This window comes from Pezoporus wallicus, unplaced genomic scaffold, assembly GCF_028554395.1.
Source record: "Pezoporus wallicus isolate ANWC-B61680 ecotype Strahan unplaced genomic scaffold, APGP_CSIRO_Pwel_v1 contig_7066, whole genome shotgun sequence".
NCBI lineage: Eukaryota > Metazoa > Chordata > Aves > Psittaciformes > Psittacidae > Pezoporus > Pezoporus wallicus.
This window is the reverse complement of record NW_026640426.1, coordinates 24,040-264,310: the sequence shown is the minus strand read 5'-3', so window position 1 is coordinate 264,310 and position 240,271 is coordinate 24,040. Positions and strand designations below refer to the sequence as shown.

The window sequence follows — 240,271 nt, the reverse complement described above, 5'->3', positions numbered from 1 at the left end:
TTTTTCTTTGGGTTTTCTAACCCACAGAGCTGACCCTAAATCTCTACCCAGTTCCCCAATGAATTGTTACCTGCTCATTGTGTATACATGTGGTGAAGCCCAGAAATTAATCCAACCATATACAATGTGCTTGTTTCCCTTTCAGACTGCAGGGTAGTTCCAGTTTTCCCAGCCCCTGGAAGGAGCTTTGCTTCTTCACTTCTTACTCAGTCTCCCAATCTCCTTTCCAGTGTCAGCTCCTTGCTGAGTTTAGTGGTGGAGCAGGAATCGCAATTACTGCTGCCCATACTCCACTGTTTTATCCCACAAGGGAGATGGGAGGTGGATTTTGCCAGGGGTCTGGTCCAGAACCTATTTTTTTCTTCCTAATTTACACCCAGCACAGGGCAGTGTTCTCAGCAGGGGAAAGAGAGAAGCACAGAGAGAGACCTGCTAGTAAAGAGCTCAAGATAATGCCATACTGCCTATTTTTGCACAACAGCCACATACCAGAGGGCTGCCACATCTACATGGGAGAGGTGAAGTTTTACCCCCAGTGAACCTGGAAACCAAAGTCCTAACGCAGTGAGGGGCTTGCCAAGTTGTGACCTGAATTGTACTCCTCTTGAACAGGTTTCCATGGGCCAGAGCCAAGGCTCACTGGCAGCAAAGGGAAAAGAAAATTTCACAGCTAATCGCCCCCCAGGTTGGCTGCAGAGAGGAGCTGAGGACTTTGGTCCACAGTGCTCTCCTGCGCATTTCACAAGAGCTTATTTCTCAGTGAGGTACCTATTTTAGATAGGCTGATGTGTCAATGACTTACAGCACAGCTCACTGCGAGGCCTCAGAGTTTCTGGGAACTGAAAATTAAAGGATTTTAAAAGCTTGTTTCCCATGATTTCTTACATGTCCTTCCCTGAACATTTTCTGTGCATGAGAGAACAGCTTATTCCAGTGTAACATCATGCAAAGACAGAAAAAATGTCAAACCAGAAGTAAAATATTATCTAGCGAGGTAGCAATCTGTCTGCTAAAACACACTGGGTTACTCAGTAGCCCTTCCTTGTTACACCTGGTGACCCCAGGGCAGTTTTTAATGGTTCATCAACAGCGCGCTTATGCCAAGTGCAGGGAAAGGTGACATTTCCGCTTCTCCAACCATCCATTCCCAGCTGCTGTCCTTGCAGACCCCTTCCAGCAGCAGGACCGGCTGTGGCACCTGCTGTGTCAGTGACACTTGGGGACAAGAGCACAGCTCCCCTGTGGAGGGGCTGCCCAGGAGGCTTCAGCCTCCTGGTTCCTGCAGGGATTGGGGAACCTGCCGAGCTGTGCCAGCCCACACCGCAGCAGCCACTGCTGCCTTCGGATCACTGTTTAGACACCACTGTTTAACATGGCTTTTCTGGGAGCTACTTCCAGGCAAAGTGAAGAAATTCATTATGTTTCCAACATGAAAGTGTCACCATGCGTTCCCTCCCATCACACGGCCAGGGTGTCATGTTGGGGGGAGGATTCTTGTATGTATTTAATAGAAAAGATTGCTTTATTGCACTGGTGCAATATCAGCAAGAAAATAGAGACTGGATGTCACATCACACTGTCTGACTGGAGTGTCAGTATTTCCCATGAAATGTCACAAGACCAAGCAAAATGTCTACCTTCTTTAGCTGAGCTGAACAGCTCAAAGGGGGTCTTCCTCAAGAAACCTTCTGAGATAGTAAAACAACCAACCAACACAGCCCAGAACCTTCTCTTTGCAACAGAAAATTAACCCTTTTTAGTATTCTAACTTTCATTCACACTGCTTCTATCAAAATGCTAGTTTGCTTTATGTAGCACAAAGATGACTCCAAATTCAAGCATTTTGATAACCTTCTGATAATGGTTTTGGATACTGAGGTATACCAGGAGAAGTCCCATTTTCCACTTGACTGGATTTGCTCTGTAAATAAAGGCTGCTCACAAGGTGGACATTTGAAAGAAGAATAATTTGGGGCTTTCACCTTGTCTCATAAAGGTGTCGCTGGGGACAGCCAGCTCATAACACAGCTACTTCAGGGACATTTGCCTTGACAGGGTTTAGCAGGGTAACACGAGCCTCAGGCAAACACAGTGGCCACTGCTGTAGCCTCCAGTCTTTATTCCTGGTGTCTGGCTAGGACTTGGACTTGTGTGACCTGATCTGACCCGACCAGCCTAGCTCCCACGTGATGGCGGTGAGGGCAGAGCCTTCTGGAAAAGAAGCCCCATGCAAGTGTTGAAGTGTTCACACACAAGCAAGTACAGAGAAGGTGCAATCTGGCATGAGGGAAAAGCTGTCTGAGAAATGAAACCTGTGTTACTGCATTTGCTGTTGCCCTCTGACGTGCCCCAAACAGTACAGACCGATTCCCTGCTAAAGAAAGAGATCCTCAAGGCAGCCTTCCTTGACAGGAGTCCTACTAAAGGTGTGGAGTCCTTGAGGTCTCACTGTTCTTCATGCTTTGCTAAAGGACCTTCCTCCTTCACCCCCTCTTCTCCAGGTTTCAGAGATATACCAGCTCTCTGATACCAGCCTCATTAGAAACACTTCCCAGAATCAAGCCCCCTAGTGCCACAGGTCAACAGAGACAGCCCAAAAATCCTAGCCCAAAGAAATCCTGAATTATCAGGAATATCTTCAAGACAACTCAAATATGAGTCATTCCTGTCACTCTTTGATGCAATGTCCAAGGACTGAGAGATCACTGCTAGTCCAGCTTGCAAAGAAAAGCTGTCACATCTATGCAGGGTGTCCCTGCCCATGGCAGGGGGTTTGGAACTTGATGATCTTAAGGTCCTTTCCAACCCAAACCATTCTGTGATTCTATGATGAACACAAGTGCCTGGTCCCAACCCAGGTGGTCTTCTCAAAGCTTGCCCTGGGAAATAACACACAAAACACATGCTTTGAGCCTCCACAAGGGATAGTACTCCACTAAAAAGACCTCACAAATCCTTTCCTCCTGTACCAAACTGTTTAAGAGTGATTTGTTCAAAATGGCTGAATTTCACAGGGGATTTTGAGAAAGCAGAGTGTGGAAGGTGCTATCAGATGAAAGCAATACAAACATATGATACAAAGCAATCTGTGACACAAAGCAATCTGTGAGAAATTATGAAACTAAGTCATAGAGAAGTGAGGAAGGCCTTAATTATGCACAGTGCATGATGGATAAAGCATTCCATTTGCTTCACAGGAGGAGGCAGCTGTCTGACCACCCAGGCAGAGAGAACTGCTCCACAGCTACAGGAGCAGCAGGTTTAAAGGACTGATAAAAGTATGTGGAGCAAAAGGAAACGTGAAGAGGGAGACTTTAGGTTTGTAATCGTGTCGAATAACGTCTTCTAGGTGAGACAAAAAACAGGGGCATCCCTTTACCTCTCTCTTTCCACAGCTCACTCCCAGGACATTTCCAACTTCACCCATCCTGCAAAGCAAGAGAGAAGCCTGTCCTCTTGGGACTCTGCAACCACCTGATAGGTCGTCAAACCAGATTTGCTGCCATGATTTGCTGCCATAATGTGCTGCATTTTCTATTGCCCCTGTGCTATGTGGTACCACACTCGTGCGTATCCATTAGCTCCCTTCCAGTTTATTTATTATACATAAATATTTATAATACATAAATCCTTGACTGAAAAGGCTGCTCAAACAGCGTTACCCTGCTACGTCACGGGGCTGTTCTCACATTGCGGAACAGGAAGGAGTGACACCAGCAGTGCTGAGCTGGCAAAGCCCGGCGCTTGGCTTGCGTGATGGTGGGTGGGAAGGGGGTGGAACCGCCTGGCTCCAGCTGTAGCGTGGATTTTCAAACCAAAGCTCTTCACTGTCCTTTACCTCAGGTACTAATGAAAATTCAATTAATTCCAAGGACTCAAACATTTGCAGTGGGAATTTCACAGCAAAACAAACAAAACTGGTAAGGAACCCGTTCTGTGCATTGGCAGCTGCATCACTTTTAGCCAGGTATAAGTGATCAGTGATTTCACTTCTGGAAAGCTGATAGAAGGTTGTAATGTTTCTACATGCATTTCCAAGGGAAGGGAAAATGATACATTTCCAAGAGGGCTGAAGATGATTGCAGTAATTTAAGAAATGACACAGATTTTCTGGCTTTGGGCAAGTCACTCAATCTCTCTATACTTAATCTCCTCAGCACAGTGGTGTGTGTCCACTGTCATGAAGTCACTGCAAGGATTCAGGCACTTCTTAGAAAGCCATAAGTCTCTGTTTGGTAACAAATCATGTGAAAAGTTAGAAGTAGCAAGATTAGCACCCACCCTACATGAACACCCATGTGAATTTATCTATCTATATGTATATATATATTAAAAATAGCATTGCTGTCATGGTTCTTTTAAAATGTTATATAAATCTTCCCTCTAAATCCTGATCTTTACAGTAAGAAAGAGGAAATGTGACAGTTCATGCACCACTGTAGTCAACTCTGGGAAAGGATTTTATGCCAGGCAACATTGCTAGCACTTTGGAATGATTCCTGGCTGTGATGGAGCAAGGGGATTTCAGGACTTACCAATTGCACTTTGAGCCTCTTTTCTGACCTCTTGCGCATTTTCTGAACTTTGATGAACAGAATACATAGTCAATGACCTTGGACGGCCAGGAGCAGAGGGAGGCACTTACCTTCCTGGCCTCCTCCTCCCCACCAAGCAATAATATACTCTTTATTATGATATTAATGTACAACTCCCAACCTTTTCAGTAGGGGTAGTTCAGCCATTAGGCAGTAAAACATAGTTGTTGAGGTAAGAACAGTGACAAGCCCCAAAACTACTGATACTGCTGTTCAATATCAGTGCTCTCTCCAGAGGCTATGCGTCTGTATCTTTTTCTCAATATTCTCAAACTATGTCTCATTTAGATGTCTGCTATACACTGGTGAAAAATGTCTGAGATGCTACATCATTATGACTAGCTGACAGTCTTTCTTCCCTTTGGAAGTAGCTGATTTGATTTGATTTATTTTAGTAACCTCAGAGCTACTTGGAAATTTGGGAAAAAACTCACCTCTAGAATTATAAAGCATTATTAGTTAGGACTTTGATATCAGCTGCTAAAATCACATGGGAAAGATTGCTATAAGTATACTTAACTGGCAAACCTGGCACCAATGAGTTTGGAAGAGAGAACTTTTTCTAAATACCAGCATTATTATAAGCTTATGTTAAGAGGGGATATACACAAAAGAATTCAAGACTTTTTATCTTGCAGGAGTGGAAAACAAGTGAAATTACACTGAGTTAATTAATGCATTCAAGCAAAACAAAAGCATCTCCCTTAGAAATTCTGCTACAAAGCAAGTTTAATGCCAGAGGAGATGCCCATATTGTTGGGGGGCAAAGAATTGCTGATACCTATGCTAGCGTGATCATTACTAATTCAGGGATCTCTGCTGTAAATCTCTGTCAGCAGTGTGCACTGTCCTAGTGGAAATAAAGACCCATTCCATCAGCAGGTGTTCAATCCTGTGCTTCCAATGTTAACCTGACTTTTTTCATTGGCTCGCGATGGAGAAAAATTGAGGTTCCTCTCCTCTTTTCAGGAACACCCTCAGCATTAACAAAGAATACCCAGATACCAGTACTAACAGTACCAGTCTCCAAGTAAAATATGAAGCTCACAGCCTCACTTACCACTCTTGTCTTTTCCCTGGCCGTATGAGCACCCATCTCGCAGAGCAGTTGAGATGTTTCTGCACAGGCACATTAGTCATTCTGCTAAACCTGTTCGTTCAGTTTCTAAGAAGTGGGTGCTTTTCTGTGTGACTAATGCAACAACATGTTCCATATGACAGCTGGGAGCCTACATGTGACCCAGCAGGAAGCTGCCTTGAAGACAGGACAGGATATTAAAAATGTGTTTGTACATAAACCTTAGTGGCATTGCTTCACAACATATTCCTGTTTTTATTTCTGCTGTCTCTCCTCATTCATTACCAACTGGTGCATCATACTCTGTGTCTGCGCTGTTGAATTACTTAGCACTTAGATTCAGCTGGAGACCTGTTCCCCCAGTCATTGACTTTGCATGTGGATATAAACTGTGCCAGAGGATTTGAAGTACATGGTATTGAAGATATATTTGTATAGCTGTTGGCAGTGAAAAACAATTTGCTTCACAGATACGTTCCTGTAAGAACAAGGTGGCTTAAAAACAAAGACAGGAGGCAGGCAGAGGAGGCTGTCCTCCCACCTCTGCCTCCTCTTTTCCTAGGTCAAGTCAGTTTTACCAGTTTTCTTACGGATAAAATGGGCATAAGTGTACATTTTTACTTGGAAGCAGCCTGAGGCTTAGGCTGTATTGTCTGTAAATTTGGACTGGAAAAATACCATAAAAATACCAGCTACTGAGTTGTTATCTTCCTTTTCTGAATTATTTCCCGATGATAGTTTTTGCTCACTGTCACCAGTCACAAGTTCATTTGGTGAGTGACTGAGTAATGTGAAGAGGGAGAGATGCATAAAGTTGCTGAGCTGATAGATAGTTACAAATTCAAGTAACTGGACTCAGTGCTCACCCACTTATCTCAGCATGCCTCTTTGTGGTCTCTGGCATCTTAAAACTGGTCTGCTAAGTAGCTTAGCATTTGGGTGCTGCTGGAGACCTGCTCTCCGTATCGCTGACTGCATGCACATGCAGTTTTCTAGTCTTCTCCAAGGAAGGCCAGCAGCAAAGAAAATAATTCCACCTGCAGTGAACATAAGAGGAAATAGTCCTCATAATACTTCAGGTACTTTGGACTTGGTTCCTTTCCCCAAACATACATAAAAACCAATTATCATGTCTAAGCCATCATAGTACTAGAACAGGCCAGAGAATAAAGATGGGAGCTATGATAAGAGAAGCCAAGATCAGCACAGGGTTGTGTTTGTGCAGGTCTGCTCTCTCCAGCCTATTTGCTGGCTGCTTAAAAAAAAACACAACAGAAAATGCAAAGACTCAGCAGTTTAGTTAACAGAACTCGAATTATATATGATCTTTGAAATTAAAGATAATGCCAAGGAAAGGACTTTGGACTAAATGCTTGTAGGCAGCTTTTTATGAATTTTTGGTCTGTCTATTTCTCAGGGAAGTACCCAGGGCATCTGTTATAGATTTGTATTTCAAATAAAGCACAAGACAACATACTATGAACAGGGATGAATTATTCCTCAGAGTGATGATACATCAAAGAATGGTTTGGGTTGGAAGGAACCTTAAAGATCGTGCCAAGGACAACGGCTTCTACTAGACCAGGTTGCCTGTTGTTGACTGTTAAGTGCAGGTTATTCTCCTTCCTCTTGCCTTCTCCAGCAGACCAGTATATTTAAAATCTCAACCCAAACTAAATTGCTCCTCCATACACATGATATCACATGGAGCAGAGGCTGAGACAAACAACAGAAGATGCATGTCAGAATTTGGCCACTTCACTTAAAATGGCAAGGGTCAGGATTTTCAGAAGATATGTGTGCTCAGTAATAAAAATGTTTTCACTTTATCAGGATAAAGCATGGAAAGTTGGAGCCACGCCAAACTTTTCAGGGCACTTTAAAATTTATAGCCATACTAAGACACTCCCTTCCTGCAGCACCTCTTGCAGGCTCAGCACCTGAGATAAGCAGCTTAGGCAGCTGTTCACCTGCCATGGCTCTCCTCGGAACAGAAGGGGTCTCACTTCCGGGGATCCTGACCAGGACACCTGGGGGGATAACAAAACCCCTGCCCATCAGCAGATCTGTAAGCAAGGCACCTCTGTTTCAGCAGCACTTGTCTTTTATACAGAAGAATCAGTTACATATCATGCTTTGAAACACCAGTCTTAACAAGGGATTTGATGAAGCTTGGATGTTTCAACATTTGAAAGGCAATAACTTTGAAGTCAGTGGGATAATAATAACAGAGAAAACCCACCCAAGGTCATAAAGTTAACAGATAATAAGGCATCTAATCCTCTTTGAGTAACGCCTTTGCTGCTCTGTCTTCAAGCATAGCTGCATCCTGAGGATCTGGGGGCATCCTAATGACTTGTCTCAACATAACATTGAGTGGGGCAGTGAGTACAAGTGGGGTAATGAATACAACTGTGTTTAGGAAAACAAAGAAAATGGACTTGAATCCACACAAAGGTATCCAGTGAATTCACCTGGAGGAGATCCTTTTCCTGACACTGGTTGTTTCCACCCAGCCCAGCTCAGCTTCTTTCTCATGCACTTATTATTATGTCCCAGTATCTTTCTCATTCACCATTTTGATTTATTTTTTACTGCTGTAGATAAATCAGCCATTTGGTAAAGCACTAGCTGATCTTCAAGCCCAGTTATGCTGGCCTGCAGTCTCTGGAAAATGCAAGGTTTTCATTGCAAGCAGTTTGGTAGTGTAAATGCAATGTTCAAACAGCTGCATGTATGCAGCCTAGATTCACATCATAAACAGGGCATAGAGAGAACTGCTGCCCCAAAGAGCCTTTGAAGAGTGATTCAGGATGCTAGGAAGATCAAAATCCAGTCCCCACTCAAAATAAAAAGAGAAATCAATGCATTTTTCTTGATAACATAGTGAGTACTGAAGTTGTGATGATGCAGCAGAAGATAAAGAAAGGGCTGAGGGCAGAAGGCTATATGAAAGGAAATTCTGCCATGTAATCCCAGAGCTGGCCAGGCCCCACTGAAGCTGTGGGGAAGAACTGGGAGAACCTCAAGACGTCCGTGACCCTCCACGTTCTACTGGGACATGTCTAGTGGGACACATCTAGTGGGACACGACCAGTTGTTGATGACAAATTCACAAGCAAACAGAAAGATTTTGAAACATCTGACTCAACAATGTGCATTTTATTGTATGCCATTGCCACCAGAAATTCTATGAGTTTGTCACAGCTCCCCATTCCTGTTCCTTTCCTTCTTCACTCTGCTTTTGCACTTTGTGTTTCATTTACCTGCAGTGTTAACTCTGCCCTGCTGCTTCTTTACTTTTGCCCTTATTCTGTTCCCCTTCCTACACTCCCAACTCCCTTTCCCAGGTTTCTGTTAGGGCTCACCTTTTCCCAGACCTGGGTGCCATCAAGAACAACAGACAGCCAACAGACTCACTTCTTGCCACAAGAATGAAGGGAAACCTCTGTTATCTCACCCCTCCAGCATCATCTGCAAAACCTCTTCCACCTTAACTTTCAGACCTGAAGGACAACAGGACAAAGAGAAGGGGGTCTTTGAAGGATAACATTAAATTATAGCTTTAACCTTTTCTCTCAGACATGTGGCAGTGCAGCTGCCATACATGCTGGTAGACTCTATATGTGTCCCAAGCTGCCATTAGCTCTTTCTTCTCTGCTTTCTCTATTTCATAAGCCCCCATTTCATTATCCAGCAGGGAAGCTAAGTGCTCCCAAAGAAGAAGAAAGCAGGAAAAGCACAGCTCCTCACTCCAGCTTTCTAGGGGATGCATCTCAGCCAGTTGCCTTAGCAGAATAAAAAGAAGGGTGGTCACAGGTGAGCTGGATCTATGGAGCCTGAAGGGCACAAGAGCTCCCAGCAGATGAGTCATGCTTTCAGCTGGAGGCATCACACATCAACAAACTGGATGCAAGATTAGACATAGCTTTTGAACTATCTAGAAAAACAGCCTGAGAGTAGAGTAGAACCATTAAATATGGATTTCCTTGAGTGTCAGGTTAGCTCTGCTCTCCAAAAGTATGTCTCTACTGCACACATAGGGCCCTGGATCAACAGCAAAATGTCTGGCCTAAGTAATACCACTAAAATATAAGAGCTATATGACCTCCTTCCCTTTATTGCGAAGCTCCTATGGAAGCCACGCACAAATATAAGTACATGTATTGATTCACTGCCTCCACCCCCCTCTTAATAAACTCCTATACATTCATACAACACTGCCTCACAAGTGTAACTTGAACCAAAACCAAAACCCCAAGCAAGAAAAAGTGATCAAAAGGGAACTCCCCAGTGGGGCTAAAGCCATGCTCATTTCTTAGTGAATCGACCCCTGATATCTCAAACTTTATACCCAGGAGCCCTTGATGTTCTCTGCACTAGTATACAAAGCACATACACACACACCTCCCCCTTTGAAGTACGTGCCTCCTCCAGTGGGGTTCAATAGCATTGAATAATTGAGCAAAACATTCCGTAGCATTGAATAAAGTTTAGTAGGAACAGCTCAAGCATGCAGGAACAAGGCAGGCCTTTGGAGATTGCAGCAACCTGGGAGGGGCTGCACAAACATCAACAGTAAGATTAGAATTCAGATGATCTTGACAAACTGGAAAAACAATCTGGAAAAACCCATTTAGCATGGACTGCTAGAATGTAGGAAGGAATGGCAAGTACAAGACAGGGAACACTGTGGCACAAGCTGATCTACTGGAAAGGGTCTGGGGTGCTTCGTGCATCACAGGCTGCCCATAACGAACAAAATGTTATGTTATGTCATGATTCTTACAAATATCTGATCTCATATTCAGATGTATGACCAAGAGTTTTTGTCTGCAAATACCCAAGATAATCTCCCAGTACTCACTCAGCAAGGCTTTAAGGATTAGTTCAAGGAACTCCAGATCAGCTGAAGAGGGGGTTAGAAGAATCAGAGGTCAAAAGATAATAATCAATATAATTCAGAGAAGAAAGTACTAATATTGAAACTGTCTTCAGATAACCGAATAAATGCCTGCAAAGAGAGAGGAAATGTTTTCCCTGTCCATTGTGGGCAAATATTAAAGTTACAAAACACTTCTGGGGGAGAAGGTAATTTCTCTGAGGCAGATTGCTTGGGAGATCAGAGGATTTAATAACAGATTAAAACCACTTTGGCCAGGAACACTTTGGCCAAACTGATCCTTCCGAGGTTTGTCTGCAAGGCAGATGTACATAACATCTGGACTTTCACCTGCAAAGCTGTGTACATGATTGTAGTTCCTCTCATGGATGCCAGAGCAGACAAGATTCCCAGAAATTCACTTCCACCTCTACTTAGAGAAAATATTTAAAGGAAAAGGACTGTCTGGGGCTTCTTGTCTTATTTCAAGTACTGGCTGCCAGTGTATGGGCTCAGCAATGTCTAAGGTATGTGTCAGGAGGTAGAACAGTGTGTGGTACAACAGGAGCGGGCAGCTCCCAAAGCCCTCTGTGCTGTGGCAAAGGGCAAGACCAGCCTACCTGCCTGCTCTCTAACACCAACTGCTTGTCCCCAGGTAGGACAGGTATGTGAATCAGAGAATCAAAAGCATCCTGGAGACACCTGGGGGCTTCTTTTGATTTGACAGAGTTTAGAGATGAGAAGGGCCCCAAATGAGTGTCGGGTTGGAAGAAGGTATGGGAAAGGTCAGGAATTCATTGTGTGCTTTGCATTTTCATCTTATCTGCTTATTAATTGTAATGATGGTCCAAGAGCAGCTAAATCTGGGGGAGGTTCTCAGGTTTTGTTCTGTAGTAGTAGTTTCTGACCTCCTGGGAAAGATCCTTTTCTTTGCTGATTTGCTGTGTGTTTTCTGTTTGCACAGAAAGGAAAAGCTGACTTAACTTTTAATATGCTATTCCACTGCAAGATTTTATCAGTTTTGTATTGAGCTGCTATATCAAGGAAAGGGCTGCCATGACAATTGCGAAAAAAAAAAAAAAAGAAGAAAGAAATCCAGCTGCTTTTCCATTCTGCTTCTAGAAGTTACTCTCTCTAAGCAAAGCTTGAATAGGCACATTGTTGTTCCAGGCCACTGGTATGCCCCTTTCTCAGACATTGCCTGCAGAGACAAGGAGTGGCTTAAACAGGGCTCCCTTTTGAAACTGTCAACAGCTTGAATTTCCCATTTAAAGTCTCTGGCATCAGCAGGGCACCTTGAAGCCAGGTAATGTTAGTAGGAAAGCAGTTAATACAAACCAAGAAAAGCCTGAGAGGAAGGTATGGGAGAAGCCTCTTCGACAGCAACGTGTAATACTGAGATCCAGGTCTCTGCTAAATCCCATGGGCAGCAGGCTACTGATTTCTGGCCATGATCATCAGAGGTAGAGGCTCATCCCTGTGCTTCCAGCTGTGCCATGGGGGCAGGAGTTGGCCTAGAGCCCACATCTGCTGGTGCAGCCTTTCCTTCACTCTCTGGTTTAACACTGGTGGGGGAGTCTGTTAAAGAATCACAGAATGGGTTGGGTTGGAAGGGACCATAAAGCTTATCCAGTTCCAACCCCTCAGCCATGGGCAGGCACACCTTCCACTAGACCAGGTTGCTCCAAGCCCCATTCAACCTGGCCTTGAACACTGCCAGGGATGGGGCAGACACATCTTCTCTGGGCAACCTGTGCCAGCACCTCAGCGCCCTCATCTTAAAGAATTTCTTCTTTGTTTATAATCTGTATCTTCAGGTTTAGGGCTAAATGGTTACTCCTTCTTCTACCATTTCAGACTCTGGTAAAAAGTCTCTCACCATCTTTATAAGCCCCCTTTAAGTATGGAAATGCCACAACTAGGTCTCCCTGTAGCCTTCTCTTTCCCAGGCTGAACAGCCTCAGCTCTCTCAGCCACTCTTCATAGAAGACGTTTCATCGCTATTAAAAAGAGACACCCCCTCCAAAATCCTCCGGCATAAGCTCTGCAGGCTTTCCAACCACCAGCGCCCAGGGATGCCTCATCCAGAATGCAAGACGCCGCGGACAGCGTCCCTAACTACCCCAAACATCTCGGGGTGTTGATGCTCAGCGGGAGGGATGCTCTGACTTCTGATCGCCCTCCCCAGACCGCCACATCCCAGCCTCCAATGTTTATTTCTGCCTTTACATCAGGTTAACTGCTCGGATATAGCTGCAAAACAGACCAGACCAGTCCCGTGCGGCTCCAGCCCCCATCTCCTTTAGTCCCGTCCCGCCTTTTGCCCGGAGCCGCCCGGCGCAGCCGCCAGTGGCTGCGATCCGCGAGGGGGAGTTGTCCCCGTGCCCGCCCCTCCGCAGGCACGGTCCGGCCCCCCTGCTGGGGGGGGGCGGAGGCGGGCGGTAGAAAGGGCGGTCGGAGGGGCGGGCAGCGGCAGTGCGCGGAGCGGTATCGCGCAAGGGCCGGGCCCTGCTGGGGACTGAGGGTGCCAGCATGGCTCTGGATTTCCTCGCTGGATGCGTCGGAGGTGAGGGGCAGGAAAAGGGGGCAACGGGAAAAAGGAAAATAAAGAAAAAAGGGATGGGAGGAAAGGAAAAAGGGGGGAGAATAAAAAAAAAATAAATTGTAAATAGCGGGGAAAAGGGGGTGAGAAAAAGGCGGGGGGCGGAGGGAGGGCAAGGCTGGGCGCAGCGCTTTTATTTTGGGAGCGGAGACCTGAGCAGGGCACAGGGGATGCAGCGGCCGCCCCGGCGCAGGTAGTGCCGATCCCGGGAAAGGGCAGGGGGAGCGGAAGGTCTCGGGGGGTTCCCGCAGGAGCGGGGCCGCGGCCGCCTTGCCTGTGGCAGAAGCCGGCCTGCGCGAAGGGGCTGGATGCGTTGGCTGGCTGGGAGAGAGCTCTCGGGTGAGCACACGAGCAGCAGCAGGCCCGTAGCGGGGAGGTTGAACACGAAGAGGAGAGAATGCTTATGCTCGCCTTGCTCGTCCCTGTGCATCTGCTTACGGCCCTCCTATTTTTAGCAGTTGTTAAATTGCATTCAGGAGATTTATTCTCGCGTCTTTTCAGATATTCACGTTTGATGTTCTCCTTGCCACCCTGGCAAAGAGAATGTTTTTTTTTTCTTGCAGCTTCTGACTTCATCCTAGTGATCCTTGCTTCGTCAGGGATCCCACAGGATTGGTTGTGCCACCAGTCTTTTCATGCTGAACACAGCACATGGCTATTTTTGTGATTTGGACTATCTTGCCATTGTGCTGGCTTTGAACAACCTGGACTACACCATCCTAGAGTGGGCACTGTATTTCTGCCACATCCCCTCAGGAGAGGGAGGGATGTTATCTGCCAACGCAAGAAGGTGCACTGAACCACTCTTTGTAGTTCTTGCTGTTGTCAGCAAACATAAATGGATCGATGGTTCAGAGAAATACAGAGCCAGAGGATTCCTTGCCTCAACCAGTACTTGCCAAATGCATATATCCAGATTAGTATAACTAACAGGCCTGTATATAACTTCTAAAAAATCCTTTGATGCTATAATAAAGCAGAGGGCTTTGGTAACGCATGGTCCTTCTGCAGGTGCTACCATTGCATCTGGAAGGGCTGTGGGCAGAGTGCAGGGATTTTTTTTCTGCCTTTAGGGAAACTTCCAGGTTTTCTATGCCATCACAGGGTGGCTGGCATCTATGAGAAATGTTTTGCTTCAGAGGAAACCTGTGATTTCTGCCCACTGGACTCACCTTGGGCTGAGGCTCAGAATCACTGCTGACCATCCTGTACAGTGTGGCATGCTCTGTAGTCACACACCTCAACCCCCACCTGGGGCCCAGGAGCTTGACTGGAGCATAAAGGCACCAAGTGTTGGCTTAAAGGACTGAACTGTAGGTGTCTCATCTTCTGACTTGATAGGATGCTCTTTCCCTGGCCTACCAATAAGGCTCTGCCTCAGTCTGTGGAGGTACTGCTTGGGCTACTGCAGCCCCAAGGATTCAGGAAGAAAACTGATGAAAGAAGAAAACTGTGAGTCATAACCATGGCATTTGTTTTATTTCAGGTGCTGCAGGAGTACTGGTAGGACACCCATTTGACACTGTTAAGGTGGGTTGATTATAAAATACCTTTGTCTCTAGGTAGAATAAGTTTTTCAAGGAGTGGAGGAGGAAAAAACCAAAAATCCCCAGACACTGTAGGAGTATAAATCCGCACTGGAAAGCCTGAAGCAACCCTCCCCAACCGCTGTTGTAGATCTGCAGCTATTCAGAACTGAAAAAAAACTATGTATGATTCAATCCAGGAACATGACAAATATTGGCCTAAATTTAAAGTTTGTTAGTGTAGTAAAAATGTTGTATTAGAAAGTACAATCTTCAATTTAACTTAGTTTTGTCCTAAGCTTGCTTCTCTGCAACTGTTCATCACTAACTGCTAAAACTGCCTCCCCTCTGCTTTTGTAACTCAAACCTGCTTTGTTACTAGGTTGAAACCTTGTGTTTTGTTTTCCCCTCAAGCATTAATTTGTTACACTAGCCAAAGGGTGTAAGTGCATAAAGATCCACAGCATGAAGTTTGTCAGGGGCTTTTTCCTCCTTTTAATATATTTTTGTAACTCTGCAAGTTAAGATTGATTTTCTGATGGTCTGGGAGCTGTATGTATCATACGTACTAAGGGTAGCTCCTTCAAAGATAAGATTTGAAACCTAAAATCCTTGAATCCAAAGTCTCTCACTGGAAGAATCGAAGAAGGCATGTCAGTATATTCCCTGCTGAATTAATACAGCTGATCACTTGACTGCAGCAGGCAGCATGCCACCCACTAGACCTATATTTGGAATAACTCTACCTTCCTGAATTTAGATATGCAAAGGGCTGGATAGTATTACTGAGGTCATCACCATATTCTGTGTTCTAGCTAATTGAACTAATTAGCTAATGGCTAATTCAACACAGACCTTCCTACCTGGATATTAGTCTTTGCTAGTCAAGTGCAAGCTGCTCATATAGCAAAACCTGTATGTTTATCGGAATATGGCACACTTGTTAAATAATTGGGTTGGATCCTAGTATATGTTTTCAGGAGCAGTATTATGCAGACTTGCACATTTTCTCATGGTGGTACAGGGCCAGCTGTCTCTCTTCGCGTACCCCATCCTGCCAAATTTTACATGCTTAACTGAAGGTGATGGGTCATTTCATTGAAGCCAGCAAAACTGCTAAAATTCTGTGCTCAAACTGAAGTTAACCACGTGTGGGGTCTTCCTGGTTTGTAAAGTGGAATAGCTTTAGTGCATGAAACCAAACACTGCAGTGTCTGCAAAACTGCAGCTCCCACGTTAGTTCCAGCAGATCTATTAATGCAAATAGATGTGTTGGCTTTAGAGAAAACATCTTGCTTTGAAATAGAGCAAATAGCTTGTTTCTGGATGACTTTAAATGTTTTATGAAATATAGCATGGCACACTATATTTTCATACCCATTAGAAGGCATTATAAACAATTATCTCTTTTTGTTAAATACTAATGTTTGTGTTATTAGCTGGCATAGCCACCACTCTGTGTGGGAAAACTAACACTATAACTAGTCTATTAAAAAAAAAGACATTGCATAACTAGTTGTGTATGTATGTGTGTTAAGAATTAACCTCTTTTATAGTTCTGTAGCGTATAAAGGGCTAAGTGGTAGTCACCTTAGACCGTTAAGTTCTTAATGTAACTGAACAATGGGAAAGCTGTTTAGATAAGCCAGAATTTTACTTCTGTCTTGGCTTTAAAGCTTTTTTTTGGCTGTTGGTCATGTTTCACATAGCGGGGAGGGGGATGGTGGGACACACAGGGAGAGATTAAGCCTGTGAAGTTGCCCTGCTAGACCCACAGTTGAGCTGCTCTCAGAACTGGCAAACTCCTTGACCCTGGTTTGTTGTATAAATGTATAAAATTGCTGTTTTGCTTTTAACTGCCTTTACTTTCTGAGCTAGGGGCTGTCTTCATTAACAGCAAAAGTGTTACTTTGTTGTAGATGACAGATAAGCCTCATCACGGGAGAGTTACCTAGTAAGTATAGCCCAGGTGAACACTTCTGTTTCTCTCAGTCTTAATTTATTCCAAAATGTATTAGTTCAAATAAAGACCTAAAAGAATTATGAAGTTTTTCCCCTTTTTAGTTTTATACTGATGTGTCCCTCTTCTACAGCTAGGGCATGGAGGGAGTGGGGTTTAAAGATACAAATTTTTTTAAAAGTCTTATTCTGAACCTTCTTTCTGGTATGCATTTCTGGCTGTACACATTTCTACCTACAGTGGCTCTAAAACAATCTCAGGTACACTGTCATTGAGGTCTTAAACACTGCATATCCTTGGAGGTCATTTTCAGTGCTCAAACACTTCCAAATGACTTAATTTGCATATTATTAAATGTTTGGACTGTTGTGGGGGTGTGGTGAGTTATTTTGCTTAATCTTGAGTACCTCTATGGAAGTCTTTAGTGGCATGAAATTACAGTGTGTTACTATTGGACCTAAAAGTTTAGTACTAGTGGTTTCAAATAAGGAGAAAGCCAGAATATTATGCAAGGAATAGAACAGAGGGTTAAACTTTGCACATGATTCATCCTTCCAATAGTTTTACACACTAAAGAGCTTGTTGAATATGGCATTTTAATACTAATGAAATTGCCTGGGCTGGTAGTTTGCTGATGTGGGTACCCCTATGCAATCATCACTGTGCTCAAGTGAAAGAGCTGGGTTTCATTCTTGGACCTAGAGTGTTAGTATTTTCTAAATATTTTATCCTATAACAAGGCTTCATTGGTCAATATTTCACAAATTATTTAGACAAAAACAGTGTGAGCTTTATGCCACTAGGAAATTCAACCTATATACAGAATATGATTGATTCTAAACTACTGAAGACATGTATAGGAGCACTAAAGCAAGAAAGTTCCTAAGCTGCAATTCTCCCAAAGCCCATACACATGGAGGTCCCCTGACTTTATACAGATAGGGTTTGAAATCATAGCAGTAAACTGCAAATGGAATAAAACCTTTGTTTTGCCCAATTCTGACAGCTTATTGAGATTTATGACCTTGCCTATGGATAAGGTTTAACAATCTGCCTACCCCCAAATGTCACTTTGGATAACAAAGGATTTGTTTTCTTTGAATTCTACCCTAAGCCTACTTTTGATACTGAAATGTTTTAAAGCCCTCTTCCATCTTGGAAGATGAAGTGATCTTGGCCTCTCAGCATGGCTAGCAAACACTAATGTGCATATTAAAAAGACATTGAAAACTAAACTTTGTTTTGTAAATCAAAAGTCACATGTTGTAAGAATATAAACCCCCTGAAATATATTTATTTTCTTTTTTGTCTCAAAAAGAAAGCTACCCCAATTATAGAATTTTGACAAACCATGTCTCCAAATCCTTTTCAACATCATTGTGCAGGGCTGTCATCTTTGGGGTGGTGTTTATTACTACTCTAGGGAAACAGTGACAGAAAGATCATAAAGTCAGAAATTTTTCACACAGATCTGATATTTTCTTCTGTTCAGACTAAGAGACTTGAAGGTTTTTTTGCCCTAGAGCTGCAGCAGCATTAAATGGCTGATAAGCATCTTTTCTGAGGAATACTGCAGCTCTCCATGCTAAAGATCAATGACAGATTCCTAACTTTGCCAATCAATTTATTGAGTTTACTGCAGTGTAGGGCTTTGCATGAACTGGGCAGCTTTGAGACTTTAAGTGTGTCAAGGACAAATTAGCAGCAAAAAACAGGAGTGGACTTTTCCATTACAAGTTAAAAAACATCTAGAAAAGGGACTTTCCCCTCATATTGCCAGTTACAGTGACATCTATCTGTCCAGCAGATCATAACATTTCCATTTTAGAAAAGTTAATTGATTACTAACAATAAAGCTTTGAAATGGCCACACCCTCACCAATGGTTTGTGTTCAGCAGGTTAAAAAAAACAGACTAAGGTTTAAAAGGACAAGTTGATTTTTACTGTTATGCAAAGACACATCTTAAAGAGTCACTTTCCAGCTACCCTCTGAAAAATACCAGATGTTAGTGAAGGGTCCCCAGGTTCAGCAGCAGAAATACTATGGGGGTGGTATTGAAAGTTCCCAGCCTTTTAAAAATTATCCTTATTTCATGCTTAGAATTTTTTAAAAATATTTACATCAGGTTTGTACAGTTATTCTGTAGTGTGAACAGAAGTATTTTTGGCAGCTAAAGAAAGTAATTATTCTAGTCAGTACTGGAAACTCCTGTCCAAAACTCTAGAGAATGGTGTACCCTCTTGTACTTCCACATAGTGTTTTTCTATTATTCACAAGTAGTTAATACTACTTTCATGTTTTCACCCCCAAAATTAAATCAAAACACACAATACTTCTAAGTTATTTTGCCACATGTGGTGTTCCAGTGTCCAACCTGTGCTCTTGCATATACACTGCTATAGCAAATCTCCATACATACACAAGACACTAATTTACCAATTAGGCTGTTCTTGACATACAAATCGGTACCTTGTACAACTTTTTATAGGTTCGTCTGCAAGTTCAAAATGTAGAGAAACCTCTCTACCGTGGGACCTTCCATTGCTTTCAATCCATCATAAAACAAGAATCTGTAAGTACAAAATTAATGCTTTTCATATTTTGTATCTTCATGTATTTTCAATCGGAAGGGTGGGAAAGCTGCTAAAACCCCTACAAATATTGAAGAACGAGAGACAGGCATACTCTGAACCTCACTTGAGCATAGGGCAGAGAGTGTAGTCAGAAGTTTGCCAGAAACTTCATGAAGATCACTAAACTGAAAGGTGCTATTTTGAAGGTAACATTTTAATTAAGTTACTTGAATAGCTAGTTTTCTGAGAATCCAAGCAATCTGAGCAATGAGTGAAGAAACTGGTGAAGGGAGTTTTTTGCTGCTGAAGCTTAAATACCATAACTAAAAGGGTGGCTTTGGGCTTTTAGCTACTTAAAGTGTAAAATTTGCCAGAAAAACTTTTCTGTGGAAGGACTGAGATTGTTTTCCGGATGTGTTCAGCATTGTATTTGTACTGCTAAAAGTGGTTAGATTTTTGTGGTTTAGGCAGCAATTAAATTATTACAAAGCAAGATGGTACTCGTCTCATGGCCACTACTAGAAAATTAGGACAGGAGGGAGAGCCAGAAAAGCCACATTCTGCACAGTTTCAGGAGGTTTATGAATATAACTGTTGAAAAGGGGTTTTCCTTCCTTCTTCCATTAGGCTTTTGGACTCTATAAAGGTATTGGGTCACCAATGATGGGACTCACCTTCATTAACGCGCTTGTGTTCGGTGTACAAGGAAACACACTTCGTGCTCTTGGAAAAGACACTCCTCTAAACCAGTTCCTTGCAGGGTCAGCAGCAGGGGCTATCCAGTGCGTCATCTGCTGTCCCATGGAGTTGGCAAAGACAAGAATGCAGCTTCAAGGAACAGGTGAATATAAACTAAAAACAAAGAACTACAAAAATTCTCTGGATTGTTTGATCAAAATCTATCAAAAGGAAGGGCTAAGGGGTATCAACAGGGGCATGGTCTCTACATTCATAAGAGAGACTCCAAGCTTTGGCTTTTACTTCCTGACCTATGACTTAATGACCAGGTATTTAGGCTGTGAAGCTGAAGACAGTTATGTTATTCCAAAACTGCTGTTTTCTGGAGGGATATCAGGAATAGTATCCTGGCTCTCAACCTATCCCATGGATGTGATCAAATCCCGGCTTCAGGCTGATGGAGTTGGAGGCGTTACACAATACAATGGCATTTTAGACTGTGTCAGAAAGAGTTACCATGAAGAAGGCTGGAGGGTGTTCACAAGAGGTCTTACTTCCACACTTCTCCGTGCTTTTCCTGTCAACGCAGCTACCTTTGCTACTGTCACTGTGTTCCTAATGTATATGAGGTCAGAAGACAATCTTCGTGAATGTGAACCAGGTCCAGTAATCCAGCAGCCTTCCAGTTTGTGAACCTTATCTGTTTGTTCTCCTGATCCAAAGCCTGGCTACTTGGGATTTTTGAGTTTTAACACGACCCGCACAAGTGGTGTGAACGTATACTATCTGTATAAAGAATTCCTAAATGTGTCAAGTTAGGATTTAATCTCATTACTTGTATAAAGTACATACTGCCTTACTAAGGACTTCATATCTAGTCGTATGCAAGTAAGATGGGAACCTGCTGCCTTATTAAGGACTTCATATCTAGTAGTATGCAAGTAAGATGGGAACCTGCCTTTAGAAAGTCCTGTACAGTCACTGTTGCAGCTCCAGATTTGGATCTGAAGAATGTTGTAGTACCAGAAGTCAGGTTTTCTTCCACTCATGTTCTGAATGAGTTGAATGCAGAAATGTTTTCAGAAAATAAATGCTGGTTTTTGTATGTAACAGGAAGAAGTATAGTTCTCTAAGGTGAAGTGTGGGGAGAAATGAAATGTTGGAGGCATTTTGCAGGTAACCCTGAACTGTTTAAGACATGAACTAGCATTCAGCTAGCCATGTTTTACTTTTCTTCTGCCTTTATATGTCAGTATTTTAGTAGCAACTTTGTTCATACTGGTTTGCTAAAAAAAAAAAAAAAAAAAAAAAAAAAGGCAAAAAAGAAAGTTATTTGTTCCTAAGGCACTCCCTTACCTTTCAGCTTTGAATAAGTATCTTAAGCACAAAGTTATCATCTGCAATCATATGCACTTGTTCCTTTAATTCTCAAGGCTTGTAAGGGTTTAGGGAAACTCAAATCTAGCAACACTGATGTTGTTTGCCTTCACCTCTATTTCTTGTTTGGCAGTGCACGGATTCCATCGACACAGATTCAGCCCAAGTAGACTTTGTTCTCCAAAGTTAATGCAACTTTGCCCCTTTCTCCCAATATACCCCATAGCAGCCAGCGATGTACAGAAATCAAAGTCCTACCCGTGGTATTGCACAAATGTTTGTGGATGCAATGTTAGCTTAGCAGCCTGATGTACAGCAGAAATATGTACATGTTTAGAACTGGCAGCTTTATACCTTCCCCGAAAATAGGGGTGTAACCACCGAAAATGGTTGATGTTCAATACACTTGTATTCTGAATTTAAACAACACCGATTTTTATGTGTTTAGTTACAGTGCTACTGGATAGAAGCCTGAATAGAGTTTGGAGAATTTTCTTGTTAATCTGCTGTAATTTCTTTTTCTTTAGCAGTCTGCTCAAGAGGGACTGTATTAGTTCAAAGATCCATAAACACTTATTTAAGATTTAAACTACACATATTTAGCACAAATAGTCAGGAGGAAGGAGCGCATGTGTGTGAGGAATGTTCTGAAACATAAACTAGTTCAGTAAGTATAACTTGTTACCCTTTTGGTTGGGACAAGTGCAATATGTGTTTAATTTATGTGAATTTTCTAAAGAAACCTTATTTCATAGCTTTTTGCACTGTAACAAAATATGCTGGAGAAACCTGTAAAACTGGTATGTCTTTTTATACCTTGGAGGTATGTTGGATGTTTTAGTGCCTACTTGCACTGAGATTCAAATTGAATGTTAAATCTGTCTACTAAGCTGCATATGCACAACAATTCACAACAAAGACCATTTACACCTTTGTACTGTAATTACTGTATATAAAATTGAGGGAATTACTGTATATAAAATTGAGGGAATAAATTTTTTTAAAATTTTGACTTTGGTTCTTTTAAAGTTTCTTCTGTTTTGCTCAGATGCTTCACTGTGTTAAATCTAGCTTGAAAAGAGTGGGGTTTCTGGCTTATACCTGAAGAAGCTTGTTCCTCATCCACCTTCCATACACCACCAGGAAGTGCAGTGCCTTGTTCTGGCTTAGTGTTCACTGAAGCCAAGGAGGGAATGCCTTGTTCTGGCTTAGTGTTCACTGAAGCCAAGGAGGGAAGTTGCCTGAACTTGCTTCTTCAAGCTGGTGTTTTCAGTGAGTACCTCACTCGAAGATATTATAGCTACTAAGAGAAAAATCCTGCTTTTAGAGCCAAAGAGCTAGCAGCATGCCTCACCCTTTCATATTATGCATTTATTTGGTTTAAGCAGTGCTGATCAGCATCAGGGCTGCACAACTGCAGAAGTCAAGAGTCCCTGCAAAGCAGATCAGAGTCAAGTACGAGGTGTGCCAACAGCACCATTCATACCTAAATCAGAAGAATGCTTGGCTCCAAGATGTACACGTTTAGCAAAAAGCTGTGTCACTTGTAGCTTTTTGTTTCTAGACAGCACAACAAGCTCACAAAGAGCATCAATATTCCAAATAAAAAGCCACACAGACAAGGTGCTAGATAAGGGAAAGGCCACCACTTCTCCAACTAACCCTGACCAGGAGCAGTTCCAGTCAAGTACCTAATGTTCTCTGAGAAGGAGCAACAATGTTTTGAACTATGGCACCAAAACAAGTACTCAGAATAAGCAAACACTGTGTCCCTAAAAGACAGTAACAGAAAGGGCCATACAATGTTCTACTTGCAGTATTTACTAAAATTCTCTCCAGAAATTCATCCATCTGGAACTTAAAAGAAATAATCAGTAGCAGAGACTAGAGGTTACTCAACAAGCCAAAGAGGAGGGAGAAAGCCAGCTTTCAACCTAGTCTGATGTTAGCTGCTCAAAAGCTGTGCAGCTTCTAATTATTAAACCAAGCTAGGCAATAGTTTCAGCCTTTTTAAACATGATTCAGTTTCTTCCCACTAAATTGGATAATATGTCATCCAATTTAACCAAGTCAGACAAACTGTATTCTGCCTTGACAGATCCTCCTTCCTACAAGTATTATCAAGCATCATAATATGCAATAGGAGATACTCTATTAATACCCTAGCAAGTGAAGGGAATAAGATAAAATTAACCAAAACTAAAACTCGCCTACTATCAACTCTCCATACCCTACTTTCTTATGACCCACCCTGCTAGTGGATGGGAGATACCAGCGTCACAAGTTGCAGCCACAAATACAGACAATTAGGACAAGAGGAATAAAGAGTAGACAGTTAACCCCCCACCCTCAAGTTTTAAAGAAGCTATTTTATCATGGCTGCAACTATAACACAACAGTATTTTTTTGCTTTTCTTCCTTGCCTTTCTCTGCATACCGCTTTTTTTTACAGTTCAGATGAAAAAGTAGCAAGACATTCAGGGGATGAAAACCTGTACACTGCAGGTGCAGGACAGGTAGCATGCTGGGAAACTTACCACAGCACAAGTATAGAGTTGACCTTTCGGAGAAGAGATCTGTTTGTTCTCGGAAATTGAGTATATTTACTATTAGACTGGAAAACAGGCATTAACAGCTGTTGTTAGCCAGGCTTTTGATCTGTGGGTAGTTAAAGAACAACCTGAAGGCCAGAAAAGTGTGCCAAACACCATTAGATTAGCAGAAAGTGCATGCAAACCCTCTTCTGCCAGAAAAACAGCTAGAGAAAACAGAAGCTTTAACAAGGCAATGTGATGCATCAAACACCACAGTCATAGCGATAGATGAAGGATCTAAGGGACTGTATGACTCTAGGAGACACAGAAAGAGAGTAGGGAACCAGAAAACTTTCTGGGCCAAACTTAGCTGAGATAGCCTTTGAAATCCTAAGGAAGCAAACTGCTTGTCAATGTCCAGGAATTTATGGAATTTCATGGTCAGTAAGGGAGTGAACCAGAGGAAAATAAGCTGTTTTCAAACTCCCAGTGCAACTGCTTTGCAATTTTTGTACTAGTGTTATGCTAACTACAAAAATGGTTATCACTAACAACAAAAAAAATGAATAGTGACGTAATAGTCACAATAACACGTTATACAGTAAAAGTTTGTCTTAGAGTTTATTATCACTATTATTTGACCTAGAATGTGCTGTTAAGCTTTAGTTTCAGCAATAAATTAAAAGCAAGCAAGCAGAGGTCTGCAGTGAAAAATAATACCATATATATTGATATAAATGGAAAAAAGGCAAGTCCTAATGCTCACAAAATACCCTTCAAGTCAATAAAACTTTTAAATAACACAGTTAAAATTCTTGGCATCATCTGACAGGCTGAGAGAGTTGGGGTTTTTCAGGCTGGGGAAGAGAAAGCTTGGGACAGACCTTACTGCAGCCTTCAGTACCTACAGGGGACCTACAGAAAAGCTGGAAAGCAACTCTTTACAAGGGCATGTAGTGACAGGACAAGGGGGAATGGCTGTAAACTGAAAAAGGGTAGATTTAGATTAGACATTAGGAAGAACTTTTTTACTGTGAGGGTGGTGAGACACTGGAACGGGTTGCCCAGAGAAACTGTGGCTGCCCCACCCCTCGCAGTGTTCAAGGCAAGGATGGATGGGGTTTTGAGCAACCTGGTCTAGTGGAAGATGTCCCTGCCCATGGCAGGGGTGTTGGAACTAGATGATCTTTAAGGTCCCTTCCAAACCAAACAAATCATTCTATGACTATATGATCAATCATTATTGTATTTTGACTGATTTTTCTTACTGAAACACAGTTTTTTTTACTAACAGTAAAATAGAGTTGCTCCATTTCAACCATATCTAGGTGTCAATCAATAAAATACTAAAATCATAATGAAGGTTGACCTCATAGTCTGCACTGCTTGCTAAATATATTCAAATAGGAAGAACTGCTGCTGGAGTAATCTGACTTGGCTAGACTAAAGCTGGTATTAAATAAGATTAGTACACTTTTTCTAGGACCCAATCTGCACTGTTCATTGCAAGGGGGTTGGACTAGATGGCCTCTGAAGGTCCCTTCCAAAATATTCTATGATCTATGATTCTAATCTAGTTGCCTTAAGCAGAGATTTATACTAGATCAGGTATACTCAAGTGTTGCAATCAACCAGGCCACACAACTTGTGCAGTGATGTATTTTCACTTAATACCATCTTTCACTTAAGAGTCTATAAAGGTAGTTTTCAAACAGGCTAGTAATAAAGTCCAAGTATTTAAACTGTAATTGAAGGAGGTAAAAGTAAAAACAACTCTCACCCTCTATTTCCTCCAGGCAGATACCTGCTTTCCTGCCAGTACTGTACACTTTCATTTCACACACTGGAAAAAAAATGAGATGAAATCCCCTATCCCTAACCTATGCAAGAGGAAAGAATAAAAAAATAAACAAGAAACCACACAAAAGGAAAATACTATGGCCTATCTGCAGGTTATTCCTTGCAATCCACTTCCAAACCATAAACATTGGCAAGCACTTTCAGGCTATGGGAGAATCTTCTGTTTTGCTAAGAAAAATAGAAACCTGTTAAAAAATAAGTCAAAACATAAGCTGCATGATGACCCATGTGCGAGGCAGGCAAAAACACTGCAAGCCAAAATTGCAACTGGCACCATTAGTGAGGTTCTTGGCAAGTATCTTGCAGCTCTAAAGGACACCTGACTTCATGAGCCCTTAAATGAAAACACTAACTAATAAGACAGTTTTATACAGATTTGTCCTGCAACTGACTGCTGGGATGAGCTTTAGCTAAAGTATATTACGCCACATCTGGTCACCAAGTTTTTTTGTGCATGCATCTTTCACCGTTTAACAAGCAGCCCATCTTATGCCTAGTATTTATCTGCTCTATGATGTATCTCAAAAATATACCTGTTACTCATGAAAAACATTCTTCTGAAATACACCTTTACTGTGGGCCTCATCTGGAGAGAGAAGCAGTTTGAGATCTTTGATTCCCTGAAGAGCAACAACGTAGGGCACTCGGAGGATCTGTCCTGCAGTCCCTGCAATTACCTTGCAATCATTAGGAAGGAACACAGTGAAAGGAAGTCAAATGGCAAGGTCCTAACTGCCTCAGGTGAGCTGAGACTCTTCAGGAAGCCACTGCACAGGTGTTTTACATATCTATCAGCTAACTAAAATAGCCATTTACAGCTAAAAGCACATTCATTAACACTACAGAACATTAGATCTTCCAAGTCTGTTAAGGTCTGCTGAACACCATAGGACACCCTACACACACTTGACCTTACAGGGGCAGCCTGACACTTCGCTATTCTGTCTGCGGGTCATGCTGTACAAACTGGTAATTCACTGCCATCTCCTGGCAAACTACTATTCAAGAGCATCCGTACAGAGCAAAACAAAGCATTGACATAGATGCTACCTAGCATCAGCCCAGTTAGAAACTTTCAAGAACACTTAACACAAAAGTGGTTTTAAGAGAAGCATACAGAAGTCCTGCAACAAGCTCAACAACTCTCCATCCCTTTCTTCCCCTAATCGACCATTTCAACAGAACTTAAGGCATCCGCCTGAAGAGAGCTTCCGGTTTATGCTGGAACCTGGTGAGAGCACCGTTCACAAGAGGGATGTTATGTCCACACTGTAACGTACAACAGAAGGAATGGTATCCAAACAGCATCCAGTCTTAAAGCTTTTTTGTCAGGAAAAATCAACAGAAGATTTAAGCCCCAAAACTGGAATTGCCTAAAAAGCAGTTGCTACAAGTGATCTTACTTACTTACCTACAGCAAACAGTGCTCTTCTGACAACTTTAGGGGAAAACAGCACCTGAAAAGTTCATATGAACCCTTACATTGATTCTTATGTGCTTTCTCCAAAAGGAAATTCAATAATCTCCAGATTGCTTCCAGAGGAGTAAGAAAAAAAATCTACACAAAAAATATAGGATGACTGTAAGTACGTATAAACATGCCCAAGCTTGTTTATTTTAGGCAGAGAGAATAAAAATGAGTGAAGGATCAGAGATTAAATTACCTTACAAAATGAGACTGGTAGCCACTCAGGTGGTACCTGCATTGCTGTAAATGCCATCTTCACACTGTTAGACTTCTGCAGCTTGACACTAGATCAATTCATATGATCAAAATGAATACTGAGTCTCATGATAATACAAACACATACATTTATCCTCTAATTTGTTTATACCTTTGTGGATCACTGTGTAGATGTTTCTGCTTGTGCTCCACAGCAGGGTCTCACGCCCTCTTCCTCACATCACACTCCCATTCTTCTGCACTGGGACTCTTCCCAAGGACAGTGCTACTTTTTAACCATTTCATTTACACAGTTATGAAGCAGCATACTTTCTGCCTGAATAAGAGTCCAACTTCTATTCCTCCCTGAAAAACTTACACCCTATTTACATTGTTTTAAAATCCACCCCAAGTTCTGAAGCTTTTGAAAGACCTTTGATTTCCCCCCAGTTTTAAGCAATATGGGAACTCTTGTGCATCTACTAAGAAGTCAAAGCTTAATCCTGAAACAAGCATTGTTTATTTCCCTCATCTCAAGCCACTGTAACAGACTTAAGCACTGTACAGATGAAGAATTTATTATTCCAAAATGCTGTCATAAAACAACTGATCAACCAAGGCCAGTAACAGCTACTGCTTGACTTCCAATAGTGATTTGTGTGGCCCTAATAACCTGATTTTTCTTCATTTCTTCTAGGCATTAGAGAATCACATTTTGAAGAACTCCGTTCAGCACATACTATCGAGTTTGTGCATCTTAACCGAGTAAAAAGACTGGTCCATTTCTTCAAGGCACACACTGATACACTATCCTGTGATCACTTTAGGGCAGATGATGACCACGTGGTAACACCTTTTATTACCACCGCCATTCCTCTTCATCTAGTACTTTGAAGGGATCAGCTTTCTCCGATATTTTAAAGCCTCAATATTTTTGCCATTTCTGTTGCTTGTTTTGGATTTTACTGTGGAGTTAGCAGAGGGAAGGATCTTTGATTGCATTTAAAACTGTGTTACTGCTGATAAGCTATGTTGTTATAATGTGTTTAGGACCTGGCTTTGTTGATTGACAATTTGTGGCCACTGGGGTGGGGGGCATGTCAAATTGCACCACCTCAACTCAATAGCGAACCTCTTCATAAAGATAGTAACTTAAGTGCAAGTTCAGCTGAGGTCCTGGCATTCCATTTCACTGATAATTTATTCACTTAGGTGTTTCAAATCTGTAACTGGGCTCCTCCTACAACCTTTTCAAGAAAAACAATTTCCAGAAGTAACAGGTATTTAAGTTCAGTTTGTCTTCTATTTAAAGCAGGACTTATTGCTACTGGCAGACCACAAACGTCACAGCCACTTAGTCTAGGCACTTCTACCTTTTAAAAACTGATCTGAGGCCAAGAGACACACAGGTACAAAATTTGTCTCCTTCCATTTCAGGAGCAAGAGAACGAGGTGAGGCAATATGAAATGTTAAGATCAAATGAGCAGAATAGGCATGACTAGTAAATACTTAAATGTTTTTGCCAGCTTTAAACCCACTGTCTGTACCTCCCCCACCCCTTACTCTCCTCCCTTTACCTGAATTTGCGTTGAAGTAGGTGATCACATAAAGCAGAAACTTGCTGACAGCAGGCCGGCAATGGTGGTTGCAAAGTCAACTCTGTTGCTAATCTCCATGCCTGCAATTTCTTCATTGCAAATCCGTAAGGAAGACGGGAATCAGCTAAGCATGAACTTTGATCAACAAGATGTGCCAATTACACTCTAAAAGCTTAAATAACTTACAGAAGATGCTCAATGCAAGTATTTATTCACACCCAAGAAGAAATTAAGCTAGTTACAGAGCAAAATCTTTCGTGTTACTAAGTGTTGCTACTTACACTCAGGAGTGTATTGAATGCTACTCATTTGAAGCCTAGATGAGAATTTTTAGATTTCTCTTTGTAATTAGATACAATATAACTACGGGCAACAGAAGTTTTGGTTCCAAGTTAATCCTCAAATAAATATTTAACAAATAATTTAGTCTCAAATGTATGCCCAGGGATGAAGCACTGACATGATCAAGGAACCTCTTTACCTTGCAATTCAATGAAACAGATACCATTATGACATAGGAAAGCAAACCTGAGCAAGCCTCACACCATCATATATACTGTTTAAGAAAAAAAAGTCATTTAGAACTAGACTGGACTAATTTTATTTCCTTCCAAGAAGGATGGACACTAATTTAACTGTATACAGAATTTAACTATAAAAGTCTCAGTATATTGTCCTATTTCAAGAACTGCTTTTATATAAAAATTACTGCCAAAGTTCCAAAGCATACTTTATAATTAAATCAATTAAATACCCATCTTTCCTTACCCCTAATAACCTCAGACTGGAGCTGCCCTGTTCAGATTAACCTATGTCCAGATGAAAATTCCCTTGGTCATAACTATTGTTTCATTATTACCTATGGCTTTTCCACTACCACCAAACTGGACTCAATTAGCAATGAAAATTTTTAGTGACCTTGTTAGGAATAGAATTCAAAGACTGACAACAATTTTTCCTATGTTAAGATATGCCGCATGCATCTAAAAAATAATACTTACGCATTTCTGTGCATATTATGTTTATTAATCTGCCACATTTTACTATAATATCTGCAAATTTCTTACTTTGAACACTCAAACAAATGAGCAGTAACCACTTTTAGTTAGACCATCAAAACTCCATCAAGTTCTCCTAGAACTCCAAGATGCTGTTTTGAAATAAAAGATGTCCAACAAGATTCCAAGAATTTTCATCATTATACTCAGTCAAATAAGTCTGCCAGAAGACAAACGTGATTTTCTTTTTTTGGTGATATGACCACTCAAAACCCTACCATTCCCTGACTTTGCATTCCTATTGCATGTAAACCTGCAAGATCCCTTACCTTGACTAAACAAAGGTACCCACTAGTTATTTACTGTACTGTTTCACCTAGATGTTGTCCAGGCACACTGAAAACTCATTGCTACATGGCCAAGCCTCCAAATCCACTGCTCCAGTTAACAGAAGTCTAGGTCACTCAAAAATTAGGATTACAGTCAGAAATTCTGTCTGGGTATACCACCTGACATAGAATTATGTAATTTAATCACAAATTATTGCAATTGAATGCAGAATAAAGGAAACCTGAGTTTATTAAGCTTCCAATTTCTGCGAGATCAAGAGGAACTAGGGCTGCTCTAGACAAAAAAAAAAGAAAATAGACTGTGCTTGCAGATCATTTTCTGCCATGTTCTTTCTTTAGGACCACTGTTTTATTGTTGCCCTTACCATTACATGGGATGTACATATTATCAGGTGTTAATAAAAGGTCAGTGCCTGTACAATACATTCTACAACTGAGCACCACTTTCTGTAACTGAACAGGCAAAGAAATTACACTGAACATCAGCATCTGGCAGTATTTCTCAAAAAAAGTGACTAAAATGGGTTTAAATTGATTAACACTATTAAATCACATCTAATATTTGATACTACATTATTTCATTACAGCTATACGATACAATTATACAAAATGTGTTAACATCAAAGAATACAACCAAAATTAAGATAGCAAACAAAACCTATATAACTTTTTCTTTACAGGAAAATACTTTTGAAGTATGCATGTAACTGCCCATTCTTTTAAAGAAAATCTACCGCAAGCAATGTTATCAACCTCCAGAAAATCACACATAGCATTACCACGCATATCCCCAAAAAGTGTACAATATGCACACTTGGAAAATACAAAATTAAAAAAATTGTAAGCAACAGGTGAGCTTCATATTTATAAGAATGTGAAAAGAAGTCCAATTTTAGCACTGTTGTATAAAGAATTGTCTTTTTTTGATGCAAGTTCATGAACTGACCCATCCGGTTGGGGCCACAATTTACAAAACACCGTGTTCTTTTGAAACAGGATTACAGAGCAAGGTAGAGCATCTTAGCAACGTCACCTTAAAGTTTTTTTGTGTGTTTTTTGCTTTTTATTTACTACTTATCAAAACACGTCCTTTAGGTTTGTAGGGTTCTTTTTTAAAATTCTTTCCTAGAAACAATATACAAAGGGGAGGCATATTTATTTCCAATTCATACTCCTGTAAGTAAGATGCTTTGAGTTCAAAAACTTTCTCCTCCAACTTTCACTGGTTGTTTTTGGCCTTAGCATGTGTTAAGATGTGAGATTTCAGGTTAGTTGATTGCGCAAACTTCTTATTGCAGCCGTCAAATGGGCAAACATAGGGCCTGTCGCCAGTATGAATTCGCACATGTGTGCGTAAATTGAAGTCCAGTGAAAAACGCTTTCCACATCCTTCAAATGTACACTGTTGAAAGGAAGACACACTCCATTAGCTAACAAAATATTACTTATTTCTACCAACAATATTATTCTTTAAATCACTAGACTGCCCACGCATGAAGCTAGATGCTAAATGTTATCATCAGTGAAGCTGTGAACATCACTTGTGAAATGTATTAAAAAAAATACATATGTATATCTCAGGTTGCTTTACCACGGTAGTATGTCTATTTTTCAAAGAAAGAAATAACTTTCAGATTGCAAGCAAATGCTTTCACTAAAAAAAAACACCTTTTCTGCATCTGAAACTGTATTTTGCTATGGCATACTAAAACCAGAAAAAATGTTTTATATATAAATTTCCTCTTTTCAGTGATAATCTGCAAAGATTTGCTCTCTTTACCAGCTTTACTTTTAGAATATAGAAACATAGTATCCCTAAAGTCATACAGAAGCTAAGTTAACAATTACAGTCTACACCTGTTCACCAAATAAACTGTGGTCCATAAGTCTGAGCGTTAACAATACCTGAAAGGGTTTCTCTCCAGTATGAACTAGCTGATGTCGCTTTAGTTTTGAACTCTCCACAAAGGCCTTGCCACATTCCGCACATACATGTACTCGAGGGCCATGAGTGTGCAGATGCTTCCTCATGGCAGAGTTGTCCCTGAACATCTTTGTGCAGCCCTTGAAAAGAACAGTGACACTCAATTAGTAGAACCTTCTTTATCAGCACTAGCTTATCTATCTGCTATAGCATACACATTTAAATTCCTTTTTCACCCTGAGTGCTGCCTTAGAAGTTGGCTCTCAGAAAAAAAAACCCTTACATTTATTAAAAAAACAATAAAAAATACCAAAGATAACTAATCATTTGAATCATCTGAAAAGCTTACCAAAACAAACACACACAATCCCAAACAAAGACCTCCAAAACCATTTCCCCAGTATTATGAGCCATGTGCAGTCAAGTGAGTAACAGGACAGTCTCATGGAAAAGATGCAGCTCTGACAGATGCAAATGAATAAACCAAACAAAAGCTCTTACAGTTTAAGGGAAGGAAAAAAAAAAAACAACCCCAAAACAAGACAGAATGATAGTTCATGGATACCTATGGTATATTCTTCAACGTGCTATTCTGAGTACTACAATTCAATGTGCATTATATTCTCTAATATACTACAGATTATTCTGTAGTACCAATTTGCATGTGCACCACTCCACCTCCCAACATTCTGTCCACTTCCTTTTCTGTCCTTCTCACTGCTGAAAAGAAATGGGGCACAAGGGTTTCAAGCAGGTAACAGCTTACAGAAACTACCTTATCCAAACTGGCAGCAGCAGACTGATCACTACCACCTTGAGATACAAAGAGATTGTCACTGCTTCTACAGTGTAAACCTATAAAGTGATACGGGGCAACTGAATAAGGTAGAACACCTAAGTTATTGCCAGCTTAACCTAAAAGCAAAAGATACATTAACTCAGGTACAGCATCGGAAGTCTTAATCTGGGGTCCATGCTGCATCAACATTTTGATTCCAGAGTACACTTTAGCCAGCAGCAACCTGGGGTTCTCTTTACCTAATCTTTGGATACCTTCTTATTCCCCCCACCTCTTACTTTTTAGTGACAATATACAGACATCTATCACATGGTTTATAAATGTCTTCCTCAAGGTTCAAAATCCCCCATAAAATTCTATAAACAACTAAATTTTATCTGTAGTCCACGTGATGCTGTTTAAACTTCCATAAAATAGTCTACCGGCATCACTGTCATAGGCATAAAATTCAACAGAACCTAAAAGGAACATTAAATCACTAGTTAAGCTCTGCAAGCTTCCTCTTTGGATTTTCTTTTTTTTTTTTTTTTCCTAATAACCACATTTAGGTATACAATATTTCTTAAAAAAAAAAAAAGGGAAATGACACTTTCATTAAGAGTTTGCTCTTCAGGCATTAGAATTTCTTTGGCTAATTTTAAGAAGCATTGTGCCACCATTCATTTCATGTAACAGAACTGCTGGCAAAGCAGCACCAAAATAAATACACCATCAAGTTTCCTGCATTTATTTCAAAGCCCCTCCTTGCCTCCAAGAGGAGCAGTTACATCTTCTACAGTATTTTTCTTTTTTTAAATTGAAGTAATAAATGCACAAAGCCTAGAAACACTAGAAAAGAGAAAATGGAAGGACAGAATATTCTTTTTTTTTTGTTAATCCCTGTTCAGATAAGTTGACGCTATGAAAAAGGAAATCAAAGAAATTAAGGCAGCATTCCTTAGTATTGTAAGGAGTAACTGTTCCTATACCTCCACATAATATACTACATAAATACATGGTATTTGTAGAACATAAAGAAGTTGAAATAAATGTAAGCACAAAGAGGAATCCACCAAATTCCTTGGACTACGGCTGTGAGAAACCAGTCTTCTATTCATGCTCTCTAATGTGTACTATTAGTTATCTGCCCTGACTATCTGGTTAGGCTCATCGCTTATCTGGACCAGAAGTCAGCAAAATTGTATTTGCCTTTTTTCATTACAGACTAAGTCAGCTAACAGAAGCTCTACAAAAGCTGGATAATGCAGTAAAGCAAGATGCTACCAGTCTAGGTGACTGGGAACATTTACTCAAGATAGAGGCTTCCCCACTACCAGTGGGTCAGAATCATTATCTCCAGGATGCCTCTCTCCCTCTTTCAAGATGATGCACCTTCCACCTCTGGAATATAATTCAAAGTCTTCCAATAATGCTGACTTTGGCATCTGCATCATAAATTGCTGATTCCTGATCTAGACTCCAAATCTGTCATAGTTTCCAAGCAGAGGATATATAGATCTTAGGAACGTACTTTGAACAGCTTTCAGAATATTCTTTCAAGTATGTATTCTTGGGTGGCAGGAAATCACAACAGTAAAACCAGCATGTTAGGGACTGTGCATCATGGTTACCAGAAGATTAGGGATGCACTAACCTTAAGACAAGGAATGGGAATAATATATTATTCAGTGAAAGGTTTTTAAAGCAGCCTCTAAAGAATTATAACTAAAATACAGTTAACAGAGTGTAGTCTATTAACAGTAATATATTTCAGTTATTCATTCAAGAGAAAACACCAATACAAAATTCTAAAAATTACTACCTAGTCAGTAGCTGAGCCTGCACTTACTTTGTGAGGACATGCTATCGTTCGTGGAGCATCATCTTCTTTAATTTTTCTTGGTTTCATTCTTAAAGATTAAAAACAAAAAAACAAAAACAACACCACATTAGTAGAAAAATTAGTAGACAGCTCTTTTCACATAATGGCCTAGATAATGCACACATTTATTTGATAGCATTACATGCATCAGTTACTCAGCTTAGTATTTTCAAAACCTTCATAATAAAATTAACAGTGTAATTTGGCATTCAGAAATTTCAGCTTTTCCAGAAGGACCTCAGAAATACAGAAGAAGACATTTAATACTACCTTCTTAGTCCTTTGAATATGTAGAAACAGAGTTGAGTTTTTTTCTGACTTAGACTAATTGTAAATAGGGTTGTTTTTTTCTGAAAACTCTATAGATTTCTTGTGCTAGTACCCACATAGCCTATTTATCTTCACTTTCTCTCACCAGGATATGAAGAACAGAGTAGCCTCAGTCATTTTTTCAGTATTTCACCACACAAGACTTCAGAAGAAAACAGTACAGAAGCAGGGAAGGCAGGCAAGTTGTGGATTCTACACAGACAATGTAGACATCCATCATAACCACAGAAAATGCAGTTATTTTTACTTTAAGTTACTGTACACATGGATTCCACTGCTGGCAACTGACAATCATCTATTTATTCTTGGTTGCTGATAGGGATCTTCACCACTACTTTATGGGTGTCATTAGTCTTCACCAACTACATAAGCAGACCAGCCAACTACTGCTTGAATGTATCATATGTTTGTTTCAAATATAATACTCAGAAAACAACGTTAGAACAGTCGTGCCATAGGCATCTGTCTCAATGTCCATACAGCTGACTTCTCTGACACTATTCCAGGGAAGTGCACTGCACTTTTACCTATTTTTATTTCTCAGAAGTGCTGTTTTCAAAAAAAAAAAACTGAAAAAGAAGTGGATTATATCCACCTTATAATAGAGGCAAGTAGGTGTAAATAAATGCACCTCATACAGCTGGAGATTCACTTCAGTAAGTAATGAGATTTTGTGCATTCCAACACCTTGCTGTAGAAGCTAGTCTGTTTATCTGAGTTCCTGAATCACTTCTCCTGGTACAACATAGTTATGTATGACAAGGTAACTACATATGGCTATTTGTAAGTTAAACAAAAAGTTTTCTGGTGTAGTCTCTACTTGAAATGAAACAGAAATAAGTGGCTTTTGTTCTTTTCTCTAAGTGGATGCTTAGGAAACTCCTGTTGGCTCAGCACCTCCAGATTACATTGAATATATACAGTGCTAACTAAAGAATACTGCAGCCTCCTGCAGGGTTAAAAATACAAATGTTACAAAAATAAAGAAACTGGAATCACATCCAACAATTCCTTTATCCTCAGATACTAACAGCTCCAAAAGACAGATACGAAATATTTGTGTTGAAAAAGCTCCTCTTGTGCCATTGCCACCAGCATAACTAAACATTTTGCCAATTTAAGGGCAGAAAAATCCTGAACTCTGGAAGCTGTATCTGTTCCTGTAAACCAGCCTCTTTATTAAATCTCCTTCATAACTTTTCAACTCAGATGGACTTATTGATTAGATCTACTTTATATAATCATAGAATCCAGTTGCAACAGAGCATGATTGTCCTGTGTTTAGTTTACCCGACCTCTCTAAGTATCAAATACCTAAATCGAAAAAAGTGACTGGGATTAACTGATTGGCTACATTCTCCAGTGAGATTCTAGACTGATAGTACTACAGGTACTGATGCTATAGAAAAACACACACAAAGGCTTTCTTTCAGTCCCCCTACAGAAAGCTTCCAAGTACTACCCTTTTGCACGGGATTCTCCTTATTATGTCTTTATGCTTTTTACAAAAGGAAAAGGCACAGACATGAGTGCCTGTTATACCAAAATGGGCACATAGAAGAATGTCTTGACAAGATGGGACCTGAAAGAACTTAGTGCCTTGTCAGAGAACAAACACCCTTAGGGAGCAAAACTGGTGCCAAAACCACCTCCTTTACTTCTAACCCTATCAACTTGTTAAGTGTTGGCTGAGTCATTCCCTCAGCCCCCAAAAAGCAAAGATAAAAATTCCTAGGCCTAAAATCTGTGTTGTGACATCATCATAATGAATAAAACCACTATTGTTCTGAAGTCCTAAATGACCACCTGTAAAGGGAGAGAACAGACAGAAAAGGAATCACTAACAAAAGATGTGGTCAACAGCTTTAGTGGGCAGTGCCTGCATTTTTTACACTTGGCATAAGATCCCAATGATCATATTAAGTGTTACTGATAACTCTTGTGTGTCTTGCCCCTGTTATTAAGTCAGTCTTTGAGAAAGTGTTATCTGTAACAGGCTGTCAAAGTAGACTGAGAGGTAAAATACCCTGGCCAGTGTAGTCAGGAAGCTTCCAGTTCAGTGTAGTCAGGAAGCTTGAGGAATCAATCACAGCTGAACTGGAGGGCCAGACATGGGACAGATTGGAGTTTCAACATACACTTTTCAGTTCAGTGCCTGAGCAGGCACATAGAATTGTAAGTGTACATTCTGGAATAAGCTGACTTTTTAATTTTCAAGCTTTGTTTCTCAAATGAGGAGTATCAGCCCAGAAGTATACCTGGATAAAAACATTTAACCCTACTGACTACAAAATGACAACAAAGTTTAGTTAATAAAGGGGCAGATTTAAAATCTTTTCATTTCTCCCTCAAGTATGGGAAGTGGGAAACTTAAGCTTAAAAGGCAAAACAAGACTATGTATTCCATAGGCAACCAAGCTACTCAGTAAAACAGAAGCAGGCATTTCAACAGGAAGAGGTGGCAAACAATATCCTGGTTACATCTCAGTGCCACATGCAGGAAGAAGCTGCTGGACCCTTGGAGCAAAGGCACAAGGGCATGTACACCACAGGCACAGCTACAACAGATCATTTTGCCAAAAACATCATCCTGCTCACAAGGCTGTGGAATCCATATGGACAATCACCCAAAGCAGGATTTAAAGACTTACATATTCAAATGTATTAGAATAAAAGATTTTGGTCTTACTTTAAAATTAACTTTCTGCAAAAGGAGACCAGACTAGAACCTGGGCAGTTGATCTTAATTACACTGTTGCAGGTAGCTCTTGCTGGTGGTTAGACTTTTGGCTCCCACCCAGTAGAGCATCTCTACCAGCTCCGTCCAAGTTTTCTTAGCCTGAAACATTAATCAAAAACAGAACTCTAACACATACCACTATTTAAAACGACTACAGACACACACATTAATACCTGGGTGGAACTTCTGAAATGGCTGCCTTTGCAGAAAGTCAATTTACATGGCAAGACCAGAATTTTCATTTCTGCAATTAGTTTATATGGGCCATGCCTAGTAGCAGCAACTGCAAAATAGCTAACCTTTCGGATCAAGGCACTGGGACACTGCAATTAAAGGCCAGGTTGGTTAACTTGTATTGGGGAGATGGAGAGAGGGAATGGGGGGCAGCAGAGGGAGTAGGAAGGTGTGCAACCCAACAGCTTCACAGAATGAATTCCAAAAAAAGCACACCCTCTTATCCATGCATAACGATTTGAGTAAAAAAAAAAAAATATAATCACAGATATTACAACACTCAGCTCCTTAAAACAGAGAAAGCAACTCTGTCACTGTGCAATATCAGAAAGTAACAGTTACCTACCTCTTTTCATCTTCCCAGCTGAACTGAAAGAACTGTACCTTGACATAACCAATCCCTACCTCAAACTTCTGTCAATCTCCACAACCTATTGTTTTACAGATAGATCCAATTTTAAAAGTTACAACAATGTTAAGGCTAGGAAGAGAGGAAATCCCCAAGTCAAAAAAACAGTAGCAGTATAGAATTTCCTCCTTGTTCTACCATCTTCCTTTTTTATCTCTGGTAAAATTCTGTGTTCTCACATCCTTTCTTCTCCCTTTATACATAAATCTAACCTAAAGAGCATTACTCTCTCTCAGGCAACTCCTTTGACACATCCTAGGGGTCCCTGATGACAAACAGTGATATTCACCTGGGCCGATGACCATTCATAAGAATAGTTAAGAGGAGGAAATCATTCCCTATCAGCAGCATCACTGCTGCTTCTGATCTGTTCCCCCGCTCTGCCATTCCCCTTGTACCGCCCTGCTGAGGCGGAAATAAAATGATCATGGCCCTGTGCTGCTGCAAGAATTTATTTGTGCTGAAGAACTCCTGAAACTGGCTAGACTGGCATTTGCATAAATAGACAAAGGGGGAAGTGCTGCAAGGTGTTCTAGGAATCTACCTACAACCAAAGTACACACATCTAGTGTCTTACTATGCTACAGACAGGTAGAAAATGTCATAAAAAGTTCTCTTTCAGTCTAAGATTCTGGCAAAAATAATTACTGGCTTTGTTGTGAAGAATATCACATGTACACATAGCAAGAGATTTGCCCTCCCCTGAAAGAACACTTTGGCTAAAGCATCAATTTACTGCCCTTTAAGCATCTCTGTAATAAGAACAAAACCAATACAAAAGTGCACAACTTGTAAAGAGGCCCAAGCTGTAAATCTAGGAGACCAGAATGTTTTGCCACTTTTAAGAATGGCATCTTATTTCAAACACTCCTTTTGTTTTCTGTTTTGTTAAGCAGAGAGAAAGAAAAGGCAGTTCTCACAATGGCTCTCAGTCTGAAAAGGTACTAAGACGAGCAGAAGATAAAGCCAAGGACAGTGAAGTTTTTACCACTAGGATCCATTACTGTGCCAATTTTCCAGCTCTAGCATATTCCCCTCTTTTTTATTTATTTATTTTATTTTACTGATGCCTGTATTTTGCCATCTTTAGCCAGTTCAAGTCATGCATCTGTCTGGAGGGTGAGAGGGAGGAAGCGGACAGTCAGAAATAGCCTTTTTAGTGGCTCTGTTAAGAAGGAATTTGCCATATGCACCAACTAGATATATGTGTGCTACTCTCCCCAAGCTCTTATTACCAAGCAGTTACGACTTCCTTACAGCTGACTACGGAATTACTTGTAATCAGTTAAGACTTGGATAAACCATTTTACTTCACTTGAAGGGATTTCCAGTGTTCAAGTCTAAGGTATCAAATGGGAATGTGGTAATTTATTAGGTTTTATTTCTTTCTGAGCAGATCATTCACAACTAATGTTTCACATTCTGATATGACTACCTAAGAGAAATACACTTTTTTATTGCATTTTAAAGCATATGAAAGAAAATGCATGAGTCCTGCAACAGAACAAAATAATTTGTAAAGGGCAATAAATTGCCCAATGAGGTATAATTTATGGTCATTCAATGTGTTACTGAACACATCTTAATGTTCTGACAAAGCTTGTTTATTCAGTATTTTCAATAGTTTTAAAATGTATAAAGCCTTTTCCAGGAAAGGGTATAAGAGTTCCAGTTAAAGGACCTGGATTCCTCCTACATGACTCAATGACAAATGCACTAAAAGAAAGCAGTGAAAGCAAACGGTATCACAAGAGATAGTATAACTGCTCACTCTGCTAGTGCCACCCAGTTGCTGAGCAGCAGGAGTCCACTGCAGATGCTGAATTACTATAGTTTTTAAATCTTAATGATTTTATATTTTACATATATATATATATTTGTTTGCTTATTTTTAGGGCTGCAGAGCTACAGGACTTCAAGTATCAAGTCCACCCTGCCTTATTTTTCACTAACCAAAACCTTGCTTGAAATCTATTACCACTAGAATTCAAGCTTTACCCATTTAAATTTAACCTCAGAACTTTGTTCCTAATAATTGATGCCAATGTATCTTAATCAAAATAAGCTGTCTAGTTATAAACAGTGAATCTAGTTTTGTTTTGAGTAGCTAATTTCTACAAATACATAGTGAAATTCTTCCAAGAACCTTCATGGAAACAGGAAAGCAGACCAAAACAACTTGCTCTCAACTGCACAAAATACACTGAGTATACAGTTTTACCAGCCAGTTCATGCTTCCTTATACACAGGCTGTGCACAATTCTTTTTTCAAGTCACGAAAATACAAATCTATTATTCAAAAACACTACAGCACATGAAGCTACTTAAGTTTAAAAGTAAGTTTCAACTCACATGCTGCTCAAAGTTTTCTGAATACAGCTACTGAGAATTTCAAAACTGTGAACTGTAAAACAACCAGCAATGCTTGAAACTTTCAGAGAACTTTACACTAAATAAACATATTCTTTAAGCATAAAATATTCTAGGACCTCCAAACCCAATTTCTGTACACATAAACCAATTTTTTTTTTAGTTTGCCATGCAAACTTTTCAGTGATGCTGCACAGAGCAACCTAGATCAACAAGACAACTGATCAGTATAAAAAAAAAGGTTTATAGGCAACAGTGCTTGAACTAATGTTATTAGCTAAAAGGAGTCCCTTTAACATGCTTCACTGCAAGAGGACCAAAATCTTAACAAGCGATAATCAAATTCTAATATGCCCATATTCTTCAGCCTTAGCTATACACAATCATTTAAGATTAACATAATCTAACAGTTTTCTTTTTCTTCTCTCTTTTACTCTGGCCTCAGAAAATTTGATTCTGAGCAAGGAATAAATAAGTAAGTAAATAAACAAACAAAAGAACAAAACCTAACCCAAAAACCAAAACCCAACTTTCTTAGAAGATTCTTGAAGTTTCTACATTATCTACAATTAAGATATCAGAACAATTCTTCACAGGTTTGAGCAATTTGGGGATATTGCTAAATGTGATATCCCCCCAGTTGCTTACTCTACCACCATATATTTGTCTTAGGACTGAAGGGGTTTACATTTTATCTGCTGTACAGAAATATATTAATAGAAAATTGACTGTACACATAGAACTCAATCTTTACATCATCTGCTAAAAATTCTAGCTCTAGAACTTCCTAGAACATTCTACCATGAATAAAAAGTGGTAATTTTAAATTACTGCCAGCTGCCACTATTTTCTCAACAAAAAACTAACTAAAACCCAGAGATGCAGTACATTTTACAACATCAAGAAATATGCAGCCAGATCTAACAGAAGCAATCTGATCATTTTGAGAAGCCCATATTCTGGCAACCTTTTCAAGTACTCAGAGCAATCTGGAAAAAAATATTCAGTATTTGCATGGAGAATACCCTATGAGAAAATATTTAAACTTCCTAACAAAAGACAGCTATTCAGTACTTAAACATTTAATAGAAGCGGAGGTTTCAGCATGTTTTAAAATAACAATACCATTCTAAACACAATGAGCAGAATCAGAATGCTGGGTACTGTTAGTGGTAGAGTATATATAATACTTTTATATAGAGAGTATATATAGAGTATACTTTCAATGATACTTATAGAGTATCACTAAAAAACTTATTGAGCTTTCAGCAGGTCTCAGAAGAAAACACAATCATTTTTATCACAACAGTAAAACAAGTAACAGTATCAACAGCAAGAACCACCAAGCACTTTAGACAGAACCCCATTTTCAGCTGTTTGTAATGTGTTTTGACACATTTCCAGATCAGATAACCTGAAGCAGGGAGAAAGTCCTGCAAAACTATCTTACTATGAGTCTTCAAAATGCATAGTTCAATGACTTTACTGAAAACAATTGTGAGACAAGGCTGTGTTGGTAATCCTCCAGCAGAAAGACACCTAAGAGTAACAGAGAAAGCTTGTATAAAGCAACAAGATTAAAAAGGTGAAACAACAGTAGATGCACACAGGAGACACCAAGATCCACCTAACCAAGTAGCTAGACCAGAACTTGCTTCAATAGGTCCTGCCATTTAGTAACTACCTGAAAAACCCAGTGGTAAAGAAAACAAAAAACCACTAAAACAAACAAAAAAACCACCACACATACTTCTTGCTCTATTAGCTAACCCAGGAAATAAAAGTAACAACATCCAACCATCCATCTGCTCTGTCAGAATTGTGCACCAGAGCCCTGAAAAACAGCCAGCTGGTAAATGAGTCTAGCTTCGTACATACTACTGGCTCTCAACATGGGGAAAAAACTGGTAACAGCAGCTGCAGAAAGCTAACAGTGGTGCTCAAATATTTAGAGACACCAGACTAACACTGCCCATGCACTGAGTGGAGGAGAATGCCTTTGGTAATTACAAGCATATGCACACAAAGTAGGAAACCAAATAAAGGCTGCAAAGACAACTCTAATATCACAGTTCCCAGGTGCCAGATCAGGCTTCCCTGGTGACCTCGCGGCTGCCCTCCGATGGACCCCAGTTGCCCTGAGCACTCAGTACCACAGCCAAAGGCTCTGAAGAGGGAGGGGGGAAGAGACACATGACTCAGTACTTCCTGTAGAACAGAGCTTCAACCACTCCACCTCTATTTGAAAAGGAAAGTAACCTTGTAACTCGGGTCAAGGTAGTGATATGTAAACGAGTGATAGTGTACTCTAGATTTCTTGTGCTGACCACCTGAACACAGCATTTCACATATCAGATCCTTTGATGCTGAAGAATTTAAGGATACTCACATGACAGCTACATTCTCTCATGTCAAAGATGCAGTCTATCAATGTATTTAGATCCCGTCTTACCCAAGAGAAACTAGAGACCAGAAGTCATTGAACAAGTGAATATAAAGCCCAGTTGCTTTAACACAATATCAGCTACTCTGCTCTGAATTCAGTTACTTGTTTTAAAAAATGATTAAATGGAACACTAAGCCATACTAAAACTACCATTTATTTTGGCTAACAGTTTCATCATTAAACCAGGAAAAAGAAGACCATTTTAAGGATACTTTCTTCCTACTTACCTAGCAAATTCAGCCAGTTGTTTGGGGTCGGAGAGGTCAATGCCAGGTATTCCACCAGGAGGAAGTTTCTTCCCTGTCATGTACTCTGAGTAATCTGGAGGAGAATTCTCTCCAATGATCTGCTCTTCCACCACTGTTTCATGGTCAATATCTTTTTTATCATCTGAAACACACAAAATACCAAATTCAATACATACTAAAGATCAAAACAGCATATAAGCTATTAGGCTATATCTCAACAGAAATTTCCCACTGCTGCACACTTAAAAGAATACACTGCACTTGCAGGCTTCCATGCCAATTGCAAAGAGCAAAAACACATCCATATAATTACAGAATGAAGAACACAGGAAGAACACGGTGAGAAAAAAAAGAGAAGCAAAAGTTGCATATCCAGCTAAACACAAATAAGTATAACAATCCTATGAATGTTGGCTGTGTTTAAAAGATAAGGCACTTTTCCTGAAACATATCCTAAATATTTAATTCCCTTAACCTCTTAAAGACTAGCATTCACCATACCCACTTTGGATCTCAACAGCAGTCAGTAACTAAGCAAGCTTATCAGAAGAGTGGCAGATACTTACCCTGTGATGTCAGGATTACCGATTTTTACTTCGGAGCCTTCAGACTCCACTGACCTCCAACAGAAGTATCACAGAGGGACAAGAAATTTAAAAATAACTGCCAATGGATTTCAGCACCTGCCCATAAAACTGAAGTTTTCCAACTCCTGCAGACAGGTCTGAAAGTAACCAAAAATCTAAACGGTACATCTCTCTCCCAAAGGGACTTCTTTCTTCTGTGGCAGAGGCCAGTCTAAGATCTTTTCCACTTTATTATATAAACCGTAGACAGATTATTCAGAGCTTTGATCTGCAAACCATTTAAGTGCTATTATATCTGCTCTAGAGCTCCTCCTATGGATTTGTGCTGAAGGACTGTAGTAAGATCACGTGGAAGACCTGCTGTTACCGGCTACTCACATCCAGACCTTAGAATATACCAAGATACAATGTTTTCCTCTTTCATCTTGCCATTTTGTATCAGAAACCAGAGATGCACAAAGACGACAGAGAATGGAAAGAATGGAAATATCCACCTATGCTCCTCACTGCAGTACTCATACCAGAAGGAAGACAGACATGGGATCTACCCTGGTTTACACCCTCAAATACACCTAGGACAATAAACATACGTATATACACATGGTTTTAACTACTCAGCTAAAAAATTAGTAAACTTGCCACTACACTACTTCTTACAACCTGTGTATGGGAAGCAGATTCTGCAAATCACTTTATACACAAGAGGCTTTAAAAAAATTACAGGAAGTTTTTTTTATGAGTAGTGTTTAAGGACTTGAAATACAAGGTAGTAGGACAGAATAATACTCCCCCAATTAAAAAATAAATAAATAAATACCAAAACTTAAGGCAGAAAACAAATGAAGCAACATTTTTCTTTCCTTTTTCTTCCACAGGAAGTAACATTATTCATTACTCAGCAACTTACTGTAGGAAGGAAAAGTCAAGACATATGCAAATAAAAGCTATATACTAAGGACAAATTTCTATTCAATTTGGAATGCCTGCCTTTTATGTTTGCCACCGAGCTATTTCTAGAAATGCTACTGCCAGTTTGGGGTTTAATCTGATCTACCAGATCAAATAGCAGTTCAAGTATATGTTCCATGGTGAAAGAAGAAAACAGACTGCAACACTGACACAAGACAGAAATGTTCCTAATAAAATACTGTCTGCAGCATTAAACTGAAAACAAACTACAAAACTGACTATTTGGACATTTTTTAAATTTTAATCTAGCTTTCTACTCACCACACTACCTGACACTCTTTACCAGAGCTTTAAAGAAAGCAACTGAATTTACCTTAAGCAAAGATTATATGGTAAATTTAAGAGCATCTGCAGGAGTTACAAATTCAAGTCAATAAATCTCCAATTTGGCAACAATGTTTTGTTCCAAACAGAAGCCTTAGAAAAGATACTTGGCAGTGCCTCTGCGGGCAGAAAAGACATTATGAAACTCAGAAGAGCACAAAACTTCTGGAAAGCTAAAAGTGACACCTTTGCCATGCACCAGACTAGAATGAGATCATCTGCCTTCAATGCAGCCATTTCAACAGGTCCACAGAACTTCCAGTTTGACTGTTTGATGACATTTGTAACAGAAACAAGTTTTCATTTCCTCCCTCAGATCAGATACACTGAGTCAACAGGGAAATTTTGTATACATTCCTTAAGATCTTTCCTTCCATGGTGTAAAGACTCACTATTCCACAATGTTTTCTTCCTATGTGAGGGCAAAACTGAAACAAAGGCAGCCTTTAGTGCCTTTACTTGCAAAAAGCCCACCCACAGAAATCAATTTCACAGCTATTCAATTCCATGGGCTACTGAACTAAAACATGAAAAATTATGAATACATTAATACAGTAGAAAATAAGAAAGTATCACTTCATATATTGATAATTATGTAAGAACAAGAAACAAGCAAATTTTCCTATATCAAAAACCTTTATCTCTATGGCAGCACATAACAGCAGTTTTAAAAATTAATTTAAACCAAAACAACATACCAGTAACCTTAAAGTGTTATGCCAGGGTAACATCCTTCAAGATAGAAGGGCCTGACTCACACCAAAAGTCAAATACTTTTTCTAAAGTTGCAGCAGACTTCAGTAGCTGGTTAGTATCCAGACCATCCTACGACACTATGAACTCATTGTAAAAACAAAAAAAACCCGAACCCACACACACACTTCTTTGGAAAACTTTTGGAAGAATTCTATCAATGTCCTCTATGCACAAATTTATCGCAAGTTCATCTGTGATCCCCTACCAACCTGCAATAGGCAGCTCAAAGTTTGGAGAGTAAAGTCCAAGCAACTTTCACTCAGGCTGACAAGTTAACCAATATTCTCATCGCAAACAGAGCAAGCTGATTGCTTGATGTTTTCTGCCTTCAAACAAGCCCTGATGCTCAATACAACCAAATTACTTTCCTTTTTTCCTCTCGTGAAACAGAGGATCAAACATACTGCAAAGCAAAACACAGAGACACAACCCTGAAATTCTAGTGACACCTCTGGGAAGTACAAAACAAGGCACAGCTCCTCTCTGCAGTTTATGACCATGCCAAATTAATCTGGATGCCACCCATGCAAGCTAAATACAGACAGAGCCATGGAGGCAGTCAGTAAACGGGTATTAACTGTTACATACTATCTGACCTGCTTTGTCTTGCTCCTTAAAAATAATTGAGAGTATAGCAGACTCAAATATAAGGCATGCTGCTTAAATGTGTATTTAGCATTCTGAGAGTTCTAATGCAGCCTACTGTGAGGGACCTGGGAGTACATTTTTAGTCCAGTCTTTTGAAAGATACGGAAGATTTGAATGCATGTCAGTCAGTTAATCACTTTGCCTTCACAAAAAACATGCAGTACCAGTCACTGCAATAACTATGTCCAATATTCACCTATCTTACAAAGCTGTGAAATACTAATTTCTTAGAGACACCACAGATAACCCCCAACACCTTTTCATGCCCAACCACATTAGGTATTTAGTCTAAATTGGGTTGGTCTATGTACCTTTTTACGACATGTTCAAACAAATCTTCATGATCAACGTCCTTCCATCCCCACCTCTCTCATGCCCTGTATACACAACTTGAACTGGAATCACTTCAGCACTTCAAAGCAAGTATGCAAGATAAGCAAACATGTATGTTTGGTTGGGTTTGGTTTTTTTTCCCCTAAGATCAGTGAAAGTTTAGCATTTTAGCCAGCCATATCTTTTGACTAAGAACAGATTCCTAGTGGTGAAATAACCAGAAGTTTTAAGAGTATCAAGCCCAAGTACCAACTGAAGTAGGAAGAAGCCAGACTACTGGATAAAAATAACTTGTAGATGGTAACTGCAGATTCCATGCAACAGATCAATGACAAAAGATGGCAGACACTGTCTCCAAAGACTTTATTACCTTTTGCTCTTATTACCATGCTTTCTGAATCTCTTGCAATCCTTCTGCTGCACAGAAAACCCATCCACTTCAGAACCATTATTTCACACATTTCTAGAATAGTAGCTAGCTCCAGATGACATCTCTGGAACTCCCCAACTTTGTAAGATGACCCCTTTAACTCTCAAGAAGCCCTGTCAGTTATTCTTGATTTCAGGCATGGTACTTCACTTTCAGATCTCCAATTCTCCAAGCCACCCTCCTCCTCCTCTATTACAGAGCAGGGAGAACACACTGTTATTCAATCAATCTTTCTCTATGGAAAATAAGGAGGGCAAAAAGGAATTCAGAAGGCGTACTTGGTAGCAAAGCAATGAAACCTAATCCTACAGCTTTCTCTGCAAGGTACCAAGTTAAGAGACATTCTGCTTACGCACTAAAGGATGAAAGACATTTCAGCTTAAATTTTCATTTCACGATCACATGGTTAAGCACATTTGTTTTTAGGAACAGTTGAAATGCAATTACATGATAAAAGATGTATTCAGCAACAGCGCAATAACAAGGCACTGTGGTAACAGCTTCGTTTCTGCTACCACACTGCAGTCTCCTCAGGCAAATTAGTTCATTGGTCACGTTTGGAAACAAAAGACCATAATTAGCTTGTTAAATAAGACAGTTATTTAGCAGAAACTTCTGAATGTCAAAATTCCATTTTGCATAATATGTCAATTTTTATCCTAATCAGCTGTTAGGCTACTTTCTCTCTGATGTGCCTTGCACATACAGATGGAGAACAGGTTCTTCTTTCCCCATGTCACCCATCTCTTATTTCACATCACCGAGACATGAACTGACAAAAACACTGCATACATCAATAGTCATCATCTGACTTCAACACTTGTGAGACACTGTGCTGAAGTACTATGACCTTCTGAATCATCAACATAAAAGTGACATGGACCTCTCACGGAAGGATCCAACAGCAACTTAGAGGACTCTAGTCTGAAGGCGAGAGGCAACTTAACAGATATTTTAAGTAATGAACCACATCTATATGGTTCATGACCCACATCCATAGACCACTTTCAAATCTGAAAATATATGTAAAACAGCTGCAGGAAAATATCTACCACACTCTAAGGTTCACTGGCAAAAACGTCAGCGCAGACTCAATGCTTATGGATACCAAAAGCCTGTATTACTGTCTTAGTCAGAAATAATTATCATCTTAGCATTTTAAAGGAACCAGACAATCACTTTCTGCCTGCATTATGAAAAAATTTCATACAAGAAGTTGACTGCCTATCTGCCATCACAAAGACTTTTGGCTATCCTTGATACAGGCCCACAACAGAACTGACTTGTCTATTATTTATACTATGTAAAACGACTAGTCAGACAGTAGATGATTATCTTTCACACCCCTGCAACCTGATAAAAGAAAAAAAAAAAAAAAAAATCGAAGGCTTTAATTTAAGACATTAAAAAGTTTTTTAGATGCTCTGAAGAGCCTTCTAGAAACCCAACATGAACTGCCTGAGTTTTCAAATATGGGTCCGCAGCAATGGCTTCCTGAATTATCAAAAATCATTTCAAACCATACACTTTGTCTTTGCCATCTAGGAAAAACTTTGTCTTTCCCATCTAGGAATAGGATACTTGAGCAGTTTAACATCTGTGGGCAATGTTTAGTTTGGTTGTGCTATTTCAGCCCTGACCTTGCAGATTATTTATGCTAACAATAATAGTTTAAGCTAACACCTATTTTAGGTTTGAAAGCTTGACAGAGTCAAGAGCCATTACCTAGAAGTAGATGTACACTAATACATTTCCCCCCCTGCAAAAATAAGCCCCAACTGCTTGAAATTCCAGTATTTGGTAGAGGCAGCATTTCAGCACCACCCTTCCAAGCCATCCCGCATCCAAGAATCAGTTTTGCAAGCACAATCTAACAAAGTTGCTAAGGAACCTTCCCCTCTCTCATCACTATTGTGTACCCAACCTGGTGACAGTCACTGAAGACAATGATTAAGTTGAATCTAGCAAAGACACAAATATATTCCACTTAATAAAAACAATTTTCCTGGTACAAATTGGTCTCTGTACCTGGAGAGCCCCATTAACTGTATACAATTTTCTAAATCTATTACAGGATACCCAAATGAAAGTAATGAGACAGTACAGTCGAAACACACTACAGGAGCATGATTAAAGTATCCATCATATACACCTCTTGAACCCTTTCAGAAAATAGAATGCCTTTGTTCAGTTCCTATTTTCACATGTGAAAACAGACAAATAATTCCATTCTGAAGATCTAGAAAGCTAATCTGAACTAGAACAAAGCATTCCTGTTTCAAGCTAAACACGTTAAAGTAATCGCAGGTCACAAGTTTGATATCACCATAGATACCAAGGTGATAAGAGAAGTTACGGCAAGTCTAAACCACTGCTAACAACACTACTGCAACTTCTAAGTATCCAAGTAACAAGACAAGGACTGAGTAGTCCCCTTTAATCACACTGCTGTATATTTCACAAATTATTTCTACACATTTCAAGAGGTGCTACCAAACATGTTATACTCATTTAGGGAAAGAGATTTATGACTGGCTAAATTTGGTACCACTCGTGTACAAGCTAATATAGCTGCACTAGAAAACAGTAACAAGAAATTAATTCATATTGTCTTCCCACACGGTAGTGAGCCAAGTGTCCTTGTTCCAAATTCAAATACCCATGCACAGCAATATAGGGCTCATTGTTTTATCTTGATGCAAGGCCATCTTTTGAAAAACTTTTTGCTAAGCATTTAAACCAGTCAATTACATCAGTGTACAAGCAAGTCTTCAAGCAAGTCTTTAATTATGTCAAAATATAGAGGCAAAACCACTATCTTTGTTCAAAATGAAGTATGTCCAGTTCTGCAGGGGAACTTTAATGCAACTACCCTTCCGCAAGTCAGTGGCTTGTTCTAGGTCATCGTGTCCTCTCCTCCCCCCCCCCCCCCCAGTTTTGCTTCTTTTGGAATTTTTCTGGCAACCATTCCGCCTCTTAAATTTCAGAGAACAGACAACAAAGCCTCAGCATTTGACCACTTCAGACCACTTCTAGCCCATTCAATAAGTTGCATGAGGAAGCACACATACATGCAGAAAGGGGAGGTCAAACTTCAGTACTTTTCTTTCACCGATGTATTTTGTGGGTTTGCACACCCCCACCCCTTTTTTTTTTCCTGGGAGGGTACTTTTGGGGCATTAGAAGTCAAGTCAGAATAGGTATTCTGTATCATGGATATTGACATGAACGTAGCAATGCAATTCAACCCCCAGTAAATTACAAGTGGGTATTGCTCCCCACTGAGCTTGCACAGTTAGGCTCATAAAGAACAAAACCACTGAAATCAATAGGGCTGCCCTGCTGTAAAAGTTGTGTATGTGGGGAGAGAATCAAGTGTATTGATTACACACATGCTTCACTTCACTCAAGTAATAATTAGCACGCAGGAGCTCTAAGGAAGCATCCTATCAGGCACTCTGAATTTCAGAGTGCAAATGTATGCTAGAATTTGTCAATTCATCTCAGCGAGGTCCTGTATCCTGCCAGCTCATGAGTCATACATCCACTTGCATGCTGCTATCTTAGGCAGCTTCCACAAACCAGAAGACTGTATTAGTTTCTGTATCTTTTCGCCTTTCTTGGATGGTCAATTCTAAGAAAAAAACCCAAGTGGATTTATTCAGGTTTCATACAAAAATACACAGGAGTATACAGAACACCATTCTACTCTCAAATAGTATTTTGGAAACTCTTAAATAAAAGTTCTTTTCTGTTCACCAAGAATCGATAGGACTCATTGGGATGTCAACTGACTATACACCAGAACTGTTATACACACTGTCATACTTGCTAAGTAATTGCTTATATTTAAAGAGAGTAAAATAAGAATCACCATACTATCCATCTTTTCAGACAAGTCAATTCAGCCATCCAATAGTCTTCGACACTGCCCTTTGTAAGAACTACTGGTAATTCACAAACACCACAGAGAGCAAACATTTTAGACTACACTAGAATCTTACAGAGTATCCCTATCTTACTAGACTCGATCAGTTTCAAAGGAGAACAAAATTTACAATATGCAAGACAGATTACCAATCGACTATTCAGAGACTACACACCCATTTATATGTTGCATAAACTGATACTATTTGACCGCTTTTTTGTGCGTTTACACAACTCAGCACAGAACTCTGACTACAGAGCCTAGCTGCCAGCAGTACATTTTCTGAAATCCAGAAAACCGCCACCAAAACAAAACCACCAAATCCCCAATCTAAACAAAAACCCCAATGTAACACTTCTACTGACTAGAAGGGTTCCCCCCCCAAACCATTAAAGGAAAGGATCAGAAAATTGTGGCAGGGCAGGCATACGCTAGTTTTATTCCAAGCCCCGCAAATGCTAAATACCTTCACAGAATTTTATTCACTCCAAGACACACTCCCACGAAAAACCCAACTCCTCAAAACCATACGCAACCTCAAAAAACGCAGACACCCTGAGCCTACCTAAAAAGCCTATTTAAAGTGCTAGACCTAGCCGAGGGAAAGCTGAACAGCCTCCGAGAACCAGCCAGAAATTGGTCCATTCCTCCCGGCAGCTCCCTGGCCTGAGCTCTGCCTCCAGAGAGCGGAGCCCCCCCTCCCCGGGCTGTCAGACCCCGGCTCATGACAAGGAGCTCTCTGGAGGGCCGGTGGTTTGTGGCCGCCCCCCTCCGCGGCCTGCGAGCGGCGCGGGCAGCCCCCGCGGGAGCGAAGAGGCGCTTCCCCCTCGCCAGCACCGCTGGCCTCAAGCGGGGAGGCCCCACCCACACCCCGCCTGGCTACCGCAGCGGCCCGCCGGGACGGGCGGCCCAAGGCCCACCCCACCGTGCGGACGGTAAAACGGTATTTCGGGGAGATGGCCATCCCTGGGCCGGGGAGCGCCGGCGGGGCGGGCGGCGCTGCAGCGGGCGGCTGGCTTTTCCCCCGCACATAACGGTCATGGCCCGGAGCACAAGCCGTACCCGGGGCCCCCGACCGCGTTCGGCATTAAAACGTAGCCCAATGGGGCCGCGGGAGGGCAGCGCCAGCGCCGAGCGGAGGGAGGGAGAGGTGCGGTGAGCGGGAGGGGAGGCGGGCCGGCAGCGGCGGGTCGGGAGACGGGAGAGAATGAGGACAGAGGGCGCCGAGAGGCGCCGGGGGCGGCGGCCGGGGAAGGAAATGGCGAAGGGCAGGCGTGGAGCGAACGGCCGGTCGCCGCGGGGAGCGGCGGCGGCAGGGCGGGGACGGGGGGAGAAGCGAGGAGGCTGGATTCGCCCCGCACCCTGCGCCCGCCCGCACACCCCGCCTCCCCCTGCTGCAGAAACTACGCCATTGCGGCCTAGTGCTGGAGTCAGCGCCGCGCTGCCTCCCTCCCTCTCGCAACCCTCTCAGCCGCCATCTTGGCGGCCGCCGCCATCTTTCCTTCCCCCCGCCGGAGCCGGGCAGGAGTAGCGGCGGCAGCAGCGCAGACCCCGCCATCTTTTCGGGGAGCCGCCATACTTGCCCTGGCGATGAACATGGCGGCGCCCATCACACACATCAAAACATGGCCTCCCTTCAAAACAAAACTGTCCGAGGCGAACCGGGCAGCCGTCGGCGGGGCCCGGGACCCGGGGAGGGTGGGGTCCGGCGCGCACTTACCCGAGGCCCACATGGTGACCGAGAACTCCCCCTCCAGGGTCTTGATCTGCACCTGCTTCTGCTCCCATTTCCTGCCGCCGCCGCCCTCGGCCCCGCCGCCGCCTCCCCCGCTCAGGTAACTCTTCTTGCTGCTTTTCTTGCCGCTGCCGCCCTTCTTAACTCGGCCTCCTCCGCCGGCCGAGGAGGAGCCGCCGCCTCCGCTCTTGCTGCCGGCAGCGGCCACGGTGACCAAGGTCTGCTCGATGTACTCGTCCTCCCCGGCGGGGGCCGGCACGGGGATGAGGATCTGATCCTCGAAGCCGTCGTCGGCCCGCAGTCCGTCCGAGTCATCTCCCCCAACCACCTCCTCGCGGGTCTGCACCAGGATCACCTCCTGGTGGTGGTGGTGCAGATGAAGCTGTCCCCCGCCGCCACCGGCCGCACCGCCGCCCGCCCCGCTAGGGTCCCCGTCCGAGACTAGCGGCTGCAGCGCGATCATGGGCTGGTGGTGGTGGTAGTGATGGGGTGGGTGGTGCGGGCCACACTCCTCGCAGCACTCGTCCTCGTCCTCCTCTTCCTCGTCCTCCTCGCCGCCCACCACGGTGGTCTCGATGGTCTCCACCGGGATGGTTTCCACCTCGATCTCGTGCAGCTCCACGATCTCGGCCGGCATCTCCGAGCCATCCGTGGCGATGTACAGGGTGTCTCCCGAGGCCATGGCGGGGCGAGGAGGGGGAGAGAGCTCCGCGGGCAGCGAGGGGACTCCGGTCCGCTCCCCTTAGCGGATGGTGGGGCTCGGGCTCCTCTCTCTTCTTCTTGTGCGGGGTGACCGTTGCGTCTTCCCCTCCGACAGGGGCGCGCTTTGCTCCCCGAGGTGGCGCACCTCCACAGCGGCCGTTAACGGATGGGGAGCGGCCCCGGCATCGGGGCCGAGCGGCGCGCGAGCCGTCTCCTGATGCGGAGGCTGGGGCTCCGCGCTTAAAACACAGGCCGGGAGCAGCGGCCGCGTCCTGAGCGTTTCCCAGCCGGGCTGAAGTCTGAACCCTCCGCCCGGGGCCCGGCCCTTGCCTGATCTGCGGCCGACGGCTGCCGGTGGGGTCTCGCTGCTCGGCGGGCGGGCGCTGGCCCCGGCGGAGAGCTGGGCTCGGCATGCGCAGTGGCCGGAGAAGCCTTGGGGTGGTGGTGGCGGGATCGACGTCTTTGAATTCTGCGGTTGAACCGCTACGGGCAATTGGCAGCGTTTCTCTCTCTTCTCTTGGTGGTGGTGTGGGGGCAGCGTTGGGGACCGCGCAGCGCTTCCCTGCAGACTTCATTCCACTCGAACTTGCCCACAGGCGAGTTGGTCGCTTTCGGAGCGCCGTCTCTCGGTTCCAACTCGCCGGCAGCGGCAGCGCAGTCTGAAGTCACAGCCCGTGGAGATCAGTAACCAAGTTCGTGTACTCGGTTACCCAGGAGGTCTGGCCCCTTACAAGGCTAATAACCAAATGAGTGCAAAATACACTCAATTTTTATCTTTATTTCCCACTACATCACTGCTTTGCTTGCTCATATCCCAAATTGCCAGGATACAGAAACCGATAAAAGATTCCTGCTAAGAAATACTTTCTTCTGCCTCAGCATGAAGTGTTTTCAAGGTTATTCTAGTCCAAGTCTCAAGACAGCAGTACTGAGCCTTGGGCTAATGATGAGATTAGGAAATTAAGTATTCAAAATAGCAACAAAATTACTTAACTTGTGTAGATCTGGGAATTCCTTCCCTCCAATCGTGCTCAGCGCTCCCATTTTAACAAACAGCAACATGGGGTTTATCATTGCAAAATTCCCATAAACTGAAAGGTTATTTTTAGATCCTGTAAAGAGATTTCCAGACTGTTGCATATAGATTCTGCTTCTCTCTCTGTACTTGGAAGGGCAAATGTAAGAGTGTGGGGAAAATAGTGCTTGTAAGTTTTAAAAAACTATTTGAAAATTAGGATGAAGTCTCTGTTGTCCCACAGTAAAAGTTAAACATAATAAAAAATGGTGAGTCATTACAGAGCTCATTTTTATTTATTTTTAACAGGAAAAGTGCACAACTCACATATACTTTTTATTCTAAGCTTGTTTAGACAAAATAGTAGTCTCACTTACATGTTCAATGTGCACTCTGTACTGCTCTTGAATTCACACCAGAGCTGTCATTTACTAGAGTGAGATCAGGCCCTGGGTTGATTATTTTGGGTGAAGGTGTTAGTGTAAATGAGCTTTTTCAAATATAGGAACAAAGTCACAAATCTCTCTTGTTTATCAATATAATTTTTTTTTTGTCTGGGTCAGTGATAGTAGTTTAACAATTTTATACAATCCTGTTTCATTTTTGTGGTTTTATTGCAAACAAATGTATAACTTCGGACAAAAAAGGCACTTTGAAGTTTGTAAGCATCAGAACCAACTTATTTTGAATGTTGCTAGTGTTTTCTACTTTCCCCATACTTTGGCCTAAACCCAGTGTTTTAATATTTTGTTGCAGCATTCACATTACATTATTTTTCAGAGAAACGTTACATGAGGCAAATACTCTTCATCAGATCTTGTGTTTTTTCCATTATACAGTTCTCTTCATCCCGAGCAAGATAATTTGCTTAACTTGTATATGATTATTTTTCATTAACTGCAAGAATTAGACATAATTTTTCCAAATGCTTGGTGAGAAAACAAATACAGCAACAAGCAAAAATAAAGATGTGCAAGCTGTCCAATGAAAAAGTGTTTAAAAGAAAATGCTGTCCTCTATCCAAATAGCAGCATTTACTCCCTTGATAACCCCTTATCTTCCTGCCCTCCATACCTCATTTTCCTCCCCATCTTCAGAACTCCAGCTTGTTTCTTAGCCATATTTAAAAAGTTGGAGGGGAGGCAGGGGAATTTTATTTAAAAAAAATTAAAACCTTCAATTAGAAACAAAAGTTATTTTTAAGCTTCCATAACAAATAAGTTTATAAGAATATATATTCTTTATAAGCTCTAGATGCCTCAGATTTATCTGTTTGGTTGTTGTTTTTTTTTTTCCTGGTTCCTTCCTTAAAAGTAAGGACTACTACAATTGCTGTAGTATCCCCATCAGTATGCAGAAACCAGCCTGGAAAAGAGGAGGCTGCGTGGAGACCTCATAGCAGCCTTCCAGTATCTGAAGGGGCTTACAAGGATGCTGGGGAGGCACTCTTCATTATGGACTGTAGTGACAGGACAAGGGACAATGGGTTCAAACTTAAACAGGGGAAGTTTAGATTGGATATAAGGAAGAAGTTCTTTACTGTGAGGGTGGTGAGGCACTGAAATGGGTTGCACAGGGAAGTTGTGAATGTTTCATCCCTGGTGGTGTTCAAGGCCAGGCTGAACAGAGCCTTGGGTGACATGGTTTAGTGTGAGGTGTCCCTGCCCATGGCAAGGGGGGTTGGAACTAGATGATCTTAAGGTCCTTTCCAACCTTAACTGTTCTATGATTCTCATTTCATACTGCAGAACTAATTGTTCTAGCCTATTACACCTGTATCAAGCCAAAACTAGGTAATTGTTCTTTTAAATAAGAATTACTTCTTATATACATAAGTCTGTTGTATTTTAAGAAAAGGAAGCTCACAGAAAATAAGTTAGTCTTACACAAATTATGAAAGAATGAACACAAAAATCACTTATTTTCTAATTTTTTGTTTTGTTTTGTTTTAGTCCTGTTCCTTTCCCCTTCAGCTTACATGGAAGTGAGAAAGAAAAAGAAATTTGAAGTGTGAAACTTGAGAAACAAGTGACCTTTTCACAGTCATCATCTACAGCCTCCTCTTTTGCCTCCAATGGGGTCAACATACCCTTTTCCCAATTTGTTTCACTCAGCCATTCAAATCCACTGATTTGGAAATTTCTGATACCCCATTTTTTTCTTCTCATTCTCACATAATTTGCCTGATGTTTGAGCAGAAAGATTAGCCCTTCTATTGTAAATCTACACCAATAAACTGAACTGATAATACTTACTTATCTAGTTAAATATGTGTCATGAATAGCTTTAAAGGTGCTTTTGCTCTTTCATAAAGAAGACCAGATATAGAGTCACTTAATGGAGGAAAAGAAAATCAGTAGTTTATAATAAGTTGCTCTCTTCTTAACACCTGTTAAAAACCTAGGTAAGACAAATCAAGAAGTTCTGCCAATTTAGGACATTAGGTTTTCCTTCTGCATCTAGAATGGCTTATTAATCAATTAAAATGGGAGAGATCTTGAAGAAAAAATACAAAAATCTCAGAAAATCTAAAGTAGGATTTCCAGTGCCATTAAGGCAATTCACTAATAAAGATGTTAATTAGCTATGCCACCCTTTCCCAGAGTCCTTGTCCTAGCTCTTTGCAGCTCTGTAAGAAATGCAGTTTTAAATTTACCTTTGTAGTCCTCTATAATTTAGCCTCCTTATCTGCAGCTGATCTAATATAGCTACCACCATGCCTGGCATTTATGGCCCACTAGCTTCTACCACAGATGTCCCCGTCCTCTCTCCTCAGACTGCTAGTTAAACATGAGGGAAATCCCTGATCCCAATTTATGTATGGACTCCTACAGAACACGTTTAAAGGTTCATTATGAGCGTAAGGTCCTGCTTGCTGAACATGCCTAGGAACAAGCAATGAATTCTGTGTGCACCTCTTTTTCTCTTTCTTTCCCTGGTGCTTTTAATATTGTTTTCTTTGCTGTACCACATCCTACTTCAGATTCCCCTCCTAAAAATAAACGAAGCAGCTAACAAACCTACACCAACCAATTTGCTGAGATTTATTGCGTTTGTCGTCTGCTTGCATCTTTGAGCACAGCAAGGAAGGGCTTTCTCTCATCTGTAATCTTGCAGAGGGAGGGAGATAGAGCTTGCACTGCCACCATTCCAAACTAATTTCCAAGTTATGGTCACTTGTCAACCCAGTCTCATTGAACAGGTTTTGTTGTAAGGACAAGATCATGTAATTTGTCTTTCTTACTGTATGAAAGAATACATGAATCAGTGGGCCTAATCCTTGCCCCAGAAACATTTAACCCTTTAATTGTGCGTGGAAAATACAAATAATTAGTATTGAGTTGTAAAGCTGATGATCAAAAATGTAGGTTTTCTCCTCCATTCCTGATTTGATGGTTGAGGATATGAAAATACTCTTCAAAAAATCCTCAGCCTTCTTAAACTTATCAGCATAGGATGTGTGTGGTCATCTGAATAGGTTGTATCTTGTAAATCATGGACAACACAAGATGCAGAAGCTTCTGGGAAATAATACATCATCATACATGAAATCATGACAGCATAGGCAATATGTGTGCATTTGTATCCTAACTGCTCATTCTGCATGCTGGGAGCAAACCTACAGCTCTCATCCATATAATTTATGTTGTCTTACAGACTTCCTAGCCCTCTTCCTGCATGTGTGTTTGCTTGGGTTATGGATGCCAGACATGATGCTGGGAAGTGCAGAGCTCTGAGCTTCCATTAAAGTCACCAGGTATTGATAGATCCCAGTAGCACTGAGAAAGAAATACCCCTAGAGTTCATATTACATTTTAAAAGAAAAATAAATCTTGGATTGAAATGAATAAGGGTAAATAGTTGGAAATAAATAAGATCTATAAATTGCTGCAGTCTCAGTGAAAGCCCAAGGGCAAGTATGCTTTTCTTAACTTATCTAGATTTTCTAAGCAGTAATAGACACTGTGACTCAGTTTTCTCTGATAGTTTGTTAAAATCTGAGTATAAAAACTCATACTCCTTGGGTGTAGGCAAAGCTGATCAATATTTTTTTCTAGAGTGCTTATAATAGAAGGATTTATAACCCAAACTTATTGGTGGAAATATTGTAATTTTACTTCATGGTTTTATAGTCAAATCCTAGTCCATTCTGGAGGGACTGTATGTGTTACTACAATATAAATGAGGGCTAAAAATATTTCTCCTGAGCAAAAAACAGAGACTGTATGACACAATCTATACATTTAGCACAGTTTGTTATCAAAGTTGTTCTCCAGCTGTTCCCTGCAGCGGGAATTCCTCCCGTACTCCCATCCACACATGCATACACATAGGCACAACCAGCCATTTTCAAGTGGCTTTTTTTTCCCTCTAAGCTCTGACTTCAAGAGATTGAACAAAGGCCCTCTCATAACCCTGTGTCACTCCTATTGTCAGAGTGAGCTCAGCAGCACTGAAATGAATCAGGTTTTAAGTGTATTGGGTTGAAACCTGAGTGTCAGGAAGGGCGTTTGAAAGAGGAGATCTGCTCTGGTTAACTGTCTCCTAGAAAGAACTGCGGTACCTTTGGTGAGTGGCAGCATGGGGTTCTAGAGGAGAGATTCATCAATGCTTAGAGGGGGAGGAGAGAAACCCAGTGTTAATCTGATGTCTTTCTTCACAGGACTGACATCCTTTCATAAACCTGACACTCTGTATCAAAAGGGAAGCCCTTAGATTCTCATGTTTGGATAATCAATTACAAGTGTTGCTACTTTTTGTATATAGCATTTTTGCCGTGGGAGTCTAGTTAATACACTCCGTTCAGGTATTTGTACTAGGATGCTCATAAAACTGTTCCTGACATGCCAAGATTGCAGGGAGTGTAGGGTAAGCTACTCATGGGATAAGTACTTCTCGTGTGTAAAAGCAAATACGTATCATGGTAGAAAGCAATTGCAAACGCTTTGAACAATATAAACCACTCTGTGGAATAACTTACATTCCAGAAAGATTGTGATTCTTTGAAAAAGCTAAGAAGCATCAGAGTAAAATGTAACATCAGAAAAAAATATTTTTGTAGAAAAGGAAATTGTTTCCGTTTGAATTTTCTGAAGTGGTCCTGAACACATTTGGTATTTGGTCATTAATTGCAGAAGGCCTACATCTGCTAAACTTCAGTTGAATGGGGCTTTGATCAGTCTGGCCTAGTGGTAGGTGTCTCTCTTTTTGGCAGGGAGTTGGAACTATTTGATTTTTAAGGTCTCTTCCAACCTGAATCATCCTATGATTTTAAAATTCCTTAAGCACGTATTTCTAAAGGAGATGAGAACACCTGAGTGCAACCAACTCACATCTATTGCTCCCGTGAGGTTAGCCCTTCATCAGCTGTAGTCTCCCCTTTTGCTAGCTTCCGTTGCATCCACAGGACAACGAGACTTGCTGGAATAAAAAAAAACGCATAGCTGTAGCAGGCGAAGCACGCACAGCATTACTACTCATGGCCCGGAGGTGATTCCTAGGGGATTCACCTCCAGGATCCCGCACACGCAGAACCCCCGCGTGGTCCCCCCGGGTCGGGAAAGATGCTCTTGCGCGAACCGTGGGGTGAGGGCAGTGCAGGGCGCGGCAGGCTAGGGCGCGGCAGCGCAGCCCAGCCCAGCCCAGCCCAGCCCAGCCCAGCCCAGCCCAGCCCGGCCCAGCCCGCACCTTGCCTGCCAGTTGCTCGCTCCCCTTCGGAGCGGGGCTCCGCCGCCGCTGGGCGCGCCCGCGCCCGACGAGACGCTGCAGTGGCGGCGGGGGCCGGCAGGGGGCAGCCTGCGCTCGCTGTCGCCGTTGGGCGGGGCGTTGGCCTCTCCGCGTTAGCGCCGATCCCGGCCGCGGGAGGGTGTCTCTAGGCGCGGCACAAGGCGGCGGCCACGCTCCGGGCTCGGGCCTGGCGGAGGGCGACCGCTGTGCGCGCCGCAGTGCGGAGCTGGGTGACAGCAAGGGACGGCAGCGGTGAGCTGGTGGCGTAGGGAGCTGTTTCTGCCTTGGAACCTCGCCTCTCATTCTGGGAGCTCCCGGGCAGAGACGCCGTGCCCCAGCCTGCATCCTGCAGGATTCGTTGAGTGCGGGGCAAATGTGGCTTAGTGAGAGCCGGCATGAAAGGTCCGTGTCGCTACCGGGCGGGTTACATATAACAGAACTAAATGTATCTAACAACTTATACTGGCAACAGGAAACATCTTCCTCCCCCTAAGATTCCGTAAAGCCTTTGTTCTGGCGTCACGTTATTCCAGTGGAAAGAGAAAGGCAGAACTGGCCAGGGAAGGGCCAGCACAGGTAAGAGGGGCATCAGAAGATACAACTTGTTGGCAAATTATTTCCCCTGAGTGAACTCTGGTGGGAGTGTATGTTGATGACGTGGCTCGCTGACAAATTCCGCTGCCTATGAAAAATTGACTTTGTGCAGTAGAGTACATCACGCTGTAAATGTCGCTAGTTACATCAACACAGAGCATGACACCAATTTGAAATGACTGCAGGATGTTTTCTAAACATGTGAACATACAGCTATGTTTTCTTCACGTAATCAATTATGAAGGCAGGTGCAATTTATACAGGCAGAGAAGAAGCTAAGTAATGTAAGAACTGAAAATACAAGCTCGTCATCAGACATGGAGCTCTTTATTCTAGAGGGAGAAATAGTTACTTGGAGACAAAATTGCCAAACAACTTTGTTTTACTTCCAGAGCATTAACTTTAACAAAGTTTAATCTCTGGCAACCAGAAGAATAGGAGTTAAGGCCTGCACACCAGGGCAGAATTAAGATGCCTCAAACTCCAAGCCTGCTTTTTGGGCTGGCAATAGCCACTGGGAAATGTGCGGGTGTTCCTGCTGTATTTACTGCGTCACCTGTTCTTTTAATAAGTGGAAGGAGGAAGTTGCCAGGTTGCGTACAGAAATACATTCCTGCTGGAAGCCAGCTGGTGGAAAGCCACCTTTGGGTGGGGAAACATGAGTTTGCCTGGCCATGTGGAAGAGAGGACCAGGAGTCTTGTTTTAGAGCTGCAGATTGTAGGTCATGTCCTCAGTGCAGCAAAGGATTTTTGTCTTTTTTTTTTTTTTTACCATGGAAATTGCCAGCTGGGATGCTGAAGGTGAGCATGATGTGTACTTGAAACGAGGTAGATGAGATATTTGATGGTACACACCATAGTGTCAGCAGTTGTGCTCCTTTTGTTGAGCATGTTAGGAATTTCACTCAGGTAGGCTTCCCATACAGACAGAAATCCTGAACTAGTATAGGAAATTGCTGAAGAAAGGAAGGCTACAGCTGGGAGAGCATGTATGAAGCACATTTGAATTGCCATAAAGTGTAGTGAGTATATGAACCTGTGGAGTTCACTGTCAGCATTCATTAAAAGGGCAAATATTGCCAGGTGACATTAAAATACCCCTTCTTTTTCCTTTGTGAATGATTGTAAGCCTGTTTGCACTTTACTAGCATGCTATAAAACTAAGGATGCTAAATGGTCAGAGCTGAATGATAGTTCTTCCAACTCTAGAAAGTGGTCTACAGCCAGCATTTCTCATTTGTCTGGCATTCACAATTACTCTGAAATTAGTATGATTTGTTTGGCTTATTACAGAAAAATAAAGCACGAAATTCTATTCTCAAAAAGAGATGGCAACTCACTGGAGACAGAAAAGCTTTCTCTTCTTCTGATGTGGTTGGGCTGAGGCTATAGTAATAAGCTACATGAAGACAATGCCATTGCCTGCAAAGGAGATACTTAACTTTCCATGCGTAACTTACCATATGCAATAGCACTAGCCTATTGGATAAACTTCTGGGGATTAAGTCGTATTTGTGTTCTTTGTAACTGCATGGACTTCGCCACTAATTTGGTTTTTTAGTCACCTTGAGCACTCCTGAGCAGGAAGTGACAGAAAGGTGTCATCACATTCATGTTGTCATTGGCTTCTCCTCCGAAACTGTCAACAAGCCAAAACATTTGAGCCAATTAAAGGTTTAGGCTGAGATACCCTAATTCATTCCTTATAGAGACATGCAATAACCTTAACTTGGGTTAACAGTCCATTAACTGGGTTGGGCCCTGCAACTTTATGGGAGAACATCAACCTTATGCTGGAGCAGAGGTGAAGAAACCACTGTACTTACAGAGAGCTGACCTTTAAAAGAAAAGTGGTTAAACTCCTGCTCTGGGTAAAGCTGCTTACATTTACCCCATACTCCTTCCGCTGAACCTGCTTTGGACATTTAAGCATTCAAGGGTTCGTATTTAGACCATTTCAGGAAAAAAAAAAAAAATAGAAAAAGAAAGAAGGCTCCAAATATTTTCTAGCAGTCAAGAGGGAGGGTTTGGGGCTTGGGGTTGTTTTTTGGTTAGTGGTTTTAAACCCATATCATTTTATGTGACTGTGCTACCAAGACATCTTAAATATCTAAACTAGGCTAAAGTAAGAGGTGACAGTATTGCCAGTGTTTGCCATTTATTGCTGAAAAATACTCACATTTCACATTTGCAAGGCTGCATTTTTGCCCCTTTTCACTTCCAGGTGTGATAGACATTGGTAAGGGTAAGAGAGTAGGGAGGGGGCTAAAGAGATTCATAATGAAGCAAAATGAAACAAAGTTGTCTTCAGAGCATGGAGCTGACCCAAATGGGATGTTGTCGGTGGCAGGAATAATGATTAAGGATAGCAAACACTGCCGATGGACTGTGGGTCAGGTATGGGCTTGCAAAAGAGCATAGTGGGAACAAGAGCTACACTTTAATTTTGGGTTGGGTGTGTGGGGAAACATCACCATGTAACTCTTTGTGAATCAGAGAGGTTAAAGGGGTTAGAAAGCTTGCTTTGGTTTTTAAGGTTAGCCAGTCCTTTGCCTGGCTTTGTTACCAAGGGATTTCCTCCTTCTTCAGCCACGATGGTGCTGGGCCTGGGAAATGCGCCACAGACTCCCAGGAGGGAAGCGTGACCCAGCCAAAGGCTGGATGCTACTGGAACAGCTCACACAGGATTTGTCAGAGGGCCAAGGAAATGTGTGTCAGGCGTCGGTCATTTTTGCACTGTCCCAGGTCTTCCACCCCTGGGAAGAGCTGACATGACTGGTCTTCGCCCTAAGTTATGTTCTGCTTAGGGCTGTGGTGTTGGATTTATGGCATTTGGACTACACTTGTTTTCCAAAAGTCTTGTCTGGAAGTGCCCGGGGACCAGTCTGCACTGCTGGTGATGCCTGGCTGGCTGAGTCTCCCCCAGGAGGGGAAAGCTGCGGTGGCTATGTTGAGCTCCAGTGGGCACCACGGTGTTGGCAGCAGCATGATAGGTATCCTGCTGCTCTGCAAACCACCCCGCACTCCTCGCTCTGCTGCCTTCGGAGCCCGCACGGCACGGAGAATCTCGGTTGAGCGTCCTCTGCCCTCCCCCCCGAGCCAGTCCTGAGGCAGCCCCGATCCTCGCACACCCGAGCGCAGACGCGCCTCTGCCCCCGCGGCCGCCCCGTCGCGGCGCAGTGCCGGTGCTCGCCGGAGGCGAGAGGCAGCCGGCAGGGCGGAGGCAGACGGCGGGCGGAGCAGCTCCTCCGCTGGTCGCGGAGCTAAAAGAGCAGCGCGGAGCGGAGCGCAGCGGAAACCATGGGAAACCGTGTCACCCGCGAGGACTTCGAGTGGGTCTACACGGAACAGCCCCACACGCAGCGCAGGAAGGAGATATTGGGTACGTCGAGGGGCTCGGAAGCGGCCGCCGTCGCGGCTGGCGGCCGGGTTGGATTGCAGCCCTGGAAGGGGAGGCGCGGGCGGAGCTGGGGGTCCAGCGCGGGTTTTTCCAGGTCGGTGCTGAGGGCGGCTCGGGGCACTGGCTAGACTGTGGAGAGGGAGGGCTGCAGCTCGGTGGGCTCGGAGGGGTGCTTTCCCCGCGGGTGCTGCTCTTCCAAGCTCTCCCGACGCCGCCTCACCTTACGGAGGCAGCGGAGCGGAGCAGCGAGGGCACTGGCGGCTGGACGACGTCCTGCTGCACCCGGCTGGCTCCCGGCGGGGTGACACTGCGGGGCGACCCACCGCACCTGCGGCCGCTGCTGCGACCACCCTCCCCGCGCTTCCCCCTGGGCTGCCGGCCCAGCTCCCCGGTCTGCGCGGAGAGCGGCTGGAGCACCCCACAGGCAGGGTTCCCCGATGTCTTGGTAGTGCAATAAAACAAATGACGTGGGTGAATGTTTGCTAGAGAAAGTGCCCGCCGCTCATCAGAGGTGAGGTACTCTCCTATTTCCACCTTGTACACACAGGGATTAACTGTGCGCATGAATGCGTTGGGTTGGGAGGTTTTCACTATTGGGTTGAGGCTTTCCTGAAGATCATTTCTGAGAACTAATAATTCAGAATTGTTGCAGAGCATTGTTGCATATCTCCTGAAAATACATTTTTGACTTTTTATTAATAAAGATTTGTTTTTCTTCTGTTTTTATTTGGGTTGTTTACTTGGGTTTTGTCTTTCCTCTAATGAGTAGGATAAACTTTTAAAAGATCTTTTCTAAAGGAAGGCACCAGAGCCTGTGACTGAGGTGCTGCACAGGACCCATGATAATTAGGGGTATTTTTTTAACTCCCCACAATCTAGTAGATTAACCCAGGATTAATTCAAATTACAAAAACATTTCCATGGTGGATTCTCCTGGTCCAGATTTGAGTTACATCCAGGAAAATTATAATTATTTTACTATGCAATCATGATAGAGAGTCAAATGATGTAATTATATAAGATGATGCTTCTTGGCATTATGCTACTCACCTTTCCAGTCAAAGGAGCTATGTTTCAGTGAGCTATGGGTGGGGATGTGTATGGTGGGTCTCTCTCCTTGCTAATCTTTTGCTTTCCTATCTTGTTATAGAGTGGGGACTGCAAACCATGATGAAGTTGTATTGTAAAGAAGGGCTGTAGTGGTTGGACTCCTTTACCCTTACTGCAGCAAACTGTTTTTGAGATCTTTCAACTGCATACTTACAGAGGTTTTGCCCCCACTATCTTTGGGTTTAGAATGAGCAACCGGAATCAAGGTCCATCTCCTTCCTCACAGCCTCCATCCCAGCTGTGGGAGCAGAAGGAAAGGCATAAAGACATATAACATGGAAAGAGACATGGAAGATGTGAGCAGAAAAATCTGTATCTGCCTCTGACGAGGCAGAATGGATCATGAAATTAGTGTCACGAATACCAAATTGTTACTGAAAGTTATTGAAATGATCATGACATTGCATGTAATATTGGTATAATGATCATCACTGCATCATCCAAAGCCTGAGGGTCAGCAAACCTGTGGAATTTAGAGTATGAATTTGCCAAAGTGTTTAGTGTCTGTTGAGCTGGAGTGCACTGTAAGAATCCTACATGCATATGAACAAATATCTACAATTGTCCATGTGCTGTGTATGTTTCCGTATATCGCAATGCCTTGGGGACAGCATTCCACACTGGTAAAGGAAGTATTTCCCTCCCAATAGGTTAATGATTTAGTTGCTAGGCTTGTTTTCTGTTTAGGCTGCAGCTTTTTAAAATGTCGTTCTCTCTCAGGCATGGCTACTTGATTTAAATGCAAATGGAATTTATCCATTAGGAAAGAAATATGGGCAAACACATAAGGCAGTTTCTTTCTACATAAGTGGTCTTTCCTTGAGCAAAGTTGAATGTTGCTACAGAGCAACTGAGAGATAGTAATTGTCCATCACGAAGTTGTATGTCCTGGCTTGAGAGTTAGTAGCCCAGGTGTCTATAAGAGTTTTGTAGTTAGTGACAATATGTTTGAATGATAAATCTGTGAATCCAGTCCTCTTACTATGGCCAGGAACACTTTTACTAGTTCAGGTTGCTCAAAGTCCTGTCTAACCTGGCCTTGAACACTTCCAGGAATGGGACATCCACAGCTTCTCTGGAAAACCTGTTCCCTTTGGGCAGCAGAGCTATGAACTGTGTATGTCAACTGGGCTGACTGGCAGCTAGCTTGTGGCAGGATGTTTTGCACTAGATGAACCTATTAGGGATGTGATTCCTAATGGCAATAATTATATCATCAAACAGATCAACATTTTGTGCAAGGGAGAGGTGATACTTTCTTATCTCTTTGTAGTATCTTCTTCTTAGACTCTAGGTATTAAAATGTAGCTTATGCTTGGTACTGTTTGGGTGCCAGCTGCTTCTAAGTTACAGTGGAGATCTCTTGCCAAGCTGGCACTTCTCTCCTGATCAGGTTATTCATGTTCCTGAACATGTTATTCATGCTTTTCAGTTTATGAAATGGAATTGTTTTGTTGCTGTTCTCTCACCCTCTTGTTTGTGAAAAGCCTATTACTGTCTTGTGTCAGGGCTAAGATGTGTGCAGCATTGAAGTTAGCTGTGTTAGGGAAAAACCTGGTAAAAACTAACCTGATGGAAGAAAGATTTTTCATCAGGATCTGCTTAGCCTTGCTATATAGTTATACAAATGCTATTAGAGGTAGGTATATCAAAGGGTATAACATAGAGAGGATAACTACTTCTAGTGTAGAAATAAGTAGTAGTGGAAGTAGAATTTCTACTTTAGTGGTGGTAAGGATCTGTTGGATTCAAACACTTAGAGAACTATGGACTTGCAGCAGGAAGTGTTGGTGGTTTTTTGGTCTTGAGAGCAGATGAAAAAATCATTGCTCAGATGCTGGTAATACAATAAGCACACAATGAATGGTCATTTCACCTGCAAACAGTTTTCAAAATACAAGCAATGGAAAGAATTGCATCTCATTTATGCTGTGGATTTGATCTAGCTTTTTAAAATTACTGTAGGTTGGTCAGAAAATGCCTTGCCTCACAGGATCCTTAGGGAAGCGCTGTTTGCTGCTGAGGATGAGGGCTGAATCAGTGCTGTGCAAAGAGCATCCAAAGATGATCTAACATCCAAGAATAATTATTAATTATATAATTGGGGTTTTGACAAGTTATTTTAGAGTGGAAATGGTGCAAATGTTTTATATGAGCTTTATCCTGTAGAAGGGCTGAGATGTTAGTCTATGGGGGGAGGAGTTAGAACAACTGAAAAAAAACCAAATTTTATTTTAGCATTTAGCTGATTTGAATATAGTAGCTTCCAGCTCTGTTCGCTTATCTAGAAATTAGTCTGCTGTTTCTACCAGCTGACTCTTCTGTTGCATATTTAAACTTATTTATGAAAATTCTGATAAACTGAACATACCAAAATGGGCAAGATGTCTATCTCCTTAGCTTAAATCAAAGCTTTTAATTACAGACGCTTCTGGTAAAGAAACTGAGTTTGTTTCCCCTTTATGTTGCAGTATGTGGGCACAGTGCTGCCATTGATGTGCATGTTTTCTGATGAGCACATTCAGAATAGCTGCTCTTTCATCGCTTATGCCAATTTCCTGTGGGGATCACCTCTAAAATATATCACATGAGCAGAAAGTCACTGTTTTAGGCACTTGTAGTCTTCTGCTGAAAACGTATCAAATACAGTTGAGGGCTTCAGCTTACACCATGCTGCAGGTTTTTGTTTCAGAGGAAGCTGGAAGCCCTCTTTTAGCTTTCCCTACATCCCTTTGCTCTGAATCTGCTAATAAACAAGTGTAAACAAACAGGTCATAGCTGCTGTCATAGTGATGTGCTGACACCATCCATCTCTGTTGTCACCAGCCATGTGGCACTGTTGCAGTGCATTGCCTCTGGTGGCCACTTCTGTGTAACCCAGCTCCCTTGGACCAGCTAGCACAAAGTGATTTAGGAGCTTGTAGGTGGCAAATACAAAATTAGGATCCTCATCCTTTCACAGTGGATATATAAAACTTTAGTATGGTTAGTTGGGCCAAAAAGGTTTCTTAATAGTTTGCATAATAAAGCAGGCAGGAAATTATGCAAAGCCAGAATCTTTTGTCATGCACATTGTCCTTTGCGTGTGTCCTGGCTTACGTATGGTTTGATTTAATCATAGAATAGTTTGGGTTGAAAGGGACTTTTAAAGGTCATCTAGTCTAACCCTCCCTGCAGTAAGCAGGGACATTTTCAACTAAATCAGAGCTAAGAGCCCTGTCAAACCTGACCTTGGATATTTCCAGGGATGGGGCATCAACCACCTCTCTGGGCAACCTGTCCCAGTGTTTCATCACCCTCATAAAAAAAACTTTCCTCCTTATATCTAGTCTAAATCTACCCTCTTTTAGTTTTAAACCATTAACCCTTGTCATACTGATACAGGACCTACTAAAAATTTGGCCCCATCTTTCTTATAAGCTCCTTTTAAGTATACTGTAAGGCTGCAGTAAGGTCGCTCTGAAGCTTTCTTTTCCCCAGGCTGAACAACACCAACTCACCTCGTCTCCATAGGAGAGGTGCTCCAGCCCTCTGATAATTTTTATGACCCTTCTCTGGATCCACTCCAACAGGTTCATATCTTTCCTGTGCTGAGGACTCAGGTGTGCTGTGCTGTTTAGGAACATGTTTATGAGTTGAGCTGCTAAAACACAAAACACTGTCATGTCAGCAAACTGACTTCTTTTGTTTTGTTTATTTTGGTACAAATACCAGCTCCAGCATAGGGCATGACACAGTAAAGCTAATATCTTGTGCCCGTTGTCTCTTATTTGTTCTGGCAGGGACTTAGAGTTGACAGAACATGGTCCAGGGCAGCAGTATCACAAGAATCCCCACACCCCTTTCTTTATAACAGGCCTTCTAAAATTCTTATACTGAGTACTATCTCCACTTGGACTATACCTGTATACTGCACTTGTGGTCAAAATAAGGGAAGATGAGAAAATGAAACTTCTTCTCTTGTTACTACTAGCTTCTCATGGATGCAGGCAGGGCTGTGGCTCTTTTAAACCTCCATTACCCCTGTGTTTGTGGACAGCTCCTGTTCTTGCCCACATCCAAATCCAATGTATGTCAAAATGTGAGAACTAAACATGTGGTGTCACATCAATGAGAAATTGTGTCTGGTGCCATCGCTGAGGTCTAACTGGGTCTCTCCTGAGTCATTCTAGGAACACGTCAGTAGGAACAGAGGGTGAGTGAGGGTTCAGAATAAGATACTTCCTGTCTCCTGAGGAGGAGGAACACAAGGACCTAGCAGCTGATGGCTTCTCGAGGAAGAATTACTCCAGTCCTAGCTGAGGGTCAGCGTAGGGCTATGGTGAGCGCTCCTGGATCTCCAAAGAGGACCATCAAGGTAAAAAATACGTAGTCAGAGTAACCTGTCAGCAGTGTTTCAGAGGGAAGCATGGCTCTAGAAAAATGACTGATGCTTACACACAACAGTGGTGTGCTCTCTGTGAAATGCTAATTCAGTAAATGAGTTGTTTCAGAATCATGAGTGACTCTGAAAATATTCTTGCAGCATTCGTTGTCTCTTGACTGCTGTTCTTTCATCCACACTGTTGTACAAATGCGAAATGCTGTCTTTCATTGTCATGGTACAGACATGTTATGGTATAGAGACCATGGAGCTGGCTGGGCAGAATTATTAAGTACATCTACCCACTATACTAAAGTGCTTGCACTGCATTTGCAGTGTGCTGACCTCGGAGACAGAAAAGTCACGCTTCTGCACTGCTGTACATCTACACCAGTATCCCCATCCTCTCAATTACATAAAGGCTCAGTCTGGACAACTAGAGGCAGCACATGTGGATAAGCTATCCGCCACATGGAGCTAAGAGTCTTTCTCAATAAGCTGCAGGCTGGAAAACATGCTGTGGAGTCAACAGAGTAGTTGGAGCTGTTCTGGTTCCATTTCCCTCTACCTCCTATTCCTGTGCCCCTTCATGCCATAATTACACATAATGAAGAGCTCAATACAGATTACATTTTATGCCCATCATCATGCATTATCCCTGACCCAGTGCTTGTTGGGAAGCAATGGACTCTGGTCATATAGTTGATCATTTTTGTAATGGAAAAGTACTGAGGAAGACCAATATGGAAGCAATTCAGGAAAGAGCAGCATGATGAAAATCTCTGCTCATATGCAGTGTGAAAGTTTTGCAGTTTCAAGAGTAGGTGTCTGTTTACTTTTCTAAGTGCAATGTGTAGGAGATGAAGGTGGTCTTTAATGTGTAGCTACCACAGGTCTGATAGTCCTTTATGACTCCTGGTTCAGCACTGCACAGTAGCCCTGTGTCTTCTCTGTTACATTTGGGATGTGCAGATGGATGATGTCTGGTTTGAGCAGCATCTACAGACACTTGTCTCAGCAGTCTTACAGGGTTACCCAGGTTCTTCAGCTGCAAGTGCTCTATCTTGCCTTACTAGCATTGCTTCAGCTTACTGCAAGGAATGAACATGAGGGAAAAATGAGATGCATATTGATGTCACATTTTTGTGTCATCATGTTATATATAAACCGCAGTCATTAGGATCACTTAATCTGACATTAAATATGTCTTGCTGAAGAGTATGTGGCCTCAAGTTTTGAAAGGGTCAGCATTCAACATTTTGCATGTGAAGTGCTCCTGAACCAAAAGGTCTACCTACTAGCAGGCTACTCTACCAGTGGGGGTTTTAGCCTCCTGTGAGCCAAGCAGACCTAGCTCTCCTAGCTCCCTGAGGTTCCCCCATGCCACGGAAACAGGAAGGGTTTATCAGTATTAATGATAAACAGACACAGTCTTGTGGTTTAACCAGTATGCAAAAATTTACTGCTGGAGAGGAGTTAATAATGTGTTGAATTTAACATTAAACCCTGTCAAGTTACTTAATAGCTGTCACCTGTGATAAATGCAGCCTACCTGCACTGCCGCTTTCAGGCACTGTTGCTGCTGGTTGGCAGTCACTGCTCTGAAACCTCTTAAATCTAATCTGCAGTCCTTGTTAGCTGCAACAGAGAGAGATAGGTTGAAAACTTTAATTTTCCTCAAACTACAATGTAAAGCATCTCTTAGTCATTTCCTTATCCCATTCAAACAATATATATTTTTTTGTTTGGTCAAAGTGGCCTCAATTTGACCAGGCTGAGGAACAGATTTAGTTGGTTTACCTTTCTTCATCCCTTCTGGTGACTGCAGTAACTTATCTCCACCAACCACATGACTGAAAATTTGAGGTGGTTTAATTTATTAAAGGGTTTTCCTGGTGTCAGACAGATGCGCCCAAGCAGGACACTAAGCTTCACAAAATTCTATTTCTGTAACAGATTTTCTGGCCAGGTCATTATATCAAGTTATTCTCTAGAGTGGATAGACCAACAGTTAGTGTAAAATTTTGGTACTTGTGTAGGTACCAGACAGCAACTTCTAGTATGTTAGCATTCCTGGTGTGAAAACCATAGTTTCAAAAACTGCAAACCCAAGGACAAAACCAAAACAGCAAAATAAAAACTATGGGCTTTCCAGAGATTTTTATTGAAAACCTTTCCCACCACTTAGGGTAATAGCTCTCTTGCTTGAATACTCCTCATGGTGATTTTTGCCCCTTGTCCTCACAAGAGGAAAAATTAAGAATATCTCTTTTTTCATCATCTTCCACAGCATTTGTATCATCTTTATTGCATCTAACCTTTGTCAAGCTGGGCTGAAGTGGGCCAGAAGGCTCAAAATTTGTTGGAAGCATGAGCAGAGCATGACCACATCAACGTTTCCTTAAGTAGTGTTTCATGTCTCTGATGAAGCACCTGCAGACTTGTCAGGGTTCACTTCTATAAACAACCTTCTCTGAGTCTGCCACTGAGTACCTGCCACTGCCTGCAAGGTCACATGAAGTTATGTGTATCATCTCCAGTGTTTGTAGTATATACAGCTGCATAGATGAAAATCATAATAATCCAATTTTATTGCATTGATACCATACTGTTACAGTCAGATGATATTCTCTATCATAAAATCCATAAAAGTTTTCTAGTTGTAAAATTTGCCCTTCAAATTTACACGAACACTAACCTCAGGGTTCAGAGTGAGTGACTTGTCCTACAGTCTTATCTGTGTAAGCTGTAATTACTGAGAAATGCAGAGTATGAGTTAAAGGAGGGAGGCCAATAGGTGCCTAAAGGCCATAAAACAGTGGAAAAATTCAGGTGTACGTTAATAGTGGAAGTGAGAAGTATGGGTTTGTAAAGAAGAGACCCGAAACAATGGACAGCACCTGGAAGATAAACTGCACTTCTGAGTATTTTCTTTTTCTTAAAAGGCTAAACAAATAGCCAGTAGAACCACAGATCAGTAACGTGGTCTTGTCCTGGCGCAAGTCAAGCCAAGCCGTGTCTCTCTGATACTGTATTGTAGCTTTTGTGAAGCTGCATGGAGCTGTTGCACTCTATGTGACTTTCATGCCTGGTTTTGGTATGTGACTTGGGAACAAGCTAATGAATGAGAACAGAGAAAAATGTTCTGTCTTACAAATTCCTGATTATTTTGCTGACTTTCTTGTGTTGTTACCATGTGTAAGGAGTTGTACATGCTGTAAGCACTGGTGAACACTCAAATACTTAGGAATTTTATTTTTTTTTAATGCTACATTTGTCATCTAACCACAGAGCAAAACCTGACAAGCCTGTTGCTCAGCCTTATTTCTCTGCTGTACATCTGAAGCAACAGTGTGAAAAGGGCTACAAAGAGAGCAGTTGTATCCCTTTGTGGAATATAGCACCTGGGCTAGGCAAAATATAAAAGGAAATAAAAAACTTACAGAAGGTGTTTCTTAGAGCTTAAACCTGATGGGTTTGGCATATTAATACTCACCATTCTGAAGGCACATATTGACCATCAGAGTAGTTTTTTTATGTGACTCTATACGTTTATATTTAATAATATCAACCACAATTGGACATGATGCTGAAAGTGGGAATAGAGGCCATACATTAGTAAAATTTTCACTGTAGTGGCAATTCCACTTTGGAATAGCCATTTGATAAATCTAGGGCCTCAAACAGAGGGTGATGAAAATAGAGAGCCCAGTGGTGATTACGTATACCTGACTGTGATCTAATGAGATATTTCTCTTCATATTTCCCTTTAGCAAAGTATCCAGAAATCAAGACTCTCATGGGACCAGATCCACACTTAAAGTGGATTGTATCTGGAATGGTTTTCCTGCAGTTTCTAGCATGCTACCTGGTAAAAGACTTATCTTGGAAATGGATTTTTTTCTGGGCTTATGCTTTTGGGGGTTGCATCAACCACTCACTGACCCTAGCCATCCATGATATTTCGCACAACGTCGCCTTTGGGAATAAGCAGACCAAATGGAACCGATGGTTTGCAATCTTTGCCAACTTGCCTATTGGCATCCCTTATTCTGCTTCCTTCAAGAAATACCACATCGACCATCATCGGTATCTTGGTGGGGACAGCCTGGATGTGGACATTCCCACAGACTTTGAAGGATGGTTTTTCTGTACGCCGCTTCGGAAACTGCTTTGGCTTTTCTTCCAGCCTCTGTTCTACAGTCTGAGACCACTGTATGTGAACCCCAAAGCAATTACACAGATGGAAATTTTTAATGCTCTTGCCCAGTTTTCCATAGACCTTATAATTTATTACCTTTGGGGGCTCAAACCTATTATTTATTTAATAGCAGGTTCAATTCTTTGCATGGGTTTACATCCCATTTCTGGACACTTCATAGCTGAACACTACATGTTCTTAAAAGGGTATGAGACATACTCTTATTATGGACCTCTGAACTGGCTCACCTTTAATGTAGGCTACCACATGGAGCATCATGACTTCCCCAGCATTCCCGGATGCAGATTGCCAATGGTGAGTATGGCATGAGCACAAGTGAATTGGATTTTTGTAAAAGCTGCTAAACTGTCTCAAAGAAATCACTCCAAATCATAGCAATGGATCAGTTTTGAAAAGAAAAAAAAATTTTGTTTTTCATTTTTTTCTAATTCTTCCATTTCAAGCAGGAGATTGAGAGAAATGGCTACCAAACTGCTGTAATATTTAGTTTCATTTATGGAAACAAGAACATCTGAGCCTTACCGGTCTTGAGGAATACTTCTTGATAAAACCCTCCAACAACGCTCTAAATTTCTCAGTTTTCTTCCTTTAGCCACTAGCTTTTATCTCTTGGAAAGTTTAAAGGCCCAGCTAAAGGAAGGCAGGTGGCAATTACTACTTGAAATTTGTCTAACGATCAATCTGCTAATTATATTGCTTGATTAACATCAAACAAAAGTCTTTCTATATTTGAGATGACGTAAGTATTGGGGCATGTTCTAGCCTGACACAAATAGCACTAGAAAATAAAGCCCCGCTCTACATGACTTGTTTTAGCTCTGCTGCCCCCCCCCAGAAACTGAGGGTGATCTGTCATTCGGAAAGTGCTGCGTCTTTCCTCTTTTGAAAGTCAAGCCACTTTTTATTTATGTTTTATCAGTTGTGGGAATCAAATTTGCAAAGCCCAGGTGTCTAGGAATGGTTTTCAATCTGCCTCCAGGTACGTAGCTGCTCTTCTGGGTTTTAATATGAGGGTTCCTGAACACGTGCTCACAGTGTTAGAGGTACGTGACTTCAAAGTATTACTCCTACATACAAATCCTCTGGCGTAGTAGGAAGGAAACATCTTCTGTTGCTGGTCCGATGCAAAGTTGGGGGCTACATCCTTATGAGGTGGAGATAGAGCTGAGGAATCTGAAGTTCAGGAGCTGTGACCTCTTGCTCCTGTGTAACACGTGCAACTTTTATGATGGTATGTCCAGGCAAACCCTGATTTATGGTTCAATGTAACAGAAACACTGTCTGAGAGGAGATTTAAAGCAAGAGGAGATTTTCTTGTGGTGTATAAGAGTGTGGGGAGCCCCCATATAGCCTGTAGTTCTGTTTTACTGCTGGAAGTCTGTCCTGAAGAAGCTGGCCATTCTTGGCAGGGTTCAGAGCAGCTGGTAAAGCAGCCCACGTTCACATGTGAAGTTCTCCTGACAGGCACTCCCATTGCTGATACACCCGATAGCTCAGTGGGGAAGTGCCTGAGCTTAGCTTTAGTTTGAAATGTTCAAACTTGTTAGATAGGCTTAGATACTTAAATTACTGAAATGTAAATAGAAGAAAAAGTTAGCTCTGTATCTTATACAAGGGAGGTGAGTGACTAATTGAACTTTCTGGGACTGTTGCTCCAGACCTGATTGAGACCTGCAAAGCTCTTCCCCACCTACCGCACAAACAGTTCAGCCTAATTCCTTGAGGCAGTGTAGCAGCTGGAAGTGTCTGCCCTCCTGTCTGAAGAGGAAAGAGTTATTAGTTGAATTTGATGGGCTCATGTTCATGTTTTTCTCACTCTCGGGCAACTAGGACTTGCACTGCTGGTGGAGGAGATATCAGGCTTGTTAATCATTGTTGTCTGTCTGAACTATATGAAAAACTGAGTCTTTCACGAGTGATCAATCACAAGTTTGAATGTATTAGGAAGTGAAAATCCTTTGGCAAACAGTTACTGAAAAGAATCCTTTGTCCACTAAAACAAGTTGTTTTTTTTTTTTTTGCCTCGAAATGAGAAGAATTTAGGGACTGTAGTGATAAGACAAGGGGTAACAGGTTCAAACTTAAACAGGGGAAGTTTAGACTGGATATAAGGAAGAAATTCTTTACTGTAAGGGTGGTGAGGCACTGGAATGGGTTGCCCAGGGAAGCTGTGAATGCTCCATCCCTGGCAGTGTTCAAGGCCAGGTTGGACAGAGCCTTGGGTGACATGGTTTAGTGTGAGGTGTCCCTGCCCATGGCCAGAGGGGTTGGAACTGGATGACCTTAAGGCCCTTTCCAACCCTATCTATTCTGTGATTCTATAAAGAAAAAATCTCTGCCTCTGGTGGAAGGACATAAGGGAACAGATTCTCTCTGGAGAGCTTTAAGGTTTGAACTCCACTGCAGGTAGGGGTAGAATCCTCCCCTTGCTCTCCTCTGCTTAACCTCCCAGCAAATTCCTCACTCAACAGAAGTGCATTTTTTTCAGATCTAGTCTCTTACACACTTCAAATAGCTGAATTGTGAAATATGGCTGACCTTTAAATCTACATATTTTAATTTTTAATAATTGGCAAGTGAAAAGTGAAATAAAGATCTTTATTTAGTTCCTACAGGATTGAGAGCAGGGGAAAAAGAGGATCAGAGAATAACTGGATCTTGGAAACTAACTGGCTCTTCTGCTTGCTTATCAGAAAAGTAAATTCAGTTTTGTCCTTTGTTACAGGCGTGTCATTCAGAATGTTCTGAGTAATGTGTTTGCCACTGGAAAGACCTTTGAAAGAGGAAGAGTTAGGCTGTGCTATAAACTTACAGATATTAAGGATGAATGACATAAGGGTGCAGTAAGAACTTGTCCCACTAGTGTAAGAGAGATTATGCAAAAGACCATGAACTTTAACATTACAATGAAGGACCTGCTGTAAAAAAAAACAAACCCTAGGACGGGATCAGTCTTTTCATGAAGGCTTATAATTATAAAACATTGCATTGCTTATGAAATGGGTAAAAGAGCCATTCTTCATTATCTGGAGGATTGAATATATTTATCAGAGAGGGGACAGGTGGAGGAGAAACTCAGTACTTGTCCTACAAACTGCAATAAAAACTGCAGCATTACCAGGGGCAAACTAGTTACTCATTAAGCTTGTGGGAAAAGACATGGTATGCAACCAGATTTATTAGACAGACAAGACTGGAAAACATGGTAGATGTGCTGGTTTTGAATTGCAGATTGCCTTAACCCTGTGATGGCCAGGAAGGCTAGCTTGAGTGCTCCAGGGCTGGTCAAGGACTATAGAATAAGCTTCTGTAATGTGCTTTCTAGCATTCTAAAAAAACTTTTTCAGTCTTGTCGTAAGGATCTCTAGTTTATGTATAGGTCCAGGACAAAGGGTCTATAACAGCTGTGGTGATTACTAGGTCGCATTTAACTTTTGCACCTACCAGATACAATGGTGTTGGATTGGAGTCCTGTTCCTGGGCTCTACAAGCACAAAAGCAGAAGAAAACTTTCAGTCTAAAAGATGTGATTTCTTACCTACCACCTTGATCTGTTTTAAGAGAAGCCTAAAGATACCAGATGCCAAGTGCCTGATAAACTTCTTGCAGATTTTGAGATCTCTTGTTATCCTTGCATGGACCCTCTCCAAAGCAATATGGAGAGCTTGATGGGGAAGTCAGGATCAGAATTTAGGAATACTTTGTCACAGTGCAATCCTCTTTGAGACTATCTCTAATCTGGCTGCAAAACTCGCAATACGGAAACTGCAGTTTTTATACTGCACCCAGAATGCAACATGGAGGATGACTCTTTCAGCCTCAAACATACTTAATAAATTTAGTTAAATGTTGTATTTAAAAGGGAATCTGCATTTAAACATAATTACTGTCTTCCCACCCCCAGATTTTATGGTAGGTATGGAGGAGATGATAATTTTGTTTTACATATGGAGATGCTGAAAGAAATTATAATAGATGAGCTGGTTTTGTTGTGAAACTTCTGCACAGATTCATTGTAAAAGAGAAGCCATTTCAAAAATTCTTTCCTGCCATGTGATAGCAAAATGGGAACATGCATGTAACACACTTCCTTGTCTTTTCCAGAAGAAAACCCTTATTTTCCATTTTCCCGATTCCTCTGTCGCAAATATTTTACTGTAGTTTACCTTCTCCTCTCTGTTGTTTCAGTGCATCCCATACAACTGCCCTGCCCAGAGCACAGGGACCTTCCCAATGGTGGAAGTGCTGCCTGCTTTCCTGCACAAGGTGCTGCTGGGCACAAAGCCAAGCAAAGCAAAGAATCACTTCATGTAGGTGTGAATCACTGTCCCATGGCTGATCTAGGGTGACACACTCCAGTGCAAGTCTCTGATTATCTCTTGTGGTTTCCATACTGACCTTCTCAGCCAGAATGATCTGCCACCATACGCTGCAGGAAGATGCTAAACAGATACACTTCGTGAACAAGCAACTCTTCTGCCAGCTGATGCTGAAGCAGGCTGCCTGCTTCCAGAATATGATGTGTATGAGCTTCAAAATTCACTGCTGATTATTCTTATTAATCATCTTACTTATGAAATCACACCTGTATTCTAGGTGTCCATTTTAAATTCATAATGCAACTGCAGAATATGTGTATGGAATATATTTAAGTTCAATTTTCCAGACCTGTATGTTGTGTCCACCTGAGCTTTTCAGCACTATGCCTAGACTATATTGCTGCTCGTGTTTGCTGAAAACACAGAAGCTACTGGGTTGAACATAGATGGGCTGTTTACTGGCCACTTCTTGGAGCCCTTTATTTCCTGCTTCATCACTGGGGTAATTTTTAGTTAGCCTTTAGTGCCAGAGGGCACAGCTGTTCCCTGAAGCATTGTTCCTAGGAGCTGAATTGTTTTTTGTTAATCTCCAGCCATCTGCTTCCAAGGGGCAATACAGAAAGACTTTCTGAAGCCCTCATAGCCATCAGTCTAACATGATCAAGAGCTCTGCAGATAACTAGCTGAGAAAATGTGTCTGCTTCAGAGCATTGTTTCTGTGAGCAAGAAAAAGCTCTGGAGGGGAATGGTAGACTTGTTAAATGAACTTGGCTAGTATGGATGAGGGCTAAATTACTGTTGCAAGTCAAAATTCAGGCAGAACTTCTAAAATGGAGGTAGGAGGGAAGGTCTGTAAGCAGCAGTGTGCTGGGAATGACCATGTCAGAGCCGGAGTGAAGCTTTTGGGGCTGGGTATCTGAAACTCCCTCTGTGTTTGCAGCAGGCCTTAGTAGTGGCTTTCATTCAAGGGAGTCAAGGGAGCTTACAGACCTTCCCTTGAAAGTAGGATATAGGGAATTATTAGAAAGTTGGAGGTATTCAGTGAAAGGCAGAATACAACCAGACCTGAACTGAATCTTCTGCCTCCAACAGAGCATCACCATGCCATGAGCACAGGGAATGCTTAGGGGCTGAGGTAACAAGGTAAAAGATCTTAATGAAACTTGTATGTTACCAAACTATCTCACAGAGAAGTGTCTCCTAGGAAGCTGAATTAATGAGGTAACTATCAGTGAACCATACTGACTTATAATTTAACTTTTGCTGGGATTCTTACCTTTTTATAGTCAAAATGCTGTGTTAAGATTTCACTGTTACAGCTCAGATGCTGATGAGACTCTCCTCCTGGATGACAATTGTAACCCTTTTGCTCTTCACTGGAAACCTATGCTGTGCTCAGCATAGCTGGCTTTAAAATTCTGCAGAGTTTTTAAAGAGAGGAGTCATGCTGTCCAGCAAGACAAACTACTCTAGAATAGAGCTGTGTGTCTGGGAGGTGGAGCTGCAGTAAAACCATGCCCAAGCAGTTTATGTGCAAGTGTACAATAGTTAGCAGACTTTGCTGCTTCGTAAGTGTGTTCAGAAAGCAGAGCATCTAGCTAGAGCAGGAACTACTGACAACTTGGGAATCCTCATAGTTCCCTGAACCTGCCAGGTCTGAAACCTCTTTGTCTTCTGGTTCCAGCCTTACTCCTCATACAAGTGCCGCCCCCAATGGTGCACAACGATTCTCTGATGGCAACAGTCCTAAGGCTTGGGGATTTGTAAAAGGGATGAAATTTTATTAGACTTTTGACCTAATAATGAATCTTGCAGCATTTTTAACACCAGGCTGAGGGGGACAGACCACCCTTGCAATTTCCTCTGCCTGCTGGAGGAACCCATCTCTCAGATTTGAAACACACTAGCAGAATCAAGATAAAAAAGCCCTGAAGTGCAGGTCAGGCTGTGTCTGGTATTTTCTCAATTGGTATTTCTCTCCTACCCAGAACCCTCCGAAGACAAGCATTATGAGTGGTGAACAGGGCTTTAAATACAGGTTGGTTCTCAGTCATTTATAAAGTGGATTAGGCATTTTATTGTGGAGATCACTCCGCCACCAAAATGAGACAAAATAGCTCTGACTGAAAGCAGTGATCCATCATCTTTCAAATTCTGACATTGTGAGGCAAAGTTTACATCAGAAATCTGCTAAGAAGTATCTAAATGTGTTGGCTGAACTTCAGAAGCTCACAAGCAGTTAACAAGTAACTTCAGGTTAAGGCTGTGCTATCAGATCTAAATGCAAGGACTGAAACACACCTGACACTGCAGCTAAATAGATCTTTCTCTCTCTTCTTCTTCCAGGTGAAGAAGATTGCAGCAGAATATTATGATAACCTTCCACATCACCAGTCCTGGATTCGGGTTCTGTGGGACTTCGTTTTTGATGACACAATTGGTCCTTATTCAAGGGTTAAGAGACTGTGCAAGCTGGCAAAAGAAAGCTAACAGACTAGCTCTGCCAGCTGCATTGGTGTTTTGTTCATTTGAATACTTCTCTGCAAAGTAGGAGGATGTTTGTGTGTGCTGAATTAGCATTGGTGTGTGCTCCTTAGACGAAGTGGATAAGTATGGAAATGAAGCAATTGGATGCACTATTTTAGACTATTGATACTTTTTAATAAAGGATATTTGTGTATGTAACCTTGAGAAACTAGATTAGAGTAAGCTATGATTATGTGAACTTTTGGCCTAGGCTTAGAATTAACTTCCTGGGCCACATGTGCCTACATCTGAGTTTTGGCCTTATCTGAATGTAGAATGCTTGATGCGTGTATGCGTGAGCATGAGTGTGTGTAGTTTTGGACTGGTTTCCCTTCATGCCAGGTAAGATGTAGATGCTCTGTGTGCACAGGACTGTGGAAGCAGGGAGGACTGGCACACAGTAGTAAAAGATACTTTCTGGAGAACACAAGAGTGCCTTTAGTTCAATGCCATATCTAATCCAGTATCTTCCGATAATTGATGGTAGCTGAGATTTTGTATATTCAGTGGAGTATGTGTATGTTTTTTGTACATTTGTATCATTATTTCAGTAGCCGCTGTTTGACCTTTACTCCAGGACTTTGTCTAAACCTTTTCTGAATGCATTTCTATTCATCAGATATAACTCATTGTACCTAACTAGCAGAGCTGAACTGTGGTGTGGAGAAACCCTTCCTTTAGTCCTCTGCTGGCTGCCTGATCAGCAGCAGGATGTGCACATGGAGAAACCAGGCAGTCCTTTCTCACCCACCTGTTCAACAGTGTTCAGAACTTTGTGTTTCTCATCCGTTTCCTCACTGTAAGTCTGTTTGGATATGGAAGGATTCTCGTTTTAATTACTGCTTGCCAAGGTTGTTAACATTCCTGATCACCTCTCTTGGTCTTCTCTACATTATACCTGTTTCTGTGCATAAGAGTTAGGAGTATGTGTCAGTGAAGACATGGAGACATTACGGTGGTATTTGTTGCTAACTGCTTTTAGAATAATTGGAAGTTTTTTCCTCTGTCATTCAGGCACACCAACTTGACATTTGGGAAGCATGTGGTTCTTCAGCTCTTTAGAAGTTGCCTCTGATGGTGTTAAAGAGATACACATGGAGCTAGGGTTGTTTCTCTCCCTACATGTCTTACTTTGGGCTACTGACATTAGCCTTCACCTGCCATTTCCACCCAGTGGAACAGTTAAATTGTCCTGCCTGAACTCTCAAACTATAAACTTCTGCTATCATGAATAATTCTGTATCATCAAAAATCTTATTCACCGTACCTTTCTCCAAGCAGAACAGTATCTTGGGGGTCAGGAATTCAGATGCCATCTAATAACTTTTCTCCACCCTGGAAAGCTGATGACTTATTTCTATCCTTAGTAAACGGTTAAAAGAGAGTTCTATAAAGGCCTTCGTATACTCTAACCCTCTAACAATTTAACTTTTATGTTTTCTCCTGGAAATCCATGTCTGTAGCAAAGGAAAGGATTATAGTGCATTCTCATTGGTTCCTCAAAGTATGTTATTAGATCTGGGAAGCCCAATTTCCTTAATATGCATAATTTCATTCTTTCCTTCTACAGCACTGGATCCAGTAAGCCTGTCTGTTTGCTACCTGGCACATCAGGCAGCCGAGCTAGTCTGTTCCAGTTCGGGTTCCTCCTCCTCCATTTTCCCTTTCTCCATTTTTCTCATCTGTCCGATGAATCTGGTAAATACACAGGTTTGCTCAGTGGTGCAAGATCCTTTGTGATGCAGGGCCAGAATACCAGTTCATTCAGATACTGTTTTGGTCAGTGGTTTGTGCTTCTGGAAAAGAAGAGGAAGACTGGGGCCTATTCTGACACTTCAGACTTGACTGGTTCTTCAGTGAAGAACATACTTAAGATGTTATATCTTAATTATTAAAGCCTTTTTTTTTTTTTTTTTTCTCCCAGAGGAAGAGGTTTTGGTGTGGGAATCTCCATTAACTTCATTGTATCAGTGCTCATGTCAGGAAGCTTCAGGCTTTTATTAATTCACTTCAGAGCTGCTGGCACTTCACAATCACATACTCAACTTCATGTATGCTTCCTGAACTCTCTTGGCTGACTTAGCAAGTTAATATAAAAACCACAATAAAGATTATACTATCTATCTTCCTCAACCTGACTATTGTCCTCCTCCTCTATGGCAAGTGACCTTTCTATAGTTCTTTACTCAGCTGTTTCATGATGCAGTGACATATGCGGTCTACAGATTACTAGCCTAGCCTGACACAGAGGCTATGCTGTAAGCGTGAGTAACCAACCTGGCAACTGCTTCTTGTCCTGCCTCCCATCAATATTTTCATCATGGTATGGGCAGATGTGTGGTGTGAGCTGTTTCACCGTGTGGGTGTTGCTGAAGAAGGCTGTGATCTCATCCTTTGCATGGGCATTTGTCTTGGCCACGACCATTAATGTTGGCAGCAGGGTTTTTTTGATAACCACAGAGTATGTGGGTCTGGGTTAAAAGTACATTAGGGCTATGTATAGGTTTATTCTCTTCACTTAATAATAAATTCAGATCCACTTCACTGTGTGGCCACACTAATGCTCTAGCAAGAAGAGATAGGAGTAAAATTGCTGTATTGAAGTCAGGAGTGGAAGTTAATGCCTCCTTTGATTTCTGCTACGTAAAATGCCTATGGCCTGCCCTGTTGTAGCGGCTCAACAAGCCCAGCATGAAAGGACACCCTTCTCCACAGAGTAAACAGGCAACCTGACTTAGTGTCTGGGAGGTGAAATCCTCTGGCATTGCCACTACTGCAAATAAGCCACCCTGGGCACCCATCCCCATAAGCTGGGAACCAGCAAAGTGCTAGTGCTGGCAGGTCTGCTCTCCTGCTCCTATCAGCCAAGCTTCCCCTTCCACTTGGGTACACCTTGCTCCTACAGCTATTAAGTGGCCCTGTGCAAACTTCAGCTTATTATGTCTTAATTATATGAGGCCTGCAAAGGCAGAAGAAGAATGTAGTAAAAAAAACTCATTTACAGCAGGTGGCTGATGTTAACAGAGGGCACACCATATCCAGGGTGTACGCTCGGCCTGAATTACAACATGGTTATTACTGACCTCAGGCATAATGCCACATTCCAAGAGAGAAAGTGAGCCATGCCAGCCCCCAGCTTCCTCAAGCTTAAGTAAGATTATGGGAGAGTTTCACAGAATGGTTGTAATTATCTGAGAGGCAGCAGTTTTGAAAAATACTTGACATTGTCAGGTTTGCCATTAAATGGGTTTATAATTAAGAAACACATGAGCTACTGTATGAGATCATTATAATCTCTGCTGTTACTGATCCTTGCCTGTGCTCTTCATACTGGAAAGGCTCCTTCTTGTGCTTCGGGGGCTGTTGTCTGGGGTGCACATCAATGTCTGACAGCTTTAATTCCCATGTGGAATCTTACCTCACTGTTTAACCTGTCTCTCACCTCCTGCTGGCATTAAATGGCTAACAGCCATCAGGCTCAGGCTGGAGCTCACTGTTGCATGGACTTCTGTACTTAATCTGCAGTAGACCCACATTGTAAAGACTAGATTGTCTTCTAAAAGGCAGACTTAATTTGAGGAGTGCTAAAGAGCAATCCCAAGCCTTTCAAGCCAAAGCAGGTAACATTTTACAACTAACTGCAAAGCACACTTCACCCTGTCTCCTCTCCTGGGTCTGCTCAGGCTCTCCTGCTCTGTGGCACTGGCTGGGCAGAGCTGTCAACCCGCAGCTGAGCCTCAGTCACTTTCCTCTCATCATTAACTCAAGGGATGTAAAAGTGCAGCTCAAGTGATGAATGAAACAAAGAAAGGCAGGGCCAGGTGGACAATAAACAGTTTATTACCAATATGAACACAGATACTGTGATGCACTGACGTACCATTTTTTTATATTGTGATAACTCTGAGACAAAGAACTTGTTGGCTGACAACTAACATGTCTCTGTTTCTTCTTGTGATGCCTCAATATGTTTCTGTTGGCAAAGGATCTTCATTTACATTGCAGACTACTAGTAAAATTACTTTGAAGTCATCTATCAAAAGCAAATGGTTCACATGTGTTCTTATCTACTACTAAAAAGAAAGGTAATACATTTAAATAAGCAAATACAAAATACAAAAAAGGCTGACAAATCCAATGTGCAGTGTCAGATGAAATCTAAAAAATCCAGAAATTTAAAATTTAATATTCTTTAGATTAAGACTTTTAAAATGAAGTGAATCCAAGGCAGCAACAAGCTTCAAAGTGTGCTGAGTCTGCTAATAAAAAGGGTATAAGAACAAAGACAGTGCCGGTGTCCTCTCTCACCATCTTGCATGACCTTGGTACACTTAGAAATGATCCAATCTTCCTAGCATTCTTAGTACCGTCCAAATGCTTTGCAATCATTATGTTGTACTGATTCTACTCAACTCCTGCCGTATGGCTAGAAAACCAAACCAAAAGGTTAATGAGTAATGTCATACCCAGTGTGATGGAAAACGTTAAGTATAGAGGTTGCAGAAAGTACACGCTGGTAAAAGGATGAGTGGAGGGTAAAAGGATGAGTAAGGATAGGCAGCTGTTTGCTTGCAAACTGCAGTACTGGTGTAAGAAGTTGCATCTGCGGTTTATGTGAATGTCTTATATTGCACTGGAATGAACTAGGAAGGCTCTGAGGGCCAAGCTGCTGGGATGGTAGCAAGGGTCTCCTCAACTGCAAATTGCCCAAGGGTTTGTGAGCACACAGGTCTAGAGCAAGGGGACGGGGAATGGATTTTAGCTGTTTTACAGTCTCCTCTCTTTCCCCTTCTGTGTGAATCTAAGATGGGGAGCACAGGGTGTGGAAATGCATCTTCATATGCCCTAATGTGGGCTTCAGATATGGATTTTGCTGCGCATTTCAATAATGGCCCTGAAAAACAACAGCAATTTGTAAAACAGTACTGATACATTTAGTACAGTTGTACTTTTCAATAAGTTATAAAAATACATGGCTATTTGGAAAGCTGGAATTGAATGAAGGTCAGAAATAGCTCTACAAGAATAGGAAACCTACAGAAGATGCTCGGGATGGATTTTCAGTTTGGTACCTTTGTCCCCTCCTCATCCCAACCTGTGTGGCCGGCTAGTTACAAGTGATTTCACACTCCCTGATTGTGATAAACTGACATGCTATAGGAAGGTCATCTCTCATCCTCTCACCTGTGAGAAACATCAGCCAGTGAATTTCTCACAGGCTGGGAGTGAAAATGCTCATCAACAGCAAAAAAATAAAGGATGTAAACACAGTGTCACGATCAGAGCTCAAAGTAGATGCTTGTTCTTCAAATGTGTATATAAATCAGAGCTGCTCACAGAAGTCTGAAAACACCAGGGAACTCTCTGCAGTTCCTATCATCTTATCTATGGGAAATTAGTCATAAAGATGAGAAAAATAATAATTTTTCTCTTTCTTACCATCAATTATCTCCTCTTTCACTTTGTGTAACTCTCTTACAACTTCCTCCAATATTTCCTGATGAGACAAAACACAAGTCAGCTGCTCAGAATTTCCTTCTAACTGGTGGAAGAAAATGCAAGTTTAATATGGTTGTGCTTGTCCCCCACCTCCTCTGATGATCAGAGCCTAGCACTACTAACAGCTACGTCTGCACTCCCAGGCCAAGGATGCAGAAGATACTGGCATATTTATTTGCACATTTATGTACAGACATCTTGATGAAATAGCAGTGAGATTGTGCTCTCTTGCTGCTTACCATCTAGTCCTCCTCTAAGCACCTAGGTGTAGAGGAAATCAGAAGACTGAACAGCTGTTTTGCTTGTACAGCGCATGCATGGGGGAAAATGGGTAGCTCATCAATCCTCAGAGGTGTGAAAGACCTTTACACTCACCTGTTTCATTCGATCAAAATCTAAGGCATCCATAGCCACATCATTGCTGCTGCTCACTGGCTTCATCCTGGAGAAAGGGAAAAAGAACATTAAAAAAGCCCATCAGTTCCTTGCAGTGGACATTAAGCTACACCTGCCTGCTAGTGTGGATGAAACACACCCCAGAGCAGGAGCACCCGTGTTTTGAATGCTGAACCAGAGGCTCCCTATTGTGCTGCTCAAGAGTGTTCAGCAGCTGGCGAGCAGCACTGCTCCTGTTTGCAACCTGACCCTCAAAGATACTGCTTTCTCCTACTGCAGACATACTGGAGGGAGTGCAAAGAAGCTCAATTCATTGGTTTGTTTTTTTTTTGGTGTTGGGAGTCTCAATGATTTCAGACTAGAAAATGCTGAGATGTCTTCAGGGGATAAAGCCTGTTTAACGATATGTTTCATTACAGCATTTGAAATTTGCAAGCTGGATGTCTGGTTTTCTCTCAGTCTGTTTTCTGTACAGCAACCCTCTCTTAGCCATCTAGACTTCAACTGGTGCTAAAGTAATAGCAGAAAACAAGTTAGAAAAATATTACAGGAAAAGTAATAACCCAGTAATCCTTTCCTTGGAAGGCCTGACTGAGTCAAGTGGAGCTTGTTGGTAGCACTGTGTAGCACAGGTACTTTTTCTTGAGTCATAAACAAAACCAATCTGGCTAGTACACTTGAGTGCTGTTGATCTTCCAGGATGTTATTAAGTCAGTGGGCTGAACTCTGATGATGGCTGATAAAATAAATGAAGGATGAAGAAGCTGCTTGACTTTCTCTTTTAATCAGTAACTTCTAAAAAACTTCAAAAATTAACTATGCTATCTAAATAACAAGAAAAGCTTCAAATAACTTTGCCATCATCTTTGGGCCCAAACTGAGGGATGGTGGAGATTCTGTCAGTCCTGAAAGTATGCTTGGTCTAGCAACCCCTTCTCAGAAAATCTTAACAGGTCTCCTACCATCTCACAGCTAAGCTGGGAATTAAGACAGATACAAATGCCATCAAACTGAACAGGAATGGAAACAGGTCACTGCTGAGGGAAGGCTTTGAAAACCTGCTCTGCTTCCCCCACAGAAGTTGTTTGAGCAAGCAAAGACTGAGCACCACTCCAGATATCAGACTAAGAAAGGATTTTTTCCCACTGAACTAGTCCTCCTCCCAGGAAGGAACGGCACTATAGAAGATAGCTGGTGAAAACTTGATGGCTGTTTTAAATAGCCCACGTTTCATTCCCAATTGAAAAAATGAATGGTATTTCTATATTGAAACACTCGCCTATTTCCTAGAAAGAACATATCCCATTGGTTTTAGGAGAACTGGAGAGACTATATTTTGTTCTAGTAACACTGATGCATCCCTCTGAATGTTTGGGCCCGGCATGTTCCCGCGTCTTTAACACAGCAGCAAGTACATGCAGATAGTTGCCTTTGGCAACTTTCTACCTGCAGACTATCAGCACCGTCATATACATAATAGAGTAAACTAAAGGACATCTCTTGCAGTGAATTCTAAACATACATAAGCCTGTGTTCTGCCTCCTTATTCAGTTTATCCATCCATCTCAGTGTCCACTACTGCAGTAACACTGTGTCATTCAAGACCAGCACTGGAAGGAAGTCTCTTTAGCTGCCCAACAAACTTCATCTCAATCTTTGGGGTGTTAGGAATATGGGTGATAGAACTGCAGCTTGGCTGTTCACATTGATAGGACATTTGGAGTCCTACTCTAGGCTTCTTGGATTTGACACCTGCCAGCTTTTATACCCTATATTTCTGAACGCCTTTTCTGTGGCTAGAACTTTTTACAGCTTGATGTTATTAACTTATTGCACCAAGCTTTGCTGTTCTTTCTCATGCACCCACTGCAATTGCATGGATGGAGGAATAACTTCTCTTCTCCCAGCTGCAAGCTCCTCAGATAATTCTGCCTTGGCTTTGAATTTCTGCAGAGGCTGGACAATGAAGACCTCTTCTATTGGCAGGGTCATCCTGTACCTGCTGTAAAAAGATGCTCCAAAGCCTGCCTTTCACATGGCACAGTGCACTGCCAAGCTCGTGCCTCTGCTTCACAAGCATAGATGCTTTAAGTGCTTGCTTAAAGTGTGATTAATGTCTGTGATGCCTGTGCACACCCGAGCAGGGGGCTGTTTCCATGGAACAAGCCTTTGACATGACACATTCCACCTTCACACTTTGTGCAGCGACAGACAAAGCAGAATGTAAGAGAATGAGTAAAAGACGTCACAGAAGACAAACATTAGTGCTGAACGATGGGATTAGCCAAAGGACAAGCCAAGACGGTTACAAAGCTAGGCTGTTAGCCAGTACCTAGAAGACATGTGGGATTGTGTGGGGCTCTTAGCTTCACAGCTCTTCACCACTGATGGATTTCTATAGCAATGGAATGAAACGAGAAATGAGTTGTGCACATGCCACGGGACAGCGTGACCATCCCAACTGCTAGCCAGCCAGAGGGACACCCCATGCAGCTCACCTAGAAAGTAATGAAGATACAGGTTTTTCAACAGAATTGCTCCTTTCCCATGGCTTTTTCCCAGAGTCTGGAAAACAAAAATGAAAAGTTACTGTTAATTATTTTTTTCTCTAAAGATAAAAATATCCTGAAGTTTATTGTCTTACACAGCTGCTTTCATTCAGTAAGGATGAGCGACTTAGAAAGATCCAGGAAAGCAGGACTGATTGAATGAATGAATATTGAATGAATGTAAGAGGTTGCCTGTATTACAGAGAAAGCATTGGCAAAAATCTGCATAGTGATCCCTTTAATTAGGCACCAGATAGTTAAACAATACTAAAAAGACATGGAACTGGATCAGTAAGAGGAAATGCATAAATCATTTCTATTAAGAAATACAGGCTAATTGCTACAAGGCTTATTTTATTACATACAATCCTTATTTATATTTTAAGTTAAAAAGGCCTATTTTTTTTTGTTTGCATAGTTGGCAGAAAATATGGGTGTATCTAAAAATAGTGAGACCCCCATGATGCAAATCTCCACAGAGAATTTAATGTTGTCTAGATTTCTAACTTGCAGAACATTCCTAAAAGCTGCACTAATCAACCTGTTACTGAAAATGCTTACTATTGTTTTAATCCCCTCCTAAAATAAAGTGAACTGTTTCAGAGACTTCAGTAACACACAGCTTCATGCACAAGGGTTTGCTCCTCCGTGAGGTCCTAAAAAACTCCTTAAAAGAATTATGTCACTCTCAGGAAATTTCTAGATATCATTCTTCATTTACATGCATCTTTCTCCTGGCTTCTTCCCCTTCCCTTGCAAAGCATGCAAATAGTGGCTTTGTTCCAAAAGGAAGCTGGTATGGTTAAATACCCATTCCCTTCAGAAAGGTTTCTTTTAGCACATATGAAAGCCAAGACTGATGCAAGAATGAATCTGACTGGCTTGCATCTTATCTACTTGGAGACAGTCATTTCAACTCATCATAGGAAAAACATATTTTGGGGGCTCCTTAATTTCACCTAGCAAACCTCGGGATCAGGCTCACTGCAACAAGCTACCAAGACCCATTCCCCAACTGCATAAACCAGGAGACAGCTACACTACAAAAAAGAAAATAATACAGCTTTTTTACTCTTAGAAGATTTCACAGTGTTGAAGACACAGATCCTTAGCTACATGACTTGACCCCGCTAACTAAATTGGCTGTATTGGCATTGTCTTGGCTGTGAAGTGTATAAAATCACAATTTCTTGCTGATTATAGTTTTTAAAACAACAGGTATTTGAGAATTTTTCTCTTAGTTGTATTCAGAAGTAGGATGATGAACCCAGAGTCTGCAAGTGGTGGAAAAGACTAGATTAAGAAGACAACTACAACACTAGTAGTTTAATACCTGATGAATTTTGCTGCTGCTGGGTGGAACCTCGTGTACTGGGTGAAGGAGAGGTGCTAGCATCATCCTACAAAGAGAAAAACAGGACATTACTGAATTCTGGAGATGAAGCAGAGTCCTCTTCTGCTCTGTAGACTAGTTGCAGCACAGGTGGTACAAAATCGAGTTTCCTCCAAGCATGTCTAACAGGCACTGCTGCCAAGGTATGGGCTCAAGCTCATTTAAACTTCAAGCTTTCTCTCCCTTTAGCATGGCAAAATATATACTTTTTAATTTTTGATAAAATGGACATTTTTTCACAATTCCACTGAATCACCCTCATCCCTGTACACCAAACCAGGCTGCATTACCACTCTAAAGTTCTGGCTGCTGATGTTTAAATACAAGCCACCCACTTCCCAAATTTAGATACGGGAATGAGCTGTCTGAAGGAGCAGTAGGTTGGATCCCAGCCTTTTAGCCCAGGAGAACCACTGGTATTAATAAGAATAGTCCAGGTACTACCAAAGGTAACTAAGTAATCCAGTACCCCTCCTAAGTAGAAGATTAAACACTACATCACATATTTGGACTCTTTTTTCTGAGATTTGTAACAGATCATAAAACATTCACCTCTGTATTTGATATTATTTAGCAACCCTCACAACACACTCAGGAAAAGCATTAACTCTGCATTGTAAAATGGAATTGCACCCAGTCTGACAGAAGATCCCTCACCACAAAGTGTCCTCAAGATACATGTCAAACAGATGTTCTCTAAAACACATTTCTGAACAGTTTGGTGCTATCAAAAAGTTTGATTTAGGATGTAAACTAATGCAGAGTTTCAGGGGGAGAGAAGAAGGGGCAGAAAGACAGCAGAGGCTGAATAGTTAGAAGCTAAATGGTGCCTTTCATCTCTGAGTACATGGCTCAAAACCAGCTTTGGGGCAAAATTTAGAGCAATGGTTGCATAGCGGGGTCAGTAGGCAAATTCCATGCTTAAAGCATCCCTTGAAGAACAAGCGAAAATAGCTGCTTTTCTCCTTAAACAGTGCAAAGTGCTTATGCCTGCTCTTGCTACAAACCTTTCAGACTGGGGTGAGGCCTACATTTTCCAAATAAATTTCCTACTGAGCAGCTGTTACTTTGTCTTTGGAGGCAAGATCTCTACATAGGTGATATAAGGCACACACGATGCTTTACAAACTTGCAGCCATGACAGAGAGCCTTCATGAGGGTGCTGGTTAGCAGCAGGAATGCTGTATTGAGCAGCAGCCCAGAAAAGCACCACATGGGAAGGGACACAGTGTATATATCCTGGCCTCTCTTGAGACTAGAAAGGTCTCCCACGCTTTATCAGTTCAGTGGGTAAAAAATAAGTATTTTAATCTGCATGTTGAACTCAAAATTGGTGCATCAAGTTCAGCGTAAAGACTGAGTAAGATAAACCCACTTATTTGCTTTTGTGGACAACATATAAACAGAACAGTTAAAACAGAGGTGAATCAATGTTCTCTGAGGCTCTTCAAGCTCTATCATCTCATTTTAGTGCAGGTATCATGAACACATATTTTAATCTTTGAATGGTCTAATGGTTAATACACTGTTGCCCCTTCACCCCCCCAGAGACATTTTGCATGTGCGCCCTGGGGTCTGAAGTGAGCTGATTCTTGCTTTGCATGGAGGCTAGCAATCCAAAGTTACACCACATAGTTGGTGATCTACTTCAGCTTAGCTGAAACTGCAAATTTAAAATAAGAATCATAAACTTTATCTCAAATTTACTTATCAGAAGGTTCAATGCATCTTCTGATGAAGCAAGAACCTACCATACCTACAATACTTAGATCAGACCATGAGAAAGCACCTGTTAACCTAGTTTGGACAATAACCTCACTTATGAACAAGGCAGCAATTCTTGTTTATAGGCTGCTGTTCCCAGGAAAGGTGGAAGCAGTTACATTTAGCTTTTGACTGAATGTGCAAATCTATTCCTGTATCAGCACTGCTTGTCACTGCCTGCCACACACAGTGAATGAGCACAGGACTTTGGCTTACAAGGCAGCACATCAACATATTTGCAAGAGCAGAACAGTGAGGAGTCTTTCACTTACATTCTGGCTTTCCTCTTCCTTTCTGTCAGCTGGCTTGTCTGACTGCGACGCTGCTTTCCTCCTTTGCAAAGGAACATGAGATAGGACACACAGTCAACCCTCTAGAAACGTATCTTCCATGTGGGAAGGCTGATTCAGGCTCTGGTGGGAGTTTTTATTTACTTAGTTCATCCGAGGGAATGTGATAAAGGCTGATGTGTTTGGTTGTGTAGGATTAGGGTGGGGGGAGGAATCCAGACCTTGGTGATACAACTCAGGGAGAAGGGCAAAATTATGAGGTGTTGTTTAACAGAGGAACACAGGGTGCAGAGCACAAGGAAATGTGTTGCAGTGGAGGAAGGAGGCACAGCTGGATATGAAACTGGGTGAGAAAGGGATGGCTTCTCTCTAGGGCTGAGGAGATAGATGGTGGTTCCCGTGCTCTAACACAGGATGAACACCCCAAATCACCAAGGGTTTCTGAAGACCAAGCTAACCCTCCCCCAGGTGGCTCAGGTGAGTATTGCAGAGATGACACTTCTCAGCTAGCTCCAGGATCATTTTGCCACCTTTATCCCCCCATCCCTATACTCATTCAGAGAAAGGGCTGTGGCAGTGATCCCATGTGATTGGATGAGAGTCAGAAAAGCCCTTCAACTCACATCCATCCGCACTGGAAAAGATCAGGCACTGTTTCTGCTCAGTCAAGACCCCTTCTCCCCTTAGAGTGAGAAAGCTCTGGCTGGAGACTAAGAGCCAGAAAACAAGTGCACCAGCCTGGGTTTTCAAATGTCTTTGGTGAGTCTCAAATCCAGTTCAAAGGCAGCAGATCTCCTAAACCCCATGCCAATGTTGGTGATGCCTACAGAAGTTGAGTGAGCACCTGAGATTCTCACACTGTCCTGCTTCCTGAGGAGAGGCAAAACTTTCTGAGAAGCAGTGGCAAAGAGCTGCACTCCATTTACTGGATCAATTGGACGTGAGAGTAAACAAAGATGTTGGTTGTTTATCTTTGAAGAGCACATGGTAAGACTTCTTGGGTGTTAACCACACTGGCAGAGGAAAACCAAATTCTTGATTTTCAAGCCCTATTTAGTGTCTAAAAAGTACTCCAGTGTGCCAGGCACTGATTCTCTGGACATCCGATTTCCCATTTTAGACAACTAGGGGAACTGCGGCTCTCGTCTCCACATGAACTTCGGTTGCGATGATCCTTATCCACCTGTGAATGCTACCCTTAGCAGATGTTTTTTAAAACTCCAATATGATAGATTTTTCATTTAGTCTTGCTTCTGAAGTGGACAAAATTTAATCTCACAGAACAAAAAATCCCAATGGCACTTAGAAAGGCTTCTGACTTTCAAAGCACTGCTATAGATTTGTCAAAGGACTTTTTTTCATATCACTGGCAAAAGAAAAGCCTCACTGGATACAAAAATTGGAGGCTTTTATGTAAATTTGACAGAAAACTAGGAGTAAAACGCATTTGTAGGACACGGTGCTCTGTGGGAATTATTTCCAGATATTCAACTGAATTAATAATTTTATTGGATCAGTAATAATTTTTATATTCTTTTTCTAATATTGACTTGATTCTTCTGAGAAAAAAGCTTACAATGATTACGAACTTCAGTGAGGGAAATACTTCCCCAGGTGAGAGACCAGTGTTAGATTTACGTCCTGCAAGAAACTTAACTGGGCTAGAAATTATAGTAGTTTGTGAGAGAGTTCATTATTCTGCTTGCACTTCAGTCCTGAAGCAAAGGGCTGTTCTCACGGGGGCCACTAATACTACAGAGCACCTGACCTCTTAGAAGCGTTTTCCTTCATTACTTACCCAGCATTAGATGCATTCCTGGTTTCTGAGCATATGGTTTTCTGCTCAGCAAAGGGCTCCTGGTATCCCAGGCTTATCACTCAGTGATTTCTGTACTGAACATGCTCAGTTTAAAGAAACTGTCTTTTTAACTCCTACCTGCCAGCTCCGTAACAGCAACCTGAAACACAGTGCCAGGTTCTTCCCTTTTCTTTGTCATCACAAATAAAAAGGGCTTTGCAGCTGAAAGAAATCCTCTCAGTAACAGTTTAACAGCATGTGCCCAGATTTCACCCTTGACTGAAAATTCATTACAATTCCATGGTTTTGTGAAGCAAAACTTGGGAAGCAATTCTGTTGCTGTCAACGTCCTGGGAAAGGATGCTTATGGTAGTGCAGGTTCTTTTGCTAAGATACTGAGAGAATTTGACCCTGAATACCTGAAGACACCAGAACCCACTGCCAAAAGCTATACTGGAGTACATGTTAGACTAGAACCACAGAAATCTGCAGGATTTCTATAACCAAGCATATGAGATGTCGATTTAACTTGTTTGCTTGAACAGAAGGAGTTACCCCAGCATCTAGTCATGGAACCTTACTTTGCTTACAGGCATCATTCAGTTCAGCAAAGTCAGTCTTGACAGGTAGCAGCACAAAATAGATCAGAAGGTGAACCAGTAAATAACTATTAAAAGCTGTTAAGCTACTTTAGTTCAGAAAAGAAAGAAAGTGATCTGTACCTACTCTTCATTATTTTACTCATCCTTTTCTTTCACTATTCATATGTTGAAAAAGATAGAGCTAAAACTCAAACATCTAACACTAGGAGCTTAGGAGTCTGACATAACATTATTGATGGAATCAGGGGAAAGCAGAAAGAAAAAATAATTGGAATAATTGAGTGTCTTTTGACAGCTGGTAGCTTGATACATCATGACTCGCTTTAGATGAGAATAACTTGGCTAGCCTGTCTGAAATGCACTGAGAATCAATAACAAGTCACCTGCCAAGATGTTGCCTTTTATTGCACTTCTGTTAATGTTTTTAGGTTCAACATCCCGAATGTGTTGCATAAAGAATAATTTGTTTAAGTTCCTTTCATAGTTTACTCTATCTGAATACAGTAACTTTGAAATAGATACGGTAAAATGGCAAAAGTCAGGAGGATGTATTTGTCACCATCTTTAAAGGTTACCACACTGAAGGATTTCTTACAGCAGCAAAACTCTGCCAGGCATCATTGCTGCAACATCTACAGTTTCAGATATACACACAGTTTTACCCGGCAATGCTGGTGACTAGCATCTATGTAGATCTGGTCAAATTTCAAAGAAGCACCAAAGTGACCCACTGATAACCAAATCTTGTTCCACAATTTGCTTCAGAGCTCATGCTAGTGCTTACTTGAAGTCTGAATACAAACCTTTTTGCCAGCAATTTATTCATTTCTTCCATTAGTCCTCCTCCGCCTCCTCCACTACTTGTTCGATTGGCATCACTTTTAGAGACCCCACTGGGGCTGGACCCTCCTGAACCATCTTCTGGCTTAAGACAGAAATAAGCATTGGAATTAATGAAAAGTTTCATTTACAACCGCACCCTCAATGATCAGTTTTCCTAATTATTCGGAGAAGTGATCACCATCACAGCCCAAAATACAGACATAGGATGTGTTCTGCCTTGGAATAAAGACCTTACTAAGACTAGGAGCTGTCTGGGTGAGGCAAATATATGGGCAAATGATGAAAAACCCCAGAGTTTTCAGAGCACCCCCAGAGTGCTCTTTGTTCATCATTATGTTTATGCACGCTTATGCAACCTTTACCTAAGTGGACACCTATTGATGTGCTGCCTCAACAGTCTACACTGTTTTCAGTAATAATGATGCAGTTTTAACCACTTATAATGAAAACACTAACAGTGTAATGGTGGGCTTTGCAGAAGTACTGAAATCCTGGCAACATGAGAACTCACAGTGATTTGATAATTCACATTTTCTGAGGAGAAGGAATTCCACCAAACATCTGCTGCTCAGCTGTATTTGCACTACAAATTCACATTTCAACGTTCACCTAAGGGGGGGCAGCTGAAGCGCGTTTCACCACATTTCACACTGGATTTGCAGATCATTACACCAAGCTGCATCAGGCTTTCCCGCAGCAAAGAGACCCTGGGGGAGTCCCAGTGCCACCTCCTTACCCGTTGAACTCTCCTTAGTTTGGCACCAGCCAGAGCCGCTGCGAGCCCTGACATTGACCCATCTTCAGTGCCAACCCCTTGGCCAGCACCTGCCGGCAGCGGGGGAGGTGGGGGGGGCGCAGCTCCCATGGGTGGTGGAGGGACTGGGGGGGGTGGCGGAGGTGGGGGCCCCCCGGACGAAGTGGGGATCACAGCAGCGCCACTGGGATGACCAGGTGGTAGTGCTGGGCCTGAAATGCAGAGAATAAGAGTTACACTTGACATACTATATTCTCCAGCCTGTATGCAAGGTCATGTTTCTGCTCCCAGGGTCATGACCTGACTGCATGATGAGTGATCAATGCAAGGAAGCACCAAGCATACAGGAAGATGGGAAACGGTAGTTGCATCAGTGGTCAATCAGCTACAGGTGTGTCCTCCTGCAACACCCTGTCACTGATAAACTAGCCTTTTCCCTCCTCTTCTCCCTGGCTGGGCTAGTGTTTTATTGTGTGCTGAACTCAAAACACAGACAGCACTTCCCAGTTCATAAGTAGCATCTTCTGCTTGTCTCATAGCTTTCTACATGCAGATTACAAACAACATCAACCAACTCCATGGACTTTAGTTAACATCAGTTTTTCACAAGACTCGTGGCCTACAGCGACACATCCTCCTTTCTGTTAATGCAAGGTGTATGGCCTCAGCCAGTCTTCAAAACAATGGGGGAGACTCCAGCTCCAAGCACCCCGAGGTTCAGCAAAGCTCCTCAAGCAGCAGCCTGTTGGAGGGGCTGGTGGTGGGTAACTCCATTGCACTGTTTTGCCTGTCTCTAATGGGTCAATTGAACAAATACACCTGCCTAAGGGTATTTCGCCACGTTATACTCTCTCAGAACAGGCTGCTCCTGATATGTAATCAAAGCCCAGTTGTTCAGTACATGTTATTTTGGAAGACAGACAGGTTTTGACTGAGGAACATTTGGGAACTGTATTTAACGTCAACAGCCTGTTTTTCTTCTTATCTAGGTTTTCTTACAATACTGCCTTATTTCTGTGGTTATTTCTGCCATTATTTCATACTCCCAATTCCATTCTTGAACTGAACCATAGCTGCTATTAGAAATAATTTAAACATTTCAACCCCTCTTTGGCTCACAGACATAACAGCCAGTAATTCATTGTGGGCACATTTAATTGTAATTGCAAAACTACACCCACCTAATTAGAAGACAGCCTGAGGCAAAAATTGAACTGAGTCAAAATAATGGACTGATGTGAGCTTAAAATAACTTTATTGAACTAAGTAGATTTCAAGGGCTTGTATCAGCAGGACTGAGCCTCTAGTGGCTGCAATAATATTTTTAGCAGAAAGCGAAAGGAAATGTCTCAGTTTTCTTTCTTTTCTAAGCACAATCATTTAAGCATTATATGGGGTTATGAACAGGAATGGATCTGCATGAAAAAATGTATGAACTGAACTGCAAATAGGCATTACTTGTGACTGTTCTAACTCCACAGGCTTTAGATGAACACTAGAAATGAAGACCATATGCAAAATGTAGACCCAAGTTCTTGATCTGCCTGCAATGAAAAAGGTTTGCTGGAATAGTTACAGTAACAAGTCCTCCACTACAAATGCAGTTTATACCAGGAAGTTACGCAAGCACAGGGGATTCTATAACAAAACTATGCTACATCTTTTGCTAGTAACAGAAATACCACTGAAGAAAAAGAATAAAAATCACAGCCTTTACCAGTACTTAGACAACTAGTCAACCGCAGACCTGGCCTCCAGCTTCAATGAGCCCATCCACTACATCTGGACCAGCTGAAAATAGGTTTTGTACTACAAAGTGCAATTTGACTCTGCTGAATGATAAAAACCTCCTTCTGCGCTAATACAGTAAGAATATGCATTGCAAGATTCCAGCTACAGGGCTCTGGTCCTGTAATTCTTGTTTTCTGCCTTACTTTTAGCTCAGAGGGTCCCTGGACCAGTCGTGAGTCATTTTGGTACTTTTACACCTTTCAGAAATGACATGAAGCAGAAGTAGCCTTTGGTCTCTCAGCTCTTTTTCTAGTGGTCACAGGCAGTGCCAATAGGGCTTTTTAAACAGCTGAAAGCTAAGGCTTTGTACAGGTCACAGCTCATTCAAAAGCAGTACTTACTCAAGTGAGCAATGGCTGATGAAGTCATGTAAGGAGGGGTCCTCCCGAGCATAGTCACCTCAGACACAGCAGCGTAAGAGGGAGGCAATGGAAGACAGTGTGACATGGGCTGATACCACTGCTGAGGAGGACGTGATGATGGATGGGAGGATGGGGAAGGAGCCTGGCCAAAGGAGCTGGGCGGGCTGGTGATGGTGGGCAGTAGGGAAGAGGATGCAGGTCCTAGGTGTGGAAAGAAGGACCCATCCACACTTTTCACCTGGGTCACAGAGGGGCCTAAAGCAATTTGCTCTTCAGGATGGCCATTCAGAGGCACATTTGCCAAGGTCTCCTGGCTTGCTTTATCTGTGGGTCCTTTGACCCTCTCAGGCAGGGCAGGAATCAAAGGCAGGATGGTGGGACCTTGTGGTTGCGGGACATCACCCCTCTGCAGAGGTGGTGCATTTGTGGCAGAGGAAGCAGAAGACCAAGGAGAGCATGAAAGAGAAAGGCGCCTGAGAGGCTGGCGAGAGGCAAAGGGGAAGTGGGAAGGATGGGGAGGTGGTGGAGAGAGTGAGGTTTGCCTGATGCCTGGCATTATGGTCCTGAGGTTTGGGCAGGCTGGAGAGGGGGAACCGGGGACTGTTGGTGGCTCAGAAGCTGAGTGACTGTGCAGGAGCTGCGGTGTGTCTTTGGCTCTCCACAGGGGTCTGAAAGAGAATGGACGAGTGGGCTCGGGGACAGTGGGTGCCGAAGAGACAGCACTGGCATGAGGTAGTAGCACTGGTAGAGGCACAGCACCAGAGGCAGGAGCACCGCAGTCACTGCAGGTGGGAGGAGGAGACTGGGGCTGAGAGGGGGGAGAGCACACGCTTATCTGACGGGTGGAAACTAAAAGAACAGAAAAGACAAATGAAAAGAATAAGATGGATACACGGCAGGAATGAAACCAAGGCAAAGCGGAACGGATAAAAAGGAACCATGAAGTAAACGCAAACAGAAACTCAAACAAAGCAAAGAGGAGATGGTGCAGGCACTGGCATGGGGGTTTCCAATCCTCAGCAGAACTGAGCCTGTGTTGAACAGAACCCTGGCAGAACGGGATGGGCTGCGTGCTCCAGTGCCAGTGAAGCTCCTCCAAGCCCCATGTGAATCTGAATCAGGATCACGAGCACCACCCTTGCAACAGGGGAGCTTCAAAGGCATGCTGAATACTGCAGTGGCCACCTTGCAGCCAGGGAGGGAACAGCCAGAAGCCCCTGGGAACCACATCCTGCTCCTCACAGATGCTGAGGCAGGATTTTGGCTATGTTCCCTATGCAGACTAGTATGCAGTAACCTCTGCCGAAGCAGAGGCCAACGACTTCTGTTGCTGACTAAGATATGTGTGTATGCCTGAACTGGTTTCAAGCCAAAACCTAAAAAGTTGTAACAGCTGAGGGAAAACACTGCACTTATGTGGCCAGATTAACTGAAAAAAAATCCCCAAAACAAAAGCCCAAACACAAGATGGCCATCTTGGCTCGCTTGCTCTGCCTTCTTTCAGAGAGGTAAAGCCATACTTTGTTGTTATAAGCTATTCCTGTCATCTCTCAGCTTAATGCAACTTAATATGCCATAGAAGATTTTTGTAAGCTCATTAAATACATATATTTTTTCCTTCAAGCCTACAGAAGACTCCCCACTTCATGACCACAAAATCCCGACCAGTTTGCATCTAGAGCTGTATTTTCCTCTGCGCTGTAGTTTGCTTTGTGCTGCAGAGTAAGGGGAAGCACCTGACCTGGCACACCCAGCACATTAACCGCTGTGTGCTGACATTCCCTGGAAACGTGGAATCAACTCTTGTGGAATCAACTCTTTTGGTGGCTGTGCTACCTGCTCTCCTCATGGGGGTGGAAGAAGCATGGCCAGAGCCCCTTGGTATGCCCTAAAGTCCCCCTCAGCTGTACAAGTTCTTTGAAGTGCTTTTGCACTAGCTCCACTTGATGCCCCTGTACATGAGCCTCTGCGAAACCATGCCCAAATGCATGTAAGTCTCTAGCTGAAAATGCTTTAAAATCTAATCATAGCTATAACCACTTGTAGCAGTCTAGCTCTTGTACAGCACCACACAAAACCAAAATACACCTAGAGAAAACAAGCGAGAAGAGACTGTATATGCTTGGTTTGATACATGCCTGTGGTAGAGGTTCTTCTTTCCAGAGATTCCTGGCGCTGTTGCTGTTGCTCCATCACTTGTCTAAAACAGCAGTACAAAAACCCTCAGTCATTATGTATTCTTTATAATTTTGAGTAAAAGCTTTACACACTGAGAAGCACTCAAGCTGTATGTCTTCGGTGGTGTGAGCCAATCCATCACAGAAATGTTGACCCCTTGAGATGGAGGTGGGTTTGATTTCACTTGCCCTAGCTGCAGCGATGCCACTGCACGTGTTGGGGAAGTATAACCAGGACATTGCCCTGCACCTGCTGGACATGGCAGGGGTTGGATGATCCATTTAAAATAGCTCTTCAGTGGGCTCTGTGGGAGGAACAGTCAGTGCCCAAGGCCAGGAAAGCACAGCAGCCATGAGTGTTGCTAACCTGAAGTGCATGAGCATTGCTAGGAAAGATTAAGGGTGTCTCACATAAAATGACACAGTCCTGAGTCTTTCATGATCAAGAGCCCACAGGACTTGTGTAAGAATGAAAACATAAGGAAGGTGTTAAGTGCTGACTGTACGACACAAGGCACACATCCGAGCCCTATGTTGGTGTTGCCAGGCTGGCTGCCAGCCTGACACACCACGCCCCAGCACAGCCTCTCCTGGACCCCAGCCACCGTGTTTCTTCCACAAATGAAAAGCTGATCTCAACACTGCACTGCTTCTTTTTGGGCACCTTATTGCCCAGGAGTTGCTAGGTCCTGCGCTCCCCAGGCCTGGCGTCCCACACGGAAACGCGCCGCCAAGCCTTTTCCCTGTCTCTGCTTCCTAGAGATGTGCAGTTCCCAGGCTCTATCAGCAGAGGTCTTCTCTCGCACGCTGCAAGCAGAAAGAGCTGTACCTGACCTCTGCCACAAACCCACCCTGTCGTTTCTCTCGCTAAGATCGATAGCTAAACCCTAGAACATTTGCCAGGCTTTTTTGGATATGGGCTAAAGGTTTCAACAACAGTAAACCAACTCTGAAATTACCTTACTGAAGCACTGGGTAATAAGGCTTCTTGTAATTTTCTTCCATGGTTTCTAGGGAAAGTTTGCCTTGAATATATTTGGTCCAGCCTTAACTGCATAGATTTCTTCCTTCTGCAAAGGCTTTATTTCACGGTCTGTACAGTAAGGCAAGCTTAACTGTAAGCAACACTTCTATTTTCACTCCTTACATAACATTTTAGACAGATCTCCCTGTTAATTTTTTTTACTTGTCTCATTCTGAGTCTGCAATTAGAAAAAAAAAAATAATAATCTATCTTACTTACATGCCAAGAGCAGCTTTTTTAACAGGAAAAAAGGCCAGAAATATAAAAGGTATATTATGTAGAAAAAAAAGAATGTCTTAATTTGCAAAATAAATTTCCCAAATTTCAATTTAATTCAATAGATGGGAAATGAAAAACCACAATTTCACTGTGGAAGGATCAATCCTAAACTAGTTTTATGTTTAGGATATGCAGTCCATCAAATGCAGGCAATTTCTGGAAAGCTATTCTAGGCATCTGAGAAAATTATTCCAGGTGTAAAGGGGGCAGTTTTGATAACAGTCTTAGATGGCTGATTCTACTAGTTTCATTTACACTCTGACACTTTAAACCAAATAAATAGAAATCTTTACTTTAATACATACCCTGGCTCTTACTTGATAGTTATGGGCTGAACACATGCAACAGCATCAGCTGCACTGCTAAAATTTCAATTGTAAACACATGTACTAAGAATTTCCTAAGCATACTATCCCCTACCTTAGCTTGGCATTTATTAGCAAAAGTTGATGACGGAAAACAACTTGACACACAGATTTTCCACCTTAGACCTGGGGGAAATTGTAGATTTATCTGGAGGACAGACTTGGAAAACCCCAGCCTGACAGCCCAGGAAAGAAATATGAGTAAGACATCTTCAAGTTGTTACAGCTGCTGCAGAGCAGAAGTGCAAGGTGCTCCCCAAAATAAGGGTGAGGCATTGCCAGTCCTGTCTGCACTTGGGCAGAAGCAGTTTATACATGTCCCCCACAGTAAAGGAAAAAGGAGAAGTTCTAAAATTTAGTGCTAAAGAAGTGCTAAAAAGAGAAGTTCCTACACTCTTAGGAAGTCAGTTTAAATTCCAGTGGAACTAAATAAAGCCTGACATTGGCACAAGGCTGCTTAAGGAGTGTGCAAGGAGTAAAGTACGAGAAGGGGACAAATTATATTCTGACCTAAAAATATATTCTTCTAACATTTGTTTAAAGGTCTCTAAACCCCTGTTAAACAGACAGATGTGCAGGGTAGTTACTGTAACTTAATTTTCTTGCCTGCTTATAAGATGTTCAAAAAAAGCTAGGCCTAAAATTAGGTCTGTTCTCTTATAGAAGGCATCAGCATAATTAAAGCTGAAAATCCTCCAGTGCAGAAGCAGTGCATCTACTGGCATAGCTTATTCCAGCCCAGTGGAGCAAAAGAGGCTTTCCCAGAACCATGTGCCCTGTAGCAGTCAGACAATACCTATGTAAAAGGCTTTTACTGCCTCTAAATGAAAAATAATATTATTTTTTTGAGATATATATATATATTCTTATTAATGTAGTTAAGCTGCTCACACTTTAAATGTACGTGACACCTAGACACCTAAATTTGGGGTCTGAGTTACATATGGTCTGAAGAATCAGTGATTTCTATTGGTTAAATGAAGACCTGGATGAGGCCTTTCAGCCAGGTGGCAGGGAGAGGCAGCATCCCCCCACCTCTGGGTGAGCAGGAGCTCTCCTCTGGCCTTTGTGACAGCTTTGCTGTCCCATAGTAAATCTTACAAATCTCAAGTGAAATATTATTATCCGCTGACCCATTCAATAGTCATATGTAAATCCCTACGAAACCTTAGTCCTGGGATACTGCTGCACCAGGTATTTCTATTGCTGCCACAGAAATCTGACCTGAATCAGCAAAGCTGCCATGAGATGGGCCTCATAATTTCATTGTGGAGATTCCTGCCCACCTCCCCTTTGATGTCAAGAAGAACACTCTTAGCAGCTAGGTAAAAGGACATGTGTGATAATGGCACCAAGTCTAATGTAAGTGTAAAGGTGAAGGGCATGACTTTATACTTTCATTTACTATTTTTGTTTAGAAAAAAACACTCATGAAAGGAACAGCATATGTTATAGGAAACAGCTACACACAAAATGGGCCTAAGCTATTACTCAGCGTGCAGTCCATCAGATGCTCTTTGGGCAATATGACTGTCAACCACCAGCAGATGATCCAGAACAGGAAAAGGCTAGGCTTTCTTAATATGCCTGAGAAACACACACTCTACAAATCTCTTTTAAATGTGTTTTGTCTGTAACTGTGAACATTGCTTGCTTTTGAGCAAAGAGTTTGCCTAGAGCTTCAGTTCACCTCACCCTTTAAAAGCCAGTACAGAATCATCAGCAATAATTGCAGACACTTAGAATCAGATAAAAATAGATACAAGTAAAAAGAACAGCTTATTGCTGAGCAAGGCCTGCACGTTCATCCAATCTACAAAGTAGAACTCTACCGTAATTGATGAACTCACCTTCTCTGTGCTTCCATCTCATCTGGAGATGGCCCATTCTGGACCTGGCGCTGGGCAGCTGGACCTACAGAAAAAATGAGAGAATGCTATTAGGAAAGCAAATGTGGCTGACTTTTCCAAAAAATAGTGCCACTCAATGGCTTCTCCATCTTACTGTGAGAGAAAAACCTCAAGAATTATTGTCCTCTTCTTGATTTTTTTAAATTCATTTTTTCCTATTACACAAATCATAGCCTCCTATAAATCTTCAGTCCCACTGGGAGAATCCAATGCCTAAATGTGTGAGTAGATTTGTCCACTGTTCAGAAACCTGGCATCAAAGAAGCTGTAGACTATATACTAACCCCTTGGAGACAGTGAAGACCCATAGTGTTGCAAAAAATATCCTATGGAACGACAGTCCATCGCACTGGGGTGCGTCTCTAGGTTCTGTAGGGTTCAGATCTAGTTCAGATCCCTGGTTTATTCTGTGCTTGCACAGTGATTCAGCCACAATGCTGAGTTTATGAGCATACATGCTAGCTAGTGCTGCTTTGATGCTGAGCTAGTGATGGACACCCATCACCAGCTACCTGGTGACGCTACCTGATGGAAGGTGCAAGGAAATACAAAATTAAACATGCCTTGTACAAAGGTGGCTTTTCTTTTTTACAATGCTGTCAGTCTTCTGCTTCTGCAAGATCCATATCAAGGTGAGCTTTCACTGGTATTCACCAACAAAACCCAAGTATGCATGTTGCCCTTTAATTCACATCTCCTCTGTTGACTCTGATCATTTAATCTCTGTTCTTGGACATTTAATCAAGTGTACTGACACTACATGCTATTTTCAGAAATATTTATTCTGAAAATAACAATAATTCTTGGTAACATAAGCTACAGTGGTCCTGCATTTGGTGGAAGGAGGATTGTTCCACTGATTTGAAGAGGGGTTTCAAGTGGGACTAAAGAGAGGAGACTTCTAGTAAATGCAACAGCAATATTCCTGATAAACAGCACTGAGAAACAGGTCACTTATATGCTTGAAACTATTATGTCTATCTTATTCCTTTCATTTTCAAATGTAAAGTTTCATCCTTTTAAAACTTATCCAACAAGAATTAAACACAAACCCAAATATGTCACTCACAAATTGTTAAGGATATTTTTCTCCAGTTTCTTTACATGTTTCTGCCAGGCAGAATGTCATCTGGAAACTAATTTAGAAAGTATGACTGTGTGAAAACTGGCAAGATGGCAGAAATGCATCGCAGTCAGAAATTCCAGAGCTGACTGATCCTGATGAAATTGTGCATATTTTTGAAATGTATTTAAGGACTAACATTTGCAGAAAGGGAACACAGCATTTTCTGGAAGTAGGGCCCATGTATTCCTGTATTCCAGTTTTGGGTATCCCAAAAATGGAGCCAGTGACAACCACTGAGTCAAATGCTCTGACATTTAAAAATACCTTTGGATTGGGCATGAAGTGAAGACATTTCACTTCTTTTATGTCTCATGACTGACAACTTAATATCATTTACCACAGGCCTTCAGCAAACTGTTTAGACAGAAATGCCACATTTTGTAAAGATCACATGAAACAGTGAAGCGGGGGGGATTAGCTTTTTTGGAAGCAAGCCTCAGGAAAGAAAATTTGCAGGTGTTTGGGAAGCACAGAGCAGGAGGCTCGCATGTTTAAGGTGTAACCAGGATGTCATGTTACTGTGTAAATGCTTGTACTGTGCATCTTCACCACTGAAGTGAAAGAAGGCCAGAGCTACTCCTGAGCAGCAGTTAACAGTGTGAATGTAAACAACTTGTGACTTCAGTAGAAAGACCGGTAAGGAATTGATCCAGACTCTACACAGTTATTAGTATCACTGTTTTGGATCCTGGCTCTGGTGTGTGCAGGTAACATGCACGTTCACAAGCACATAACTGTGAGATACTTCAATAAACAGACTTCCAGGTGAAGGATGTTCAAGGTTTAAGTCAGTTACATTTTCCTCACTGGGCAACAAATTCCACCATGAAAAGCCTTACCATGCTCATCGCTGCGTATGATTTAATCACAAATGATTTCCTTTGTATAAAGACTCAGAGTATCATACAGAAGATGGCACCTTGATGGAAAGAGGGCTAAAATTAGGTGCCCGTGTGAAAGGCCAGAGGATGACACAGCAGAAACAACAATTATTCCCTGGCTATAAATCATGTCAAAGTGTATAGGACGCTCTAATGATGCCATCTTACTCCAGTACTTTGACATGAGTCTTCTCTTGGGGCCAAACGCCCAAAAAAATAAGGCAGTATGGCCAGTTTGACTAATACTAGACACACAGAAGGAATCAAACACCAGACTATCAATACCACACAAAAAAAATCCAACTTCTTTTTCCTGTGGGCACTGTCATGAATTGGATATATAAGATGAAAATCATACAAACCCAACCAAAAGAAAAGGAAAGAAGCTACTTAAGGCCTGACTCAGTAAATAGACATTTGAAAAATCTTTGTATAAGTGGTGACAAATTTGCAGGTATTTTTATTTGCACTTTAATTTAAAAAGCCAGACATCTTTTCAGATGCACAGGGTACATGAATGTATGACCCCCAAAGCACCTTAATTCTTTCACCAACATCTTGAGCATGTGTGAGAGACTGAACTAAAATCAGACTCCACTGTCCCTTGTCTCAAAGATTGGTACAAGAAGCTGAGTTCCACTATCTTGAACATGGGTGTGAGAAGCTGAGATGGGACTCCACTGTCCATTGTCTGACAGATGGATGTGAGCAGCTGAGATGGGACTCCATTATCTCAAGGACTTGTGTGAGAATTGTTGCCCATTATCTCCAGGATTGACGCAGACATGTGCAGTTGAAGAGCTGGAAGCAAGACCAGCGAAACTGGTCCACCAGGAATGGGCAGCACATGACATTAAGAACAGAAGTACTCCCACCAACACATAACAAAAGGGAAAAAGGTCATCTCCATGCGGGACAGGCTCCACTGATGGCGACTATGGACCCTGGGGGACTCCCACCAGTGAAGACAATGACTACAGACCCTTGGCAAAACGCTGGATCCTCGGTGGTAACTATCTTTCTGCACTCTGAATGCTTGCTTAATTTCTATCTTTTTTCTGATCTGTCCTATCACAATTTTTTTTTATAATAATTTCCTTTTTTATAATAATTGTCTTTTTATAACAAACAAACTGATTGATTGTGGTGCTTGACCTCATTTGGATCTTAATTTCACTCTGGGAATCATGAACGCAATAGGTCTGACACTGGGTTTTTTCTGACCCTGACATGTAACAAGATTTCTGAGTAATGACTAATTCCTCTTTTACAAGTTTGGATATCTTACTCAATCAACACACTGCAGTAAACCATCATTCATTTATTTAAATCTTTTCCAAACTCATTTTACTTCTATTTCACTAGTGACCAGTAGTGAGAAGTAAACTGCATTCACTGCATATACCCCATCCTATTTTAAATGTCCTCTTCTGCACATTAGTTTTGTTTAACAAAATTTTCTTCTCCAAGTGCTTTAGCAGTGAAGTACCTTAACAAAGTCGGGAGGCAGAAAAAGGCAAGCATGAACAGAAAAGGAGGACTGAAGCTGTAACAGGTAGCTTATCCTCTCTCCTGAGTAAAACAAGAAGCTGTGGGGTAAAAGTTGGTAAGATAATGCTACCTGAGGAAAAGCCTGGACCAGCTGCTGAGGTCAATCTCAGCCTGTGGGAACAGGGATACCTGTTTGCATTGACTGAAAGTGGTTGGAAAAGTTTGAGGCAAGTTGCATGTGGACACCAGGGTGTTAAGGGCAGTCACACTCCAGTGGGCTTACAGCTCTTCTTGCCACCACGGAGGAAACACACCAGTTCTGTTTGGCACTGGTTGTTTTATATGAGTTACTCATGACTATAAGCAGTAATTCCTTCTGGTATCCTGCTTGTGATCTTTTTCAAACAAAGCATTTTTATACAGTAATATGAAGTCTTCATTTGCAAACCCTAAAGTAAAAGGTTGGATGTTTTCTGTTTTGGCCTGCCCTGATTTTGCCTGAGAGTGGGCAATAGATCTAAAAGTCCAACCCAAGCTTTTGGGTCTGTTCATTGCCAGAAACATAAATTCTACTGTATTTTTCTCCCATTCTAATCCTGACTTCTCAGCAGACCCAGGCAAAACACCATCTGATGTGAATTCTGAAAACTTCAGTCTCTGTAATGGTGAAGCTTCTTGTTTCTCTCATCCTTGAACTTGCTCTTAGCCTGCTCAGCCAAAGCTCATACCCGTACTGAAAGGCAGGGTTTATTTTTATGCTTGGTTCCCTATGCGTATTCTCTGCAGTGCATATACAGCAGACACCTGTTTGACTGAGGGTTTTTTAAACACAAGTGGATTTCTAGGTTTAACTCCTCTCCACGTTTTTAGATATTTCCCAGACCTGAGCAGACATGAAGTGTAAGTACTCTTGGTGTTGGCATCCTTGCTTAGAGATGCTTCTCCATGTGCCCTGTGAGATGCTTCTGACCCTGACAGCTTTTGAGATCATTCTCAAAGAGAAAAGTGCTTCTCAGCACCATAACCAGTAGAGTCTATTTTGCTGCTGACCAGTTTGCAGCTTCACAGCTGTTGCAATCTACATTTTAGCAACTAATTAATGCAGGAGATATGCTGTGAATGTCTGTGTTTCCTCATTTCCTTGATTGGTAATAATTAACCACGTTTTTATGTAAGCATCTTGTGATTCAGCTCAAGGCAAACTTGGGAGCACACAGTTTCCATGTTTGCTCTTCCTCCTCCTGCTCCTCCACATCAGCACTGGCTCTGCCCGTCCCCAGCTTGTCCTTAAAGACAGTGATGGGGAACTCCTGGCACAAGGCACTGCTTCACAGTGGGAGTGATGGTTTCCATATGCCGGTGGCCAGTCCTGCACTACTGCAACCTACTACTGCTTAGAGATGTCTGGACTCACGGCTAGTCACAAAACAGGATCAAAGCTGTCACTGAGGGAGAACCCATGCTCCGGTTTCCACTCTGTTATAGTTGTGGCAGGAAGGCACAAGAAGACAGGAACAATGTCATCATTTTTCTCCTGCTGGGAGAGCCCCAAGCAGTATTTCTTTTTCTTCTTTTACTTATGCTACGACAGCGAACACCCCTGATTGTATGTACTCAAGAAAACGGCAAAGGTAGGCCCATTTCCATTAGGAACCAGGATTTTCTGCTTCTTCAATACAGAAGGTCCATTCTAACCCATTTACAAATGTTTTATTCATTATAGACACTGGATGCAGACCAAGGTAGGGTTTCTGCAACCCCTATAGCCTCCATGGTGCTTATGGATCAGTGTGATGAATGTGGTGGGCTAAGGAAAGGGTCCCGAGTCAGAGCCAAGTAAGAAATATATCTGAGTTTTAAATTCATGAGATGGAAAATTTTTGTTCTGCATATGAGCAGAACAGGATGATTTTGTGTGAATAAAAAAAAATACCCAGAGCAGACCACAGGAGGAAAAGAAGCAAGAGACAGACAGACAGACAGCTCTCCCTCATTGCTTGATGGTTTCAGCAGGTACTTGGATTGTGGAAGATTCAGGTTCAGGCACCAGGTCCAACCCATTGTCGTTTGTATCCCAGGGATGTGACAGAAGAAAAAAATGGTGCGTGAAAAGCATTTCTGACCAATTCTAATCCCAGTGTCCTCTTTCAGGTATGGCCTGGGCCATGGTTCCTCGTGTCAGGGCACTGGGGAGGATCCCTGGACAGGCTGCAGCCAGCTCCTGGGGCCAACCTGCAAACCCACGCCAGGACTCAGCTGGGTGGTGCATTTTGCTGTCTTCACCATAACCTCTCCCCTTCACTTCCACAAACTTGGGGGTGTTCCTTGGTCCCAGCAGTGCTGCTGCCTGATCTCCTCAACCATCCCACAGCACCCCGCAGCCTTGCGATGTGGGTGTGTGGTCAAGTGGGCTCTGGCTGGAGGGGAGAAGTTATGTGCCTCTCCTTCACCACTGCTTCCCTCCATCCACAGCCTGGCTGTAATTTTAGCTCTCTTGCTGTTGTTGGGCAATCACACTGCTTCTGCCAACACTGCCAGCACCTTAAATATCTGCCTCTGTGCTGAGGACCTCAACCTGCTCTTGTCCCCTTCAGTCTGCCCTGATGGGGACTGCACAAGCCAGAGACATCCTGGCACAGCCACATGCCACAGTCAGTGCCCACTGAAGGAGCCAGCACAGGAACCAGGTGCATCACGGCTGTGCTGGTGACACTGCACTCTGATTCATTAGTAGAGATAATTATCCTGGACAAAGCACCGACCTAATTAGCCTAGATAAGCATGCAGATACGCCTACTCTACTTCTGGGGCCCAAGCTAGTACAACCAGGCTATGTGGACCTAAATGTCTATGGTGAGTTAAACGGCTTGGAAGAGGAATCACCCTGCTCACTGTGCCCCATCACTGCAGCTGAGCAGAGCCACAGGCCCCTCACGTCTGCTGCCGCAGCATTTCCATGCTGGGGGGGTTTAGACTCTTACATGTCCTGCAGAGCGACTACAGGATCCTGCTGGATCATCCGATTCACGATTCACGGTAAGCAAAACCACCCTGGCAGAGAGAGAGGGAGCACACCCACTGAAGGGAGGGTCTGGGTGCAGTGCCACAAAGCCTGCTTTCAGTCAGTGTTTGCCTCAATCCTATTAAACATTAACTTGAACTAGAAAGAGCTTCAGAGAGAGTTATTCACAGGCTGGGTGCCTCCATAACATTTGTAACAGAGTACATTAAATACCTTCTATAACATCATTTACACATGGACCAAACCTTTCCTCTGAGAACTGCAAAGAACTTTATCAGTCTTAATTAAGCTTCACCAGAAGGCAGAAGTGGCTCAATTACACCATGTCTGCACAAGTAAAATTTGGTTGCATCAATTTACCTACAGGTGAAATTTGCTACTGACACAGTTAAACCTATGCAAAAGGTCACCTTAGGCACTCTTATTCTGATGCAGACTAAATTTGGTTTGACCTATGGCAAGAAGAGTGCGGTGAAATAAGCATTTCCAGCTCTGTGCCAGAAAACTTCTCCACCTCCCTCCCTTGTCCCTTGGTGACTGACAGTGCTGCAAGTTTGTGTCAGTGCAAAGTAAACCACATCCTCTTAAAACCAACCCCTGCAGTGTTTTTTATAACCTCATTTTACTTTATACTACACTAGACAAGGAGCTGTGCGCATCCAGGAACCAACTCTCAGCTGAACTGTAGAAACCCCCATCTTAGAAGCTCTTACAAGCACCATTCCCAAGGTTGCTTTATTTTGTTCTTTCACCTTTTACCTGTAAGATTACATTAATCTAACATGAAACAGGCCCTCCTTAAACTGCAATAAAGGTGTGAGCATAGGGGGGCTGTATGAATTTTGTTCACTCAAACTAAAAACTGATGTAACATTCACCACTGAAACTTTCTGATGTAGATAAGATTTAAGGACAGTGACAGCTGGAAAAACAAGCCTGGTATTTAACATGGGAGTGCCCTACCCTATCATTAGTTCAAGTACATAGGTACAGGTGTGTGCATTGTGCACAGTCCCTTTTTTATCTTTCTAACGAAAACCAACAAATGGAATTGCAGGGGTCCCTACGTGCACAGGCACACAGCTGTGCATGTGCACTGAGATGCAGAGAGGAGTTACTGAACAGAAAGGTCATGCAAAGATCCAGTGCTGCAAGATGATTAGAAATAGTCTTCAATTCACCAGAAGTGCTACTGAACACATGAACATGAAACCAGCATGCCTTTGACTGAACTGCTAAAGCTGTTAATTCAGTTATTTTGCATAAAATATGATGGCTATTGTTTGATCCTGGCTGTTTTATCCATCATGGCACTGGCACAACATTTGATGATTTTTCGTGCCGGTGTCCTGGTTGAGCTGGAGGAGAAAAACTTATTTCTTTTAATTCTGAATGCAATAAAAATGAGACGATGCTAAAGCAGCTTCTGCAGTAAACGACCGATTTCTGAGAGCAGGGATCATATTTAATATGTAAAGGACATGGCTCTGCTGCATTTATCTCAGCATCAGTGCCTCAGCTCAGGAGCACAGCTTGGTTTACTTCTCGCATGAAAGACAGCACAACCAGCTTTAAAAGAAATTAAAAAATACATATAGGTCACTGTGCAAAAAGGAAGCCTTCCACAATGAGGTGGATCCAGGGCTACCAGGGGTCAGAATGCAACCTGACGTGGGAGGCCTGCATCCCCACAGTTAGGGCATGCAACAGGGGTAAGGTGTCCATGTGTCTGGTCTGGACTCCCTGTGTTTTATCCAGTGACTGATTAACATAAAATATATGAATTGCAGGAGGGCTGGGAATTATTTTCCTCTCAGCAACTCAGCCCTAACAGGAAGAAAAAACCGCACAGTGATACAGAATAGCATGAACTTGTTGGGGTGGGAGGAGGTGGGAAATTAAATGTGCAGTTCCCTCTGGGCAGGGGAAGTGGCTGAACCTTGGTCCCCCACTTCCCAGCAAAGTGCTTCAAGCACAAGACCCTTCAGAGTGGCAGCAAAGCAGAAGGTGATGTCTACACTGCTAACTGGATAGGGCCCCAGTGCTGCAGAGCCCAGTGAACGTGCTGGGACAGGACCAGACCCTGTGCAGTGCCGGCTTTCCAAGAAACTGAGAGAATGGCCAGTAAGATGAGCACAGGAAACCTGTGTAGGGTAGGCGAAGGTGGAACTGGAGCATCCGGGGGGATTCTGTTTGCTGCACTGAGCTCTGAGCAAGAAAGAACTAATTCAGGAACTGCTCAGTTATGCACTAATGAAATAGAGGCAGATAAGGCAGCCACCTGCCATGCAGCACTGAGGGGGGACTATCAGCACCTCCCTCCTTTGCAGGGGCTGACACTGGGGCTCTGCTGCACTTAGAGCCTTGTTTCCACAGGCAGTTTCATGATAAGTAAGCATCCTCTTTAGCTGATGACCAATTGCTTTTGTTCTGGGAACTGCCTCTGGCTCTGAGAAAAACAGTATATGCATGGAATGCTATGGGAATAGTTCTTTTTTATTTAATATTTCTTAAGGGAAAAAAGCTATTGATGAATTTCTAAGGCTGTGATTCCAATGTAGCTGGCTTTATAAACACATACAGGAAAATGTCGACCAGTGCCATTAAGTGAAAAAAAATATTCCATACAATTCAGGACCATAAGACTAGCTAAAAAAAAAAAAAGTATTAAACAAACCCCACAGTTACTAGTATTAAATAAACAAGCCCACAAGCACCTCAGTTCTTTTCTGTTCCACACCTTTTTTCATTGTTTTTTAGAATGTGCATCAAGCCTACTTCCCTGCACACTCACGTTTGAAACTTTTCAATAAAAGTTAAGATTAACTCATAATCTTGTGCCTTTAGGCAGTAATGGAGCTTCAAGAAAAATGGCAAATATCATCAGACTCTTGTTAAAATTGAAGCACTGGCCATACTGAGAAGCTTTCACCTCCCCACCACTGCATGGGGATCTGGTTAATGCCAGAGCCAAGGCAGTAGACGCTCTGAAGAAGCCGAGGGTGTAAATTAATACGCAGCATCTAAAATATAGCTTATATTGCAAAGATATTTTCCTGAATTTGGTTTTAATGAGGACATGAATTGTTTCACTCCAGTTGACAGTTTGCCAGGTGCTGTCCCAACAGAGAAGTGACCACTGGCCATGCTGGCCTTGTGCTCTGCAGCAAGAGAATTACTGAGCTAAGAAAGCACTTTCCCATTGACACCTCAAGCCCAGTGCAACTGTTCCACAAAATATAAACTGAGTATCTTCCTTTAGTTAAGTCTGACCATGTGTGTATTTGCATGAATACATGCATATACCTGTTAATACCCACTTCACGCTTACATCAAATAAAAAACAGGAATTCAAGCCTTTTTGGAGACAAAGTGAATCCCTTAAAATCTCTGAAGCTACAGGGAAACAGGACACGTAAAGAAGTTCAATCAGCTATTTATATACTTAGCTGGTCAAACATCATCTCCAGTTTTGCTTAACAATAAGACTTTTGACATATTAAATCAGAAAAATATAGCTACATAGCATAGCCTGTAGCAGCACCTGAGATGCCTAGAGCACCACGGCTCAACTCCACAGAATCTTGCGAGTTTTTAAACGTCTCCTTCCTTTTCCACTCTCCGGTGAGACAGTAAACTCCTCAGGCGGTCTTCTCCACGTCATGGAGAACAACAGGGTCCCAAATGTGCACCAAAGCAACACGCACATGTACATAGAAAACACCACATTATAACCATTAACTAGATGCAAATTGGGTGTTTAAGATCCATTTTACAGAGATTTAAACCCACCAGTGCTGTAAGATAACTACGATGGGCACCTGTACCTGGACAGAGTGCTGGAAGGCAGAGTACTTTTCTACAAAACATAACTAAATGGAGATATATTTGAGGATTTATGAAAAAAAAAACAACCCACCAACAAACCCAAATAAAAACCCAAAACCAAACCCATGAAAAATCATCATTAGAAATGGGCAGTACTCCTTGACAATAAACTCACAAGTCTAATAAATTCAATGGATAAACAATAACCACAAAAAAAAATCAAATACAGCAGCTGATCCCATTCACACTTACACCAAAAGCCAAGCTCTCTGCTTAAGGGAAGTAGAAGTCCCTGTAATCAGGAAGGTCCATAGTAAACCTACCCATTTTCCTTCAACCTGATCCCTCAACCCTACACAACCCTGCAAATCCTCATTTCCTGAAAAGCTAACAGTGCTTGGATCTCTCAGGCAGGTCATTGTGGAGAAAAAGACACAGGTAAATATCCAGATATCTATAGCAGCTATAAAATGCTGCCCTTGTTCATAACAATTTTTTTTAAACCAGTATCTATTCTGTGAGTACAGATGCTATTCATTAGCAAATAAAGACAGAAGCAATCCAACACACTGATTCAAAAGTCATCATCCCACATTTTTTTCTGTAATGACTTTCCCTGATTTAACAGCCCTGACTAATGCTGGTGCCATCTGAACCTAACGGGTCATTTCATAGAATCATAGTGAGCATCCTACTGCCCGCCTGCTGGAATTAAAAGCAAGCAAAAGACAATCCATCAATGAGCTACAGCTGCAAGCGATTTCCCAGCACAACTGGATAGCACACATTACATGCAAAGCACCCTGGTGCAAGCATCCCTTCCCACTTCCCAGGACAGCTCCCACCAGAACATGGCATGCAAGGGATGGGGCATGCAAGGCAGCAGGGAGGTTCCGTAACCTACAAGACATGTGGCACAGAATGATGCAGTCACAGTGGCAGAGGCAGAAGCAGTGCCAAATCCATTCCCTGCTGACCATAGTATGGCAGCAGCTACCTCAGCACACTCCTCCCTGCACCTTCTTCATGCCCAGCACTTACCAACCACCCCGCTACAGACCAGGTTTCATCAGGTGTAATCTATCCACTGCTGCAGCAGCAAAGTGGGCCCAGCCACTTAAATATTTAATTGGATCCTCTGCCTCACCTATCACAACGCTTCAGGGTGTCTGAAGCCAAACTTCATTGTCTGGACTTTCACATAATACCGGGCAAGTCATAAAGAAATTACATTTTCTGCCTCCTGCTCCAATCAGACCACCATATGTTCGCCTACATGCAAGTAATTACAATAAATGCAAAGTGTGAGTACGCAGAAAGTTAGCTTGACTGCAAATGAACATGCAGGATAAGTTCAGTGGCGGTGTAGTTGCTGAAGTCAACAGGTTTACAATAGCGATGAATGTTGAGCACTAGTCTGAAAATTTAAGTGTGAACAAGCTGGATTTAGAAATGTATGTGTGGCTTAAAATCCTGTCTACTGGCTTCCAGTTATTTTAAGCATTCCTGATCTCCTGTGATCCCAACACTTCTGTCCCTTTCTGGTTTGCCTGCTAATCACTTTCCTCTTCTCTGTGTAAGTACAGCAGGTCTCAGAGGCAATCAGGTTGAAGTTAATGGACCGTTTGTATGAGGAGGCTGGCTAAACAGTATTTAGATTGTCACCTTTGCCTTATCGCCAGTCCTTTGACCCATTTATTTCCCTTCTCCTTGCCTTTGCATTATTCTATCTACAGTGGACTTTTCACAGCCCAAGCTTGTACTCCCCAGGCAATGTCATAGGTAGTTTAAGGGGATGTATCTCAGTAGCCCTCAGTGACACTACTCTGATTTAGACCGATTAATGTTTCGACTCACTGAACTCATAAGGTAGCTCTTTTATCTAACATGTTATTTCTAGAATATACTGAATAAAAACTATAAGGCTCTTCCTATGGGTAGGGCAGGTGAAACCCCAGGTGGAGACAGGTTCATAACTACCTTGCAACGTATCAGAACCATTCCTATCCTCAAACGATACATATTCAGCATAACTGAGTAGTTGTTCTCTCCCTGCACCTTGCCTCCTACAACATAGATATTCTAATAGCAAAGCTGCTTATCATATGTTTTCTAATGCTTGTTGCTATGAATTATTTATGTCCCATTGTAAGTCTACAATATTGATACCTCTTAGGTATGCTCCACTATCAGATGCAGCAAAACAAATATTAACTATTTAATATTTGAGGCAGCAAAACCTCTGTTAATAGCAAACTATCTTTTCCACTATGGCACACAGATGGTCTAAATTCTGCCTGCATATGCTCATTGTTTTCTGCTTGCTGGCTTATAAAGCTATTAGAGGCACATAAGCAAACAGGAATATTACATCCAAACCTGAGTGTAAATTCAGGCTCACATAGCCATAAATGCCAATGGTCTTACATAATTACTTTCTGAAGGTTTTAAAAAAATCCAGAAATACATTTAAATAAACAAAATCGACATATAAATGATAAAACTGTAGACTATGTTTTATCATTAGGACTCTACTTTTCTAGAGAAAAAAGTATGATCACACCATTGCATTCTCAGTTTTGAAGACACTCCAAATCCTTTATGTTCTGTGCTTTCCTCCCATATCTCACAATGAAGAGAAGCATCTAGCGGGTGTAAAATACCAGTTCTCATCTCTGAAGCACTGACTTACTCTGTGCAACCTCTAGAACCACCTGCTCTTTCAAAAGAAAATAGTACTACGTAATTCAGACAATTAGAAAAAATATACCAAAAAAATGAGTGAATCTGTAAACAAACTTCATTCTGTCATAAGAATTCATCTAACTCAGTTACTTAATTGGTCAAAACTGATACCCCGCGTTTTCTTTATTATTGTCTTACACACTAAGATTGTGGTGTCTAAGGAGTTAAATATGCTCATGACTAATAGAAAGCTGAAAAAATATCCTTCAAGGTCAAACAGCATCTCAGACTGATCTAATAGAGATTAACAAATTCCTAAAGATCCTTGTGCAGATTTACCACTGGCACAGTAAACACACTGCCAACAGTCTGCCATGCAACAGGAAAATGAGTAAATGAGTATGCTTACTTCTCCCTCTACTTAACCCTAAAATTAACATAATATTTTTAAATAGCCCATTTAAACAGAAAGTGGGGTAGCAGAGCCAGTGCCACAAGATGACTGAATGGCACGGCATGGCTTTAGATGATCTACAAGGAAAGCACATATGGACAGAAAACAGGTTCCCCCAGGGACTCCACCATCACTTCTGACTCTAAAATGAAGACTGGGATCCACAATCACATCAGCCATAAGGTGACCTCCCAGAAGTGGGAAACAGCAGTGTGGACCACAGGAAAAATAACTAAAGAACCTGAGAAAGCAGCTGTCCTGGAAGTATGACCACCTCTGCTTTCTACTTTGGACAAAGTTATGACTTGCTGGATGCTCTCAGTGTTGGTCTAAGTACGGGGAAAAAGTAATTCAGGTGTGGCTGAAAACACTGGGACCAAATGTTTTTGTAACACCTGTACTGGGATTCCTAAGGTGTGGCACATGTGCCACCAGCTGCATGGAAGTCACTTCTAAGTGATAATCTGCCATGCAGCATTTGGTACTGGGCATGAAACACCTAAAAACCTACTTTCTTACTATCATAATTTGACTCCTGCCTTCCCAAAGGTTTCAGCCAGCTTGCTTGTGGCAGGACAGATGATCCCCGAATGAGCAACACTTGCAAAGATTTTACGTAACAACTCAATTGACCATCTAGTACTCCAGTATAAAAACCAATCTTGACCCTATTTTGAGCACGAACCAATACCAGCTGACTAGAAGGCAAACACTTCCTCACCTAACTGCTCCTGTAATCCTTGCAAGAGGATATCAATTGTGCAAATTGCATTCTGACAAATATAAATCACTACTGAGTCTGTAACAAAGGCTGACAAATCTTGATGCCCAGCACTTACCTGGTGCAGCAGTCCTCTGAAAGGAGATGTGCTAGAAAAACGCTTCTTTTTTCCAAACAGAAGTTGGAAAAGTGTGATTCCACAATCTGCAGCAGTAAAAATAAAGAACAGCTCCTATCCTGCAAGTGGTAGCAGGCAGGCAGGTGGCTCTCCTACATGAAGCCTTTTACAGGAAGACTGTAATTATCTGTTTGAGCACCTACTGATTGTATCTGGAGACTGTGCACATAGAAGCCAATAGACAGCTGATAAAACTTGTGTCATTTACTTTCTGTACATTTTGCCCTTAATTGAAAAAGTTGCTTTCCTTTTTTAGTCCAAATATCTATTATCCATGCTTGGGGAGGCACTGAACAGCACATAGACAGCTAAGAACTCAGAGGCCGTGACAAAACTGAAGTAACACTAGGAAGTGAACTGAGTGCTTGGTTTAATGGTTTTAGTAGTGTCTTTATCCACTGACACTCTGAGGTTTGTACCCTAGAGAGCTCTAAAAAACACTCAAGAACACTGAACTTTTAAGTTCCTCAGCTGGGCAAATATACTAAAAACACCATCATCATGCCATTGCCCAGATCATTGTAGTCCTGAAGATCAAACCAGTTTATTTTATTGAGACTCAATGTCAAATATTTTGTTCTATCTGTAGAAGCCAATTACACTGAATCATGTTAAACCTGTCTTTCTCTGCTCTTCACATCCATTTCCATTGTCACTTCCAAAGGACTCCTGGGTGCCATGCCAAAAAGAACTCAAGTGTTCCCCATCACATCGTCTACAGACACCACATTCACACACCCCAGCAATATGGTTGCAGTAAGACTGTATGGAGCAGATTTAAGACTTTGGAGAAAGCACCTCACTCATCTTCACACTTCATCTCTCTGGAGCTGCTCCCTGCACAAAGACCTTGGCTGAGCCCATACTGACGGATCCTCTCCTGAATTTCACTATCTGCAATACTGGCACAAGGGAGTGAGACAGACCTAGGAATTCAGCATGTAACCTTCGTTTCTTATATGGACAGTCCAAATTCAGGTGCCTGAACTAAGACTCACCCACCAGAGTGAGAAGACCCACCTGGCACAGCATCTATTTCAAAACTAGAGCATAATATATATTTCCAGTTACAAGCAATTTTCAATAGGATGCAAGACTGGAAGTTTCTGCAAGAAACAGAGAGCAAGAAGCATTCCAGGCAGGTGCAAGTCTCACAGACTGTGCCCAGAAACCCCCCATAAACTCAAGTAAAGATTACAGCCACCAGAAATTTATCTGCATTGGAGCATCTTGTACTGATGGCATTCTCTAACAATATGCTCTGATTAAATCAGTGTTTGTGGTACTAAATGGAACTATTTAAAAAAGATATGCTTGCACTTTACATATATTTTCTTTGCAGGGTACTGCTAGGGGCAAAATAGCTGCAGAGGGAAGATGAAGGCTGGTAAGTCATTTCTGATGACAGTTGCCCCACTTGCAAGTTATTTAAGCTGCTGCCTGTCAGTAGCCCATAGCATGGTAACAATTAAATGGTAACTAGTAACATATCTGTATTACAACATATTGCTTTCTAAATTGTCTTCGGCAAAAAATTTTCATTAATTTAACTGATGGGGACTTTTGAAGTCTGTGCTACACTGCTATTAAGATCATTTGGTGTAAAGGAAATGCATGGTTTTGATACTTCTCAGAGGGCCTAACTTTAATTAATTTAAACTTGCAAATTGATTATGATTCACTTGTAAATGTTCAGAAAGTGCATTCTGTTCCCTGAGAATAAGAACAGCCATTTTGCAGGAGACTATGATGTATATTTCATATAATGCAGAAAGCCTGACGCCCCAAAAAAAGCCCCAAACTCCTGTAAAGAGCACAATTAAAAAATGTTTCAGCTTTGAAAACTTCTGGTTGTGTCACGAGCCTCCTAAAACCTCCTCAGCTATCAGTGCCAATCTGAAAGAGGGATGAATCCTCCCTGGCAGTGTGTGTCTCTGCTGATTAAAGGAGGAGCCTGGGTGAGACTCCACACCAGACTTTCAGTTGTGTAAATATAGCTGGGATGAGTCTAATCCTAAGAGACTAAGCCACAGACTCTACCAAAATACCCATAGATTCAGGGAGGGTTTAGCAAACAGAATGCCACTCTGTATTTTGGCTCACCATCTTGTGCACCACTCGTGACTCACTGCTGGGTGTGCCAGAGTAAGCCTTGTGGGGGGCACGGCGTGCAAACGCTCCTCTTAGTGACTCCTCCTTAGTGGCTTCCCTCCTCCCTGTTCATCCCCCTCAAATGAGGAGTGGTTTATTAATCATTGAGCTTGGGTGACCAACTTTCTGTCCTATTATCTGGCTTTCCTTATTGAAAGAAGGCTGATGAGGTTTATGGTTGTGAGACAACTCTGACACAGGGCACATATCTTCCCTGGCAGCACAGGGAAAAAGGACTTGCCAGAATGAGAATTAAAAATAGCTTGTTTGCCTTAAAGGGCGTATTCACTTTGAAACACAGGAAACAAGTCTTAGCTGCCACCTCTAATATGACAAGCATCTTTAGCAGCCTACTCTCTGTCAAAATACCTATTGCCCTGCTCTTTTGTCTTCTCCCTAAATTTTTACCATTTCCAATTGTAGGTGTTTTTTACTATGTTATGAGAAGCTTGGGGGAAGAGAGGGCAGAGACTGCCTTCTAATTAAAACCAACCTTGATCACACCAAAAAGGCTGTTCAAGGTTATTTCTTGAAATCTAACATAGCCCTGCCTTTCTTCCCACATTTCTTACAGCAGTGCTGTTTCAGATCCCCAGCATACCCCTGCAGCCCCTCTCTGTGCTGATCCCCTGCTTGGAGGGCACGTTGGCGACATCCTGCCCAGTGCTGAGATGACTGGACAGTCCGGTTTGGAAGCCGCGTATCAGCATCAGCGAGGCAGGTGCCTGAGCTCAGTGCTCTCAGAGGTAAGGCGTATCTTTTCAGATACGGTATTTTATCAGTGATGATAATGAGCCAGTTGGGAAAACTTAACTGGGGAAGTGGTAGATTCTCTATCACATGCAGTTATTAAATCGAGACCGTGGCTTTCTAAAGTATGCCTTTCTAGCACAAACAGAACATTAGCTTCCTGGTAAAGAATTTATGTTCAGAACACTGTAGGTCTGAACACAGAGGTTACAGTAGATGTCTTTATTGATCTCTTCTGACTCAAAAATCTAGGAATCTAGCGTCATCTGTTATCACTTCCTTTACACCAAAGATCTCCTCGACTCTTGTGGGAATCCATTAAAACTAAAAAGCCTGCCAAGCTGAGAAAATTACAACAGTATTTCCAGCTGCTTTCCCCAGAATTTTACAGTAATCCTTCCCCTGGCTCCAAGCAAGACTTGCCACTTTTCTTATGAGCACCTTGAGCAAGAAGCATGGTCAGGTTGTTCCTCTACTGCTCCTTATGGGCAATCCCCTCTTAGGTATTGCCAAGCCACTGAAGGAATTCAGAAGTTCCCCTTGCCTTTCCTGACATGGATGTAAGAATTTCTTTGCAAGTCTAGAAGCTGGCACCACAATTCATACTGAAGAAGCAGCTGACACGACCAAGTAGAGCCTACCAGGCCTGCAAGCAGCTTGCAGATTTAAGTGGTAGCCTAAATAAGAACCACTCTTGAATGTCATTCATAACAAAGCCAAAAAAAACTAGCAACATCCTGCACTTTTCTCACATGCAGAAGTGCCAAGCAGGAGGCAGCTCTTGTTATCTGACTGCCAAGGACAGGACCTGGTTGAATACTCCCTCCCCACCCCCAGCACAGACCCACCTGAGCAACTGAGAAACGTGAGCGATTCTGCATCGTGCTGATGAAATTCTTAATCTACATGTCACCCAAGCTGAACCACAAAACACGGCTGCCTGCCCTAGTTATCAAATGACCTGAAATTCAGCACGATCATCTGCTGTAACAGCTGGTTCACTGACACTGAGAGAAACTCCTGCCTGGCTGCTGAACCAGAGGCAGGGCCAGGAGACCAGGGACCTGGAATGCACACCCTCCAACACCGAGATGCTGCTCCCATCCCCCTGCATGGCACAGCCTCAAAATGTCTTGTGTTCTTCAAATTCTGCATGCTGACTTCTTCCTCTACATATTTATTTCTCATCTGCATCATTAAAAAGAGATTTCAGAGACCTGCCAAAGTGATTTCAGAGTGATTTCAGTGCCGAAGAGATTTCAGGGACACTCCAAAGTGGGGGAAAATAATGAAACATCCTTCCCTAGGAATTAAAGCGAAGGTGAGGTTGGATCTTATCAGTTTTCTTTCTTTCTGCCTAGGGTGCTACATAAAAAATACACAGCACTAACAATTTTACTTCTTCTAAGTGTAGCAACTTACAGAGGAACACAGCACAAAACATTAAAATGATTGTCAAGAGATAAGTATCCAAAACAGCAAAGTTATAGAGCTAAATAACTTTGACAGATGGTATGAATGCTTTTTTAAGAATGACTCATGCTCAAACACAGTGATACTTTCTGAAGTTGCTTTGATGCTCACACCAAGTTACATTTTTCTATTCAATTAACTAAAAAAATCTAATCACTTATTAGTCTATTTTTACAGTTTTATTACTGTGAAAGGTATTATTAGTGAAATGTATTACTCCTTAATAGTATAATGTGCAGAATTAGATGTCTTTTGCACTTCTTCCCCAAACAGGAATGAAGAGTGAAAGCTAAAAATAATAGCAGCCTTCTGGGGCCTACAAGGGTGCCAGAGAGGGACTCTTCATCAGGGACTGTAGTGATAAGACAAGGCATAATGGATTTAAACAGAGTAAGTTCAGGTTAGATATAAGGAAGAAGTTCTTTACTGAGAGGGTGGTGAGGCACTAGAATAGGTTGCCCAAAGAAGTTGTGAATTCTTCATCCGTGGCAGTGTTCAAGGCCAGGTTGGACAGAGCCTTGGGCTACATGGTTTAGTGTGAGGTGTCCCTGCCCATGGCAGGGGGGTTTATACTAGATGATCTTAAGGTCCTTTCCAACCCAAACCATTCTATGATTCTATGACAATACGTTATTGAAAACCAGCCCCTCACCTGGAACTCAGTGGTACTCCTTTGAATCCAATGAACATGATTTCCTGCTAAATTGAGCCTAGATGATGATGATTTCTGTGCTGATGTATCCTCTTGGGTAAACAGCATTTTCCTATTCCCTAGCTGAAATGAGAAATGAGGACTGCACATGTTCTGAATGTACTGTGTCTAAGTCCTTGAAAGTCCAGTAGTTTCACATTGCTAAAGTTGTGCTTAAGCAGCATCTGCCCTTTGATTTTCACACACATAGCTGGTTGTAGCTATTGCTACAGCCCATATGTGCATAAGCAAGACCAAAGTTTGGGCTGAACGTATGACTTATTTTCTGTGTTTACTTCAAGGTATGTTTCAGACTCTTTTCTTTAGCAGAGAGAACATACTTTGAGAATATAACTACGAATATTGATTATGGACATACAAAAAGAATCTGAAATCATATGGTACCAAGACTTTAGCTTAAGTATGCATGAACAAACAATGTAAGTAATATTAGATGTATGCTTGTATTTTTCTTGTTCTGCAGTCTTTCCTACACATCATCTTGAATTAAACAAATAGAAACTCCACACTAAGCAGCATCATACCTATTTGTAGTGCAAAACATTTCTCCATTGAATTTCAGTTTTTATATTTTCTCCTACAAATAGTGTTACCATTCTACACAGTAAACACAGATTATTAATATATATGGGTAATTTATATTAAGCCCATTATTTGGCTTAATATTCTTGTTTGAAAAAATATTATGAAAATAAACATTTTTATCCATATTAATAAATCTTTTACTTGGGGGCTACTGTCAATGATGTCTTGGTTTTATTTTTAGATACAGTTTACTAGGTGATGACAAATACATGCATGGAGTTACTCCCTGTCCTGGACTGATCCTAATCTAGGCAACTAAGTCTTGATCTTCTAATAAAGGATTCTCATTTGCAAGGCAGGGACACCCTCCAGCCATACTCCCATTAGGCAAGATCACCCATCAGCCAGATGGGGAGGAGTGCTGCCAAGCCCTGAGCCTTGCAGTGTCCTGAGCCTTGATTTGTGAGACAGACACAAACAAAAAATACACCAAGGATGCCTCAGTGAAACCCAACGCACAGAAGTCTTCCCACTTGGGGTGTTTGTGCTGCTGTTGCAACCATAGGGAAATCCCTGTCTCTGTCAATATCCTTGTTTTCATCTCATGGAAGAAGGCAGTGGTGAAGACATCTTATTTCACAGTCATGTGCTTGCCTGATTTGGGACAATATGCTTGAAGTGGTAGACAAAGACCCAGTTCTGCAAAGAGCTGAGTTGTGTAGAGCAGGAGCCATTACAAGGAGTCAAGAGAACATGAAATCAGCACCGTAGTATATAAATCGCTCCACAAGTACTCCTCGTCATTCATCTTAATCCTACCTAGAATTGTTTTGATACCTGGAGGATGTGTCACAAAAGCCTTTTCTTAAACCCCTCTGTCATTCATTAGTTGTGCTGGAGCAGAAGCCAGAACACTGGTATTGGACAATTCAAAGTGTCCTGAAGGTTTGTATTACTTTTTCACCTTCTTAGGGCATTTGTTAGACAATTCTTTCCATGTCTGAAGTCAGATCAGTTTAATTTGTCTTACAATTGTTTAAAAAAAAAAAGTGCTCTTTTATTTTTTTGGCTGGTAATAGTAATACAATTATTATAAAGCTCCCTGCAGCAGAATTTTAGTCTCTACATGACACACAATCTCAAAGTGTTGCTCTGTGAGCTACAGACAGGCTACTTGGGAAATGTCAGATGAGGTGTTTGGCTTTCAGCTCTATCGCAATGGACAGCTAATTAAATGCTTTGCTAATAATAGTATCCTATATTTGAGGAGATGAGATTAATTACTTGTTAAATTTCAGTGGAGTTCTGCAGACATGTCTGCATATTCCTGATAGCTAAACCAACTTTTGTTTAACAATACAGTTTGCTCTCATTCCTATTTCTCTAGTTCAGATGTATCTTTACTAAACATAAAATGTCACTGATGGAAAGAAATAAAGGAATCTGGTGTTTCTTAGCTAAAGCTCTATTACTACACAAAAAGAAACCATGAAGTCAATACAGTAACAGCAGACACTCATCACACAAAACCCCCAAGGGAAGTCAATGGAAATCCTTTTACTGACGTAAGGAGAAACAAGACAACACCTAAGATTGTTGTAATTATAACATTATGTTTTCAATTTGCATGTAATCTATGGTTGCCACAATACTGACAAGTTCATTACTTTCAACATATAATTATCAACACTTTGACAGTGAGCAGGTAAACTAGAAGGCTCTTTGGTTCCCAGGTTCTTTGGGAAACACTGGAGTTTCTACCCTACACACTCCACATTCTCAGGAAGCACAGCTGTGATTTGGAGATATGGTATATACCCTACATTAAAAGAAATACTTCTTGTTCATGGAGCAGTAATGTCATTTGTTTCATATCCTTAGGGTATGCCTACTCAACATGGCAGGGTCATGCCAAGGTGGCACGGCAACCCAGGCAAGCTACCTAGGTGCAGGGTAAGTGCTGTACCCCACTGGGTGTGCTTCTATTCCCACACTGATTTCTGCACTGTGCCAGGGAGATGCTGACTCCCCCCATGTTTGACAGGATGGAGCTTAATGTAGAAACATTCGTGTTTTGCTATTCTCACCCTGACAAGATATTTTAAATACTGGCCTGGAAGGAGGAAAGCTGAGATGAAAAGCAATATAACTCTTCTGTACCTAACTGGCCTTGAGTCAACTCTGCACCTGTAACACTGGGTCCAGCTCTGGACCCTAATACAAGAGAACCATTGACACAGTCATATGATCCAGTGGAGGGCGACGAAGATGCCTGGGGGATGCAAATGGCACATGCAAAGGGGCCAGGAGAGTTGTCTTGTGCAGCTCAGTAAAGGGAAGGTTGAGGAACAATCTCACTGCTGGTGCACATGCTGAGGTGTTTTATGATGGAAAAGGCACAGCCCTGGAACAAGGGCTTGGACATGTGGCCATTCTTGGCAATGCTCACTGGGAAAAGGCCTTGAGCAACCTGATCAAATTCTGAATTGATTTTGCTTTAAGCAGTTGCTCGGAGTAGATGATCTCCAGAGGTTCCTAAATAGCTGTCTGAAGACACTGAGGAAATTAAGGAAGCAAGTATCACTGGTCTCCGCAGCATATGGAGAGCAAATAAAGGTACTTCATCTGAACATGCTTTTTATTGCAAAATGAGTTATCTCCCAATGCCGTGGGGTCCACTGAGCAGCTTTTACATCTTAATTAAGGTAGGTACTTCAAAGATAATTCAGCATTTAGTACATAAGTATACTTAATATTCTCCTAAATGGTTTCCTGAATTTAAGCTCTGCTGTTACAGATGACCTCATATGAAACAAGGGACCAAAGGTAGGATGCTGATTTAGTATTAAAATTCCAAAAAGACACAATACTATTCTATATGCTACAGCAAAGTAGTCCAAGCCAAACAATTTATGTTCATTTAATAATAAATAATTTCATGAGAATGTGACAACTCAGGATCTTTGACCTGGAACACTGTTTGCAGAATTCAGAATTCCCAAATGAGGTGGTGAGCTAAATGAAGACAGCTTCTCCGGTGCTACTTTAAATCTTTCTGTGTCAAAGAAGAGTTGTTCTAGGTTATGATTGCTCTTGTAATTAAAAGGGGGTTCTAGTACAGATAAGGGCCTCTACTGCAAAACAGCACTCATCTTTGTAAAGGAGAGTTAAAAATTGAGAGCTAAAATTGATAGTGGTAAGTAAAGGGAAAGAGATACTGAAAAAAGAGAACAGCTAGTGGCTTAATGAAACTTGCCTTTGAGCTGCATAAAGAGACACATCTACAGCTTCTTGCAGCTTGTAGGAAAATGCCTTGAGCACATGCGATGCAGGGGTTACCATGGCAATTTACACACAGTCATACATCATACAAGATCTTGCAGCTCTTTTCCAGTTTAAACTCCCAACTGAAAATATAGGACTAGGCACAAACAAGCAATCTCTTGTCTGTATTGTGAGAGATTATTCATGTGTGTACTTCCACAGATGCCAACTCATGACCTGTGGTGAGTGACCATCCTCATATGTGCAGGGGTTTCCAGTCTGGAGCAGCTGGTTGCGCTATACCTCCATGCTGCCAACTAAAAACCAAGCGTGTGTGTGTGTGTGTGTGTGTGGAGTACTGCATAGGAAATCTCCTCTCTGTAAGAGATGTGACTGAATACACCATAGGGATGCTCTTTCTTTCTACCCCTTCCACCTTTTTGCATGGCATTCTATTTCATGGTAATGTACAGCAACTCCTGTCAAACTTTGTACTGCACCATGTCTCTAGGACCCAGCGCTGCTTGCTGTACCTGCAACCTGGCACTAGAGAATCATCTGTTAGTGCTTTGTGCCTGCCTGAATGCCCCACATGCCCATCCTTGCTCAAGCCCTTCCGGTCCAAAATTAGGGAAGAGGGGGGCAGAGTAAGGAAATCTGGGGGACAGCTGCAAGACTGAAATGACAGAAGAATCTTCCTGTCCTGTGCCTCTCTCATTGCGTGTCCTCACCAACTGACTGTGGGCAACATTGCTGCCTGTTTGAAGACAAACTGAAGATGAGGCAAGAATGTGCCAAGCTCATGGAGGGGATGCAGGCTGCAGGGTCAAGAATGGTGACAGGCAAGGGAGGAGGCATCCACCACCATGACTGGCAGGTGATGCTTCACTGATTTGGGTTGCTTGGGAGCCTGTGTGGATGTGCAGCTGGCATCTCAGTGAGCACCCCAAAAAGCCCTGCCATAACTTGAGAGAGGGTGCGTGTGAAAGACCAGAGTCTGACCCAGGGACAGCACAAGAAGAAAGAGTCAACAGATCTGGACATGCTCAGAAAGGATGAAAATGGCAAAAAAACAGATGTTATTCTCAGGTCTATGCCCAGAGGAAAAGTAAGAAGAAAAATGGTGCATAGGTCAGGGCTCTCAGCTGCCAGGGCCATTAACAGAGGGACAACAGAATGGGTGAGGGATTGGGCACTGCAGACAGAAACTGCGGCTCTGCTCAGGGAGAATGATCTCAATGTCTCTCAAGGGCATGCTTCCTTGTGATCTTTCTTTCTGACAGATACACATGCTGTGTGCAGCTGTCATGCTGTTGTGTGATATCTTGATGAATAAATAAAGGTATGCTTGACTGAAGATGGGAATGACAAGAAGCAACAAATGACAAGGAAACACAAAATGAAAAATTCCCCTGATGATGAAGGTCTCTCTCTTCCAGAGGTCACACTCTCATCAGTAACACTGCACAATGGCTGAGGTCACAATTTCACTCTCAGTGAAACAGATCTATAAACTACTTCTTACCTGTGATAATGTGACTGTGCCCTGAACTGCAGAGCTCATGGCAACAGAGCAGTGTATGGCCTTTGTGGAGCTGTCTCGTGGCCCATCTCCTTCCTGCCCCAGGGGTTTAGGACACTTGGGAAAAAAGTTGGCAGCATAGTGAGTCCTCTCAATGCCAACACTTTGCTTTTCTGCACTGTGATACTACAACACCATTTGGAATCCTACCACTTAAACAGAAATCTGACCTGTTGCATTTGACAACTAAGCAAACACTCAGCTGCAGTCCTGAAACTGGGGTGGAGTGAATAAATACAAGTGATGCATTTTAACAGCAGACCTGGAAGCATCATTATATTGTGCTTCCACTTTAACAACTGAAAATAAATAATTTTCAGAATATGGATGTCTGAAAGACTTTATGTTGCTTCTGTGCCAAAGCACAAGATTTTTTGTCAGACTTTCTCTACATGTCATCTTTTACTGTCCTAAAAAAGGCACAAATTAAAAAGGAAAATATTTCTCATTTCTTGGTCTCTTTTCAGTTCATAAGGAACCTTTCAATATCATTTAGAAAATGAAATTATACTCCTTCCCCCCTCAGAATGGGAATTTTAACTCAAATAAACCTTGGCAGAATAATAAAATCTATTATTTTTTTCTAAGACATCTAGTGCTTTTAGGATGATTGAACTAAAAGCGTGGAAACCAAAGCCTATCCTCTTCTCATTGACAAGGTTTAATTTGGAGAGGCTGAATACATTTCTGCTTCCTGACTAGCTGATACGCTTTACTCATGGTTTCCATTCAAATAGGACAAATCCACAAGGCAGGCTCTTTGGCTTCAATTCGGAGACCAACAGACAGCTTTTTGGATACACATTCTGGACCAGCTGGAACCAGAGGGAAACTGGTACCTGTAGGCTCATAAAAAGGCAGACAGGGCTTGCTTTTGAAGGAGATGAAGAGTTTTTAATTCCCAAGACAGCACAGAGCACTGAGCTGCTCAGGTCTTCTCATACAGCTGCATAGCAGTCACTTGCTCATTCCTGAACTGGACTTCTGTCTTGAATGGAAGTTGAACAAGGGAACAAAGAAAGAAAAAAAACCAAGAAAAGTACTCCATCCTCCTCCTAGTTCCCTCAGCAGTTACTTACTCCATCCCATCAGACATTACACATACGTAACTTACTGCATGTAACTACACATACATGACTGAGCTTGCTTTAAATGGTGTCCCAGAGCAAACACATCCTTCCTCATTTCTGCAGAAAGTACAAGGAGAGAAAATGCTACCAGAGCCCACAGCAGGCCTGCTGTCAGCTTACTACAAAAATATCAGAATATTCTAATAAACCAACTATTAAACCTAACTTGCCCTGTTAAACTTGCAATATGCACTTGTTCTAAGCTGGCACTACAGATCACCACCAATTCTCATTGCTGAGATAGGCCACCCCTTCTGCTTTGATCTGCTCAGAAAAAAAAAAAAAGGAAAAAAAAAAAAAAGAAAAGAAAAAAAAGAAGGAAATAAATACCACACTTTACAGCTGGAAAATAAAACAAAATGTAGGTATAATTACATATCCGCCTTCTGTTATACAGAATTTAATTATATAATGGCTCTGTGAATCTCTTCACAAAGCTCAAATGCAAGCGAAAGGTGAAATTGAGCAGAGGTCAGCTGAATTAGCAAGTAGAGACAGCTTCTCAGGCAAGCCACATTAAAACAGGCCATTCAGAAAAAAACATTCATGCTGCAATCATTTCATGTATTACACTCAGTCTTCAACAGGAATAGAGAGTGTTTTATAAACCTGCTAGTCTCAACAGATTTGGCTTCCACCAAATGTGTAAATCAGAAGATACTACACAAAGCCAGTGAATGGTACAAACCTATAATTTATTTGAAATAAAAATCTGGGTGAATATGGAACATTATTCACATATACAATGCAAAGCCTATTTTTATATCCATTCCATATACCAAAGGATTTTAATGAACGGGAGCAGGCACTTTCATCTGATAATATGTCACTGCAATTCAACATAGAAATCCACCAGAAAAGCGCGTACCTTTCATAACTGTGTTTAATTCACACAGGGAATAGCATAGGACCTTAATCTGACATGCAAATGAACATAAATCCTGAAATAATACTCTCTCGACATAGTCATCATTGTAAATGTGTCCACATCTTCACTACCCCAAAACAAAGATCTATTCTGAGAAGACAAAGCCCTGCCAATAACTCCTGAAAGTCAGCTAATGAAAGATTTTCATGAAAGACAGTCATGACAAAGGACTTCTTTCCTTAATCTCTGCAAGGCATTTCAAGCCCACAAGGTGCAGCTGTTATTCCTCTTTTAGAGACAGTTTCATACCAAGGGCTCCTGGCTATTAAGATTGTTTGGCCATTTGACTGACTTGGGGGATTTAATTCTTTTCCAATGTACTACAAGCCGTGTTCACTGAGCCCTATCAAAATGCACCACTTGATTCCTAGCAGTGGAAGTATCTCCTTTTAGGAGAACTGTATATACCATGAAAAAATACCACCTCAAAACACAAGTTTTTTTGTTTTTTTGTTTTTTTTTTTTTTAATGCTGTGCACAAAGAAGCCAGCTCAGATGCTATGCTTCACCCTACCAACAAGTTGAATCTCAGGTTTGCTCTCTTTTAAATAAAAAGCCATTGACAACATGACCAGAACACTTAAGTAAAAGCACTGGAAGTCCATTCTCTACCAGCAACAGGGAGAAAAAAAGATTGATTTAAATTTGCTCAGGCCAACCACCTCTGTTGACAAAACCATTGCAGAGGACATATTCTGAACAACTCGGATTGTGGTAGCAGAAACCCTACAGGCTACAGTTCATCCTCAAACACTTACATTAATAGGAAGTTGCATGAAGGGAAAAACATGCTCCAGCTGAAAGAAATGGAAGAAAATGAGATTTAACAGTAACTTCTGTATGCACTGAGCTCAGTGAAAAGGCTGAAATGTGGTGAGGAAAGCCCAGGTAAAAACACTTCAAAATCTCTGACCAAGGTTAAATTGAAAATAGCCCAAACCCACTTAAAGCACATGTAAAACAGAAAACAGAGGCATCCTTATCCCTTTCTCAGTGCTGAAGAAAAAGGACAATGAAACCCATAAATCAGCTGATTAGCACAACTGCTTATAAGGAACACAGGATGAAACAGCCCCAGAAATGACACCTCAAAATGATGTGTTTCCATCCATTCTGCACCCAGAAATAGGAAGGCCAGTAGCAGGGACAACCCTGGGCAGGCACATGTGGGCATGGCCAGGGGGCAAGGGCAAGGGCTTCTGATTTATACAGCTTTCTACTCCTTACATCCGCATTCCTTCAGATTTTATGTATACATTTGCTTAATTTTATATTAGCAATATATTTTATATATATAATAGTTTATATTTTATATTGCAAGTTTCTCCTCAAAACCACCAATGAAAAAAGATACCCTTTCAGAATCATTTTAGATGATAAAAACACCAAACACCCCACTATATCTGTTTCTCATGTAAGTTGAGAAAATACTGGTTTAATTTATGTGGTGTGAAAGCTGACAATATGTTTTGCAGTTTTGTTTAAATAGCTACTGTTCTCACGTTAGCTGCAAATGAATATTACTGCTAAAAATAACCCGTTAATAAAAATAATGTGAAATCCAGCAATTCAAGATACTGCTGACCAGGAATCATTACCGTGTTACTGCTTCTAGTACAGCAGTGAAAAAAGAACTTACAGCAAAGTTTCCAGGTTTAATTTAAAAATTTAATTTAAAGACAATTTGTGAATTTGAATAGAATTGTATGGGGGTTTGGTTTTGAGTAAAAGATATTCCTTTTCATTAAAAATATCACAATGTTTCATTCCAGCTTAAAAAAAGCAACAAAACCGGTGTTTTCTTCATGTTTTTGTAATTTACTTTGAATTTCAGCTTTAAAATGAAAACAAGAAATAAAGAGTAGCTTGAATTTCTCTTTCTTCTGAATTGGAAAGCGGGATTTTGCTATTGCCCTCAAGATAACCATTATTTGCATTTGAAAAGAAAAGCGAAGCAGAAGGTAATTTGAGAATGAAAAATGCATGCTTTATCTTCTTGGGAAAGTCAAAAGTTCCATTTTGATTTTACTAAAATGATAGGTACAATCAGATGTAGCACATTTCTGGGTAAAAGTTTTGGTTTCTGTTAAGAGAACCTTGAAAACCACTGAAAACAATTTTCCCACCACTGGTGAAATGGTGACTTTGATGAGAAGTCACCATTGAGGAGAATGATGAGAAGGCTGCGTGGAGACCTCATAGCAGCCTTCCAGTATCTGAAGGGGGGCTACAGGGATACTGGGGATGGATGATTCATTAGGGACTGTAGTGACAGGACAAGGGGTAACGGGTTAAAACTTAAACAGGGGAAGTTTAGATTGGATATAAGGAGGAAATTCTTTCCTGTTAGGATGGTGAGGCACTGGAATGGGTTGCCCAGGGAAGCTGTGAATGCTCCATCCCTGGCAGTGTTCAAGACCAGGATGGACAGAGCCTTGGGTGACATGGTTTAGTGTGAGGTGTCCCTGCCCATGGCAGAGGGGTTGGAACTGGATGATCTTAAGGTCCTTTCCAACCCTATCTATTCTATGATTCTATGACTTAAGCCCCCCCCCCCCCCCCATGCCTGGTGTAGACCTTTCGGTGAGTTCATCAGCCTTGATGGGCCTCTAGAATGCTCCAGAAGAAATACATAAATCTGTTGTCTCTGTAATTTAACAGACTGGACCAGCACTTGCATATTCAGCCCCCAGACTGGACCAGCACTTGCATATTCAGCCCCCGCTGAAGGGCCCAACACACTGAGTAGCTGGCCTTTACAGCATGGGCAAAATACATCTGTGCACTGCTCAGGTTTTTTCAATAGCTTCTCAATGTATCACTGTAAAAATAGTCTCCTTGTGTATTAAGGCTTGCTGACCAACCCTCCAGCCCCCAACTCTAACAGCTGAATTTAGTTGTCGCCTGCCTACAACTTTCTGCACCATTTGCAGTGTCAGGGAAAACATTATTTAAAAATACAGCGGTGTTGAAAGATCTAACTGCAAAATAATTGGATCTAAGGCAAGAAATATATACAGCACGACCCTAGCTGGACAGTTTCTGGACATGCCAGTAAACTCTGATAAGCAAAAAGAATGCAGTTTTGGGGTGCACTCTCAGGCTGATGAGATAATGAAAGGCCACCCAGGGGCAATTTCATCTGCAAAAATATCACTGCAAGAATAGTCAAAAAATACAGTTACTCCTGACTTACAGGAATGTCACAGCAGATAGCAAAAAAAGGAATCAAATGCCAGCTCGCTAAAGAGCGATACATCTATGTTTATTGTTCAAGCTTAAACCTGGAACTCTAAATATTAGATTTAGAGTGATCAGAAAGGTCAGAGAGCTGAAGAATGAAATAACAGAAAGCATGAGGCATGCTTCCCTTTGGATCCTCCTTTGTTACACTTTTCAAACCCTTCTTCCTTTCACAAACCAGGGGTAAATTCCTCACTTATCTCAAAGGATCAGGAGTTTTGCTGCTGACTCTACAGGGACCAAGCTTTTTCCTTGTGCTTCCTGCTTCTGCTGCAGATCCAGAAACCCTTCCACACTTTGGCCCTGCATCTCCAGAGTGCTGCAGGGAGCAACTCACATGCTGCTGGTGCCCTTTGGCTCCCTACATCCACCCATCCCTCCATCCCCGCACAAGGGTCCCCCTCCTGCAGTGTTGTGCATGCCAGCCTTTGCATTAGATGTGCCACCTTTGTTAGTCATCATCAGCACTTAGTGATTTGGCAGGCTCTGGAGGACACAGAAAGGCTTGTTTCTTTTTGTCCAAGTTCAGTTAGCCTTGCTCTTTTGCTGATTCAAAGTGTTTTCTTTTGCATTTAGCAACGATCCTGTAAGATTTCCTGGCAAAGCACTGAGAAGTGAAACTGAAGTGTATGTATTTGTAAATGATGAAGGGGCATTAGTTTTAAATGTGCAAATAAGCACTCAGATCTAAATGTGCAGTGTCATTTCTATAGTGGATGACAATACTGGTTGCCTACGGTACACCAGAAAAAGAAAAAACAAATGTCTATAAACTAGAATTAAACATCCATTAAAGTTCAGGACAATTCATATTCAGATGAATTTCTGACAATATTCAACCTTCTGAACATCCTCCTACCCCGGTCCACAAAGCACTAGACTGGCACGTGGGTAGCTGCAGTCCTGCTCCTCTTTGCCATGCTGCAGGAAATGCTCAATTTCTTCACAAGAACAAGCAAATTACATTTAGTGAGTTCAAGCAGTCAAGAGATGACAACCCCAATGACTTGTAACCGTATGTTCGTTTTTAAAGGTGTGAGAAAAGCCAAGATACTCCTCCTAGTGAACACCCACGTAGGCTGTAAGTACAGACAACACCAACTTGCATTTATCACCAGCTGCAAAGACACTGCCACACTATGTCGGCTTTTGTGTTGCAACGGCTACATTGACAGCACCAAGAGAAGCCACACAACCAGCTATGGGTATGTTAAGCCTGCTCCTTCCCAGAATGATACCTCTGAGCTTTGTACCATGGGAAGTTTACTATCAGCTTCCACCTCTTGTAAGTTTGAGCTCAGTATTGAGAGTCTGAACTTACCGTCTGAAGTCTACGACCACAGAAGACAAAGTCTGAGGAAGCCTGGAGCAAGAACATTGCCTGCATTGGCCAGGAAAAAGGGGTTTGGAAACATTAACTTACCATACCTAACTTTGGGGATCCAGGCCCTTCTGAAAATAGCAAGTGTTCTCTAATGTCTATATGGCTGGCTCCCTCCCACCTAACCATTCCTAACTTCCACACTCTTTCAGGAGAAACAAGATAGGAATGTCAGATCAAGACTATCAGATCCTATACTTCTCCCAGTTCCCCCAGTGTATGTCTCTAGCTTGTATGTCAAACCTTTAGCTGGCAACTTCCTCAGCATGGCCAAGGCACATATTGTCAGTTCAAATACTAATACAACAACAGATTTACCCCAACAATGTTTTTATTTGCAATAATTCATTGCAGAAAGCCATTCACAATAGTTACACTAATTTGCTTTGACAACATTATACAAGAGAACACTTGTAGATGACAAATCATAGCTCACTGCCACCTACTACAAACAACTGATTCTAAAATTTCTGCCTTATAAAACACATTGGGATTGTCTCTTTTGCACTGTCTCCTGGGCAGTGCTTTAGAAGCTTGCAGACTTCACGTGCAATGTAGTTTTAGAGCTGCTCTTCTGTTTAACTCCTGCAGTTGATAGTGGGAGCACGTTTATGAGAAGCACCACTAAGCCAGCTGCCTTCCAGGTTCCCCACAGCAGCATTCTGCTAATTTGCAGAACACCACTAGAAAATTAGAAGAATTAAATTTGTAATTCCCTTAGCTCCTTCTCATGCCCTCTGAGTCTTGTGTAAGATCCAAATGAAAAGGACTTCCATACATTGAATTATGCATGGTCTTAGAGTCAAATAAAGTTATGTTCCCATTGTAAGAGTGATAGCTCCACTAATTATGTGTTAAAATACAATCATCTCGCTATCTATTACCTGGATGGTTGTGGTACTCTGTAACTATTGGCCTCAAATTCACAATCATCTCCTACACAGAGTTGAAATAAAATTTACTTTTCCCATGATATGGGTACCTGGTTTTGCAAAGTACAAAATTTGTTTAATTATATTGCTGGGATAGGATGCCATTAGTACAGCAATAGTTCCTTCATGGATGCCTCTGTCAGTGCATATTCCCCTCTCTTACTGGACCTTCAGATGAGGAGCAGTGGTGGGTCAGGGTGCTCAGTGCTTACCTGCAGACCACGGGTGAACTGCCTTCGGGGCTTGCCACTGGTTAAGATAAGGGAAGATATTAGTACATATTCTTGTCTATGGAAATGGTTATGAGTTTATGCTGTCTCCATAAAGGAGAAAGGGAGACAGACATAAAAAAGGATGACTTAGAAAGGACTCGGAGGAATGCACTGGAGATGAGAGCAAAAAGCACTGGGTAGTTACAGTAGCACATGGAACTGAGGGCATCAGTCTGAATGACTATGAAGTATCAGCTCTCTGGCCCACATATAAGGACTAATTTACAGCCAACAGCTTTTAGTCTAGCTGCCATGGGTGATTTCTCAGAGGATTCAGAAGTGTTTGGTTAAACAACAGAGATACCGGCAGGAGATACACAGAGAGCGTTCACTGCTTCAGAGAAAAGTGAAGAAATGGAGCACTGCTTTGCAGACACAAAGAGGAGGATGCTTCTTCACATGTCTAAGACAGGTGAAAGTGCAGGTGTTGAGCATTTACTTGTGCCAGCAAAGGCAATGCTACTGGAAGGCCATCATCCACCCCACAACCCTTGGATCCCACCAACCAGAACTGAGAACAGAGCACTCAGTAGCTCTTGGGCACTAAACTGGCACCTCAGTGAGATTCTGGGGAAATTGAGAGGAGCACAAGATGAGTCTCTTATGAAAGAGTTAGTCAATATTGGAAAATGGGTTATTTAAGCACTTGATTCTCTCCCTTAGCTTAAAGAATAGGCTTGCATCAAAATAGCAAAAAACGAGTACAGTAAGTAATTGCTGTTAATTTCCTTGCATTTAGGGAATAAGTAAGTTTAATTTTCTCCCTCACATTGCTGTGCCTGCAGCATCTACCCTTATTATCTATGTTTGGCACAGACGAAGACGTACACTCAGTTTCAGGCGCTGCACTAACCAGCAGAGGGAGGCCCTGGAAACCAGCAGTGAAGGGAAAGGAATTAAAACTGATGTTTTCTATAGAGCACTCTGGAATACTAATCAAGACCAACAGATAAAGCAATCCATGCAAGTCAGATTGATGGTGATTGCTTTGCAGGGTTTGTTTTTTTTACCAGTAGAATTGGAGCAGACTCTTAAATGCACCTTCAAGACCTGAATCACTCTGCCTTCTCCTTGCTGTGCAGCTGAGCACGTACAAGTGCAAATGCTAGGCTCTTTGTGAACTGAAATCACCTGTTAGCAGATTACTTTCTTCCTGAGCTGCAGGATGACTCAAGATTGTTCCAGTTTATCACGGTTGTGGATTGCTCCCTGCTGTGTCACAGGGACTGTGTGGCTTGTTGAGCCACCAGCCAGCAGCACAGGGCTGCATCCACACTCATCACCACCAGGTGAGCCGTCCTTGCTCCACGGATTGGAAAATATACAATTGTTGTAGGTGAGATGCCTAGAATTTACATGGCTGAAATTCAATTAAACGAATCCTATTTTCAGCTGCATTGCTTCATTAGGATTTATTGGAGAAATTACAACAGTCATTGCCATAAGGGTCTGAAATGCTGCTTGTAGAATGCAACACAACCTAGAGCTTTCAGGTCCCTGGCAGTGAAAAATAAGATGCTGGATGACCACATGGAGTCACCTAAGCAGGCAATTAATAGACTTTGGGTGAGCTCCTGGGGATTACCAGCCAGCAGCAGAAGCTGCTCTACATGCTTTGCTGGCAGCAGCATATGGCGATTCACTTGGTAGGTTGGAATTAAGCAGTAGACTTTCCCCTCAGCTGAGCCTGCCTCTGTAGAGGGCTGCAGAGCTGTGTCCTCCCTCCTCAGCTGCACTGCTGGCAGTGCCTGTTCAGTTCTCTGGTCCTACACACTGTGTGTTTTTACCAGGGACACCTTTTTAGTGAGTGTTGCGCATACAGCGTTCTGTGGCACATAATGAAAGCAGAGTTTGAAAACAAAATACAAAACATGATCAATTTTACACGTGAAAAATCCTCTCAACCCAGCAACTTATTCCTGACTTCTATCTATATATGTGTGAATTCCTTGCTGAGGTCACTCCTGGTATAAAATCCAAAAATTAGCATGTACAAAGACTTTCTGTTTGCAGAGCTCAGGCAGTCGGAGAAGTGATAATCTGATGTGATGAACACACACATGAGGACACGCACAACGCACATGTATTCCTACAAGTTTTCACTAACTTTCCAAGAGAAATCCATGGAGCATCACGAAAAATACAGCTTATGCACATTATTTCCCACATCCCTAATTTATTACTATTAAACTAGACGTTTAATTATTATTGCCATTATGAATTAATTATAGCATAATTAGGAGGAATTAATCCATTAATTAGAAACTTTGGGAGAGTATCATAGCAAAATTTTCATGAACCAAAGAAGGGTTCTTAGCAGCAATCCCTTACAGTCAGTGACAAAAAAGAGAAGAAAAATAGGCTGAATTTTGCTTACAGCTGCCTGATAGAGACACTTAAAATGTGCAACTGACTGTTCCAGGAGCATCTGGTACTGTTCCTTGGCCACACAGACAGCCCAGCTCAGGTACAAAACACTGTGCTACAGATGCCCACCTTTTTACTATCGTCAATGGGATGACTGTGGTCACACAATTACTACTTGTTTGGATCAGGATCACAGCTAGGAGAGTGTGTGAATTATTGCGTAGAGACAAACTATTATAAGGTCTGGCTCTTAGCTAGGAACCTGGGAAGTCTACTAAATAAAAAAAAAAGAACCAGCTAAGCAACTAATAACCTAAACCTATCTTAATCCCCACATGTTTGGATATCTCATCCCAAATTAACCACTGGTATAAATTATCTAGTACCCAAAAATTAGCATAGCATACCCATGAAAAGTATAAGTAAAGGAGAGGGCTAAGACAAGAATCAGACATCATTGTCATTATCAGAAGGCACCATTTCTGCAAGATGATTTAAAATGAATACAATATGTATTCCTGTGTTATGTATATTCAGATACTGTAGTTTCCATACAACCTCTTAGAAGTTTCTAAGTTTCTATAGTTTACTTTTCAGAAAATAAAGTGCATTTGGAGGAGCACAGCAACATTGTGAAAATCAGTCTGGCTTGGCTGAATCAGGTTACAAGTGCCTATCAGTAGTTATCACTCTTTGCGCATCTGGATCTGTGTAACTACCACCACAGCACAACACGTGGTCATTCATTTCTTTTAAGAATAACAGGATCCCTTACAGTATTTAAAATAGCTGATTTATTTTCAATATACTTTCTCCTATTTTCTTCTAGTGAGAAAAAATTCATAGAATGCTCTTTTCAACTTATTCTATAACATTATATATTATGGACTATACCAATATTTAACTTTAAGAATGGTGTGAATCAATTTGAAGAGCGGGGTGAGATGTTCATGTATGTACAGAGGTAGACAGAGCATTGCTCTGCATGGAATTACAGCACCTCTAACTCATGTATGGTCTGAAAAGGAAGACAAACTGCCTTAGAAAAACAAATTCTTCTTTTTACATAAATGAAGTCATGTTATTTTAGAGACTATCCCAGGACACTGAATATCAAAGAACTTTAAGAATGACAGAAAAGGAACGTAACATGGAAAGGTTTGTTAAAAAATCAAATCTCTTCCAAGAAGCAATTTCTCTTTCACTGGAAGAAATCAGATGCCCAATCAATAAATAAATGTCCCACAGACTATTACTGTTGAGCAAAACAAAATGTACTGAGATTTAACATGCCAAATATGGCATTGGAAAAGGTAAAGGGAAAAATACTGTTCTCATCACAAAAAAGCCATTTGCTTTTCATATGCTTGTTTTCTGTAGAGCTGTGGCCTGCAAGCGCAGACTGTGTCCTCATGAAGAGGGTAAGAAGGCAGGCTGGGGTGTAAATGCATCCCTTTGCTCATTGCCTGCACAGGTCAGTGGAGCAGAGCCAAGCAGAGTTTCAGAAAACAGGGTTTGTGGGCAACAGCGCTAAAGAACCTTGCTAGCAGAAGTCTTCACTTCCAGTGTGCACGAGACTCTCTTAAATCTCTCAACAACATTCTCCCCCCCAGTTTCCTTCCTGAAGCAGTTTTTATCTAGTGAAGAATTTAGCAAAACAAAAAACATCAGCGAGAGACTCAAGAGCCATTAGATTTGTTATGCTCTTCAAAGAACAGAGGCACCTTTTGTTGTTCGACATGCAACAGCAGCTCCAGCGCTGCTGCTGCTCTAAGCAGGGGTATAATAGAGTCTTGCAGAAAAGTGGCTAAGATGCATACAAACAACATGCCACGGGCTTTTATTAACATAACACTGGGAGAGCACTTCACTGCCCTGGAAAACTTTCTGCTGTGGATCCTGTCCATTGGAGGGATTGAAAAACTGATTTGAAAAAAGTGATGCCTATTTCTATACAGCAGAATAAATAAATAACAGTTAGAGACTTCCTGACAGATGAATAATAGGAATGATATTTACAGTTCTAACACTGTAACTAAAAGGAGTCTGTAACCCCAGTTTATCTATTCAGGAGTTCAATTCACATCCTGCGCTCCAGTCAGCTGGAGCTAAACTAATGCAGAAGATTAACCAGCTTTACTCACTGCTTCTTCCAGATGGGTCAGCTTCTTTCAGTTCTGTTTTTAAACATGTTTCTCTTAACATGAACTCAACTTATGAAGTGTGCCCAGGTTCACATAAATGTCATATATAAATGTTCATATAAATGTCATATATCCACCACAGGAAACACAGGTTAACCTGAGAAGAGGGCACTGAGCTGTTCTGCAGGCAGGGGTGGTTTGCAAGGAAAGAGCCCATAATTCCAGGAGGAGAAGTGTTGGTTGATTTGGAAACATGGGCAGTGGGCTTTTTTTAGGACTGTCAACCCATCAGCACAGTAAGAGCCTTGGGAGCATGACACAACAAGTGCTGCTATAGCCCGAGCTGATGTTTTTCAGCTGGGGTCACAAGGGACTTATGCCCTCAGAGGGTCAGGCAGAGGGGGATGCACTGAGCACATGGCAGGGAAAATAAATTCACACTTAGTTTGCTGGGTAACAGCTCATCTCTGTCCAGTTCGCAAGGAAAGAAATTTATTCCTATAGTAAGAAATATACTAAAAGATTATTTATAAGTCAAGTGGATTTTTTCTGGAACAGTTCCAGAGATAAAGCAATGCAGCAGATGAACAGAAAAAAACTCAATCTTACTTGAATTTTCCCTTCCTCTTCATTGACTTACAAAGTGCAGCAAGTTAGATCAGAAACTGCCCTATCTGCAGACCATTTCTGAGCAACCACAGTTCATATTGAAACTGGAGTAGGCTGGAAACCTGTGAAATTCATTTCTCTAAACCCTTCTCTGGTACTTTGGAAAGATGTCACTTGGGAAAGATTTATTCTCCTGGGAAAGCTTCTTTGTTTTCTAAAGGAGCAAAAGCTTTTTGTACTTTTAACATACACCCAATTAACCATTGCCTGTGGGTTGCTATTTTGGCTTGCACTAGGTGTCTGACCACATGGATCATATTTACACTAGTAAGTTTAAACATTTGCTATTTACAAGTTCTCTAAGCCTGCATTATAAATAGGGGCAACTTCTGGAATGATTTGGGCAGCAGAATGACACGCTTACAGTCCTGCATTGTCTACACAGCATGAAGTTACACAAGTCTTTAAATACTATTAGCACACTTAAAAGTACAATGTGCACAGAATATACCACCTTAGTGGTTTATAATCTGCACCAACACACCTGATAACATGGGAAATGAGTCCACAGTGCAGTATGCGAAGCATCTTGCATTCAGCACAGATCCCTTTACACCAGCACGGTTTTGGAACCAGCTGGCTGCAAGTGGACTTTGTGTTCCGTGGCGGGTCCCCTCCATTATTGATGAGTTATTTTATGTATTATGCAGTACTGTAATGAAGATGCAGTCTTTTGTCTTCCCACACTGTGTCCTCTGGGGTGCTGGGGAGTCTTGGGGCAATATTATCAAATAAAACAGTCACTGCATTGTAGAAGATGAATGAATGCAGCTGACTGACTTTCCCAGCAGTTACACTTTAGTGACACCGAAACACAAAGAGATGTGGGGCTAGTTGAAAAATTCTAATGAAAAATGAACTGAATATAACATCACAAAACTATACAAAAAAACCCACAACTTGTGTAGACTTTCATCTGAAATCCAGTGACCATAATCTCCACACACAGCCCGCACTGACACAAACCTTGCAATACTTAGGGCATCTAACTTGGAGAGTGAATGTATGCTATATGCTGCCAATTTACCTGCTGTTTGATGAATCAATGCTTTATTCTTCTATTTCTCCCCTTATTTTGGAGGGCTCAAAGTGCTTTCCAAAGAATTTCCTCCCAGCAATACAGAAATGCAGTCATTTCTGGATGAGGATACGAGCAGAATGACTGAAGGAATGGAAAAAGATCTCAAACTCTGAAGAACTTAATCAAATCCATCTATGGGAAAGGGGACTGGAGAAATACATGTCAAATAATTCACAATGGTGGAAAAGAAAAGCCAGCAGATCTGCTAATCAGAAGAGGAGTGAGGAGCAATCCTTCTGAGCGCCAGAATGCCCCCCCTGTAGATAAAGCTGGGTCTGTGAAACTCCGCGTCATAAAGCACGGGGCTGAACTCTGCACCCTCCATGACCTATACGTCTGTATTATGTGGTCTGTGAGCCAGAGTGTGAGCCAGAGCAAGAAAATAGCTTTCTTACAAGCAATAAAAAGAAAAAAAATAAAAATAAATCCATATTCATTTTCTTCAAATCTTTCCCCTACTATTTCATTCTTGCCTGCAACTTCTCCATTCTTAGAGAAGACAGCTGACCTCTTTAACTAACTCTGCAGCAATAAGGCTTTCTAGCATGTAGTATTTACATTTTCAAATAAGGGGGGGGGGGGGGGGGGGGTTGCATTGCAAGTCAACAATAACTATCCAAGTCCCCGGGGCAAAGACATGAAAAGAAAAGCAAAAGTCCATGATATGTTACATTCCCTATGCCATAAACAACATTTACCAGTAGTTTGTATAGATCAGACTCTCACAGATTCTCCAAGAGATACTAAGCCCTTAAGCCATGGAAGCCCAAGATGACCTCAGAGCTGATCACGCCAAGCCACAAAGCCAAGCCACTGCCTCCTTCTGTGGCATGGAACCATGGAGGTGCTGTCAGGACCCAGCAGGGAAGCAAGGGCCGTGTCTGAAGTAAGCAAATAAGGAAGGGAAGAAATGAAGTCATTCCTTTGCATGTCCCAAGCAATACAGGAAGCAAAAAGGGAGAGAAAATAGTCTCAATCTCCCTGTCAGGCAAGTGTAACCACTCACCGGCAGAAACACACAGTGTGTATAGGCTCTGTTAAACCCCACAGAAAGAGTTACCTTCGTCACAGGCACCAACAGCTTTTCTACAAAATTATGCCAGGGAAGAACTTACCCACTTTAGCTTATTGATTTCCTCACCTTATGTCCTACTTCAATAACCGTGCTGTGCTGCCACAGGTCATTGCATTTGTTAAAGCTAAGAGGATATAAGCCCTGAAGAACATGAACCTTATCTGCTTACCAAACAGCCTGCAGGCAGGATCTGTGCAAAATGCCTTTCCCACAGTATCAAGAAGGGGTGATGCTCTGTCCCTAGTGTAACCAGGCTGCAGGTGACAAGGTAAGCTGGTGACACTCCTTGCACGAGGTAACTTATGCCAATAAAAGGTCTGGCTTCACGAAGTGAACACCCATGAAAGAAAAGCAATTTAATGGCAAAGTCACTTGTCATATTAATGGTCTTACTAAATGACACCATTAAAGAACCATAAGCAAGAGACTGGTAATGAGCAAGTCAATGTTATCATTTGCTCTCATTTTCCAGGCTGGCTCAGGACCAATTCTTCATTTTTTCTTGTAAAGGAGAACAGATTAAAGAGACTTGTAAGGAAATCAAAATAATTAGGCATATAAACAAGCTGGCAGGTAAAAATTGTGATTCAGTGAGGCAACTGTCAACCTTCAAAGAAAGGATGGTACACATTTGTACTATTACATCTTTTTAGTCCTATTTGATCTCATTTCAGAATACTCCTAACATGATCATTAATGTCCTTACAAAGTACAAGTCTGAGCTGAGTATGCGTTCAGCTCCTGCAGTGCAGGGCTTGCTTCACCCCACCCTGAGGATGCACACTGGGAGAGGCTCCCACCACAGCAAAGCACTGAGAAACTTGGCCACATGTAATATGGCCAGCCCTCCCCATGGGTAAGAGTATGAGTTCATCCACTGCAGAAATAACAACTACACATCAAGTTGAGAGTACGGATTTTTTCCCAACTTTCTCAAACTTTGGGGTATCACACTCCTGGGAAGAATCTCTCCCCTGGGATGATTTTGACACGCAACCAAGGTTAACACAGGCTGGATATAGGATCTGATTCAGCCATTTAACTGTAGGCATTTAACAAAGCAGTTCAGTTTTCACTGGTGCCCCATGTAAGTAGCAGAGAGAGATCAGCACCTGCAGTGAATGATCTCTGATACTGTAGTCTCTTGTGAGGAAGTGGGACAGTATAGTAATTCTCAATGCTAGTTCATAACTGTATATTCATTTGAAGTGACTCATTCATTTGAAAGTCAGCATGGCCTAAAAATTATTTCCAGCTCCCCAAAACACAGACTACTATAATTTCTTTTAAACTAATTCAGCCTAACGCACCATTCAAAAACCCACACCACTGCTCTACAACCGAACTAGTTATGTTCCCAAATCTTATAGAACCCTGACTCCACGTCTGCTGAAGGTACGACGCAGTCTCAGATTTTCTGCTGTAGTCTACCATGATTAATTTTAGTCTATGTAAGTGGGTGGTAGAATGAAAGGAGAAGCAGTCATGGAAGCCAGAATCTGTATCCAACTATGGGAAGATTAGCAGTACCTAAACACAATAATATCTCAGCAGGGAATATATGAAACAAGTAAACATTAGAAATAGCACATAAGAAATAGTGTGTGTAGCATATCCCAGCCTGTAGAGCTACCAGACAGATAGGGTATTCTGCACTGTGAATGTGCCAGAGGGAACCTCTATTTAACTCTCCAGGTTTGATTGAGGGTTTTATTAGCGTGTAAGCTGTTCTGTGTGTACAAAAGCATTCCTTAAAGCCCACATCCATCTGCATAAGCACATGAGCAACTTTAATACATGGGTGCATAGACATAATACATACTTTCTTTCCTAATGATTTTTCCATGTGAAAAAGCAAGCCCTAATGCACCATGTAGGCAGCAGAATGGATGGAGTATGCAGGCAGTGGCAGTGCCTGAAAAGATGTATGGATATGTGTGTTTATGTGAATTCCTATCTGCATTAATTCATACCCACAAAAACTTATGGGCTGTATGAGCCTAGAAGAGCAGATCTGAAAAAACATTTTACACCTTATATCCGCTATGCACTTCTGCTGTCAACTCACATGCTGAGATCACTGCAATAACTGGGAAATTTATTATGACATAAAAGTCCTCAATACAATCTGTTCTCAATGTGTAGCTAATGTAATTTTAAGGATAAATATTTATATAAATAATTTTTATTGATTGATACAATTGATAAAAATGCATATTTTGTGAACTGTTTTTATAGAATTAGAGGTTTTTACTTTGGTGTGTAAATGAATAAAAGAATACTCCACAAAATGCAAATTATTATTAGCTGTATATTCATAAAGAAACCTAACAGGCTTTTCAAGTACTCAAAAATACTTCCTTAAAAATTCCTGTTGTTTTTATTAGGAGTAGCTAACGTAACTAAAGTATCCAGTTTAAGATAATTTCTTTCATTTTTAGCCTAAGACCAAAAAAATCCTTATCTTGAGACTTGTGTTTCCACAAGGCACTTGCCTGGAACAACCTCAAAATCCTGTGAAAACCTCACTCCCTTTGACAGAAAGAGATAGATGGGAAGACAAAAAAATCCACAAAACAAACTTAACAGCTTTTGGAAGAAAGGCAGACTCATCATAGACAGTAAACCAATCACTACATCAAGACCACAACTGAAATATCCAAACATTAGGAGTCTCATCTGGTGGTCTAAAAGGGTTGAGCACATATGAGTAACCAAAGAGCTCTGCACTCTTTACACTTGAATGAGTTTAGGACGGGTGAGTGTTAGCTAGATTTCCTCCTGAAGTCTCCTGCTGTGGCACAACTGTAGCTGAAAAGGTTCAAGCTGAAGAAGTCAGAATTCAGTTCTAAATATAGCTCAGAATTTAAGTCATTTATTGACTTTTGATTTGTCAACTTAAGGGGATGAACAGGAACAGCAAAAGAAAAATACAAACTTTTATATCACAAATACACCTCTTAGGAAGGCATATTTTTGCATTGAAGATTATCAGGAGACAACCCCTCTCTAGGGAGCTGCCCTTCATCACCACTTCAGTGAAACCTGGGTGGCAGCAAGTGATGCAAACCTTGTCTCACTACATTTTCAAAGGGATAATAGGGCTGTGGCGTGTATTTTGCAGGAAAAAAAGACATCACACAGGATTCTGTTCCCAGCCCAGGAGCTGCAGGGAGGTCATAGGTGTGTAACTGAGGACAGAATTTCATTCAGATACTGCAGACCAGAAACTGGTTTCCACTGAAAAAGAAGGACTTCATTCTGGGCCATCTGATGCAGCAGCAGCAAGCTACTGCAATGACAATTTCATCTAACAGTAAACTTCACAAATTTCAACTACAGTCAATATGGCACTTAGGAAGAACATCAGTCAAGGTCCAGAGTACAAGCCTTTGCATTTTACCTTATGAAATAACTGAGATGCCACACACTCCTCTTTTTGAATGCCAGCTCACAAGAGCCAATGGCTATAGCTGACACCGAACACAATGGAAATACCAGCTCTGAGTCCTACCTTATAAAATGTTGCTAATTTAGCTTCTGCTTATTGAAAGCTATATTCTGCCTTCTTACATGTAACACAATGCACATGCAGATGCACACAAATCCGTGGGCTACCTGCCTGCTGAGGCATTCCCACATAACTACTGATTTCCTATCATGAGTTAAGGCACCATGGAAAATTGGAAGGGAGGTGAGAAAAACCTGAACGCATGTACGATTCATACCACAGCAAATGCTGATCAAAAGGCTGTCTACCAGAGACCAAATTTTTTTATATATATATATAATAACATGCTTTATAACAGTGTACTATGCAAGACAACTGTGCCAGGTGATTGATAACAAGCACTGTAAAATGTCACAGATTAATAAAGAGTGTAGTGGCTGCTAACTTACCTCCATCTTGTGAGTTCATGATATTCAGAGCAAATAGCATTGCATTGGAGAATGTGGTGGCCTCTTCTTTGCTTGCAAAATTCAAGCCATAGACCTGCCGTGCGTCGCGCCATTGATGAAAGGTAGGTGTTGCTTGATTGTACTTCAATCCTTTCACAATTGAGTAATTAATCACTACCTGTGATTTGAAACAGAAACAACATTAAAAATAGTTCTGTCTTCAGTGGAGAAAAATACCCAGCCCTTTGGTAAAGGTTAATTAAACTGGTAGAGGCAATTTGTATGGTAGCTCCTACACAGCCGTATGGTAAGGCAGTCTGTGTTTCAATGACAGAAGACTCACATCTGGGGGTGAGATTTACAATGGTTCAATTCAGCCTCAGGGGCTTGCAAGCTAGTTTTGCAAAATCTATTACCTGATTGTGCTTTCTAGAGCACCTCTGCAGGATACAGCTGTGCGAATACTGCAGACAGATGCCAGCAGCCAGTGCCAGCAGCTGTTGCCTTCTTTTGGAGGATGATCTTGCACAATTGTCAGAAAAAGAGCCAGAGAGAGCTCTTGGCACTAACCCTGCCATACAGCAGACAAATGTTCGACTCATTGCACCAGCTCTGCTTTCGTCCTCTCAAGTACTTGATCACCACCAACTTATGTTGAGAGAGGGTTTTTTTCCTCAAATCAGGTAGGCAATGACAAAAACAGGTAACAAAACACTTCCTCTCCCACCTCTTCCCTTGGTGTATGTGCTATTAATTCCAGGTAAGACGTGGTGGCAGTAGAAGGATGTTTCTGCATGTTTTGATTTAATCTGCTAAATACAGTCATAGAATCATAGAACAGTTAAGCCAATGCCCTGTTTATCCTGGGGCAAGGCACATGGGACACCGGAGATCCAACCAGAAACCCCCAATGCAAAACCCCCAAATGCTGCTCTAGCTGAAGGTGGAAAGGTAGAAGTGTCCACTGCACCACTAATAAGCCAGAAGAACCCACAGAAGAGACTGCACCCCTGAGATACCCCTCTGTGGACTGACAACAGCATTCTATCGTGATGCAAATTTAAGAAACAAAATGACAACAGAAGGGATCATAATTATTCTCATAAATAGGCATAGATAACTTGCAAACAGAGAAGAAATAGGAAATGGAGGCTCCCTCTTCATCAGTCGACACAGGCTGGGGGCAGAAGGGAACCAGGGACAGAGAAACTTAAAATGAGGAGCAGGGACAGTCTGAAGTTCATTATTCAAACACAGCAAACCTGGTTTTCAATATTTGAGATTGTCTCTACAAATGGAGTTATTTTGACTGGAGTTTTATCAAAGCCAGAACAACCCCACAGTTTCTGGTCCTTGCTGAAAGCCAGTCAATGGAAATCTAACTAGTTTGTATGGCTCATCTGTAAACTAGCCAGGCTGGATAGCAGTAGGAGGAGGAAGTAGAGGTAGGCAGGAGTAGGAAGAGGGACCTTGGCGCACACTGTCAGGGAGCTCACTGTTAGGGCAAATCTCACCATCCTGGATTTGGTAAAATGGGAGCAGCAACTGAATATAAGGGAACAGAGAGCCAGTAATGAATAAATGCTGTACACAGTATTTACTGATACAGGCGGACCCCACACACCAGAAAACTTACAAATACATCTTTTTTGCAGTCTGATTGACCAGTATTTTGGAAAGTTTTATTGCATCTAAGAAACTCCCAACGTATTTATTTAGATTAGCAATATTTTTGCTAGATGACTGATAATTCTTCTCAATTATAAAAGCTAGTTTTAAAACTAATTTCAAAGATGAATGACTCCTACCTCTGAGGTTTGACTTTCCAGTGGATTGCTAATTCAAATTGTCAGAAAAACATTGGACAGTCGCCTAATACAAAAAGAGCAAATTGTTCTTCACACATTCCTATTTTTGAAGGATGACACTGTCTCATAATAGTTAATATGTCTGATAATTATACTATATTAATATATAAAAATATGGAAATCAGCAATGAAGCCACTATTCTAAGTATATAATTACGGATATACTCTATTTGAATACTGCATTTACCTACCTGAGCCAGCATTAAACAATGACAACAGATAGTCTTAGAATACTTGGTCTAGCTTTAGGTATAAATTATCCTGATGGTTATTGAACATTCAGTATCTGGTCCAAGTGTGGCTCCCAAACAAGTTAAGTTCCCATGTAAATGCACTGGGCAGCAATCAGACCTACACTCTTTTTTTTTTGTGACATTTCATAGATTCCTGATCTGTGATCCAAAGGGAGATGCAGAACAGTCTATATTTGGCACGTAGGTTCCTAACAGTTGGTTCCCTCAAAATGGGAACCACATTGCCAGCATGTGGCATGAAAAGCCACCCACAAAAACCAGAATGATGCGGAAACCACTTTGCTCTGATCACTGAACAAAGCCATGAACTCTCACAGCTGACAGCTTAGATAGCCCTTTTGTCTGGAAAAATGGCGACATCACCCCCATTCTAATGCTGAGCACTGGGAGAGCCTGGACCAATGCTGCTCACAATTAAGAAATCTTTGGAGTATCAAGTAGACTCATGTCCAGATTACTAACCCAACAGTTTTAACATATACCAATTTTTATGTCTTCCTTCCGCTTCCAAGAAGCTTAAACAAGGAAAGGCACGGCTAGTATCTTTGAGTAAATGTTTAGAAAGACTGTGAGCTTCTGCCAGGCTTTGCAAAGTATTTCTCACCTAGTGAAAGAAGCTTCTGTTTCAAAGGACAGCGCTATTAAAGTCCAAAGAGCACAAGAGGGTGTACTGCAGTTTTAAAATGAAAAACAAAAACTGCAAAAAACTATGCCAAAACCTGTTCGATAGCAGTCAGGCAAAGTGTTCAAAATTTGCTTTCCTAGAACATTAACCCAAGGAACTGAGAGAATCCCTTCCCTTCTGAGGGTTTGACCCCTTCAGTTGAATAAAGACAGAATCTGAATATTGACCTTCAGTAATCATCAGGATGCCTACACATGTAATACCTTGTTTTCAAAGTCAAAGCAGAATGTTTAAAAATGGGAAATGAAACATAAAATAGCCAGAATCTTATGTTATCTCCTTTGGCTAATGTTTCTAGAAAACAGAAAAAAAGAGGCTTCTGCTGTTGTTAAGAATTAATGTACAACGGTATTTTGTACAGATGGTGTGGAGACTCTGCAAGGCACATGATGACAATAAGTGCTTCAGAGCAGTAACCAAAACAAAGAAGGTCTCCCTGTTTGGATCACAGGAGGGTTTTTACAGGTGTTTCTAAGGGATCTTTACTCTAAAGCTTCATATGTTAGTACGATAATATCTGCCATGCTGAGCAGACCAACAGTTCAGCTGGTAATCTTCAGCTGTATTCTGTAATAGATGAATTGGAGAAACTTACTGGAAATCTTGCAGAAATAAGTAATGGATTTGTCTATAACAAGCACTTCTTCCTATAATCTTCACCTGGATTTTGTCTTAAAAGACGAAACGTGACATATTATGTGCCTTTTTTTTTTCCGCCCCTTTTAGTATTTTCTATCCTAAAACACAGCAGTCTCATTACCGATAGAAATGTCGGTGTTGTTTTGATACCTATTAAATTCTGGATTTGAGTGATCTTGTATGGCAAGGAGTTTTACAGACCAGTTGTGCATAGTGTTAATATGTTGACACCTTTCAACGTTCCCATCAATATAATGTTAAAAAAAGATTTGCTTCACTTCTACCTGGTACTATCTTTCACTTTTTCATCTCAGTTTGAAACTCAGGCTCTCTGGGGCAGGCAGGGAATTTTGGGATCTATTAAAAAGCTCAAAATCAAGAAGCCCTTCCCTATGACTGCAGTTCGCAGACTGCTGAGTTGTAAGTTGTCAGCAGCGATGATGGTGGTGATTGACAGGACCCACAGGAATGGGGCTAGAAGGGATCAAGCTGGCCTCAGGTCTGCATCTGAGGTATAACCACAAGGAAGATCACAGGAAGAGCTTTTACAGTAGTCTTACCACCCATACTCTTGTTTATTGAACCAGAACAAGACATTTGTCTGTTTCTCCAGAGCATGAAATGGTTCACAAGTTTCATATGAGCTTGGGGCCTGTTGCATTGCCAGGGCTCAGACTTTTCTCATGGAGAGCCATACTGTGGCTGCTAACACAGGGAGGATATGGTGTAGCAACTAAAACCTGGTATAGTTGAGACAAGATTCTTCATTTCTGTAAGCAGGCCCAAACCTGACCAACTTCTGATAAGTCACAGCAATGATTAATTGGTTCTTTATTTTTCAAAAAATGTGGTTTAGTTTATACCCTATGAATGCTGTCCCTGTTTCAGTTTTGGCTTCAGCTCAAATGTTAAATGTCCTACCTTTCCCAAGGCCCTGTTTTTACATTCACTTGTTAGCCACATCAATACACCAAACCCTCAGGAGGAGGTATGATTCACTTTTGACTTGCGCCCTCCTCCCCGCCTATTTGTTCAGCATATGCCTTTTGTTGATGAGATCATGCTGAGCTGAAGTCACCTGATGTAAGACCATAACTTTAAACCCTTGGTTGATCAGGACTCTGAACTGTGGAGGTACGGCTTGTCAGTTAAGCCATAAAGATGGACCACTTGCATGTTTTTAGTTTTGTGAACTTCTTGCATGATGACTGAAGCTTCACCTTTACAACAGGCAAGGTTACAAGGACAGCTGGCAAGCTGCAACAAGAGGGTGAACCATTTGCTTGCAACTGTTGGGCTTCGAGAAAACGAAGGCTGCAAGGAAATATCAAAGCTCATAATATGAAATGATTGTACCACTGATCCGGCCTTAGCTTCAAACCAGTTCTAGCCTCTGTGGCTACTTCAAAGCTTCAAAAGTCTATTTCTGGCTTTCTGAAGATTACCATTCACGTCAGCATGAGTCTATGCAAATGTACACATTTGTGCAGAGCAGAAAAGGGAATTCATGTACCACTGGTCTGTAACAGCACTGCTTTTGCGTGCAAGCATGCGATAAGCATGTCACCCACACACATAAGAACAAGAGGTCGGGTGACCACTTCCTGGTGGTGAGAATGACGCTCAAGTTGTCACTCTAAGAGCCATATTTCTTAGCAGTGAACTTTTTAGACACTGTCAGCTAGAGAAGATAAATACAGATAAGGTAAGCAGCATGTGAAGACAGTATCATAAACTCCAACAAGTGCACCAAAAAAAACCAGCTAGAAAACAGAAAGGCAGCTAGACAAAGAGAATAAAGGAGTCTACAGAAAAAGACATGTTGGGGAAAAAAAGAAATGAGAGTTAAAGAGTGGGGTGTAATATAAACTAACAAAAATTAAAAGAGAGACATTAAAGGCACACGAGGGTTAAGTCATAAAGATTACTCTGGTCTGCACCTCGCCAAACAGTATACAATAAAACTTAAAATTGTTCCTCTGTGGTATTGTTGTGTGATGTTTTTTAAAGTAGTTACTCAATTCTTGAAAATCTGCGCAGTTTCATTATATGCCAAATCACATATGATTGGTCCTTTTCAGAAAAATATGGCTTTCCTGGCAAAGCAACAGCTTTTAGTGAAACCTCATTTTCAGTGTGATTTAGTACAACCTGAGAGCAAGCATGAAATGGCTTGTAGAGATTTTTTTTTTAACTGGAATTAATTTTTGTTCTCATTAAATGCAAATACTTAGCAAGCTTATGATTCCATGTGAGATGCATATAAAATATACTAAGTTCTGAATCTTGAGACTTTCAGAATGTTCCTTTTAATAGTACTATGCTACACTATCTTGAATTCATAATACTGGGTTTTTTTTTGTAATCATATTTAAGGTGAGTACTTTCTTTTAAATGGTTTTAAGTGACTAAGATAAACTGTTTGTTCAAGGGAGGAATTTTAGTCTTTAAAGTCTAGAAAAAAAAAATTCTTCTATCTGTTTCCTTCTGAATTGAGATGAATTTTAGATGGCATGCAGCCTCTTCATAAGAAGGAACATTTGCAAGCAAATGTAATGTTACACTTAATGCAAAGCATGTTTAAAGTACAGATCAAGATCTGATTTTTTAATATATCTTACTTTTTAAATTGTATACTTTGAGTAAGACAGACCTCTACTACATAGTATCCCTTATATATATATATGTAGACTATGACTTTTGTTTGTTTTACATAGCCTAGTCAGACCCATCTTAGATTGTAGTCGCATGAAAATAATTTACATTCACCTGCTGTCTGTACAAAATGTATCAGCATGGCCTGTTACAAAGCAGCACTGGCTTTCACGACTCACTAAGAAGTCATTGTATTTCACTTATTGTTCAAAATATTTTCTGGTTTTGAAATGGAAGTACATTAATATGCTTCCTTTACTGAGAAGCATAAAAGCAGTGGCAAAAGATGTGGCAGATGTTTCAAAAGTGCACTGCAAGGATCTGAAAACCAGTGGGCTCAGAATCCCCACCTATTTCAGTTCTGCTTTTCCTTTTTTAAAATGATGACTGCGTATATGGACAGCATAGCGGTCATTAACACTTCCAGTAAGCAACCTAACTTTTCCAGTTGGCCCAAGCATCATTACAGCTGAGGGACATCAACTGCATTTCCATGAGCCGATCAGTCAATTCAACATCTGTGGCAGATGAGAGATGGCAGTGGCCCAGCTCCAGCTCTCTGCCTTGGCTTGCCCTGTGTTGCCCTGGCCCTGCCTGTCTCATACTGATGGCAGTGCTCATCACATCTTCCCAGAAAGTGATACCGCTCTCTGAACCAACAGGAAATCAGTTGCCCACTGTTTCCTGATTCTTCTGCCAGGGTGAGGGCTTGAGGTGAGTGCAAGAGGCCGGCAGACTGGGCAGAGGGGACTGCCACCGCTGTACCAGCCTCATGACACCACACAGAGGGAGTCCTTGACTCCGACATTTCTGCTCTAAAATGCAAATGGCACTATAGTATAGCACTGCTACTCCACCCAAATAAACTTCTGTAATTCAGAGTCTAAGTGTGCCTTTTAGTTACAGAGCTTCTGATGGCACATGCTGCTCAGCAAATCTGCAAGCCAGACTGCCCAGAGCCATGCCATGGCAGCCTCAGGTTGAGCACAGTGCTTTGGTGGCTGAGTGGGGCCTGATCCCAGTTCTGATAATCTAAATCCCATTTAACTCCTTTAATACCTAATGAGGCCCTGCAGACTTAGGCTGCCATAAATCAGATCACAGTGTGCACCTAGAATTTTAAAGTGCATTACAAGGAGCTAATTGCTTACCACAGCAATGTAACAATCACTCGAGATGGCAGTGCAGAACGATTGCTTTTTTTTTATGGAACAAAAACAGAGCAGAAAGTAAGTCAGGTGGAGCTAAGAACAAACCCCACAGAATGAAATAAGACTCATTTCACAAGCAAAAACGAAAGGGGAATAAAATTAAAATCCCTGGCACATACCAAAAGTTGTTTGCAAGAAAACACCAGTAAATCACGGTACATTCTGTGTGCAAAAAACCTATACAGAATCTGAGTAAGTGCTGTAAACAGACTCACAGGCATCTTGCAGGGAACAGGAAATATTGCTAGACTGCATTAAGCATAGAACTGATGGCATGAAATGAGATTAAAGGTTAATTTACAGGAAACTCAATACAGTTACTCACTTGCTGATCTTGCAGTTTAACTCCAACTACCCTGAAGGTGTTAGTGGCTGTGTTGTGGTATATGTTGATTCTGCTGAATCCCTGCTGTCCAGGTTTGATTGGCACCCATTTCTTACTGGTATCATCATAGACCATAACTGAAGCTCGGGCTTGGCAAATACTCTGTTCGCTGGAGAGCAAAAACAACAAAATCAGGAAAAAATGCAGTGAATTTGTTGTATACTACTGAAAACATCTAAAGGAAAAGAAACCAACAGAAATTATCAGCACCGCTTACAACATATGTTTCATAAGAGATCTGCTAATCCTTTGAGTGCAATCTCTCTGCTAAAGCTGGCTTGTATGTGTTCATAGAATTAAAAAACCTCCAGCATGCTGCTGTTTTGAACTGATAATCTATTTTATATAAAAATATTAGGCCCTGAGGAATAACCTGTATCACTTAAATGCTATGAAAACTGTCCAACAGTACAAATGCTCCATTTATTTTATGTGCCTATTGGCATGTGAAGACTTTTGCATTTGCATGAAAACTTAGCAATATTTTACAGCTTACTGAAACAATAAACATGACATCCACAGCTGAGTTACACATCTAAAACTGGAAGCAAGCAGATCTTGAACCAAAAGCCATGTTAGGTAAACTGAGGAAATCAATTATGTTAATCCAGCTAGCACCTAATACCCAGACATGCTGATGCACTTAGAATTCCCAGAAAACACGGCAACTCTTTTTTCCTTCATCCCAGTAGCAAAGAAAGTAGGAAGGCGTTATCCACAAATGTCTCATCATTTTGTACGGCATTAATAACTATCTTTCTTCTGTTGACTCACATAAACTAATCAGTTCTTTACCTCTTGCTTGCATATTCATGACAAACATACCTATACTTGATTCACGCCAAAACACACCCTGCATGTGCAAGAAATGCCACTGGCAAATACTGTTGAGCTGACATGTCAATACGGATCAGGATTTCAAATTGCCACCCTCCTGACTTCCCAGTCACTTTTCTTATACCAGAAGATACAGGAATTCCTTATACAAAGGAAAAAATAAATCCTCCAAACTTTGGAGATTTGAGATCTTCAAGTATAACAGAAATTTTCAACAAGCAAATAGTGTATGTTAGGGCTAAATAAAACTATTAAGATTTAAGACCTGCAAAAATCATGACCATCCTATTAACTTTAGACCTATATATTTACATACACCTCCCTTCCTTAGCCCTAGCTGTAATAAATAATTTTCAGCAATGCAATGTCAAGTGGTAATCCGCTTTGCACAAAAATCCCTTTTTTCCCCTCTTGCATATATGTCTTTGTTTTGGCTTTGCCTCAGTAATGCCTCACTAGCACACAAAGAAATGAATTAGAAGCTCCTGGTTGAACTCTTGTCCTGGCTGCACTGCCACCATGCCAAATTATACCACTCATACTAACTGCTGCAAACCCAAACCCACCCAACCTCATCACTGTCATCATTGTAATGAAAGGGAACACATTACTGTAAGTATTAAGAGGATCTGGGTAGATTACAGCAGCAATTTACAACCTTTTCTGATCTGTGGGTCTCAAAAAAGATTTCCATGGCAGATGCATTCCCCATTGTACAAACTAAAGCCTACCGACCCTGGCTTGTTTTATCAGTCACTTTCCACAGCCTCCAGGCAGCCCACAGATCTCCTCCAGGCTGCGTGTAAGAGCCTGAAAACTCTTCACAGTGTTTACTGAGGGAGCAACTATGCTGACAATCATCTCCCTAAAGAACAAGGTAAGAAAATTCAGAATAAATTGTATTTTTATCACATAGCATGGAAACAGCTAGATTGTGGTACTGGAACAATATATCCAGATCAGAAAGACTAAACTTTTTATTATATTCTTCAGAATTTGTTAAATCAAGTTCATCTACTATTTGCTGTTGCTTTGCTACACACGACACCTGGAGAACAGCTGTGGCTTTGCTGATACACTTACCAAGAAAATACCTCTCCCTCCCTATTCTAAGGTAAGCTAATGTCTCGTGGCAGCTTCTCCATATCTGAAACTAGCAGCTGAGGGATTTGAGCTCACTTCAGCCCGCCTAATCCTCCAACTGGTGCAAGAACTGCAGACTGGCAGCAGCAGCGACACTGCCTGCATCCTCCAGACGTGCCCAGGGATGCCCAGTCAGCCTCGGATTCACAGATGGAGAGGATGGGAGAGACATGCATCAGCAAAAAGGCAAGTATATGGGATTAGCTTTGCCATGTGGAAGTGCAATGGCTAAAATTAATCTCTGGTACGGTCCTGTGGCTGGATGGTGCCCATGAGGTGCTATTCTCATGGGTGCATTGTGCTATCAGGTGTCTCATGCCAGCTCCAGCACCAGAGCTGGTGGGGGGATCAGCTACCTGGGCCACAGTAACCCCCTGCCCAGCAAGTGTGAAGGCTCCCAGGAAACACGGTTACTGGGTGAGTCACACTTGGTCAGTGTGACACCATGTCCTTCTCCTCAAGCCTTGCTGGTCACTACAAACCTCACTGCACTGAAGTAACCAAGAGCACATCACTGGTTTCCTTAGAGCCAGCCTGGGACTCAATGTTGTCTCCATTTCAGATTAATTCTGGAACACACAATTACCATGGGTTCCTTAATTAGTCAAAATTAATTAAATTATACTTACTTAACAACAAAGAGAATGCACCTAACCATACAGACATTATGGCCTTATTGTGATGTTATTCATAATGCCATATCCAGATTCCAGTAGATCCAGCAACTTTGCCTTCAAAATTTGCTGTCACTAAAAACTGCAGCAAAGAGCCCCTCTACAACCCCAAGGTTGAAATATGGATATAGACCCCAGGAGTAATATTTAATGCATGACAACGAATTGTTACTGTAACATGAAGCAACACATCATGCTCAATCCCTGCTCTCCCTGTAGTCAGTGGAATTTTTTCATCATCCATTCAAACGGAAACAGGATTAAGCCTGTTACTTGGCCTCCAGTGAAATAACAGAAAGGAAAATAAAACAAGTACAGCATGAGGGGAGTCCTTTCCTACAAAGCACTTAATCAATCTTTTAAAACCTAAAATGCCCCCAGGAGCCCATCGCTAGCTTGATGTCTCACCCTAAATAGAGCTGTAACTCTATGCCTGAAAGACTCTTTACTTGTCCCACCCATGAAAAGGACAACTGTCCCACTGCCACTTTAAGGGACCTCCCTGAAAACAGCCCAGAAAATGTTACTCTTACAAAGGTCAGTGAGAATCAATCTATTATTCTCTGTGGAGTCTACTATTTTAAATGTAATCCAACAACAGTGGTTTCAGGAAGATCCAGCAAAATTGTCTGTTATTTTTGGGACCCTACACCATTGATACTTATGCCAACTACACACAACAGGTAATAAATATGGGGTTTATTCACACTCTTGTTCATAGTCACAGGCCTTCTCCATGAGAAGAGTTTGGCAGGTACTAGCGTTCATACACAAAATCATTATTGTAGACTTCTAGAAGTTGCCTTCTTTTCCTAAGAATACACTAGAGTTACTGAAAAATGGGCATGTGTTGAAGAAGATCCATCGGGTTCCACATATCATGCCAAATATTCCTGACTCTCCTAGGTCTTTATGTTACATTAACATGCAAGCGGTCAGACTCATCTGCTGAGTTTCCACTACAGGCAATTATGTGTAAGAAAGATAAAAACTGCATTGCAAAGGGAACTTAATTAATTACATCATTGTTCAGGTTTGTGCGTAACATCTACTCCGACGTACTACGTTTTGCTCTAGGGCAGATGTAAGACATCTTATTCAAATGTGGAGGGGAAGGAGCTCTTCCTAGGGATGCCTTACATTCAAATCCTAATACCCACCCTTATTTATTCTGAAAGCATTTTCTCCTCAGTGCTTTACATCTGTGGGATGGCAAACCTCTGCACCAGGACCACTTGTTTGCCTGAAGTTAAAGCAAATCTGCTTAACTTCCTATCCGATAGAAGCAGGCTGCACTGGGAAATCCTTTGTTCATAGCTGGTACCTAAAATCCAGCATTCATTGTTGAGATTTATTGAATATTGCTTCAATATTATGAAACTATAAATTGAAAAAGAAGTGTTTGCACATAATATTGTTTGCTTAATTTTGTGCAGCCCATTTTCACAGTCTCTTCTGTTTAGTATTTGTCTTCACAAATTAGCAGCTTAGCTGATCTGGAGTTAATCCTTCCTGGAAGGGTTAGCTTTGACCCTTCTTTCTCAGCCCTGGTGGGAGTGGGCAGCCAAGCACATGCTGGCCACACAGATTTGTTTTATCCTCCTTGTACTGCTGGCTACAGCACGAGCAGCACTTACAGCGCCAAATGAGTCACATCAAGCTTAAAGGTTCCAGTTAATATACAGAGACTACTGCACTTGGAAGAGCAGTCAGGGGCAACAGTAAGCCTGCACTTCAAGACACTGCTGCAGTGAAGATGGCTTCATCCAGAAATTCTCTCCTCTTCCACCTTCACAGAACTTGAAAACCGTAGCTCTTTCTTTCTGGTTTTATAGTAAATTTCTGATTATCAAGGTCTAATAGCCCTAAAGGAGCCACCAAGGAGTATGGAAAAGATAACACAGGGAGTGTATCATGAGACTTAATGGATTTGTTTGGCTGACTGCAAGTAATTAAATAAGAGGAAGAAACACAGAGGGGCATGAAATGACAGTAATGATTGTGGAGGCTGGGAGTGGGGAAACCATGGACCAGGACTAACTAACCAACTTCAGGGCTGAATATCAAATTCTGTGGGCTCTACTCAGGCATGTCAGCTGGACCAGGAGACTTCTACTACCCTTTGTATTTACAGACACAACCATTTCCTCAGGGCAGACATTCACTCAGCATTGTGAAAGCTCCCCTGATAGAAATCAAGCTATCATGCCTTGAACTTATTCTGGATTTTCCTTGTTTCTTAGCTGCTTTTACAAACATTTATCTTATTTTTTGCTTCCATTTCCCATCCGTCCACCCCCCAACCTTTAAATGATTAATAACTAAAATTTTTGGGGGACTTATCCAGTAATCCTTATTAGTGTCATAAGTCGATAATATTCATAACATAATTAATACAATTATTTAAATATAATAATATTCACACAGAACGTGAGATAATTCACAAACCATTTAACACATCTCACTCTATGTGTCCACTGAGTTTGCCTACAGAAAGTCGCAGTTGTGACTTTTTTCTTGAAGCACCATGGTTAAACCTGGTGTGCAAAAAATAGGTGCTGGTGCTGATTTAAGAAGCTGATAGAACTCTCTCAATGTCAGTTTAAACAGCTAACATAAATACAAAATCTGGTGTACGGGGATGTGTGGTGTCTGCTAACTTCAAAATGACTAATGTAAAAGTCATGTTCCTGGAGCATTTAAAGAGTACCACAAACTCCAGTGGACCAATTTGCTAAACTACAGTAAACAGTAATGACTGGGATGCCAAGAAAGTGTTTTAGAAGTAGTCTTTATAGAAACAGGGGGACATTTCTCTCTGACAACTGGATTTACAGAACAAAAAAACCTGGGAAACCCGCTGTACACAAGTCAGTCAGGTCATCCAGGCTCATATAGACCACATCTGAGATCCAAGCTCATTACAGATAAAACCTGCTGTAGTGCAGTGGCTGTCCAGCTTTCCCACCAGAGATTCACCGCCAGCTTGCCTCATGACCCCATTTCTATTTGGGAGCCTCATTTCTCCAACACATCATTAGTCATGCTTGTGACTCCTTCCGGGACCTCCTATTTCAAAGTCTACTTCCCTCTGCAAGCAAACTGCAGGACAGTCAGTGTCACCATCGTTCACTCTACCCCTGTCCCAGAGCACTGAAGAACTTAACACCCCCAGCAACACAGCAAAACCTCATAGTGAAACAACAGTACCCAGCCACTTGATCACACTAAAGGACAGCAGAAGCCCCTAGGGACTTTACATCCAGATGGGAGCTTTTAATCCTCAGTGAAATGCAGACCTCTGAATATTGTCTAACAGACATTTAGAAAAATATCAGTCACAGTTTCATATATAACATGGAGGTACCACAATGACTACCTCAATTTGCTTTTCTGAGTCCCACTTCCTGGGACCCCTTGAAAAATGAACCCAGCTGGGAACCAGTAGGTAGAAGTCCTCAGCTGGCACTCATTCCTGGTTGCCTGCAGTGCTGCCCCTGCCCCAGTCAGCCTGACGTGAAACTCGGTTCCCAAGGAAGCTGCTATTTTTTTGGTCTCCTGCCCATCTTGCACATACACATTGCATATCTGCCTTTGGTGCTGGGCTTTGGCTGCATTGTCAGTGGGAGATGAGTGTTTTGCACTGAGCATCTGCTGTAGGTGACTGGCCATCACCTTTCTCTGCTGTTAAACTCCAGCAACTAAACAGTTCAATATTAAATAATGACAAGAAAATAGTACAAAAATAAAGCCTCCTTTATAAGCAGCTATCAAAACAGATTGATGCTGTTAAATAAATTAATGACACACCTGCAAGATAAATACATATTTTACAGAGCAGGAAATGGAAACACTGGTACCTGCAGCATTAACAGGAGCAATATGAACACCAGTTCACCTCCAAAAGGGAGAGTATCTAAGAGTTACTCTTTTTTTCTGCTAGCAGTAAGACATTCGTTTTGAATTCTCCCTTATTACACTGGCATACCCAGTGGGAATTCCCTTGTCCAGTATCTGTTGCAGACATCTACTGCAGATACTTCAGCTGCAAACCAGAAAAGAGACAGTTTGTGTGGCACGGAGGTCCCCCACTAAGCCAGGACTCTGGGAGACGAGCTGCTAACTTTGGGAACATACATGCAATCCTGGCATGCCCAGAGAAACTTGCATAACCTTCTGTCACCCCTCAGTGCTCTTGAGCATGGGAGAAATGAGTAGAATACAAAAATCGTATGCAAAATGACAGCGCAGGGGAAGAGATGTTCCACCTGGGCCTGAGCATCAGTCCAGAACAGCTCTGACCTCAGCACCACCAGTGAAAGTCCTCAGAGAGCCCTGACCTCTTGGTGTCTGCCGTGGCATGTAAATAGCACATCTGCCAATTAGTGGAGATTTAGGGCCCGCGGGGTGGCTGCAGATTGATGCCCTTGTAAAGCAGCACATCTGCTTAGATTGTGTTGCAGAGATTTTGAAACTACGCAGTGGAATTAATTTTAACCCACCACTTTTCTGGTGGGTTTTGCAAACTGATGCGGAAGAGTGCAAATGATTCTAAGGGGAACTCCAGCCATCAGTATCTCAATATGTTAAAACATGCCTTAAGAGAACTGCTTTGCAAAAGGCACTTCATGCAGGAAGTGTAGTAATTCTGAGAGGACTCCCAGAGCCATGCCATGCTTCAGGAAACATGCCCTTCAGCTGCCACCTGCTCCAAAAAGGTAGGGTTGTTGCTGTCTCCTAATGGAGAAACTCCACTGCTCCAGTAACGCTTTCATTCACACAACATTTGTTTCTGCAGTGAAGTGTGGTTCACTTTCAGATTTTGCATACCACCTTGAAGACACACTTTGGGAGTTCCTAAAAATAAAACCCAAGTAAATATTTAGAATTTCCTAAAAATTAATCTAGCAAATGGCCCAGGGAAACACCATCGACCCAATTAATCAAAACCAGTAAAAAAGCAACTTGACTAGATCAGGTTGCTATTAATATAAGCTACTTTCTCTCACCCTTAAATTACAGAAATAAAACCAAGAAGTAACTAATCTTGTAAAATACACATTATTCAAAACCCAAAACTGAACTGTCAAGTGAAAATACATGACTTAAGGCTCTCACTCGTGGGCTAGCCATACCCATATTTCAGGAGAACAGTACCTTAAGCAAAGGTTTTGAAAGATCATAATCATTAATAATCAGGAGAGGCAGACTCATACATGAGTACAGGAAATCAACATAAAGATCTTTCATTAAAGCTGGAATTGCTTTGCTTTGGTTCCCCTTCAATCCCAGAAGAAATGCAAATAAACCTGCGACAATTCCCCTGGAGCTCACAGAGGCAGACCAGGAATGAAAGAGGATCACTCTGTCAAGTCAACCTCTCCCTCACTGCTAGGGGATGCATTTAATGTAGCATTTCCATAAAAGCTTAATTTCCATTTTATACAATTATAAATTATCTTATGAGGCTACCACCAAAAAACACAGGCCTTCTGTATTTATGACAATACATGCTCTCCTTCCCATCCAGTCACATTAACACTGGTCAACAAATTCCCTGCCTCCCTGCTTGGTCTCCAGATACTTACGTGCCTGCCATTTGAGGAAGACCTGGTCAGGTAATCCCACAGGAGTGTACACTCAAATCCAGCACGTGTAGTTAAATCAAAATAAGACTATTTCACCTGATTACTGAGAAGACAAATTTGGCAGGGAGACAAGCCAGGAGTCTCTATGAAGGCTTATAACCAAAACAGGAAAGGGAAGCGCTACTGAGAGAGCAGAAGGGCAGGAAGTTAACGCTTGTACAGCAGGGGCGGGGAAGAGACTTTAAAGAAGAAATGTATTCTTTCTTACAGCTAATTTACCGAACAAAAGTCCAAACAATATAGATTAAGATTAGATGCACTGCCTTTGTCTCATTGGTGGCATGGATATTAAAAACATTTTGCTTATTTTCTCAAGGCACAGGTTCACTGTCCAAGAGAAACCAAAAGCAAACAAACCTCAGGCAGAAAATATCGCTATTATTCATTTATGGCATGGGCGTTTGCACGCTGCAGAACCAAACCCAGGGGCCCCGGTGGTACCAAGGGCCCCCTCCTGCCTTGCAGGCAACCAGTTGCCATCCCCAGACTCGAACTGGCACATCACGGTGCCCAGGACACTGCATGCTGACTCTCATCTCCCATGAGATGATGAGATGAGATGAGATGGGAGCTGTCTTGCACCTGGCTAACTCAAAGTCCAGCCAGAGCGAAAGCTTTTTTCTGGTTGCTCTCCAACCCTAGGATCCTACTTGGGGCATCACCATAAATACGGAAAGTAAGAAACTCATCTTCCCGGAAGGAGGTAGTTGATCAAGCAAATTATAGAAGGACATGGGAGAAATCTCTAACATTTACAAAACAAGACAAAGTTTGCCCCATAGGGTGTGCAAGTAGTGCGTGCCTGCCCTCCATCACCAGCAGCTGCGAGAGCCCATGTGGCTCAGCAGCAGGCAGGCCTCCAGCCAGCTGGGGCACCTGGGGATAGCAAGATGAGACTATCATGTGTCCCCTGCCTGCCTGTCCCACGCTAAGCCTCCCACAAATGGCATATGGGATTTAGCCTTAAGTAACCACTGTGGAGGTCATAGCCATAAGCAGGAGGATATCTTATCTCACAGCTTCTGCTGTAGAAGATGTGCCATCCACTGATACCTTTCAGGCAATTCTGTCCACCCTTCTGCCTTTTTTTAATGGAATGCCTTGCAAAACTAAGCCTCCTTGACTGCACTGTGCCTGCAAGAGACTCCTGAGAGACTACAAATTTTTGTTTCAACCCTGCCATGAGCTGCCCACATATGTGTTTGCATGCGTCCACATTCCTGTTAACAAAGAAGTTGGCTTTTCCCTGCAATAATGCTTCCATCTCCTTTGCTGTATCTCTATAGGCTGTCATTTGCTTGCTCTGCCACTCCATTAACTGGGTATTGCCATTTGGCTATGGCAGAAAGATGGCCTAGTAATACAAATCAACTTTGCAAATTTACATCCTTTACCTTAATAGCACTTTTTAAATTCACACTGATTAAGAAAACACTTCTACCATGCCACTACTTGAGCATGTCATGGTGTGACCCCAGGAAGGTAGTGCAGGATCAGCATGTGGAAGGATGGAGGGTTCCCACCCGCTTATGTATCTCTACAGCATTTTGCTGAGCCACTTTGTGCCCACCTGGACATTGCACAAACCAGAAACGGGTACATTATATAATCTAAACCCAGTTTCCCTAATTGCAATGCAAATGAACTAACTCCCTTCTCCAAAGCCTTGCACAAAATCTTACCTTTCTCACCTACTTTGATGCCTTTTGCACATCTGCCCGAACTTGGCCTCTAATGACAGTAAAACCTGAAAAGGCCTGAGAAGACCAGTCCTCAGGAGATTATACAATACCTCATGTCCTTGCAGTGGTTTCAGAGTGTAACATACATGTGAATAACCTTAGATCCCCATTTAATATAGCGAGAGGAGTGTATGAAATAGGCTTAATTTGGCAGGGCACACCAGCTACATAAACACTTCAGCAGAGCTTCTGCTGGGGAGAAAGGGCTGCAAACGCCACTCTACCTGAGCAGAGGAGCAGAGTGCTTTCATGTTCTCTAGTTTTCCTGTTACAAAAGATTACTTTCATGGTCTAACTGAGAGATCTGCAGAAACTGTTGATGAAATGGCAGCTAGTGAAAACATGGGTGTCAAAATTTACTTGACCTCGTAGTTGCTAGTCCATCACTCGTTCAGCCGTGGCTTCCAATTCCTCTGCAGTAAGTCTCTGTGCAACTGAAGGGTTTCAGTTTTCAGCTGGTGGGGGAAGTTTAAAACCCAACAACAAATAAAAGTTCTTGCTGACATTCAAGTAATGCTTTTTCTGTTGTGCTTTTTTTTTTCCTGTTTTTTTTTTTGTGTGGGTTTTTTTTTCTGTTTAATGAAGCATTTTAGTATAATTTTTTCTGTGATTTCAACTTGGCAAGTGGCAGTTCCTCTGTACAGCTCATACACTGCTTAGACTATTATTGTAGAGTTTGTCTGTGCAAACAGTACTTTACTGCATGTCTTATAAAATAAGGACATAACCTGAAAAATGTATCTCCAAATACCTGTGGGCTCAAATCACTAATTGTCCAGATCAGCTCCACTGTTCTAGGCATAGAGATGCAGGAAAATGGACTAAGGAAAGATCTGAGCAGCCTTTTTATTTCTCTGATTTCATGTGTCTGGGATCAACATGGTCACTGATTTTGGGCAAGGAGACAGCACTTTGCTGTCAGAACAGTTTTCCTGCTAAACCAAGAAGGTATGATTCTCCTTACACATACAAGTATCAGCTACAACAATATCAACTAGAATAATCTGGGTTTAAAGATTCAGTTCTCCCGAACAAAATAACTCCCAGCTTCCCCCCAGCTCCTGGTAGGACTGTGCATGTGTGAAGCACAGAAAAGAGTGGGTCACTACTGACACTTCCAATGTCACGCTGGGAAACAGTGACAGTGAGTGGGACAAAGCCCAGCGCTGCCTCTCAATGCTCCCATCATAAACCAAATTAATTTCATTAAGCACTACAGCATACATTCCAGCAGAAGTGCTTCTAATCACCTCTTTGCATTGCTAAAATGCCTCCATTGCCCTGAACTAGAAAGGGAGCACTTAGAAGGAAACAGCACTCTGGGACAAATAAGACCCAGTAGTTGATTTCTATCCAGTCCTCACAAAGGACCATATGCTGGATAAAGAGATTATTTCAGTCATGTGTTGAGATCTGTGTGAGAAGATCAGGATTCCTGAACACAGAAGCAAGGCTCTAGTTGCAAGCATGTGAATACTCCCACAGGTTTTTGAGCAGCATGTCTGCTGGCCGTGTACTTGATTTTCATGTTGCAAAGACATCCACGTACCGCATCCTCTTTTTTTTTTTCCAGAGTGCTTCATTACCAGATGAAACATGATTTGTGTAAGACACTTACATTACATATTTTAAATCCTTAGAGTTATAAACTGAACACAGAAAGGTAATTATCTCAGCCTCAAAAATTACTCATCTCTAAATACAATGATTTGGAGATGCACTGTAGAATGTGTGGTGTGTACTCTAAAAAGACTATTACAGTCATAATACAAAAATAAACCTGTAACCACCTAGGAGTTATTTGAAGGCAGACATGATTAAAACATTCTTTTCTTAATAAACATGTATTTCACACCTTAAATTAAGTTTTTTATACATGTATCTGTTGGTTTTAATTCACTGTTACTCCCAAAAGGCATCTTACTATATTGCACAGAATTAAAAATTCACATATGGCAATGGCTTTTGTTTAATGACCTCATAATTAAGGAATCAGAAAGTTCACACTGAAACTACACTCAGATTTCATAAACTACAAGGCAATTGCATCAATATATGCATAAATGCTACATAAAAACATAAAATATGCTGTTCAGATTTGTAAATATATTCAGATTTGCAGAATTAATTTCACAGCTGTTAATAGCCTTTGAATATAAGGCATTTCCATATACACTGAGATTTGCAACTGCTAAACATGCTGATGAGACAAAAAAAAGATTCCTTGTTCTCAGAAGTTTAACCCTGTACACTGATATATGCTATTTCTTTCTCAAATCTGTTTTGTTTCATGCTCTCCACTCATTTTAAAGGAGCAGGAGAGATACTGGAGAGTAGAATTTACTATTTAGTACTACAAGAATTAAAAATGTAAATAAGGTAAGGTACTAACTGCCACTTTGACAGCAAAACAACTATCCATGAGAGTCTTCCTGAGACTATTAATTTAGGGTGCAGTCCCACCACTGCTGAGGTCCAAGGAAGTTCTGCATGGACTTAAGAGGGACAAGACTTAACCCTTGGTATTTCAAGTAGAGATAAATAAACATAGGCCAGGAAAAAAATAGATATATATACCAAATCCTTTAAAGGGCCTGAGTTATGCAGGATTTGGGGAGCCCTATTGAGTCAGGGCTTCCCTGACTCTCAGTTTATGCAGTGCCCTTTTCTAAGATTATTTCCTCTCCACTCTCACTCTGCAGAGGGAACACTCAGGACTCACCTGCTTTCAAGAGGACTATTTTGGCTGATGCAAACAGCTTAAGTAATGCATTAAGGAAATAACGGTATTGCAAAGAATTAAGTCTGTGGCTGCCTTCAATTTTCCTCCCTATAAACTGTGATGAGCAATGGGCAGTAAGCCCAGACCCCACGTTAAACAACATGGAACAAGTTATAGACCATATGGAGAGAAATAAACTGCCACTTCATACACAGGATATCTATATTGCTTTTTTGCTTGAGTCAGCTAATTGCACATCCGCAAATCAGCACATTTATAAAGAATGGAGCATTATGATATCATGGGAAATTTATTTAATATGATCAAAGTTTCCCAGGAAAAGTTCCCCTGGAAGTATGAAAGTACTTAAGAGTCCTGAGTGCCTGGGACATTTTACAGCCTGTATTAAACAAACACTCCCATGTTGTTTCGTGACAGCCAGTGGTACAAAGGACTGTATCTTCTAAGCCGTCATGTATCTTCTATCTCACTGCAGCCACCAGCACAGGCATCTCCTTGCAGCAGGCAGGAGGCACCTCCTTGCTCATAGTTAGAAATAGCCACACCTGCTCTAGAAGCAGTTAATGCTCCCATCAGTAGCCTCATATGTAGCTATGATCTCCTGTCTTGTCCAGAGGCTGAGAATTATAGTACATACTATTATAAACCTTCGCAGAATCATAAAACAGTTAGGGTTGGAAAGGACCTTAAGATCATTCAGTTCCAAACCCCCTGCCATAGGCAGGGACACCTCACACTAAACCATGTCACCCACAGCTCTGTCCAGCCTGGTCTTGAACACCGTCAGGGATGGAGCATTCACAACCTCCCTGGGCAACCCATTCCAGGGCCTCACCACCCTCACAGGAAAGAACTTCTTCCTTATATCCAATCTAAACTTCCCCTGTTCTAAGTTTTAACCCATTACCCCTTGTCCTATCACTACAGTCCCTAATGAAGAGTCCTTCTCCAGCACCCCTATAGGCCCCCTTCAGACACTGGAAGGCTGCTATGAGGTCTCCACGCAGCCTTCTCTTCTCCAGGCTGAACAGCCCCAACTTTCTCAGCCTGTCTTCATACGGAGGTGCTCCAGTCCCCTGATCATCCTCGTGGCCCTCCTCTGGACTTGTTCCAACAGTTCCATGTCCTTTTTATGTTGAGGACACCAGAACTGCACACAATACTCCAGGTGAGGTCTCACGAGAGCAGAGTAGAGGGGCAGGATCACCTCCTTCGACCTGCTGGTCACGCTCCTTTTGATGCAGCCCAGGATACAGTTGGCTTTCTGGGCTGTGAGCGCACACTGAAGCCGGCTCTTGTTCATTTTCTCACCGACCAGCACCCCCAAGTCCTTCTCCACAGGGCTGCTCTGAATCTCTTCTCTGCCCAACCTGTAGCTGTGCCCGGGATTGCTCCAACGCAGGCGCAGGAGCTTGCACTTGGCACGATTGAACTTCTTGTGTACTGAAATTTTTAAGAGGTGTACTTTGCTTTTCCACATATTTTTACTTTTATGTTAAAGCAAAGCATAAGGTGTCCCTGCCCATGGTAGGGGGGTTGGAACTAGATGATCTTAAGGTCCTTTCCAACCCTAACAATTCTATGATTCTATGATTCTATGATCTGAAGAGCTATGAGCAATGATCTGAGTGTCAATACAAACTTACTTGGGTTATCAGCTGAAAAACGTTCTTGTGTTTATGCCACCAAACGCATGCTAATCCCCAACATTGCTACACAGCAGATGTATTTTCACTTTCAGCTTGCAGTTCCCTTATACTTTAGTAAACATGTTGATTATCATGAGTGGTTTCAGCAGCTGTGGGCAATGGTGAACTGAACTGCATACATTATTTTTCTAGCTCCAGATTTACAGGGAGGTCATATAAATTTCTGCGATTTGGATGTGAAACAAGAAATACCAACTTTACCATAGTCTTAAAGTGAGGTTAGGATGTTCTCACTCCAAACTAGCACTTGCTCATTTCTAGTACTAACCTTTGCTATTTAATGCTATCCACCACTAAGTAATGTAATTCAAATACCGTGTTTTACTGAGCAGATAAGATACTTGCATTGTGAGACACCTCTATAGCATGTTGCTGGTCACTGTAACCCAGTGGAAGTGTTTCTATCATAAGCCTTTTAGAGGCTCATGGATGGGTGAGGTACAGCCTAGCAGGTGTGAAGATAAGGAGTGGTTTTCTGATGCTGGAGTGAAGAGAAGGCATATAAGGACAGCTTCAGAGATAGAAGGGCAAGAACCTGACAAAAAATTATCAGAAATTACATTTAACTGCATTTTTATTACTTGAAGTTCTCTGAAGGCATGTGCCCCCCTGATGTTGAGGCTGCCATACTGAGAACATTTGATATTCATTGGCAAAGCACTTTTCAGGACAGCAGCACCACCTCTAAGTCATGGCCCAATGCACAACAGCAAAGTGAAGGCCATGCTGTGCAGGATAGCTGCAGAAGCTGGTGATCTCTACTGCTCAGGGACGAAAGATGTGCTACGACGGCATTTGTTAAGGCTACAGGAGGACAAGACACTGCTTCACACTATGATGAAGAATGGGCTTGTGTCTATCCTTGCTTCTGATATTTGTGCTTCTTGGAATAGGACAGGTTGGGAACAGTAGTCTGAAGGGAAACTTCAACTTGCAGAAGGATCCCTGAAGGTGGAATGGGTACACCCAGAAGTTTGTCATGTCAACTCACCACATCTTTCACCACCATGCAACACACTGTGGCACACACACAGAGGGAAGGTGTCTCTTATAACAATACTAGAGCATCCATATTCCTTCCGCCTTTTCCTTGTCTTATAGTTCATAAATAGTAGCTCTTACAATTTCCCTTGTAACATTTAACAGGATGTTGAGCTAGTTTTATGTGACTTGATACCTGCTCTATCCTTGCTGAAGTTGGTGGGAAAATTCAGCTCCATCAGAAACTTATCTTTTGTATCATCTGTGTATTTGCAGATATGCTTCAGCTAGGAAGAATAACAGATTATGCCTGGGCACAAGGTTTGCCCCCATTGCCTGGCAGATAAAAATATTTTATGAAAGCCAAAATTGAAACAGGATCCTTGAGTGCATTTGCGCACCAGACTTGTTTGTGTGCAGTGTTTGTCAAATAATGGCAGAAGTATTCCTGCTTTCTCATGATTTTTCCCCTAGCAATCTTCCTTACCTCTTCTAAAATGATGTTCTTGACTTTGATATGTCCCCTGTGACATTCCCATCCTGCAGAGACACCATACAGCAACACTTCTCAGGGGTTACATGTCTACTAAATGGTCAGCTACAGAACACATGCAGGTTGGCAGCAAGTGGCTGGTCATCTAGACCGTGTGCTGCCTTTATCTCAGGAGGAGCTTCAGTTTGAATCATTCTCTTCTCCACTCACTTTCTGAGTCTCACAAATCAGTGAGATTTTTATTCCTTTGTCAAACTAGACTGATGATTCTGAGTCTGCTGCTCAGCTACTGGGACAGCTGAGATCAAAAAGGATGCAACAGACACAAAAGTGAAGCAACTGCATAAGCCTTATTTCCTTCAGAAAGCAATCTAAAGAGAGGTTGGTCGTAAGGGCCTCCCAAAGAATTGCTGCTCACCTTCACCCATGCTCTCAGCTCCTACATCTGCAGCCAACAACTGCCAAAGCCTCCGCAATGGCATGCACAGTCCCTTTTAAAATCAGCTTCAGGCTATTGCCAAATACAATATAATTTTACTGCTGATGTCTATGTGTAACAGTACCCAGGACTAAACTTCTACTAAAAGCACTTCAGGCAATAAATTTAGGCATTTCAGCTACACATAGCCTGTTGATGATTTCATTAAATCTTATGAAAGCAATCCCCAGTAATGAAAATGTACTCCCAAATTTTTCGACCCCAAACTCCTATCAGAAAAAACTTCATTCACCCCAATATATACTTCTTTATAAATTATATACATGTACTACTGAGGTTTTAGTATCTTCTTCCCATACCCCAGTGGACTGTCTTACGAACTTTGAGACCATTGTGTGGTTAAGACGTCAAATAATACAGACCCTTATCTGAGCTCTAAGAGAAAGCAGGGCTAGAAAAAGTGTCAAGACTTTGTGAAGCAGCATCCTCTATTTCTACTGAGCCACAGTGTCCTGCAAAGGGAAATATAACAGGACTGGAAATTAAAAAAATCTAAGGCAAAGCAATTTTCAGTAAAATTTCCAGAACTGTGAACTAGAAATTTAAAGTCCCTCTGCCAATCAGGAAAGCTATAACAATTTAAAAGAAGGGGGATGGAATGATTTTTCCTTAAGTTAATGCTGATTAAGAAGTATAAAGAACCAAATCATCTTTGAATAACCATGAGACATGGAATACTCAGTTATTCTGTGGTGCTGAGCTGTAAAAAAAAGACTGCCTAAATTCCTTTGACTGCAAATCTACACTTGCTAAGTTGCAGCAAACACAGTTACATCTTATAAGTGTGAAAGTTCATTCTAGTTCCTAGATTCTCCATCTTCTCATTTGTATTGGGAATTACATACTTTTTCAAAATAAGTATAACTTTCTAGTTCTCTGACAATTTTTAATGCCTAATACGTGCAAAATTTTTATCAGCACTCCAGACAGACTTGCCAAATGATAACCCTTCCAGCTTAATACAGAAGTTCAGCCCTTGAGCCAATATACAGACTGGGAGCGTTTGTTCAGCAGCCTCTGTGTCAAGACGTGCTTTCATAATAGCACTCTGTTTTTATTATAACAGCACTACAGAATTTAGAACTGTTCTTTTGCATAACTGATACAATGCTTTGAAAAAAAAAAATTAAAGAAAACAAAAAGTTACCACCAAGAAAACAGGTTACAGAAAGGAGAGGTTGGTACAAAGAGCAGGAAAGTTTCAAAAGTAACTCAACTCTTCTTTCCTGCTAAAACCTTCCTGAACTTCCCAAAGGTCCATCATCTCCAAAGATAACAAATTCAGGAGGGCTGAGATGAGGTGGCAGTGGATTTCCAAGAAGCAGCAACATACTACCTGCAGTACATCTTCCACCTGGCCAGTGCTAAAGCACCCTAGCCTCTACAGTGATGCTAACTGTCATGGCCAGGTGGGATCAAAAGGCAAATTCCTCTTTCAGGTGCAGCAACCATTATTTTTCACCCCTGACAAGAACATGGAAATCAGCATCCAAAGCTGTACTATGATTAAATTGTTAATAAAAAAAAAACAAAATGAAACAAAACCAAAAAAAAAACCAAAACCACCAAACCAAAACACACATGATTTTTGAAAGATTTAATAAATTGCCATAACCTCCAACATCTTCTCTCTATATCCGTGCTGCCTTCTCTCTATATGCTGAAGACCTTACCAAAACCAGAACTGATGCAGAAACCTTCAGCCAGTTCACAGCAGGATCTCTCACAGTGAACTTTGTAATTGCTGTGTTATCAGCTGAGCAACGTTTCAGCATTATTTGGCCTGTTGAAACCAACTCCCCAAAGTGCAAACATAATACAAATCAGGCGAAGCTCTGAGTTGTCCCTTGGACTGCATACTCAGTTTAGGCAGTTACAACTTAATGGATAAAACACTGACCTCTGAGACCCCTATTCAAATCCAGCTTGTGTTCCTGTGATGGGCACTGGAACTGGGTTAGGAAGCATAGTTTCAAAGAAGCATTTTCCTAAGTATTGTCTGCATTTTTTGCCACAAGCCTGTCTCTTCAGTATTTCTCTCTGTCCTTGCCTGTCTCATCTCTTTCTGCCTAGGCTGACTAGCTTCTAACACCCAGACAATGGTCCTTATTTACTTAATAATACAACCACAGCTGGAAATCAGACCATGGATTTGGGGAATGCTCCTCCAAAATACGTGATGTGTGAAAACAAAACTGCCCTGCCTCACTCCAATGGCTATGGTAGCCTGCACAGGGAACGATTTCCAGCTTCCAGCTTGGAGTTACACAGCTAATGGAAGCCTTAGCATCTGTCTGGATTTCCATCTCTCCCTTGTATCTTTACTGGACAGTGGCATTTTGCTCTTCAGGACTCCTTCTGCCTGCCCCAGAACAAGAGAAAAGGCCAAATAGAATAAAACAACACCTATCAATTGATGTGCCAAATACCTCATTGCTCTCAGTCTCTCATTTCCACTGCCATTTAAAAAATGAGAATAAGACCTGCTGATACATGAGGTTTTCTATGTCTTGGTTTCTATGCAGGCTCTGTTGGTCTCTGACATGCCTGAGGCAGGTATGCCAAGCCCTTGCCATTCACACTGACATACTCAGTGCTGCCATGTTCAGTTCCCAGCTCTGAATTTGGAGTCTCAAGGAACTGCATGGAGCAGTGTGAGAGACATTACCAGGTGAGGGAGGGAAAGAAATGCCTCCTGCTGAGCAGGGTTACCAGCAAATAACCAGGGTGCAGACAGTGTGTGAGCTGTGGAAACCCCACATTTCCAAAACAACAGAGCTCCCCAGCTCATTCCTAAAGGTAGCAGCCATCTGTGACCATCTCCGTGTCTCCTTTGCTCAGGGGTGCAGAAAGCATCGCTTAGCCAAGAGCCAGAAGAGCCCACAGGCCACACTTGTACTCAGCCAATATGAGCCAAAGTATGCAAACTAAGAAACTGGTTATACTTACGTATAATTTTCATGTAAAACTTCTTTTACACACAACAGACAAAATTATTTCATTCTATTTATTTGCACTATTTTGGTGCACATACAAGGACATTCTTATTCTGAAAAAAAAAGGGGGGGGGAAGGTATACCTTAGTCCTTCAACTTATATTCAATAAGAAGTGGAAAACCTAGTTAAAAGACACCAATTGATACATCTGTCCTACAATAACAAAAACAAATTAAGCTTGATTCAGTTATTTCAGTTCCATTTGTTTTTTAGTGATAAGACTGGGATTTCTTAAAGTACATTACATACCACTCTAAAATCCAAGGGAGACTCGGCACCTGGCATCCTCTGCCCCAGCCTCTTTATAGAAGCAGTATTAACTGGAAGTTGTTCCAGTAACAACTGGAAAAGTGTTGAATAATTTAATTTCAGCCTACTGAAGAGCAGCCTCCAGGTCATAGATCTGCTGCAGTTAACTTGGCAGAAGCAGCAGTGGCTCTTCAGAGAAGGGCATAATAAATTTGCAAATACAGCTTCTGTCTGGGGGGGATGAACAGCTTTAATTTTCTACGTTACAACGGTCACTGAGCAAATGTAGAAGCAAGCAAAACAAAACAAAAAGAAACTTCAAGGACCCATGGTAGTAAAGCACAGGTCCTCCAACAAATGGAAGACCACCCCTCTGCAGGAGCCTCAGCTCCCCCAAGGTGGCATGCCAGCACGGTGCTGGGGGAGCACAGCAGAAAGGGAAAAGCGACTTTTTTGATTGAGACACTGCAAGCAATTTCAGGTTCTCAGCTACCAATTCAATCTACGATGAATCCAGGAGAAAGGAAGCACAAGGCATTGTGCCAAATGCTAATGAGAAAATAGAACAGAGAAACCAGGCCCAAACCATCGATTGTCTGTCTGTCCTAGGCACTGCTCCTCAATGTGCTTTTCTTTAAGGAGGAAACATTGTGTGACTTTCGCCTACTGCTGTCACTCACTTTCCAGAGAAACCACTAGGCAGATTAAAGTAGCTCTTGCCTGGGTTAGCTCATTTGACTTAGGAAAAATCCTGCAGTTCTGAAATCTGAGAATATCCATTAGAGACTCACTAACTACTTATCCACAAAAAAAAAAAAAAATCAGAAATAAAAATATTTTAAAAAATAGTTTGTTTAAATGTATTTTAAAACATTTAAAAATTATTTTATATTAAAAAAAATGCTGAACCCGATGTCTAGTTAAAAATACTTTCCCATCTATTTCCATAATGCCACAGGCAATTTCAGTAAAGCAATTTTAGAGAAGCAATCAAAGACTGTCAGAAAAATAAATGTGTAAATAGCAATCACATCTTTCAGATATTCAAGATGGTCAGTATTGGTTTCTTGGTCTTAAATGGAAGATTTATCATTATGGAAATGGTGCTAAGTTCTACTTAAAAACAAATGAGAAAAGGCAAAACCAAAGTGGTGCCTCTAGTATAATACTGAAATAAGGACAATCATGACAATTTTGCTTTGCATCAGTTAACAGAAAACAGTTTTAAAGGACAGCACTATATTTCTCTACCTTCATAAGCTTCTACAGCTTACAGTACTACTAGTATTTGAAGTGTTTCTGGGAACATAGATTTCTTGTGTTTGAACAGAACGAAATCCATGCAGGTCAGACCTGCAGTGAGCTGGCACTGCTGGGGAAGGTTTGCTTCTCAGCTCAGGTGGCTGAGCGGGTTGAGGGACGATCTCTTTTATGTATTTCCTTTTCTACATAAAGCAAAAATGCCCCACTCTGAAAAACAGCATTTGTAGGTTGTCACAGGATAAAACAAACATTAAAAAAAAATCCAGCTTAACAAAGGGGCTGCTTCTTAACATGGCTAATGGCTCAGGTTCCTCTACAGACAAAGACACTGTTTGACCTACTGCTCTAATTAGAGGAGTAGTGATGTTGACATTTATGTTGTATAAAGTAGACATGTCAACAGCCAGAGGGAAAGCTGTCAGTGCCTCTAAAGATCACAGCATTCATGGTGATGCACAGTGCAGCCTTTAAATATTCAAATAATCAATTCAATGCTTAACTTCTTTCAGAGATTACAAGGAACAACCTCCAAATCCCCAAAAACCAACCCCAACTTCAGTCAGTGCTAACGCTGAAAGATTAAGAGGCAATACATGAATCAGTTTTATTCTGCCGAGTATAGTATTTCCTTCCAGATTGTATGTAATCCAGTTTTGTCATGAAGAAACACAAGCAATTTGTTCTCTCTGGGTTTTTCACTTAAAATTATGACAACCACCAGAGACTGTGGTTCATACATTTGCATGTGTCAAATTCTCTTAAGGATGGAAACAGATACCTCTGCTCATTTATAAATACACAAAGTGAGTTTTAATTTAACTCTGATCTATTGCATAAGATTCCCTTGGCATGAGCCACACCATTGCTACAGACAGGCACTTAACATTTTACAGATCGAAATCCCTGCAGGAAATCCTCTCTGCGCAGCACCCAAGTACCCTAGAACAATGGAGAGCCCTTAACACTGCAGCTCAATTAGCTACAAGCCCCCCCTCAGATATTTTCCCCAACATAGGATGTTCTCAAGCCCACTTCTACTCAAGGCAAAGCAGAATATTAAGTATAACAGATGGACAGGAGGCTTCCTACTGAAGTTCAAGACCAAAGCTCTCCATTCTCACCTCCTCTATCCTGAGGAAAGAAGTCTCCTACAGCTACAGAGAGGGAAACAGACTCATCACATCCCACAATATGCTGCTTGCTGGACACAACCTACCCCGGACACTCTTAGAGCCTGTTTTGTAATTAATTTCTGTAAGTGGGTAATTGACTCATTAAGATGAATTAGAGCTATATGATAATGCACAAACCAAAAATGTAATTCTTATTTATCTTACTGTTCAGTCCAGCCTTTAAAACCACTGCAATGCAATTGCTATTGTCAATTATTTCTGAAGGAACCAATTTAACCTTTAACTTTTAACAATTTAAGCATGCTGTTCAAGTTTAAAAAAGTAAGACTATGTAATATGTAGATTACACCAAATGCCTCCCATTCTTTTATGAATACTTTCAGTTTTTTTCCCCAGCTTTTAAAGTCTATTCCATGTTGCTTCGCCTGGCATCCCCATGTGGCCAGCATCGCTCTAAGGGAAGGCATGCGAAGCTCATGTCTTTCCCATGAAGCTCCAAATGCATCACATGGACATATATATATATGAAAGGTAATGAGATGATCTTAAAACACATTAAGGTGAAGGGACTTGTGAGCCTGCAAACATGCTTGAAAGGCTGATTATGAGAAGACATTCCCCTACGAGCAGTAGCAAAATTCTGCATTGCCTCAATACTGTGAAACCAGCACCTTGTTTGTTGGTAACCAAGAAAAATCAAGCCTGAAATAACACTCATGTACAAAGAAAATAAGGAAACAGAGCCATGGTACACTATACATTGCAGCAGGGGAGAGAAAGTTAAGTTCATTATCATTCACTCTTCACTGCATAACTGCTGCTATTCCCTATTGATCTCCCCAGTAATTGTTAAGTAGCCACAGAAAGCCATTTCCAACACCAGGATAGTCCTTTCCAGCAGCAGTTTTCCTGCTCACAATGCTTTGGGGAAAAAGACATAGGAATATGGAGGAATGAAGGAGATGCTTCTCCCTCAAATTCACTTTATACTGCGGAAATAAACTGATATTGTAAGAGGTTTTTTTCTCATTTGCAAGGACATATCCTTCCATTCCCTGAAATTCTCTGCTCCAAAACTCAGATCATTTAAGTATAAACTGGGACACTAAAGGCAGATACCACAAACGCCAGAGGAAAGGGTAGACATACACATAGCAGGAACAAGATACTAGGACACAGGAGGTACAGCTGCTACTAATGGATCAAGAGAAGGGAGGCAAGGTGGGTGATGCAGCATGTGCATCAAAGAGGAGAGCTGCCCCAGGTAAGAACCTGACCTGAGAAGGATGAGTTCAGAAATGCAAAGCTCCTGCTGCCATCTGTGGAGTCATTCATCTGCTCACTGAGAATGGTCTCCTAAAGAACAGAGCTGACACCATGTCTTGGAGAAGAGGACAAAGCAACATTTTGTAGGCAACAGAGCTGGAGACAGAGTTTGGAGACAGATTTGTGTGGAAGGTTGTAGATGAACATTACAACAGAGAAACTAAGGATGGTGTAAATGTACTCTCCAAGTAGTCTGTGAGAGAAAGAACTGGCCTACATAACACCATCATGCATGGCTCAGTTCACAGTTAGACAGTGTTAATGGTGGTATTCAAAGTCCAAGACCCTCTTCCCACACGTCACCATTCAGATTTGTCATAGCACAGGAGATGCCTCTTCCTTTCCACCATATCTTCTTTTTTTTCAGGAGGAAAGCAGCTTTGCCAAAGCAGGCTCAGAGCTAGCAAAGGAACAAGCTATATTTATCCTAGAACATTTGCAACTCCTGATAGATCTAGAACATACCATGGTAAAAAGAAATAAATGCTACTTTCCGGTATTGCTGTCAGCACTTGCACAAGCCAAGTGTTACAAAACAGCATCTGATATGGCAGTGTTTTACATAGTCCCTGCAGGGACAAACCACCACATGGAACAAAACAGGGAGGAATCAAGCCCTTTATTAATAGGACGCCCAAAAGACTGATACCTCAGTGAGAAAGTTTTGCAAACCTATTGCACAAATTTTTACTCTGCTTCCTCTTTATCTGTTTAGCATGTGACTGGCACACGATTTCCAGGCATCACTATAAAGCAATATCTCTCTCCAGACAATAGGAGAGAGCAGAAGGTTCCTCCAAAGCCTGTCCTGCTCCTGCTTTTAAGGCTGGCTAAATGCAACCACTGCAGACTATGGCAGCTGGCAGGACCAGAAATGGAGCCTGCTGTGAATTACTGTTAACAAACACATTTGGTTTTATTAAGCCTTTTTTCTTCCTCCAAAGTGTTACAGTTGTGGTTTTTGGAGTAATCACAGGCTCTATTTAGAAACATCCTGCGAATGAATGCTTGAAAAGTCCTCACGAGGCTCATTTCAAAGCTGTTGGTTTTACTGGCTGCAGCCTACAGGGTCCAATGCTTCCTGGAGGGATCAGTCTCAACTCCACAATCCCCAGAAGCTTCATCCAGGGTGTTCCAGTAACACCAGTAACATACTTGAAGTAGTATTGCTCACCTCTCAGAATTTCCATTGGGAAATCTGTGAGCTCTTAACTTCAAGTGTTCATAAGGGGACCATGCCTATGGTTAGGGGGAGGGCTGTCTAAAGGATGCTACAGGAACCCACACCAGGAAACCAGTGTTTCAACAGAATTACACACTCACAAGCCACAGTCAGGGTTTTGCCTGAGCAGTCACCAGCAAATAGGGCTGAGGGGGACCAGGGCTGCCAGTCAGGGTGCAGGGTGACAGCAGCATGTAGGCCAAGTTTTCAAGAGGTTTACCAAGTCAGACAATAAGTTTTGCATGCACTGAGCCTGCCATACCAAGAAGGGATGTAACATTGCAGCTGCTGAGGCTGTGAGCCTACTGCCCTCCAAATGGATCTGCATCTTCCATTGCCATCCTGAAATTCCAGGCTTGGCTCACACCATGTTTAATTAAGGTATTAAGGTTTGAAGCTTTCTTTTTTTTTCTTTTTTTTTTTTTCCCCTCCAAAAAATCGATACTGAACAGTAACACTTCTGATTAGCCAGCAAAAGAGATGACTGCTACTGGACTGAAAGCTATAAGGTATGCATAAAGTCTAACAAGGTACCAATCTGGGTACCAGTCTAATGCAGTAGGAGAAAATATATAATTGCAGGCTCATAGACTATGAATTCAAAGCAAATGACCTGCTGCTAATGTCTTTATAGCATTGATGCTGGGGGTGGAGGGATGGTTGACAAATGGAAACCTGTTCAGCCTCGGGAGCCAACCGACGTTCCCATACCCAGGAATCACATTGTAGATAGTCACAGCAGATGGAAATTCACGGCTGTAATCTCCATGAGAAGGATGCTGGCTGCACTACGGCAACCCTGCTACCAAGCCTGTGTGGCATGACCATCAATCTGGCATGTGTTATTAGCACAATTCAAGGTTGCAGACCATTGCTGGTGAAATAAAAAATCCACAATGAGCAATTGCTGAGGGAAGCAGAGAGAGAGGATGGCAATTTTTGTCCATTCTCTGGATGAAGATATGACCCTTGAGCAGCTCTGAAGTTAACATATGGGTATTAGAGGGACATACATACATTTCTGTTCTTACAGCTACACAGTGTGGTTCTCTGCCTGTCCGGTTGCAGCATCAGTGCAGCTCGTTTTTACAATGCTGGGCCACATAAAGAGAGAACTATGAGAGTGGAGATGACCTTCAGTGCAATAGTGAATTTAGCAAAATACTGTTCAGCTCAGCATAAAATCAGTTCTGTGAGGTACAGACATTATGAAGAATGATGGCTGGTGCTATGCAGGGAGCGCTGCATGCTACATCCAGCTGCACCAGCAAGCAGAGCACCCCCACATGCCTCATGGTTGGCACTGCTGGCTCAGGAGGCTCAAGGCTGCCTTTGTCTCTCTGACTTTCTAGAAAAGACAGAATCAGGGCAACTAACCTTTTGCCATGTGCCACGTTTGCTGCCGGCACATTTTCTAGCTTGTATACAGCCATAGAAGCAGCCAGATTTTGTGTTGGGTTCCCCATCCACCCCGCATTTCAATGGCTAAATAACCTATGATACATCGAGATAAATTTATCTTGGGTGTAACCTCTGGAATGGCACTGTGGTAAGGACAGAATTATGTGGGGCATAGTACAGATGAAACCATGTCACTGGGGAAAACAATATCAGATGTATTTCTCCCATGATTAATAGCCCCTAACTTTTTTAGAGGAAAGAAATGTTGAGAATTTTTTACTAAATGCAAAGTTAAAAGAAAATAGTACATTGATTTTAGAAAATTATTTTCAAACGCTTGTGATGATAAAATGCTCTTTTGATACACAGTTCACAAAGATAACCCCAGGCCAGGGTAGGTGGAGACTAAAAATATTGATTTCATCGAAGGAGACAGAGTATGCACCAGTTTGAAAGCTGGCCTTACCATATTCCTTCTTTGAGTTAGTAGCAGAATGGCATAATAGGAAAGCATTTTTTAAAATATCCACTGTGGCTGACACAGCTGAAAATATGCTCTGAAACAGCTCTGATGACATACAGAGTGACAGAAAGTGGCACTTCCTATACAGTATGGCTTACACAGACATCCTTATTAGAACACGAGTTACTTCTTAAGATAGTCATCCTATAATGATTTACTGCAATTCTTAAATTAGAAACAAACAGGAAAAAAAATCACTTAGAAGCCCATAATACAACACACAGTTGTGTTTATGTTCTTTCATTTTTGGTGTTGGTAGACACTGCTGCACTGCGCTTCCTGTCATAAGAGGACATCTTGTGTATTCCCCCAAGCCTAGCAGCAGGGGCACATTCCATTTCAACAAATTTGCTTTGCTCTTAAAAAGGAGTATGAAGGGACTGTAGAAAGCCAAATCAGCTGGTCCTGAGCACTGCTTTGTAGTGAAATCTGCCTTCCAATTTCTATGAGAAGCTGTGGTTGAACCTCTTCCAGTGTTGTCCTCCACAGAGCAGTCCCACTGCCAGGGCTGGAAGATCTTCCTTTCCATGCCCACAACCAGCTGCAGCATGAAACCCAACACATTATGCAGCTACCAGCTTTCACTGTAGATTTGGTATTTTGATAAGGCACAAGGGTTATGCAGCACGCATTACTGCTAAGGAATCATTTGCCTATTCAGAGCATACCATTTACATATTCTGGAGTATATTAGCAAGGTTGCCTGAAGCACAGTAGATACTACAATAAAACATTCAATACATAATGAAAAGTCACCAGTTCTTTTATTTTTGCAAATTGAAGGGTCACTTTCAATGAAGCAGATGTGTAATTTTTTATTTCTTGTAGGAGTCTTGAAGTGAGTAACCATCCTTTAAATCTGATGGCAAACTCTCTCCAGCAACGAAGATATCCCTTCTGCATCAGAGGCATTTCTGAGGATTTTGCAAGATATCCCTATCTCTGCCTTTTCTATACGCACCTCTTCTCTCCTCAGAGATCCTTTTGCCCATCTCATACATTCATTCTGCAGCCACATCACACATCCACACCAAACCCAGTTTCTGAATCTGCACCTCAGATTCCAGTCAACAGAAAGGCTCTCCCCCTCCCTCAGAACAAGGGATATTGTTAGCTTCCATCGACCTAAATGTATTTAAGTAGAAGTTTTAGATATAAAGCGACAAATGAAAAGCCCAGAAAGACACAACACATCGTTGCACATGCAAACTAGCCCCAAAATGATAAAAGCTGCTGTTGTAGAGATTATGAGTCCTTTCTGCAAAGGAGAAAGTAAAATTTACATGATGCTATCAAAAAAAAAAAATCCTACAAAAAACAAAACTAAAAAAAACCCAAACCCACCCCAAAACCAAACACCCCCCCCCCCCCCCCCCCAATTTGTCCTGTGACAAAAAGGAGAAACAAATTATCCTTGTTTTTCTTGTCTTTTCATGTATGCTATCCTCTCCGTATGGGCTCCTCTGCCACTCTGTGTACAGGTTTACTACTGCCTTGCATACCACCAGAGTGTCCTGTGTTTCCAACAGAGCAGGGACTCTACCACCAGCAATCTAGATATGAAACCTTTCCAAGTGCCCAGTGGCCTTCTGGAGCTGACCAGAGTGAGAACAAGCCACTTCTGCCACACACAGCTTCAATTTTTCAATTCTGTTTGAATTAAATTGGGATCATCACCACAACACTCCTCTATGGGAGAAACAAGGAAGGGAACAGAGAAGAGAATCATTCTCTCCCAAAGGTACCACTGTTCATGAGACAGAACTCCTCTCTGTTGACTCCTCTCAGGAACACAGTATTGGAGTGCTGTTAATTATTTGCCTCTTGGCTGATGCGCTACAAACTTTGCTTGGGAAAAGCAGGTAAAGAAGCATGGGAGGCAACTTATGTGGTTTGTGGTAGTTCTTTCTTAGCATGTTGGTTTTACTGAGGGTTTTTTGTTTCTTTTAATGAGTCTCTTCTTTCTCACTGTCAGCTCTGAAGCAAGTCTTCCCATACAGAAAGTCCAAATTTTCCACTGCAGAGAGACATCAGCACAGATACTGCACCACCCAAGACTAAATGCTACCTTGCAGTTACTTCCAGTTGGTGATGACAGAAGACTCGCCCAAAGCCACCATGCACGTGAGCAGCAAAGCCAGAATCAGACAAGGAGCTCCAGACCAGACTACATCACAGTTCCTCCTCTGCTCACCCTTTTCAAGCAAACCACTACGCTTACAGGGAACCTCACCCCAAACCCTAGACAGCTACATATGGCTGAAGGAGAAAGGAAAAGGAGTAATAACAGTAGTAACAGGAGACAACTACAATGTCTTAATTGTCACCGTTTGCATGCTGTACTTCCTAACAAGGTACCTCCATAAAAAGAAAAGCATTTTTAATAATGCTGAGAATTAAATCCCAGTCTAATACAACAAAGAAAAGCTTATTCAGAAACTGATTTACTTCTTGGGGATTAATGACACTTGAAAGCGGAACAAACCATCTCACTACAATAAACAACTGTAAGGAGAAATCAGCACATAATGGTGATTTATTTCTCTTACAGAAAACAGAAAAATTGAACTATTATAGATGAACATCATAAAAAAAATGACAAATAATAAACCCCACAATTTTTCCCTACAATATCCTTTTATTCACATTAAACTAGAAACTAAGTGTTGCTTTCCAATTTGGGATACTTTAAAACCTTTCTAATAAAAGCAAAGGCTAGTTTCATAAGAGGACTTAAGAGCACGATTTCACAACCACTGCAGAAGTGGCCTTGGGTCTGCGCCGCAGGTCTCTGTCCTGGCCGGCTCTCTTCCCTGGCAGTGAGAAATGCTTGCAGAGATGCAGTGAGCTGGGGTGAGTGCTGCTGCCCAGGATACCACCTCCCTCTCCACTGCCCAGGCTCCTTCTGAGCCCACTACCTTCATCTCTATGGAAGCCTGCAGATTGTTCTTGCGAAAGCACTAAGTAGATGGGTTGACTTGTATCACTGATATTAATTATGATTATCATCTCCATTTTGGCTTGCATTTTTGCTTTTTTAAGCTCTTCTCCCAAAGGAAACTCACATTGGTTAGAAGAAACTTAGTGCTTTCTTAGGTGATTAGGAGAATACATTACATTGTTCTGTATCTAAACACAATGAGGAATTACACAGATTAAACATATCTTTATTTAGAATTTTAATTTTTACATTAACTTAGACAAAAGTGAATTATGTACAATTTGCCTTTTTTTTCTGGTTTTGATTTGCCACGCTATGTAGTGATGGAAATTTTAATTTTAATTTACAACATAGAAAAATAAGCCTACATAACACCTTCCATGCCATCTAAAAATTAACTTTAAAAATATTACCAAATAAAGATAAAATAACATCTGCCATCACACTGAACTGACAGACTTTCAGCTTGGTCTCCTCCACAGCTTTAGTGCTAACAGTTCTCCTTGATTACATTTTTATTCATAATTAGAACACCGGGAGGAAAGAAAACCAAACCAACCAAGCAAAACCCCCAAACTCTGATTTTATGTTTATTCTATTCAGTTTACAAGTTTTGAACTTGCATTATTCAACTGATGCAGGTGAACTAACAGGAAGGAATGCAGTGCGCTCTGTCGTTCTGAAGGAAGAGGTAATGGTGGTTTAACACTCAAATGCAAACTACTTTCAGCCTCCCACCTTTTCTGTAAGTAGATATTCTGTATCACTTCAAGAGCCAGCCTGTAGCTTTGCCTATAAAACATCCTAAAGTGAAGTCAGATTTTAACAATTCTTTTTTAGAGGTAAAAAAAAAGCAATCAAGCAAAACCTTCATCCAGCCAAGCAATGAGCTGTGGCACACACTGACAAAGGCTCTCAAACTAAAAGAAGTATAAAATACAGTTTAGACATTACCTTTTACATATTTGAGGTTTATTAAAGGTAAAACCCAACCCCTAAGTCCTTCTACTGGGCTGCCTTCTTGTATTGGTTTTCCACCCTATGTGAATTTCCATTTTACTTAGTTTTAACAACAGTACATGTTCAAGAAAAGCTTCCCCTCTTGTTTCAGAATGAGATCTAGACATTAATTTCATTTCCATAGTTCACATTTACAGGGGTACTGATTTCTGATTTCAGTCATAATTTACCACGGGATGCTGCTTCTAACCAAGTATCAGGCAAAGAAGCTTCTCCCAGCCTCTGAAGCTGCTCAGCCATGCATTGACATGTAGCTACAGAAGTATCTCAACACCTGTAGTAAAACTTCACAGCGGATCTCTTACACCTCCCACCTTTTGCAAACAGTGTTCAGAATAATGACCAGGTAATCAGATCCATTAATGGCAGCATATAATCTAATAACGGTTTTCTCAGCCTACAGTTCTTTCAACACCTGTTTTTCCTGCTGTGTTTCCTATTTAAAACCTCTTTTTAAATAAAAGTAAGTGCTATTTGCTTCAAGTCCTCATTTTAACCAAGTCTGCTGAGTATGCCATTATTAAAGTCCCACTAACAGAGACACCAGGATAAATAAAAAATTACAAGCACACCTTTCAAGATAAATTTTAATCCCCAGTTAACTCCATTACCTTCTCTATTTGTTACAAATTTAGCTGTCTTCTTTACCTGTCTGCTCATATTTTTATCCAATTAAAAAAATCCTGAGAATAAATGCATTTTGCTGTTTATTTCTTAACTTGGCCAACACTAGGCTGGCGATATCCTCCCATCTAAGCCTTCTTTGCTGGTTTATGAGACACTCTTTTTGCAGCAATACACTTGACAGACATGCAAGACAGTTCAGCCACAGCTAGCACCTGGAAGAGCTCTATAATGGGTCCTCTACAAGGACTTGTAGATGGAACTGCACCACCAGAAGGCAAATGTCCAGCTGGCACATGCAGTCCAGGAACAAGACCTGTCAAGGGGCTGCTCCAGGGTCTTGTGCTTCTCAAGCTCTTCCTAACCTCACACACAGCTCAGCTTTACAGGATCACTCCTGCAGTGCCAGTCCAACACTTCTCCTGTGCAACTTGCTGGTGCCAGCACAGCTGTTGCATGCATGTGTCACAGAAGTTCACCTGCCTCGTGGCAGTTTTCCATCAACCTTTTGCAACACTAAAGGCAGTATTTGCTTCCTGGAATACTGAAGTGCCAAGAAGGCAAAATTGTTCTTGTGTTACCTCAGCCAAGCGACTGGACTTACAGGTCTGCTCTCTGCAGCAGGAGAGAGAAGGGAGAAGATCAGGGAAATGATGAAGGGGAAAGATGCAGCAGGAAGGGGCAGGACAGATTGCTGAGAGATGGAACAGAAGGGGACATTGCTTGATAGAAAGAAAACAAGTGGGGCTTTTTGGGTTTAAATTAATCTAGCTGTCCTGGGTCAAATCCAGAGGAGGCTGGCCAGCTTCCATTAGCTAAGCAAACAGCCCACTGCATATTCCGCTTGGGGATTGCTGTCTCATTTCTAGAGGCCTTAAAGACACCTGCTAGAGCTCTCTGCTACTATGGCCAAACATTGCATGCAACTACAAATATGCTCTGTTTGTTTGAAAGAAACTTAAACATACTGCAGGGCCTGCGGACTGATGTCAACAGCAGTGAATCCCTGTTTACCCACACAACAGGTGCAATGAAAGCAAGGGCACTTCCCTCCCTTGGCCTGTAGCAGGGCCCTGGCAGCAGAAGGAAAGGGAAAACCCCCCAGGATAAGAGATAGCAGGCCTGAGGGATCAAGAAGGCCAAGAGGGGGAGATTTCTACCTCCCTTCCCAAGGTGGTTGCTATCCCAGAGGATGAGATCCCACATTCGCTCTTGACCATGAGATATGATAATGCTCTTTTAGCATGAAGATCTTGCTAGGTGATACATTTTTAGGAGATTTTCTAGACATCTCCTTCTGCACCATGCCCTGGCATTTCTCCTACTCCACAGCCCTGCACTCCAGCCATGCTGGATAGCTGGTCACAGGCCAGCTGCAGCTGTGGGATCCCAAGCTGTGAGGAGCCCTGCAGCACAGCTCTGTAGGCATGTGAGATGCGGCACAGCTGCAGGGAAGCGTGAAATGGGCGTCCAAAGCATGAGTCACACTTTCCCAGTGCAGGCTGCACACTCAGGAGACAGGCCACTCCTGCTTCTCCTTTTTAACCATTGCATTCACTCTGCTGTTTGGAGCTAGCTGCCTCTTCCACACTTAGGCAGTACACCCTGCTCAGAGGTGAAGTGTGCTGGCTGACAACTGGTACGTTTGGGAGGAAGTGGAGGAGCAAGAAGTCTCATCTTGCAAGAAGCCTCATCTAAGTTCCATCTTAGTTCATTCCCCCAACATAAGCATTTGGAGAGAAACACAAGGACAGACACTCCAAGCCTGGTCCTTTTTAGACAAAAAAAAGCCAGAGACCCTGGGAGCAAGGTGCTGCAGCTGGCAAATCAGAACAAGAGTTACAGGAAGAAAGAAGAGAGGCTGTGTGAGTGTGTCCTCACAACACCAAATATAAGCCACACAGGACTCTAAACCACATTAGAGCAGGAATATGAATAGATGTTTAAATAGACTCTTGTCATCTAGTACATCTCACAAATCTAATCAGGAATAACTAACGCTGCAAAAAGCTTCTTGCAGTGGCATCAGATGTAGCATTTAATAGTCAATTTGCAAAGGCTATTGGCACAGCTGATGCGTTTAGCTATGTTTCTTCGAGGTCCTGCTCCTCTCCCCGTCCATATTCACTTCTGTTTGTAACTGTATGGATGCTTCTCTCTGTTACCCATTCCCCCTCTTCTTTCACCATCTGCTAAAACTCCAGGGTGTTTCTTTACTCACAGTGTTGGACTGTGGCAGCTGTGCATCTCTGAAAATAAATACAAAATATCACCGAGTACCTGGATAGGCAAATTTGCTTACCCAAGCTCTACCACCTAACCTCATCATTACAGTGAGCTTCTCCACCAGTCTCCAGGGTTGCATAATCTTCAGATCGGATTCACAGAGCAGAACCCTGTATTAACAAACTTGTCCAAAAGCAGAGTAACCTTGTACATTAGCTAAGTTCAGTTTGATAAAGCAATGAAGATGCGTTTAAGCCCTAAGCTATCATAAAACTTTGAAGCACATGCTTTGAACTGAAGTGTACACTCAAGTTCTCTGTAAAACTTGGGTCCATTGTCCTGACTTGAATCTAACTCTTCTCACCTAGCACTGATCAGCTGGAGAGTAAGACTAGCAGGATTTGCAAAATCAGGATCAGATCCCCTACTTCTCCATGACAAAGTGGTTCAATTCATTAGCGTGAGAGGTACTTGCAAATCTAATGGAGGCAGTGAAAAATCTCAAAAATTAACAGGATGATTTGCTGCCAAATCAAGAAATCTTTACCTGAACTGCTGCTGTGCCCCATAAGCACATTCGCAGGCAGAACACAGTAGTAGTAGCAGTAACAATTACTTGCAAGCAGGAAGACACACAGGAAATGTTGAGACACACTTTTAGATGTGTGTACAGTTAAGGACTTGCTACAAAGCCTGCTGAAGACAATGGGTTTGAGAACAGTCTTCAAGCCCCAAATTCAGGTACCCTGTTAAAAAAATATATATAATGGATGTATTTGTGATCCACGACTGAATACAGCTAAAGGGAATTGGTTTTCCTAATTATATTTATCTGGAGAATCTTTTTAACAGTGGCATAGCTGTAACAATGTTATCTAATTTTGGCAGAGCAGAATAGAGTAGACTGACTAAAATTAGGTTTGCAAACATGCACCAAGAGACACAAGGCTACACATGACTCATCTACTTCTCTAACTAACAGCATCCCTGATAGACTAATGGAGGAATCCTCAACAACAATAATAATTTTCTCAATAAAGGCAGAAAATTTAAAGTGACTGTGTTATGAGCAATAAGAAGATACCACATTTGCCTGGAGGTAGCACATTCATTTTGAAGACATCTAGCAATAGAAAACCTCTTATCTGGAGAAAGTACTTTTAAATATTTTCATGGTAAGGTAGCTAAATTTGAGTTAATGTGTTAAGCCTTGTATCTCCTCACCTCCTGCACAGATAGGCTTTTCTGGGGAGTAACATTATAAAGCAGTGTGACATGTAAACATAGAAGCAGCTTTGTCCAGGAGGGGACATTTAAAAGAAAAATGCCTAAGTAGAAGCTGTTTCCTAAAGAAGAGTGTCTCAACCTTAGTCGGTTTATACCCCAGAAGTCTCACTTCCCCATTTTGCAGACAGTGAACCTGTTTTGCCCAAAGTCGCCTTAGTGTTAGCACAAACCTAGGAAGAAACCCCAGGTCTCCCAAGGCCCTGCTCCAAATCCACTCACCACATCCCACCATCTCCTTTCTGAAACCTATCCTGACTCTAGGTCTCTGTAACAGGAGTGGGAATCAGAATAAATCCAACAATCCTCTGCACTAAACTGCTGAAGTTGCTGAGATCAGTACTTTCTACCTTAGCTCTTCAAACTCAGTGAAGGGCTCCTGCATGCCATACATGCCTCATGTTCTCCAAAGGCTGGGCCAAGACACAACACTGCTAGAACAAGGCTCTTATTGTGCCTCCAAGACCATGCAAGCATGCAGCAAGGTTATGATAACGTGAGACACAGGAGGCTCTCTCCGATGATACATTCTGGAAAATGCGATCAGTTAATCAAAACAACACTGGATGACGCACATCAGTGTAGGAAAGACAAACTGTTTCACAGACAAGGATGGCAGAAGGACAAATACTGCACCTCGCCTGCAAACAAGAGGTGTGACTTCAAGTTCTATGCTTACAACTCGGTTAAAATTTATCCCGGCACTGATAGAGCTGTGATCACACCAATGCACGTACTAAGCTCAGGTTAGTTGACTGCTATCTGTCCAGATGAATTTCATAGTCTCTGCACAGCCCCACACTGCTGTGGAGCATCAGACAACAGCCTACTGATACATAGGCAACCACATCCCACTGACAGCTGCAGAAGGTCTTAACAGCACTTTTGAAGTCTATGATAGATAGCTGACAGGCAGGGAAGGTAGGCAGGAATGACAGCCCTGGGGGTAAAAGTGAGGAACTGACAGCTGGCAGGGCTCAGGGAAAGATGAAAAAATGGTCCCCACGAAGGGAGGAATCCATGAAGGCTGAAAGGTGAGGCCATGGAAAAAGACGGAATGGTTTCATACTTCCAAAAGGATTTATAAGTCCTAGATGAAACTTTTCATGTCACCCACCTACCTACCTACCAACCAGCCATTTCTGACTAGACTCATAGGTCTTTATTCCAGTAACGGCTTTGAACTGGGCAGCCAGAAGAGGGAACAGGAGAATACCCACAATTGCTCTTTGTTCTATACTCCTGCAGGTTCAACTGTTCTGGTGACCCTAGTCCTCCTTTTTCCCGCAGCTCTTGGGTGCCTTCTGTGAGGAGCTCTCACCTTGGGCACAAGGTAATATAAAACTGCCCAGGTCTTTGAACTGTGAGGGGAGGCTATAAAGAGCTTCTGATGCTGGAGGCTGCAGAAGAGAACAAACCTGTATAAAGTAGGGGTGTTTCAATAAGAAGGAAAGTTACTGTTTAATTCATTTAATTGGTGTAATTGGAGATACCATGCCTCTTTTTACTGTTATGGGAATATGAAATAGTAACATCTCATTCTCCCTCCCACCTTATAGAAACATATTATCCTTCTCTTCACATGTCCAAGTAGGCCTCTTACAGAAGGTTTCTAGTAAGTTTTCTTCCCTAATATCCCAACAAAACTGTAGAAGTTCCAAAACTCACAGTTTAAAAGATTTTCCTTGCAGAGATCAAGCCTTTTAGTTGATTAAATAGACTTTAAGCAACAGTTTAGATTTTGGGTAATACTAATTCAATTTAAGAAAGAGTAATTGCTTCTTGTAATTAACAAAGAGTATTTTTATATAAAATATTTTATTACTGAAAAAGCAATTTCAGTATTATACTGAAAGAGGTAGATTTAGATTAGATATAGGGAAGAACTTTTTTACTGTGAGGGTGGTGAGGCACTGGAACGTGTTGCCCAGAGAAGCTGTGGATGCCCCATCCCTGGAAGTGTTTAAGGCCAGGCTGGATGGGGCTTTGAGCAACCTAGTCTAGTGGAAGGTGTCCCTGCCCATGGCAGAGGGGTGGAGCCAGATGATCTTAAAGTCCTTTCCAACCCTAACCATTACATGATACTATGTAGTCTGATTTTCTGTTAGAAAGAAGTCTTAGTTCTGCAGCACCTTTTAAACACATGCTTCCAGAACAAAAATATCTGCCACTATAATTAACAGTAGGGTGTTTAACTAAATATTTTTATTAACTAAATATTTTTGTCAGCCATTCATTTTTAAATGAAAGTTTGTTGCCACATTATGCCATTTTAATATCGGATTGCCCTCAACCAGAGCACCTGCGTATTTAACCAGCTGCTTTAAAAAACTGCCTTCTTTAAGTAAAACAGATTATGTGTTTTATTACAGCCAAATTTCACCATGAAGTTCATTCTCTTCCATGCCATAACTGGCAAGAAGAAAACTATCAATTCATTTCTAAATTAAACAAAAAGCCAAAAACCAAACCAAAGGACAGCAACTAGGTCATTAAAACTGCAATAAAGATGTTAGCACAGTAACATTAAAAATCGTTTACATATTCCTGTGCTTAATATTTAATTAGACAGCTGGAAGCATGCCCCAGTAAGCAGTCAAGTTCACTCACTGCAGCTGGCAAGAACAGGGGAAGAAAAGATTAGCTCCTGTAGGCCCGTGTAGGTAACTGTAGCTTGCAGTTCAACATAAGCTCGGCTGGTGTAACTGTTGGCTTAGGATATTCACATGCACTTTTCAAAGCATGGCAGCGTCTTTCAGATTAGTGAGAAGCTTAGTCAGATGTAAGACGGGATACGGAATTTCTTCTCCCAGAGCTCAACTTTTAAAGCAGAGAGTTATTAGTTAGCCTTGTGAGAAGGGATTTAAAATGTTATCTAGATGTAATGAGGCCACCTGCCCAAGTTTTCAGAAAGCACGAGCCATGTTCAAGACCCATGCTGGAGCTGTTTGCTTTCATTATTCCTTGTTATTTCACTGGTTAATGAATTGTAACCCAGAACAAGGACAGGAATAAAGTAGTATTGCATGGAGAAGATCCCCAATTTCTCTACACAAAACACAACAATCTGAGAGTTTGACAAGATGATGTCAACAGGAGCACAGGGATTATTTTCTTGAAGCAAATTTCCTTTCTAGTGTTTGGGAAGTGGTGCACCAGTGAAACTAGGCTGGTCTAGGATGACATTAAAAACAAAACACTTCAGAAAAACAAGTGGTTTCAGGCAAATGTCAGCTATATCACTTCATTAACTAATTGATTCAAAGCAGAAAACCAGTAACATCCAACTGGTATTAGAACAGTTACAGATTGCCAGTATAAGTCACAGATCAAGAGAAGCTCAGCTTACACTTTAACATATCCACTTTTATGTTTCAGTTGTTTACTACACCAAGAAACTTCCTAAATCCCCTGCAATCTCTCCATGACTTCTCCAGCATCCCAATGAGCAGGTAGGTAGATCATGAAGGAAGCTATTCTCAGAGTCTTCCTCATTTGGATAGGTTTCACTACCCAGGCACAGGTAGCTCTTTGGACTTTTAAATACAGACATTTCAGTGGTTTAGGTACTATTACCTGTTCAAAAGACAGCCAAAGCACAAAAAGTGTCTGCAAACTACAAGGCACATCATACAACTCAGCACACAGGGAGGGCTTTTACAAATAGGCTGTGTGTGAATACATAGTGACATGCAAGATCAGGTAGGATACATTAACCTGAGAATATTGATGTGGTAGGGCTTCGGGTACCTCTATAAAGGTGGTCTTCAGATGGCTGTGTAAGCACCACAGACACTGCATTAGAAATGTATTTCAAGGAGAATTTAAAGTAAACCTAAAGAAAAAGAACATGCCTGGGGATGTGGTCAGCATCAGAGAAACAAAGGACAGAACTGCAAAATGTTCACTGCAAGAGAGCAGTAGGTGATCTTGTTTGAAGAGGTGCAATCAGAGCAGCATGAAACATCCCAAGTAACACTGAAGCCATTCTGTATTTTTCTATTTGTACCCCAATCACAAGCTAAGTTCTGTCTTGACTAACACCACACTTTACAAGGGAGCTTATTTACTCAATTTCCTGAAATAAAAAGATTAATTCAAGCAATAAGACTAATTCAAAGCTGTGATATCACTCAAGTCAATGAGGAAGTACCTGGGTCATTCCCATGTCTGTACTTTAACTTTAGTTAAAGCTAACGGACATTAAACCACATGGGCCAGAACTTGGAGTAAAGATGGTAAGAAAATGAAAGTACCACATGTAAAACCCCACTATAAAAAGGTAAACTGCTGTAAGCCACAGTTTGGGCCAAATAATGTATTAGAGCCACTTGCACTGTCCTGAGTTCTGCTTCACCTCATCCACTGCAGACAACCTGTAAGTTTCAGTTCATAGAATCATAGAATAGCTAGGGTTGGAAAGGACGTTAAGATCATCAAGTTCCAACCCCCCTGCCATGGGCAGGGACACCTCACACTAGACTATATCACGCAAGGCCTCGTCCAACCTGGTCTTGAACACTGCCAGGGATGGAGCATTCACAACCTCCCTGGGCAACCCATTCCAGTGCCTCACCACCCTAACAGGAAAGAATTTCCTCCTTACATCCAATCTAAACTTCCCCTGTTTAAGTTTTAACTCATTACCCCTTGTCCTATCACTACAGTCCCTAATGAAGAGTCCCTCCCCATCATCCCTATAGGCCCCCTTCAGATACTGGAAGGCTGCTATGAGGTCTCCACGCAGCCTTCTCTTCTCCAGGCTGAACAGCCCCAACTTTCTCAGCCTGTCTTCATACGGGAGGTGCTCCAGTCCCCTGATCATCCTCGTGGCCCTCCTCTGGACTTGTTCCAACAGTTCCATGTCCTTTTTTATGTTGAGGACACCAGAACTGCACACAATACTCCAAGTGAGGTCTCACAAGAGCAGAGTAGAGGGGCAGGATCACCTCCTTCGACCTGCTGGTCACGCTCCTTTTGATGCAGCCCAGGATACGGTTGGCTTTCTGGGCTGTGAGCACACACTGAAGCCGGCTCATGTTCATTTTCTCATCGACCAACACGCCCCAAGTCCTTCTCCACAGGGCTGCTCTGAATCTCTTCTCTGCCCAACCTGTAGCTGTGCCTGGGATTGCTCCGAACCAGGTGTAGGACCTTGCACTTGTCATGGTTAAACTTCATGAGGTTGGCATCAGCCCACCTCACAAGCGTGTCAAGGTCCCTCTGGATGGCATTCCTTCCCTCCAGCATATCAACTGAACCACACAGCTTGGCGTCATTGGCAAACTTGCTGAGGGCGCACTCAATCCCACTGTCCATGTCAGCAACAAAGATGTTGAACAAGACCGGTCCCAACACTGATCCCTGAGGAACACCACTCGTTACTGGTCTCCAGCCGGACATTGAGCCATTGACCACAATTCTTTGTGTGCGGCCATCCAGCCAGTTCTTTATCCACTGAGTGGTCCATCCATCAAATTGATGTCTCTCCAATTTAGAGACAAGGATGTTGTGTGGGACAGTGTCAAATGCTTTACACAAGTCCAGGTAGATGACATCAACTGCTCTACCCCTGTCCATCAGTTCTGTAGCCCCATCATAGAAGGCTACCAGATTGGTCAGGCAGGATTTCCCCTTAGTGAAGCCATGCTGGCTGTCACCAAGCACCTTGTTGCTTTTCATGTGCCTTAGAATGCCTTCCAGGAGAATCTGCTCCAAGATTTTGGCAGGCACAGAGGTGAGACTGACTGCTCTGTAATTCCCCAGGTCATCCATTTTCCCCTTCTTGAAAATGGGGGTTATATTTCCCTTTTTCCAGTCGTTGGGAACTTCACCTGACTGCCATGATTTCTCAAATACGATGGACAGTGGCTTAGCAACTTCATTTGCCAGCTCCTTCAGGACCCGCGGATGGATCTCATCAGGACCCATGGACTTGTGCACGTTCAGATGTTTAAAATGGTCTCGAACCAGATCCTCTCCTACAGTGGGCGCCAGGTCTTCATTCTCACAGTCCCTGCATCTGCCTTCCAAGACTTGTGTGGTGTGGTCAGAGCCTTTGCCAGTGAAGACCGAGGCAAAGAAGTCATTTAGAACCTCAGCCTTCTCCAAATCCTGTGTAGCCAGTTCTCCCGAGAGCTTCCTGAAGGGGCCTACGTTGTCCCTAGTCTGTTTTTTATTTGCTACGTACCTGTAGAATCCCTTCCTGTTATCTTTCACATCCCTATCCAAGTTTAATTCTAACTGGGCCTTGGCTTTAATAACCTGGTCCCTAGCTTCCCAGACAACATCCCTGTACTCTTCCCAGGCTGCCTGTCCTTGCTTCCACTTTTTATAAGCCTCTTTTTTCAATTGAATTTTCCTCAGCAGCTCCTTATCCATCCAAGGAGGTCTCCTGGCCCTCCTGCTGCACTTCTACTTGGGATGCAACACTCCTGAGCTTGGAGCAGGTGATCCTTGAATATCAGTCTTGGCCCCCCCTGCCCTCTAGGGCTATATCCCATGGAACCGTACTAAGCAGGTTCCTGAAGAGGCCAAAGACTGCTCTTTTGGAGTCCAGGGCAGTGAGCTTGCTGCACGCTCTTCTCACTGTCCTGAGGATCTCATCATTTGGACTCCATTAAAATCAGGAGTAATAAAGCATTTCTAGAGCATGCTTCATCTAATCCTAAAGTAGGTGGATAAAACAGGTCAGATGAATCACATTAGCAGCAGCTTTTTCTCTCCACTGCTTACACAAGGAGCCTACAGGGGCCAGGTTAGGTGTAGACATTCAGAGTTAGGGGAATTAAAGCCCATCTCAGACATCTGCAGAACCACATCCACAGCATTGCTTATTCTCTCATGGCTGAAAGTGGGGCTAATTTCCACTGCAGAAAAAAGTCAAAAGCAGAGGCTGCCAGCTTTCTGAAGAGTGATCTCAAATCTCAATTCCCAACATGGCAATGGCTTTCTTTCCATTTCAAACATTTAAATTAAGACTATGGGTTGAAAGAATCTGAGTAATGATCCCTATTACCAGCACTACATCTAGTGTGGAATCTGACCTTTGGCACGTCATTTAACTTCATTCTTCCTACTACCTGTAAAGCAGGGATAATTACGATTCTGCAAGAACAGTGAGTCTTAATAGATGAACATCTTTAAAGTGTTCTGGGATTCCAGTGGCCCTCATCAAAACAGAGATACTGTTATGAACACTATCATGATTATCATTACAAAGTCAGCATTTATCTGATATTTACCTTTAAACCAGCTGAAATTATTTTACATGTGTGGGGTTTTGTGGTTTTTTTTTTGATAGTTCTTGTCAGTGGTGTTCATGTGCCTATTTCTCTGGGATTCGTATCTTCTGATATGACACTTTGCAAGTTTACCAACATATTCCTTTTATTGTTGCTCATTAAAATCAAGTGCTAATGGAAAAAAAACAGCCTTTGCTTTCTGCCTAAACACGACTATATAGAAATAGATCTATATATTTACGTAAAAGCCCACACATTGTGACATTAAGTTTAGCAGACAAATAGATTTGAATTTTGGTAATGTAAACAAATCTGCAGCCTTCTGTCAAATTTAATGGACAAATATGAATAATTCCTGTCTAGAAGCCACACTTGATTCACTCTACACAGTAACTTGGGCTAGAAATCAGAATAAAGTATCATTGTCTCCATCTTCTAATTCTGACAACTGCGGCAAGGAAAGCTCAAGGAAAGTGCTCACAAAGACTTTAATCTGAAAATGGCTTCCATTTACAGCACAACGTAAAAATACACACACAAAAATATACAGACATGTAAGTATGTATATGCATATATACACACATACAATCTTGTTTCAGAGGGAAGGCATGCTTGGACCAGAGGGACATGCAGGTCAGGGCCACTGGAGCCAGGACCTCACTCATCAGTGCCTGTCTGGATTTAGAACACCCTGTACCTCCAGTTCTCTGGCTTTAACACAACATGCATAAGTAACCTCCCTCTTCTTTGACATTTATGGTTGAAAACATCTCTGCTCCTTTTAATTATTGCCCCACAGTACCACGCTCTGGGAAAAGCCTTGGGACTGATCCTACACACGCCCCAGCACCTTGTGCAAAGCAAAGAGGGAGCTCCTGTGGCTTGCAGAAACCCTGGGGCACCCCAACGAGGTAGGCTGCTGGCTGCACACTGCCACGTTGAGGGGAAGAAGACAGCAAGGAAAACTTTTGGAGGAGCATGGTGCCAAGGCAGACTCCTGCAACCACACTCATGGCATGAAGGATACATGTTGCAGTGAAAGCAGCATGCTGACAGCAACTGAGACCAATTTCAGCCCAGTTACAACTGTCAGACACTAATTTCTGCCTCTCCCAAAAAAACTGTGATCACATCACTGCTGTGCTGCCCCTTTCTGTTTGAATGGAGGCCCCCAAGCCCTTGAGTGCTTCCAGCCCTCGCGCAGGGTTGCCTCAGCGAGGGGCAGACAGAGCTCCAGGCAGGTACCTGCTGTGGTGCATGCAGTCTGAAGCACGGTGCCCTGTGTCCGCGGGCACACATGTACCATTTCTGGTAGCATCTGCACTAAATCTCAGCATTAGAGACAAATCCTCAATTCTCTGGCTCAACCATCACTGTTTGATTTGATCCCCTCTCGAAGTTACAGAGATTTTGGACTGAAGACATGAGTCTGCACACTAAACACTGATTATGAAAAACAGATGACTCCTCCAGCCCATGTTCCTGGATGAATGGCTTCCAGTGACGCACATTTCGGGGGGTTACAGCAAGCACTGGTGTGAGAGGCTGATTCCAGCCAGGTCAGTGCACCTTCCCCTCCTCACTTGTCCACCAGCTCTGTCCCTGCTTGCCTCAGCTTGCATGAACATCGAAGTAAAACTCAAAGTGACAAGCAACACCTGTTTCCACAGCTATTTTCTGCACCCAGCTACATCTAATCCTTGCTTCATTGCCTCCTTTAAAGTTTAATAATGGTTTCAGTGAGCAGTCTGAGTTAAGTTTCTGACTTTTTTACTTAATGCTTCCATGGCTTAAGTCAGACATCTGAAGGAATCCATGTTTAACTAATCTGCTCAACACAGAAAACCCTGGAAATATGCTTTTTACTCATTATCATTTTAAACCACAGATGCTAAGCTGCAGTATGGTGTGTATTTTTTCCACTGTAGCAACACAATGGCAGGGTTTTGCTTCCATTGCATGGAATTTTCTCAACAGCTCCTCTACCAGATGGGCTCAGTAAAGAATAAAACAGGATGCATGTCTCAAAATTCATTCTTACAATTCAAGTTTCTGTTCATGGTACCTACCAAAAGGCTCTGTATCATCCTTTTAAACTACTGTCAAACAACTAAAGACCTGACTGCTTTCCTAGATTAGTTGTTTTAACTTATATACATTCAATTTGCAGACAAAGAAACCTCAGAAGGCCTGAGAAAGCACCAGAAACTTTAATTTGCCAGATGACCAACTGAGTGCTGTACTTGGATCAAACACATACTGGAGAAACTGATGGAGGGGGAAAGCCCAAGAATTAAAATCATAGCAGGCTCTCTGACCTTGGCAGAATCCCAAACACAGCAAACCCTGTGCATGGCAGTAAGGAAGCAGCTGCCCAGCCTCTCTGCCTGATCCTCCAAGCTGGGGCTGCTGTCCTCAGCATCACCTGGCCAACCAGACTGAACTCAGATACTGCAGACAGAGCAAACCAAAAATAAAGCAAAGCAAAACAACGTTCCCGACCTCAGAAGCCAAATCACGCATCCACAGGAAAACTGGTCTTTATTTGACCCCTTGCTCTCCCCTTGCCTGCATGCACAATGGCAGCCCGCTGACAACAGAGGTTACCCTGACGTAGACCCAGTCACAAAAGAGTGGCGGGAGCTCAGAAGGGAGGCAGGAAGCTTCAGGGACTGAGCTCACACCCACACCCAGCACTTGCGCACTCAGGCATAGATGTGATCCTTTTTGGGGGAGAGGGGAACTTTACCAGAAAAGAGTGCAACTGCAGCGGGAGTGGAGGCAATGTCAAGTGCACTGCATCTCCCCCCAAGCAACCTCTTGATCTCCTAAATCTCACTGCTAGGAAATCACATTGTATTTCAGAATTGATTTTCTTTTACTGTAATCTTCAAAACTAAGATGTTGTTGCACCTTTGTCAGCAATGCCAGGATTTTCCACAACTAATCAGATATCTTTTACATGTAAAATTACCTAGGTAACCTACATGTGCTGCATCCTGTGGGTACATTTTCACCTTCTGTAATAGGACATTTTCTTTCTCCTCCTTTCTAAGCTGCACTTTATAAATGGTTTACATAAATGCCTATCTTTGTTTAATTAGCCTGTGCTCTCTGAATGCGTTTTGAAAATACTATTAGTTATATGGAGTAGCTAAAAATTACTATAGGGGACAATTGCCATAAATGAGTTACCTATTATTAGCACCAAATATCTTGTCTAACAAGCCAGTACAGTCTTTGAAGTGTCATCCTCAAGCTCAGAAGGTGATCCTTTTCCAAAGGTGGTGGTGGATTTTTTGCTCACCCTTTATATTTCTAAGTACTTCAGATTCCTAAATCATTTGCTGTTTCTCTTGCAACAGAAGTGTCCCAACACTGTAATGAGATGAGTCCAGTTGCACTGCACAGCACGCCTACACTTGACTCAACAGCTGCCTTACTCACTTTAAAGCATGATGAAGCTTGAGCTGTGTTCTCTATTTTCAAATGACATACAGTGATGGTGCAATTATCTGGCTTAACTGGGACATGCATTTATTTATGAGCAAACAGTACTGTAACTGTGTGTGTCCTAAGGCACAGGCTCTAGGCAAGAACCTCTTTCTCTGGTAACAAGGTCACAACCAAAATGCATTTCATTTGCTCTAACAGCATCCTTCTGGCTTACAAGTGATTTTTTTCTTGACTTTGTCCCTCTTGTATGTGCTTCTGAAAAGGCTTTGACCACCACTGCTTACCTATACTGCTCCATCAAACATTTACTAATACATCTCACTGATGATGTAGAAATCACACAGGAGATGTTACAGCTTGCCAGTTTTAGTGTGTTCCTGTGGAAGAAGTCTTCATCTATTAGACTTATTTTCCCGCAACAGGATGCACTGAAAAATCACAGATGTAAGAAAATAGCAGCTTCTACAATGTTCTGTAGCTGCTCCCTCCATTCTGCAGCACACACAGACAAGTTTGAATCACATTTCCCACATTGTTTAGCACTGAAAAACAAATGAAGAGCAGTCTGAGGCTTTACGCCATTGCTAATAATTGATACTTCAATGAAAAGAGAAGTTGAAGTTTTACTTCAGAGAATTAGTTTTCTCTGGGTGACTTTGATATGTTTTTCTTTGTTTGAAGCTTCCATCTCAGATCTGCAAAGCGCTTGCATAATCATAAGCTTGCCTTTTTTTGCCAATTATAGAAGTAGGTTTAATAAGAGATATTCCCTCTCCCCTCCAACACTGCTTCATTTATATCATTTGACCATGACCACTACAACAGCACTTCAATAGCATGCTTCATGGAAATACATTGGTTTCCATAAAGACAACACAATCCCTCATGCTCTGTAGCGAAATACATAAGACACTTGCCTAAGATGTGGAGAATCCAGATTTAAAACAAACTCAGTGTGATTTTAAGAACAGTTTTTCATTCCAAGTCATCCAGAATCTGGCAAAGTAGGATTCTAAGCCTTCATATCCTGAACCAACACAGGGAAAGCATGCATCTGATCCATTCCAATCGTACTACAATGGAGAGTATCAAAGTGGGTAATTTCATTAAAGAAGAGCTGGAAAAGCTTTATTCTCATTCAGTTTCAGACTCAAATCCTCAACTCTACATCTATGAAACAGAGCCCTCAATCTCAAGCCCAGCCTAGCAATCCTCTTTGCTGGACCATTATCCCCCAAACTTCATGGCACTTAAGAGTATCAGCTCCATCTGCCACATGCATCTTTTGCCTGGGAGTTTTCCTCTACTTTTGTCTCATCCTTTCTTCTTCAGAACTCAGCTTTGCTAATGTTGCACCTGGACAGAAAGAAACAGACTATTTCACAGACTTTTCACTCTCCTCACCTTCCCCTGCTCTACACTAGCTGCAAGTGTAAAAAACCCAAGTGTCGGCTTTCTCTAACTGGTTTTGAAAGGTAATACAGCAAATACACAGCCAATGGACAATTTTTTCTTCTCACATCCCTACTTGAACCACATTAGTCTCTAGCAGGAGGCAGCAATGATTTCTAAAGGACAGAGACCCAGCAGTGCTATGCAGTCCAAAGCATGAAACTAAACCCATATTCCCCTGGGTGGCATGAAGAAGCTCTCCAGCCGCTGGTCAGCTAGTAATCTGCAACTGTAAATATTACCTTAAAGAGAAGAAACTCTAAACACTTATTTTAATCCTTGTAATCTCATAAGCAAACACAGCAGCACATCAATATGAAGAAACTTCAACATTTGTTTTGAACTGCGATTTTTCATCTGTCCTATTGGCTCCTGTGTGTGTTTTAACAAACCTTTATGAAGCTTTGTGTAGGAATGGCAGGGAGCAACTTCTGCTTTCTGCCTGTTCTCACACAAAATCCCAATGGGAGAGTAAAAGGCTCATTGCTTTCTTCAGATGAAAAGTGTTTCTAATAACGCAGCATCACCTTTAGTGTCAGTGTTTTTCTCCCCATAAGCACCATATCTTCTCCACCTTTAGCTGATTAACATAAAGCTTATGTGGATGGGGTCTGAGCTCATGCTATGTGTTGTCAGCTTCTCCTAGCAGCAGATGTTGCGAGGTACTACTCTCCTTCCTTTGTAAAAAGACAGAGGCATGACTCACCCCATCCAGCTTTGTACTCCTGATTCTGGCAGGAATCAACTAAATTCCCAGGAGAAGAGGGTCATGAGTCCAGCCCAACTCATGCTAGAATAAGTAGAAAATAAATTTTCCCCTTCAAAGGCAGTGATGACCTTTAAGGACTAAAATGCATCATAGGAAGAAGCCCCCATATCCCGTATCTACCTTACAAATAGCAGAAACAGCAAGATCAACAATCTGACCTGTTTGGACTTGCTGCACAAAAAAAGGCAAGAGGGAAGTAGGACATCCATGACATCATGTAGTTGAAGTTAAGATACAGAGATAATCAGCATCTCTGGAAGACACCACAATAGCAAAATCAAGCATCCAGCCCTAAGAAGCTGGCAATGCAATAAGGAGCAGTGGGCAGCAGTCGTTTTCCATGAAAGTTCAGCTAAGTCCTTCAAACCTTTCTAGACTTTACATTAAGGCTTAAAAGAGGCAGGCAGGACTGAGAATAACTTGTTATAATGGATGCCCATAGGTGGACTTCAATATTATCATAAATTCTGTTCTTTTAAGAAACCATCTGTACTCATGTACTCACTTTAAAGACATCAATTTCCATGTGTCTTCATAAGTAGCTCCAGTTCTGAAAAGTGTGTGTGGATCCTCATCAAACAACAGCAGCTAATTCGTGTTTGTATTATTGCAAGGATTGTTAAAAAAAAGGGGATGAGGGGATAAACATGCATAAGAGATGAGAGAGACAACAGAAAAACGCAAAAATAGGTTACCATGCCTAGAAGGCAAAGGAGCAGAGAGGAAATCTCTTGGTTTCACAAATCAATTCTCCTGCAGTAGATCTCAGGTAGCCAAACACAGCCTTTGACACCAGTGAGGCTGTTGTTCTGTAGGATGTACAGCTGGATCAGGGAAAAGGCGGGAACACTTCATAATTCCACAGACAGCCCCATGTTTCAGGCACCAAATACACACCCCACAGTTTACACTGATTTTAATGTTACTGGAAATTACCTCCTAACATAAACACCAGAGCTCCTCTAATCCAATGAATATCCCGGGATAAATCTCCTTTCATGTTTGTATCTGGGATAAGATTATACTGCCAGGCATCAGAATATTCTCCCCTTAAAATCTGTCCAAACCTAACTCCACCATCAATAACAAAGAGTCTCTATCTTCCTCTTCAGCAGAAATATTACAACATAGCCACTGTGAGACTAGTAGGTGCTTATCTTTATTCCCAGCAATGGTATTCTCACATTACACCCTTAGAAGTATTTCCCTCCTTCTCTTCAAATGTCTCTGTGCTAAACAACTAAAATATGTGGCAACTGCAGTATCAGTTGTCACAGGGAAAAATATGTCAGCAAAAATATTTGATTCAATCTGCTGTTTAAGGAAGCCACATTTCCTCAGGGTGTATGCTTTGTGTGGATAAATAACAACTGTCCAAAAATAAAGGCTCTAAAATCAATTTTAAATACCAAAGGGCAGATTTCAGACAACTACCTTCAGCAAAAGGAAAATGCAAAACTAGATCCTTTTCCTCCTTTTTTAATTTAGTGCAAGTTTGTGTCAGAAAAAACACACAGCATTTAGCTTCTTGGTCACAAACCAAAGGGTAAAACTCTTAAGAGACGAATGATGCAAAGGGCATTTATGGATATACAGGAATCATAACTTGCACCCCTCTGGGCACATGCATTTTCTCTGATGAGATGCATCGTATGGAATGTTCACATTTGCAATGTGAACAATGAGACTTGCCAATTCCTGTGTGCAACCAAAAGCTTCTGTCTTAGCAATGTATTTTTATCAAGTTTTGTATCAATTTGCCTGTATCCACCTATGGACAAATGAGAGGCACATAGCCAGCTGGTTCGCTGGTGGAGGAAAACCAAAAAGGAAGCAGTGAGCAAGCAGAGACTGGGCAGGCCTGGAGCACCACTTGTCTACTGAAGATGGACTGGCCACTTTAAGCTTTTGTTCACACATTTCTGGCTATTTATTAAGCACCTGAAGGATAGTTTAAACATGACAACGCAATTGGTGAGTTCAGCAATGCAGGTTATAAGAGGCTGAGATACTGATTTTGGTTTGCCAAAATACCACCCTTGGGTTTTCTCCATTTTAAACTTGTTTTCTCCTTTCTGTGTTAGCACCTTTTGACAACAGTTACACTCCAATTCTTTTTCTCTCTTGTCAGAAAAGACTAAGTGCACCATTTGGTGTGTTTTTCACTAGCTGCTCCATCTAACCTGGGAGGTCAAAATCACTGACTTGGAACAACAATTTGTTCCACTTATCTGTAACGCTGCAACCCCATTACCCCTCTCCACAAAAACTGCTCTCTTGTAGCAACCAGAATACTCCTTTGGCAACTTTCCTGATGCTTCCTGCTCATCAATATGATCGTATTTCTTGTAGAAAAGAACTGCAATCTTTTCATGTTGTTTTTAAAGAGCAATTCATGACACAACTAAATCCCTTCAAGTGCTTCTCCTACAGCTTCCTAAAGCTGCTTGTCTATTTAGACTGCAGAAGTTGCACTTCTTAAAATTATTTTATTTAAAAGGCCCCCTTCTTAGGAATTTTCAGCAGGAGACAGTCCTGTCTGCAGCACCAGCCTTTTGTTCCTTCCTTAAATCATCTTGCTATTCCTTTGGGGGAGAGAGAAGGAAAAGACACCTGCATTTATGTTTTAATATCATGTCCACCTTCACAAAATTATCATGCTCACCCTTTATACTGTTCTTCAATAAATGTGCCACCTACCCAGGAGGTAGCTGAACTCTCGGCTGTGATGCTGTGAATGCTGCAGCTAAAGTCAGAGCACACATCCGATGGGCACCTGCCCCAAGGATTCAATTTGCAGAATCTCATTAAACCCAGAATTCTTCACTAATTTGGGGTATTCAGTTTTTCAAAGAATCGCAGAACTGAATCAGGTTGGAAGGGACATCAAGGATCATCTGCCTGGCTCTTTCAACCCGTCTTGGCAAAAGCACAGTCTAGACAAGGTGGTCCAGCTTGAAAGTATACAGAAGGCACCAAAATTCCTAGGTGCTGAACCAGTTCTGCAGATAAAATCTATCATGAAATGTTTATAGTTAAGGTAAACTCAATGCCTGCATTTGCTCAAAGACACAGGGGATCACCTACTCCCAGGAGGTACCGCCTGACTACTGCTTTGGGGACCAGCAGATGAGAGGTGCCACATGTACCACTGTTCATTTTGAACTTTGCTTTCTATTCATCAGCAGGTTCCTTTTCTGCTGCTCATAGCCAGCTTACTTTGAGAGACTCATTTTCCTTCCTGTAGCATTCTCAGTTTTGCTCAGTGGACAGGGGAATAGAAGATGCGGTTAAAAATACTGCGATGCTATGGTGGGCGGTGTAGCAGAAATAGACAGACACCAGCTCACTGCGAAGAATACCAAGTAATATCCCAGAAAGATAAAAGCATGGCAACAAAAGAAAATGCATTTGTGTTCTGCTGCTAGAGAGCTAAATCTGAAGATACCAAATGAGGGGTACTGCTTGTAGCCAACTGTACAACCATCCTGTTTTGCTTCATGTGCAAAGTCATCTGACAACAGAGTGGTCAGCAGGGGCTCATGAAAGTGTGGCTGATGAGCAATCTTACCTCCAATTATAAACAAAATGTACATGAGCTTTGGGGTTTTATGAAGATGGAGCAGGAAATTAGTAAGAAAATGAACCCAACTGGTATCACACAGAAACCAGGAGCCTATATAAATTCAAAAGGGCCTTAACTCCTTTAACCCTCACTTTAAAAGCAATTGAAGTTTTTTTCAGGGGATATTAGGCTCTTCTCAAGAGGAAGATAAACCAAGCTTGGCTGATACAAGGAAGTATGAGATTATTTGATGGATTTATCCACTGTTTTTTCTGAGGGTTAAGTCTCTGTTCATCCAGCCAGTAACTGCAGGACTAGTATTTCATCCCAAAGGGCTTTACAAATCAGTGTTTCACAAACAGCACACCAAGGTCACTTAATAGCCCTTAAGTGAGACACTCCTGCAGGGAGATCCAGCAACTGCTTAACACTTCACAAAAATACCCCAGCACTGTTTCACCAGGGAAGTGAAGAAAGCCATATCAAACTGAAACCAATGGGGAACTCAGGCAGCCAGGCTGTGGTGACACCTCCTGGCACTGGGCCGGGGTGCCACAGCCCCCACCATTCCTATGGGCAGTCCTGTGGGTCTTTAAGGCCCAGTGTGAAGGTAGAAAGGAAAATGTAGGACAGCACATACCAAAATGACATGCAGGGGTTTCCATGAGCAGGCACCAGTGGGATCACTGCTTCTCAAGATACTTGGCTACTCAAGCCCTGTAGCTGCACTGGAAGATGGAAACAGCCACACTTCTGCAGCATGCACATGAGCACCAGCTTCACATCAAAGTCAAAATGAGAGGGAAGTGCAAGCTTATGTTTTATGCACATGGAAAATGGCACCTGTAAAGAGCATGGGGCCACTAAGGACATGGGGCCAGTAATCCAGAGAAGAGTGCCATCTACTGCTCCATCAACTTTGCTTCCAGGAGTCTGTGAGACTGAGGCTTACACCCCATTGCTCTAATAGACCCTTTTTCTCCTTCATCTTGCAAGCTATGTTTTGATCCCATCAAAATGTAATTTAGCCATAGGCATGAGAATAATCATACCATAAAAGAAGCACCAATATGCAGATACAACCTTAACAAAACACCATGGAAATGCCTAATAAAATTAATGCCATTCAAACACTGCTATACAGAAACCACAGCCCTACCAGTTAAGATTTAAAAGAAAATGTCTATAAGTCTGCACATCAAATGCTAATACTATTTTCAAATCAAGTCTAAGAGAGGAGGAGAAGTAATTTAATAAGCCTAATGGGTGTGTAATCGGCATTTGACCATTCTTGCCATAAAAGTAGGTGTCTTCCTGCCCCAAGATGCCTAGGAAAGTCACTGAAAGACAGCTAAGGCTTTTAAAACAAAATTTTTAAAATACCTATTTTCTTCTTTGTAGATTTATTGAGAGTTTCACTCTATTAAGAATAAGACCCAACCAACTGGGTGAAATACAAATAGCTCTGTGGGCATAGTAAATGGCACAGTAAGTTTGGGGCCCATTTGCAGCTTAATTTACTGCCAACAATCAGCTATGTCAAGATTTCAAGCATCTCCTGACAGCCCTATGACAACAGCAGTTACACAGCATTATCTGGTCTTCCAGTAAAATCTTTTCCCTCAGACAGCATCATACTGCATTTCACAACAAAAGTAGACATGATCAGCCTGTATCTCCTCAGCCCTTAAGGCTGGAATCAGGACATTTGGGCGGGTGGGGGGATGCCTTGTACCTGCTTTTACTGCTTTTGACACCACCTAATTCCACATAGAACCAATCACCAAATCACAAGATAAGGGAAATTGCCAACGCATTAAATGCTTTAACAAAAGGTAGAAATAATGTTAATATTTAATCTGAAGTTAGAATGTTTCATTTGAAAATATTTGCTAGAGAATGCTCATTGTATATACATTATATATACAGAGAGGATAGATCCTCTCCTCTAGTTACACACTTGATCAAATAATCTCTTTTTCTGACTCAAAAAGGAAAAGGTATTTTTAAGATACATTATAATAATGATATATAGACAAACATATCATGAGGTGATCACTAATGCTGTTACAACCTTGTCACCATTTTACCTGGACAATTTTATAACATGAGTTACAAGAACTGAACATACTAAACAAAATAAATAAAAAAGTGAAGTGAAACCCACCCCCCCCCCCCATAACTACTGACCAGAATTTTTTCAAGTCCAGTAATGTTTTATTGCAGATAAAATAATCACCCCTCATAGTGAGGGCAGAAATTCGGTTTCATGTCTTAAAAAAATCTGTTATGGTTTTAAGAGACCTCAATACTTGCAAAAGGATGGAGTTATAGTGAGGGTGGGACTGAACGAGGAGAGGGGGCAGAGGCAAAACTGAGCAGAACCAATATCAAATAAAAGGTGCTAATTTTATATCCTAACAATCGCAGTTGCTCAAATGTTTGCAAACAACAAACCAACCCCAACAAACTTAACCATATTGTTATTTTAAATGTAACTCATACAGAATTCTGCAGCTACAAGATTATGAAAAAGAGACGTATACTCTGCAGCAGCATAAAAGATAATCCTATATACAATCCCAACATCAAATTTCTCTTCTCAATCACAATCAGTATTCCACCTCAAATGAGCATCTGCCAGATTCTCCAGAACCAAAAATAGCAAAGACCCCTTTTAAACAGAACAGTTTCTGGTTTATATTTATAACTAGGCTGTACTCGCTGCTTCTGGCTGCACAGCAATGAAATCTGTGCAAGATATAATCAATTACCCAGCTTTGCACTTCATCATGCGGTTAGCTACCGTTACCTGCATCCTATCCCTCAAGCACTTCTCCCCATGCATAGGGTAGAGATTTTAAAACACAAGAAATATTTGCACATGAAGGACTAACTGAAGAGCTGACTGACATTACACAGCAAAATCCTTGTGAGAACAAAAACCAAGCACACTGATGTATAAAACAGAGAGCCTACCTGAATTCTTCAAATGCATACATGGCCTAGTAACTACACAAATGCTCTGAAATTAAAAATAATCTTCTTAACGTGCAGGAGGACCATTTAGTTTGTCAAGCTGCAGCAAAATGCATAATGACGAGACAGTATATTTGAAATATTCTGAAGAGAAAGGGTATGCAGATACTGGCCTGCAGCCTACAGCTCAGCCAGCTGCTGACAAGCAGCAGCTAACAGGAAAAGGCGATAGAGTACCATGTGATCATTCCTGCAAGTCTGATTAATGCAGTATACTCCAAGAATACAGGCTGATATCTTTATTATTCAAGCCAAATAAGTCAAATACTGTTCATGACAGGCCCCACGGCCAAATTATCATTCACATGCTAAATTAAAATCAGTAAATGCAAGCAGAGGATGCTAAAAACCTAAGTATATATCGTAACCAAAGAGATTAATTAGGCCCATTCAAGCTGATTTTCTTACCTTGCAGTGATATTTTAGTCTGTGTTTTTATTCATATGAACCATCACTGATGGAACAAAAGACTGCAGCCACAAACCTCCCCTTCCATGAATGCCAGAACATTTTAAGTAGTTTATCTGCTAGAAATCATTTCCTCTGTAGTCTATACCCAACCACTTTAACTCCTTCAGCCCTGAATTCGTTGCCATAAATCCTGTTTGCAGTGCCATGCAGGCTTTTTAGGGTTTACAGGGTTAACACCACAAAATCGCAGCGGTGCAACTGAATGAAGTGGGATAAGAGCCAAAGGAGTCATAGCTGCGAAATCAAGGAAGGGAGACAGCAATGAGGAAAGTTGAGAATTTCATGGCATTGCAGTGTGCAAGTGAAGATGCTTCAGCTGCCTAGCAACAGCACACGCAATCTCCATGGCAACAGCGCAGTGAGCCCTGGGGTCAGAGCATCACTGCTGCACACACACCCTTGTGGGGTGATAAACCAGAGCCAATCTCCCCCAGGCCAGGCACACCACCCCTGTGCCAGGCACCCTGCACCAGCAGGACCAGCAGGGAGAATTGGAAGCAACAAGGCACCCTGGACTCAAGGGTAAAGTTTGCACCTATTCTATGTAGGGCAGGCCCACTGAAGTGGAGTATGGGAGCAGATGGGCATGTTCCTGGAATAGCTCAGCAATGGACAATGCATCTGCTCCTCCGAAATAATGTGGCCTGTTGCACACCCTGGTTGAATAAACACAGCTCACAGTGCAAGGGAGCAGACCCCGAAACTCCAGGAGCCAGAGCTCACCATCCCCACAGCAAGATCCTTGGAAATTTTGGATGTAAAAGACTCACAGGCTGGACAAATGCCACTACCCATTTGTTTAGGGACTGCATAGGTCTTATTCATGGGAGAGACTGGGAAGACTTTGCCAAGGCTGCCAAGAGCCACAGCTGAACTCTGAGGTGGTGCTCAGGAGGGACAGAAGGAGGCTTTACCATGTGCACCCACTAGCTTAGCCTCAGCATCTTTGCCACAACAGTGTGCAGCCACCTAAGGATGCCAGCATAGTGCAGGCAGAAAGGGAACAGGTTCTGCCACTTGGCTGCTGGATAGAGAGCAGATTAAGGGACAGGACTGCTGGAAATGACAGAGATTCAAATCCTGGGAAATCAACCCCTCACCTGGGTAGGAGAGATAATGGGGCAGTGGGAGAACACACATCCTCTAGATCTGCTCCCAACCTTGACTTGCCTCTTTTACTGCTAGGGCTGATTTCCAGTATAAGGAAATGGTTTCTCATATGGAGGATTTTGGCTGGAGTCTGAAACATTCTGACCCAACTACAGTGCCTGAGGTTCACCCTGCTTTAGGGCAGTGGCTGCCCCACTGAGCTATGGGATTCAGAGACTAGAAAAGCCAGCCACATCTCCTGGACACAGTGATCTGTGAGAGGCAGAAAGGGCTGGAGTAAAAGGGAAAGGCATTCATGGCAAAAAAAAACCACCAGCACTGGAAACAAAGAAAATCCGCATTTATGTGGGACATGATGGTTTTAATGTAGAAGTGACCTTGGGTTTTGTTTTATTTCCTTTTAAACAAATGTGATAGTGTTAAGTGACAATAAAGGCACGCTGCAGGAACACCAAAACACATGCAGTCACACCATCTGACAGAAATTAATTATTCCATAAGCATCCAGGAAAAGGACTGTGAGGTAGGTGCTTCTTGCTACAGGCTAATGAAAGATTACAGCTAGCAGAGAGGAGAAAAATACAACTGTCAAGAAAAGTCACCTTCCATGTTTAGGCTGAATTTCACCAGAAGTATGCTTACTGTATACAGTACCCAAGCAGCTGGACATGGGTGAAGTGGCCCCTGTCAAGCAAGTGTTCTGCTACTGACTTTGTAGGAAACAGGGTTTTACCTTCAAAGTCAGAGCTAGCCAAGATTCCTCAAGGGCGAACGAGGGAAGTCTGATCTTCTGTTTTCTTGTTCACCCCAATCTTCCTCTAACTAAGTGGAGGAGGGCTGGTTTTTACTTGAAATGTGTTTATTTCTCATGCTAGCTAAAATAAAAAACCCTACACAGAATTAACAGCAAATGTACTGTTTCCCCTATAAGCATTCATTCTTCTTGAAACACAGTTGACAAAAATCAGTCTGGTCTTCCAATTTCTGCAATTTCTTAAGAGCCACTACGCAAATAAATAGCCAACTGTTCAAGTCAAGGCTTCCATCATCAGTGAGTTCACTGTGAAGGACTTGGAAGGCAAACATCCTCCAGAAAGCTTTTCTATTCAGTAGAGATGCCGAAGGTTTCAGTACGATAACTTTAACTTAATTTTTTTAGCCAGCATTTTCAAAACGCCCCATAGCACTACAGACAGCAAGAGCAGGGCTCCCGTCCTGTGAGATAACCAGTAGTGTCACTTCTGGTTAATTAATTACTAGGATTCCCATATTAGATGGTAAGATGTGAGACCATCATGTCATATTGTTGACATGAATGAGGCTCAGCATGCAATTAGCTAACAGAACCTGCAGAGGCTTCAGAAAGTCACAGGAATGCATGCAGTGGCAAAACACATAAATAAATACAGGATTATAATACCTCCTTATGACTTCTTAGCAAAGATGACTATCTTCTCATGCCCTGGGCCAGACTGAAGGTCTCCAGAAGCAGAGAGAAACCACAACCAGCAACAAAATTTCTAACAAGGAGTTGTTTATTCCCTGCCTGCTGTATAATCAGCCCAGACCTTTGATGAAAAGTGTCGCACACTTTGCCATAAAACCAAATCATGTCAAGGAAAATTAAAATGACACTAAAGATTGGGTGGGACGGTTAATGTAACGGGAACTGTAGGACCCAGATCTCACCTTCTGATTCCAGGCCAGACACATGCGACAATGAGGGCTCCCCTACCACTGAGGATGATCAGTGGCTTTGGAAAACTTATCGCAGATGTAATTCCAGGCTCTAACAAACAAGTGTGACTGTGACTGAAGTTGTCAAACTTAATGAAAGCTTGACAAGGGAGCAAAGGATATAAAGAAAGCCCAGAAATAGACAAACCAGAACAAGGCAGAGGATAACAGTAAAATTTCTGGCTTTAGCTAGTATTTAAGTGGCCCTTGTATGCCACATAAATACTAGAGGGTATTATGATACTAATGCAGGCTATCAACACATTAACAGGTATATGCTGATACCCTGCATAAGAACCTAGTTTCTGCAAGAATAACATCTTGCATTATTGGTATTCAGCGTATCAGTGTATTTGAGCCGAGATTCCACCAAAGCCTTGGTCAGATGCTAGATGACATTATCAGATTACAAGCAGACTGAGGTATTTTAATGAGTTAATTATCTATTCCCTTGCTGAAGTAAGGAAAAGGCTGCTAAAACAGTGGACTTCTGTCTTTAAGGCTGTATTATCATTACACTTAAGTGATATCTAGACCACTCTAAAAAAAACAAAACCCACAACTGCACTGAAAAATACAGAATTTACTTCCATTCCTGAGGAAGAAAACAGAAAGGAGAAGGGAAATGAGCCAACAAGAGCATATATAATAGCTATACATCCACGGCAGCTCAAACATTTCTGCCTAGTGGAGGATAGGGTGATCACCGGCAGCATCCAAGAATATGTTGAAAAATCTCCTTTCAGTAGGATTGTCTCCGAGTTCAAAAGTCTTTCTTGGGCTTAAGAAAATATTATTTAAAAGGATTACTGAAATAGAAGAAGGAATAGCTACCTTAGTTTGTGGAAAGTTGTAGAAATAATTACAGTGCCCTAAAGTTTACAGAGCAATGCTATATTCAATACTGGAGTATTAACTCAAATCTTCAGCTGTTAAAGGAAAGTGTGGATGTGTCAGAAATTAACATTATTATTCCGCTTTTCATCAATGTGATTTCTGTCATATGTTGCCTTAAAATACTAATTAATTTTGATCCACAAGAATAGTCTGATCCACATTCAGACAGCTCCTTTCACTCTCTGGTCTCCAGTTTGACCACTAAAGTTTGATTTTGTGATGTTAACCTTCACCAAAAAAAAAAATCCTGCCTGTGTTTCATCCTCATTTATGTAGCTTGAAAGTATCACAGCACATGCATATTTCCCCAGCAAAAATCGTATTTGTCCCAAATATGACTTATGCCTTGCAACTCTTGAGGCTTGGCCTGACCTCAGGACAGCTGACGTGAGGTCTCCCGGTGTTTTTCTCCCACAGCTTTACTCTTATCATACTGGGAGTAGCACATACCATTTTCATTAACACATACTCTGTACCAGGTGCAGATGAGCATACAGCATTGCAAAGGGCTGAAACGGGATGTTTTTCCAAATACAGCCCCATCTACCTTATTCTAGTGCTTAAGGGAAGATGCACTGAAATGAACTAGAGAGAATGGGATTCTTACTGATTTTCTAATCAGCATTTGGGGATAGCGCCAAGTCACAACTTGCAGTCCAACAGAACTGAGCCAGTCAGGATGAAAACTAAAAGCTCTATACGGATTGTTAACATATGGATCACTGCAATGGTGCCTGAAATATCCAGGCAACTTCATGACTGTATGGTGCTGATTGCCATATAAAGCTGAAAATGGAAAAGGTCCTTAGTACTTTACACAGACAAGACGTAACAGCCAGCAACAGACAAGGATATTTGAGATAAACATCAAATCAGTAAAAGAAGAAATATGGGAAAAGCACCAAACATCCAAAAACTAAGATTCAGTCTGTACAGCTTGCAAATGTTGGTTGATATGACCAAGACTTGAGTATTCCTGCCTGCTTATGAAAAATGATTTCAAAGCATACAAAATCCCTTACAAGGTAAGACACAGGGCTAGATGAATATGAAGTGCAAGGCAGTAATGTATTATTTATTCCAATTATCAACCACAGCCTTTTCAATACAGCACAGATTAATTAGAATCATACTGCACAGGGAAATCCCCTTAAGTAATTATGAATTATGCTGCCTCAATATTCACCTGACAACTACACTGTCTTATACCTTCCATATCTTTGCTGAATAGCATCTTAATCTTTACAAGCACAAAGCAGCAGACACAGAGGACTCTTTCAGAGAAAATAAAAGGAATTGTGGGCTTCCATTTGGAAACTTCCTTCAAGGTAGTTGTAATCAGTCAATTTGATTTTTTCCAAGTTGTGAGGGATTAAGTGTGAAAAAAAGAAAAGTGGGAGGCTGAAACTAGACTTGCATTATCACCACTATCAAATGAAATGTCAACGGATATGAAAGCAGTACCTGAATAAACCACGGTCATCCACTGAAGCACACCTTAGATATTTGTTTGCCTTGTATACGTCATGTATCAACAAACACAAACCTGTGTACTTTAGACATGAATACAAATAAAGGTATTCACATACTACCATAAACACCCTAACTTCTAGCCATTTTCCAGGAAGCCAATGGCCCAGATCTTACAAGCATTTAAATTATACATAGCATGTTTGTAGTGAAAAGCAGCAACCAACATGAAGCAAGCAACTTCCCACACGCAGACAAGCACATTAGTGCCTACTGAACTGGGGACTCATTATCATGTTTATTGGCAGGCCAGAACTTACTCTGCATGGAAAATATCTCATCTACTTGACCTCTTCTCTGGTAAACATTAGAAGAGTACTCCTAGTAACAACTGAGTCTTCTTATGCTTCTGTACTTCCTAGTTAAATAGTAGAACATAGACAGGAGAGAAATCAAGGCTAAGTTTTATACTTCTGCTTCTGTCTGCCAAAAGTAACCTCATGCCAGAGTCGATAACACTCCATGGTAACCATGCATCTGTTGAGCAAGCTCTCCGTAGCACAAGATCATAGCACCAAAGTCTTATACGCTCTTAGCTTACAGGAACTTTACATGGACATAATGTCAAACTTCAGATCAGATCATGGCCCAGAATTTCACCTGGGACCTACAAGGCTGGAAAACACTGATGGTGAAGAATTTGCCAAAACTTAGCTGCACTGCTGTCACATGAAGATGTACACTGCCCCTGCTTCCAATAACAACAAAAAAGAATAAATTTTTCTTTCCCTTGCAACTGATGCAAAAGAGGCTAGAATAAATGTGTAAAGTGATTATTCATTACTGTGGAATTCTTCGTTCAGAAACGGCTTCCGACAGCAGCACTGGACATAAGCCATGGCAGTTTCAGCACATAATTTGTTCACCCCCACGAGAACATACAAAAGTTTTGATTCCTCAAGGCCCATCAGCCATTTTATACACTAACCCACTGCTGGCAGGAGGGGGATGCTAGTGGTGTTGATGCTAACGGAGCTATGCTTCTACACAGAGAAAACTGACACCATCACCTGACACAGGTCAGGTTCTGGCCTACTCTGCACCAAGTCTTGACTCCAGTAAGGCTTTTGATGGTGTCTCCCATCACATCCTTACAGACACATTCATCACTGTGAATGTAAAAATACATGAGAGGGGAATAAAGAAAATGGTCAGACTCTCCTCAGAGGCGACAGGACAAGAGACTGAGGGCACAAATTTTGAAATACAGGAAATCCGATTCAAACATAGGAAGAAACTTTTCTATCATGAGGGTGGTCAGCACTGACACAGGTTGCCAAGAGAAGCTGTGGCATTGCCATCTTGGGATATATTCAAAACTCAACTGGACAAGGTCCTGAGCACGGCTTGGATTAGATCATTTCCAGATGTCCCTGCTCTGTGAGCAGGACCTTTGCATCCCTTGGGCATAGTACAGCTTGCTCCCAAAGTGTGCCTGGCTGCTACAGCAGCTGCTGCATGAGAAATATCAGGTCATTCCCACAACCTTTTCCTTTTATGATAACTCTCATGGGATTTACTTATTGACAAGGCATGCTCCCTAGGCACAGAACACATAGTGGAGAAAGATTATACACAATCTGTAACAAGAACCACCAATGCATTCAGACTACAACTCTGGGACTTCATGCTGCCTTCTTCCGAGTGGCCACGAGTATATTCTACAACACAGGAGCCAGCTCAGAGATGCTCTTCTCTAAAATGCACATCGGTTGGCCACACTGCACTCTGCAAAGGGTCAGTGCAGCCAAGGTGTGGGTTTCTGCCAGCTTTACCAACTTATTTGCAAAGCACCAGGAAGACCCAATGTTTTTGAGCCAGGTATAGCAAGGAGATATGTTTTATGACATTCCATGGCAAATCAAAATAGCAGGCAGTTTAAGTTCCAAAGTACTGTTTTGAATACCATGTTTGTATCCTTTATTCTTCAGATGAAGTGAAGATTGAAAAACTGATTTTTTCCTTAGTATTATTTTTTAAGAACCTGAGAAATATCACAACTCTTGCTCTTTGCTGCTCCTGCAGGACTCTTGGAGAGGGTCCACTGGTTTTCTTAGTGAAATAGTATTAGGTCTGACACTTTAATTAGAGGAGGTGTCAAAATGAATACAAAAGTATCTTTTTTACATATGCTATATGTTACACTTCAGAGTCAAATGCATCTAAATTACAAAACCAGCAAAAGCCATTACACAATCCATGAAACGAGGCAGCTTTCAGGACCCCGTATCATCTGAACATCATCAGTTCTCTAGTTTCCCATAGTAGCAGAGATGAGATTCAGCTTCCTAACAAAAGGATAAACACTAACATTCACAATGAAGCAAACATAGGTTTGAGGCACCTTGCTTTGCTTTCTATGTCCAGAATTTTCCATACCTCTCCTAATTTTCTTATGACTTATCTAATAAGGTCCAGATTTCTGAGGTGGGGAATGGGAGAGTGAGGGAAGTCACACTGCTTGCTTCAGGACTGCATAGTAAAGTTACTGATGAAACCTGAACTCTCATTTTGGCTCTGACAGACCTCTGCTCACAGCACTAGCGGTAGCTTCAACACATGAAACCAGTACTGCAACCTGTCCAAGTAGCCCCCATGTCCTGGCCATCCACCTCTACTGTTCAAGTCATAGCAATGTTTCTTGCAGCCATAAGAAAGCAGGAGAGCTCAGGAGCAAGAGCAAAGTAGGAGGTCACACATGCATACAACTTGGCCAGCAATAATTGCACAATTTGTCATTTGTCAACTGAATTATCTCTGTTTCCCTACCTTTAAAAAACCACCGACTTCGGCTATACAACTGTAATTAACTATCTATGGTAGAGCTAGCAGCATTTTTACAGCCAACTAAGGAGCCGCAGTACAAACTGCCCTACACTACAATGAATCAAGCTTAGTACAACAACTATTGCCTCTCTATCTGTGCTGAGTCGGTACTTTTCATCCCTCAGGCTGGACATACCAGGCATCCCATGAAGAATACATCCAGTCTATCTCACAACTGGGTCGCAACCTTGGGAAAAGCAATGGGATACACTTTTGTCCACCTCAAAACTGCACAAAGGCGGCGTACAGGACCAGGAAACGACAGAAGGGAAAACCAGGAGTGTGTTTTGCAATCAGAGTGATCTTGACTCTAGATCCACTGACTCATATTTGTACACCAAACCTAGAGCAAACTGCAGCAAACAAACGCTTTTTCTCCAAACTGCACTCCTGCTGTAACACTGCACAGTCTCACTGCCATCCTGCCTAGCATTGCTTGGGGTGCAAACCAGTTGCCTAAACCCAGGTGTCCAAGCACATATACAGTGTCTGGCATTGAGCTGGGCTCTGGTGTCCCACAGGTCATGACCATCAGCCACCCATCCATCATTTGAGTATTTCAGATCATCTGCAATGGAACTAGGCACCAATTCAGTTTAGACTGCGGACTCGTATATTTGTGTATTAAATATTTATTCATGAGCCAAATCCTACTTCCCTCATTTTGGAGGCAAAGAGAGGTGAGCATGACCTGTCCTCTAACATGAGATAGATTTGTCTTTCCAAGTATGAATGACTTCCTGAAGGAAATGGTCAGGTCATCATAGGTAAACATCCCAGTCAAATCCTGGCTTAGCTAATTTCTAATAAATGAACCGACAGAGCAGTCAGTGCATCCCAGTGACCCTGGAATGGAAGACAGAAATAGCAAGGCTCTGGAAATGAATGACTGAGACTCTTAATATGAGAGATAATCACAAAACCTCAAATACTATCCAAAACTTATTCCCATTGCTCACAAAATTCCTACTAAGTATCCAGCCACAAACAGGCATTCTTCCACATTTTGAACTCATTACTATATCAGAGCACTGCAGATCAGCCTGTCCCTGATGCCTGCTCCTTCCAGCTTCGCATTCCTAATTGCATTCCCCATATAGTCTGCAAATAGCTCCAGCTCTCTTAAGTTACAAGTATCCTGCTTTCCCATCTGCTGCCATGGGTGCTACCACTCTTTGCTACCTCAGACTGCTACTAGATGAGCATAATATTTAGTGATATTAGGATTATCAGACAGTGCTGGTGCCTGGGAAGCACAAGTAGTGCTGGACCCTTGGGCTGTCTCTGCTCCAGGCTCACCACCTCCTCCACCTGCCCTTTCTCCAAATACATACCAGCACTAGCCCAATACTATCTTGGACGCTACAGTGGCAGGGCAGTACAAGAACGGATCAAAGCAAACCTAGCAAGGATAGTGGAGGAGAGCATCTGATATCCTGGGGAGACGTGTACCCTTCATGGGATGTAAAATCTGATGGGTAAGTACCAGTCTTACAGCCAGACTATGTTGCCTCACCCTCTGTCCCTTGACTTCTCAAGGTCTCCAAAAACTAGTATTATTTAACATTATCATTGACGCTTGAGGGTGTCCTTTCTGGTATCAGTCTCATGACCAGATCCATGTGATGTTGCTCACCATTGTGCCTCAGGTCTCCAATGTCAGTGTGGCCTGGAGGTCCTCTTCCCTCAGGACTTCACTAAACTGTGCAGCTTAACTCTCTGCAATATTTTTATATGCCACTGGTTCATCATACAGACAGGAGATTCAGCAATGGCCACAGCGATTTTTAGCTTATAATCACAACTTTCTTCTCTAATCCCTATTTCTCTTTCAACTACTTCACCTGAAATCATTTTGAAATACTGCTGTGATAGCCTTCTCATTCTCCCCATACAACTCCAAGATTAAAGTGCTACTGTCTCTGACACCTTCCCTTCAGTTTATCATTAATCTTTATCATGCAGGCTCTTTTATCCCCCCACAGTTCCTAAGGTGTCAGGAACATAAAGGAAACATTCCCAACAAGAGTAAGGAACAAAAGGGTGATGGCAGACTGGATTATTTCTAAACAATCCCACACTTACATAAACAGAAGGTAGCACTCAGCAAATGAGTAGTGAAAAAAGAAGGGTATGGATGAATAATTATGATAGAAACATCTGTGAATCTGCTCAGGAATACTGAAATACCAGTTTTTCAGTTCACCTTTGAAACCCTACTTTTTTTACATACTCTGGACCAGACAGAAGTCCAAAGGGGTCTTTGGCCTCTTTTCACCAACATACTGGGTTCTCCTCCAGCAAATACTCCTGGGGAGGGGAAAAAAGGCACACAACACTTACAAGTTATCACTGCAGAAACACAGGTGATTCCTTGCTGAAGAGCCATATAAAGAAAACTGTCACAGAGCCAAAATATTCTCTTGCGACAGCCAAGCTTCTTGCAACTTTCCAAATAAGGCCATGACTTTAAAGAGCATGTCTTTTCAAAGCCCCAATGATTTTCATTGCCTCATGAAGAAGCACATTGTTTATGTGTCTGGGTGTGCTGATATTAAAACAGGATGAGAACAGGCCACAGTTCGGTGGTTTCAAAGCCTGGTTTCTAGACAAAGCGAACCAAATAATCACAGGAAGGTTCAAGAGGCTGACAGCACCCCTTTGGCTACTATTTTGGAGTGACTCCTTGCGCAAGCTGAAACTAGGAGGTGTGAATCACAGAATCATGGAATCATCTAGGTCAGAAAAGACCCTTAAGAACGTCAAGTCCAACCATTAACCCAGCACTGCCAAATCCAGCACTAAACCATGTCCTTAAGTGCCACATCTACCCATCTTTTAAATACCTCCAGGGATGGTGACTCCACCACTTCCCTGGGCAGCCTGTTACAACTCTTGACAGCCCCTTTGGAGGAGGAATTTTTCCGAATATCCAAGCTAAGCCTCCCCTGAATACAATGTGAAGCCATTTCCCCTTGTCTTGTCACTTGGGAGAAGAGACTGACACCCACCTTGCTACAACCTCCTTTCAGGTCATTGGAGAGAATGATAAGGTCTCCCCTCAGCCTCCTTTCCTCTAGGCTGAACAACCCCAGTTCCCTCAGTCAGTCCTCACAGGACTTGTGCTCTAGACTTTTCACCAGCTTTGCTGCCCTTTGGACATGCTCTATCATCTCAGGATCTTTTAGGTAGCGAGAGGCCCAGAACTAAACACAGTATTTGAGGTGAGGCCTCACCAGTGCTGACTACCAGGGGATGATCACTTCCCTAGTCCTGCTGGCCACACTATTGCTGATACAAGCCAGGATGCTATTGGCCTGAAGACGCTAACATGGACAGCCAGCATTTCCTAGTACTCTGGGGATAGATTTCAGGCAAATTTTGAAGCACAGTATATTCCTTCCAGCCTCCGAAAGTTCAAAGACTTTTGCATCAAAGTTAGAGCTCATGTTAAAGTTCAAGCCAGGTTTCAAGTCATTACTCTACTTTTCAAATACTAGTTTACTCACCTTCAAATAAAGAAAAAGAAAAAAAGTTACGGAATTAGATCAACTTTGCTGTATCTAGTTCATATTTATTATCCTTTTTCCTTCTGAAGCTGCTCCAACAGTTGCAACTTGGCAAATTGTTTAAAATGATCAGGTGCTTCAGTTCTGATACTGGATTTACAGTTGAAGCACAGCACTATGAAATCAGACTTTTTTGCACAGTCCTTTGAAAATAAAACAAGCCTTTAAAAAACAGCATATGCAAAAACTTGCACGTCTCAGCTATTCCAGTTATTCCATCTTTGCAGTTAAAATGTGTCTATCCCTGTAATAATCATACGGCAAAAATTATACTCACAGAACTTTAAAGCCATGGACAGAAGAGAAAGTAAAGCAGCAAGAAAGTGGGTCAGTAGAGCTTGTGTATATTGAAAGCACAAGCTATTTAGGTGATGGCTATTCAGAATGTACATGCTATAGTACTACATAGTCACAAAGGAGAGAATAAGTCAAAGGAGAACAGTACAAGCCAGAGCCAAGTAATACATGACAGTTGCACCTAATCACCAAGCAAATCAAACTTGGTGGTACTTAACTTCAAGAAACTCCAGCACGGCTCAGCACTTCTAGTATCTCAACTACGTAACCCAACAGAGGGTGAACTTGCAGCATATGAGTACCGCTTGAAGCAAGATCTCTTGCACAGAGTGTTGACCTGAGGTGAAACGAGTCTCAGCCTCTCCACCTTGATTACACATTCGCACTCCTGCCTTTACCCTGAGGAGCACCATGCAGCCACAAACCAGGTCAAAAGCTGGCTGATCCAACAGAAAATTGATGGATTTTCTCTGGCTGGTTTAACAAGACATCCAACAGCAAAACGCTCACAAAGTCCTACACAAGGAGAGTGGTGGGAAGGTCATTCTAGAGCCAGAGGGAATAAACACACAATTACACCAGTTTAGGCATAACAAATAAACTGCCCTGTAGGGTTTACCTGCATGAGAAAACTATAGAAAGGTAATCTGAATTAACATTTCTGTAATGAATCAAACCACATCAGATCCCTGCAGACACACTCATTATTAATTAAATCAACCCTATCTCATATTTAGTACAATTTGCTTTGATGTGAATTAAGCTTAATCAAATTAAGGTCACTTGAACGCTGAATTGGAAAATATATACAATGGTTTCGTTTAGTTTACCTAATTTACTTTACATTCACATTTTAAGCAATTTGGATTAATTTTCCTTCATATCCTTGTGCAGACAGCTTTAGAACAGGGAGAGAGAGCGCAGAGAACAGAAGAGCTGGTGGAAAAGTCCCCCTAAAATCAAAGTTTTGAGCTGTCAAAGAATTAAATCCCGAGGAAAGGGGTACTAGAAGCTGTGTATCCTGCTGATAACACACTGGCAGGGCTCACTCTCCATGAAGGCTCTCTCCTGTCTCTCAGTCTTTACTAAAGATCCTCTGAAGCCCAGAGGCTGGAGAGAGAGAATCAGACTGCAGGTCCTCTCCACCCTCCTGCATTTGCAATAGCTGGACAGATGGTGGGTCATAAGAAATGCATGTCTTGAAGAAAACTGAGACGATCCTCAAGGAAGCTGAGGTATTTGATGTGGTTAGCTTGTAAGTAGCAGCTCACTAAAATATTTTATGTCTTTTGTACCATTAGGAAAACACAGAAGTTACCAAAGTTGTTTTTAAAAAATAACAAAAATCATAAAAGTCTGCTTCTCAGGCAGATGTGTTAAAACTACTTGTCATGATTATTCACAGTTTTAAGATCTTTTACTTACTCTGCTTCAGCACTTACAAAGTCATCACTGAGTCTTCTAGCACACTCCCTCCACATTCCTCTTACGTACGTGCCTATGCTTTTTACCGTTAAAGAGATTTTTCTGTATACACAGATGTGTAGACAAATGCACTCTGAAGTATTTAGGGCACTAGTCATCTAATATTTTCTGTGATGCAGGTACCATCTGTGAAGCTGAACTGCAATTCAGGAATATCATATTGATATGGGTGTTGGGGAATCAGAGATGGAAATTGGTATTAGATTATAATCCCACTGTGTTCAAATACAAGATAAGGACTCCAGCAAGGTCAGGCTTAACCATAGCCTCTAAAATACCCAAGCATACCTCTAAAATGTTTGTTCAGGGAACCTCTAGCTGTGTTGTTTGTTTTGCAGTGTCCACTCAGTATTATCATCTTTCAAGGATCACAAAAGGTGTCCAAGCCTTTGAAGCAAAAGGATGATGAACAAACACTGATGGCAATAACAGATGACAGCTGATACCAGGGGGCAACCAAGTCTGCAGTGACAGATTTTGACCAAAGTGACAAAGAGATCAAAGACTAGAGACCAGTGTCAAGAATAAGAAGCCACACAAAGCATTCCTGAGTAAGGAATTCAGCATGGTAATCCTTACCAAACCACTGGGTTTATCAGACCATGCAGTAATTTCAACTTGAGCTTGAGAAGCATGAAGTCACCACCAAGAGGAGGGTTTGACATGGAGCATCATTTCCACTCGGGCTGCCCTGGCCTCACCACAGCCTTCCCTTCCACGCCCTGCAGCACCGCTGGTGTGATGCTGACATTTACACACCTCCATGGTGAACTGGTTTAGGGGATGGAGCCAGCTGAAAACAACACTCTGCTTTCAGACTGAGAGCACTGACTAAACCAGACCCACACCAGTAGCAATGCCAGAGGCCCCACCATGCTCAGGACAGTGGTTAACGGCTAAATGCATGATGCGAGGCGTTCACCCTGCACTCTTCTGAACAAGCTTCATGGCTTGAGACATATGTATTGCCCTTACAAACTCATTTCCATTTCCCTAGCTTGCTGCCTGGCTCAGTCTCCCCTCTGCTATTTCTGTAACACTCTCATATTTAATACCATGAAATTTTAAAATAGTCTGCTGGCTCAGGGTTTCGAGCTCCTGCAAAGGGCTGCAGTCATGCAGCTCTGGCACTATTTTTATTTAGCAAGACAGGACAGAAGAGACAAGCAGGCCCTTGAACCTCATCCTTGGGTGACATCTTGAAAACTGCAAAATGTTCCTTGTATTCAGCAGGACAGGTGCAGTGAGACCCTCACCACACACACACATTCCTCAGTTATGCTAAATTCTCTGCCCACCCTTCTGTTCACTTCTCATTTTCATTTGTGCTCACGAACCCCCAGAAGGGAAGGACTCACCTCACCTGCCTTGCCAGGATGGCTCCACCGGCCCCAGCCCTCCCCAGAGCTTCTCAGCACACCGTGTACCACACACCTGCCTCCTCCGCTCCCCCGAGGGCAGGGGTTAGTTTTGACTTACTGCCAGGTTTTCAGTTAGTAATAGTTTATATGGGGAGGGACTATTCTAAACAAGAGGTGCTTACGTTCCTATCTGCATATGCTGAAAGTGGGGATTTCCATGCAAAGGACAGGAATAGAGTAGCTTTTGCCTCCCTTCCTAAAAGCTACAATATTTCCCATGCTGCACTCTGCCCTCAAGAAGCAAGCCTTCACTGCTCCATCAGACCCCAGACCTGTCAATACTTGCACATGTACTTACATTTATTACGGTCACTGGCTGTATCACAACAGTCATTATGTTCACAAACATCAAGGATGCTGTTCCCAGTAATAAGGTCACGAATGTGTACAAGTCTTTTCAAGATTAGGACCTTAATGCCGTAGCATCAGCTGGCTTTCCTCCAGCTTCCAGCATCAGACGTGGGCAGCTGAAACACCCGTGGATGGAGGGGGATGGCCATTTCCAGGCTGACCTGCAGGCACAGCAAGGCACCGCACTGGTCTGCTCCTGGGCATGCAATGAGCTAGACTGCCCCGGAGATCACCCCTCACCACAGCAATTCAGGCAGCAGTTGTATGTGATTCATACGCTGGGAACTCGTGTTTAACAGCTCAACGCCAATTAAAACAAATAAATACAAAGGCAAGAGTTGGCAGGTCAGGCTCTGGGAGGATCCATCACAATGCCAGGCTACCAGTGGAGGCACAGGGAGGACCCATCACAATGCTGAGCTACAGGTAGAGTCACTAAACAACGTTGTGAGTTACAGATCACTTTGGCAGCAGCTGATGAAGCAGCACTTCCATGAGCTCCTCTAATGGAAAACACTGAATGTGCCAAAGCACAATGAAGGAACATAACTCCTCATTTCACCTACTCACAGATGGCTCTTACTACCAGACAAGCGAAACAACAGACAGGGACAGATATAGGGCATTTAATAAGCATACAGGTAAAATGAATAGGTAAGTCCATGTTTTCTCTTTCCCATGTATCCGACTAGCGAAAGAAATTAATTGCCTGAGAATAGCAAGGCTGCTTTATTTGGACGACTCAAACCCTTACTTCTCAATGTAACAAATGTGGGATCAAAAATTGACTTCGGTTCACCTAGATGATGTATTCAGTTATTAAATAGATTAGCATGCAAATATATTGCAGCACTCAACACTAATTCATGACAAAGTCATAATATTAAAGTTACCTCATTCTGTCAAAATATGCTAGTCCAGTATTTCTCTCATTTTAAATCACAAATCCTTTTCAAAAAGCAATTCACAAATTACCTCAAATCCCAGTACTGTTTGGCAGGTGGAAAGTGAGTGACAGACAAAACAGTCATTTAATAAAACGATGATTTTGGTTTCAAAAATATTTGAACTGTAATAGAACAGTAAGGAACTAGTGGACATGTGTACATACATAGAAACTGTATGAAATATATATGCATATGTGAATTACTTTAATTTCTTCAATTCTGATTTTTAAAGGTGTTTGCAGGCATTTTTGAACTGTATTTTGATGTCCTCTGGCCCACAAACCGCAAGTTGAGTAGCGCTGGGATAGTCAGTGCTAAAGACATACTCCTACTCATCCAGCACACATGTAACAACCTTATTTCCAATTACATCTTTTCCACTTGAATTTACTTATTTAAGCTAACCTTTTGTCATGAGCATTCACAGTCCTGGTTGTATTCAGCTGTTCCTGCTGTATGCAAACATACACTCATGGAACACCCATGCAGCCAATCTCCTGATCTGTGTACAGCTACAGAAAAGAAAGGATACAGCACACAATTAAAGGGATTATGGTGACCACGGCCCTGCCCCTGGCTAATACCATTTCAGTGTATTTTCTGGATCTCTTCATTACTGTGGAAGTGGCTTACTGATGAGGGATAAAGGAAGGAAGCACAGGAAGGAAGCAACAGACACACTGACTAAGAAGAAGCAGTGAATGATGGGAAAGGGAAAAGAAGAAAGGGAAGGAGGGAATGAACGGATGTCAATACATGAAGAAATGTACTGTGATGCTCAGCACTTAGCACAAATGTGCTCGTCATCCTCAGAAATGCTTTTTGAACAGGAGACTCCATTCTAGCAAAGCAAGGACTTCAACAGGACCAAGCTTAAGCATATCCTTGAATCCTGTCCTAGGCTGAGACCTAGCTACATTAATTATCTTAATTCCCTCTCAGGTGAGTACTGCCATCCTCTAGCAGATAAAGAAATGAAGCCAAAAAGGTAAAGAGATATAGCAGTCGCAGACCAGCTGAGGAAGCACAGCATATCTGCATCATGGAGCTCATCACATCGACAAAGACCAGGCCTGAGCAGCTTTGCTGCAAACTGTTACGTCTTCGTCGTTGGAGCATCTACCCATGCCTGCACCCGTGACACACTACAGTTCATGGTACTACATTAAGCTGAGCTGCTCTAAGAAGCTTACATTTTTTTGTCTTTCCAGTAAATCAAAGAAATGATCCATCCTGGCACCTATGTAAATCTGAAGAACGTCAGAAGAAACCTATGAGATCTCAAGTTGCAGGAATAACACCTACTGCCTGAGAAATGAATTGCTCACCTAAATGAGATCTGCACTCAATGGTGGGTGCCTTCCAGGGAATAAACCAGCACATGGACATGACCCAGCAATACGCACATGCAGTCCAGAAAGCCAACTGTATGCGGGGCTGCATCAAAAGCAGCATGGCCAGCAGGTCGAGGGAGGGGACTTCACTTTTGTGAGACCCCACCTACAGTCCTGCATTCAGCTCTGCGGCTCCTAACATAAGAGGGACGTGAACTTGGAGTGAGTCCAGAGGAAAGCCACAAAGATGATGAGAGGGCTGGAGCATCTCTGCTATAAAGCCAGGCTGAGAAGGGTGCTTGGAGAATAAAAGGCTCTGGGGAGACCCTAATGTAGCCTTTCAGTAATTAAAGGGGGCTTATAAGAAAGATGGGGACTTCTTTATTACTAGGATGTGTAGCAACAGGACAAGGAGAAATGGTTTTAAAATTAAAAGACAGGGAACATGGTTAGTAGTTAGAAAATACTCATCCATACCACCAGCAAGGCTACAGAGTTTGTAGTGCAAGCACTGGGAAGCCTGAGTAAGAGGGTCTGCTGTCAGGAAGAGGAAGAGCAGGAGCAGCGTCTCAGTAAAAGCCAAATTTTAATTTGCAGCAATAGCACTCCCTGGAGAAAAAGTTTTATGAGCGTTTCTGGTGGTGCCAGGGAACACTGCCTCAACCTTGCAGCCTCCTGGTTGCTCCTACCCTGTATATACACCCTTTGTGCATGGAAAGTGTGAATTTTCTTTTCTTCTGTCTTTGGATGATCTGATCTTCATGATCTGATTCACCCTACCAAACCACAAATGGCTACGTTGGCATAGCTGAGGGGAGCAGGAATGAGAACTCAGAAGAAATGTATAAACTAACACAGAACTTGAAACAAATGTAAGGCTTGGATGCCAACATCAAGAAGGAAAATCGAAAGTTTCTGGCCCCCACATGTCTCTCCCACTCCAGGACTGTGAAATGTCCTGTGAAATATAATGCTTCTCTACTTGCTGTGATGTTACAGAATGGCACTTTGGATAACCAGAAAAGTGAAGGGGGTTTCCTGGCTCAAATTTCTGGTAAAGACTTGCCCAGTCTGTCTTCTCTGATTAACAGATACTCTTAACACTCTTAGAACTCTCAGGTAAAGGATAGTTTCAGAAAGACTGTCAAGACCATCCTGAGTGTTCGCTCAATGCAAATATGCAGGCTCACAGGAAGAAACATTCTGCAGTGCTAAATACCTCAGAAATTAAAAATAAAAAAAGACCATAAAGAAAGACCCTATTTGAACTGTTTTCAATTTCGCACAGTCACAACCCCTGCTGAAACACATTGAGTGCTACCGGATGATGTACCTACACACCCATGAACATACAGCCATTACCAGGGGAACGGGCTGGGTGAACCATCAGGTTACTCCACTACCAACCATGCAGGCTAGAAACAACCTCGCTGGGCCAGGTAGTGGGAAATGGCCTATCCTTACACTGCAAAGCTCCCCTTGGGCTAATTAGCCAGGAGCACGGTAGACGAATCCAAGCAAAGCTGTGTGCTGCCATGACTTACACTCCAGGGGCTTGATGGCAGCATGCCTGGAGGTCTGGTGTCTTCTCCCTGGGCTGCATTATGGCCGTACTCCTGAACGGATGGGGCTTTGCAAGGCTCAGATGCATCCTGGTGGAAGCTCTGAGCTGTAGTAGGGTGGCTTTCAGTTGCTTCCCCTCATTAGAGTGCATTAGATCAAAAGGCAAAGGAAATGGAAATCTTGGGTAGGTGACTGTCGATGAAAACTGCCTAAAGGCAAACAATGGGGCAAGGTGAAGAAACAGTGGCAGATACCCCACCTCTCCTCCCTGCTCCTGAGAAACTGAACCTAGGTAAGAGGCTGAGAAAAAGAAAAAGGGTAAGCACTGTGGATCTGATTGTACTCTGCAATGGCTGTGAAGAAAACAGAAAATACTTAGAAATACATAAATACTTAAAAAAGAGAAGTGTTCAACCAACCAAAGTTGGTTTAGCCAAGTTCTTTGTACTAGCCACGTACAAAGAAAGACTATGCAGACACCTTTAATCATGGCACACTTCTAATGGAACTGTTCTGCATTAGGATGTCTGTTGTTTAACACGATCTGAGTGATCCAGGAAAGGACAGAAGTGAAACACCACACAAAATCACATCTAGCTAAACAGACCTGCACACACTTGAAAGACTACCTTCAGCCTTGATTATACCACCACAAGAATACAAGACAAAATACTCCAAAACAGACAGAATGTATAAAAAGTTACTCAGAGTTTATGCTTTATTTCAGAGAGGGGGAAATAAGCTTATTTTTTAAGTATACAGAATAACAATTCGCATGAGGGAGGTACAACTGGCCTGCCTGTTCACATATCCTCACAGTAAGGGTATGTTGATGGAAACCTATCATTGCTTGGTTCCAAGTGACCCACTGCTCCTGCCTTTGCATGGCCTTAGCCAGCATGGTGTGACCTTCAGCAGAGCCCAGCAGTTGCTGACAGAGGAGTTTGTCTGCAGCTAGAGCTAAACTACCCCTCTACAGATCTAAGCTGAGCTAACAAAACCAATTTTCTGGCAGCAGTACAGTGTCCACACTTGGGATTTTGCTGACAAAACTGTGACAGCCGATGCACTGGGTGACACCAGCATAACTGCCTAGCACAGATTTGGCTTGAAAAGCTGCAAACCTAAACATACCCAAAGGCTTGACTGCAGAAGGGGGTATGACAACTCCCAACTACCCCCAGGACCTCACAGCCACATACACCACAACACCAAGGCTCACAGAAGAAGTTAGAACATGGCAGGACATTAAACAAAAATCAGCCAAGTTACAAGTCCATCCCTCCAGCTCAGAAATCGGTTACTAAGTGACAAGGTTCAATGAAACTTTATAGACAACTTGATTTTATTATCCATCTCAGGGGATGCTACTGTTTTCCTGCAGGAGACAGTACACTGGGCTAAACAGGCCAGTAGTCCAGTGAGGTCAGTAGCCCCAGTTGTGACATTATAAACACAAACACCGCATTCTGTTGTGTTACAAAAGCAAACAGAAACAAACAGTAAAGAAAAAGACAACTTAGAAATTCACACTTCATACAAACAGCTCCCGCTACCCTCCAAGCAAACTAAAAGCACTGTTAAAGCTCCAGGGTTATCTCATGAACTGCTTAACAAACAGAAAACACGGAAGATGATGAAATGCTCAATATATTGTGTTTATTGGAACAAACTCTAAGATGTTGCTTGCTTATGTCTGAAAACAAAAGGTTTAAAAAGAATGATGTATGTATGCTTCCCGTTATTTGAACAAGTTTATACTACGAATATTCATTTCTCTTTCTCAGGGTGTGCTCCATCCCTCTAAATTAGGGCTAAATACGACAGGTTTTCAGGACTTCCAGTTGGCAGCTATACAGAAATGTCAGAACAAAAAGGCTGACTTTAGCTAGTAAACTCTATAAATGTGAAGGTGCTAAGGGACAGGGCTCTCCACAGCAACTTCTGTACTGAAGTCCTTACCTTGGGTTGGATTAAAGCACGTGCTACCACAAAAGAGTAAGGAGGTATAATTTTAACCTGAATAATCCTGTTTAGAGGTTGTTTCCATCTCTGGATATTCACTGTATGCTCCGTTTAGAAAAAAAGAAAGTGCTTAAAGTGGGAGGCTTTCCCCTCTATCACTGCCTTGGGACCACAGCACAGGGAGCCAACTTACACTCACCACAGTCATGGCAAGGAGAGGGAAGGAAGATTTCTTTCAGGGAGACACCAAAAAAGCTGCAGCTGGTTTTTATTTTTAAGATTAGAGTCCACTGAAACATAGATGCCTTATAAACAATACGTACAACTAAGAAATGAGAGATTACACCTCCGTGGACAGAACGTAAAAGACCTTATTTTGACCTGTGGCAATTTTCATAGACATTTTCCCAAATATGAGCTAATTCTGTCACTTCCATGAATAAAACTCTGCTGTAGAATAACCTCAACATTTGTTGTACCAAAGCAGTATTTTTAACACTAAGAGATAATAACACCTCTGCTCTTCAGCATTTTCTACCCAGGAATCCTAATTCATTTTTGAGATGATAGAACATCTACTATAATCTGTTTCATTACTAAGACCTGTGGTACACCCACTATGCACACACTTCATACCTTTGAAGTGAAAGCATAAAGAAATTATCAAAAAATAGAAACCACCACATAAATGCAATCGTGTAATCTATTCACCATAAAAAGCAATATAAATAAAACACACATGGCTTATAGAGCCTGCCAAGGTCTTTTGGAATGATACAGCCTATATTTATTGAACAAGAATTTTTACTTAAAAATATTTAAGATGATTTGTAGACGTATAATTACTGATAAGTACAATCTATTCAGAAATATCTGTATATGCAAGGGGAAAAAAAATCAGTAATAGAAACCTTTACAAACAAGAACTCATTCAAAAAAAAAAACCCAACAAAAAAAAGCAGGTATATTAAAGTATAAAAGTGGCATTAATAAGAAAAAACTATGATAAGTGTGATACACCTGCAGATGTCAAGTGTCATACAGGGAAATCAGGGAAGGGCACGGTGCAAAGCCCTTCACACACAGCAGCACACACAGACCAGCTCGGGGTGCTAGCTCCCTTCATCTAGACCAAACACAGCCTGGAGTTAGGGGTCCAACTAGAGAAGCACCCCTCCCATCAGTCTCAAAAGTGAGGACACGGGGAAGTCCTGAAGCCCCTCCTGGAGTTAAGCTGCATTTTCTTTCCAAAATGCCCTGTAGCTCACACCTTCTCTGAGAGTGCCCTAGCTCTCCTGGCAGGCATTACTTTGGGTGCATTACAGTACCCTAATTCACAGCCTGTCTCTGTGGGTCTCTCTTTTTCCCGTTACCTCTTTCAACAAAAAGCACAACCACCAACTGCATAAGTTTATGTTGAGCACAGTACCTTCAGTGGGAGAAACTCAGAATTGTTGCAGCCTTCCAACTAGCGTATGGTATGTTCTCGGGGGTGAAAGATGTGATACGAGTCAGAAAGTCAGCTTCCTCACGGGCAAGAGCTCTACCAACCTTTCATCGTGGGGAAGACCTCTTCCAACTGGGCTACTAACTGAATGGGAGTGAGCAAGGGAAAACTTTACAGCCATCTGTTGTGTTTGATGACTTATCTCTGGAGGTCTCTGAGCAGCATCATGATCAGACCAGGGTAGACTGATGCAGATATCCCTTCTGTGTGGAGATCAGAGGGGTCTAGGCCGCTGGTCACAATGTGACACTCCCGGCTCTTGGCTTTTGCCCCTCCCCGAGAACATAATTTTAAGCAACTCATGAAAACTAAGGGTAACATAAATGACTAACTAAATCACTGTAGCTCCAAGACTTTGACACACACCATAGTGTCAGGAGTAACTGTAAATGCAGGCAAGGGCTTTTAGACTTCCACTGTGCATCCTAGAAGCAACGCCAACCTCGCAATTCAGAGATCAGGCACCACAGAAAGGTAACTGGCTTCAAACTGTTATTTCAATTTTTAAGCAGTTTTACTTTACTAAAGGTAATAATTAAGTGGAAATAAGCACTAGTATTAGAAGATGAATCAGAGGCTGGGTTGCTCCGAGATACCGATGGTTCCAGTGAACTCTTGAATAAATGAGGGGAGAGAGAGATTTGGAAGAGTATGAACTAAAACAAATAATGTCTTCCTTCCTTCCTTCCTTCTTTTCACAAGGCGCTTCGCTGGCTGCAGGAAATCTGTGGGTTGGTTTTGTTGGGGCTTTTTGTTGTTGTTGTTTTGCTTCTCATATTCACAACAGACAAACTGACCTCGATCAAACCACGAGCTGGAGCACCCGCTGCCTGTCGAGGGAGAGGCTCCGGGAGAGCCGGCACGACCTGTGCTGGACGCTGGGGAGCAGCCTCGCCCGCTCTCCCCTCCGGAGCTCCCCGCACAGCCCAGCGCGGCCCCAGGCTCCCCGGCCGGGATGCCCCGCAGCACCGCTCCCGCAGCGCTCGCAGCCCCCTGCAACCGCCCCGGTTATCTGTCACTCGGATTCAGGCACCGGCAGTCGAGCGCGCCAGCAATGTCACCACCCACTCGCATTATCCATCCGGTGAAGGACTAGGAAGCGCCGCATTGCCTAACCTCCCCTCCGCCTTCCCCTCGCACAGGAAATCCCCACCCCCCGCGGCATGACACCAGCGCGGGGGGGGACGGGACCCGCGGCACCCCCTCTGCGCGCTCCGCATCCCCGCCCGCACTCACCTCATCTTCCCGGCGGGGCGCGGCGGCCGGGGACTGGCGGCGGAGTGCGGGAGGTGGGGGGGGGGGGGGCTCTAGCGGCGGCGCCGCCCCACCCGCAGCGCCGGGCCCCGCGGCGCTACCCGGGCAGCGCGGCGGCGGCGGGCAGCCCCTGCGCCGGCCCGGCCATGTTGCCGGCTCCCGCCCGGCTGCTGCGTGTGCCTGTGTGCGCCTGTGGGCAGGACAAAGCGCCGCCACCGCCCGCCCCGCGCCGCTCCGCTCCCACGCGCGGCGGGGCCGCGGCACCGCCCCACCCCGCCCCGCGCAGCCTCCGCGGGCGGAGCGCTGGGGGAGCCCGGCGCGGGCCCCCTCGGGCAGCGCAGGTGCAGCGGGGCGGGCAGCGGCCGCGCACGGAACGGGGCAGCGATCGGCGGCTCCGGGCAGCTCGGGCGCGGCGGGGGATCGGGGAGCCGACGATGCCGCGTCCCGGCCGGAGCAGGGGCAGTGCCGCGGTGGCAGACCTCTCCTCTGCGAAGTGCCATGGGGGTCCTGTGTACCGGTGCTAAGAACCGGTGCTGTTGTGAATGGAACCAAGGGCAAAAACTCGATTTCCAGCTGGTATTGCGGGGAGCTGAGTTTCCTGCCCCTTCACCCTTCCCGCTTGCCCCAGAAGTTTCCTAGCGAGGTCTCTGACTGCTGCCAGCTGAGTCCATTCTCCGCATCTTGCCTTTCCCCCGGGCTGCCCTGGGCGGGCTTTCAGCCCTGCTGCTTCTTCCCTGGCAGCTCTCGTTCCCCACTCCACATCTCAGCCGCCTGCTCTTCTTCCAGTCACCTCCTGACAGCTCTCTGGTGGAGCCTGAAGCACACGGCGATCATCTCCACTAGTGGAAACAGCTTCTTTACTGGTCCAGAAACTGAAGCTTCCCCTGCCCCTCTCCACATCCGTTTGCTTCCTCCCATACACCACCCATTAGAAAAAGATGATACTGAGAATGGTGTTGCTTGGATATGTTCAAGGATCTGGCACAATAAGGGATCAAAAACTGCAGTTGTTTCTCGAGTTTTTCATACATTGGTCACCATCCTTTTATTGGCACTTCTCAAGAGTAAAGGCTCTTCAGACTGACAGTCTGTGGGTTCCTCTCCCACAGATCTCCCCCAGTTCTGCAGCATCCAATTTGGACACAAAAACCCACTCCCAAAAACCACAAACCAGCAGCCATGTAATTTCACAGCAAGCAGTGGGTTTCCAGGCAGCCAGCAAGTGTGTGCACAGTGTGTCTGGAACAGAACTGATTTCTGCCCCTCTCCCTCCCTCCCTCCATGCATCTGTGCCCCAATTAACACTGCTTCAATCGCTCCCTGAGACCCACCTCTGTCTGCTCATGACGTGCAGGGCAAGGAGGCCAAAGCTCCTCTTCCTGTGTGCAGTGGCAGTTTCAGGGAGATGGGCTGTGGGCACCCCCGTACCCCTGGAAAGCTGGGCCAAGTGTCGGTAATGTACCCGTGGTGCAAAGCAAGCAGGCAACGGGACCGTGCTGGAGGCAATGTGGCACCGCACAGCCTGTGCATGGGGTACAGAGCAAAGCTGTGGGGGCCATTTTTAATATAAATACTTTGTCATTTTTTTCTGTTTCTCTGAAAAGTTGAGGTTTCCAAATATTCAAACCAATACAACACTTGTTTTTACTGTAATAGCAGCCTATGCCTCTAGAATAAATGTTGTAAAAATCAAGCCCATGGATTTGATGTCCTAGAGACCTATTTAACTATTGGCTTGTCAAGTCTTGCTGCTGCCAACGGCAGCTCCATTCCAAATAAAAATATACTACAACAATAACAACAATAATATGACAGCAACAAAACCCGTGGTAGCAATAATGTGTATGCCTTTTATTCAAGGCCATGCTTGTTTCGTGGCAGCTAATGCAAATCTGATAATTGCTGTTTTCAATGACCAGTAAGATGGTAAAAAAATAATTGAGGACAGAGTTACTGAAGGGTCAGGGGGATGGAGCCCCCATCTGTTCTGTACCTCACTAGGACAGAGTCCCCTGGCAGGTCTGGGCCACCCTCTTCCCAAGTCACCCCACCAATTAATCCAGGCTCCTTTCAGACAGAGAAGGTCTTTCCGACAGAAGCAGCTCCCCCTGTTACCAAGGGGCCTCATCATTTGTTTGAAACTAAAGCTTATAGTCCAAAGTTTCCTAGAAGGTACACTAGGTGTTGTTTGTATAAAGAAATAACTGTGTCAGATCACAGATCTGATATGCAGCCTCTCCAAATTGACAGTGGCTTGGAGAATCTCACCCACATAATTTGCAATGGGGCTGCTGAAGGTAGCAAGCTTACAAAGAAATAATGAGCAAAAATAAAACCTATTTTCTCATTACTATCATCTGACTAATCCTTTAGAGTGTGGGTCACTGACCAGCGCATGCAACATATGGGAGACAGCATAAGGGAAGGAAGATGCGTATTAAAATAGAAAGTTTCGTGGTAATTGCACTAGGATTTAAAACACAATTAAAAGAGCAAATCCATATGTGAGTTCACTGGTAATGTGGGGTTTTTTTTAATGTAATGTCTTTCAGCAAGGTTTATAACAGGCACAAATCAAATAGGCAACAAAATGTACCATGGTTTATGATATAAAACTAGAGTGAGCAAAAACGTCTTCTGCAGAGACTTTATCTGAATGTGCAGGCTGCACAGCAGAAAGGGGCATCTGATCCTGCAGAGACACTCGTGAGTCTTTACAAAGAGCTAAACTAAACCCAGTGCATGCCCCAGTGCTGACACATTCAGCTGCCCACAGGGGACTGCAAACATCCGGACAGGCCACCACCACTTGCAGCTCCGTACCTGCATTGCCTCCTGAGAAGAGGTGCCGTCCTTGGGCAAGTTGCAGCACCTCACTGGCTATAAACTTGTGCAATGTCTGCTCTTGCAGAGGCCTGGGAGGCTTAATTGCCCATGAGGCAGTTTGAGAACTGATGCAGAATGCAGAATGTGTAAGATTATTGGTCAATTATACTGTCTGCTTTATTTATTCTTACATAAAGAAGCAAGAGAGAAAAGGAGAAGAAATTCTATATAGTCACACGTGTTAATCTTGCTGGCCACTAATGGCACAGAAATAGGGGACCAGTGTTAAAAAACTCCGTTGTATCAGAATCCACAAGGCTTTTTCATACAGGTTCATGGGTTCAAGTGCCCACCAGATCAGTGCATCGATAGAAATTCATGACTGAACCGTGTAATTGTTTTGCTGGGACACATCTCACACTATATTGCTATAAGAACAGTAAGACTTCCAAGAGACTTTAAGCTGTTAATTTGTATGAACAAATACATAACCTCAGACGTAGTCCTGCCAATTTACCTGCTCTTTGCCCAGGGTGAACTGCTGACCCAGCAGGGTGTATCTCCATCCTGCTGGCCTCGTTGGCCTTCCTGCTTCTGCTCACACCCCTAATTGTGAATCCTCCTGCAGAGCTGACAAAGACCTGCACATGCAAACTGCTGTCCCTGGGGTGTGTCTTTCCTGGCTGAGATCTCCTGCATGGCAAACCCTGACGGATTTTTCCCCTCAGGGTCCTGCTGCAGCAACTGCCTGTTGCCACTTCAGAGATTTCATGTTAGGAGAAGGAGGAGGAGGAGGACACCCTCCCTAAACAGTCATGCAGCCTTGGGCAACATCCTCTGTAAATATCCTCATATCAGGAGCTCAGGGTCATCCAGCAGTTCTCAGTGAGTCAATGCCATGTGCAGAGCTACGTGCCCTTGCTGCAAAAGTCTTGTAGGAATTTTTTTCCCCACTGAATTTGTCCAGCTCAGAGATTTCTCTTGAAACTCTCAAGCTTTTCTGTGGGCCACACTATTGTCCACAATAACCTGGTTTACACAGGTTTTTTTGGAAGGCTTTTCCTAAGCATGGAGGGTTTAGCCTTGTGGAAGTCACCCTTGAAAGGAATTCATTATACCAATTCATTATACCATGTACGGCAATACACATACACATCTATTTCTAAACAATTGTTCCTCAGACAGCAACATGACTTTACCAAAGCTCAAGTTTGGTTTCAGTTGCACAATTTCATGGGCACCTCACTGGGGCAGAGAGAATACACTCACCAAATTCGGGCACAAAGTGTGATTCAGTGATTCCCAAAACTCAGAGGGGTTCAGTTCGGTTTCCACCTATCACCATGCCCTTGTGCTTGGCCACTTAAACATTCCCTGTGATCTTCAGGACCATTTGGCAAAAGTCTAAGTTCCACCTCTGATCTGTTATGGGAGCCCAAAGGGCAGCCCTTGTGAAGCCCTGGCAGCAAGAGAGCGCACATCACCCACTGCTGCACAGGCAGCCAGTGTGGCCCATGCTGAAGGGACTGCAAATAAAGCTGCAACCAGAGAGACCCCAAAACCTGGATTTCTTTAGCAATGCTTCATCCAGTCTTGGGGTGAGGAGGAAAGAGCAAGAAGAGGCTAGGACAAAGTGGCAGAAGAGTCTGGCAGGAGCTAAAGGGAGTAAGGGAACCGAAACAGAAAACTGAGGGAAATACAGAGGTTTGGGATTCTTGTGACGAGAAACGAAGAGAACAGGAAATTAGATGGAAAGGGCTAAATCATTTTAATGGAAGAATAAAGAAGGGAAAGAAGACAAGAAGGTGGAATGGAATAGGAAAAAGCAGAGAATAAGTAGGAAAAAAATACATTGTTTATATACTTTAATTCTATATTTTATTATATTCCTCCAGTGAAGATAGGAACCAGCAAAAGGAAGGGTCCAAGCTGTGCTCTCAGGATGGTGTGTGGGATAGTCAGCACCTTCTCTTGGAAAGGGAGGAGCCCACTGGCACTTATATTTTTCCCATTTTGTCTCAGGAGAGTGGGGTTTACAGTCACTAGGAAGGCCGAAGCAGGAAGGTGCTGCTGGGTAGAGCTCTGCTTTGCAGGCAGACCTTGGGGACCTAGCACAGTCTTATCTGTCCAGGGCTATTCGTGATTTTTCCTTAGCAAAAGCAGCAGTGTTCTCACCCAAAACTAATCGCAAAGA

At 42.2% G+C, this 240,271-nt stretch overlaps 5 protein-coding genes across 8 annotated transcripts; 2 read left to right on the top strand and 3 right to left on the bottom strand.

Moving 5' to 3' along the window:
* The first annotated feature begins 13,006 nt into the window (after window positions 1-13,006).
* On the top strand, window positions 13,007-20,710 carry SLC25A29 (solute carrier family 25 member 29). Of its 2 annotated transcripts, XM_057418933.1 has the most exons (5): window positions 13,049-13,121; window positions 14,644-14,687; window positions 16,603-16,637; window positions 19,134-19,217; window positions 19,846-20,710. In XM_057418933.1, exon 5 carries the CDS (start codon window positions 19,879-19,881, stop codon window positions 20,587-20,589), a length of 711 nt encoding a protein of 236 aa, XP_057274916.1. In that variant the 5' UTR covers window positions 13,049-13,121; window positions 14,644-14,687; window positions 16,603-16,637; window positions 19,134-19,217; window positions 19,846-19,878; the 3' UTR covers window positions 20,590-20,710. The 2 variants fall into 2 exon arrangements, with proteins under 2 accessions (XP_057274915.1, XP_057274916.1); XM_057418932.1 differs by lacking the exon at window positions 16,603-16,637 and having other exon boundaries at window positions 13,007-13,121.
* A 9,879-nt stretch (window positions 20,711-30,589) lies between these two features.
* On the bottom strand, window positions 30,590-54,124 carry YY1 (YY1 transcription factor). Its single transcript, XM_057418934.1, has 5 exons — window positions 53,334-54,124; window positions 43,618-43,780; window positions 34,829-34,889; window positions 32,183-32,341; window positions 30,590-31,679 (listed from the first exon to the last, which is right to left on the bottom strand). The coding sequence occupies exons 1-5, from the start codon at window positions 54,028-54,030 to the stop codon at window positions 31,497-31,499; spliced, it is 1,263 nt and encodes a 420-aa protein (XP_057274917.1). The 5' UTR covers window positions 54,031-54,124; the 3' UTR covers window positions 30,590-31,496.
* Window positions 54,091-61,137, bottom strand: LOC130604423 (proline-rich protein 2-like). Its single transcript, XM_057418931.1, has 3 exons — window positions 60,754-61,137; window positions 54,381-54,709; window positions 54,091-54,289 (listed from the first exon to the last, which is right to left on the bottom strand). Exons 1-3 carry the CDS (start codon window positions 61,135-61,137, stop codon window positions 54,091-54,093), a joined length of 912 nt encoding a protein of 303 aa, XP_057274914.1.
* Window positions 54,708-81,319, top strand: DEGS2 (delta 4-desaturase, sphingolipid 2). 3 transcript variants are annotated; one of them, XM_057418937.1, is made up of 4 exons: window positions 54,708-54,946; window positions 58,723-58,822; window positions 74,033-74,775; window positions 81,147-81,319. In XM_057418937.1, exons 3-4 carry the CDS (start codon window positions 74,059-74,061, stop codon window positions 81,288-81,290), a joined length of 861 nt encoding a protein of 286 aa, XP_057274920.1. In that variant the 5' UTR covers window positions 54,708-54,946; window positions 58,723-58,822; window positions 74,033-74,058; the 3' UTR covers window positions 81,291-81,319. The 3 variants fall into 3 exon arrangements, with proteins under 3 accessions (XP_057274920.1, XP_057274919.1, XP_057274918.1); XM_057418936.1 differs by lacking the exons at window positions 54,708-54,946; window positions 58,723-58,822 and adding an exon at window positions 62,148-62,187; XM_057418935.1 differs by lacking the exons at window positions 54,708-54,946; window positions 58,723-58,822 and adding an exon at window positions 64,662-64,768.
* Window positions 81,320-85,144: 3,825 nt separating this feature from the next.
* EVL (Enah/Vasp-like) lies at window positions 85,145-211,151 on the bottom strand. The gene is made up of 16 exons (XM_057418938.1): window positions 210,928-211,151; window positions 207,049-207,159; window positions 156,725-156,893; window positions 149,088-149,265; window positions 105,063-105,126; window positions 101,506-101,567; window positions 99,347-100,216; window positions 97,197-97,426; window positions 96,421-96,542; window positions 93,200-93,260; window positions 91,104-91,170; window positions 89,720-89,786; window positions 89,554-89,616; window positions 87,201-87,267; window positions 86,766-86,823; window positions 85,145-85,752 (listed from the first exon to the last, which is right to left on the bottom strand). The coding sequence occupies exons 1-16, from the start codon at window positions 210,948-210,950 to the stop codon at window positions 85,715-85,717; spliced, it is 2,250 nt and encodes a 749-aa protein (XP_057274921.1). The 5' UTR covers window positions 210,951-211,151; the 3' UTR covers window positions 85,145-85,714.
* Between the last annotated feature and the right edge of the window lie 29,120 nt (window positions 211,152-240,271).

Bases quoted from the DNA above. Each gene is read 5' to 3' on its own strand.
- SLC25A29 (XM_057418932.1), top strand. From the start codon at position 13,088: ATGGCTCTGGATTTCCTCGCTGGATGCGTCGGAG. The intron at 14,688-19,133 runs GTGGGTTGATTA...AACTTTTTATAG, and splicing joins ACCCATTTGACACTGTTAAG to GTTCGTCTGCAAGTTCAAAA. The intron at 19,218-19,845 runs GTAAGTACAAAA...TTCTTCCATTAG, and splicing joins CCATCATAAAACAAGAATCT to GCTTTTGGACTCTATAAAGG.
- YY1 (XM_057418934.1), bottom strand. From the start codon at position 54,030: ATGGCCTCGGGAGACACCCTGTACATCGCCACGGATGGCTCGGAGATG. The intron at 32,342-34,828 runs GTAAGTGCAGGC...GTTCTTTTCAAG, and splicing joins CGATAGCATGTCCTCACAAA to GGCTGCACAAAGATGTTCAG. The intron at 31,680-32,182 runs GTATTGTTAACG...TCCTTTCAACAG, and splicing joins CTGGAGAGAAACCCTTTCAG to TGTACATTTGAAGGATGTGG.
- LOC130604423 (XM_057418931.1), bottom strand. From the start codon at position 61,137: ATGCAGGCTGGGGCACGGCGTCTCTGCCCGGGAGCTCCCAGAATGAGA. The intron at 54,710-60,753 runs GTGCGGGCTGGG...CTGTGACTTCAG, and splicing joins GCGAGCAACTGGCAGGCAAG to ACTGCGCTGCCGCTGCCGGC. The intron at 54,290-54,380 runs GCAAGGGCCGGG...CTGTGTTTTAAG, and splicing joins AGCCGTCGGCCGCAGATCAG to CGCGGAGCCCCAGCCTCCGC.
- DEGS2 (XM_057418935.1), top strand. From the start codon at position 64,687: ATGGGAAACCGTGTCACCCGCGAGGACTTCGAGTGGGTCTACACGGAA. The intron at 64,769-74,032 runs GTACGTCGAGGG...ATTTCCCTTTAG, and splicing joins GCGCAGGAAGGAGATATTGG to CAAAGTATCCAGAAATCAAG. The intron at 74,776-81,146 runs GTGAGTATGGCA...TTCTTCTTCCAG, and splicing joins CCGGATGCAGATTGCCAATG to GTGAAGAAGATTGCAGCAGA.
- EVL (XM_057418938.1), bottom strand. From the start codon at position 210,950: ATGTATGCATTTGAAGAATTCAG. The intron at 207,160-210,927 runs GTAGGCTCTCTG...TCCTTGGGGCAG, and splicing joins TATGCATTTGAAGAATTCAG to GTGCCCATCGGATGTGTGCT. The intron at 91,171-93,199 runs GTAAGTGAAAGA...TTCTCTTTGTAG, and splicing joins AGGAAGAGGAAAGCCAGAAT to GATGATGCTAGCACCTCTCC.